Here is a 288,358-nt window from a genome sequence, read left to right on the forward strand (position 1 = left end):
TGTATCAATCTCTGCGTCTCACCGCAATGTCTCTGTTCGGGTCTGTGCTCGGAGTCTCTCAGCGTCTCTCAGGTCTCTCAGCGTCTCTCTGTGTCTCAGCCTGTTTGGGCGCCGTATGTTGCAGGAAGAACGGCCGAAAACATGACTGACACCAGTATGGTCAGATCATGCTCTCTCCTTTATTACCCGAATAGCCTGATTTTTATAGAAAACTTAACAGGGGCAGATAGTGTCTCACACAAGATTATTGGTCAAAAGCACTCAGACAAACAACTGCAAGAAAACAACCCCACCTGCAATAAAACATCCCCCTTGTGATTAGCAGTCACATAGATCCCATCCTTGAAGCCAGCCCACTGCCCAAAGCTCATCTTTAACACTGTAGCCAATTTACTTTATCTCAACCTTGCTCGAGTTTTTGTTTCTACTGCTTGTTTCCTCATTATCTCTAATTCAGAGATGTGTGAAACAGTGCGAAGCCACCTGCTAGTTCCTTTCCCACATATACAGACATCACTGGAAGTCCTCAAGAAAGCACAATGACCTCTACTGACTTTGCATCATTAGAAACTCACCTGTTACAGCCCCTGAGGTTGCTCACTTCACAAGGGAGCCATGAGCTGGCCAGAAGCCCTGCACCAGCACCTATGTCTACCACCAGTGCGTAGAAGTGTTTGGTTCCCCCATGTATCGCGGGGCTCCATTGACATCAACCCCACTGCAGAGATTTGTGATGACTGAACTAGTGGCAAAAGTGATCCAAGAGGAGGGAAAAAAAAAAAATATATATATATATATATATATATATATAACTTAAATCCACTCTTCTGCATCCTCCCAATCTGACCACAGGCACAAGCATCCCATGAGCTCCACACTGCTTCCTTTAATTTGAAAAACAATCTTTTCATAAATGTCAATGAAAGAGAAAAATCACTAAATAAGCCTCAAAAATAATGCTTTATGTTAGAGCACACAACTATTTTTAAATGAGAAATAACCTGATGGGATTTCTTCTAGATGACACAAACATTTTCATTTTAAATTTAGGAAAAACTAACTTGCTGAGCTCTGTACACAATATCTGAAGTTTGTACAAAACAGTGTTGCATCTTTTTAATCAGAGCTAAGATCAATGTCAGCCTTGTTTGGCTGCTCTGATGGTTTCACTTTCATTTCCAGGTAGACTTTTTTTGCATGATTTTAGAAGCTAGATGTTTTGAAACAGTTCCATGTTCCACCATTTGTGGTTCTTCTTTCTAGAGAAGAAGATTAATTCACTTCCTGGAGAAAATGAACATTTTAAAATGCTCTAGAAATGCTAAGAGCAATAATAGAAACTGGCAAAATATTGCTTGATGTTTTCATATGATACATTTCTAAAAAACAACATCTATTGAGGATGTGACTTAATTGGCAAACTTTCAGTTCCCTGTGACCCAAGGCTCCATGCCAAAAGCAATTTTAAGGCTAATTTTAGTTATTTCTGTCCATAACTTGGCTTCTGAAGTCCACTTTTACCTAGCAGTTATAGCCAGTGGTCAAGTCATGTTACCTTTCTAATGGTCACATATTGCTTGCAGCAAGAACATGTGGAGATCTTGTAAAGCACAATGCTGGCATTCCAAGGTCACAAATCAGGCTACAGGATGTCATGTGATAGACATAGCTTCACCTGATCTGACTCAAACAATAGCGGCGTGGTAGAAAAGAAGAAAGCAAGTTTATGTACTGGGTCTGGCTGGGATGGAGTTAACTTTCCCTGCAGCAGCCCATACAGTGCTGGGCTCTGCACATGTAGCTGGAACAGCATTGGTATCACACCAGTTTCGTGTCTACTGCTGAGAAATATTGATACAGCATCAGGACCCCCTCCTAGCCCCCAAGAGGCTAGGGGTGGGCAAGAGGTGGGGAGGGGACATCACCAGGGCAGCTGACCTAAAACAAGGGATATTTTATACCATATGATGTCACACTCAGAAATAAAAGATGGAAAAAAGGAAGGGGAGGGGAGGGGTGGGCTCTCGTGAAAACGTCTGTCCTCCTGAACAACAGCTATGCGTGTTGAGGCCCTGCTTCAGGATGTGGTCTAGAATCGCTCATTGGTGGAAAGTAAAGAGTAATTTCTTTCCTCTGTGCTTCCACATGGCCTTTTCTTGTTTTGTTGTTGTTGTTTTGTTTTGTTTTGTTTCCCTTTCCCTCTTCCCTTTAGTTAAATTATTTAATTATTAATTATTTTCCCTAATAATTATTTTCCTTTAATTAAATTATCCTTATCTCAACCTGTGAGTTGTTTCTTTCCTTTTCTTCTTCCCCTCCTCTTCTGAGGAGGGGGAGTGAAAGAGCAGTTGTGGTGGAGTTCAGCTGCCCAGCAAAGTAAAGCAGCCACAGCTTATTAGCACACTGCCTGTTGCCTTTGAAGGACCCCTGTGTTAGGCACAGCAGGTGCACAGCCCTGCCGGGAGCAGGAGGGAAGGAAAAGAGTGGTACCACATGGTAACTGTCTGACATGCAGGTAAGAGCAGGAGGAGAAGAGGTGGGAGCCACTGAAATGCATCTCTACAGCCAAAGCATAAGCTTGACAGGCTTAGCTGCCTCTTCCTGGGAGAATCTTTGCACAGTTGCCTATGGCAATTTTCCCCTTTGATATCATAAGTAAGAAAGAAACAATGTGTGTAAAATATGGCCTATTGCTACTAAGTATCTATACCTATTAAAAAAAATAACACAGTAGCTATTATAGATGAACCCCACTCACACACAGTCATGATTTGCATGCAGGGACTGAATGTGTGAGTGGGAAGAGGGAGAAAGGCTGTGCAGCAGTTATCCTGAAATGTAATGAGAAAGCATAGCTCACACTAGAATTTTTGTCCGTACACCATGAAATCTCTGCTTCTGAAAGAGAGAGGCAAAGTAATTTGAAGAATGATATAAAATTTTACAGATTGAAGAACTTTAAATTTTAGAAGGAAATTCCACTTTGTTTTCTCACAGAAAGCAATATAGGTAAGGCAGGGATGCATGTTCCTAGACATTTGTGCAGAACCTTGCATATTTGGAAGGCTTAATGGCATGATAAGAAACTGATTTTAGTAAGGAATGTGGCAGGTTATTGTAGTTTGTTCATTATTTCTTTCTGTTTATACATTCTAGAACGGTTCATGTAGGCAAAAAGGATTCTGCTTAAAATAAAAGGGCTTAAAATATGGTCCTGTAGTCATAATCTATAGTGATTTCTTCATGAGAATGGAAATCTATCTGCAACAGGTAGATTTCTACACCTTCAAGTTCTTTACACAAATAGCATGAGACTCTTCTCAATGTGTTTAGTTTTGCCAGCAGTGTACCCAGGTAGCCAAGAAGGCCAACGGCATCCTGGCTTATATCAGGAATAGTATAACAAGCAGGACCACAGAGGTGACCATCCCCCTGTACTCTGCTCTGGTGAGACCACACCTCAAGCACTGTGTTCAGTTTTGGGCACCTCACTACAATAAGGACAATGCGGCCCTGGAACATGTCCAGAGAAGGGCTACGAAGCTGGTGAAGGGCCTGGAACACGAGTCCTATGAGGAGCATCTGAGGGACCTGGGGTTTTTGAGTCTGGAGAAGAGGAGGCTCAGGGGAGACCTTACTGTTCTCTCCAACTACCTAAAAGGAAGTTGTGGTGAGCTGGTGTTCAGCCTCTTCTCACAGATAACCAGTGATAGGACTAGAGGGAATGGCCTCAAGTTGCACCAGGGGAGGTTTAGGTTGGATATTAGGAGACATTTCTTCTCAGAAAGAGTAGTCAGGCACTGGACAGTTTGCCCAGGGAGGTGGTGGAGTCACTGTCCCTGGGGGTGTTTAAGGAAAGTTTGGACGTGGTGCTTAGGAACATGTTTTTGGGGTTGACATTGGTAGTAGGGGGATGGCTGGACTAGATGACCTTGGAGGTCTTTTCCAAACTTAACCATTCTATGATTCAATGTTGTCCTGGTTTCGGCTGGGATATGGTTAATTTTCCTCTTGTAGCTCATGTGGTTGTGGTGGTTTCACTCACGTGGGCAGCCGAGTTCCACCACAGCCGCTCTCTCACTCCCCCCTCCTCAAAGAGGAAGGGGGAGAAAATATGACACAAAGAGTTCAGGTTTGAGATCAGAAAGATTTAATTAAAGGGAAAGGGAATGGAAAAAAAATAAATATATATATATATATATATAAAAAGCAGAAGCACAGAGAGAAAGGAAAAAAAAAAGTTATTCTCTACTTCCCATCAATGAGCGATGTTTGGCCATGTCCTGGGAAGCAGGGCCTCAAAATGCATAGCGGTTGTTCAGGAGGATCAGCCCCCTCTCTCATGAGAGCCCCTCTTTTATTACTGAGTCTGACATCATTATGAAATATACCTTTGGTTGGTTTAGGTCAGCTGCCCTGGCGATGTCCCCTCCCCATCACTTGCCCACCCCCAGCCTGCTGGCTCTTGGGGGCTTCGAGGGTGTCCTGATGCTATGCCAGTACTATGCAGCAATAGACACAACACTGGAGTGATACCAGTGCTGTTCCAGCTACGAGTGCAGAGCACAGCAAGATGTGAGCACAGCAACACTCCGTAGCCAATAACTTAGGCTCAGGCGAGGATCTCAGTAACGTAGTAATTTATTTGCAATTGCAATAGCGGGCGTCCCACAAGCAGGAGAGCACTCAAAGAATGTTGCAGGAAGGATGGCCGAAAACATGACAGACACTAGTATGGTCAGATCATGCTCTCCCTTTATTACCCGAATAGCCTGACTTTTATAGCAAATTTAACAGAGGCAGATAGTGTCTCACACAAGATTATTGGTCAAAAGCACTCAGACAAACAACTGCAAGAAAACAACCCCACCTGCAATAAAACATCCCCCTTGTGATTAGCAGTCACGTAGATCCCATCCTTGAAGCCAGCTGCTGGCAGCAATATTTTTTAATTCCTCAATCGGGCAATATGGGAACACTGTCATGGGAACTTCTCATAGTCATCCTGGTAGCTTGGTTTGCTCAGCTGCAGCAAGTCATGGCCTCCTTGCTGTTTCAAAAATCCCTCAACAAAAGTAGAAAATCACTGGAAATAGGCGAACCGGAGCTGGAAAAAAGCTCAAGCTGAGAGGAGCGGACCCGCGCACACAACTGCCCCTCACTGGCTAAAGGTAAGCAGTTACGCATTATGGGGAATCATATGTCCTTAGAAACAAAGACAACAAAGACAGTCCTGGTAACCTTACAGTTTATTCCCTTTATTAACAATCAGACTGTTTATGTTCGTGAAATATGGGACCAAATTGAGGTCAAGGTGTGGGACTCTGCTACTAAAAATGACAAGGTTGCGGTGGGATTCCTCGACACCTGGTGAGCAGTCTCTAAGGCCTTAAATAAAGAATCACAGAATCACAGAATTGTCTAGGTTGGAAGAGACCTCAAGATCTATAGGTACCTCAAGGGAGGCTGTAGCGAGGTAGGGGTTGGTTTGTTCTCCCACGTGCCTGGTGACAGGACGAGGGGGAATGAACTCGATGATCTTGAGGTCTCTTCCAACCTAGAAATTCTGTGATTCTGTGATTCTGTGATCATCGAGTCCAACCACTGACCTAACACTAACAAGTCCTCCACTAAACCATATCGCTAAGTTCAACATCTAAACGTCTTTTAAAGACCTCCAGGGATGGTGACTCCACCACTTCCCTGGGCAGCCTGTTCCAATGCCTAACAACCCTTTCGGTAAAGAAGTTCTTCCTAACATCCAACCTAAAACTCCCCTGGCACAACTTAAGCCCATTTCCCCTCGTCCTGTCACCAGGCACGTGGGAGAACAGACCAACCCCCACCTCACTACAGCCTCCTTTAAGGTATCTGTAGAGAGCAATAAGGTTGCCCCTGAGCCTCCTTTTCTCCAGGCTGAACAAACCCAGCTCCCTCAGCCGCTCCTCGTAGGACTTGTTCTCCAGACCCCTCACCAGCTTCATCGCCCTTCTCTGGACTCGCTCGAGCACCTCGATGTCCTTCTTGTAGCGAGGGGCCCAAAACTGAACACAGAGCTGAGTACAGGGGGACAATCACTTCCCTAGACCTGCTGGCCACACTGCTGCTTATACAGGCCAGGATGCTGTTGGCCTTCTTGGCAACCTGAGCACACTGCTGGCTCATATTCAGCCGACTATCGACCAATACTCCCAGGTCCTTCTCCACCAGGCAGCTCTCCAACTTCTCATCTCCCAGCCTGTAGCTCTGCTTGGGGTTATTGCGCCCCAGGTGCAGGACCTGGCATTTGGCCTTGTTGAACTTCATACAAAAAAGAGCCATGTGCGACCACAATCAGAAATGTGTGGTTTGTCAGATAGCGAGGGAGCTGTGGGTTCGTCCACCGATCCTTCTGCTACACCATCGGCCCCAGCAACACTACTGCCATCGCAGGCCTTTGCTGTTACGCCCCCTGGTGACCTGAACGTGCCTTTTGACCCAGGCCCTATTGGCCTTGAAATGGAGACGGAAATGTTTCCCTTTGGTCCGGGAAGAATAGGATACTTAAGGCCCGAAGGCTGACTTGCTTAACAACTTAAATTGAGATATAATGTTCCCATGACTAGCCCTGGAATCCTCCGGTGTTTGTAATCAAGAAAAGGAATGGAAAATGGTGACTGTTATATGATCTGAGAAAAATTAATGAAGTCATGGAAGATATGGGAGCACTTCAACCAGGATTACCAACTCCAACTATGCTCCCCTAGTCATGGACGTTAATAGTAATAGAATTAAAGGATTGTTTGTTAAACACTTGCCCTTTAAATCTTTGCCATGTTTATGTTTCAGTTGATACCTTTTCTGATTGTACATATGTATAGGTGTACTCGGGTTTAGTATGTAAAAGCAATGTTCTGTATATTTAGAAAGTTCGATGTTCGTGTGTGTGTGTTGGTGACTCCCTGTGCACCCAGCACTGTTTACTTGCCTTTTATAAATATTATTAAATTCAGATTGAGTTGTATCTTAATTTATAACACTCCCCCTCAAGATTTTCTTCCTCTTTCTCCAACTCTCTGCCTCACTACCTGCTACACTGTCAATACCATTAGTTTCGCTCTCTGCTTTTCCTTCTCATCTCCTCTCCTGACACACACCTTCAGGGCCTCCCACAGGAGGGCCCCCCAGTGACTGTTCACTACAACCCCCCATCTTCTGGAGCATTTTCTGTGCATCTTGCCAGGCTTTAATAACAAAATGAACTTTCAAGAGCCCTTGGGATACCAGGTCCTCAGGATTCATCCTCAAGTACTTTCTCATTCTGACCCTGTAGTAATAAAAATGTTGTTGTTGAGTTACATTGTTTAAAGGTAAGTAATGTAGTATTGAGATACGCTTGCAGTGATAAGAAAGCTTAGCAGGTGATCTTGTAAAATGCAGACAACCAGACTCCTTAGGACAATTAGGTGAAAATCATGGTGTCAAGTCAAATCAGATAAGTGAAAAAATATTACCACTCCAAACAGTAAAAAAGTCAGAAGAAATTTGAAATTTAACAGGCTGACTGGCCTACTGTGAATCAAAGTGTTCCCAAGCCGTTTTTGTTCTAGTAGTGTACGTATATCGTATTCTTTGTATTGATAATTATTTGGACACCTACAGGTTAAAAATAATGACAGGGAAAATTAAACTGGTAATTTTGTTTCTAGTGATTGTAGGCCTCAGAGAAGGCCTTTGTCAACTGGCAACTTAGAAAAGGCATGACCAGATAATAGCAAAAACGGGATACCCCGTCAAAATATGGGTGACTGTGACAGAGGGTTATGTACCACAATCCATCACGTTTGATGCTTGTGAGGTATTAGCTTGTGGAGATTTAAATGACCAACGACAATTGAGCAGAGAGAACAAATAACTGGGAGAGACCCAACAGCCAGATTGAGAATATCTGTATGGAAACGATCCTCTATTGCCTTCAGAGAAAGGGAGAAACTCAAGGAGAAAACAGGAGACCATCTTCGAAATGCGACAGTTGTCACAGTTAAAGAAATAAAAGATCTTAGGCAAACATTTGAGATTCAAACAGGGTATGGGGATGTGAATGCCTGGATAGAATGGGTCAAATATACTGTCCAGAGTCTCAACCATAGCGATTGCTATGCTTGTGCCTCGGGATGACCGATTGCCCAGATAGTGCCCTTCCCATTGGGGTGGACCAAGGACTCCCAAGGGATGCGATGTATGATTGCATTGTACCAAGAAAAGACTGCCTGGGGAAATGAGGCCTGTAAGTCTCTCTCTTTGTTGTTCCCTTCCTTGCATGATAGCAATATCACGGTTCCCCCTGCATTCTCTACAGCTATAGGTAACCATACAGCTTGCCTCTCAAGGCAGGGTGTGAGTGCTACCCAGCATCTGGGAGAATTTGCCTTGTACACGAGAACCTTGAATGCTACCAAGGACTTGATGGGAAACTGCTCAAGACTTGAGATCCCCAGGGCAGATCTCTGGTGGTACTGTGGAGGGAAGATCTTACGGTCCACCCTACCATCTAATTGGGGAGGCACTTGTGCACTTGTTCAATTAGTTATACCCTTCACCCTGGCATTTGAAAGAGAAACATCACATGTATCTAGAAGTAGTAAAAGAGGCTTAGGAGTATCATTCGATGATAGAGTATACATAGATTCTATTGGGGTGCCTAGAGGAGTTCCTGATGACCATAAAGCCAGGAATCAAATTGCTTCAGGGTTTGAGTTATCACTGTTCTGGTGGGTAACAATCAGTAAGAATGTGGAATGGATTAATTCTATTTATTATAGTCAGCAGAGATTCATAAAGTATACAAGGATGCACTAAGAGGCTAGATGCCACCAGCTAAATGTCTTGGGAAAAGAGAACATCATTAGATATGATGCTCGTGAAGGAAGGAGGTGTGTGTGTGATACTGAGCAACCCTTGTTGCAACAATACTGCCCCGGATGGCACAGTAACTAGAGCATTGCAAGGGCTTAACACCCTTGCCAATGAATTGGCAGAAAATTCAGGAACAGACACTTCCACCACCGGACAGTTGGAATCTTGGTTTGGTAAATGGAAAGGGATGGTAGTGTCCATATTTACATCCTTGATTATAGTAGCAGGAGTTTTGACAGCCACTGGTTGTTGCATTATCCCCTGTGTAAGGGGATGTCGTGGTTTAACCCGGCTGGCAGCTAAATACCACGCAGCCGTTCGCTCACCCTCCCCCCTCCCTCTCTGGGACGGGGGAGAGAAATGGAAAATGAAGCCCGTGAGTTGAGATAAAGACAGTTTAATAAGACAGGAAAATAATAATAACAAAATAATAATAACAATAATAATAATAATACAATGGTGATAATAGGAAAAAAATAATAATATGTACAAACAAGTGATGCACAATGCAATTGCTCACCACCTGCTGACCGATGCCCAGCCTAACCCCGAGCAGTCCGGCCCCCTCCCCCCGGCTAGCCACCCCTATATATTGTTTAGCATGACGTCAGATGGTATGGAATACCCCTTTGGATAGTTTGGGTCACCTGTCCTGGGTCTGTCCCCTCCCAGCTCTTACTGCACCCCCAGCCTGCCTGTTGGCAGGACAGAGCGAAAGGCTGAGATGTCCTTGGCTTGGTGTAAGCATTGCTCTGCAACAATTAAAACATCGGGGTGTTATCAGCACTCTTCTCATCCTAAGCCAAAACACAGCATTCCACCAGCTACTAGGAAGAAAATTAATTCTGTTCTAACTGAAACCAGGACAGGGGACTAGTACAGTGGTTAATGGAAACTGCACTATTGAAACAAATGACCATGGAGCCCCCACCTTACTCAGATAAGAGGATGATATTAGAGGAAATGGAAAGCAAAGAAAGTGAAGAAGAGGAAGATATCTACCAAATTAGAACTTAGAGAAAAGTTTTGAAAAAATCAACAGTTTATAAAGAAGAAAAGGGGGGAATTGTGGGAATAAAAATGTTGGTTTTGCACAGAGTTACATTGTTTAGAGGGAAGGATTGAGATATGCTTACAGTGATAAGAAAGCTTAGCAGGTGACCTTGTAAAATGCAGACAACCAGACTCCTCAGAACAATTAGCTGAAAATCACGGTGTCAAATCAAGTCAGATAAGTGAAGGACATTACCACTTCAAACGGTAAAAAAGTCAAAAGAAATTTGAAATTTAACAGGCCAACAACTGAAGGCCATGTATTGTCTGTGAAGCATCGTATAGGTTGTGAACCTGGATTACCTAGTCGATGGGGAAACAGGGGAGGGTACCTGTCATCGAGAAATGAAGTATATAAACTGTACTGTGTGACTAGTAGGTGCGCTCTCCTGCTTGTGGGACGCCCGCCATTGCAATCACGAATAAAATTGCTGCTTCACTGAGATCCTCTCCTGAGCCTAGGTTATTGGCTACAGAGTGTTTCTTACAGAATGTTACAGTGAGAACAGAAACAAAAAGCACATATTTTGCAATAAAATTGAATAAAGGTTGTTTTGTTTGTTTTGTTGGATAGTATTTTGAGGATTGGCATTTGTGAGAAAAAATATGTTAAATGCCATAGAAAGAGATGCAGAGAAGACACAGAACCCCATACACAGGCCTGAACAAGCACTGGGAGCATAGCTCTAAGAAAAATGGTGCAAGATAGATTCAAGATGACTGTCAACCAAAAAGGACTTGAGACTTTATGAGTGAAATTATCCCTTAGTTTCAGAGGAAAGGAGCATACACACAATCTTTGTAAATAGAATGCATCAAAATGTATGATGCCATTTTATACTTTTTCTGGCAGTGTACCGGGTCTGGCTGGAATGTTAACTTTCCCGGCAGCAGCCCATACAGTGCCGTACTCTGTACTTGTAGCTGGAACAGCAGTGTTATCACACCAGTGTTGTGTTGTGTTGGGTCTGTCTGAGCTGGAGTCACCTTTTCCCTGCAGCAGCCCACACAGTGCTGTACTCTGCACTCGTAGCTGGAACAGCACTGATATCACTCCAGTGTTGTGTCTATTGCTGCATAGTGCTGGCACAGCATCAGGACTCCTTCCAAGCCCCCAAGAGCCAGCAGACTGGGGGTGGGCAAGTGATGGGGAGGGGACATTGCTGGGGCAGCTGACCTAAACCAACCAAAGGGATATTCCATAACACCTGATGTCACACTCAGCAATAAAAGGGGGGGCTCTCGTGGGGGAGGGGGCTGTTCCTCCTGAACAACCACTACGCGTTTGGGGCCCTGCTTCCCAGGACGTGGCCGAACACCGCTCGCTGATGGGAAGTAGAGAATAATTTTTCCTCTCTCTGTGCTTCCGCGCGGACTGATTGCTTCTTTTGTCTCTGTTTTTTTTTTTTTCTCCCATTCCCTTTCCCTTTAATTAAACCTTTCTTATCTCAAACCTCGAGTTCTCTGTGTTGTATTTTCTCCCCCTTCCTCTTTGAGGAGAGGGGGAGTGAGAGAGCGGTTGTGGTGGAGCTCGGCTGCCCACCTGAGTAAAACCACCACAGTCCTTTTTGGCGCCCAACGTGGGGCTCGAGGGTTGAGATAACAATAGCATTGATTGAAGTATTTACAGCTAACATATTGGTAGTCATAATGCTCGGTTTTCTGGTAATACTTTTCTGTGTGGATATGTTGTATATAGCCCACTCTCTGTTTTCTTTTTTCCTTTACATCCGATCGGAGAAAGTGTTGAAGTCTGTGCTTGTTTTTTTTATCATGTTGTGCTGTAACATACTGGCCTTCAGTTTTGTTTGGTATTCAAACCCGGCATTGTTATCCTCCTGGTCTCCTGGAGATTATCTTATTGAAAATATTAGGAATTACAGTGCCTTCTACTTTTCTCCCTGTGGGCTAATTACAGCAGCCTTTCAGTATCTTGGATACCCCTGGTCAGATATTATCCTCCTATCACTAGGTCTAGTGTTTGTCATCTTCCCCAAAGTAAAGCAATTTATTAAGAATATTATTCAAGGACCTGTCCCCAGACAAAGTTGTGGGTGGCAAGGTGTGTGGGGGGATTTGGGCAGGTACCTATCACGGTTTTCTCCCCCAATGGTTCTAAATTTCACCCCTGAACAAGTACAAAATCCAAGAAAACTGGTGGAATGTTTGAAAGACGTATGCCCTGACCCTGGCAATACTAGAGAACTCCACCAGCTGGCTGCACTCTGCTGGGGTCTGGCTTACGCCTATCAGATGTCAATTAACATTGCCCAGCACCCTCAAGGGGATAGGGAGGTTCCTGAATTTGATAATGAGACAGCACACAATGTGACCACCCTAGAGGACCGACCATCTATGGTATCAGTCGCCCCTGTAGTAAAGACGAAACAGTGGAAACGGAGATCAGGTCGTTTAGTAAGGGAAGAAGCTCCTTCTACGGATGAGGGAGAAGAGGAAAAGGCAAGTGGCTCTAAAGCAGCGTTATCACGGCAACATCGCAAAGAAGAGACTGAAATCATAGATGAATCAGAAACTACTCGGTCTCTATCTCTGAGTGAGCTGCGAGAAATACGGAAAGACTTCAGTCGCCATCCAGGTGAGCACATCCTCACTTGGCTGCTTCGATGCTGGGATAGTGGGGCCAATACCCAACAGCTAGAAGGCAACGAAGCCAAGCAGCTGGGATCCCTTTCTAGAGAAAGACTCATTGATAGAGTAATTGGAAGAGAGGCACAAGTTATCAGCCTCTGGAGGCGAATCCTAACAGCAGTGAAAGAAAGGTATCCCCACAAAGAGGATATTGTCTACCAAGTAAACAAATGGACCACTATGGATAAGGGCATCCAGCAGCTGCGGGAATTAGCTGTGCTGGAGATGCTTTATAGTGATTTAAACAACGCCCAGACACCTAAAGACCCCGATGAAGTGCAATGCACAGCGTCCATGTGGCGGAAGTTTGTACGAGCTGCACCCACAACACATGCCAGCACACTGGCAGTCATGGGTTGGGACGAGGGGATGGGGCCAACTGTGGATACCGTGTCCAACCAGCTTCATAAATATGAAGAAAATCTCTCTCCCCCAGTACGGGGCTGCATTTCAGCTGTGGAGAAACTGTCCCAACGGTTAGATGAACACATAGCTTCGTCCTCACCTAAACGGAAAAATCTTTCGGCCATCAAGCGCCAGCAGTCCCCAGCTCAAACAAGGGAGAATCCGGGACGCACACCACGAGGTACCTTGTGGTTTTATTTACGTGACCACGGGGAAGATATGAGGAAGTGGGATGGTGAACCGACCTCGGCCCTAGCTGCTCGGGTACGTGAGCTACGGAAAGATACAACAGCAACAAAGAGGGCCCCTAGGAGGATTGCTGCCCCAGTTTCTGTTGAACAGAAACTGCCCCAGAGGCAGTAGAAGGAATAGTATTACTCCTGACCCTGATGAAGAGATTTCTGCTTCACGTTTGGAAGAAATAATTGATAGATACTCCGACCAGGACTAGTGGGGCCCTGCCTCTGGCCAGGTAGAGGAGAGGGACAACCGGATTTACTGGACTGTGTGGATTCGATGGCCTGGCACACCGGAACCGCAAAAATATAAAGCTTTAGTGGACACAGGCGCACAGTGTACCCTAATGCCGTCAGGCCACCAAGGGGCAGAACCCATCTCTATCTCCGGAGTGACGGGGGGATCCCAAGAGCTAACCATATTGGAAGCTGAAGTGAGTCTAACTGGGAATGAGTGGCAAAAGCACCCCATCGTGACTGGCCCAGAGGCTCCGTGCATCCTTGGCATAGACTACCTCAGGAAAGGGTACTTCAAGGATCCAAAAGGGTACCGGTGGGCTTTTGGCATAGCTGCCTTGAGCACAGAGAAGATTAAGCAGCTGTCTACCCTGCCTGGTCTCTCACAAGACCCTTCTGCTGTAGGATTGCTGAGGATTGAAGAACAGCAAGTGCCAATTGCGACTACAACTGTGCACCGGCGGCAATATCGCACTAACCGAGACTCCCTGATTCCTATCCATGAGTTAGTTCACCACCTGGAGAGCCAAGGAGTGATCAGCAAGACTCATTCACCTTTTAACAGTCCTATATGGCCAGTGCGGAAGTCCAATGGCGAGTGGAGGCTAACAGGGGACTATCGGGGCCTGAATGAAGTCACACCACCACTAAGTGCAGCAGTGCCAGACATGCTAGAACTCCAGTACGAACTAGAGTCAAAGGCAGCTAAGTGGTATGCTACAATTGATATTGCTAATGCATTTTTCTCTATCCCTCTAGCAGCAGCATGCAGGCCACAGTTCGCTTTCACTTGGAGGGGCATTCAGTATACTTGGAATCGACTGCCCCAGGGGTGGAAACATAGCCCTACCATCTGCCATGGACTGATTCAGACGACACTGGAACAGGGGAACGCTCCTGAACACCTGCAGTATATCGATGATATCATCGTATGGGGTAACACAGCAGAAGAAGTTTTTGGGAAAGGGAAGAAAATAATTCAAATTCTTCTGAAAGCTGGATTTGCCATTAAACAGAATAAAGTCAAGGGACCTGCACAGGAAATCCAGTTCTTGGGGGTAAAATGGCAGGATGGACGTCGCCACATTCCCACGGATGTGATCAACAAAATAACAGTTATGTCTCCGCCAACTAGCAAAAAAGAAACGCAAGCTTTCCTAGGTCTTGTGGGATTTTGGAGAATGCATGTGCCAGGCTATAGTCAGCTTGTGAGTCCTCTATATCGAGTGACTCGAAAGAGGAACTCTTTCGAGTGGGGCCCCGAGCAACAACAGGCCTTTGAACAACTCAAACAAGAAATAGCTCGTGCAGTAGCCCTTGGGCCTGTCCGTACTGGACCAGCTGTGCAAAACATACTGTACACTGCAGCTGGGGAGCATGGGCTCACCTGGAGCCTCTGGCAGAAGACCCCAGGAGAAACTCGAGGCCGACCTTTGGGGTTCTGGAGCCGGGCCTATCGAGGATCAGAAGCCAATTACACCCCAACTGTAAAGGAAATATTAACAGCATATGAGGGGATTAGAGCAGCTTCAGAAGTTGTTGGTACAGAAGCACAACTTCTCTTGGCCCCACGGCTACCTGTGTTACATTGGATGTTCAAAGAGAAAATCCCCACTACACATCATGCAACCGATGCTACGTGGAGTAAATGGGTAGCGTTAATTACACAGCGGGCTCGAATGGGGAAACCCAGTCGCCCGGGAATCCGGGAAGAGATTATGGACTGGCCAGAGGGCAGGGATTTCGGAGCACCGACAGAAGAAGTAACGCGTGCTGAAGAGGCACCACCATACAATGAGTTGCCAGAAGACAGAAAGCAATATGTGTTGTTCACTGATGGATCCTGCCGTGTGGTAGGGAGCCATCGGAAGTGGAAAGCTGCTGTGTGGAGTCCCACACGACAAGTTGTGGAGGCCATGGAAGGGGAAGGTGAGTCAAGTCAGTATGCAGAAGTGAAAGCTATACAACTGGCCCTAGAAATTGCTGAAAGAGAAAAGTGGCCGGTACTGTATCTCTACACTGACTCATGGATGGTGGCAAATGCGCTATGGGGGTGGCTGCGACAATGGAAACAGAACAACTGGCAGCGCAGAGGTAAACCTATCTGGGCTGCTACCCTGTGGCAAGATATTGCTGCCCGGGTAGAAAACCTGGCTGTAAAGGTACGTCATGTAGATGCCCATATGCCTAAGAATCGTGCTACCGAAGAACATCAGAACAACGAAGAAGTAGATCGAGCTTCAAAAATTGAAATAGCTCAGGTGGACCTGGACTGGGGACATAAGGGTGAACTGTTTGTAGCTCGATGGGCTCATGAAACATCAGGACATCTGGGGAGGGACGCCACATATAGATGGGCTCGTGATCGAGGGGTGGACCTGACCATTGAGGCCATCACACAGGTTATCCATCAGTGTGAGACCTGTGCTGCAATTAAACGAGCCATGAGGGTAAAGTCTCCCTGGAACAGGGGGAGATGGCTTGGATTTCGATATGGTGAGGCCTGGCAGATTGACTACATCGGACCACTTCCACAAACCCGCCAAGGCAAACGGTACATACTCACCATGGTAGAAGCAACTACTGGGTGGCTGGAAACATACCCTGTAAACCATGCCACGGCCCGAAACACTATCTTGGGCCTGGAAAGGCAAGTGCTGTGGCGACATGGTACACCGGAGAGAATAGAGTCCGACAATGGGAGTCACTTCCGAAACAATTTGATCACTTCCTGGGCCAAGAGACATGGCATTGAATGGGTGTATCACATCCCTTATCACCCACAAGCCTCTGGGAAGGTTGAGAGGTACAATGGACTGTTAAAAACTATGCTGCGAGCATTGGGTGCTGGGACATGGAAACATTGGGATATAAATCTACCAGAGGCCACTTGGCTAGTTAACAACAGGGGGTCTGAAAACCGTCCTGGTCCTGCTGAAACAAAACCCCTACACACTGTGGGAGAAGCTAAAGTCCCTGTAGTGCGTGTGGGGAAGTGGATGGGGAAGGCGGTGTGGGTTGCCCCTGCCTCGGGAAAAGGCAAACCCACTCGTGGGATTGTCTTTGCCCAAGGACCAGGGTATACCTGGTGGGTAATGCAGAAAGATGGGGATATCAAGTGTGTGCCTCAAGGAGATTTAACACTGGGAGAAAATTAATCTGTCATCCAAGTTATGTGTTGTAGGAGGACACTGCAGAACCAATGACAGGTCAACTTTGCAAGGAACCGGGCAAGTGCAACACTGATGTGAGCTAAGCTGGTGCTGGTGTCAAGAAAACCAACTTCGCCTGCCCTGAGTGACCACTTTGACAGATGAAGGCGAAACCATCAACAGTTTTTATGAGCATTTTGGGAAAAGACCTATAGAATAAAGAGAAGTACAGACATAAAAATGCTTCAATGGACAGAAAACAATGGTGATGAGAACATCTATATACTAAACTGTACCTGATTGTGACACAAATGTTATGGAATAAGGGGTGGAAGTTGTGTTGGGTCTGTCTGAGCTGGAGTCACCTTTTCCCTGCAGCAGCCCACACAGTGCTGTACTCTGCACTCGTAGCTGGAACAGCACTGATATCACTCCAGTGTTGTGTCTATTGCTGCATAGTGCTGGCACAGCATCAGGACTCCTTCCAAGCCCCCAAGAGCCAGCAGACTGGGGGTGGGCAAGTGATGGGGAGGGGACATTGCTGGGGCAGCTGACCTAAACCAACCAAAGGGATATTCCATAACACCTGATGTCACACTCAGCAATAAAAGGGGGGGCTCTCGTGGGGGAGGGGGCTGTTCCTCCTGAACAACCACTACGTGTTTGGGGCCCTGCTTCCCAGGACGTGGCCGAACACCGCTCGCTGATGGGAAGTAGAGAATAATTTTTCCTCTCTCTGTGCTTCCGCGCGGACTGATTGCTTCTTTTGTCTCTGTTTTTTTTTTTTCTCCCATTCCCTTTCCCTTTAATTAAACCTTTCTTATCTCAAACCTCGAGTTCTCTGTGTTGTATTTTCTCCCCCTTCCTCTTTGAGGAGAGGGGGAGTGAGAGAGCGGTTGTGGTGGAGCTCGGCTGCCCACCTGAGTAAAACCACCACATGTGTCTACTGCTGAGCAGCAGTGGCACAGCATTGGGCCTTTCTCTAACCCTCCTAGGGGGTGGGCAAAAAGTGAGGAGACAAACATCACTAGGGCAGCTGACCTAAACCAATCAAAGGGATATTCCATACCATGTGGTGTCACACTCAGCAATAAAAGGTGGAAACAGGAAGAAGAGGGGAAGGGTGGGCTCTCGTTGAGAAAAACATCGGTCCTCCTCTCGAACACCGGCTGCGTGCGTTGAGGCCTTGCTTCAAGGACGTGGTCAATCATCGCTCATTTGTGGGAAGTAGAGAGTAATTTCCTTCCTCTGCACTTCCATATAGCCTTCATTTATTTTATTTGTTTGTTTTCCTCCCTTCTTTTTATTTTTCCCTTTTCCCCTCCCTTTTCCCCTTTCCCTTTTTATTTCCCCTTAGTTAAATTGTTTAGTTCACGGTAGTCTTTATTTAATTGTTATTATTATTTCCCTTTAATTAAATTATCCTTATCTCAACCCGTGAGTTGTTCTTTGCTTTACTTCTCCCCCTCCTCATCTAAAGGAGGGGGAGTGAGAGAGCGGTTGTGGGGTTTAGCTGCCCAGCACGGTAAAACCACCACAAACAGAGACAATCCACTAGTCAAAGCATGTAACAATACATGTCCAATTTTAAAGACAGTTGCCCTCTGAATAGATCCATAAATTATAATAACCTGGCAGCATTTAAAATATGAATTTTCCTGACAGGAAAATATATACATATGTCCCATAAAACACTTTTTTTATACTTTCATCCACTAGATATTTACCTGAAGTTACTCAGTATTTTTGTACTTTATGTGGTTCCATTGCTATTTCTCTTCATTTCTATAGATAAGTCAGACTTGTGCTTTACTTCAGACTACACTAGTGATCACTCTCTTCTGGTCAAAGTGCTTGTTTCTCTTGCATTTCCTTGGGCAACATTTATATTTTCTCTGCCATTAGACTGTGTTTTCCCTAATGTATTGGAGTGTTTCCTTCTCATTTGCTCCCAAGGATAGAGGCAGCATATGAAAGCACTATTTGCCTTCTTTTCTTATTTTGACTTTTCCCATTGTCAAAAATAATCAAAATTCTGAATCTCTACTTGTTTTTTAAAGAATCCACTGACTTAAAAGAGACTCTCTCTATAAGCAATGATCTTATTGTTTTTATTTTTTACGTTGATCATTTTTACTATTTTTACTGCCCATAGAGGCAAAAGAAGAATATACTGAGTAGGAAGTGAATGTAAAATTCACTTTGGTGGGTATGCCATTTTAATTCTATTTTGCCCTGCAGAGTTTATACAGAAAATGTATTTATGTTTGAATAATCTTTAGATAAAAAAGTAAGTTAAATCTGTTGGCTAAGAGATTATTTGTAAAAAGCAGATTATAAAAATTTTAAAGTATAGTATAGGAATGCAATTTCATGAAAAATTGGTCATCTAAACAAATACTAATAGAAGTATAGAAGTTTGTTTTTTATCGTTGTTGTTTTCTTGTTTTAGAATCTAGATTAATAAAGGTAAATGCAGCTTTTTCTACTCCATCTGAATCTTGAATAAGAAATATCAGGTTTTATTTTGCAGTTAGTCATGTGATATTCTTTTGGTCACCTTATTTCCTAAATCTTCTCATTAATACAAGCTAAAACTTGAAAAGAGAAAAATGCTTAATATTCCTGTATTGTTGATGATTAACCCAAAAATATAACATGACCTGTGGGATAAGGAGTTTTGTATAGGTATTTTAGGGCCTGTCTCTAAGGCTTTTCTTTTATTATTGTAATAAATAGCTCAGTCTTCAAACTAGGACTATAATCAAAGTTTACAATTTATTAAAGGAATTATTATATTAAAGGTAAGCAAACAGCGCTGGGTCCTCCAGGAGTCTCTGCTCCACCAAGACGCACACCCGTTACATCAAGCAGCTGATTTTTATGATCCTAGGCTAATACATAGTCATTACTACTTCTAAAAAAAGCAGGGTTATTATAATTAGTTTCCAGAATCCAAACCCTCCCACTGGAGCATGCGTATCAGTCTCCAGTGGTCCCTCTGGGGGTCTCTCGTGCTGATGGTCTTCCTCCCTCTTGTCTTTCTCCTTTGTCCAACTTGGCTGTATGTCAGAGGCTTGTGCAGCATCCTCTGCAAGCTTTGTCTTTTAGTTGTTCTTCAGCTTTCCCCTTCTCCTTAATCTCCTGGCCAGATATCAGAGACTTGCATAGTGTCCCATGCAATAGTCATAATAGTTAGCAGTTATTCTGACACCCCCCCCAGATATCAGAGGCTTCAAGGAAAAGCCTACAAATACATTCCCCTTCAAGCTCTCTATTGACACGAATTGCTAAAACATTCCTTTGCAAGATACAAGAACTATATACATTAACCACTCTGTTTTTCTTAGACTTGTGGTTATACAAGGGTATGTAAGACAGAAGGTCACATTCATCATACCATGCGGCCCTAGCATTGTTCCATATTGACACGAATCAGATGAACACATTTCACATTATCATGAATACTGTGTTACACAGAACTCTGATGACCTTCAACAGTGTTGTGAAGTTAGTATAAAACTGCAAAACTCTCTGATGTTCAAGATCTATTAATCTGATTATCTTTAGCAGTTGCTTAAATCTTTTTTTCTTATCTTTCTCACTCCTTTAATAATCTTCCCTTCTCGAATTAAAAACATAGGCATAGAGACGTCTATGTGAGATTTCTTTATGGATGGCACACTTCACATATAATGGATATATTGATACCAAAATGCCTGAATGCCTGAAATAGAAAATATAGCATGTAATTTCAGAGAAGTTATAGAGCTGTAATAATCTGGTAATAGAAATAAAACTTGCCTAAGTAGCTGTAGAATAATAGCTAATTCTTGGCTTTAGGAATGTTTTCTTCTTATCAGCTGTACTCGGTTTACATGGCAAGGTTTTGGTAGCGGGGGGCTGCAGGGGTGGCCTCTGTCAGAAAATTGTTCTAAGGAATCCAGTTGTCTGCATTTTACAAGGTTGCCTGCTTAAGCTTTCTTATCACTGCAAGCATATCTCAATACCACATTCCTTTCCTCTAAACAATGTAACTGCAAAAACAACATTTCTATTCCCACAATTCCCCCCTTTTCTTTTTTTATAAACTGTTGATTTTTGCAAAACTTTTTTTTTTAAGTGTAATTTGGTAAATATCTTCCTCTTCTTCACTTTCTTTGCTTTCCATTTCCTCTAATATCATCATTTTATCTGAGTAGGGTGGTGGATCCATGGTCATTTGTTTCAGTAGTGCAGTTTCAATTAACCGCTGGACAAGTCCCCTTACACAGGGGATAATGAAACAGCCAATGGCTGTCAAAACTCCTGCTACTACGAAGAAGGATGTAAATATTGACATTACCATCCCTTTCCATTTACCAAACCAAGATTCCAAACATCCTGTGATGGAAGTGTCTGCTCCTGAGTTTTCTAACAATTCACTGGCAAGGGTGGTAAGCCCTTGCAATGCTCTAGTTACTGTGCCATCCGGGGCAGTATTGTTAGGGAAGGCAAATTCTCCCAGATGCCGGGTAGCACTCACACCCTGCCATGAGAGGCAAGCTGTATGGTTACCTATAGCTGTAGAGAATGCAGGGGGAACCATGATATTGCTATCATGCAAGGAAGGGAACAGCAAAGAGAGAGACTTACAGGCCTCATTTCCCCAGGCAGTCTTTTCTTGGTACAATGCAATCATACATTGCATCCCTTGGGAGTCCTTGGTCCACCCCAATGGGAAGGGCACTATCTGGGCAATCGGTCATCCCGAGGCACAAGCATAGCAATCGCTATGGTTGAGACTCTGGACAGTATATTTGACCCATTCTATCCAGGCATTCACATCCCCATACCCTGTTTGAATCTCAAATGTTTGCCTAAGATCTTTTATTTCTTTAACTGTGACAACTGTCGCATTTCGAAGATGGTCTCCTGTTTTCTCCTTGAGTTTCTCCCTTTCTCTGAAGGCAATAGAGGATCGTTTCCATACAGATATTCTCAATCTGGCTGTTGGGTCTCTCCCAGTTACATCTGCTCTGAGACCCTAAGTACGGTTAGTAATGTAATCAGCCTGACTAATTGTTAGAGTTATAGGATTGCATTGTAGATGATGACAATTGGGCTGAACGGTTCCTTTAAATAAGTGTTGTTTTTTTGTTGTTTTGTTTTTAACCTCATGAAGTCAACAGCTGAGGTGGACGTATGTGACTACCCTTTATGGTTGGTCGTACACAATACATTAGTCCATGTTGGGCAAGGGGGTCCTTCAAACATCCCATTAGTCTTAGGTTCAGGACAGAGATTTTTGTTCTCTCTGCTCAATTGTCATTGGGCATTTAAATCTCCACAAGCTAATACCTCACAAGCATCAAACGTGATGGATTGTGGTACATAACCCTCTGTCACAGTCATCCATATTTTGATGGGGTATCCCATCTTTGCTATTATCTGGTTTTGCCTTTTCCAAGTAGTCAATTGACCAAGGCCTTCTCTGAGGCCTACAATCACTAGAAACAAAATTAATAGTTGATTTTTCCCTGTCATTATTTTTAACCCTTAGGTTTCCAAATAATTATCAATACAAAGAATAAGATATACACTACTATTAGAACAAAAACAGCTTGGGAGCACTTCAATTCACAGTAGGCCAGTCCTTTCTCTCAATCACAAGTCACATGTATTAGTTACCTGTGAAAATAAAGGGTTAGCTTACAATTGTAAGCTTTTATCTTGCTCAGAATCTATGAGATTTTCCTTTTTGATTTTAACTGTCAACCAGTCTTCTGTAGGAACAGCTTCCCAGGTACTAGGGTTGATAGGTGCTTTCACTTGAGTGTAGTGAGTCCAACCTTTTTCTGCAGTTCTTACAGCTGTTTCAGTGGTTAGTAGTACTTGGAATGGTCCTTCCCATTCAGGCCAGAGTTCTGATTCTTTCCAGGTCCAAATCAGGACCCAGTTTCCTGGGTGATGGTGTTGAGGGTTTCAGCCAACAACCCGTGGGTCCTGAGAGATGACAAAGAAGAGGACAATCCCAGAATACAGTTCTTAAGAAAACTCTCTCTTGTTTCGAATTGTGGTATCTCATCCCTTCTGCCCAGATAGGGTAATCCGAACAGCATCTCATATGGTGAAATTCCTATATCCTTTCTTGGTGCTGTTTGAACCTGGAGGAGTACTAAAGTGTCCTGGTTTCAGTTAGGACAGAGTTAATTTTCCTCCTAGTAGCTGGCAGGGTGCTATGTTTTGCCTTAGGATGAGAAGAGTGCTGATAACACCCCGATGTTTTAATTGTTGCAGAGCAGTGCTTACACCAAGACAAGGACTTTTCAGCTTCTCACTCTGTCCTGCCAATGGGCAGGCTAGTGGTGCAGCAGGAGCCGGGAGGGTACAGACCCAGAACAGCTGACCCAAACTGGCCAAAGGGGTACTCCATACCATCTGACATCATGCTAAACAATATACAGGGGTGGCTAGCCGGGGTGGGGGGGGCTGGCTGCTCGGGGTTAGGCTGGGCATCAGTCAATGGGTGGCAAACAATTGCATTGTACATCAGTTGTTTTGTACACATTATTAGTAGTAGTACTATTATCATCATTATGGTTATTAGTATAACCATAACTCAGTCTCTAAGGCCTGCATTAACCCTTGCAATACTTGTGAAGTGAAATGACTTCCTTAATCTGAATCAATGTTTTCAACTATCCCATCTCTAGGGACTATTTGCTCCAGTGATACCCTAGCCACTGTGTTCGCAGTGGCAGATACCGAGGGGAAAGCTTATACCCATCCAGTCAGATGGTCAATTAGGACCAACAAGTACTTAGTCTCCCTAATTTAGGTAACTCAGTAAAGTATACCTGTGTACTTTGGAAAGGTTGAATCCCTGGCTCCCATCCCCCTCTAGGTGGGTTACAGATGACCTTTTTATTTACCCTTTGACATATGGTACATCCGCAGCGTATTTGCTTCACTAAAGTGTATATTCCTACACAGACATACATTCTTGGCACAACATCACACATTGCTTGCACCTCCCAATGACTGTCTTGATATAAAACAATTAACATTTGCCTCACTGATGTTTTATTCAGCATTTCTCTCCCATCAGGGAGTATCCATTTTCCTTCAGACTTCGTGACTCCTGATTCCTTAAAAGAAACCTTTGTATTAAAAACATTTTAGTTCTTTTTTAGTTTTTTAACAGTTCCCTGAATACTCTCTGGATTTATTCTTCATTTTCCCTCAGAGATTAGATGCTTTAAATACTTGACTTCTCTTTCTAGATATTGTAATTTATTTTTCAGTACTCCCAAGCCCTGCTTTCCCAGAAAGTTGAATAGCTTGTTAGTAGCTTCCTTCACAACTGTTTTCTCCTGTCCTGACAATAAAAGATCATCCACATATTTGCAACAGTAATACCTCCTCGGGAGGTTGGAATTGCTCCAAAATCTGTTCTAGAACTTGCCTAAATTAATTGGTGGACCTGTAAACCCCTGAGGTAAAATTGTCTACCTGTATTGTTGCTTCCGCCCACATTTCAGGGTCTTCCAGTCAGAGGTGAATATATCTTTGCTCTCAAGGCCTGAGAGGACTCCATTAGTAACACTGTTATTCCAGTCTAACAATTTACTCTTTGAATGCCCAATTTCATCATCAAATTCTTTCCCAACAAGTTAGTCCCTGCCTTGGGTACATACAATAATTGCCCAGTGATCATTCTATCCCTAGTCTCAGCTTGGTATCCCCCCAAACTGGCACTGTCATCCCAGCCCCTTCTACCCCATCATTTTTAGGGTTTCATTAGTTAATTTAATCCCTGATACCTTACAGGCCAGTCATGACCTAGCTGCCCCAGTATACTGGATTCACATGGCAAGGTTCTGGGGGGGCTGCAGTGGCAGCCCCTGTGAGAAGAATCCAGAAGCTGCCCCATTGCAGATAAGGGAAAATTTCAGCCTATCAAATGCTGTTTAACATCATCCAGCTCCTTGAAGAGAGGGAGGAAGTCTCTGAATCTGATGACCAGATAACACATGCTGTGGCTGACCCAGAGGACCAACCAACTATGGTATCAGTCGCCAGTCAAGTCAAAACAATGGAAACAGAAGTCAGCTCATTTAGTAAGGGAAGAAGCCTCTCCTAAGAAGGAGGGAGAAGGGGAAAAGGCAGGCACCTCTAAAGCAGAGCCATCACAAAAACAGCAGGAAGAAGAGACGGAAATCATAAAGGAATCAGAAACCACTCAATCCCTATCCCTGAGTGAGTTGCGAGAAATACGAAAGGATTATAGTCGACACCCAGGTGAACACATCCTCACCTGGCTGCTTTGATGCTGGGATTCTGGTGCCGATAGCCAACAATTAGAAGGCAATGAAGCCAAGCAGCTGGGATCCCTCTCTAGAGAAAGGGTAATTGACAAAGGAATTGGGAGAGGGACACAGGTTCTCAGCCTCTGGAGGTGACTCCTGGCAGCTGTGAAAAAAAGGTATCCCCATAAGGAAGTTATTGTATATCAAATAGGCAAGTGGGCCACTATGGATAAAGGTCTCCAGCATCTGCGGGAATTAGCTGTGCGGGAGATGATTTATAGTGATTTGGACAATGCCCAGACACCTCAAGATCCCGATGAAGTCCAGTGCACAACATCCATGTGGTGTAAATTGGTGCAGAGTGCACCATCAGCACATGCCAGTACGCTGGCAGTAATTCAGTGGGATGAAGGGATGGGACCAACAGTGTATAATCTGTCCTGCCAGCTTCAAAAATAAGAAGACAATCTCTCTGCTCTGCTACAGGCCTGTGTCTCAGTTTTGGAGAAACTGTCCAAAAGACTTGACCACCTCGTAGAATGAGCATATCCCTCCTCATACAGACAGAGTGATATTTCAGCCACTAAGAATCAGTATTTTGCTGCTCAGGAGATAGAGTACCCAAGATGCACACCATGTGGCACCTTGTGGTTTTTATCTGCGTGACCACGGGGAAGATATGAGGAAATGGGATGGTGTACCTACTTCAACCCTAGCTGCTCTGGTACGTGAACTGAAAGGAAATACAGCAGCAAGAGGGGCTCCTAACAAAAACGCTGCTCCAGTTTGTGTTGGGCAGTTCCCCAGAGGCATTAGAAGAGCTGATGTTATTCTTGACCCTGATGAAGGGACCTCTGCTTCTCATTTGCAAGAATTAAGTGGCAGACACTCCAACCAGGACTAGAGGGGCCCTGCCTCTGGCCAGGTAGAGGAGAGGGATAACTGGATTTATTGGACTGTGTGGATTCGATGGCCTGGCACATCGGAACCACAAGAATACAAAGCTCTAGTGGACACTGGCGCACAATGTACCTTAATGCCATCAGGCTACCAATGGACAGAACACATCTGTATCTCTGAAGTGACAGGGTGTTGTGGTTTAACCCGGCCGGCAGCTAAACACCACACAGCCGTTTGCTCACCCTCCCCTCTCCCTCTCTGGGATGGGGGAGAGAAATGGGAAACCGAAGCCTGTGAGTTGAGATAAAGACAGTTTATTAAGACAGGAAAATAATAATAACAATAATAATAATAATAACCATAATGATGATAATAGTACTACTAATAATAATGTGTACGAAACAAGTGATGCACAGTGCAATTGCTCACCACCCCCTGACCAATGCCCAGTCCAACCCCAAGCAGCCAGCCCCCCCCCCCCCCCCCCCGGCTAGCCACCCCTATATATTGTTCAGCATGACATCAGATGGGATGGAATACCCCTTTGGCCATTTTGGGTCAGCTGTTCTGGGTCTGTTCCCTCCCAGCTCTTGCTGCACCCCCAGCCTAGCCCATTGGCAGGACAGAGTGAGAAGCTGAAAAGTCCTTGTCTTGGTGTAAGCACTGCTCTGCAACAATTAAAACATCGGGGTGTTATCAGCACTCTTCTCATCCTAAGGCAAAACATAGCACCCTGCCAGCTACTAGGAGGAAAATTAACTCTGTCCTAACTGAAACCAGAACATATATCCACCCCTTATTCCATACCATTTATGTCATGCTAAGGTTACACTCTTTCCCATACATTCTAATTAATCACCATTTTCATCTATGGTATATAGCAATCATGGTAGCGATGACATATAGTATTATATAATAATTAATATGATACAATTCAACTCATGGGCTATTCTCACCCAGTATTAAATCCCCTTGAGGTACACACCGGACCTCCCCATTCTTTTGCACTACCTACCAAGTGCATCCCTGAGCAAAAGCAATCCCACGAATGGGTTTGCCTTCTCCTGAGGCAGGAGTAGCCCAGACTGTCTTACCCAGCATATTTCTTACATGCACTACAGGAACTTTATCCCCTTCTACAGTACGTAACAGGTTTGATTGGGCAGGTCCAGCTTGGTTGGCAGATCCCCTAGGATCTAGGGGATCCCTAACCAGGTGGCCTTTGCCAAATGTGTATCACAATTTTTGAATGTCCCAGCACCTGGACTGTTAAAGACAGGACTGTCTTTAACAGTCCATTGTATCGTTCAACTTTCCCGGAGGCTGGTGCATGATAGGGGATGTGATACACCCACTCAATACCATGCTCTTTGGCCCAAGTGTCTATAAGGTTGTTTCGGAAATGAGTCCCATTGTCTGACTCTATTCTTTCTGGGGTGCCATGTCGCCATAGGACTTGCTTTTCAAGGCCCAGGATAGTCTTCCGGGCGGTGGCATGAGGCACAGGATATGTTTCCAGCCATCCGGTGGTTGCTTCCACCATTGTAAGTATGTGGCGCTTGCCGTTGCGAGTTTGAGGGAGTGTGATGTAATCAATCTGCCAGGCCTCTCCATATTTATATTTCAGCCATCGTCCTCCATACCAAAGAGGCTTTGACCATTTGGCTTGCACATGTTCCACAATCATGAATAACCTGTGCTACAGTGCCCATGGTCAGGTCCACCCCTCGATCACGAGAGCATCTATATATTGTGTCTATACCTTGATGGCCTGAGGTGTCATGGGCTCATGGGGCTATAAATAATTCACCTTTATGTTGCCAGTCCAGGTCCACCTGAGCCACTTCAATCTTAGCAGCCTGATCCACCTGCCGGTTGTTTTGATGTTCTTCAGTAGCCCAATTCTTGGGCACATGAACATCTACATGGCATACCTTTACAACCAGGTTCTCCATCCGGGCAGCAATATCTTGCCACAATGCAGCAGCCCAGATGGATTTGCCCCTGCACTGCCAGTTGTTCTATTTCCATTGCTGTAACCACCCCCACAGGGCATTTGCTACCATCCTTGAATCAGTGTAGAGATAGAGAACTGGCCATTTTTCTCGTTCAGCAATATCTAAAGCCAGCTGAATGGCCTTCACTTCTGCAAACTGACTCGAGTCACCTTCTCCCTCAACAGCTTCTGCAACTCGTCGTGTAGGACTCCATACAGCAGCCTTCCATCTCCGATGCTTTCCCACAATACGACAGGACCCATCAGTGAACAGGGCATATTTCTCATTTTCTGGTAACTTGTACAGTGGGGCTTCTTCAGCACGAACCACCTCCTCCTCTGATGATATCCCAAAATATTTGCCTTCAGGCCAGTCCATAATAACTTCCAATATTCCTGGGCGACTGGGGTTTCCTATTCAAGCCCGCTGAGTAATCAGTGCAACCCACTTGCTCCATGTAGCATCAGTTGCATGATGTGTAGAGGGGACCCTTCCTTTGAACATCCAGCCCAGTACCAGCAGTCGGGGTGCCAGGAGGAGCTGCGCTTCAGTACTGACCACCTCCGAAGCAGATCGAACTCCTTCATATGCTGCCAATATCTCCTTTTCAGTTGGAGTGTAGCGGGCCTCAGATCCTCTGTATCCCCAACTCCAAAACCCCAAGGGTCACAGAATCACAGAATTTCTAGGTTGGAAGAGACCTCAAGATCATCGAGTCCAACCTCTGACCTAACGCTAACAGTCCCCACTAAACCATATCCCTAAGCTCTACATCTAAACGTCTTTTAAAGACTTCCAGGGATGGTGACTCCACCACTTCCCTGGGCAGCCTGTTCCAATGCCTAACAACCCTTTCAGTAAAGAAGTTCTTCCTAACATCCAACCTAAAACTCCCCTGGTGCAACTTAAGCCCATTCCCCCTCGTCCTGTCACCAGGCACATGGGAGAACAGACCAACCCCCACCTCACTACAGCTTCCCTTGAGGTACCTATAGAGAGCGATAAGGTCGCCCCTGAGCCTCCTCTTCTCCAGGCTGAACAAGCCCAGCTCCCTCAGCCGCTCCTCGTAGGACTTGTTCTCCAGGCCCCTCACCAGCTTCGTCGCCCTTCTCTGGACCCGCTCAAGCACCTCGATGTCCTTCTTGTAGCGAGGGGCCCAAAACTGAACACAGGACTCGAGGTGTGGCCTCACCAGAGCTGAGTACAGGGGGACGATCACCTCCCTAGCCCTGCTGGCCACATTGTTTCTGATACAAGCCAGGATGCTGTTGGCCTTCTTGGCAACCTGAGCACACTGCTGGCTCATATTCAGCTGACTATCAACCATCACTCCCAGGTCCTTCTCTGCCTGGCAGCTCTCCAACCTTTCCTCTCCCAGCCTGTAGCTCTGCTTGGGGTTATTGCGCCCCAGGTGCAGGACCCGGCACTTGGCCTTGTTGAACTTCATGCAGTTGACCTCAGCCCATCGGTGCAGCCTATCCAGATCCTCCTGCAGAGCTTTCCTACCCTCAAGCAGATCGACACATGCACCTAACTTGGTGTCATCTGCAAACTTACTGAGGGTGCACTCAATGCCCTTGTCCAGATCATTGATGAAGATATTAAAGAGGACTGGCCCCAGCACCGAGCCCTGGGGGATGCCACTAGTGACTGGCCTCCAACTGGACTTGGCTCCATTTACCACGACTCTTTGGGCCCGGCTATCCAGACAGTTTCTAACCCAACGAAGCATGCGCCAGTCCAAGCCAAGAGCAGCCAGTTTCTTGAGGAGAATGCTGTGGGAGACGGTGTCAAAAGCCTTGCTGAAGTCAAGGTAGACCACATCCACAGCCTTTCCCTCATCCACCCAGCGCGTCACTTTGTCATATAAGGAGATCAGGTTCGTCAAGCAGGACCTGCCTTTCATAAACCCATGCTGACTGGGCCTGATCGCCTGCTTGCCTTGCAAGTGCTGCGTGATGACTCTCAGGAGGATCTGCTCCATGAGCTTCCCTGGCACTGAGGTCAAACTGACAGGCCTGTAGTTTCCCGGGTCTGCCCTCTGGCCCTTCTTGTAGATGGGCGTCACATTTGCTAGCCACCAGTCAACTGGGACCTCCCCCGATAGCCAGGACTGCTGATAAATGATGGATAGTGGCTTGGCCAGCTCCTCTGCCAGTTCTCTCAGTACCCTTGGGTGGATCCCATCCGGCCCCATCGACTTGTGCACATCCAAGTGCCATACCAGGTCACCAAACAGTTCTTCATGGATAGTGAGGGCCACATCCTGCTCCCCATCCCCTTCCACCAGCTCAGGGTACTGGGCATCCAGAGAACAACCAGTATTGCTGCTAAAGACTGAGGCAAAGAAGGCATTGAGCACCTCCGCCTTTTCCTCATCTCTTGTAACTAAGTTTCCCCCCGCATTCAGTAAAGGATGGAGATTCTCCTTAGTCCTCCTTTTTGTGTTGATGTATTTATAGAAATGTTTTTTGTTTTCCTTAACGGCAGTAGCCAGATTGAGCTCCAGATGAGCTTTGGCCTTCCTAATTTTGTCCCTGCACAGCCTCGCTACATCCTTAAAGTCCTCCCTAGTGGCCTGCCCACTTTTCCAAAGATTATAAACCCTCTTTTTCCTCCTAAGCTCAAGCCACAATTCTCTGTTGAGCCAGGCCGGTCTTCTTCCCCGCCAGCTCGTCTTTGGGCACGTGGGGACAGACCGTTCCTGCGCCATTAAGATTTCCCTCTTGAAGAGCGCCCAGCCTTCCTGGACTCCTCTGCCCTTCAGAACCGCCTCCCAAGGGACTCCACCAACTAGTGTCCTGAGCAGCTCAAAGTCAGCCCTCCGAAAGTCCAATACAGCGGTTTTACTGGTCCCCTTCCTGGCCTCGCCAAGAATAGAGAACTCCACCATTTCGTGGTCACTCTGCCCAAGACAGCTCCCGACAATCACATCCTCCACTAGTCCATCTCTGTGAAGAGAAGGTCTAGCGGGGCACCACCCCGGTAGGTTTACTAACCAGCTGCGTCAGGAAGCTATCTTCCACGCTCTCCAGAAACCTCCTCGACTGCTTTCTCTGGGCTGTGTTGTGCTTCCAGGATATGTCAGGGAAGTTGAAGTCCCCCACGAGAACAAGCGCTGAAGATTTCGCAACTTCTGTCAGCTGCCTGTAGAATTCCTCATCCGTCTCCTCATCCTGGTTTGGCGGTCTATAGCAGACCCTGACCAGGACACTAGCCTTGTTGTCCCTGCCGATCCTAACCCAAAGGGACTCGACCTTGTCATTCCCAACCTCGAGTTCTACAACCTCGAAAGACTCTCTAATATAGAGAGCCACACCACCACCCCTTCTGTGCTGCCTGTCCCTTCTGAAGAGCTTATAGCCAGGCATTGCAGCACTCCAGTCATGAGAGTGGTCCCACCACGTCTCCATGATGGCAACCAAGTCGTAGCCTGCCTGCCGCACGATGGCTTCCAGCTCCTCCTGTTTGTTACCCATGCTGCGTGCATTGGTGTAGATGCACTTCAGCTGGGCCATTACCTTATCCTCCGGCCTTGCCATTGTTCCCCCTGGCACAGCCCCAACAATCCTAGCTTCAGCCCTATCCCCCTTCCTACCTAGTTTAAAGCCCTCTCAATGAGCCCTGCCAGCTCCTGTTCCAAGGTCGACATCGAGTTTCCCCAGGTTCTTTCTGCCAGAGGCTCCAGTTGGAGCCATTCTCCCCGGCTGCGGTGTAGAGCATATTCTTTATGTCTGGTCCTGTTCGGACTGGCCCAAGGGCTACTGCATGAACTATTTCCTGCTTAATTTGTTCAAAGGCTTGTCATTGCTCAGGGCCCCATTCAAAATCATTCTTCTTACGGGTTACTTGGTAGAGCGCGTTTACATTCAGACTGTAATTTGCAATGTGCATTCTCCAAAACCCCATGACAACACGTCTGTGTTTCTTTTTTGCTAGTTGGTGGAGACATAGCTGTTATTTTGTTGATCACATCCATTGGGATTTGACGACGTCCATCTTGCCATTTTATTCCTAAAAACTGGATCTCTCATGCAGGTCCTTTGACTTTATTTTGTTTTATGGCAAAACCGGCCTTTGGAAGGGTTTGGACTATTTTCTTCCCTTTCTCGAAAACTTCCTCTGCTGTGTCACCCCACACAATGATGTCATCAATGTGCTGCAGGTGTTCAGGACCTCCCCCTTGTTCCAGTGCAGACTGAATCAGCCCATGGCAAATGGTAGGGCTGTTTCCACCTCTGGGGCAGCCGATTCCAAGTATATTGGACTCCCCTCCAAGTGAAGGCAAACTGTGGCCTGCACTCTGCTGCTAGAGGGATGGAGAAAAATGCATTAGCGATATCAATTGTGGCGTACCACTTGGCTGCCTTCGATTCCAGTTCGTACTGGAGTTCTAGCATATCCGGCACTGCAGCACTAGGTGGCATGACTTCGTTCAGGCCACGATAGTCCCCTGTTAGTCTCCACTCACCATTAGGCTTTCGCACTGGCCATATGGGACTATTGAAAGGTGAATGAGTCTTGCTGATCACTCCTTGGCTCTCCAGTTGACAAATTAGCTTATGGATGGTAATCATGGAGTCTTGGTTGGTGCGATATCGCCGCCGGTGCACAGTTGTGGTAGCGATTGGCACTTGCTGTTCTTCGACCCTCGGCAACCCCACAACAGAAGGGTCCTCTGAGAGACCAGGCAAGGTAAACAATTGTTTCATGCCCTCTGTCTTTAAGGAAGCTATGCCAAAAGCCCACCGGTACCCTTTTGGGTCCTTGAAATATCCTCTTCTGTGATAGTCTATGCCAAGGATGCACGGAGCATCCAGGCCAGTCACAATACAGTGCTTTTCCCACTCATTCCCAGTCAGACTCACTTCAGCCTCCAATACAGTCAACTGCTGGGATCCCCCTGTCACTCCATAAATACAGATGGGCTCTGGCCCTTTGTAGCTCGATGGCATTGTGCACCGGTGTCTACTAAAGCCTTATACTTCAGTGCATTTGACGTGCCAGGCCATCGAATCCACACAGTCCAATAAACTCGATTGTCCCTTTCCTCCCCCTGGCTGGAGGCAGTGCCCCTCTAGTCCTGGTCAGAATCTTCTTTGTTTCTGTGTTTGAAGGACTGTCTGCTGGAAGTTGGAGCAGCAACTTTTCAGAGAATCTCTTTTTCCGGATTGTTTTCTTTTGCAACTCACGTACCTGTGTCTCTAGGGTCGTGGTAGATTTTCCATCCCATTTTCTCATGTCCTCTCCATGGTCACGTAGGTAAAACCACAGGGTGGCACGGGGTGAGTACCCACCATATCGACTTCCTTGTGCGAATGAATGCTTACCCCTGACAGCTGAGACACTGGTTTGTACAGGTGGGGAGGAAAATAAACTCTCTTCAAGTTGGTGGACCTTGTCATAAAGTTTCTCCACAGCTGAGACGCAGGCCTGTAAGGAAGAGGAGAGACTTTCTTCGTACTGCCGGAGTTGTTTAGCTACTTCATCCACTGTGGGTTCCTCATCCTCTTTCCAGGCCATTATTGCCAATGAACTGGCATATGATGAAGGACACCTGGCCTTTCAGAAGACCCTTCCTTTGTAGGATTGATGAAGGTTAAAGGTACTAAGCACTACCACAACGGTGCACCGACGGCAATATCGCACCAACCAAGACTCCATGATTACCATCCATGAGTTGGTTCATCGACTGGAGAGTCAAGGAGTGATCAGCAAGACTCGCTCACCCTTTAATAGTCCTATATGGCCAGTGCGAAAGTCTAATCGTGAGTGCAGGCTAACAGTAGACTATTGTGGCCTGAATGAAGTCACACCGCTGCTGAGTGCTGCAGTGCTGGACATGCTAGAACTTCAGTATGAACTAGAGTCAAAGGCAGCCAAGTGGTACGCCACAATTGATATTGCTCATGCATTTTTCTCCATCCCTCTAGCTTTTCTCCTGAAAGCTGGTTTTGCCATTAAACAGAGTAAGGTCAAGGGGCCTGCACAGGAAATCCAGTTCTTGGGGGTAAAATGGCAGGATAGAAGTTGCCATATTCTGATGGATGTGATCAACAAAATAATGGCAATGTCTCCGCCAACTAGCAAAAAAGAAACGCAAGCTTTCCTAGACCTTGTGGGATTCTGGAGAATGCATGTTCCAGGCTACAGTCAGCTTGTGAGTCCTCTATATCAAGTGACTCGAAAGAGAAACTATTTCAAGTGGGGCCCCGAGCAACAACAGGCCTTTGAACAACTCAAACAAGAAATAGCTCATGCAGTAGCCCTTGGGCCTGTCTGTACTGGACCAGCTGTGCAAAACATACTTTACACTGCAGCTGGGGAGCATGGCCTCACCTGGAGCCTCTGGCAGAAAACTCCAGAAGAAAGTCTGGGTCAACTGATGTTTTACGATGGGCGGTAGCTCTTCGTGAGGAAAGGGTAATGATAGGTGATTCATTACGTGAAGTGCCTTTCCCAACCTGTTCTGAGGTGTTTCCTGGGTGTCTCCTCCTTTTTGTTTATCTAGCAGTGTTTTCAAGGTGCCATGTGTGCGCTCTACAATGGCTTGACCCATGGGGGAATGAGGAATGCCTGTGATATGTCGGATACCCCAAGTTTGAAAAAAGGTTTGAAAGGAGTGACTACCATAGGTGGGGCCATTGTCGGTTTTTATTTCCTTTGGGATGCCTAGTGCTGCGAAAGCGACACGGCAGTGAGCCTGGACATGGTGACTAGTTTCACCTGCCGCAGCTGTCACCCAAATAGCATGAGAGAAAGTATCTACTGATACGTGAACATATTTCAAGAGACCAAATTCTGGAATATGTGTTATGTTGGTCTGCCCTAACTGTAAGGACCGTAAGACCTCTATGGTTTACCATTAAAGACGGGGTCGAAACATATTGTTGACAGTCAGGACGTGTTTGGACAATCAATTTGGCATCAGTGATCGATATAGTGAATTGTTTCGCCAAGGCTTTGGTGGATTGATGGAAAAAGGCATGGGATAAACATGCTTGCTCCAGCACCTTAGGCACGGGGGCAGTCAGGGTCATATTAGTTAGCTGGTCAGCATTTGCGTTACCCTCTGCAAAAATACCAGGTAACATGGTGTGGCTCCACATATGAATAATACAATGCAGGTGCACTCACTGCTCTACCAAAAATAGCAGCTCTTTAAATTTTAGAAACAAGTTTTCCTTTGGGATATGTCTCAAATGTGCCCTCTCAATGCGCTGAGTGATACCTACAGCATATTGGGAGTCCGATACAATATTCAAAGGTACTGTTCTTTTTCTTTTTTTTTCTCTTTTTTCTTTTTTTTTTCTCTTTTTTTTTTCTCTTTTTTTTTTTTCTCTCTCTTTTTTTTTTTTTTCTGGATGCATGGAGCCCATGTCCTCGATCACTTCATTGATTCATCGCAAATCATGCAGTAATCTCCATTTCCCGCTCTTCTTCTTGATGACAAACACTGGTGAATTCCATGGCTGTTTGTCGGAACAATATGTCCTCGTTGGAGTTGTTCTTGAACAAAGTCCTGCAGACTACTGCTCAGAAAAGAATTCATTGAGCAATTCTAGTTCCCTTTGGTATTGACAATGGTGGAGACGGTGTCCAAGCCATAGCTTGAATTTTTCCATTATAATCGGCATCAATTATCCCTGGCAAAACAAACAATCCGGTCAAAGTTGTACTTGATTGTCCTAACAGCAATACACTACAGTCATTCCCAATTGGTCCTTTGATGTTCAATGGAATTTTATGAATGTGAGTACCCCACAACATGGTGTCTGTTACTGTGGAGACATCCACTCTGGTAACTCCCTCTGGTTCTTGCTGAGAGGGTGTCCATGGTGGTAACCGTGGCAGTGGGGCTGCAGCGCAGAACCCTGCTCCACCGTGGTACTCCATGGGCTGCAGGGGGACAGCCTGCTTCACCATGGTCCTCACCACAGGCTGCAGGGGACTTCTGCTCCGGTGCCTGGAGCACCTCTCCCCCTCCTTCTTCAGTGACCTTGGCACCTGCAAGGCTGTTCCTCACTCCTCTCACTCTCCCAGCAGCTGTGAAGTGCAGCGGTTTTTTTTTTCCTTTTTTTTTTCTCTTTCCTACATCTGCTCTCACAGAGGCTCAAACAACATTGCTTATTGGCTCGGCTCTGGTCAGTACCGGGGCCCTTACCTAACATGGGGCAGCTTCTAGACTCTTCTCACAGAAGCCACACCTATGGCCCCCTGCTACCAAAAGCTTGCCACGTAAACCCACTACATTCCACCCCTCGCCTTTCTGAAAAGCATAATTAAGAATAATCACAATATACTCTTTACAACTATCACAATCTTCACAAACTTCGCTTACACCTAAAAGAAAAAGAATTCCCCACACCAAAATAAACATAACATCATCACGACACCGACGAGGTGGACAATTTACTCACACACCACCCCTCATCCCTTCACCACACTAATATGAAACACATTCCTTCACAATTACAACTTTATTGAATTCTTCACAACTTTTATGTTCATAAAAATGTCCAGTCCATGTTTTGATCGTTACTTCTCTCAACTGTCATCCTTATCTCAAATTCCTTGAGCCCCACATTGGGCGATTAAAAAACAAGAAGTTATCACGGATTTGGGGTAGGAGGTTTAAAGAAACCAATCTTCCGGCAGTATCGGACAATAAATGGCACAGAAACTATTGTAATGCTGATTCGTACTGGAGCAAACAATTTGTGAATAGCATATGCCAACACAAATGTGCTTGTACCAGCAGCCCTTTTAGATTGCAGCAATGATTCACTGAAACCAAGTTTGAAGAGAACTGCAGTCATATCCACAACACTTGACACAGCCAGGTAGAAGATTCCTAGAGATACTGATGAAATTCCAACGTGGAAGGTAACCCCTACAGCACCACATTCTTTGAAAAATTTTTTCAGTTGCTGGTATTTATTGAGTTTCTTGTTTTCCCTGCTGAGATCTGTGGCTGCCTTTTCAGGGGATCCACCCGCATCCTTGGCCAAGCTGCCGGCGGCGGCCCGCAGAACCAGCAGAGGGGCTGGCGAGCCGGGGGGAGGCTGGCCCGGGGGTGGGGGGTAGGGGGGATGGCGTGGGGGGCAGCAGCGGCGGCGGCAGGCGGCGGGCGGGGGCCCGTGGGGCGGCGGGCCCGGGTGCAGCAGCAGGCGAAACATGGCAGCGCCCATTTCTCAAACCGGAGAAACGCAGCAGCCAGCGGCGGGTGCCCAGAAGCTGACAGCGGGGCGGGCGGCGGCGATGGCGGCGCTGATGGCCGCAATGGCATCGAGTACAGAGTGGCCGCCATGGGTTGGGATATTGTCTCTGCCTCTATTCCCAAGTCTATCAGGTTTGCTTTCTCTGGTGGTATGCAGTCACCGCTTTTTATTTCACCCGCCTGCATAGCCTGAGTGGCTGCTGTCGGTTCCCTTTTTTCTGCTTGCCATGATCTCAGTGTCTTAGTTGCTAAGCGCAAATATCGTCATCACCTCAGCAGCTGTAGTATCTCCCCCCAAGGCAGCGTCCCATATAGTTGTCCCAGAATTTTCCCATGTTTTTAAGTCAAACACCGCCGAAACTGTGGACGGGGCCCCATTCTTTTGCAAAAATTTCAACAATAGTTTTATCTTAAACGGATCATATTTCACTCCCCTTTTTGTTAGCAGTTGCATTAATAGTTTTACTATAACCTCTTCTGCCACAAGGTTAGCTCCCATGATCAATGCCCAGCTGCTAATCTGTCCTTCAGGTGATGTCCAGGGGCTGAAGCTGCAGTCCAGCTGCGAGCTTGACTCGTTCGGCTGGGTTCCCTTCGGACACTCGTGCAGCGCTGCTACTCCCCATCGGGGTCACCATTTGAAGGGATGCAAGACACGGACTCCTGATGGCTCTTGAACAGGAGACCTTTACTGCCCTTTTTCACTACTACATATACTTTCCCTGTAGCCCCACGTGCTGTCCACGCGCCCGAATCTGTCATACAATTGGTTAGAGACCCTCAGACACGTGCCTCGAGCCAGCCAGCAATTGGCCATTGCCCCAAAGCTCATCTTTAACACTGTAGCCAATTTACTTTATCTCAACCTTGCTCAAATGTTTGTTTCTACCGCTTGTTTCCTCATTATCTCTAATTCAGGGACATGTGAAACAGCGCAAAGCCACCTGCGAATTCATTTCCCACAGTTGACCTCTGGGTTTCTGGAGCTGGGGCTATCGAGGATCAGAAGCCAATTACACCCCAACTGAAAAAGAGATACTCATGGCATATGAGGGTGTTCGAGCTGCTTCAGAAGTTGTGGGTACAGAAGCACAGCTCCTCTTGGCACCATGGCTACCTGTGTTACATTGGATGTTCAAAGGGAAAATTCCAACTACACACCATGCGACTGATACTACGTGGAGTAAGTGGATAGCGTTAATTACACAGCGGTCTCGAATGGGAAAACCTAATCGCCCAGGAACTCTGGAAGACATCATGGACTGGCCGGAAGACAGACATTTCAGAGTGCCGACGAGGTAACCCATGCTGAAGAGGCACCACCATACAATGAGTTGCCAGAAGACAGAAAGCAGTATGTGTTGTTTACTGACGGATCCTGCCGTGTGGTACGGAGCCATTGGAAATGGAAAGCTGCTGTGTGGAGTCCCACACGACGAGTTGTGGAGGCCATGGAAGGGGAAGGCGAGTTGAGTCAGTATGCAGAAGTAAAAGACATACAACTAGCCCTAGAGATTGCCAAAAGAGAAAAATGGCCAGTACTGTATCTCTACACTGACTCATGGATGGTGGCAAATGAGCTGTGGGGGTGGCTGCAGCAATGGAAAGAGAGCAACTGGCAGCGCAGAGGTAAACCTATCTGGGCTGCTACCCTGTGGCAAGATATTGCCGTCCGAGTAGAAAACCTGGATGTAAAAGTATGTAATGTAGATGCCCACATGCCCAAGAGTTGCGCTACTGAAGAACATCAGAACAACGAAGAAGTGGATCGAGCTTTGAAAATTGAAGTGGCTCAGGTGGACCTGGACTGGGGACGTAAGGGTGAGCTGTTTGTAGCTTGAAGGGCCTATGAAAATATCAGGACATCTGGGGAGGGATGCCACATACAGATGGGCTTGTGATCGAGGGGTAGACCTGACCACTGAGGCCATTACACAGGTTACCCATGAGTGTGAGACCTGTGCTGCAATCAAGAAAGCCATGAAGGTAAAATCTCCCTGGAACAGGGGGAGGTGGCTAGGGTTTCAATATGGTGGGGCCTGGCAAATTGACTATATCGGACCACTCCCAAAAACCCACCAAGGCAAACGGTACATACTCACCATGGTAGAAGCAACTACTGGGTGGCTGGAAACATACACTGTAACGCATGCCACAGCCCGAAACACCATCTTGGGCCTAGAAAGGCAAGTGCTGTGGCATAATGGTACACCAGAGAGAATCGAGTCTGACAATGGGAGTCATTTCCGAAACAATCTTGTCACCTCCTGGGCCAAGAGGCACATTGAGTGGGTGTACCGCATCCCTTAACACCCACAAGCCTCTGGGAAGGTTGAGAGGTACAATGGACTACGTTACAAGCATTGGGTGCTGGGACATGGAAACAATGGGATATAAATCTACCAGAAGCCACTTGGCTTGTTAACAACAGGGGGGGGTCTGACAGCCATGCTGGTCCTGCCGAAACAAAACCCCTACACACAGTGAAAGGAGCTAAAGTCCCGTAGTGCATGTAGGAAAATGGATGGGGAAGGTGGTGTGGGTTGCTCCTGCCTCAGGAAAAGGCAAACCCACTCGTGGGATTGTCTTCGCCCAAGGACCAGGGTATACCTGGTGGGTCATGCAAAAGAATGGTGATATCAAGTGCGTGCCTCAAGGAGATTTAACCTTGAGAGAAAACTAATCTGTAATCTAAATTATACGTTGTAAGAAGACACTGCAGGATCAACGACAGGTCAACTTTGCAAAGAACCGGGCGAGTACAACAAGGACTTGAGCTAAGCTGGTGCTGGCGTCCAGACATCCAACTTCGCCTGCCCTGAGTGACCACTTTGGCAGATGAAGACCAAATCGCCAACAGTTCTTATGAACATTTTCCGAGAAAGACCTACAGAATGAAAAGATACACCTACCTATCAATCTGTTAAAGAACAAGGAACAATGGTGATGAGAATACTCATATGCTAAAGCATGGGGGACCTGAGAGTGACACAAATGGTATGGAATAAGGGGTGGAGGTTGTACTGGGTCTGGCTGGGATGTTAACTTTCCCTGCAGCAACCCATACAGTGCTGTACTCTGCACTTGTAGCTAGAACAGCAGTGGTATCACACCAGTGTTGTGTCTGCTGCTGAGCAGTGCTGGCACAGCATCAGGACTCTCTCTAACCCTCCTAGGGGGTGGGCAAAAGAAATGAGAAAGAAACATCACCAGGGCAGCTGACCTAAACCAACCAAAGGGATATTCCATACCATATGATGTCACACTCGGCAATAAAAGGTGGAAACAGGAAGAGGGGAGGGGTGGGCTCTCGTTGCAAAAACATCGGTCCTCCTCCCGAACACCGGCTACGTGCATTGAGGCCCTGCTTCAAGGACGTGGTCAAGCATCGCTCATTTGTGGGAAGTAGAGAGTAATTTCCTTCCTCTGCACTTCCACATAGCCTTTACTTGTTTTGTTTTGTTCTGTTTTTTTTTTTTTTGTTTGTTTGTTTGTTTTTGTTTTGTTTTGTTGTTGTTGTTTTTTCCTTTCCCCCTCCCTTTCCCCTTTTTCCCTTTAGTTAAATTGATTAATAATAATTTTTCCTTAATAATTATTCTTTTTTTTTTTTCCTTTAAATTATCCTTATCTCAACCCGTGAGTTGTTCTTTCCTTTACTTCATCCCCTCCTCATCTAAGGAGGGGGAGTGAGAGAGTGGTTTCTGTGTTCAGCTGCCTAGCTTGGTAAAACCACCACAGCTATGTAACTAGTAGGTGTACTGTCCTGCTCGTGGGATGCCCACCACTGCAATTGCGAATAAAAAAAATGCTACTTCACTGAGATCATTGGCTGAGCCTATGTTATTGGCTACAGTGTTTCTCAAAACGCTCAAAACTGACTCCACATAGGGAGATTAATAAAATTTATTGTCTATCACTAGCAAGCTAGAACATTTAAAAACTAAAAGCGAACAGAATACCTCCCCCACCCTCTTCTATGCCCTCCCTGAGCGACAACGGGGAATGGCGAATCGGGGGTTGTGGTCAGTCTATAGCACTTCATCTCTGCCGCTCCTTCATGGTCATTCTCTTCCCCTGCTCCAGCATGAGGTCCCTCCCACGGGATGCAGTCCTTCCCAAAATGATCCTGTGTGGGTTTCCCACAGGCAGCAGGTCTTCAAGAACTGCTCCCACATGGGTCCGTACCATGGGTTCCATCCGTCAGGAGCATCTGAATCTTTAATTCCTGCCTTTTAAAATTACATTAAAAATACTGAATTATTTGTTCCCTTTGAAGAACAAGAAATTAGTCGCAAAATAAATGACTGTGAAAACAGTTTAGATTTATGGGAGCTCAGTCATTTATTTAGAGCAAAAGACACATTCTCCTTTGACTTCAAAGGCATCGGGATTAGGTTCTAAAGCTTTACCCTGAAATTTGCAGTTCATTTTCACAACCAGGTGTGGATTTATCTGGGGATTTTAGATAGCTTTGCCCTCCTCTGTACTGCCAGCAGCTTTGTTTAGTTCAGTGTACACTCCTTAGTGTGCCACAGTCACGGTTGACTGCATACCTCCTCCCATACAGATTAGAACTACCTCCGCCCCATGACTAAGGCCTGGAACAGAAAAAAGGTTTAAAGTCTCTTTTGATATGTTTTCTGATAATATTCCGAAATACTCATTTTTATCCATTTTTTTTGGCTATTTCACATATAATGAGATACACCACATGCATACTAAAATATTTTTACTAACGTGAGCTTTCATTCTGCAATCATTTTTTGTGAGTAGACCTTTGAAGACAAAAGGAATACAGGGAACCACTTGTATAAACACAATTGAAGAATTTGAACTTTCATTTTAAAAAATGGATTAAAGTAATATCTAAAGGAATAATAATAATTAAAAAAAAACACAATAATTTAATTTCCCTTAAGTAAAAAAAAATCCTCATTTGCTCATACATGTTACAATAACATCTTCTAAATCAACTAATAAATTAGTTGCTTTCTCATGCAGGTAGTAACATCATAGTATTCAAACAAAATAGCCATTTCTACAAATTCCTTCAGTTAAACAAGATTTTAAAAGCATAAAATGGGCCAGTGACATTCTCACTGGAAAATTCTGACTAAAACAGAATAGCCAAGTAGGTGTGTCTTACAACGATGATTGCACTGGCTAAACCATATTTGATATGGAAAACACCTGGCATTTGAAAAACAAAATTGCAGTATCTAAATCACCAATTAAGAAAAAAAAATCTTTATATAAATTAATGAAATCACATAAAGATTCCAACAACATGAATCGGTAACAATAAGTTAGAAGTAGATTGAAATAGTATTCCTGGGCCAACTTTGTCATGTTAGAATAACATTTTCCTTTGAATTCATAGGTGCGTAAGTCCTGTATGTCCATACATGTGTGTGGACTCTAAAGAGATAGTTTATTAAACTTTAGTTTATTATGAAAAAAAAAACAAAACACCTTGATTTACAGAGTTGCACTGTATTAAATTAAGCACAAAGATTTTTATGAACATGCTTCATCTACTTCACCAATTATTCTCCTTTATTTCAAATGGATAACTTGAAATTTTAAATGTATAAACAAATATAGGATTAGGACCTTTTATATTAAGTTGCAACAAAGGTATATAATACATATTTTCAGAGCCTGGTTTACTCCATCTCCATTAAATTTACATGAGCATATATACACATTAGATATAAGTATTTCCAGTACTGAATTACTATATTATCTAGTGCCATTTTCATTTCTGTACTTTCAAACACACTCATAAATTGAACTTTGATTCATCCAACATTACAAATTTAATAGTTAGGCTTGAGAGATGCATTTAAAATCTGCCTTAAAGACAGACCATTATACAGAAAATTATAAGACTGAAAAATTCAAGTGCATTAGTGTAAGATACCTCTTTATCCATCCAGAACTTAAAGGATGTGTTTATGTCACAGGATATTTACAGCTAGTTGTGTCCAATTGCATGGCTGAATCCTGAAGTCCACAGTCGAGCAAAGCTTCCTTTAAACATCAAAGGATTTTTGTCAAAGTATTGAGGAGCACACACTCACAGCAGAAGCGAGTATGAGAAGACAGTTAAATCATTAAATGTAAATGCTTCTTCACTATTATCCTGTGGTATGATTATTCAGTTTTGCCTGTACAGAGGATAAACAAAATCTTTCATACTAGGACATTCTCTTTCTCCAAACAGTCCTTCACAACCCAGATTTAAAATATTTCCAGTAAATCTTGTGGTGGTGGCGAGCATCAACCTCCAGCATAGGACCCTTCACCTCAAGATCTGCATTTTTCCCCGTGCTTGTCCAAAAAAGTTGTTTTTAAAAGTCACTCCAGTTCGATATGTCCACCTGGAAATTCCTCACCCCGACATCACTTTCAGCATCGGGTGTTTCAGTTCCTGCGACACAGCCTCTTAAAATCCACAGAGAATGACAGTAAACAGTGTCCCAGGTCTGCCACATCTCACTCGCTGGGCCGGAGGGGGACTGCCACCTTTGTGGTTTTATTATAAGGCGCGTTTTTAAGTATGCCTCCTGCGAGGCGGCTTTTTGCAGTCATTTGCGGTCCTCCTTCCCACCATCCTCAAGGAAGACAAAAATAAACTCAAAACATGTTTGTTTGTTTGTTTGTTTTTTCAACGGTCACTTCTTCACGAATCGCTGACTGCCTTCGTCTCAGCGCAGGTCTGAGCGTAAACTCCGATCACGTTTCGCACACCAGAAAGGAAAATAAAAGAAAGAGAAATTCAGGCAGCAGCTGCAGAGGTGGAGATAGGGAGAGACAACCGCGCAGCGGAAATTCAGTTGTGCCCGCCGCCGACAAGCGCGGCGAGACAGAGGGAGTCTCTCCAGCTGCGGCAAAGCCGGGAGGGGAACGACGTGGAGCAGCGCAGTGGCGACAGCGGAAGCGGTGCTCGCTGAGCGAGCGAGAAGGAGGCGGTAAAGGAAAGGGGGAGGCTGTTAGTGTTTGGCGCCGGTGGAGGGAGTCATTCCTGCAACTGCACTTCCGGTCGGCATTTTGTTCTGAGAGGGAGCGAGAAAGACATATACACAGGATTCGATCTTTTCCTTTTCCCTCTTCCTTCTCCCTCTCCTTCTCCTTCTCCCTCCTTCTCCACCCCCACTTCTTCTCCCTATCCCCCCCCGCTTCTCGCTCGGTACCGACTCACCGTGCCTAGGCTGTCCCCTCCCCCGTCTTCCTGCACTCGCACGCAGAGGAAGCGGCGGCCTCTTGGCAGCGCTGCCCTGCCCCCCCCCCCCCCCCCCCTCCCCCCCCCCCCCCGCCTCGCTCCCTTGCGGCTCGGACTGTGTCTCGGAACAGGTTCGGCCCAGCGCGGCCCAGCCCGCGTTGATGTTGTGAAGTAGATTTGGGGGAAGGGATTTGTCTCGGTCGCTCACCCCCCAGCTCTACATGTTCGCTGCACTGAGGAGACGGAAGAGGAACCAGCCCCCCTCCCGGCCCGGATTATTGTTGTTATATTATCTCCTCTCCTCCCGCTCCGCGGCGGCGGCCTAGTAGCGACAGCTCCTCTGAGGAGGGAGGGGGGTGGAATTCTCTCTCCCTTTCTCGGATTCTCGTTGGATTCAGACGCCGATTTGCTCAGGTAATCCCCCTCCTTGTCTCCCCTTCTCCCTGCCCTCTCCAGCAACGGGCCGGGCCTTACAGCCCAGGCGGCCCAACGCTGCAGGTAGCAGAGGGGATTAGCTGTTATCCGGGGTAGAGGGGAATAAGTGGCAACCGGAGGTGTTTATTTTGTAGCTCCCCTTTCTGCTCGCTCGGGTTTAGCGGAGGAGATTGTTTTTTCCCGGGCTGCCGGGAGGCCTAGGCCCGGTAGAGAGCGCAGGCCTGCCTGCCGACGCTCGGGGATTGGAAAGATGAAGCGGCTTCTCAGTGACAGGCCTCAACCCGGAGCTGAGAAGGAGGAGGAAATAATAGTTACACGCAAACGTGCACCGATCCTGTTCCATATTTACAGCTAGGGCAAGTAAGTTCCCTGGTGTAAGGTCCCAGCACAGACAGCCCTTTGAACTGAGGAAGGAGTAAGTGGAGAAATGGGGCAAGAGAGACAATGTAAATACCTAGAAACAAAAATGTCTATCTTCACCATTCTCTTCTAACAAACTCAATTCTGAACATTCAAAAGTTTGAATGCACATGGATTTATAATGTGCAAATGTTTGATCTCTAAGATAATGATTGGTTAGTGTGTTAATCACTTCATTTCATATATTTATAGAGTAAAACTAGACCTTGTGGGGAGATTGACAAGACACAGGCACCTGCAGATCCACGAAATAGATAGACAAGCATATGTACTAAAATCAAAATAAATATTCTTTTCTAACAAACAGAAAATGGGAAAGGGATTGTGTGTAAAGTGGTACATTTATGGCATTTCAGGGGCCAAGATGAAGATGAGATCTTACCCTAAGTACTTGAGAATCAAATTTAATTAAGTGAAAAGTGAGGAACGTTTAAGAAGTGTCATTCTTTCTTGTCAGGCCATATCACTTTGAGATCCTGAGGTTGTTATTGGCTGTTTGTGTCCATGATGTTTGAATACGTAATTAGGTGTCATTTTAACAGGTCAAATGTGTTTTGTAATTGACTGTTGATTAAGTGTCAGGTCTTTATAAATAAATGGTAGCTAATTTTTCAGTAAAGTAAATCTTGGACTTACGGCATGTTGGAGTTGAGAGTTATTAAAAATTGAGGTAGGTTTAAAAACACCCTATGAACTAATAAAAATACTCATCCAGAAATTATGTAATTGAGGGAAATCTTAAGATACCGAGTTTCATCTTTCATACAGAAAGGAAACTTATAAATGACAAACAAGTATCAACATTTCATAGTTTGTCTTTTTAAGTAAGCTTTTGAGTTGTTCAGGCAGATCTATTATAATCACGGTTGGTTATTTCATGTAATAAAGTAACTTTCTGGGATATTGTGTTTAGAGTTTTAAAACTGCATTATGCCTCTGAGTGCCCTGATACATGTTTAAAGGGGTGAAGTTAATATAGCTGTCACGTAGAAGGCGTGTTTTTAATGCTGTAAATCCGTGTAGTAGTCAGTAGCATGTCCATGATTTGTATTGGTCAGGGAGCAGTTTGAATTTTAAAAAGCCTGACGATCCTGTTGAGCTCCAATCCCGGCCTCCCTCCCTCCACTAATCTTCCATTCCTGTCTTTGTGCTGCTTGGTCCTGTTAGACACTGTTTGCAACAGGGCCTTAGGCCTATGTACATGTAGAATAATCGAACCGTTTATGCTTAGATAAAGCAACTTTTTATTTTTAAACCTCGTGAATTGCTGAGGGAGCCATTAGTTGTCTCAATCTGTCCCTATTTCTGTGTGTAGCTGAGTTGTTGTTTTCTTTTGGCATGTAGTGTGCATGGGGGTCGGGTGTAATTCTGCTTTGCAGGAAAGAAAGGACAGTGCTGAAGTAATTGTAGTTCTTGGTTAGTTTTCACCATCAGGAAGCAATGTTAGCTGTAGCGTTTTGTTGTTTAAAACAACTCTTGTTTTAACAAAAATGAGTTTGTTAAGCTAACAGTGGTGAACTTCTCTGACTTATATTTAAATACAATCTCCTTAAATGAAAAATGAGATATGAGCAGGAAATGAGCTACTGCAGTTATTTAGTTCCTGTCAAGTTGTTTTATGGCTTTTTTTTTTTTTATAATCAGAAATCATACACTTTTTTGATATCAAAAATAGGCGTATTTACAGAGGGAAACTTAAGATGCTGGCTATTTGTGATTTATAATGAGGTGGGTTATTTTGAGCCATATATGGTTAATCCTGAATTAGTTACATTATCACAGTTTATGTAGTTGTAAATTTCTTTATATTTTATATATGTAATGGAGAAATGTAAGGTGGCTTTTTTTTTTTTTTTTTTTTAGATTGTATTTATAGTACATTTAAATGTGCGCGTGGGGGAAGCTTGACTTATTTCACTTTAATACCTCTCTTACCCTAGCATTAGGAGTTAAAATTGATCCACTGTCACAACAGCTAGTTGCTTAGGTTGTAGTTATTTTATTCATGTTATGGAATTACAAAATTAATTATTCTTGAGGTGTTAGCTGTAACAATTATTTTAACAGAGAGGAAAAAAGGAAAATGTTTTCTTCTGGTTATCTTTTGTGCTTTTGACTATCTTGTATGCAAGAAACAAGTTCAAAACATACAAGTTTTTTTTTCTTCTTTTCCTCTCAACTACTTAAATGTTTTACATGAAGTTATTCTAATAAAAAAACATTTCCCTGAAGCTTTTGCTATCTTGTAAAGCTGATTTTTATGTTTTTAAAAATATTTTTAATAAAGAGAAACAGGCATACCACTGAAAATTATTTTTTACATTTAAAGTGTTTTCATTTGGATTTAAGAGAAATACAGAGAAGGATCAGAGAAGCAATATTATACCGCTAAAACAATTTGCGGATCTCTGTTCTACATAAGACTACATGTACCCCAGTGCAAGCTCATTACATGTTTGGGACTCCATGGACAATAATGTTCATATGTCTCTTCTTGTCAAATCAAGGTAATATGTAGTAATGTCTTTAGGTTAGAAAGGTTAGGTTGTTTTTTGTATGATGATAATTATAATGCTGCTTTAATCCTGAATCATGTATATATTCCTCTATAATATAAATAAACTGTATTTTGAAGGATACTAGATGAAAAAACAGTGTGAATTGATTTGAGCCAGTTTCCTATTGCAATTTTCTGTGTGTTCAGTGGTAAATGTGTGGTATTTTTTGTGTGTGTATTATATTACAAAGTGTTAAAATCATTCTTTAAATTAATTTTAATATTAACTTCATAAATATTATACAATACGTGTAAAATTAGTGGATAAGTGCTAGTAACTAGAAGGAGAAATTATACTCCTATTCTGAATATCTAGACCTAAGAAATAAATTGTTTTCAAAATCAGAACTTTATGCTCTCTAGAAATTATTCCAGAGACAGAATTGGAAAAATATGAGCTGTGATAATTTTAGAGTTTAGTGTCTGGTAGGTGTGAATTGGATCATCCAGTGTTAGAATAGCTATTCACTGTTACAAGATATGTTATTAGAAATATTTAACAATTGAAAAAATGGCTGTTTTAATGATACAACTTATTTTCAGTCTTCCTTTACATATGCCTTTATTAACATACAAATTATGTTAGCTGTTGATTTTTAATCATCAGCAGTAAGGAGTACTCAGTTGCACAGAGAAACTTACAAGGAAATGTTTGAAGTTGGTGATATCTATATGGTATTGGTAATAACCCTGTATAATAAGGCTTTTTAAGAATCAAAAAAGGAAGTACTTCTAAAATTACAGTATTATAAAACCTTTCAATACAGTTCATCTGTATTTGTTTTTATTTTATTAGTGTTACAACCATACTTAGTAGACGATCCTGATGTGTGAAGTATTTGGAAGTGCTTTATGTTGATGTCTATTGCACCCCAGGAGTGAGGAAATTGTGTTTGAGGAGATTGTGCAGGACCTATGATTTGTGTCTCACTTCCTGTCCTGACTGTTCACTGTAGAAAATCTCACTAGCAAAAGGGAGGGGATGAAATTTCTACACGCAGCTGGGCCAAAAATTCTAAAAGGAAATCAAGTCAAATTGAATGTAGTTGTTGGTACTGTACTTGAAGGTGACTACTTGATTTACACAAATAACTTTAAAAAAATATATATATGCATTGAAGAACATTTCTTATGTTAAAGTCTTTCAGTTAGAACAAATTCTAGAAGACTATTTTTTAGTGCTTTTTTAGTGTTTATGTCAGTTGGTTCTAAATTTTTTCAATCAGAGATCTCAATTCTTTATATGGTTAGATATTCCCATTTTTTCAAATTATTGCTATGGTTTGATATGAAGCATTTTGTTTTTTGCAGCAGTGTGTATGTGTAGACATGCATTTTACAGGAACAGTGTTAAAAAACATTAGGCTGCAAAGTCAGGGACTCAGGTAAGGAACGAACAGACTTCAGAAACAAACATAATCCAGTCTCCTTCTCCAAACACTGGGCATTTAGCTACATTATTGTATTCCCTCTTACCCTTATGTCCCCAATTCAGTGCCTCATATGGTGCATGGGAAATGTCAGCTGACTAGTATACTGTTATAACCTAGTATATTTTTTTATATTTTATTTTTTATATTTTTAAAACCTAGTTTTATTTTTTTGTATTATAACCTAATATATATTTGTTTTTCTTTGTCATTCAGTGTGCAGCCTGTTGCCTTATTACCTGCTGTATAGTATTCAAGTTTTTCAATGAATGCTACAGTGTTTTTAACTATGTAGGAGTTATCATTAAAGTATATATCTGTGCTTCACAAACATTAGAGAACATTTGTTTAGTATATCTATAAAATCTTATTTTCATTTTACATATGGAGGACTGAAATTGAGTCAAAATTGTGAGTTTTAAAACTGCTTATAAATCTTGAGTGCATAATTTGACATGCTTTATTACTGAGATTTTTAGAGTTACTTTACAACACATAATCAATTTATAATGTAGTTTTCTTTGATTTATTTGAGGTTGTGAGTGTCTCACACTTCAACATATCAGGCCCATTGTTTCTCATGCTGCATCCCTAAGAAATATAGAATGAGATTTCACTGGCCTTAAGCATCTTTTCAGTTTCAAATGTCTTGATCATGCCAAGAGCTGGACAAAAATAGATTTTTAAAAAGATACTTTTTTTAAAAGATACTTTGAAAAGTATCTCCCTCTGTGACGTGAAGAAACCAAAATCTCAGAAGAGATTCTCATCAGCAACTAGAGAATAACCAACAGGATTCAAGTGGCTAAATAGCTTGCATGCAATAGTGGAGGCATTCAAAATGCTACTTCCAGCAGGAGCTAGCAACCATGGAGAATGTCCTAAGCAGTGGTTATTGGCTGTTAAGGATGAAACTCTGCCTCTTAAAGTGGTAATTTTGTAGTTCATGTAAATTGGTTGAATGGAAACCTCTGTAGCCTAGTGGTCAGTCCATTTCTTTACAGTGTCAGTCTGTTGTAAGATTAATATTAATGTTAAATTGTATGGCTGTGATAGGAAAGCAGGACTGTTCTGAGGTATAATTATGGGCGGGTGTGTTCCTAGTCAGAACATTGCCTTTGGGTTGTAGGAAGCCCAAGTTCAGTCTGTATGAGGCAGAGTTGCTCCTGGGATTTACCCCCCCCCCATGGCTTTTTATGTTCTAATCATCTGATCTAATTGTGTCACAGAGGCTCTGGGCATATTAGGGAACAGGCAGAAGAAGTAGTTCTAAAGTTTAGAAGTTTTTTTTTTTTTTTTAATTATTTTTTCTTTCTTTCCTTGTGATGGAAGTTTTCTGTAGAAAATACTTTTGTTTGTTTGTTTGTTGTGTTGGTAATAACAGTTGTTTTTGACAAACTGGCAGTCTTCCAGTATATGATCTCTTGGATGAGATTTTTTTTAATTGATTCTTTTTACTAACTGTACGTTATTAAGATTTCTAAGTAAAAGTGTAACATCCCACAGAAAGAAGCTTTTTTTGTGATCTAAGTCATTGGTTTCATGACCATCATCTGTCATGTACCATGTATAAAGCAGGGATTCTGTGGGTAACAAAACAAGTATATGATAATCTAACAAATGACTTATAATTCACAGTGGACTGAATTGGAGGAGTAAGCAAACATAATTCTGATGTTTCTTAATACTTTAATGCCTGGCTTTATAGTTCTAACCTTCTCTCTTTTTATTTTTTAAATATAATGTAATTTATTAAACTCCTTGAATGTAAGCATGTGTCTGTGACAGTGCAACCCCTATCTCTGATGTCTTGAGCAAACAATCTCTCCTGTGTTGACCAGATACTCAGAAAGAGTAATGTTACAAATGCTTTGTCTTTGAAATTTTATTTTCAGGTCTTAGGTTTCAGTAGAGACTGTCACACTTCTTGCATGTTGTCTTCATTCAGATATGTTGCTTTCTCTTGAGGTGCTTATTGGATATTAATTATTGTGTGTGTTTCTGTGTGTGTGTGTAAAATTCAGAGAGCTCTCATCAGTTGCTATGTACAGCAACTACCTTAGTATCTGTGGGATAAATAAGCTGGAACATGTTTTTTGTAGTTTAAGAGTTGGGAAAACTTTGGTAAGATTAATAGAACTGTAGTAAGAACACAGGGAAAGTGCTTTATGTAGGTCTAAAATCAGTTTCACTTTTATTTTGTCTGAATGGATAACTAAAATTCTGTCCAATTATTTGTTGAATTTCTCATTCAAAGTAAGGAGACATGAATGCTTTTTACTACAGTGGATGTTAGGTTTGCTTGTGTTTTTATTATTAATGTTTTTAATAATGGGAACTTAATTATCTTCTACTAGCATGCTCAGCAATGATTTTCTTTCTGGCCATTTTCTTAAGAACTCATGTTGAGGAACAACCAGAATAGCTTCTTATTAAAATTTGGCAATTATAAGCAATTGAAACATTGCTTAAGTGTTCCTAGTTAACTTCTTAAAATGTATGTTGCTTCCTGCTTAGTTTTTATAGGTGAGTACCTTACCAGTAAGTTACTGGTGTCTGAAAAATTAGCTGGCTTTTCTGATTATAGGTGTTAAAAGTTGAAAAATGTATGCACAATAAGACTTTTTAAGTACAAGTTGTTCTGAGTAGTGAGATGTAGTACAGACTTAGTTTTCCAGTGGCCATTCACTGCTTATCCACAGTGTTGATCTTTTCAAATGTGGAAAAGACAACTGAAGTTGCAGGTGTTTGGAAGGTTGAACACATAGAGAATAAGACTGGTGGATTGGAACTGAATTTACACAGATACAGAGGGAATGGGAGTTTGAAAGGCAATAACCTGGGAGGAAGGTAGTTAGCTTTCCTTCCTAAGGAAGTGGTGGATGAACTGATGGGACTGGATAAAGGAACTGGTGGCGCAGATACAAGTGTCCTTAGTGAAGATGCAAGAAGAGCTGTGAAATAACTTTAGCAAGAAACCAAGACAAAAGAGCACTCTGGAATTGGGCATACAGTCAACAGTTTAGGGACAAGAATGGCGGGAAAGTATGTACTGAGAGGCCAGAGAGGGGAGGAGGAACAAACTGCTTGAGAAGCAAGAACTACAAAACAAGGATTGGCTGGGCAAAGAAGTAGTATTTCACACATGGGAATTTGTTGTTTGAATTGCTTGATTTATTTATTTCTTTTTTTCCTTTAAACTGAGTAAATCATATATTGTAGGAAAAAAAAAGTTCAGAAACGTGGAGTAACTCTTGCAAGAGCAAATGGTAGGGAATTTTGTAGTTCAGATTCTGTGTAGTCTGCATTTGGCATCTGTGAATGCACTGTGGTAGTCTTTAAGTCTGTTGTCACTATTCATTTCCTACAACAAGATGCCTATTTGACTGACTGTGTGGAATTAAAATAGCCTCCTTAATAGAGATTTAAAACTCCCTTCCCTCCCTGGTTAGATGAATGTCTTCAAGACTTCAGATATTGTTGATATTGGGGAAAGGGATAGGTTCCTGAGATTGCTTCTAGTCCTATTTTTTATGTTTGAACACCAAAGAGAAATCAAAAATATTTAATGTATAGTCCTTTGCCTCAATCAATTCACATCATTAAACCTTGCTCCAAAGATAGAATTCTTAATTTCCTCACAGGCTTTTCTGTAGTACGTATTGTAATATTGGAATGCTTTACAAATACTTCTAAAAATGTTTTTGAAGAAAGTGTCATTTTGCAAGTTAGAAACTTAGATGCAAAAGTTCTGGTAGAAATCTAGAAAGCTTTGAGTTGATGCTGTGTTGAATGTTCTGTTTTAGAGGGGTTTATAAAATTAATCTTCAACATTTTAAACAGTATGAGTTTTAACATACAGAAATGCATTTCATATACCTTTTTAAGCATTGTCTTGTAAAACATCTGTCACATTGTAGTAAGTAAAATTGTAATCTTGATTTTTGCATTATAATAAGGAATTGGAATGAGATCAAAAAGGGTTTTTGCTGTTGTGATACTGTTGTTGGACAAGTCAGCCCCTCAGTGTCAATCACAAGTTGGAGATATGTGAGCATACAAAGTAGAACTCAACTCCTGTGGTGCTGAGCAAGGGATTCATATAGGTTAGTCAATAGAAAATATTGAAGAGATTTTTTTACCTCCTAAAAGAGAGTTTGAATCAGTTTATTTGATATTCATATTCTCTCTTTAAGGCTCTTTCCCTGTTCTAATGAATTTTCCTTACATTGTGATATATTTCTCCTTCAACAATAGGAGAAGGGAATGCTTGATACCCCATAAAATCTTGGAGCCAATGGAAAACTCTAGTAGATAGTGACAAATGTATGTTTGAACCTCCTGTTACTGAGGAGGATGTTAGAATGTGAGTGTGAGAAAAATTGTAATAATTTTCTTCAGACAGGATCTTCTGTGAAGCTATTTTATTCGTGATTGCAGTGGCAGGCGTCCTGCCAATAGGAGCGCATTACAGTAAACAAATCATAACCTTTTATTCCCTATTACCCAACACCTTGATTACCTCCCGTTTCCTCATTGGCTGAGTACTACAAGTTCACAAGCTACTCGACACTCCTCTATACCATATATGTACAGTTTATTAAATCAACCCTTTAATTTCTCCTTTTTTTCCTTTTTTTCCTCCTTTCTTATGTTTAGAGAACTTGTGATCTTTTTAACTGTACTCACACTGCTCATCCTGTTTGTCTTAGCTATCCAGCTATCCTCCTTATTTTGGGACAGTGGGACCTTCCCCTTATCTGCTTAACATATTCCCCACTGCTATGCTGCACAATCGCTTTTGAATATGCAAGGTTAGTGGAATTTTCCACTGCAAAAACACCTTCTATTGCAAAAAAGATAACTTCGTTTCTCACAATTCCTCCCTCTTCTTTTCTTACTCCTATTGTTGTTTTTGCACCTCTTTGCATACCCCACTTTTTACTTTTTCCAAAATTAAGGCACAATATTCTTCTTTGTATGTCACAGGGGATGACAGATACACAGTGCCATTATTATAACAATACCAACAAATAGTTGTTTGAGCCAATTCCATTCAGGTAACCACAAAGTTAGTTTCTCCTGAATGTTTCTAAATCCCCAGGAAGTGTCATCTTGAGCCGCTCTATGTAGGATCTTGTATTTTTTTTTCCCCAAATATTTTTGAGATCAGTCAAATTCATCCAATTTGATCTACATATATATAGCAACTAGCATTAATTACAGTGCACACTCCTCCTTGTGAGGTTAGCAATAAATCTAATACCATTCGATTCCAGAGTACTATTTTTGCAAACTTGTTAACTTCTCTTGTAACGCCTGGACTGCATCCAGAGTGTTGTTTTCTAGTTCATCAATTGTAGCTGGGGTATTTACAATAGCTTTTTCTAATTCACTCACCCCTTACCGTGGTAGAAACCACTTTGCAAAACAGTGGAATCCCTTGTTTCTTTTTACCAGAGGATTTTCTGGAGTTGTTTTAACTCCGTGTGTGATGTCAAGAGGGCTTTGGCTCTGTGAATCTTCAACAGCAGTTGTATTTGGAATTATTGCCCCCAGGGTGCAAGCTCCCTTCCACCACAGGGGTAAAACCTTCCTAGATTTATTGCCATATGGCCAGTACCACCCCTTGCCATTTGCAGCAGGCCATCCAGTTACAGGATTCTCATGATATAACTGGTGTGCATTATAAAGGTTAGCATTCCTGTGGCTACCATATTCAGTACAGTATGGATGATTCCCTACTTCTTGGATAATACCTCTAAATCCAGGGTTAGTACTATTGCCCCCTGAGTTTATATCAGTGTTGTCTAAGAAGCATCTTTGATAACATGTCAATTGTAGCCAGGATTATGTGCAAGGGAGTTCAACTTCGAAATCTATTCCTTCCTGGGACTGAGTATGATCTGTCATTTTTAGAAATCTAGAGAATCCAGACAGAGTTGCTGCTAGAAATAGCAATCAGGGACAAGGCCTTTTCAGTCTTTCTAGGTATCTCCGTGCAAATCCAACAATTATTTTGAGGTAGAACTTGAGAGATGTTCTGGATTAATTGGAAATGCTGATTTTTCCCTCCATCCTATCACTAATCCATTGAGAATAGGTATTACTAAGATAAACTTAAAATACATCATTTCTCTCTCTATATATACTCCTAAAATAATTAAGAAATAATAATTAAGAAAGACAATATAAATCACAAACTAATAAGAATTCTTCTGGTGGGGATTAAATACACCCCCCCCTTTCTTTTTCTCCCACTTCCAGGGAGTGTTCTCTGGAAACACTCCAATTCGGTGTAATTCAATCCCTTTTACTCATTAATTCATTAAGAATTCTCTGAAGGAGAAGTTAAAGGTTTACAATAGATAGTTTCATCAGTTTTAACCTTAAAAGTCTTTGTTTATGCAGTCTCTCAGGTATCAGGGTTAACTGATGCTTTTACCCAGGTATGAATCCACCCTTTCTCAGCCATTCTTCCTGTCGTCTCAGTGGTCAGGAACACTTGGAACTGTCCGTCCCACTCAGGTTGCAGCTTCGATTCTCTCCATGTTCGCATCAAAACACAGTCTCCTGCCCGGAATGGATGGATCAGGGCTTCCAAGTGTGGGGTTTGAGCTAATGATCCACGGGTCCTGAGAGATGACAAAGAGGATGACAGCCCAAGTATATAGTTCTTAACAAAAACATCTTTTGTCTCAAATTGAGGGAATTCATTCCCTTTGTCCACGTACAGCAATCCAAATAATATTTCATATGGTGAAACTCCCACATCTTTTCTTGGTTCAGTTTGAATTCGGAGAAGTGCCAAAGGTAAGCACTTTGTTTGGGGAAGATGAGTTTCCAGAACTTAATTGCTTCTTTACTGTCTGATCCGCTCCACCTTTTCAGAAGAGGAAGGATGCCAAGGAGTGTGAAATTTCCACTTGACTCCTAGAGTCCACATTATCCCTTGCAATATTTCTGACATAAAGTGATTTCCTCGATCAGAGTCAATATTTCCAACAATTCCATACCTGGGAGTTATTTATTCTAGAATTACCTTAGTTACTACGTTCACAGTAGCAGATACTGAAGGGAAAGCTTCCACCCATCCTTGACAAATGATCTACTGAGACTAACAAGTATTTAAATCTACCTACTCTAAGGAGTTCTGTAAAATCTGTACATTTTGGAAGGGTTGAATTCCTGTTTCTTGTCCCCCTTTGGGCTGACTGCGGATAATTTTCCAATTTACCTTTTGTCATACTACACAGCTCCTGCATACTTGTTTAGCCAGAGTATACGTATTCCTACACATACATATTTCCATAGCACAGCGTCATACATTGCCTGGACTCTCCAATGACCCTCTTGATGTAAAACAGTTAATATTTGCCTCATTATCACTTTATTCAGCATTTTTCTCCCATCAGGGAGTATCCATTTTCCTTCAGACTTCATGGCTCCTGATTCCTTAAAAAAATCTTTCTTTTAAAACTTTTTAGTTCTTTCTTAATTTTCAACAATTCCCTGAATCCTCTCTGCATTTATTCTTTGTTTTCCTTCGGACATTAGGTGCCTTAAATACCTGACTTCTCTTTCTACATATTGTAATTTATTTTTCGATACTCCCAAGCCCTGCTTTCCCAGAAAGTTGGATAGCTTGTTAGTAGCTTCTTTCACAACTGTTTTCTCCTGTCCTGACAATAAAAGATCATCCACGTATTTGTAACAGTAACACCTCCTCAGGAGGTTGGAGTTGCTCCAAAATCTGTTCTAGAACTTGCCCAAATAAATAGGTGGCTCTGTAAACCCCTGAGGTAAAACTGTCCACCTGTATTGCTGCTTCCGTCCCATTTCAGGGTCTTCCAGTCAGAGGTGAGTATATCTTTGCTCTCAGGGCCTGAGAGGACTCCATTAATAACACTGTTATTCCAGTCTAACAATTTACTATTTGAATGCCAAATTTCATCATCAAATCCTTTCCCAACAAATTAGTCCCTGCCTTGGGTACATACAATAATTGCCCAGTGATCATTCTATCCCTAGTCTCAGCTTGGTGTCCCCAAAAAGTGTCACTGTTATCCCAGCCCCTTCTACCCCCATCACTTTTTAGGGTTTCATTAGTTAATTTAAGCTCTGATGCTTTAAAGGCCAGTCATGACCTAGCTGCCTCATTGTACTGGGTTCACATGGCAATGTTCTGCTAGTGGGGGGCTGCAGTGGGTAGCCCCTGTAAGAAGAATCCAGCAGTTGCCCCATGTTAGATAAGGGCCAGTTTCAGCCAGCCCCAAAGGGGCCCACCGCTGCCCAGAGCCAAGCCATGAGCAATGTAATTTGTGCCTCTGTGAGAGCACATCCAAGAAAACAAGGAAAAAAACAAAACAAACCAAAAACAAACAAACAAACAAAAAAAAACAGTGAGGAGCGAGAAACCTCCCTGTAGATACCAAGGTCAGTGCAGAGGAGGGGGAGGAGGCCTTCCAGGTGCTGGAGCCGAAGCCCCCCTGCGGCGTGTGGAGAGGCCACTGCTGGAGCAGTCTGACTCCCCTTCCCCACAGCCCATGGTGTACTTCAGCGGAGGAGATTTCTACGCTGCAGCCTGTGGAGAGGAGCCCATGCAGGAGCAGGAGATCGGGGTGTGGGGGGGTGTCCCAGGGGGTCCCAAAGCCAGACCAACCCACTCCTGATGAATAGACCCTGTAGCACAGACCCATGCATGGAGCAGCTCCCAAAGAGCCCATTTTTCACTGCCCATGGAGAAACCCACACAGGACTAGCCCAGGAAGGTCAGCACTCCATGAGAGGGACCCTGCACCAGAGCAGGGGGAAGAGTGACCGTGAAGGAGCGGTAGAAATGAAGCACCACGGACTGACTGCAGCCCCCACTGCCAGCCTACCTGCACCGCTCAGGGCAGGAAAGAGGTGGAAGAGAGTGGATGGAGGAAGGTGACCCCAGCTTGTTTCCCTGTTTCTCACTGCTCCAGCCCGTCAGCAGTAGGTAATAAATTTTATTAATTTTCCTATGCTAAGTCTGTTTTGCCCGCAACAATAACTGTAGAGTGATCCCCATTGAGATACACTTGAGGAACCCTTTTCATTTATAAGGGAACTAGCTTTCTGAGAATCCCTGACTCCCCTATTCTGAATTTATAACAGCAATCTCTCTTCCTTCTTCCACTCTGGATACTCCTATTTGAAGTGGCCAGCCTGGCCACACTTAAAACATCTTCTCAAAGCCTGTCCCTGCTGGGATTTAGGCTGTAACACGGGTAGGTTTCCTTGCCTGCCATTCCTTCATCTCTCTTCTTCTCCTTTCTGTACTGGGCCTAACTCCTCCTGAAAGCCCTTCTGTTTCCAGCCCTCTGCCTCACTACCCAGTATGCTGTGAATACCATTTGTTCGGCGCTCTACTTTTCCTTCTCATCTCCCCTCCTGGCATACACCTTCATACTACCTACACTGTTAACTCCATCCTCCCAATTTCTGGAGCTTTTTCTGCGTATCTGGCCAGGCTTTAATCACAAAATAAACTTTCAAGAGCTCTTGGGCTACAGGGTCCTCAAGATTCATCCCTGAGTACTTTCTCGTTCTGGCCAAAAGTCTCTCGTATGATTTCTGTGTTTGTGGTGGTTTTACCAAGCTAGGCAGCTAAACGCCACAACTGCTCTCTCCCTTCCCCTCCTTAGATGAGGAGGGGATGAAGTAAAGGAAAGAACAACTCACGGGTTGAGATAAGGATAATTTAAAGGAAAAAAAAAAAAGAATAATTATTAAGGAAAAATTATTATTAATCAATTTAACTAAAGGGAAAAAGGGGAAAGGGAGGGGAAAAGGAAAAAAAAACCAACAAAACAAAAACAAACAAACAAAAAACAGAACAAAATAAAACAAGTAAAGGCTATGTGGAAGTGCAGAGGAAGGAAATTACTCTGTACTTCCCACAAATGAGCGATGCTTGACCACGTCCTTGAAGCAGGGCCTCAATGCACGTAGCCGGTGTTCGGGAGGAGGACCGATGTTTTTGCAACGAGAGCCCACCCCTCCCCTCTTCCTGTTTCCACCTTTTATTGCCGAGTGTGACATCATATGGTATGGAATATCCCTTTGGTTGGTTTAGGTCAGCTGCCCTGGTGATGTTTCTTTCTCATTTCTTTTGCCCACCCCCTAGGAGGGTTAGAGAGAGTCCTGATGCTGTGCCAGCACTGCTCAGCAGCAGACACAACACTGGTGTGATACCACTGCTGTTCTAGCTACAAGTGCAGAGTACAGCACTGTATGGGTTGCTGCAGGGAAAGTTAACATCCCAGCCAGACCCAGTACAACCTCCACCCCTTATTCCATACCATTTGTGTCACTCTCAGGTCCCCCATGCTTTAGCATATAAGTATTCTCATCACCATTGTTCCTTGTTCTTTAACAGATTGATAGGTAGGTGTATCTTTTCATTCTGTAGGTCTTTCTCGGAAAATGTTCATAAGAACTGTTGGCGATTTGGTCTTCATCTGCCAAAGTGGTCACTCAGGGCAGGCGAAGTTGGATGTCTGGACGCCAGCACCAGCTTAGCTCAAGTCCTTGTTGTACTCGCCCGGTTCTTTGCAAAGTTGACCTGTCGTTGATCCTGCAGTGTCTTCTTACAACGTATAATTTAGATTACAGATTAGTTTTCTCTCAAGGTTAAATCTCCTTGAGGCACGCACTTGATATCACCATTCTTTTGCATGACCCACCAGGTATACCCTGGTCCTTGGGCGAAGACAATCCCACGAGTGGGTTTGCCTTTTCCTGAGGCAGGAGCAACCCACACCACCTTCCCCATCCATTTTCCTACATGCACTACGGGACTTTAGCTCCTTTCACTGTGTGTAGGGGTTTTGTTTCGGCAGGACCAGCATGGCTGTCAGACCCCCCCCTGTTGTTAACAAGCCAAGTGGCTTCTGGTAGATTTATATCCCATTGTTTCCATGTCCCAGCACCCAATGCTTGTAACGTAGTCCATTGTACCTCTCAACCTTCCCAGAGGCTTGTGGGTGTTAAGGGATGCAGTATACCCACTCAATACCATGCCTCTTGGCCCAGGAGGTGACAAGATTGTTTCGGAAATGACTCCCATTGTCAGACTCGATTCTCTCTGGTGTACCATTATGCCACAGCACTTGCCTTTCTAGGCCCAAGATGGTGTTTCGGGCTGTGGCATGCGTTACAGTGTATGTTTCCAGCCACCCAGTAGTTGCTTCTACCATGGTGAGTATGTACCACTCATCCTGTTTTTCTCAACTATCCTCTTTGTTTGGGACAGTGGGACCTTCCCTTTATCTGCTTAACATACTCCCCACTGCTATGCCACACAATCGCTTTTGAATATGTAAGGTTAGTAGAATTTTCCACTGCAAAAACACGTTCTATTGCAAAAAGACAACTTCGTTTCTCACATTGGTATCCCGAACAAGTGCTCTTCTTCTCTTGCTGAGATTTTAAGTGAAGAGGTGAAGGTGTGTGGTGGTTTTACTCGGGTGGGTGACCAAGCTCCATCACAACTGCTCTCTCACTCCCCCTCCTCGAAGAGGAACGGGGAGAAAATATGATGAAAAGGGCTCAAGGGTTGAGATAAGGACGAGGAGATTGCACAGTAATTAGCATGATGGGCAAAACAGACTCAGCATAGGGAGATAGTAAGATTTATTACCTATTAGTAACAAACTAGAGAAGTGAGAAACAAATGAAAGAAACTAAAAGCACCTTTCCCCCCCATCCGCCTTCTTCCACCTCCTCCCCCCCCGAGCGGCACGGGGGAATGGGGGTTTATGTCCAGTCTATAGCACTTCTTCTCCGCTGCTCCTTCTTGGTCACTCTCGTCCCCTGTGCTGTGGGGTCCCTCTCACGGGATGCAGTCCTTGCTGAACTGATCCGGTGTGGGCTTCCCACAGGCAGCAGCTCTTCCAGAACTGCTCCAGATATCGGTCCGTACCACGGGGTCCATCCCTCAGAAGAAAACTGCTCCAACTTGGGTCCCCCACGGGCAGCAGCTCCTGCCAGGTCACCTGCTCCTGTGTGGTCTCCTCTCCATGGGCTACAGGTCCGGCCTGGAATTTGCTTCGGCAGGGGTCTTCCACAGGCGGCAGCCTCCGTCGGTGCAGGGCCACCTGCTCCACCGTGGTACTCCATGGGCTGCAGGGGGACAGCCTGCTTCATGTCACCATGGTCCTCACCACAGGCCGCAGGGGACTTCTGCTCCGGTGCCTGGAGCACCTCTCCCCCTCCTTCTTCACTGACCTTGGCGCCTGCAAGGCTGTTCCTCACTCCTCTCACTCTCCCAGCTGCTGTGTGGCGCAGCATTTTTTTTCCTTGTCTTAAATATTCTCTTGTAGAGGCGCAAAACAACATCACTTATTGGCTCAGCTCTGGTCAGCAGTGAGGCCCTTACCAAACATGGGGCAGCTTCTAGGTCCTCCTCACAGAAGTCACCCCTATGGTCCCCTGCTACCAGAACCTTGCTATGTAAACCCACTACAAGGTGATGGCTAGTATGTGGTGTGAAGTACTCAGTTCTATGTTAGGCATGTTGGAAGCGTGTGTGTGTGTAACTGGACTTTTCTTACTCTGAGGTTCTTGCCCAGGCTTAGGTGCAAAAGGTGTTGAGCTGTTTAGCCCTGCAAAATATAGGGTGGTTCTGGAATACACTGAAGCAAAGCTGTAGGTGAACAGGTGAACTTTATTGGTGATAATTTAGGTGACTAATGGCTTAGATGGAGAGTTGTAGGAACGCACTGTGTACTCTAGGGTTGCTATTATAAAAGGAGAGCAATGTTTGTCTCAGTCAAAACTGTTGAAGGTCTCCTACCTACACCTAATTACTGATACAGATGTGAATTTGAACAAGTATATTGTGGTTTAACCTGGCAGGCAGCTAAGCACCACATAGCCATTCACCACCACCACCACTCCCGGTAGCGGGATGAGGGAGAGAATGGGGGGGGGAAGGGGATGGACAGACGGACTAAAAGCTCATGGCTTGAGATAAAGACAGTTTAATAGGACAGAAAAGGAAGGGAAAATAATAATAGGAATAATAAAAGAATATACAAAGCAAGTGAGCAAGTGATGCACAGTGCAATTGCTCACTACTCACTGACTGATGCCTAGTCAGCCCCCAAGCAGCAGTCCCTTGACCCTGGCCAGCCTCCCCATATTAATTATTCAGCATGATGTCATATGGTATGGAATATCCCTTTGGCCAGTTTGGGTCAGCTGTCCTGGTTCTGTCCCCTCCCAGCTCCTTGTGTACCCCCAGCCTTTTCACTGGCAGGTCAGCATGAGAAGCTGAAAAATCCTTGACTTAGGATAAGCATAGCTCTGCAACAACTACGACATCAGTGTGTTATCAGCATTATTCTCATCCTAAATCCAAAACATAGCACCATTACCAGCTACTAGGAAGAAAATTAACTCTATCCCAGCTGAAATCAGGTCAAAATCTTTTGAGAAGGACAGTAAAAATGGATGAAATAACTAATTCTATGATGTATTAATTTTGAAATCCAGTTAGAAGTTATTATAAAGCTCGTTTTAGATATATGCAGATAACTCTTTTAAGCAAGAACAGAAAAATATCATCTGTTTTATGATCATCAAGCTTACATGCTTATGGTGTTTTATAATGAAAAACAATTGGATGTACTTTAAAAATTATATACATTAAAACTTTTTTACTAAAATGACATTCATCTCAATAGAATTCAGCTTAGTTTCATGCATGTGATTGTGATGAATATATGTTCTGTAAATCAAGTTGTGTACAGGCTCATTAGTGGGTTTGCATGTCTCCTTTAGGTTTACTTCTGCAAATGCTTCCCCTTCAGTGGGTTTATGCAGGTACAATTACTTGAAACCGATGCATAATCAATATATTTGCTTCCTGAAGTAATTTAGAATTCTCAGTTGGAATTTAGGTTAGTCCCTAAATCTTAGGGTATTCAAATATAGTAAAATACTTAGTCACTGAACTCAATGATTATAAATTGGCACACAGAAGCCTAACAACCACTTTTATTTTTCTGTAAATAATATATAATCATTTTATAGATTAGATTTATCCAATTAAGACTAACAGTAACTTCAGTGATTGTCATAGTTGCTTGGTATTATTCTTATTAATTTGGGTTTTGTCATGATTCTTGTTAAGCATGTTATTAATCTTTATAAGATAAAGATTTTTTTTGGGGGGGGGTTGTGATCTGGAGTGCTGATTGCTAAGATGTAGTAGTAGGCTTTCACTTGTCTTCTATTTGGAATAACTTTCTGAATTCTGAACATAGTTTAATAAATTCAACACTTGTGTAGCTTACTAGCATACTCATCAGTGGTTTATTACTGTAACGTTAACTAACTTCAGGTAACTTGAAGGAATTTTTATAATCACTTGCGTAAAAGGCTTATATATATAATTGGATAATAATCCAGATCACAGAATCACAGAATGTTAGGGATTGGAAGGGACCTTGAAAGATCATCTAGTCCAATCCCCCTGCCGGAGCAGGAACACCTAAATCATTTCACACAGGAACACGTCCAGGCAGGTTTTGAATGTCTCCAGAGGAGACTCTACAGCCCCCCCTGGGCAGCCTGTTCCAGTGTTCTGTCACCCTCAGCGTGAAAAAGTTTTGTCTCATATTTAAGCAGAACCTCCTATGTTCCAGCTTGCACCCATTGCCCCTTGTCCTATCATTGGATGTCACTGAGAAGAGCCTGGCTCCATCTTCTTGACACTCGCCCTTTACATATTTATAAACGTTAATAAGGTCACCTCTCAGTCTCCTCTTCTCCAAGCTGAAGAGACCCATCTCCCTCCGTCTTTCCTTGTAAGGGAGGTGCTCCACTCCCTTAATCATCCTCGTGGCTCTGCACTGGACTTTCTCAAGCAGTTCCCTGTCCTTCTTGAACTGGGGGGCGCAGAACTGGACACAATATTCTAGATATGGTCTCACCAGGGCAGAGTAGAAGGGGAGGAGAACCTCTCTCAACCTATTAACCACACCCCTTCTAATACACCCCAGGATGCCATTGGCCTTCTTGGCCACAAGAGCACAGGATAACATCAAGGATAAGTTGTTCCATCACCTTACCAGGGATGGAGGTGAGGCTGAACGGTCTATTGTTACCTGGGTCCTCCTTCTTGCCCTTTTTGAAGATTGGAGTGACATTTGCTTTCCTCCAGTCCTCAGGCACCTCTCCTGATGCCCGTGACTTAGCAAAGATGATGGAGAGTGGCCTAGTAATGACTCGCGTCAGCTCCCTCAGCACCCGTCGATGCATCCCATCAGGACCCATGGACTTATGGATGTCCAGCTTGCTTAATTGGTCCTTAACCCAGCCCTCATAAACCAAGGCAAACTCCTTCTTTATTCTGACTTCCTCTGGGGCCTCAGAGGTACAAGGCTCCTCAGGAGAGCCTCCGGCATTATAGACAGAGACAAAGAAGGCATAACTCCACCTTCTCTTTATCTTCTGTCACCAGGGCACCCACCTCATTCATTAGTGGGCCTATATTACCTCTAGTGTTAGTTTTATCTGCAACGTATTTGAAGAAGCCCTTTCTGTTGTCCCTGACCCCTCTCACAAGGTTTAATTCTAAGGAGGCCTTAGCTTTCCTAGTTGTCTCCCTACATCCTCTGACAACAGCCTTATATTCCTCCCAAGTGGCCAGCCCCTTGTTCCATGATCTGTAAACTCTCCTCTTCCACTTGAGTTTGCCCAGCAGTTCCCTGTTTATTCATGCAGGTCTCCTGGCTCTCTTTCAAGCAGTCCTTGAACGCTAATCAGCTATCTTGGGCCCCTTTTCCTTCAAGTACCTTGTCCCATGGGGTTTCCCCTAGCAAATGCTTGAAAAGGCCAAAGTTGGCCCTAATGAAGTCCAGGGTTGCAATTCTGCTCAGTATTCTGTTCCTGACACATGAGATCCTGAACTCCACCCGTCTCATGGTCACTGCAACCAAAGCTGCCCTCAACCTTCACCACTTCAACCAGACCTTCCTTGTTAGTGAGGACAAGATCCAGCAGCAATCCTCTCCTAGTTGGCTCATCCACCATTTGCATCAGGAAGTTATCAATACACTGAAGGAACCTCCTGGACTGCAGCTGGCTGGCTGAGTAGGCCTTCCAGCAAATGTCAGGGTAGTTAAAATCCCCCACAATAACCAGGGCCCGTGATTGTGAGGCTGCTATCAGCTGCCTGTAGAAGGCCTTGGCAACTTCCTCATCCTGATCTGGTGGCCTGTAATAGACGCCCACAACAGTATCCCCCATGCCAGCCTTAATTCTCACCCACAGACTCTCAACTCGTTCCTCATCTGCCCCTGGACAGTACTCAATACAATGCAGATGCTCTCGTGTAAAAAGCAACTCTGCCATCTCGCCTTGCTGGCCTGTCTTTCCTGAGCAGGACATACCCATCCATGACCACATTCCAGTTGTGAACTGTCCCACCATGTCTCTGTAATTGCCACCAGATCAAAACCTCTGGATCGAACACGGATTTCTAACTCCTTCTGTTTATTCCCCATGCTGTGTGCACTGGTGTACAGACACTTCAGGGAGTGAGCTGAGCATGCCGATTTCACCCTAGGGGGGTGGGAGGTCTCCCGGTCTTCATCACTGCTAGAGCGCTGCACCAACAGTGCAAGCCCAGCTACAACCCCCTCCCCCTTCGGATCTAGTTTAAAGGTTTCAAAATGAGCCCTGCTAATTGCTGTCCAAGAACCCTTTTGCCCCTGTGAGATAAACCTTTCCTGCGTTATTACTGTCAGGCCTGGTGTCTTATAAAACCAGACATTATCAAAGAACCCAAAGCCCTACCTGTAGCACCAGTCACATAGCCAGTCATTTATGGACCCTCCGTCTGGGTTGCCACAGTCTTTTTGGAGTGAGCTTTCTGCCTAGTGGACGCCATGGTAGGTGGGTGATCTTGCAGACTGCCAAGAGTTGGTGCAGAGGTTCTGTGCCTTGCCACACCAGCTGCACACCGGTGCACATGTGCTGGTCACCCCTCCCTGCTCGTGGTGCAATGAGTAAACATTAGGAATAATTAGCAGTGGAGGGAGCTAAAGTCCTTTGTAATACGAAGCTGCTAAGTACAAACGTAAATTAATATTGGATGTGAGATAGCAAATAAGTACTGTAAAGAATGCTACTGTCAGCATAAACTTGTGTTGCAATTATAAATATCATGTGCAGCTAATGAGTACAGACTGGGAGAAGAACTCATTGAGAGCAGCCCTGCAGAGAAGGACTTGGAGCTTCTGATGGATGAAAAACTCGACATGAGCCAGCAGTGCACGCTTGCAGCCCAGAAGGCCAACTGCATCCTGGCTGCATCAACAGAGGAATGGCCAGCAGGTCAAGGGAGGTGACTGTCCCCCTATACTCTGCCCTTGTGAGGCCCTACTTGGAGTCCTGCATCCAGGTCTGGGATCCCTGGCACAAGAAGGATGTGGAGCTGTTAGAACGGGTCCAGAGGAGGGCCACAAATAGGATCAAGGGGCTGGAGCACCTCTCCTACGAAGAGGGGCTGAGAGAGCTGGGGATGTTCAGCCTACAGATGAGAAGGCTCCAGGGGGACCTCATTGAGGATTTTCAGTACTTAAAGGGAACTTATAAAAAAAGATGAAGTGCAACTCTACTCTATCAGGTATTGACAGGATGAAGGGGAATAGTTTTAAACTAAAAGAGGGGAGATTTAGATTAGAGGTTAGGAGAAAATTTTTTACTCAGAGGGTAGTGAGGCAGTGGAACGGGTTGCCCAGAGAGGTTGTAGATGCCCCATTCCTGGAGGTGGTCAAGATCAGGTTAGATGAGGCCCTGGGTAACCTGATCTAGTGGGTGTCGTCCCTGCCTATGGCAGGGGGGGTTGGAACTAGATGATCTTTGAGGTCCCATCCAATCCAAGCCATTCTATGATTCTATGCATACCAAAGCATTCAGGCAGTCATGTTAAATGTGTTCTGGGAAGGCTGCTAGTGGTTCTCCAAGCCCTAATTTATGATCTCCCATGGCAACTGTTAAAGAGGAAGAAAGGATTATGAATTGAGATGCATCCCTGGATCATGTTCCACCAGCTTAATTTTTTATTTTTATTTTTTTAGGAGATTAAACAGCAGTATCTCTCTATGTTGCCACAGGAACAGATCTTTTTCCTTGTTGCTTCTTCGTAGCTGCTTTCCTCTCAGTTTTGTTTTATCACAGAAGTTGGTGGTAGGTTCGACATTATGCTACTAGGAAACAGGACAAGAACTTGGTAATTTGAAACTATGGATAAATGGCTAGCAAAGCATAGTGTCCCTATCTGTATAGGTACCTCAGCATCTGATGTAAAAAGACAAACTGAGAAATAGCTACTCCATATTGTTACTTGAGTATATGTGTCAGTCTTGATGATGGTTTAAAGTAGTTGAGGCCTGATCCATTTCACCTGCTTCTGGTCTCTTTAAATTACACGTGAATAAAACTAGAAGGGTATCATGCTTCATTTTTAATGCCTCTGTATTGCCAGAGTTTTCCCATAAAGATTTGTAGCTTCTGGAGATCTTCTTTGTGCTAAAGTAATTTCCAGTTTGGAAAAAAAGCAAATTGATTCTATTCCTTCTACAATAGCAAAGCTACAGAGGACTGAGAATCTTCTCCAAATTTTATCTCTTACTCTTGTGACACAATGTTAATGTCTCACACTAAAAAGATCATAGAATCATAGAATATCCCGAGTTGGAAGGGACCCACAAGGATCATCGAGCCCAACTCCTGGCTCCACACAGGTCTACCCAAAAATTCAGACCATATGACTGAGAGCATACTCCAAACGCTTCTTAAACTCCAACAGGCTTGGTGCCCTGACTACGTCCCTGTTCCCCAGATTAAGGTACCTTTCTAAAAGGAGGGTGTATATCACCTGTAACTCAGGGAAGACTGCAAAGATCATTGAGGGGAGTCTCAATCCATCTTGCTCCTCCCAGTTTGATGTCAGTGATAGATGCCCAGAGCCTGGAGAAAAGGGTTGCACACAGGTCAGCAGGAGAGCACCCAAAGTGCAGCACAAAGGAAGTCCAGCCAGTAAGTCAGCTTCATTGGGGGCCCAAATCAAATGTCTCTATGCTAAAACACATAGCATGGGGAATAAACACGTGGAGTTAGAGATGAATGAACGTCTGCTATAACCTCATTGGCATTATGGAGATGTGGTGGGATGGCTCCCATGATTGGAGTGTTAGGATGGAAGGATACAGGCTCTTTAGGAAGGACAGGCAGGGATGGTGAGGAGGGGGCATCACCTTCTATGTCAATGAGCAGCTGGAGTGCATGGAGCTCTGCCTGGGGATAGGTGAAGAGCTGACAGAGAGCTTATGGGTCAGGATTACAGGGAGGGCAGGGACAGGGGACATTATAGTGGGAGTATGCTACAGGCTGCCTGATCAGGAAGACCAAGCAAATGAGGCCCTCTATAGACAGATAGAATCAGTCTCACATTTGCAAGCCCTGGTTCTCATGGGGGACTTCAACCACCCTGATGTCTGATGGAGGGACAGCCCAGCAGAGCATAGGCAATCCAGGAGGTTCCTGGAATGCATTGATGATAACTTCCTTCTCCAAGTGATAGAAGAACCAATGAGGAGAGGTGCTATGCTGAACCTTATTCTCACCAACAAGGAGGTGCTGGTGGGGAATGTGAAGCACAAGGACAGCCTTGGCTGCATTGACCATGAAATGGTGCAGACCTGAGAGCAGCAAGGAGGGAGTACAGCAAGCTTGCTACCCTGGACTTTGGGAGAGCAGATTTTTGCCTCTTCAGGGATCTGCTTGGTAGAGTACCATGGGACAAAGCCCTGGAGGGAAGAGGGGCTGAAGTAAGTTGGTTAATATTCAAGGATCACCTTCTCCAAGCTTAGGAGCGATGCATCCTAACAAAGAGAAGTCAGGCAAAATTGCCTGGATGGATGAACGAGGAGCTCCTGACCAATCTCAAGCAGAAAAAGGAGGCCTACAGAGGGTGGAAGCAAGGACAGGTAGCCTGGGAGTGATACAGAGAAATTGTCCAAGCAGTCAGGGATCAGGTTAGGAAAGCTAAAGCCAAGATAGAATTAAATCTGGCCAGGGACATCAAGGACAACAAGTAAGGCTTCTATAGGTATGTCAGTCATAAAAGGAAGACTACAGAATCGGTCTGTTCCCTCTCTGGAAGGGAATGGGAGACCTGGTCACCTGGAATATGGGGAAGGCTGAGGTACTCAATGACTTTTTTGCCTCGGTCTTCACTGACAAGAGCTCCAGCCGTGTAGCCTGGGCCCCAGAAGGCAAAGACAGGGACTGGGAGAATGATGAACTGCCCACTGTAGGAAAAGATCATGTTTGAGACCGTCTAAGGAACCTGAAGGTGCACAAGTCCATGGGACCTAATGAGGTGCATCTGCAGGTCTTGAGGGAGCTGGTGGATGAAGTTGTTAAGCCACTATCCATCATATTTGAGAAGTCGTGGCAGTCCGGCAAAGTTCCCACTAACTGGAAGAGAAGAAACATAACCCCCATTTTTAAAAAGGGAAAAAAAGGAAGACCCCGGGGAACTACAGGCCAGTCCGTCTCACCTCTGTGCCTGGCAAGATCATGGAGCAGATCCTCCTGGAAACTATGCTAAGGCAGATGGAAAATAAGGAGGTGATTGGTGACAGCCAATATGGCTTCACTAAGGGCAGATTGTGCCTGACAAATCTGGTGGCCTTCTACAATGGGGTTACAGCATTGGTGGATAGGGGAAGAGCAACTGACATCATCTACCTGGATTTGTGCAAAGCATTTGACCCCAACGATATCCTTATCTCTGAATTGGAGAGACATGGATTTGATGTATGGACCGCTTGGTGGGTAAGGAATTGGCTGGATGGTTGCATTCAAAGAGTTGGGATCCATGGCTCAATGTCCACAGGTGGAGACCAGTGACAAGTGGTGTTCCTCAGGGATCAGTACTGGGACCGTCGCTGATTAACATCTTTGTTAATGACATGGCCAGTGAGATTGAGTGCACCCTCAGGAAGTTTGCAGATGACACCAAGCTCTGTGGTGCGGTTGACACACTGGTGGGAAGGGATGCCATCCAGAGGGACCTGGACAGGCTTGAGAGGTGGGCCTGTGTGAACCTCATGAAATTCAGCAAGGCCAAGTGCAATGCCCTGCACCTGGGCCAGGGCAATCCCAAGCACAAATACAGGCTGGGTGGAGAATGCATTGAGAGCAGCCCTGAGGAGAAGGTCCTGGGGGTGTTGGTAGACTAGATGCTCAACATAAGCCGGCTTGACGGGGGAAGGGAGGGGAGTTAGAAGTGACAGAGAAGGGCTTGGGAATGTTGCCACTGCTGAAGATAGTAGGGAAAAAACTCCTAGTTGTCCCATAGGATCATCCAAGGGCTCCTCAGAGAAGGTAATGATCCTGATACTCTGTCCGGAATCTTATTCTTGCATCCCTCTAGGGGTAACCGCACCTGCTGCTTCCCTATAGTGCCTGTATACCAGCGCGTGGAGCAAGGGAAATAAATAGGATGAGCTTGAGATCTGTGTATGGTCACAGGGCCACAATCTCATTTTGATCAGAGAGACATGGTGGGACAGCTCACATGACTGGAACATTGTCATGGAGGGCTATGTCCTTTTTAGGAAAGACAGGCTGGGGAAACGAGGGGGAGGAGTTGCCCTTTATGTGATGGAGCAATTAGAGTGTACCCAGCTCCACCTGGGTGAAGAGGCAGCAGAGCACTTGTGGGTGAGAATTAAGGGGTGGGCTGGTATGGGTGATACTGTAGTGGGGGTGTACTGTAGGTCACAGGTGGAGGTGGAGGTGGAGGTGGAGGTGGAGGTGGAGGTGGAGGTGGAGGTGGAGGTGGAGGTGGAGGTGGAGGTGGAGGTGGAGGTGGAGGTGGAGGTGGAGGTGGAGGTGGAGGTGGAGGTGGAGGTGGCCTTCTGCAAGCAGCTGGTAGTAGCCTCACAATCACAGGCTCTGGTTCTCATGGGGGACTTCAATTATCCAGATATCTGTTGGGTAAGCAACTCAGGTGGTGGTGGTGGTGGTGGTTGATGAGGAGGAGGTTGATGAGGAGGAGGTTGATGAGGAGGAGGTTGATGAGGAGGAGGTTGATGAGGAGGAGGTTGATGAGGCCTTCTGCAAGCAGCTGGTAGTAGCCTCACAGGCTCTGGTTCTCATGGGGGACTTCAATTATCCAGACATCTGTTGGGTAAGCAACTCAGCCAGGCACACACAGTCCAAATGGTTCCTACAATGGGTTGAAGACAATTTTCTGACGCAGGTGGTAGAGGAGCCGACGAGGCAGGAGGTGCTCCTGGACTTTGTCCTTACCAACAGGGATGGGCTTGTTAGGGATGTGAAGGTTGGGGGCAGCTTGGGATGCAGCGACCATGAGGTGGTGGAGTTCAAGATGGAACTTGGTGGAAGAAGTAAGGCAAAATGTAGGATTGCTACCCTGGACTTTTGGAGAGACAACTTCGATCTCTTTTGGGACCTACTTGGAGGTATCTCATGGGCTAGGTTGCTAGAAGGCAAGGGTGCTTGTGAGAGCTGGGCAACATTTAAACAGCACTTCTTCCAAGCTCAGGATCGTTGCATCCCTAAGAGTGGGATCCTGGCGTACATTAAAAGAAGCATGGCCAGCAGGTCAAGGGAGGTGATCCTCCCCCTTTACTCTGCCCTGGTCAGGTCTCACCTGGAGTACTGTGTCCAGTTCTGGATCCCAGCTACAAAAAAGACAGGCATCTCCTGGAAAGTGTCCAGCGGAGGGCCACAATGATAATACGGGGCCTGGAGCATCTTCCCTATGAGGAAAGGCTGAGAGACCTGGATCTGTTCAGCCTGGAGAAGACTGAGAGGGGATCTCATTAATGTGTATAAATACCTGAGGTGTGGGAGACAGAGGGATTTGGCCAACCTCTTTTCAGTGGTTTGTGGGGACAGGACAAGGGGCAATGGCCAAAAAATGGATCACAGGAAGTTCCGCACCAACATGCAAAAGAACTTCTTCACGGTGAGGGTGATGGAGCACTGGAACAGGCTGCCCAGGGAGGTTGTGGAGTCTCCTTCTCTGGAGATATTCAAGGCCCGTCTGGACGCCTACCTGTACAACCTGCTCTAGGGAACCTGCTTTGGCAGGGGGGTTGGACCTGATGATCTCTTGAGGTCCCTTCCAACCCCTACAATTCTGTGAATGTACACTTGCAGCCTAGAAAGCCAGCTGTATTCTGGGCTGCATCAGAAGCAGTGTGGCCAGCAGGTCAAGTGAGGTGGTTGTCCCCCTCTACTGTGTTCTTGTAAGACCCCACCTGCAGTGCTGCATTCAGCTCTGGGACCCCCAGCACAAGAAGGACACGGATCTATTAGTATGAATCCAGAGGAGGGCCACAAAGATTATCTGAGAGCTTGAGTACCTCTTATGAAGTGAGGCTGAGGGAGCTGGGGTTGTTCAGCCTGAAGAAGAGAAGGCTCCAGGGAGACCTCATTGTGGCCTTATAGTACCTAAAGGGGGCCTACAGGAAAGCTGGGGAGGGATTCTTTGTCAGGGAATATAGTGATAGGACAAGGAAGAATGGCTTTAAACTAAAAGAAGGGTGACTTAGATTGGAGGTTAGTTGGAAATTCTTCACTCAGGGGATGGCGTGGCTGCATCCCTGGAAGTGTTCAAGGCCAGCTGAGACGGGGCCTTGGCCATCCTGATCTAGTGGAAAGCATCGTTGCCTATGGCAGAGGGGTTGGATTTAGATGATCTTTATGTCCCTTCAAACCTGAACAGTTCTATGATTCTATTATCATTTTTAGCTTTCCCTTATGTGTAATGCCATACATTTATATATAGCAGTGCATCTCACCTTGCACGCATTTGTTTTCATTCATCAGTGCATCGTGGTAGGCAAATAACAAACTGTATCTTTCTCATAACAGGATAACCTGAAATACATAACATGCATTTTTTTAGTGTGTTTTGAAATGTTTAATTTTTAAGTAATTGAAGGAGGATGATACCATTTCAGTGGTACTTTTGTTTTTTAAATGTTTTTTTTTGGTATGTGTAAAACTGCACGGCATTTCAAATGTAATCTACCTGTATTTTAAAATTCATTTCCTTCCTAGATAAAAGGGATCCTTTTTGGAAATTGTTGCAGTTGAGCAGGTTGCAAAAGCAAAGTGTTCAGTACAGAATTTTGTACATACTATTAAAATTAGAAAATTAGGAATGACTGACTCATCTAGTCTTCATTTTATTTACTGATTTATCTGTATGATCAATTATGGCTGTTCACATCTGTAGTATATGGGCCCCAGGTTACCCTTTGCCTTAGGAACAGCAGGGACAAGAGTGCTGTCTGAATTCTGTAGTGGAAAGCTTTGTTTTGAAGCCTTAGATAAATTAAGGGCTATAATTAGTCCTATATTCTACTGTAGTGCGTTTTAGATCCTTAAGAGAAGAAGCATGTGGAAGATGTTTGTGAAGTGCCTGAAGAATAAAATACATAGATGATGAGGGTTGGTTACAGGCAGGGATGGAAGGATTCAGTGTACATCGTCTTGGCTTGATCCTGTGGACTGAACTGACCTTTTTGGAGCAGTTCCTGGGCCTTTTCCATCTGCCCATATCATAGATATTTTGGCAATTCAGTTAGCATGTTAGAACTGTGTCCCTGGCCTAAGACTTGTTTCTCTACCAGTTCAGTTCTCTCTTGGTATCAGTTCAGAATTTAGAGATGTATTTGTGGAATGCGCTTTTTGTTTTGTTTTGTTTTTAATTTAATCAGTAAACTGATATCTGCAACCCATAGAAATAAAGAAAATTCACAAATGGTAAAAGGCAACAGGTGTGTTTAATGGTTGTAGTGCAAGTAAATTTTAGCTGTTTCAGTCATTAATCAATGACCAACATTCTCACATTGGAAAGTTTGACTTGTTCATCTAAATCATTAAAATATATTTGTCATATTAATTATTAGAATCATAGAATATCCCGAGTTGGAAGGGACCCATAAAGATCATCAAGTCCAACTCCTGGCACCACACAGGTCTACCCAAAAGTTTAGATCATGTGACAAAGTGCACAGTCCAATCGCTTTTTAAATTCAGACAGGCTTGGTAAAGGGACTACTTCCCTGGGGAGCATGTTCCAGTGTGCAAACACCCTTGTTGAACTACCTTAGAGAAGTAGTAGCATTGCATTTGTCTTCTCTGAGACTTTACCAGTCATTTCTATGAAGAAATAATTCTAAGAGCACTTGTTTTTTTTTTTCCCCGCTATGTAGCTTTTTGCAGTGTTTTTATTTGTCAGCCTCATTGTCTCCTTGCTTTCCTAAGTGAGAGCTATAATATGTGATACAACTTGAACATACTTCCTAGAAAAGGCCACATGAATACTTCAGTAACTGAAATTGGAAACAGGTTTAACTAAAAAAAAGCATGCTGTTCTTACACTGAGGTTTAGATTTCTGCATTTCTTTGATTTTTGTTTTAATATTGTAGAATCATAGAATGGTTTTGGTTGGAAGGGACCTTAAAAATCATCTAGTTCCAACCCCCTCCCACTTGATCAGGTTGCTCAAAGCCCCATCCAACCTGGCCTTGAACACTTCCAGGGATGAAGCATCCACAGCTTCTCTGGGCAACCTCTTCCAGTGCCTCACCACCCTCTGAGTGAAGAATTTCCTCCTAACCTCTATTCTAAATCTCCCTTCTTTTAGCTTAAAACCGTTCCCCGTTGTCCTTTCACTATCTGCCTATGTAAAAAGTCATTCTCTATCTTTATAAGACCCCTTTAAGTAATCTAAGTCTGCAATGAGGTCTCCCCGGAGCCTTCTCTTCTACAGGCTGAATATCCCCAGCTCTCCAGCACTCTCTCAGTCTGTCTTCATAGGAGAGGTGCTCCAGTATCCTACCCACCCCTCCTTACTCTTCTCTCCCCTTTCCCATTCTCCCCTCAATTTTTAAATTGGCTGTTTAATCACTTACTTATATGAGGCAGTAAGTAAAGAAGCTGAATCATGATAAACCTCCAGGGGGGACAATGACAACACATTGCAACATTCATGGGAATGGTCACCTTACAAACAAGGACATAGGCAAAACAGAGATGTTTAATGCCTTCTTTGCTTCTGTCTTCAACACCAATGATGGGCTTTGGGACCCCGGGTGCCCTGAGCTGGAGGATTGTGATGGTGGGAATGATAAACTCCTAGCCATGGAATTTGCTGCTCCACCTGGATCCATACAAGTACATGGGTCCGGATGGGATTCATCTCAGGGTGCTCAGATAGCTGACTGATGTCATTGCAGGACCTCTCTCAATTATTTGTCAACAGTCTTGGGAATCTGGAGAGGTCCCAATAGACTGGAAGCTGTCAAATATTGTGCCAACTTTCAAGAAGGGCAAGAAAAAAGACCCTGGTAACTGCAGGCCTGTCAGTCTCACGTCAGTGCCTGGTAAAATTTATGGAGAAGATTATCCTGGGAGTCATTGAAGTGCACCTGGGGGACAATGCAGTCATAGGTCACAGCTAACATGGGTTCATGAGGAGTAGGTCCTGTTTGACTAACTTGATTTCCTTTTATGATAAGATCACCCATCTAGTTGATCAAGGGAAGTAAGCTGATGTAATCTTTTTGGATTTCAGTAAAGCTTTCGATACAGTTTCTTTTTGGATTTGTAAAGCTTTCGATATAGTTTTTCATAGGATCCTACTGGACAAAATGTCCAGCATACAGCTAGATAAAACCATCCCACGATGGGTGAACAGTTGGCTGACAGGTAGGGCTCAAATATTTATAGTAAACGGGGTTACAACAGGCTGGTGGCCAGTCACCAGTGGGGTCCCCCAAGGCTCCATTTTAGGGCCAGTTCTTTTCAATGTTTTCATAAACGATTTAGATGTAGGACTAGAAGGTGTTTTGAGTAAGTTTGCTGATGATACTAAACTGGGAGGAGTTGTTGACTCTGTTGAGGGTGGAAAGGCCTTGCAGAGAGACCTGGACAGACTGGAGAGCTGGGCAATCACTAACCACATGAAGTTTAACAAGAGCAAGTGCTGGGTCCTGATGGGGCAACCCTGGCTATACGTACAGACTGGGTAACGAGATGCTGGAGAGCAGCCCTGGAGAGAGGGATCTGGGGGTTTTGGTTGATAACAAGCTGAATATGAGCCAGCAGTGTGCCCTGGCAGCCAGGAGGGCCAACCGTATCCTGGGGTGCATCAAGCACAGCATTCCTAGTCGGTCGAGGGAAGTGATTGTCCCGCTCTACTCTGCACTTGTGTGGCCTCACCTCGAGTACTGTGTGCAGTTTTGGGCACCACAGTACAAAAAGGATGTTAAACTGTTGGAGAGCCTCCAGAGGAGGTCGACGAAGATGGTGAAGGGCCTAGAGGGGAAGACATATGAGGAGCGGCTGAGGGCACTTGGTCTGTTCAGCCTGGAGAAGAGGAGGCTGAGGGGAGACCTCATTGCGGTCTACAACCTTCTCATGAGGGAGGGGAAGGTGCTAAACTCTTATCGCTGGTGACCAGCAATAGGACCTGAGGGAATGGAGTCAAGCTGCAACAGGGGAGGTTCAGGCTGGACTTCAGGAAGAGATTCTTCACTGAGAGGGTTGTCGCGCACTGGAACAGGCTCCCTAGGGAAGTAGTCACCGCACCAAGCCTGTCAGAGTTTAAGAAGCGTTTGGACTATGCTCTCAGACACGATCTAAATTTTTGGGTAGACCTGTGTGGAGCCAGGAGTTGGGCTCGATGATCCTTGTGGGTCCCTTCCAACTTGGGATATTCTGTGACTCTATGATTTTTGTCCTGTTTTATTCTGGAGTATTGACATAAGAGGTTGGTTTGGTGAAGTATGAGTGGAACTGTCTTCCTCTGGTTCATGCGTTATGATAGATGAGCATATGAGAGATTTGTCAGTGTGTGAGGTGATCAAGATGGAAGGGCCATAGTGCCTTTCTCAGTTTGCAAGATATGAACAGACATTTTGGCTTGGGTCAGGGTTGTGGGAGAAAAAGACAGCAGAAATCAAGTTCTGAGGGGGCATGTTTCTTTATTTTTTATTTACAGTAATTTCACCCTTTGCTTTACACTATTACAGTGTTTGATCAAATAATTTAGAAATACATGCCCCCTGGCTTTCCTGGTGTGTTACTTAAATAAGTCATAGGGAATGTTTTATTTGATTGCAAGGTGTTACTGGGCTTGAAACAATTCACAAATTTTGGTATAATAGAACAGATAGCTCTGCATGGGTCATTTTGTTTCAATATACCTCTTATTTCCTTGGCTTTTGGGGAAATATGGATTAGTATATATGAATTTGTTGTCTTATTTGGTTACTTGTATTTAGTTGTAGGAATAACATGAACTAGTGTGGGATCTATGTTCTTTTTTTTTTGGTGGTGCCCAGTGACAGGACAAGAAGCAATAGGCACAGACTGGAATAAAGGAAGTTCAATTTGAATATCAGGAAGCACTTCTTTACTGTGTGGGTGAGGGAACACTGGCACAGGTTGCCCAGAGAAGCTGTGGAGTCTCCTCCTTGGAGATCTTCAAAAGCTGTCTGGATGTGGGCCTGAGCAACTTGCTCTGGGTGACCCTGCTTGAGCAGGGGGGTTGGACCAGGTGACACCCAGAGGTCCTTTCTCTAACCTAAACTGTTCTGTGATTCTGTGAACTAATGTGAGCTTATGTTCTGTATGCGATGTTGTATAGTTTTCAATGATACTCTAGTCCAAAACAAATTAAAAACAATGTATGGCATCTCTGATCAAATTTCTAGAAAAGTTATGTCAGTAAAAAAAAATATTTAGATTAACATTTGAAAAAAGCATAGTGATATTTGTGAGGGGAAAAAAAAAAAAACACAAAGTATGCTAGACCTTGAATTCAAAATTTGTTTCTAAACACAAATTAATGTTTTGGTTTAGAAATATTTTAATGGTATATTGCTGAAACACCTTTTTTATTATTATTTTGAAATAAAGCCTGTTTAAATGGAAGAATTTTCTAAGTTATGTCTGCTTTGACAATTGACAGTTTTCAGTGAAATATTCTAGCTTTAATTTTTTTCATTCAGTTTAATGGACAACTTTGGGAGAAAGGATCAACATAAATCTTGTCTGTTTAGCTGTTAATGGTGAGGGAAGTAGGATATTTACTAGTGTTTCTTCTCTGTACTTTATTTACATGTCATTATATGTTGTAATGTAATCTGAGTAATATTCATAAACTTTTGGCTATTAGTTGATTTCTCTTTCATGCACGTATAAGGTAGTAGCTGTAAGATCTCTTACAGATCTAGCAAAACCAGACCTTAATGTTAATAGTAATCAGATAACTCACTCATCTCTATACTTCAGGTTACCTGTGCAGTATAATTTCTTAGCTTCTCAAGTTCCTAGCTTGTAAAGCAAGCGGATAAAACACTGTAAAATGGTATAGAAGGTGGTATTATTATAAAAGAAAAAAAAATCTAAAACCTTGCAGCTTTTAAAATTTCTAGCACTTTATCAGTAGAGAACACTTCTGCACCCTTTGTCTAGTCAGTTATCACACGCAGCTTGTGTCTTGTGACTTGAAATTGGATGACTGATTATTTCAAGTTAACCTCTAGAATTGCAACATGCTGGGGAATATTTGGGGAAATAGCATACAAACTGATATTTTTAAAGAATGTGTTCCTATAGTGTGTTGGTCAAGCTTTGCTGTAACCATCTAATTTCAATTTAGGTTTGGATTTGCCATTTCCTAGTAGGTGTAACTGAATTCCTGTGTGAGGTTATACATTAGACAAATTATACCTTGATCTCAAACTGTCAGAGAATCATAGAATGGTTTGGGTTTGAAGGGACTTTTAAAGATCATCTAATTCCAACCCCCCTGTTAGTAGTACTTGATCTAGGCTGTCTCAAAGATTCTCTTTGTTTCTACAAAGACTGATGTGTAATGCTTGCTTATAATTTTTCAGAAGCACTAGGTGCTGGAGCATGCAGACTGAAACTGATATAAGCGAGAGAAATCTTTCTTAGCTGACCTAGGCAATGAAATTGCTTTTTTGGAGTGATTGAAAGCACAAATTGTTTTAATACATAAGTGTTATAAGTTTATTTTTAAACTGAAAAAATATTTTAATGAAAAACTTTCGGATGTGTGTTTTCCTTTCTGTTGTGCATTACCTAACTTATGGGATCTATTCTGTATTGAACTCTGCTACTGCAGCTGTATCTGATTGTGAATAGTATAAAAACTGACATAGCCTATGATTAAATGATTTGCTAGACTCACACAGTTTTGTAAAGCAATCATAATTCTGAACCTAAATGCCATATATGCCTGGACAGGTTTGAGGTTTGTTGGTCCTACTTCTTACTGTTCATGCATAGGCAGGTGCTTTAAGGTATGAAGTTTTGCTCTATAATGTTCACAACTTAGAGTTTTTAAGCATTTGGTACAGTCTTCTTTCTCACGTGCCCTGTGTTAAATGAATGTAAAAAGATAAGAATTATGCACTCTAAATTTACTGTTGTAGCTTCATTTTTGTTTGTCAGTCGTGTGCTGAGGTGCTTTTGCTATTTGGAACGTGAGCCTATTTTAAGTGGAAACTGCTCATGGTGTTTAATTATACAGTAATTTTTAGTTTAGTGATGTGGGCAGGCTGTGATCCTTCAGATTAGGAAAAGAACTCAATTTAGTTTGTTCTCTGTCACTTGTTAAAAGTGAAATCACACAGCTATTTAGGTGGAGTGGAAAACTTAGGAATAAATTATTTACATTGAATTGGCGATTCTTACCTCATGACTTACAGCTTTGGCATTTTTTAGACAAAGAATATGAGGAGAATTCTGTTAAGAAAAAAAGTACAAATGTAAAAAAACAACAAACAAACAAAAAAAAAAACACTGAAAAAAAAAAACACAACTAAAACTGCCAAACGTTGATACATTACGTTTTCCTTTATTAGTGTATTAATTCTTTGGAATTTTTCCCTGACTTTGTCCTGCCATTGTTATGTTTAAATTTGCATTTCTTTGTTTTTTGTTTTCTCTTTTACTGTCCTGATTGAGATAGTGCTGACTTTTTTCCTGAGGTTTCCCCATGAATAGAGAGGAAAGCTAAAGAAAATTGTTGGCCTGTTTGATGCATTTATCGTACTTTGTGCTAATGTAGGTATTCATGGTGTTTCTGTGGTGCTGTTAAGAAGACAGAACATAGGGAAAAGAGAGGCTGTTTTTTAAAAACAAAACAAAAAGAGTCCAGGAGTGTACCACTGGTATATCATCACTATAGTATGATGGAGGAAGCATACTTCAGACTTTGGTATGAGATGGAAGTTGCTGAGGTATTAATTGATATGCAGAAACTCACTTAAACCACTGAAAGTTATGTACTGCCTATGTAAGAGAATTGTTCTGAAATTCCTTGGTCACATGGAAATCTTTGTAGGAGTGAACTTGAAAAGGATTTTAAAGACAAGGGTAGCAGAGATAAGAAGTGAAAATATTGGCTCAGGAGAACCTTGCTTTAAGAATTATTTTCCAGTATATTGCTCTTTCGGAATGCACTTTGAATTTTTAACACCGTAACGTTTTAATGTGCAGTGTTTTTCTCTACCATTTTTTTTCTCTCCTGAACAGTAAGAAGCTGAGATTTTTCCCCACTTTTTTCCTACTTTCTGAGATGAGTTATGTGGTACCTCTCATGGATTTGACGAAATTAAATATTACGGATTGATTCAGATGCTTGTCTAAAAGGTAGCTTTTAAAATGTATTTTCAAATTTCTGTATCTAATTTACTGTATTTGCATATCCAGTTTTTGAAATTCTGTGTTTAAATGATGAAAGAGTAGGAATAGTTGCACTGTAGTATTTTTGCAGAGATTTTTTTTGCAGACTGTTACTTAAAGCAATCATAATTACAAGTTCAGTTACTACATAAAATTTTTATTTTATGTCCTCTGTTCTTGTAGATGGACGTTTCTGGTAGATAGAGGGGGTTATGTAGCATTAACTTAGTGTTCTTTCATGGTAGTGAAATTTAAGAAATACAATTTGATATTTTCTAAAGAACATATTTTATTCTCTTCACTACTAGAAAGTTGTATGCTGTTACATGATCTCATTTTGTAGGCAAGTGCTACAAGGGATGCACTTTAATTATAAAGCAGTGTTAAGCATTAAAGATTATTAGTAAATAAAAGTTCTGAAATTGGATCTACAAGCTGTTTAAAATTTTGGCTTTCTTAATGTCAGTAATAATAATAATAAAGTTATTTGTATCACTTGTCAATTTTAAATTGGTAGCTATCCAACAAATCTGCATAAAATAAGTTGTCTTTATTTCTTTCATTTTGTATTAAATTCTTTGGCGTGTGTGTATTAAAATGATAAATATCCATTCTCCTTTACATTTATGGAAGTGACTACTATCAGTTTTCGTTGGTGACAAAGAGTAATTTATAAGGTAAAATGACTTGCCTCTTTTTCTCCTACTCTATGTATTTAGTGTTTGTTGCAAAAAAACAAGTGGTTCAGGTTCTCATAGTGTTTTAAATACTTCCCAGCACTTGGCTTGAGCAAGAATGAGTTTTGTGGCATTTGCAAGGTGAAGGTTGAGAGATGTGTTGACTGTGCAACGTACAACAGCTGATTTTGAGGAGGAGCAGATGACTTTAAAAACCTGTGGATTTACCAACAGTGGCTTCCCTCACTTCCAAAATATTCAAGAATCATTGGTAGATACTTACCACTGCACCACTGTCATTATCATCTATGCCACCTGTAGTTTGAATCTAGATTACCTGTTGTGTAATGTCAAATTGGAAGTGCTGCATTGCATTTGCATTTCCAACGTGAGAATGCTGTATTGTATATTTGAAATCTTTCTTTAGTTATGTTAGAATATTAAAATTGTAACAAGATGTTTTTTATTTAGTCCTCAGTAATCTGGTAAAGAGAAAAAACAAAATTATCGGTCTGTGCTGATTACTGGTCAGTCTTATAGTTTCTTATAAATCATACAAAGTATTGCTGAATAATGTCAGCAATGCAAAATAATTTGTAAAATATTCACTTGTGTTCACAGGTAAAAGAAAATGTAAACAGGTAAAAGAAAATCTTAGTATCTGCACAGGTAGAATAAAGCAGCAATCCAGCAATTGACAGTGTAATTTTTTGCATTCAGAAACTCTGTAGCTAACATTTGAAATTGAATTTTGGATTATTTAGTTGTTAGTTCTGCGTTAAACATTTTTTTAAATCTGTCATATGCTTCAGTTTTGCAAGGGCCAGCATTTGTTTAGCTTTCTGAGGCAGCATTCCAACAGAAATGAGTAGGAAGTGTGTAAAATAAGTGTTAAAGGATTATGCGTAGTTTTTATCTTGACTACATGATAGATATAGACTTTGCATGTAATGCTGTCCTAAGTGTTTATCTTAATTTACCTATTTAAAATATATCTGGAGGCTTTAACCATACCCAGAATAAAACAATGTTGTGATTTTTAGGATAGACATTTATTAATACAAGATTCCTGGAGATTATCTCTTCAGAAGATGGAAGGGTTTAACATTTTTGTTAATCCTTAGATATTTGATACCTGAAAGATATAGAATGAAGCTTACTATAAGATGATCAGCATTAAACCTGAGGAGACACTTGATTTCCCTCTTATAAGATATTCTTTATAAGGAGAGGAATTTTGGTGCTTTGGTGGGAAATTGAACTTAAGTAGATAATTAAAAAATAAATAAATAAAAGACCTGTCATTAATTTCATAGAGGTTTTGAAAGACAAGAGTTTAGTTGCATGGAAAAGCTATGATAAAAGGTTCAACAGTTCAGAAGAAATCTTACATTGAGATCCTGGCTGTTGATGATCATTACTAATTCTGTTTCACTTTTCAGAAGGGTAGTAATATTACCCCCAAACTTTTAAATGCTTTATGTCCAATCAGAATCACTGGAGAAGTTGCAATTATCTGCAATTAGAAATTGTGTATTTCTTATGTAAGAGCGGATATGGAGAGTAAGACAAAATTTTGTATTGTAATTTCTAAAATGGAATAAGCTCTGAGAAAGACTTCTTTTTGAAAGGCTTATTATTATACAGTCAATAGCACTTCAATGAGATTCTTTATATCTTTACCAATGTTTCTGTGTATTAGAAGTCTGCTTTTATTTCACAGTGGTTTGTTGTCTAATTTTTGGTGCATTAAAGCCTAAGCTCAGAGGTCTGTCTTGGAACCGGTGCTTTTCAGTATCTTCATCAATGGCATAGACAAAGGGATTGAGTGAACCCTCAGCAAGTTTGCAGATGACAACAAGCTGAGTGGTGCAGTCGATACAACAGAAGGAAGGGATGCCATCCAAAGGGACCTGGACATGCTGGAGAAGTGAGCCCACATGAACCTAATGAGGTTCAGCAAGGCCAAGTGCAAGGTGCTGCACCTGGGATGGGGCAATCCTGGACATGAGTACAGATTGGGAGAAGAACTCATTGAGAGCAGCCCTGCAGAGAAAGACTTGGGGGTTCTGGTGGACAAAAGGATTGACATGAGCCAGCAGTGCATGCTTACAGCCCAGAATGTGAACTGCATCCTGGGCTGCATCAACAGAGGAGTGGTCAGCAGGTCAAGGGAAGCGATTGTCCCCCTATACTCTGCCCTCATGAGGCCCCACTTAGAGTACTGTGTTCAGGTCTGGGGCCCCCATAGAATCACAGAATGCATTGGGTTGGAAGGGACCTCAAAGATCATCTAGTTCCAATCCCCCCTGCCATAGGCAGGGACGACACCCACTAGATCAGGTTGCCCAGGACCTCATTTAACCTGGTCTTGAACACCTCCAAGGATGGGGCATCCACAACCTCTCTGTGAAACCTGTTCCAGTGCCTCCTCACCTTAGTAGTGAAGAATTTCCTCTTAACCTCTATTCTAAATCTCCCTTCTTTTAGTTTAAAACCATTCCCCCTTGTCTTGTCATTATCTGATTGAGCAAAGAGTTGCTCTCCATCTTTTTTTTATAAGTCCCCTTCAAGTACTGAAAATCCTCAATGAGGTCCCCCTGGAGCCTTCTCATCTGTAGGCTAAACATCCCCAGATCTCATCCCCTCTTCGTAGGAGAGGTGCTCCAGCCCCTTGATCACCTTCATGGCCCTCGTCTGGACTTGCTCTAACAGACCCATGTCCTTCTTGTGCACAACATCCTTCCCCAGCACAAGAAGGTGGTCAGCGTTTATCAAATGGCATTTTTTTGTGGCAAAATATTTTAGTGGATGTTTTGAAGTTTTTTTTTGCAAATGATCTTTAAAAGATTACTGTTACCTCTTTATTTCAGATTACCCATTAAATTTTGTTGAACAGTTAAGAAATTGAAGTAGTTTAATGTTGTCGACGGAAGGAAGACACAGACGCTCAATATGAGTGAACAGTGAACTTCAACTTTAATGGATAGCTCAGTCGCCTTTTATCTAGTTCGAACATAATCAACTCATACATATTGCAAAAACTAAGCTCAGGATTGGCTAACATTTCCCGCTCTTTTCAGGTAGTTCCTCCTTCTTTTAGCCACCATCCCGCCTTAGGGACTTTCCCCATCGCTCAAGGGCATCGTGTCCTTGAGCCTGATTGGCTCTCAGCCAGCTGCATACGTGCCAGACTCATGTGAGTTGAGTACGGTACTTTACTAGCCCATTGCCTCTTAACTGCCCAACATCCACGTGTCCTATTTCACTTAACCATTCCTCCACAGTTTAACACCTAAATATCAATTCTATTTAAGCCAAAATCCCTATTTTAGATAGAGTAGGGATGTTAAAATTGAAAGTAGTGGCTTTGATTCCTTTGTTGCTTTACACATTCCTCCCTCTCTTCCATATGGCAAGCCTTTGTAGGTAGTTTTTCTGCTTGCTGTATCTTCTTTTTATATGTGGTTTCATTGTCTTCAAGCTTGAATTGTTGCTTCCCTGCATATAACACTGAGGCTGGGTACCTCAGGATCATGGCCAGTAATTAATATGTACAATAATTATGATGTCATCATTTAACAAAAAAATAGATTGTGAGATCTTTGAAGTCAGGTAGAACTTTGTGGGCTTAAATAAGTTGAAGACTAAACCTTATGATGGATTATCTTCTTCTGAAAGACTTGCATGCATTTGAGGATACCTTAGACTATATTTAGGAGACTGATTTCTTTATTACATAATACCCACTGTAAACTTTTTGTTCACTTTGCATAAAGTCTTACTTTACAAATGATTTTTTTTGTTTTAGTCAGCAAACTTTCTGAATCAGCACTGTTAGTGTATGTGAATATTTTCACTCAGTCTTATGCTGATGTTTTGAAGAGCTGTAATGTACATTGTATAGGTACAATGAAGGAAAAATGGCTATTGGAGGATGTTTTATTGTATACGTGTAGACACCTTTTTAATAGGCTTACTTGGACCTACGCAAGTGTTTTGGATGACATGGTAGCCATGTCTGGAAAGGAGTTCCTTGTTTGTTTGTTGTTTTTTTCTCCTGTCCTTCTTGCCCAGAAGAAGCTTCAGTTGAGTATAGTTTAGGTAATGCATGTTTTGTTGTGGCCCACACCTACAGTTTATTCTCATTCAGTTTTATCTAACATGAGGTTAGATAAATCCTATTAACTTAAGGTAAAGAAAAAAAAATAAAATGAAAATTGATAGTGGATGCTCATCTTCCTCTATAGAATCATCACTATCTCCTTATACCCCTTTCTATTTCTGAAATCAGTTCCCAAAGCCCCTGAAACCCATCTTCTTGGTCAGTGAAGACGAGGCAATTTGAGGCTCTTCACTAGTTGCTGGTTTAGAAACCATGATCTTACCTCAAAACAGTATTTAAAACTGTATCTTTCCAGTATTTTCTAAGAAACAGTCATTTGGTTGCAGAGAGTTTCTTTTTTCTGGGCACTGTTCACACTTTTTTTTTTGTTGTTGCAGATTTGTTTGGACTGTTTAAAATATTACCTATTTTAAAAGTTTAGGTTCTTAATTTAAATGTGGTATCTAATTCTTTGGTTGGAAATTTAGACATGTAAACCTCCATTCAGGTGATATTGGGTCAGTTACTTAGTATGAGGAGTCACAGCACTTTCAGGTCACTAGAAAGGAACTGAGTTTGTTTTTTTTTTTGTTTGTTTTTTTTAATTTCTAAATATAACCTCAAGATAATGCAATAGGCTTGTATTCTCCAATAGTCAGTGCACAGATACAGTGGGCCACATATTCTGGTTTAAATGCTGCTCTAGAGTTAATGTAGAGGCAAAGCCTTCCACTTCTCCATCAAAAATAATCTTGTGCTGGAAGGTGGAGAATGTCTAAAGCTTTCAATGTCTGCATGTACAGATGTTCATGATTAACAGATATTCATGTTCTAGCTATATACATAACATTTTGTAATGCATGCCATTTAAATGCAGGTTGAAAACCTTTTATTTTGGGGGGAAAAATGCTGAATTTATTATTGCTGCCCTGTAGTGTGCACCCAACAAAGCTCCACAGCACCCTGTAATTTTCTGAACATACCCTGGTCCCTGGTGTAGCAGTGTTTCCCATAATCTTTTGCAGCGCATAGTCTTTCTAGACTGTTGTCATTGTTTGTGATCATTTTCCTATCCATCATGGGTTTTTGGAAAACCCTTATTATACAGTGCACAAGTAAATGTCATGTTTTCACCTTGCTCAATACGTGTACCATATAATAATTTCAGCAGGACTGGGTACGCAGTGTTTCTGGTTGTATGAACTGATGATGATTTTTTTCTTGCCAAGTGAGTGGTAAATTTCTCAAATAAGTAATACTTTGTGAAATTTTCAATCAAAAAAAGTCTTAGCACAGCACATGAATCACTGACTTAGAAGTAAGACACTAGAGAGGAGCATATTTCAGAAAAAAAAACTTTGGTGGAGAACAAGAAAGGCTTCAATTATTTAACCCTTCTACTTAAAGCAAGGTACTTTGAAAGGTAAATCATCTTAATTGCTTGGAGCTATGCAATATATGCTCACACTTTTATGCCTCTTGGAAGCAACTTGTAAAAAACGAACAGCAAATCAGCAATATCTGATTTTAAAACATAGTTTTAAAGTACATTGATACTTTCTAGAAAGCATGGCCATACAAAGCTTGAACTCTTTAAATATTATGTACTTTAAAGAAATTGTACTGAAGCAAACAGGATTATTTGTATGTTGTATTGTTAAGCAGGGGACGTTATAATGCCTTTCTATCATTTTAACCAGAATTTTGGAGTAAACAAACTCTTTTCTTTCTCTTGTTAACCTCTTAACTGTAAGGCTAGTAATACGCATTATTAATTGAACTAAGGACTATTTTCTGTGTGGTGGGTATGCTGCATTTTCTCTACTGCAGGCATATCCTGCTATCTGTTGAGGATCATAGAATCATAGAATGGCTTGGGTTGGAAGGGACCTTAAAGATCATCTAGTTCCAACCCCTTACCATTGGCAGGGACACCTCCCCCCACCAGATCAAGTCCCCCAAAGCCCCATCCAATCTGGCCTTGAACACCTCCAGGGATGGGGCATCTACAGCTTCTCTGGGCAACCTGTTCCGGTGCCTCCCCACCTTCATAGTTGGTATTTTGGAGTTCACATTATGTGTCATTGGCCAACTGAAAAATGAAAGTCATTCATTTGCAGCTGATTTGCTCAAGAGGCATTTTCATTGCTATTTTTTTGGGGGGTGGAAGTTTCTGTTTTGGGGACAAAATATTTCAGTCTGTTTTTCCTTCACGTTTTCAAAATCTATTGCAGTACACTGTTGTACCCCCAACAGTCATTTAATCAATTTATGGTCTGGTAATTCTTAAATTTACAGTATATGAAATAACACTAAAAATTGCAAATTTTAATGCAACTATAGGAGCATTTCATTCTTAACGCCTTCACTTATGTGTAATATTTGCTTTTCTAGTTTAATAATGATTTCAAGCAATGCTATTTGTTTTTAACCCTTTTAATTAATCATCTTATCATAGAGTAAGCATATTGCAATTCCCAGCTGCATTTCACTTTCTACGTAAGTGGCTACCTCTGCAAAGGCTTATCTACAAACACCCTCTATGTAAACTAATTTTCTCCTCATGGTTATAACTGTTTATTTTGGCCTTTTTCTTTCTTTCCGTTGTAAAATTAGATTTTTCAAATGGAAGATAGTATTTCAGATAAAGAGACTATTAATTTGTCATATAGTTTACTAAGATGGAGTATGCACTAGAAACTTGCACATTTGTTATGAATTTATATATTTGTGATGGTTTCTTGGTGATCCTAATAGACATACAACTTTTGCTGATGGGTAATTTCTGTCAGTGAGTTGATATGAAATATATTAATAAATGTGATCTAAACAGAAGGTGTTGAACTAGAATATTAGAATTGTGCCTTTTTTTGTCTTAAATGCAGACTGAAGCAGAAATCAGAAGAAAACTGACTACTTGTTGACTGCCTGTTTTTCTTTTAAATATTTCATAACAATGTCTCTTTCCTTAGTTTGTAGTTATTTATACTAGTTAAAGACAAACTGTGAAGTTCTGTGCTTTTCAACACTGGACTGTGAAAGAGTCTTTGTATGTTTTTAACAGTGAAGGATAGGCTATCTCCTCCTCACTTTAGCCCCCTAATCATTAGTTGATGTCCTCCTGACTTACTATTTTTCTTTTCTATTCATCTTCAGCTGTCATTTTGCCAGTTTTCTAGTTTGGGAAAGACATTTAATATTAAATGGTGTAATTGAAGCAAGATAAGCAATTTGTGGCAGATTTTGATAATGCCTTTGAAAACATTGTTGAGTACCTGATAAGTGTCTATGCTAAGCTCTGATCATTTACTCCTCTTTTTTTTTTCAGTTTTTGTGCCTTAATCAACTTTTATTTGCCTCCTTCTGCTTGGTCACCAATTTCTGTCACTAAATCTCTTACAGATAATTCTAGAAACAACTTGAAACTGGTTGTATGTAAATTATATATTCACAAGAACCATCTATAGTCATGCTTCTCATGTTTAGTTTATTGGATTTTAAGTAAGATTTTTAAATTTTCATGAGTTGTGAAGTTTTGTTTCTGAGTTTCATATCTGCATATTTATTTTTTTTAAACTAATATTTAAACTACTTTTTCAGATACTGAAAGTAGGACTTGGTGGTATTTAAAGCACAAGATAATTTAGTGCCTTTTTGAAAGAACTGTGTAGTTTTGACCATTATGCGTCCTTTGAGGAACTTGTTCTTGATTATTTGCATTTTTCAGTTTATAGTTTGATCTTCAGTACCTTCAAAACTGTTGGATCAATGCTATCAAATCCTTGTCATTTATTGTAAAATAATTGAAATATAATTACCCTTTATATGTTCATTATCTAAAAGTTTGAGATACAAAAAGAGAAGTAAGCAAAATAGTATAGACAGATGCTATCATGTGATTCTTTTTGTGTCTGCATAAATTACACTTATTCAGCACTTTCTACCTTTGTTATACTCGAAGAACTTATGTATATTTGGCTAGTTGTTTTTCAGATCTTATAATCACCACTTTCAAATTTAGCCAAACAAATCCTGGCATTTAATATCAGCTGTATATTGGTTTCTATGTGTATAAACAGCCCAATCAGTGTGTGTGTGTGTATACACACATACAAATATGTGTATATTCCTTTAATAATTTTTTCTTTTATATGAAGGCTTTATGTAATTATTCTGTAGCAGAAATCAATGGGTATTAATTTTCTTTAGCATTTTTTGCAGCCTCAGTATTAAAAACAAATAATCTTTTTTCACATTAAATTTTAAAAAATAATTGCTGTTCTTTCCATACCTGCAATATAGTTTTGTCTTGTCACAGATTTCAAATTTATGCTGTAGCTACTTTAGCTTAGTAGCTTAATCATGCTGCTTGAAGCAGCTCCTGTATTTTGGATAGTCTCCTGTATTTGACAATAAAACGTGCTAAGAAGTGGAAAGTTCTTGTCAAGACTCTAGCAATTGTGTAAAATTCAGATAGTCATCTGAATTCTCCTGTAACTGGAAATCTTTCTGACTTTTTGATATTTCTGTAGAGGATTCAGTGCTGCTTTTACCTAAAGGCTAAATGTATTTAGATGTTTTATATTCATATAATTGAAGATTTAATTTAATTGCCTTTCTTTTCTTCATTGCTGATTTCTATTATAAAGTCTCCCACAGGTCATTCTAGATACACTTTGAAATCTGTTGTATATAAATTATATACTCACAAGCACCATCTGTAATAATCTTTTTGTATTTATTTAATTCTTGGTGTTAAAAAAAAAAAAAAGGAAAAAAAAAAAGAAAAAAGAATTAGTAGTAGATAAAGCCTTCTTTAGACAACCGGAAAAATCCTCAAGTTCACGGGCCCTAGTCCTCAGGGTGACTTTAACTCCCTGCTGAATGGGAATAGGGACCTGTTAACAAGGGACATAGACAAGGGTGAAGTATGCAATGTCGTCTTCACCTTGGTCTTTCCTGGTAAGACCAGCCTGCAGGAATCCCAAGCACTAGGAATGTCAGTGGGAAGACCTGAAGCAATGAAGACTTACCCTTGGTGGAGAATGAACACACTAGGGAACAAACTGGACATGCACAAGTCTGTGGGACCTTATGGGATGCATCCATGAATGCTGCGGTAACTGGCCAATGTCATTGCAAGACCACTGTCAATAATCTGTGAAAGATCAAGGTGACTGGGGGAAGCACCTGAGGACTGAAAGAAAGCAAACATCATCTCTATCTTCAGGAAGGGCAAAAAAGAGGATCTGGGAAATTAAGGGCCAGTCAACCTTACCTCAATTCCTGTCCTGCGAAGATGATGTGACAACTCATCCTGCAAACTATTTGCAAATGCATGAAGGACAGAAGGTGATCAGGAGTAATCAGCATAGATTTATGGAGGGGAGATCACGCTTAATAAGCTTGATAGCCTTTTCTGATAAGATGACTGGCAGTATGGATGAGGGTCTGTTCATTTTTGATTTTAGTAAGGCTTTTGACACCGTTCCACAACATCCTCATAAACAAACCAACGAAGTACAGACTAGACAAGCAGACAGTGAGGTGGATCAAAAATGGGCTGAACTGATGGGCTTCGTCAACAAGGGCATGAATTGTAGCTGGAAGCCAGTCACTAATGGTGTACCATAGGGGTTGATAGTGGGTCCAGTACTGTTTAGCATCTTTGTTAATGACCTGGGTGATGGGACAGAGTGCACTTTCAGAAAGTTTGCAGAGTGGGGAGAAGTAGTTGATATACCAGATTGGTGTGCTGCCATTCAGAGGGACCTTGATATGCTAGTGAAATGAGCAGACAGGAGCATCAGTCACTTCAACAAAGGGAAATGCCAAGTTCTGCACATGGGAATGGTTAACCCCATGCAGGCTAGGGGCTAACTAGGTGTGAAGCAGGTTGGCAAAAAAAAAAAAAGGGGGGTCCTGGCTTTGAGAAGAGTGTTGCCAGGAGGTTAAGGGAGGTGATTCTTCCTCTTTACTCATTAGTGGTGAGACACATTTGGAATGTGCAGTTCAGTTTAACGCTCCCCAACACATAAAGATATGGAAGTGAGTCTATCAAACGGCCATGAGTATTGTTAAGGGACTGAAACATCTAGTGTTTGAGGAGAGGCTGAAAGAGCTGGGACAGTTCAGCCTGAGGTAGAAAACGTTCAGGGGGATGTTATCAATGTGTTGATAAGATACCTGATGGGAAGGCAGTAAAGAAGACAGAGCCAAACTCTTCTCAGTGATATCCAGCGGCAAGATAAGACAGTGGGCACAAACTGCAATAATTTTCATTTAGACATGGAAAGAAACCTTTTGACTCTAAGGGTGGTCAAACGTTGCAACAGGTTGCCTAGAGGGGATCGTGGAATCTCCATCCTTGGAGTTATTCAAAACCTGACAGGATGCAGCACTGGGCAAGCTGCTGTAGCTAACCCTGCTCTGAGCAGGGGGATTGGCCTAGATGGCCTCCAGAGGTCCCTTCCAATCTTACCCATTCTATGATTTTTTCCATACATAATTCCCTTAAGACAGAAAAACTTGTGCAAAACATCACAGCTGTTAAGTGCCAGCTATCTATCATAGATTTCTTTTATAGCATTACTTCCTGACTTCAGTAACTTATCGTTCATGTATATTTTATTGCCAGGAAATGCAACATTTGCTTCTTGTCCCACATACATGTATACTTCAGAAATTACAATTTATTGCCTAGATACTTTACCACCTCTTTACTTTTAATGTTTTTGCATTAGCATAAATAGGAAGCAGTATAACACGTGGCAATTTAAAAAAATGTTTTTTTTTCACGTGCTAATTTTATTAATTTAAAATATCTTTTTCACCCCTCTTATTTCTCAGTTGAAAGCCATTACGTATTTAGTAAATTATTGGGGGCTTGGTTTTGTCGGTGTTTCTGCTTTAAAGTTGATTGTGCATATAAACCATTTTGTAATAAATAATACTCTTTCCATAACCAAATTGTTGCTGACCATCTCTTTCCATCAGATTCTTCTGAGTCAGTAGCATCTAGAACACATTTCTTCAATGGAATTTTGATTTAAAGCATCAGCTTTAAAGTTCCTCAGTGTGTTACTGGAAATTGTGATGACAACTATATCCTCTAAAGGAAGAACAGTGTTTTAAAGGCTATATCCTACCATCCTTATGTACCCAGTCTGCACTGATATTCTAAGAAATAAACATGGTAATAAGAGACTGGATTTAGATTAGTGCTGAATTTCACTATAACAGAACTTGTATTAATTCTAAAAGGAAAAGACAGTTATAAAAGTAGTACTGATATCCCATGGAAACAGAGGAAAGTTGCAAAGTGGTTTTCATAAACAATACTGGAAAATAAGTAAATAAATCACTATTGAACTGTTGAAAATTCTTTGGTTTTGTTATATTTCATTGGAGCTTAATATTTCATAAAAATTCTGCTTCATAAGGGGCTATGCTCTCTAATTTTTGTACTTGTATAGAATCATAGAATTGCTTGGATTGGATGGGACCTCAAAGATCATCTAGTTCCAACCCCCCCTGCCATAGGCAGGGACGACACCCACTAGATCAGGTTACCCAGGGCCTCATCTAACCTGATCTTGACCACCTCCAGGAATGGGGCATCTACAACCTCTCTGGGCAACCCGTTCCACTGCCTCACTACCCTCTGAGTAAAAAATTTTCTCCTAACCTCTAATCTAAATCTCCCCTCTTTTAGTTTAAAACTATTCCCCTTCATCCTGTCAATACCTGATAGAGTAGAGTTGCACTTCATCTTTTTTTATAAGTTCCCTTTAAGTACTGAAAATCCTCAATGAGGTCCCCCTGGAGCCTTCTCATCTGTAGGCTGAACATCCCCAGCTCTCTCAGCCCCTCTTCGTAGGAGAGGTGCTCCAGCCCCTTGATCCTATTTGTGGCCCTCCTCTGGACCCGTTCTAACAGCTCCACATCCTTCTTGTGCCAGGGATCCCAGACCTGGATGCAGGACTCCAAGTAGGGCCTCACAAGGGCAGAGTATAGGGGGACAGTCACCTCCCTTGACCTGCTGGCCACTCCTCTGTTGATGCAGCCAGGATGCAGTTGGCCTTCTGGGCTGCAAGCGTGCACTGCTGGCTCATGTCGAGTTTTTCATCCATCAGAAGCTCCAAGTCCTTCTCTGCAGGGCTGCTCTCAATGAGTTCTTCTCCCAGTCTGTGCTCCTGTCCGGGATTGCCCCATCCCAGGTGCAGCACCTTGCACTTGGCCTTGCTGAACCTCATTAGGTTCATGTGGGCCCACTTCTCCAGCATGTCCAGGTCCCTTTGGATGGCATCCCTTCCTTCTGTTGTATCGACTGCACCACTCAGCTTGTCATCTGCAAACTTGCTGAGAGTGCACTTGATCCCATTGTCTCTCGTTGATAAAGATATTAATCAGTATCGGTCCCAGGACAGACCCCTGAGGGAAACCACTTGTCACCGGCTTCTAATTGGACATAGAGCCATTGACCACCATTCTCTGGGTGTGGCCATCAAGCCAACTCCTTATCCACTGAATGGTCCACCCTTCAAATCCATCTCTCTCCAGTTTGGAGATCAGGATGTCATGTGGGACCATTCCAAAGGCCTTGCAGAATTCCTGGTAGGTGACATCGCTCAGTCTTCCCTTGTCAAGTGATGCAGTCACTCCATCATAGAAGGCCACCAGATTGGTCAGGCACGATTTGCCCATGGTGAAGCCATGCTGGCTGTCCTGGATCACTTCCTTGTCCTGCATGTGCCTTGACATTCCTTCCAGGAGGATCTGTTCCATGATCTTTCCAGGCACAGAGCTGAGGCTCACCGGTCTGTAGTTCCCTGGGTCCTCCTTTCCACACTTTTTAAAAAACAGTCGTGATGTTTCCCTTTTTCCAGTCACCAGGGACTTCTCCTGACTTCCAGGACTTTTCAAATATGATGAAGAGAGGCTTGGCAACTCCATCAGCCAGTTCCCTCAGGACCCTGGAATGCATGTCATCAGGCCCCATAGACTTGTACCTGTTCAGTTTATCAGGTGGTCTTGAACCTGGTCTTCACTTACAGTGGGTGGGACTTTGCTTCCCCAGCCTCCATCTACAGGTTCAGGGAAATGAATGACTTGGGAAGCCTGGCTGTCAGTGAAGACTGAAGCAAAGAAGTTATTGAGTACCTCAGCCTTCTCCATGTCTGTCGTTACCAGTTCTTCCTTCTCATCCATCAGAGGGAGTACTCTCTCCTCGGCCTTTATTTTCTGGCCAAATGTACCTATAGAATCCCTCCTTGTTATTCTTTGCATCCCTTGCCAAGCTCAGTTCCATCTTTGCCTTGTCTTTCACAGAATCACAGAATATTAGAGATTGGAAGGGACCTTGAAAGATCATCTAGTCCAATCCCCCTGCTGGAGCAGGAACACCCAAATCATGTCACACTGGAACACGTTCAGGTGGGTTTTGAAAGTCTCCAGAGAAGGAGACTCCACAACTCGAGCCCTTGCCTAGAGGTTTGTTCAGTACCTTATCCTCTGTCTGTTGCTACCAGTTCTCCGTTTACATTTATCAGCAAGGGAAATCTCAATTTGCCCTTTTCTGGCCAATGTGGCTATAGAATTCCTTCTTGTTATTCTTTGCATCTTTTGCCAAGCTTAGTTCCGCCTTTGCCTTGGCTTTTTTGATTCCATCCCTGCACATCCAGACTGCATCCCTGTACTCTTCCCAGGCCACGTGTCCCTGCTTCCACTGCCTGTGCATTTCATTCTTTCACCTCAGTTTGACCAGCAGGTTCTTGCACAGCCATCCTGGTTGTGTGCCCTCCCTGCCCCCTTTTTTATACATCAGGATGGAGAGTTCTTACACTCTAAGGAAAACATCCTTAAAGAGCTGCTAGCTCTGTTCAGCTCCTTTGTCCCTAAGGACAGTGTTCCAGGGGATTTCAGTTACAAGGTCTTTAAATAACTAGAAGTTTACTCTTTGGAAGTTCAGGGTCTTGACTTTGCTTTTGCCAGGCCCATATTCCTCAAGATCACGAACTCAACCAGGGTGTGGTAACTGCAGCCCAGCCTGTCTCCAATCTTGACCACTTTAATGAGCTCTTCCATGTTGGTGAGTACCAGGAATATGCTTCTCCTCTGGTTGGTTTGTCTAATACCTGGGCTGGGAAGTTATCCTCAACGCACTCTAAGAATTTCCTGAATTGCTTACAGCCTCCTGTGTAGTTTTCTCAGCAGATATCCAGGTGGTTGAAGTTCCCCATCAGGATGAGAGTGTGTGAGCACGACACTTCTTGTAGTTGAAGAATGCCTCATCCACAGGCTTCCCTTGATTGGGTGGCCTGTAGTAGACCCCAACCACAAGCTGTCCTTTATTGGTGCGGTCTTTATTGGTATGGTCCTTAACTCTCACCCACAAGCTTTCAGCCTGTCCATGGCTGTTTCTCAGAGTCAACTCTTCACAATCAATCTCTTCCCTAATGTAGAGGGCAACACCCCATCCCTTCCTTCCTTGTCTATCCCTTCTGAAGAGCTTGTAGCCCTCTATTCCAGTGTTGCAGTTGTGTGATCCATCCCACCAGGTTTCTGTGATAGCAATCAGGTCTTAGTTGTTTAATTGCACCATGGTTTCCAATTCTTCTTGCTTGTTTCCCATGCTGTGTGCATTGGTGTAGAGGCACCTCAGCTGGGCAATCTCGTACAGCGTTTCTAGAACCCTTTCCAATTGCATTGGGGCAGTTCAGAAGTATTTCCCTGCCATTACTTAGAGTGATAATGTTCTCAGGTATGCTTTCTTCACTCAGAGGTGCATCCCCTTCCCCCATTGCATCTAGTTTAAAGCACTCCTGATAAGCCCAGACAGCTTACCGCCCAGAACACTCTTGCCCCACCTGGTCAGCTGCGCCCCATCTGGCATGCCCAGTCCCTCAAAAGTGCGTCCAAGGTCACAGAACCCCAAACCTTGGGCATGGCACCAGCCTTTCAGCGAATCATTCACTTGGCTCATTTGTCTCTTTCTTCCTTGGGTCCCAGTCACCAACTGGGAGGACAGAGGAGAACACTACTTGCGCTCCCCATCCCCCCGATCCCTTCAATATCTTTCCAAGAGACATAAAATCCTTTTTGATATTTTGGAGTTTCCTTGTCGCAGCATCATTTGATCCTACTTGAACAAGTAGGAAGGGGGGTAGTCTTTGGGACGCACCAGACTTGGTAGCCTTTTCGTAATATCATTAACTGATAAAGCTATAATATATAGGTATAAAATAATCTGTAAATATACCTGTTACATATTGTCTTCAGTTTTCAATCTTGATTTGGGGAAAACAAACAAAAAAACCCCACAAGACAATAAGCTAAGTCTCCTAAATGCTTTTCAAAGTTGAGCTATGCCCTAAGTGACTACAGAGGGAATTGTCACTTTGGAGACTGTTAGTGTGAACCTTTCCAGTTACCTCAAATTATCATCTTGAATTGGTTTCCAGCTAGAGTTTATTCTTATATGCTATTCAGTGGAATTTAACTTTCCTTTAATATTAGGAACCCTTTTTTCCATTATGTATTAATAAGCAGTGAGGTCTTTCTAAAAGAAGAAACTTCTAAAAACTTCTAGTTTTTAGAAACTTCTAGTTTTTAGAAGTTTTTAGAAATTTCTAGAAACTTCTAGTTACTTCTAAAAAGCTAGAAAAACATAATGGAAATTTTTATGGCAGTGATTTTTTATAGCTTTTCAAGAGTGCTTGTCTCACATAATAACCTGGACATTCAAATAGCACCTGTATAAGAAGTTTTGCATGCTTTGTGAAGGCTAGATATCAAAATTGTCTTCTGAAGTGAGAGAACTTGAGATCAGCTCAAGGAATATGGCATGTCCCAGTTCTTTTTTCATCTAGTTTTAAAATCTGTGGTAAGGAGCGATTTTGAAGGACTTTCATTCTTCTAAAAAGTACTGAGGGGTGTGATAAAGGCATTTCTAAGAACCAGTATCTTAAGAAGTTGTTTTTGTGTTTGTGTTTTTCTTTTTTTAAGCCCAGGATGCACTTTTCAGCATCACTTGAGTTTTGGATGGTGAACTGTCACGTTTTGTGTGACATAACAATAATTTCCCTTACAGAGAAGGTGCTTGCTTGCAAAGTCCTCGTGGAAGACTGAACTGAACTCTGAGGCAAGGCAGATGGTCATTACAAGCAGCTATATACATTTCTAAAACAGTTTCAAGGGTTGTGACCATTGCTTTGAATCAAACAAGTTTCAGGTGTGTCACATGCAGTAAAAGTTACTTGGGAAGAATTGAACAACTGACAAAAATTCATTGTTTCCTTTAGACTTGAGAAGCAAGCACTTTGCGTGGCAATTTATATGCTCTCTGTTAATAATGGTTACTTCAGCAGGTCAAAGGCATCATATTTTTTGATCTTAGAGAAGGGTTACTGGAAAAGAGGAAATCTTAGGAATGGGCAGATTTTTATCTGTATCCAACTGTGCACCTTATTGGAAATGGTTTGATCTTACTGGAACTCTTCATTTCTCTTACTATTCATAACAAAGTTCAGGGCATTCTAGTTCAGATTTTGTCCTAATTATTACAATTCCATGTTTGCAAACTGTATTGCATATTCTCAAAAGGAAGAGGAGGAAATTTAAAATGTATAGCAGACGAAGTAGTTAGCTTTGATTAGACAGTGATTGATAATGGAATGTAATGGGAATGTCATGTTATGCTTAAGCTTAAGCCTCAGTTTGTAGTACATTGTATTATTCAGGGTAGTTGTGGTTTTACTCAGCTGGGGAGCTAAACTCTTCCACAAATGCTCTCTCGCTCCCACTCCTCAAAAGAAGAGGGGGGGAAAGAAGAAAGTATAATAGAAAGAAAAAAAAAAAAAAGCTCATGGGTTGAGATAAGGATAATTTAATTAAAGGGAAAAGAAACGGAAAAAAAAAATCAAAAACAAGCAAAGGCCGCATGGAAGTACAGAGAGAAGAAAAAAACCTTATTCTCTTATTAGACGAAACACTGGTGTGATACCAATGCTGTTCCAGCTACAAGTGCAGAGCACAGCACTGTATGGGCTTGTGGTGGTTTTACTGTGCTAGGCAGCTAAACACCACAACTGCTGCTGCAGGGAAAGTTAACATCCCAGCCAGACCCAGTACAGGGCTGCTGCAGGGAAAGCTAACTACATCTCAGCCAGACACGGTACAGTATTTTATCATCAGTAAAAACTCTGCAAGTATATTAAATGAAAGTTCAACAAAATAGAAGTTTTATATTTAAACTATTGTAATGCAGATGGACAATTTAGTATAGTGCACAAGTATTTTACTACTTTTTTTTTTTATATTTTTAATTTTTTCCCCTGCAATTAGAAAGGGCATGGCTTTGCTGGTTGGTGATGCATTCTTCGGGGATGAGCATACCTGTTTTTTATTTTTATTTTTTTGGTCCCAGTTGAATAACTGTAGTGGTTGTTCTAAACTGTAGCTACAGTCTAATTGGGGGCATAGAAAAGTTGGATCCATGTGTTTTCAGTTAATCTGCTTCATTTGCTTGCAGAGGTTTATTATTATTATTATTATTATTATTATTATTATTATTATTATTATTAATTTATTTATTTATTTATACAAAGGTCTTCATATTTGTCAAAGTAAGAGTAGGAAGTCTATGACTCATATTGAGTGCTAGCAGTTATAGTTAAATATGGAAGCTGAATCTCCTCCAGTTCCATGGCTCTGTGAATAGAATAATGATGACTGTTGCTTCCACTGATTGTATAGGAATAAATGCTTCTGTCATTATGGATACTTCTAACTTTGTTTAAAAAGACCATTCCGGTTGGAGATGATGTTACCCATTTCTTTTTTGCAAGATGCATTTAAAAAGGCTCAGGGATTATAAAAAAACCTATTCATTGTACATGTCAACTCTCTTCACAAAAGAAACTTTGTTTCTGACTTCAAAGTAATATATGAACAGGTTTAAAAGCCAAAGTAAAAACTGCAATGTGGAATAGCTTTGGAAAACTGGTAAACTTAAGTGTAGGCTTAATTCTTAGCAGATTTTAGTACAATTTCTGGGTTGATGATGCTCTTTTACTTTATGATGACTTTTATAGCTGTATATACTCTTGCTGTGTGGTTGTATGCATGGTAACTTGTTTTCCACATGGGTTTACTCATTCTAAAGAGGTTAATGTGGCAAGTTTTGACAGTAACAGAGCAAAAACTTTCCCTAATGTCAAGATTAGAAATGTTAGATGCAACTTTCTTTGGAGCCTTTGTAATCTAAAAGTCTGCCAACTTTTTATTTAAGATTAAAATGAAGAAAATGCTTTCTTTTAGAGGAGGAGTTAAAAAAATAGTGTTCTGTAATTTCTGAAAATATTAAATTATGTGGCTCAGTGTCTTGTTTACACTTTTCATCTATGGAATAGGTAACCTCAGATTTTGGGAAATACTTTATTATTTGGTTTAATAAAATGTGTTTTATGTCAGTCTTACTTCAGTGCCTGGTAAAATTATGAAGAAGATTATTCTGGGAGTTACTGAAAAGCACCTACAGGACAATGCAGTCATTGGTCAGAGCCAACGTGGGTTCACTAGGGGAAGGTCATGTCTAACAAACAATTTCCTTCTATGACAAGATCACCCAGCTAGTTGACCAAAGGAAGCCAGTCGATGTAATCTTTCTGGATTTCAGTAAAGCTTTTGGTACTGCCACTCACAATATCCTTCTGGACAAAATGACCAGAATACAGTTAGGTAAAAGCATAATAAGATGGATGAACAATTGGCTGATGGATTGGGCCCAGAGGGTTCTTGTAAATGGGGTTACATCAGGATGGTGACCTATCACTAGTGGGGTTTCCCAGGGCTCCATTTTAGGACCAGTCCTCTTCAATGTTTTCATAAACAATTTGGATGTAGGAGTTGAAGGTTTTTTGACTGAGTGTCCTGGTTTCAGTTAGCACAGAATTAATTTTCTTCCTAGTAGCTGGTGGAATGCTGTGTTTTGGCTTAGAATGAGAAGAGTGCTGATAACACCCCGATGCTTTAATTGTTGCAGAGCAGTGCTTATACTAAGCCAAGGACATCTCAGCCTTTGCTCTGTCCTGCCAACGGGCAGGCTGGGGGGTGCAGTAAGAGCTGGGAGGGGACAGACCCAGGACAGGTGACCCAAACTAGCCAAAGGGGTATTCCATACCATCTGACGTCATGCTAAACAATATATAGGGGTGGCTAGCCGGGGGGAGGGGGCCGGACTGCTCGGGGTTAGGCTGGGCATCGGTCAGCGGGTGGTGAGCAATTGCATTGTGCATCACTTGTTTGTACATACTATTATTACTTTCGTATTATCCCCATTGTATCATCATTATTATTATTGTTATTATTATTTTTGTTATTTTTTTTTTTTCCTGTCTTATTAAACTGTCTTTATCTCAACTCACGGGCTTCACTTTCCATTTCTCTCCCCCGTCCCAGAGAGGGAGGGGGGAGGGTGAGCGAACGGCTGCGTGGTGTTTAGCTGCCGGTCGGGTTAAACCACGACAGTCTTTTTGGCGCCCAACGTGGGGCCCGAAAGGTTGAGATAACGGCAGATCTGATCAGAGTGTGTTAAACTAAAATTGGTGTAAGGATTAGACCTGCTTAATAGTCACTTGTCATGATGCTGATTGCTTTAATCACAACTCTGCTGCGCCTGTTTTCCAAATTGAGTATTATAGTACATTATTTTCCGTATTTGCTCTCTGTAGTGTTGTTTCTCCTCTCCGGGCCCTGGTTTCAGACCATTATGGTACTAAGTGTTATAGCAATGGCTTATGAGACGATAAGATATCTGGTCATGACTCTAACTTGGTATTTATACTCAGTAACATCGTGGACTCTGTACTTTGGAAACAGCATCTTGGGAACTATTAGCAATTATACCTATTGTTTTTCTCCATTAGAGAGTCAATCTGTGGAGGGGAAAGGGGAGGATATTTTTCCTTACTTGCTTACTCTCCCTTTCTCTTTCACCACCCCTGTATCCTCCTGGGTCACTCTGCCTTCCTCCTTCACCACCCTCTTATCCCCTGAGCTTGTCACAATAGCTCTCCAAGATATTGAATATTTCTGGAATACTCAGAATACCATAGTCTTGTTGTTCTGCCTCATGAATGCACTTCAGATTCTGCTTAAAGTTAAACAACTACTTATGAAGCTCATCCGGAGATCTGCCCGGAGGCAGTATAGTTGTGGGTGGCAGGGAGTATGGGTGGATATGGGCAGGCATCTAGAGCAGTTGGCACCCCCAGTGTGTTGGAAATTCACCCCTGAACAATGGCAAAATCCTCAAAAACTGGCAGAATGCTTGAAAAAAAGGTGTAATGATTCTGGCAGTTCCAAAGTAACACAAATCATTGTAACGTGCTGGGGCCTGGCTCATGCCTATCGAGCTGCCATTGATACTGCTGTCAACTTAGTGACAGACCCTGCGGCCACTCCAAACCCTGTGACAGATCCAACGGCCACTGTGACCCCTACGGTGGATTCTGCAGCCGCTCCAGTCCCAGCTCCTGCAGCCGCTCCAGTCCCAGCTCCTGCAGCCGCTCCAGTCCCAGCTCCTGCAGCTGCTCCAGTCCCAGTTCCTGCAGTCGCTCCAGTTCCAGCTCCGGCCGCTACTCCAGTCCCAGTTCCTGCAACTGCTCCAGCTCCAGCTCCTGAAGCCGCTCCAGCTCCAGCTCCTGCAGCTGCTCCAGTCCCAGTTCCTGCAGTCGCTCCAGTTCCAGCTCCGGCCGCTACTCCAGTCCCAGTTCCTGCAACTGCTCCAGTCCCAGCTTCTGAAGCCACTCCAGCTCCAGCTCCTGAAGCCGCTCCAGCTCCAGCTCCTACTGCTGCTCCAGTCCCAGCTCCTGCAACTGCTCCAGCTCCAGCTCCAGCTCCTGTAGCCGCTACAGCTCCGGTTCCTGCAACTGCTCCAGCTCCTGTAGCCGCTCCAGCTCCTGTGGCCGTGTCAGAGAAACGAGCTGTAGCAGTGCAAGTTGACCCTGCAGAGGGCATTCCAACCCCTGTGGCAGACCCTGTAACAAAGTCAGAGAAACGAGCAGTAGCAGTGCAAGCTGCCCCTGTAGAGAAGGTGAAAATATGGTACAGAAATTCAAGTCGTTTAGAACGCAGAGAGTCTTCTGCCAATCCAGGTAAGGCTTCTGCCAAAACTAAGTATAGAGATGACGAAGATGATGACGACGCTGGGCCGTCAAGGATTCAGGAGGAGGAAGATGAGGATGCCGAAAGAGCAACAGTAACTACCCGAAGCCTAAACGAGCGCGAGCTACGAGATGTGCGAAAAGATTTTGGTCGCTGTATAGGTGAGCAGCTTGTCACCTGGCTGCTCCGGTGCTGGGACTCTGGAGCCAATTGTGTGGAATTAGACGGCAGGGAAGCCAAGCGGCTGGGATCCCTTGCTCGAGACGCCGGCATTGACAAAGCAATTGCAGATGGAGCACGACCCACCAGCCTCTGGAGGCGTCTCCTCTCAGCTGTGAGGGAAAGGTATCCCTTCAAGGAAGATATTTTATGTCTACCAGGCAAGTGGACCACTATGGAGAAGGGAATCCAGTACCTGAGGGAATTAGCCGTACGGGAAGTGATTTATGAGGATCCAGACCTCAATCAAACATCCACAGATCCAGATGAAGTCAAGTGTACACGACCCATGTGGCGGAAGTTTGTACGGAGTGCACCATCATCATATGCCAGCTCATTGGCAATAATGGCCTGGAAAGAGGATGAGGAACCCACAGTGGGTGAAGCGGCTAAACAACTCCGGCAGTACGAAGAAAGTCTCTCCTCTTCCTTACAGGCCTGCGTCTCAGCTGTGGAGAAACTTTCTGAAAAGGTTCACCAACTTGAAGAGAATCTATTGTCCTCCCCACCTGAACCAACAAGTGTCCACCGACCAAAAGAGAACACTGTGGAGAAACTTTCTGAAAAGGTTCACCAACTTGAAGAGAGATTATTCTCCTTCGCACCTGTACAAAGCAGTGTCTCAGCTGTCAGGGGTAGGCGTTCACCCACACAAGGAAGACGATATGGTGGGTACTCACCCCGTGCCACCCTGTGGTTTTACTTACGAGACCATGGAGAGGACATGAGAAAGTGGGATGGAAAATCTACCGCGACCCTAGAGGCACGGGTACGTGAGTTGCAAAAGAAAACAATCAGGAAAAAGGGATTCTCCGAAAAGTTTGCTGCTCCAACTTCCAGCAGACAGTCCTTCAAACACAGAAACGAGGAAGATTCTGACCAGGATTAGGGGGGCCCTGCCTCCAGCCAGGGGGAGGAAAGGGACAATCGAGTTTATTGGACTGTGTGGATTCGATGGCCTGGCACATCAGACGCACAGAAGTATAAGGCTTTAGTAGACACCGGTGCACAATGTACTATAATGCCATCGAGCTATAAAGGACCAGAGCCCATCTATATTTGTGGAGTGACAGGGGGATCTCAGCAGTTGACTGTATTGGAGGCTGAAGTGAGTCTGACTGGGAATGAGTGGGAAAAGCACCGCATTGTGACTGGTCCGGATGCTCCATGTATCCTTGGCATAGACTATCTTAGAAGAGGATACTGCAAGGACCCAAAAGGGTTCCGGTGGGCTTTTGGTATTGCTGCCTTAGAGACAGAGGGCATTAAACAATTATCTACCTTGCCTGGTCTCTCAGAGGACCCCTCTGTTGTGGGGTTGCTGAGGGTCGAAGAACAGCAAGTGCCAATTGCTACCACAACTGTGCACCGGCGGCAATATCGCACCAACCGAGACTCCCTGATTCCCATCCATAAGCTAATTCGTCAATTGGAGAGCCAAGGAGTGATCAGCAAGACTCATTCACCTTTCAATAGTCCCATATGGCCAGTGCGAAAGTCTAATGGCGAGTGGAGACTAACAGTGGACTATCGCGGCTTGAACGAAGTGACGCCACCACTGAGTGCTGCAGTGCCGGACATGCTGGAACTTCAGTATGAACTTGAATCGAAGGCAGCCAAGTGGTACGCCACAATTGATATCGCTAATGCATTTTTCTCCATCCCTCTAGCAGCAGAGTGCAGGCCACAATTTGCCTTCACTTGGAGGGGAGTCCAATATACTTGGAATAGGCTGCCCCAGGGGTGGAAACACAGCCCTACCATTTGCCATGGGCTGATCCAGTCTGCACTAGAGCAGGGGGAAGCTCCTGAACACCTGCAGTACATCGATGACATTATTGTGTGGGGTGACACAGCAGAGGAAGTTTTCGAGAAAGGGAAGAAAATAGTCCAAATCCTTCTGAAAGCCGGTTTTGCCATAAAACAAAATAAAGTCAAAGGACCTGCACGGGAGATCCAGTTTTTAGGAATAAAATGGCAAGATGGACGTCGTCAAATCCCAATGGATGTGATCAACAAAATAACAGCTATGTCTCCACCAACTAACAAAAAAGAAACACAGACTTTCCTAGGTGTTGTGGGGTTTTGGAGAATGCACATCCCAAATTACAGTCTGATTGTAAACCCACTCTACCAAGTAACTCGCAAGAAGAATGAGTTTGAATGGGGCCCTGAACAACGACAAGCCTTTGAACAAATCAAGCAGGAAATAGTCCATGCAGTAGCCCTTGGGCCAGTTCGAACAGGACCAGATGTAAAGAATGTGCTCTACACTGCAGCCGGGGAGAACGGCCCCACCTGGAGCCTCTGGCAGAAAGAACCTGGGGAAACTCGAGGTCGGCCTCTGGGGTTTTGGAGTCGGGGATACAGAGGATCTGAGGCCCGCTATACTCCAACTGAAAAGGAGATATTGGCAGCATATGAAGGAGTTCGATCTGCTTCGGAGGTGGTCGGTACTGAAGCGCAGCTCCTCCTAGCACCCCGATTACCGGTACTAGGCTGGATGTTCAAGGGAAGGGTCCCCTCTACGCATCATGCAACTGATGCTACATGGAGCAAGTGGGTTGCACTGATTACTCAGCGGGCTCGAATAGGAAACCCCAGTCGCCCAGGAATATTGGAAGTGATCATGGACTGGCCAGAAGGCAAATACTTTGGGATATCATCAGAGGAGGAGGTGGGTCGTGCTGAAGAAGCCCCACTGTACAACCAGTTGCCAGAGAATGAAAAGAAATATGCCCTGTTCACTGATGGGTCCTGTCGTATTGTGGGGAAGCATCGGAGATGGAAGGCTGCTGTATGGAGTCCTACGCGACGAGTTGCAGAAGCTGCTGAGGGAGAAGGTGAATCGAGTCAGTTTGCAGAAGTGAAAGCCATTCAGCTGGCTTTAGACATTGCTGAACGAGAAAAATGGCCAGTTCTCTATCTCTACACCGATTCATGGATGGTAGCAAATGCCCTGTGGGGATGGTTACAGCAATGGAAGCAAAACAACTGGCAGCGTAGGGGCAAACCTATCTGGGCTGCTGCATTGTGGCAAGATATTGCTGCTCGGGTAGAGAACCTGGCTGTGAAAGTACGCCACGTAGATGCTCATGTGCCCAAGAATCGGGCTACTGAAGAACATCAAAACAACCAGCAGGTGGATCAGGCTGCTAAGATTGAAGTAGCTCAGGTGGACCTGGATTGGCAGCATAAAGGTGAATTATTTATAGCCCGATGGGCCCATGACACCTCAGGCCATCAAGGTAGAGATGCAACATACAGATGGGCTCGTGATCGAGGGGTGGACTTGACCATGGACGCTATAGCACAGGTTATTCATGACTGTGAAACATGTGCTGCAATCAAGCAAGCCAAACGGTCAAAGCCTCTTTGGTATGGAGGACGATGGCTGAAATATAAATATGGAGAGGCCTGGCAGATTGATTACATCACACTCCCTCAAACTCGCAATGGCAAGCGCCACGTACTTACAATGGTGGAAGCAACCACCGGATGGCTGGAAACATATCCTGTGCCTCATGCTACCGCCCGGAACACCATCCTGGGCCTTGAAAAGCAAGTCCTATGGCGACATGGCACCCCAGAAAGAATAGAATCAGATAATGGGACTCACTTCCGAAACAACCTTATAGACACTTGGGCCAAAGAACATGGTATTGAATGGGTGTATCACATCCCCTATCATGCACCAGCCTCCGGGAAAGTTGAACGATACAATGGACTGTTAAAGACTACCTTGAAAGCAATGGGCGCTGGGACGTTCAAAAACTGGGATACGCATTTGGCAAAGGCCACCTGGTTAGTCAATACTAGGGGATCTGCCAACCGAGCTGGACCTGCCCAATCAAACCTGTTACGTACTGTAGATGGGGATAACGTTCCTGTAGTGCATGTAAAAAATATGCTGGGTAAAACAGTCTGGGCTACTCCTGCCTCAGGAAAAGGCAAACCTATTCGTGGAATTGTTTTCGCTCAGGGACCTGGATATACTTGGTGGGTGATGCAAAAGAACGGAGAGGTCCGGTGTGTACCTCAAGGAGATTTAATACTGGGTGAGAATAGCCCATGAACTGAATTGCACCATGTTAAATAGTATATTATACTGTATGTTATCACTACCATGATTACTATAGGTGACTAATTAGAATGTATGGAAAAGAGTGTAACCTGAGCATGACATAAATGGTATGGAATAAGGGGTGGATAGATGTCCTGGTTTCAGTTAGCACAGAATTAATTTTCTTCCTAGTAGCTGGTGGAATGCTGTGTTTTGGCTTAGAATGAGAAGAGTGCTGATAACACCCCGATGCTTTAATTGTTGCAGAGCAGTGCTTATACTAAGCCAAGGACATCTCAGCCTTTGCTCTGTCCTGCCAACGGGCAGGCTGGGGGGTGCAGTAAGAGCTGGGAGGGGACAGACCCAGAACAGCTGACCCAAAATGGCCAAAGGGGTATTCCATACCATCTGACGTCATGCTAAACAATATATAGGGGTGGCTAGCCGGGGGGAGGGGGCCGGACTGCTCGGGGTTAGGCTGGGCATCGGTCAGCGGGTGGTGAGCAATTGCATTGTGCATCACTTGTTTGTACATACTATTATTACTTTCGTATTATCCCCATTGTATCATCATTATTATTATTGTTATTATTATTTTTGTTATTTTTTTTTTTTTCCTGTCTTATTAAACTGTCTTTATCTCAACTCACGGGCTTCACTTTCCATTTCTCTCCCCCGTCCCAGAGAGGGAGGGGGGAGGGTGAGCGAACGGCTGCATGGTGTTTAGCTGCCGGTCGGGTTAAACCACGACACTGAGTTAGTGGACGATACCAAATTGGGTGGAGCTGTTGACTCCACTGAGGGTAGTGAGACCTTGCAGAGAGATCTGGACAAATTAGAGAGCTGGTCAATCACCAGCAATATGAAGCTTAACAAGAGCAAGTGTCAGATTCTGCGCCTGGGATGGGGCAACCCTGGCTATATGTTCAGACCGGGGGACAAGATGCTGGAGATCAGCCCTGCAGAAAAGTATCTGGGGGTTTTGGTTGACAGCAAGCTGAACACGAGCCAGCAGTGTGCCTTGGCAGCCAGGAGGGCCAACCGTATCCTTGGGTGCATCAAGCATGTCATTACTAGCTGGTCGAGGGAAGTGATTGTCCCGCTCTACCCTGAGCTGGTGTGGCCTCACCTTGAGTACTCTGCACTTTTGGGTGCCACTGTATAAGAAAGATATAAAACTGTTAGAGATTGTCCAAAGGAGTTCTATGAAGATGGTGAAGGGTCTGGAGGGCAAGACGCATGAGGAGCATCTGAAGTCACTTGGGTTGTTCAGCTTGAAGAAGACTGAGGGTAGACCTCATCGTGGTCTACAGCTTCCTCGCAAGGGAGGGGCAGGTGCTGATCTCTTCTCTCTGGTGACCAGTGATAGGACCCGAGGAAACGGCTTGAAGCTGTGACAGGGGCAGTTCAGGCTGGATATCAGGAAAAGGTTTTTCATCAAGAGGGTGGTCGGGCACTGGAATAAACTCCCCAGGGAAATGGTCACGGCACTGAACCTGTCAGAATTCAAGAAGCATTTGGACAACAGTTTCAGACACATGGTATGATTTTTTGGGCGGTCCTTTGGGGACCCAAGAGTTGGACTCGATGATCCTTGTGGGACCCTTCCAACTCAGATATTCTATGATTCTGTGTTGTGAAGTGGCTGAATTGTCTTTGGATTTATTTTGTTGTAGACAAAGTCAGGTTGTTTTGCCATATATAATGAAGATTACTGATAAAGAAAATAAAATATGTAGTCAGTTTGAGTACAATGACTTTTTTTAACCTTTATTTTTACTTTTTGCTCAGTTCCTAGGCAATATGCTTTTGATGTCCTTGCATGAGCAGAGGGTTGGATGTGATTACCTTGAGAGGGTCCCTTCCAACATCAACAGTTCTGTGATTTTTGGAGAAAAATAGTGATTTATGCAAAATTGTGGATCCACGAACATGCTAATAGCCCTTTTATTCCTTCTTCCTCAAAGAGGTGGAGGTGGGGGGGAAGAGAGAGAAGGAAAAACAAGTATATGCAATGTCTCTGGTATATGATTTCCTGTATTTGTTGCTATGGATTATGTATCTATGTAGCGGAGAGTAGTTGCAGTGGCAACTTGATGGTAATATTTTTGTCCTGTCAAATTTAAGTAACTCGATTTCTGCTGTTCCTTGTGTTGCATACTGAAAAGGAAAGCTCTGCAGAAATACCTGCATGGCTGCAGACCGGATTTTATGGAAGAACAAGAATAATATATAAATCATGGATGCAAGGAAAATAATAAGCAGTTGGGGCAGGAGAGAGGCAGGTCAGAAAACAATAAGATGTTGTTTCCTCAGTTGCCTAAAAGCTGTGTTCATAAAAGTTTGGGGAAGTGTAACTGTCTTCCTTCTGGCTTGTCTTTGTGCTGTCCTCTGACTCAGCAGAAATCCCATTCTATAAGACCATGGGCATACCAACTGTAGTTACTGATTGTATGTATTTAAGCTTATTCTTCATTCCAGTTTCTTCTCCTGTCTCTGTACATGTGTATGCATGTACACGTGTGCACTTGTCTGAGAGGCTAAGTTTCAGCTTTCCAGCCCTGTGACTCTGTCACACCCTTGGGTATTGTGAAAGATGGCTGGAGAAGCATAGACCTAAAAGAGCAGAACATAACCAGACTAGAAGTAAGTAAGTTTCTTAGACTGTAAGAAACTTACTTCACAGTAAGTTTCATAGACTGAAGTAAGCACTTTGGCCTTCTTTTCTCTTTGTGCATTCTGGAATTGCTATGGAAGTAGGAGGTAGCTGTTACAGAAGTGTTGTGTTCAGTGTTTTTCAAAATAGTCTGCAAATGAAATGAAAAAAATGTGTTTGTCACTGAAAACAGACAAAAGCTTCAGTTGATGCAAATTTTACTGATAAGGGGCATGAAAGCAAGTAATGTATTCAGTTCAGGAGTTTTCTTATAATATGCTTGGTATCACTGTTTATCAATATATACATTTAGCACAGTTCCTCAAAGGAAAAGTTTCTCAGTTATTTTGTGTGTTATGAATTAAGGTTCTGCTTTGCTCTTTTAAGTAGGAAAAAAAACCAACGCTATTGATCACCCACAATCAAATCTCTTTATATGACCTACAGTGTTTAACTTGGTCTCACCTTGATTTTTGACATTGTTCTCCCTCAAGATCAACAGTGGTTCAATCTTGAAATATCATTGTGAATCTTCTATTTTATTTGTTCTACTCACTTCTATTCTATTTAAGTTTATACCAGAAGTTATGAAAGAAATTTACAATGTGAAACTTAAGATTTTTCCTTATTCTCCTTATTATTTCCTTATTTCCTTATTATTGAAAAAGGAATACAGAGAAATCGTCCAAGCAGTCAGGGATCAGGTTAGGAAAGATAAAGCCAAGATAGAATTAAATTTGTCCAGGGACATCAAGGGCAACAAGTAAGGCTTCTTTGGATATGTCAGTCGTAAAAGGAAGACTACGGAAATTGTGGACCCACAATTGTGGGAAACCTGGTCACCTGGGATATAGAGAAGGCTGAGGTACTCAATGACTTTTTTGCCTCAGTCTTCAATAACAAGAGCTCCAGCCACATAGCCCAGGCCCCAGAAGGCAAAGACAGGGACTGGGAGAATGATGAACTGCCCACTGTAGGAGAAGATCATGTTCGAGACCGTCTAAGGAACCTGAAGTGCTGGCCTACTGATCCCTTTTAATTGCTCTTGCTCTTACACTGTTCACTTACCTCTATATAATATCAGCTTTTGCTTGTGTGTCTGAGCAAGAAAAACTGCTGTGCTCACTAAAACCAGCGTAATTACAGATGTACTTTGTTAGCTGCAATAAAAATTGCATATGGAATATGTAGTGTGGATGGGAGATAAAATGTATGAACTACTAAAGTATTTGGGGGTTTTCCCTTTGTGAATTTCTCAGCTGTGCTTAATATCATGACTGCTTCCAAGTAAAGTTAGGATTTTACAGTTTAATTCTATGTTTGCTTCTAAAGGACAAAAAGAATTCAGGAGCTCTCAGTAGGAGAGCCTTCATGTCTTTGACATGAAGGGAGAGGCTCATAAAGGGGATATTTATGGTTTAAGTATAAAAAGATGCAAAAGGAGCAGTAATAAACTCCCCAAATATATGAATTCTCCATGACAGAAGTTCCATCTGCTTTATTTTGCAGAGGTGATGAACATAACTAGCCTAAGGTATTTCATGTCTAATAGCTCTTAAAGTTATTGTGCATGCAGAAATAATGTGTGTTTTTTACGAATCAACTTTTTAAAACATCAGTTCTTTGGTTTAGGTTGTTGATTATGAGGTAAGACTTGATCTTGTATGGCTTCTTAAATGAGGAGGATCCAGTAGTATCTTTTTTTTGGAACCAGATGCGAGATTTCTGTTCCATTCACTTAATTTTTTAATTCCCATGTGTTAAGATAACTGATTTGCCTAATAGTAAGGCTCTTCAAACAGACTGTTTTGCCTTACTTCTCTAATGAAATAGCAGGAAATTCACTTTCCTAGGGAACAGTATTGGTTATTTACATAGCTCTGCTGGTATACTGGGTATTTTCCATGAAAATAAATATCTGTGGGATTTACATTTTCCTCTTTGGCTGCAGTAAGCTACACTTGTTAATCATTAAACACTTCATAAATATAATTTGGTTTTCTGCAATTTTTGGGGACATGTTTTATTGCCTGAATGAATAGACTTTTAATTGGTGCTTAAATATTTGTTTATGAAGGACTTGATATTGTCTTCTTTTAAAGAGTTCTTAGTTTGAAAGCACCTGAATTATTTAAGATGTTATTTTTAAGTGCAGAACGCTGCTGTATAAGTGCTTTTTAGTTTTTCTATAAATTAAAAAGAACAAATGGGAAAAGTTTTCTGTGTTTAAAAGAAGGAAATGGCTGTAATAGAAAAAGGTCCTAACGCTGTTAGGGACCTATTCCTTCTTTTCAGGAAAGTGTTCTAATGAATTTGCAACATTTCCTGCTGGACATTTATGTAATGTAGATCAGGGAAGCTGCATACTACCCATAGGTATTTGTTGCATATGGCTTTGGGCTTTGTCTGTTTGTTTGTGGGTGTTTTTTTTGTTTTGTTTTTGTTTTTTTTTGAGGGGGTGGGGTGTTGTGTGTGTTTGATTGTGTCAGTTCCCCTATCCTGCCAGGAGGAGTTATTACAGGTGTAAAGCACAATTATATTTTGTTAGTTTACTCTGGTAGAAACTGTGCATGTGCTCTTGCATTGATGGCCATCTTTCCTTGAATTCACAGATCTCTTACACTCCGGATGCTTCTGCCACATTTACTAGTGTTTGTTGCCATTTACTTCGGTGTCACTGCCACTAGCAGCATGTGGGCAGTACAGGCTTAAGTGTTGTTGTTATTTATTAGGGTGGTGGCAGTAGCCACAGAGGAAGAAAGCTGGTTACTACATATATATATATGATATATATTTATATATTTCTATTGTAAGTTGCTTTTGGATGCGGAACAACCTTTAATCTTTCACTTGCTTTGTCAGCATCACTTAGATTCTATCGGTTGTTCGCTTTATGAACCAAAGATGGATTTCAGTAGTACACTGAATTTCATCTGGTTTTGTGCTTCTGGGATTCCTGTATCTGTATCTTTCAAGTTTTATTTTATTTTATTTGTAGCTAATATTGTAGAAGGTGAAAGTATTCTGTATGTAATGTGAATGTCTTGGTTTTATACATGCTACTGTGTTTGTGTGGGCTTTTATCATTAATAATGAGTCTTCTGGATTCCTCCTCCGCACCGATCCCCCATTTGGTTGTAAAAATTAGGTTCATATCAGGTGGCTCTATAGCTTCTTGCATTACTATTTTAACCTTAAGACAGCTCCATCAGTGATTAATTGCTGTTCACTTCTAATGCTGACTTTGCTAAGACTGAGTTAATGCTAAGAAAATTTATATTGTGAATGTATGTGCTTTTTTTTTCTCATGTAACGTGTTAAACTACATTTTGTCAACCATATCTCCTTCCTTAATATATTTTAAAACCATTTAGCTGTGGAAACTTTTAAAAGAATTGCTGTTATTGTATTAAACTATAGCTCTGGTTTGGAAACCAGAAATGTACCCTCTTGTGGGTGTATATGTATTATTTACTCTGTTGCAGTATCTTATTTGCATGAAAACTAGAGGATATGCATTCATGCTATTTCTGCCTCTCCCCTCATTTCTGAAGTGATTTTTTTTTCTTAGGATCTAGCTTATAGACTGATAACTAGGAAGGATTCATATATACATAGTAACTAACGAGAAAAGTAGGTTATTGCAAAATGTGGAAGTTTAAAACTACCTATGACACAAGCATTGTTAAATTTATAATAGTATACTTGACGATTTAAGAGAAAATCTCCACTGTTCACTTAAATTATAAAATAGTTAATACATTAGTTGTAATGGTTTTGTTCTGAGTGTGCAGCTGCAGAAATTAGCTTTAATCATGGTGCTTTAGTTAAATCAGTATGATGCTGCCCCAGTTTTTCAGACCTGTTCACCCGGGATATGGGGAAAGCTGAGGTACTCAATGACTTTTTTGCCTCAGTCTTCACTAACAAGCTCCAGCCATGTAGCTGGGCTCCAGAAGGCAAAGACAGGGACTGGGAGAATGATGAACTGCCCTCTGTAGGAGAAGATCATGTTTGAGACCGTCTAAGGAACCTGAAGGTGCACAAGTCCATGGGACCTAATGAGGTGCATCTGCAGGTCTTGAGGGAACTGGTGGATGAAGTTGCAAAGCCACTATCCATCATATTTGAGAAGTCGTGGCAGTCCGGCAAAGTTCCCACTAACTGGAAGAGAAGAAACATAACCCCCATTTTTAAAAAGGGAAAAAAAGGAAGACCCCGGGAACTACAGGCCAGTCCGTCTCACCTCTGTGCCTGGCAAGATCATGGAGCAGATCCTCCTGGAAACTATGCTAAGGCAGATGGAAAATAAGGAGGTGATTGGTGACAGCCAATATGGCTTCACTAAGGGCAGATTGTGCCTGACAAATCTGGTGGCCTTCTACGATGGGGTTACAGCATTGGTGGATAGGGGAAGAGCAACTGACATCATCTACCTGGATTTGTGCAAAGCATTTGACCCCAACGATATCCTTATCTCTGAATTGGAGAGACATGGATTTGACGTATGGACCGCTTGGTGGGTAAGGAATTGGCTGGATGGTTGCATTCAAAGAGTTGGGATCCATGGCTCAATGTCCACAGGTGGAGACCAGTGACAAGTGGTGTTCCTCAGGGATCAGTACTGGGACCGTCGCTGATTAACATCTTTTTTAATGACACGGCCAGTGAGATTGAGTGCACCCTCAGGAAGTTTGCAGATGACACCAAGCTCTGTGGTGCGGTTGACACACTGGTGGGAAGGGATGCCATCCAGAGGGACCTGGACAGGCTTGAGAGGTGGGCCTGTGTGAACCTCATGAAGTTCAGCAAGGCCAAGTGCAATGCCCTGCACCTGGGCCAGGGCAATCCCAAGCACAAATACAGGCTGGGTGGAGAATGCATTGAGAGCAGCCCTGAGGAGAAGGTCCTGGGGGTGTTGGTGGACTAGATGCTCAACATGCATCTCCTTCTATGACCAGGTAACCCATCTGGTAGATGAGGGAAAGCCTGCTGATTTAGTCTACCTAGACTTCTACAAGGCCTTTGACACGGTTTCCCCCAGTATTCTCCTGGAGAAGCTGGCAGCCCATGGCTTGGACAGCTACACCCTTAGCTGGGTTAAAAACTGGCTGGATAGCCAGGCCCAGAGAGTGGCGGTGAAAGGAGTGAAATCCAGCTGGCGAACGGTCACAAATGGTTTTCCTCAGGGGTTGGCATTGGGGCCCATTCTTTTTAATATCTTTATTGATGATTTTGATGAGGGAATTGAGTGCACCCTCAGTACGTTTCCAGACGACACCAAGTTGGGGGGAAGTGTCTATCTGTCAGAGGGTAGGAAGAACCTGTAAAGGGACCTGGACAGGTTGGGTCAATGGGCAGAGGCCAATGGGATGAGGTTCAACATGGCTCAGTACTGGGTCCTGCACTTTGGCCACCACAACCCCATTCAGCACTACAGGCTTGGGGTAGAGTGGCTGGAAAGTTGTGCAGAGTAAAAGGATCTGGGGGTGCTGATTGATGCTTGCCTGAACATGAGCCAGCAGTGTGCCCAGGTGGCCAAGAAGGCCAACAGCATCCTGGCTTGTATCAGGAATAGTGTAGCTAGCAGGACCAGGGAGGTGATTGTCCCCCTGTACTCTGCTCTGGTGAGACCACACCTCAAGCACTGTGTTCAGTTTTGGGCCCCTCACTACAATAAGGACATCGCGGCCCTGGAACATGTCTGTCCAGAGAAGGGCTATGTAGCCGGTGAAGGGCCTGGAACACAGGTCCTATGAGGAGCGGCTGAGGGAACTGGGGTTGTTTAGTCTGGAGAAGAGGAGGCTCAGGAGAGACCTTATTGCTCTTTCCAACTACCTCAAAGGAAGTTGTGGGGAGCTGGTGTTCAGCCTCTTCTCACAGATAACCAGTGATAGGACTAGAGGGAATAGCTTCAGCTTGTGCTGGGTAGGTTTAGGTTGGAAATTAGGAGAAAATTCTTCTCAGAAAGAGTAGTCAGGCATTGGAATGGATTTCCCAGGGGGGTGGTGGAGTCACCATCCCTGGGGGTGTTTAAGTAGTGGTTGGACGTGGTGCTTAGGGACATGGTTTAGTGGGTGACGTCGGGGTAGTAGGGTGATGGTTGGACCAGATGATCTTGGAGGTCTTTTCCAACCTTGATGATTCTATGATTCTACTACTACTCTTAGTAGAAGGCTGTTCCAGAAAGTGGCTACTCCAGAAAGTGATGGTGAGATTCTGTTTCATTTTTCTTCTTGTTTGCATTCATGCATTCATTTATTTTTCGTGTTAGCATTGGCCTTTAGCATTCCTTCCTTTCAGCCTTCTTTGATTGCCATATAGAAAGCAATCACATTCTGTCTTGACCTTGGTTTTGTTAGCTAAACAAACTAACCTGTTCTTCTCTCCTCGTATAAAGAATGCTCTTCCCCTGACCATCCTAGCTTGATACATTCTCAGGTCTGTACCTTGCCATCTTGGGTTTGTTATCATGTGTCTGTGGAGAAGGTTTCTGATTTGAGTGTCTGGTTTTGGAGGAATTTTTCCCATTGAATATCTATATAATTTAATTATTGCAGCAGTAATACTGGAAAAGAACTTGTGTTAATATTGACTACATCTGATGGTTATACCTTCCCCAGGCTATTAAGAATTGAAAATACTAAGATTTTTTTTTTCTTGCCTCAGTGCTGCATACAGGGTTTCCAATAATGCTGTCTACTGACATAGCTTTAGTCAGTTTTGATGCAGTTTCAGTTGGGATAAGTGGATTATCAGACATGGCCTTTCTATTGTATGTATAATTTAAGTGTTAGTAGGTCTTTTGTGTTTGCTGTTGCAGACTCATCATGGGAAAAGTTAAGTTATGGGTTTGTAGGATTCTTTTTGGTTTGTTTTTTAAAGAATTGCTTATTTAGGCAACTAAGAAACTACTAAAATCCTGTGTATATTTGAAGGGATGCAAGACAGACTTCTGATGGCTCTTGAACAGGAGACCTTTAGTGCCCTTTGTCACTACTACATATACTTTCCCCATAGCCCCACGCGCTGTCCACACTCCCGAATCTGTCATACAATTTGTTAGAGACCCTCAGACACACGCCTTGAGCCAGCTAGCAATTGGCCACTGCCCAAAGCTCATCTTTAACACTGTAGCCAATTTACTTTATCTCAACCTTGCTCAAGTTTTTGTTTCTACTGCTTGTTTCCTCATTATCTCTAATTCAGGGATGTGTGAAACAGCACAGAGCCACCTGCAAATTACTTTCCCACATATATCTGTGTTTGTTTCAGGTAAAGAACCTTGACTATTATTTGAAACTGCTCTGGCTGTATGAAGTCTGTTTTCTCCTGGTTAAAAAAAAAAAAAAAAAGAGAAAAACAAAACAAAACAAAACACCACAAAACACACAGTTAAGAAACACACAGGTTAAGAAAACTGTCTGCAGCAGTTAGCTAAGTTAGCTAAGTTTCTACACCTGTAATGTACTATATTTTTAATAAACAAATGTAATTTAGAGGTAAGAATGAGACCATGGCAGGTGTAGCAAAGGAAGTCCACTCACTGTCCTATTTAACCTCAGCATTGGTATTTTTTTCTTCAAATAATTCAGTTATGTGTAGATAAGGAAACTGAAAAGTTAACTTCAGTGGTTCATGAAAACTTTAAATAGGAAGACTGATAACATTAAGTTTCCTTGTCTTGCTTGGAACAGTATGTATTTATTAGCAGTGGTGTCCTATATAAGAAAGAATGAGATAAAAATTAGTAAGGAAATGACAGTGTTTTTTTGGTTTATATGTATTGTGAATGTAATTCTCAAAAATATTGATTTGTAAAGTAAGTGTAAGCAAATCACGATTTCAGCATCTTCAGCAGGCAACATAAATGCTTATGGAAGAATTCTTACTCTTTCACAAACTGTTAGCACAGGTGCCTATCTATAGTAGGCAGATGTATACAAAATCAAGTTCCTTTCCTTTATTTTGTTTGTCTTTAGACAATATCATGCTCAATTTTTGTCATTTCATTAGTATAACAATAGTGGATTGTAATGTGTGATCTTTGTAAATTTTGTTTTCTTGCAACTGCAGTTGAAATTATTGTGACAACTTTTTTTTTTTAAAACTATATCTTTAGTAGATATCTTTACAATTAGTGAAAACTGAATGAATGCATACTTATTAATTAGTTGAATATAAAATGTACCGTTTTACAGGAAATAAACAAGCTAGTTTAGTGGGACTAAAACTTTTCTTTTTGTGGAATGGGGGATACAGTTCCTAGCAGTAGTTTTACCAGAGAGTGTTTAATATTAAATAGAGATCTTCAGATTAATTTTGAAATAGATACTTATTTTAAAATACATGAAGATTTTGTATTTGTCACATTGTTTCCTTGATTTTTACATCTGTATATTATTCCTTTTATTTTTGCTAGCCACCTCTTGTATGAAAAATACTTCCTTCTCCAAACTTGGCAGGTGAACGTAGCTAATTACTTAAACTGGTTATGGATTAAGTGCTCTCCACAGCAGTATGAATCAACAGAAGTTCTGCTACCAATTTTTTAGTTTTTATTTTTTCTTTCAAAATAAGGTATAAAATTCATTAACTTGTTTTAATTGTCTTTGTACCTTTAATATCCAGACACTGACTATTGGTTTAGTACTGTATAACCCAAGAAAATTTCTTGTTTGCCTTATCTTGCATCATTTTTGATTAAGGACTCTGCTTCTTAGACCAGAAGTTTGCCTTTTGATTTCTTAATGCCATTTGATATTTAAATTCTACATTGTTCTACTTACTCTTGACAAAATGTACTTAGTATGCAGCTGAGGTTATGTCCTGCATTTCATTTATCATTTATATTACTGAATTTAAAAATCTTTTAAATAGACAATGTTGTCATTTGTTTTTGTTCTTTATAGTGCTTGGGAGATGGGAAGTAATGATAGCTGGCACCTGAACTAAAATATCTGTGAAGGCACTACCATCCCAGAACTTCAGGATGAATGGGGATATGCCTCATGTTCCCATCACTACTCTTGCAGGCATTGCTAGTCTTACAGACCGTAAGTACTCTTCTTCTTTTGATCTTTGTTATGTTGCTTTCTACTTTTTTTTTTTTTTTTTTTCTTTCCTGAAGCTATTTCTAATGGTTTAGTTAAAACCTTTATCTTGGAGCTGTAATCAGCCTGGGAAGTCAGTCATCTTGTTTTCTTGGACCCATGAAAGTGATTTATCTGTATAGATAACTTTTTGGCCTCTTCTGGCTTATACTTCTCTTGTCTATATAACCCTGCCAATCATCTGGTCAAGACTTCTTATTTTATATACTTCCTTCTTATGCATGTAGACCTAAGAATGCCCTCTGTAAGTATAGTATGCTCATTTATAATCTGATTGAAATATTGTTATGGATGTTTTTAATTAAGCAATTAAATGTTTTTACCAAGAGTAAAGTACATAAAGGATTTATAAAAAAGATGGAGAGCAGCTCTTTGCTCAATCAGATAATGACAGGACGAGGGGGAATGGTTTTAAACTAAAAGAGAGGAGATCTAGATTAGAGGTTAGGAGGAAATTCTTCCCTCAGAGGGTGGTGAGGCAGTGGAACAGGTTCCCAGAGAGGTTGTGGGTGCCCCATTCCTGGAGGTGTTCAAGACCAGGTTAGATGAGGCTCTGGGCAACCTGATCTAGTGGGTGACATCCTTGCCTATGGCAGGAGGGTTGGAACTAGATGATCTTTGAGGTCCCTTCCAACCCAAGCCATTTTATGATTCTTTGATTTGTGAATAGGTATTCTGAGTGAATTAACATTGTAATTATCATACCAATCAAAACCACTAGCCTTTTATTGAGAAGATGACTTGCATAGAAATGAATACAGTACAAGAGGAACAATCTGAGAATGTAATTAGTGGCTTGAATTAATTATTTTGTTTTGTTTTCCCATCTACCCTGACCATACAAAGTGGAAACTTGAAGATCAGAGTAGAAAATTATGCTCAATGCACTTAGACTACTGCATGCAGCTACAGGGGTTTTACATTCCCTTCCTTCCCATTATCAGTGCTTTCAATTCCAAGAGAAAACTGTCTTAACATTTTAAATAACTTTATGTTTTGGAATGTTTAAAAGTGTTTTTTTTATCCATATAACTTGCCTTAACACATTTAAATATTTACAATAATAATATAATTAGTGGACTTGAATACATTGTTTTGTTTAAAGCAGTGTAGCCTCTGTATGTGTTTAAAAAAAAAATCCAGAAATTTTCCCTATATTTCAAATGTAGTTGTCTTTTGTTTTTGTTTTTGTTTTTGTTTTTTCTTAATCATGTGAGAGTAAGAAGGCTGCCCATCTTTGTATGATTGTGTTCTGAGAAATGATTCTGAACTTCTTTCTGTCTTCTGATAACAGTTTTGAACCAGCTGCCTCTTCCATCACCTTTACCTGCTACAACAACAAAAAGCCTACTCTTCAATGGACGGATAGCTGAAGAGGTGAACTGCCTTCTGGCTTGCAGGGATGAAAATTTAGTTTCACAGCTCGTCCACAGTCTCAATCAGGTGTCAACAGATCACATGTATGTATTTTGAACTTCAGCTATATCACATCACTGTCCTTATTCCTTGAGATTAAAATGAAATGGATTGAGAGGGATGTTTGTGCGAATCTGAAAATCTGAATGTGCAGGTTGTTTGTTAGGCTTGTAGCAGATTATCAGTGTATAAGAGCCAATTATTTCAGTCAAGTAACACTTAAGCATAACTGTGGTTTTTCTGTTTTGTTTTTTTAAATAGAGCTAATGTTTGTTCAAGTTACAAGTGCAAACATCGCGATGTTGATTGTACAACACCTATTTGTGTTCCAGTTTGTTTAATAATACCTATAGACAAACTATATATCCAGCATTATACGAAAAGAAACTTTTTGGTGAGACCCATGTAAGACCCATGTCAATTCTGATTAGGTATTGAACTTTAATATTAAAGAATTGAATCAGCAAGTATCCTCTTTTTGTTTAATATATATTTTGTTTTGTTCATTTTTGTATGATGTCCTTTGAATTGTCTTATGTTGACAGCACTTTTTCCTACATATTCCAATAAATTGCTTTGATCAAATGGAAGTAGCTTTTAAAAAGTCCTCAAAACAAACAATAGATGAAAGCACGCATGCATTTATAGAAAATCCATTACATTTTTGATAGTTCAGAGGGAATCCTGTGATGTCAATGACATGCCAATTTCCCTTTTTATAATAAAATATGTCACCTGAATATTATACATTCATGGATATCTTATTTTTAATCCTACAATGCTTTCTTGATGCTATACAAGTGTTGTTCTTCTATGGAGAAGATCAAAAGTGGGTATAAGGAACTTATATAATAGCCAGAATCTGACAGCCGTGGATATATATGTGCTTAATAACAGAGAATAATTTTGAGGACTGGTAGGAAATTTTCCTTCCATTCCTTAAAGAAGAGAGGGGAAAAATAGAGGTAGGGAACAGTGCTTTGCATACTTTTTTTTTCTTTATTTTAGCAGTAAATTGTTTTATTTCTTTTTTTTTCTTTCTTTTTAACTTGAACATTGTTTCTTACAATTTGAAAATACATTTGTTTCTTTATTTGTTTACTTCCACAACTGCAGAGAATTGAAAGATAACCTTGGCAGTGATGATCCAGAAGGAGATATACCGGTCTTGCTGCAGGCTATTCTGGCAAGGAATCCTAATGTTTTCAGGGAGAAAAGCATGCAAAACAGATATGGGGTACAAAGCGGTAAGGATTTTCAATTATTTATTGTTTGTGTTTTACGTTATTCTGTAAGTTTAGGGGACTGATGCTAACAACAAATATATATGGACTACATCTGTGATGTTTATGCCTTACCTTGTGTCTGATAGTGATACAAAGCTATGTATCTTGACATCTTCTAAGAGTGTGTATTAAAATAAACATTCCATGAATTTCTCTGAGCATTTTTGTTTTTAAAATAAATGTTTAATTTCCCTACAGAAGTTTATTTTCCAGGAGGATTGATTGAATTTTATTTTTAAAAATATATAATTAAGTTCATTCACCTAGACCTAGTGAGTAAAAACCCATATAATATTTGAAAAGAGCAACTTGCTTAGGACAGAACATGTAATGTCCCTTGAAAGAATGCAGAATTTTTCCCGAATGAAAAAGTTAAGGGCAGTGCTAAATATTTAGAAGTTAACTGTGAAATTTAAGCTCTAATAACAATCTCCAGATTCTGTGTTTGGTGGCAGCCATAGCAGAATATAATTTTTCCAGCTGTGGGAAGAGTTGTAACTGTCCTGCCAGTTTGCAGTGGTACCACAAAGAACATATGCTTGAATCAGAGTTTCACACCAGTTTTGTAGAGTAAAATATTTTTTTGCCAAAAAGTGAGACATAGTTTTTGGAATTATTTGTTCCAGCAGAGGATTTTGAAAGAAAGAAGAAAAAGCTTTTTTTTTTTTTTTTTCTAAATTTTGATAATACTGTGATTCAGAGGGGGAAACACTTTTGTAGCTTGTTTCAATAGTTTAAGAGTAACCCTTAATGAAATAAAACAATATCTTCAGTAAATGTGCTTTGACCTATGCTTGAAGGAAGGTATTGGTGCAGAATTAAAAATAATTCAACATGAAACTTAAAAGAATAATTGATGTTATTTTAATGTTATAAATGAAGTCTCAACTCAATCTGAATTTAGTAATATTTATAAAAGGAATATTTATAAAAGGCAAGTAAACAGCGCTGGGTGCGCAGGGAGTCTATGCTCTACCAACACGCACACACGAACATCGAACATTCGAACTATACAGAACATTACTTTTACATACTAAACTCGAGTACGCCTGTACATATGTGCAATCAGAAAAGGTAACAAACAATCCTTTAAGTTCCATGACTTAACAGTCTCCATTTTCCATTCCTTTTCTTGATTACAAACAAGTCTCCATTTTCCATTCCTTTTGAACAATATGTCTCGCTTTAAGTTGTCAAGCAACTCAGTCTTCAGGCCTTATGTATCCCGTTCTTCCCGGATCAAAGAAAAGCATATCCATCTCCTTTTCAAGGCCAATAGGGCCTGGGTCAAAAGGCACATCCAGGTCAGCAGGGGGCGGAACAGCAAAAGCCTTTGATGGCTGTAGCAGCAGAGGGGCCGATGGCGTAGCAGTCGGATCAGTAAAGGAGCCCGCAGCTCCCTCACTGTCTGGCAAGCCACACGTTTGTGATTGTGGTTCCACATGGCTCTTTAAGGCCTCAGAGACTGCTCGCCAGGTGCCGAGCAATCCCACTGCAACCTTGTCATTTTTAGTTGCAGAGTCCCACACCTTGACCTCAATTTGGTCCCATGTTTCAGGCTCATAAACTGTCCAATTGTTAAGAAGGAGAATAAGCTGTAAGGTTACCAGGACAGTCTTTGTTTCTAAGGACGTATGATTCCCCATAATGCGCAACTGCTTACCAGCCAGGGGCAGTTGTGTGCGTGGGTCCTCTTCTCTCAGCTTGAGCTTCTTCCCAGCTCTGGTGCACCCATTTCCAGTGACTTTCTGTACGAGCTTCTCTGAGCAGTTTGCTGAGTTTGGCCGAACCTATCTTCATGAGGCAATCAATGTGCCTGTTCCCGTCCTGGTCTCCGTTCTGCTAGCCTGTTCTTTTTCATTCCTTCTTTCTGCTTCTTTATTGATGGCATAACTTCATCACATCGCGTTGCCTTTTTTTTTTTTTTTTTTTTTTATCTTGAGGGCAGGCTCCCCTCTTATACCCTTCTCTCCACAGCAGTTCTTTTCAAAACAACTTTTCATTGGTCAAACAACTTTGAATGTAACAACAACAGCAAACACCCAGAAACTTCCATGCCTTAATGGCTGGAGAACAAGAAACCGGAAACTGCATGGAGTCTCCTGAATCACCCTTCTTTGTTTCCTCTGAACTCTTTTATATTCCTGATGGCCTCGTCATTAAGAGTCTAATGTTATCTCAACCATGGGGCTTTCCAACCCCACATGTGGAAACCCCAGATGTGGCACTCCCACATCTCCCCCTTCTTTATTAATATCAACTATTTTCCCGACACGAATTACCACTCCATATGTAACAAACTCATCCTGGAAATCATTTTCAGGCACAATGAAGGGCAAGAAAATCAGGAGTAGTCAGCACGGATTCAACAAGGGGAAGTCATGCCTGACCAACCTGATAAGCTTCTATAATGAAATCACCAGCCTGACAGATGAGGGGGAACCAGTGGATATTGTTTTCTTGGACTCCTTGAAGGCCTTTGATGCTATCCTCCATAAGATCCTTATAGAGAAGCTGTTGAAGTATGGGCTGGATGAGCAGACAGTGAGGTGGACTGGAAACCAGCAGAACAACCAGACCCAGAGGGTGGTCAGTGGTGCTGTTATCCATTGGTTTGTGCCTGTTGTGCCTTGCCAATAAGCACAGAGTCGGAATCCACATGAAGGTATTTAATTATATGACTCTGCAGAGTCAGGTGCTTAGCAATCTTTTGCAAAGCAAGCACACCTCTGGCTTGAATCACTATTATTTATGCACAGCAAATTTGTGAAACTATCTCTCTGGCTACTTTTGATTGGCAGATTGGCTGTCTTAGCTTGCCTAACATCTCTATTGAGCATGGGCATTACAGACAAGGGGAGGGGTGTGCGGAGAGGACACCAAATCCCTCATTTCCATACATTAGCATTTTGATGGGTGTGATTTCAAGGGTAGGAAGGCTCTGCAGGAGGATTTGGATAGGCTAGACTTGTTTAATACTTGTTTGAATTTGCTTTTTCTCATTTACATAGACTCTTAGGAGACATAGATTTAATAGACTTTAGGAGTTGGACTTGATGATCCTTATGGGTCCCTTTCAACTAAGGGTATTCTATGATTCTATGACTCAGCAGCTGCAGTTTTTCACAGCACAAACATTTCCCTGGGCTGTGAATAGCCCATCTAAGGCAAGACAGTTTTCTAAGGCGATTTGGAATACTTGTTCTATTTCTGTTTGTATTCGACCAAGAGCATCGGTAGTGTCATTTCTTATGATTTCTAGTGTTGCAGAAATGTTTACCATTGGCCTTTCAAGTTATATTGTTACCATAAAAGAAACTCTTAAGACTCAGTTTGGAGTTTTAGAAAGCAGGCATTCTTTAATTGTGGCACTGGATGCACAGGGGATCGCTCCACCTAGTGTGCATGCCGAATTGTTCAAGCTACAGGGGTTATATACAATCAAAACGTACTTATTCATTATATTTCCAATAAACAGTTAACATATTAATATTATTCCAGTAACTCATTCAAATATGAAAATGTTCCTGACACTAGTCTTCCTCACTGTGTTCACTGGTTGAACCCAGTTCTTGCACGTGCTCAGGCCATCTCTTTCTTACCTTATTGTTTCAATTTAGGCATGCATACTAAGCTTAGTCATTTTTGTATCTAAGGGCCCATGCATACCATGAGTACCACACCTATTCTTTTCAGACACATCCTCCAGGCCTGGGTTCATAGGATAATAGATTCATAGAATCATTAAGTTTGGAAAAGACCTCCAAGATTATCTGGTCCATCCACCCCCCTACCACCAGTATCACCCACTAAACCGTGTCCCTAAGAACCACATTCAACCTTTCCTTAAACACCCCCAGAGATGGTGACTCCACCACCCCCCTAGGCAACCCCTTGCAATGCCTGAATATACTTTCTGAGAAAAAAATGTCCTATTTCTCCTAATTTCTCCTAATATACACCTAAACCTCCCCTGGCACAACGTGAGGCCATTCCCTCTATTCCTATCACTGCTTATCTGCAAGAAGAAGCCGACCCTCAGCTCCCCACAACTTTCTTTCAGGTAGTTGTAGAGAGCAATAAGGTCTCCCCTGAGCCTCCTCTTCTCCAGACTCAACAACCCCAGGTCCCTCAGATGCTCCTCATAGGACTTGTGTTCCAGATCCTTCACCAGCTTTGTAGCCCTTCTCTGGACACACTCCAGGGTTATCTTGCCCCCTTACCCTTTCCTGGGATACAATTCTGTGTGGTTTTACACATAAGGCTGACTAATTATTGAGTAAGGTAGCACCAGAGATGCAATGTTTAGAGGCTAGTCTTTCCACATTCAAATCAGCACCTGATGTCCAGGTCAGAATAGATGTACCGGAACATCCAGTGGAATTGGTAATTGCTCCTGTACATCTCTATGTAGAGAGGACAACATGTCAAAGACAGCAAATATTGCCTTACCCAGCCTTCCCCTCTAACATGCATTTGACTACCTTCTGTCACTAATTCATTTACTTTCTGGTTTTCTGCTAGTTGGATCTCTTTAGTGGAATATTCTGGTGGATTGAGTGAAGCCTTTGTACGGGGGACTAACATGCCTTGTAGGTCTTCTGGTGCTCTTCTAGCTGCTTCTTTGGCTGCTAAGTCAGCTTTCCTGTTCTCTATTATGTTGTGATCACCATTGTGGTGGGCCTTACAGTGCATTACTGCTACAGTTTTGAGCCTTGCACTGCCTGCAACAACTGTAAAAAATTTCTAGACCATGCTTGATTGGTCCTCCAGCTGTTGTCAGTAATCCTCGCTCTTTCCAGATGGCTCCATGGGTGTGCAAAACTCCAAAGGCATATTTAGAGTCTGTATAGACATTAAGTGTCTTCCCTTCTGCTAATTCCAAGGCCCTAGTCAAGGCAATTAATTTAGCTTTTTTGTGCTGAGGTGCTATGTAGATGTGAGAAACACTCTGTAGCCAATAACAGTCTCAGGCGAGGATCTCGGTGAAGTAGCATTTTTATTTGCAACTGCAATGGTGGGCATCCTGCAAGCAGGAGCGCGCCTACTAGTTTAAAGCACAGTTTATATACTTTATCTCTTGACGACCGGGACCCTCCCCTGTTTCCCCATTGACTGGGTAGTCCAGGTTCACAACCTATCTGATGCTTCACAGACAATACATGGCTTTCAGTTGCCAGCCTGTTATTTTTCAAGTTTCTCATGACTTTTTTTTTACTCTGTGAGGTGGTAATGTTTCTTCCCTTATCTGACTTGACTTGACACCGTGATTTTCGCCTAATTGCACTAAGGAGTCTGGTTATTGTTTGCATTTTACAAGGTTGTCTGGTAAGCTTTCTTATCATTGAAAGAATATCTCAACACCACATTCCTTCCTCCTAAACAACCTACTAAACAACCTAACATCTCTTTGCAAAAAAACACAAAAACACTCTTTCTTACACCTGGCCACATACATCCTAATCAATGCTTTTCTGTTGAATATCAATATCAATCTAGTACTTGTTTTCTCCCCCCCCCGTTATGCAAATCCAGGAAGCAGCTTATCTTTATACTGTGCATTCCCACGAAACAGCATACATAGTATACCTGGTACTTCCTGTGCTTATGTTACCAATTCTCATGCAAAAACAACATTTTTGTTTCCACAATTCCCCCCTTTCCTTCTTTTACAAGTTGTTGATTTTTGCAAAACTTTCTCTAAGGTGTAATTTGGTAGATATTTTGGAGTTCAAGATGGAATTTGGTGGAAGTAAGGCAAAAGGTAGGATTGCTACCCTGGACTTTTGAAGAGACAACTTCGACCTCTTCCGGGACCTACTTGGGGGTATCTCATGGGCTAGATTGCTAGAAGGCAAGGGTGCTTGTGAGAGCTGGGCAACATTTAAACAGCACTCCTTCCAAGCTCAGGATCACTGCATCCTTAAGAGTAGGAAATTGTAGGAAATTGGGGAAGGGGGGCAGGAAACCTGTGTGGATGAGCAAGGAGCTCATCGATAAGATCAGAAGGAAGAGGAAGGTCTATGAAATGTGGAAAAAGGGCCTGTCCTCTTGGGAGGAGTATAGGAGTGTTGTCAGGGCCTGCAGGGATGCGACAAGGAAGGCTAAAGCCCACCTGGAGATGAAGCTGGAAAAGGAAATAAAGGATGATAAGAAGTGTTTTTGTTTGTTTGTTTGTTTGTTTGTTTAAAGTATGTAAACAGTAAAAGGAAGACTAGAGATAATGTGGGTCCCCTGATGAATGAGGGGGGTGTCCTGGTAACGGGGGACGCTGAGAAGGCGGAGATACCGAATGCCTTCTTTGCTTCGGTCTTTGCTTAAGGGACTCCCCCTTTGGGACTCCTGGAGGGAGGAGAAAGAGTCTGGGAAATGGAGACCTCCCCCCTGGTTGACGAGGGGGTGGTTCGGGAGTGTCTGAGTGGGGATCAACTCACACAAATCCTGGAGTTCTGTGTCCAGTTCTGGATCCCAGCTACAAAAAAGACAGGCATCTCCTGGAAAGTGTCCAGCGGAGGGCCACAATGATAATACGGGGCCTGGAGCATCTTCCCTATGAGGAAAGGCTGAGAGACCTGGGTCTGTTTAGCCTGGAGAAGACTGAGAGGGGATCTCAACAATGTGTATAAATACCTGAGGTGTGGGAGACAGAGGGATTTGGCCAACCTCTTTTCAGTGGTTTGTGGGGACAGGACAAGGGGCAGTGGCCAAAAAATGGATCACAGGAAGTTCCGCACCAACATGCAAAAGAACTTCTTCACGGTGAGGGTGACGGAGCACTGGAACAGGCTGCCCAGGGAGGTTGTGGAGACTCCTTCTCTGGAGATATTCAAGGCCCGTCTGGACACCTACCTGGACAACCTGCTCTAGGGAACCTGCTTTGGCAGGGGGGTTGGACCTGATGATCTCTTGAGGTCCCTTCCAACCCCTATAACTCTGTGACACTGTGATTCTGTGAAATATTGCACAAACTTACATTAACTGCTTTTTTTTTTTTTTTTTTTTACTGTCAGTATTGGGGTGTTGAAACTAGATTGGCATTCATGGATTAGTCCATAAGACAGGAAATTGTCTATCAGAGGCTCCACCCCCCTCCTTGCTGTAAGGCTAATTGGATATTGTGGCACTTGTATAGGTATAGCTCCTGGTTTTAGCTCAGTCCAAACTGGAAGTGCATTTTTTTGTTCTCCCAGGCTGTTTTCCTGCTCATGCAAAAGGAGTCACTGCATTCAACACCTCTTCAGGTTTCTGTTGCCTTTCCTCTGCCTTTGGTTCTGTCAATAAACAAATTTGGGCCTTTAATGCATTTTCAGATAGAATTTTAACTGTTATCTCGTTTGTAGAGAAGGTTACCTGTGCATGTAGTTTGCCCAGCAAATCTCTTCCCAACAAAGAGAGAGGGCATTCAGGCATATATAAAAATCAGTGTGTCGAAACCTCCCCTCCAATCTCCCAATCTGTAGGTTGCAAAAAGGATATTAAAGTCCATTTGCCAGTTGCTCTAACAATTGAGACTTGTGCTTTTACTTAAGGATCCTTTGCAATCTGTTACTTCTAAACAGCTGTGAGATTGACAATCCCCTGTCCCCATCTATCTTTTGCATTTTTTTTCTAATGTCTAGGGCAGACTGCCCCATAAACGACATGGCAAACAGTCTACTCTTCACCTCCTCATCGCGGTCTAAATCCATCCACTTTCTGGCCATTTGATGAAGGTGTTCAAAAAAAAACCAGTGTGTTGGGTCTGTCTGAGCTGGAGTCACCTTTTCCCTTCAGTAGCCCACACAGTGCTGTGCTTTGCACTCGTAGCTGGAACAGCACTGATATCACTCCAGTGTTGTGTCTATTGCTGTGTAGTGCTGGCACAGCATCAGGACTCCTTCCAAGCCCCCAAGAGCCAGCAGGCTGGGGGTGGGCAAGTGATGGGGAGGGGACATCTCCAGGGCAGCTGACCTAAACCAACCAAAGGGATATCCCATAACACCTGATGTCAGACTCAGTAATAAAAGGGGGCTCTCGTGGGGGAGGGGGCTGTTCCTCCTGAACAACCACTACACATTTTAAGGCCCTGCTTCCCAGGACATGGCCGAACATCGCTCGTTGATGGGAAGTAGAGAATAATTTTTTCCCTTCTCTCTGTGCTTCCGTGCAGACTTACTGTTTCTGTGGTTTCTTTTTCTCCCCATTCCCTTTCCCTTTAATTAAACCTTTCTCATCTCAAACCTCAAGTTCTCTGTGTTGTATTTTCTCCCCCTTCCTCTTTGAGGAGAGGGGGAGTGAGAGAGCAGTTGTGGTGGAGCTTAGCTGCCCACCTGAGTAAAACCACCACAAACAGACAGGCTCTCATCTGGGCCCTGGCAGACCTCATATAATTTAGAGATTTTTTTTTGGTTTTGGTACCCCGTTTTAAATCCCATAAAGGATTAATTGCCAATATTTTTTTTTATTAATTGCTGACCCCTGCTAGTATTTGGGTTCTACTTAGGATCTTTCTTAATTAGTACTAATTCCTCTACCTCCTCTCTTGGGTACCTCTTCTTTGTTTCTGCCTGAGCTTTTTCTAAAACCATTCTCCTTTCCTCTGCAGTCAAAAAGGCGTTCAATAGGGCTTGCATATCCCCTCAGTTAGGGTTATGGGAAATCATAATAGTTTCTAACAACTGATGCATTGCTGCTGAGTTATCCCTATAAGGTCCAACAGGGTGTCTCCAGTTTAACAAATCTGATGTTGTAAATGGAACATGAACAAAAAAGGTTTCTTCCTCTGGTCCCACTGCCTGCCTTAGTGGAGCCTGAATAACTGGCCCCATCTTCTGTTAGGTGCAAAGTGCTATTGGGCTAAAATTAGAATCATCCTGGTCTCAGGAGAGGTCTGAGACGTCCCTGCAGAAACCTCTGCAGCCTGAGCTTCAGGAGAGATCTCTGATGTTCCAGCAGAAACCTCATAAATCCAACCCCCGGGAGAAGCCTCTGGTGTCCCCACAGAAGCCTCAGAAATAGGGGAAACCTCAATTATACAGCAGTGTTGTTGAGGGTGCCAGTAACTGAACCTCTTCTTGTTCTAGACTCAGATAAATTTTAGAGGGTTTATCATTCTTTTCCTTCCCTTTCTTTTCAGCACATAGCATAATACAGTCTTCCCGTAATCCATACTCTGTCTGAGTTGTCAGGTCCCGATACAATGACATGAAAGCACTAACATGCATCACAGTGTCTCATTTTCCTTCCCCATGGCAAAATAACATCAATTGCAATATATGGTATCATAATTAAAGGATCCAATTTCTGGTCATTGTTCTCCAGCTCATACTGAGTCCGCTCCTGATTACAGTATTGCCTCATTTTACCCTTTGTCCTATATTCACCACCAAATTTAGACCATTTTTTGAGGATGCATCCAAGGGGGGAGGAAGGGGGGATTCTGGACTGACTGCTTCCTATTTTCCATTTGACAGCTGATCACTCTCGGCTTTAACTTTAACCCTTCAATTGGGTCAGGTAGCTCACGGGACCATCTTTCCTTCTCGCTAAAACACAGCATCTCTGTGTGAGGCTGACACTCTGCTCTCTGAATACCCATATGAACATATAAATTGTACTCAGCAGTCCAGTGACTTCCCCTTTATCACCAGACGTTTGGTGGATTCCTCAGAGTGTTGCGCCATTGTGCCACTCACTGGCCCCAGATTTTTGGAGGGTTGATGCCGGACCCTGATAAAATCACGAGTACGCGCTTGGTCTCTGGCATTCTCCCCTCTGACACTGATGCCAACAAGTTGGAGCAGACAAGGCTAATTTAGGGTCCCAAATGGGTCACCAAAACTGTTATCCATAGGTTCGTGACCTGCCAATAAGCATACAGAGTTGGAATCCACATGAAGGTCTTTTAATTAATTATATAACTCTCAGGTGCTCATTGAGCTTTTGCAAAGCAAGCACACCTCTGGCTTGAATCACCATTATTTATACACAGCAAACTTGGGAAACTATCTCTCTGGCTACTTTTGATCTTTTGATTGGCTGTCTTAGCTTGCCTAACTTATCTCTATTGAGCATAGGTATTACAGACAAGGGCGGGGGCATGGACATAACACCAAATCATACATTTCCATATATTAACATTTTGATGGGTGTGATTTGTAATGTTAATGACCCTTAATGAGAAAGAGGTTACCATAGGTCAGTCTGGAATCTTCCTGCAGATGTTTTTCTCCTTGTTTTCATCCCTTATCTCCCTTTCTTTCTGCTAGCTCAAGGCTACCAGTCTCCCTGTTTTCTTCAAGGTTTCCTTGTTTTCTTTAGCTTAAGCCTACAGTGCAAAGTCTAGTTGGAGGTCAGTAACACATGGACTACCTTACCACAGTGATCAATATTGGGTCCAGTCCTTTTGTAACATTTTCACTAAGAATCTGGACAATGGCGTAGAGTGCACCCTCAGTAAATTTGTGGAAGACACAAAACTGGGGGGAATGGCTGACATACCAGAAGGCTGCACAGCCATCCAGTGAGACCTTGATGGGCTGGAAAGGTAGGCTGACAAGAATCTCATGAAGTTGAACTAGGAGAAGTGCAGAGTCCTGCAACTGGGGAGGAATAACCCCAGGCACCAGTACATGCTGGGGGCCACCCAGCTGGAAAGCAGCTCTGTGGAGAAGGACCTAGGAGTCCTGGTGGACAGCAGGCTGACCATGAGTCAGCAATGTGCCCTTGCCACTAAGAAGGCTAATGGTATTTTTGGCTTAATTAGGCAAAGTATTGATTGCCAGTGTTAAAAGTCATTCAAAGAAACTCTCTAAGACTCAATTTGGAGTTTTAGAAATCAGGCATTCTTTAATTGGGGCGCTGGACGCACAGGGGATCGCTCTACCTAGTGTGCGTGCCAAATTGTTCAAGCTACTGGGGTTATATACAGTCAACACATACATATTCATTGGGTTTTCCAAGGAATAATTATAACATATTCACACTATTTCCTGTAGCTCATTAAAATATGTAAACATCCCTGATGCATGCACATTTGTTTCTACTGGTAGTCTTTTGGGGTCTTCTGGTGATCATTGATAGTCATACTAAGCTAAGTCATTTACACATCCAAGGACATATGCATACCACAATTTCCTCACCTAATCTTTTTAGACACATCCTCCAGGCCTGGTTCATCTTGCCTCCTCCCCCTTCCCGAGATACAGTTCTGTATGGTCTTACAGATAATGCTGACTAATTGGTGAGTAAAGTAGCACCACAGATACAAAGTTTCTAAACTTCCTTCTATCTAACTAAACATAGTAAAGGTTTGGCCTATCTGTTCATAAAACATCTCAGATTTGGTTCTATTATTCTGTCAGGGAGAGAACCATATGTCCTTCTGACACCTGTATCACCTGTAGGTCAAGATAGGTAATCCTTCCCCTCTACTCAGCGTTGGTGAGGCTGCACTTGGAGTACTGTGTCCAGTTCTGGGTCCACCAGTACAAGAGAGACATTGACATACTGGAAAGAGCCCAATGTAGGGCCACCAAGATTATGAAGGTACTGGAGCACCTCTCTTATGAGGAGAGGATGAGAGAGTTGGGACTGTTCAGCCTGGAGAAAAGGAGGCTCAGGGGGGAAATCTCATCAATGTTTATAAATACCTGAAGTGAGGATGCAAAGAGGACAGAGCCAGGTTCTTTTCATTGGTGCCTGATGACAGGAGAAGAGGCAGTGGACACAAACTGGAACACAAGAGGTTCTGTCTGAACTTCAGGAAGTGCTTCTTTACTTTGCAGGTGATAGAGCACTGGAATAGGTTGCCTAGAGAGGTTGTGGAGTCTCCCTTCTTAGAGATGTTCAAAAGCTGCCTGGATGTGGTCCTGGGTAACCACCTCTGGGTGTCCCTGCTTGTGCAGGAGGATGAACCAGATAACGTCCAGAGGGTCCCTTCTAGCAGTAACCATTCTGTGATTATGTGTATAATACAAGAATGACGTAGTATGTGGACATGTGTTTGTTTGCTTTGGTTTCCTTTCCCCTTTTTCCTTCTCAACACTTCAGTGCTGTCTTTCAGGATATATGTGTTGGAAGGTAAGCTAAAACAATGTTTTGCCAAGACTTATTGTTCATAGCATAGCTTACATTTCAGGAAGGACTTAAAATTCACTTAAAGCTATTTACCACAACTCACACTTGTGCTTTTTTTTATTTATTAGAATTGTATGCATCTTTCCAAAGGTGTCAATTACTTAGATATTTTTTCAAGAAAAGAATACAAGAATGCAAGTGTACCTGTTCCTGTTAAAGGGATAAACATTGCAGATGTACACTTCCAATAAGAGTGTCTGTATAACTGAAAAATCACCAGTAGGTCAGCAGTCCTAGTTTAAACATGCATGATGCTATAATACTGTTTAGTCATAGATCACAGACCCTTTCTGTGATCTTGAGATGCATGTTTATGTAGTACAATCTTTGGCGTTTAGTAGGAATGCTAAGATGGACTTATGTGTATTGCTTTTCTCCAAGCAAAAAAAAATAATAAAAAAAAAATATATATATATATATGCTAAGGTAACTTATTATAGGAATATTTATTACTTGGATGATGTTTTCTCAGAACTAAGCATTCAAAATTAAAGTTGCAGTTAAAAGAAATTCTTAAATATTAATATATGGAAATACACAAGTAGAATCGTAAATCTGTTGCTTAGTGATAGGACAACAGTGTAAAAAACATACAAGATATTTTAGTGTTAATGGCCACAGTCTAATTTCAGCTCCTTTTTAGACTAATTTTTTGTGCCTTATTTATATGCCTTCCTCATTTTCCTCATTGCTTCATTACTTCATTATTTGTCTTGAAACTTTGGAGATGCTTTTTTTTGTTTTTGTTTTTGTTGCTGTTATCTCTTTTTTGCCCCCCCCCTCCCATGCCACCTCCCTCTTCTTTCTCTGCCTCAGCCCCCAATAGAGATAGAGGAGTGACAGTTGTCTGCCACAGAATAAACTGTAGATTTTTTTTTTCATTTAAATTGCTTATTTAAAAAATCAATAACAATTAAAAAACACTTTTAAACCAAAACCTACCACGTCTGTGGTTCAAAACGTGTTTTAAATTTAGGGAGAAGAAAACAAATATGTTTTAAAAGTATTTTAAAAGTATGATCTCTGCTTAAGCATAAAATGAAACCTCATCTATATATTTTATATAAAATTACATGGCATTTGTGTAGTTTTAATATGGGCATGTTCTGTCAGCTTTCTGTATGTTTCTGTATGTTAGGAGTTAGCTGTTTGACAAAAATTTTGTAACTAGTATCCTATGCTCTGGTTAGAGTGTCTGCAACACATGAACCAGCGTGCAGTGAGCACTCAGGAAACTTCTAGCAGAAAACCTCTGTACAGGAAATGTCCAGGGGACGACTTGCAAATGCGTGTCTGTGATTTGTACCTGTGTACAGTAGTTCCCTTGTCACATACCTCTGTGCAAGAGTATCTTGCACCACTCTGCATGAGATGATTGTTAGCTATACTTGCTCAAAAAACGGGAGATAAGTTTTCTGTGTGCTTCTGTTTTGTTGTAAAGTTCCCGAATCTTTTAATCATTGGCACAATCAGTACTGTACGCACTAGTCTGGGGTGTGAGTATATGTCCTGCTATAAGATGTTTCTATTTACTAACAGGTTTTGACTTGGGAAGTTTAAAGAAGTTAAGAGGAAGGAAGTCCTCTTGAAATTTCAAAACTTCAGGGAGTGCTTTTCCATATCATAGTGTAAAACAGACATCTTACATAGAATCAATCTTTTAAATGTTACAGACATTAACATCTTAAATAGTTATAGACATTAACATCATCTACCCACAAAGTTGCTAATCTCTTTGTATGTAATCATTCCTGAAATGAGAGACTTTTTTGATTAAAAAGGAAATGTGTGTAAGCTAATGTTGCTGTCTTCTTTTTAATAGGGATGATGATGTCATCGCAGTTTAATATTTCTCAGAATTCCATGCGTGGTAGTCCTGCATCTTCCAATTATCAACAAACCACTATCTCACATAGCCCTTCCAGGTAATGCTATGTTTTAAATGGGGGTAGAGAGTGGGCAGTGAACTTTACATGCTTCCTACAGTGACAGTCAATTCTTGCTGCAAGTATGTGAGTGGAAGTAAGATCAGTGTTAAGATAAATCTTGCATTTGTCTGACAGCAGGGTGAGTTTCTGCAGCTGGAAAAAAAAACAAAACAAAACACAAATATAGTGCTTATTCATTTTTTGCCAGTGAATTAGTCTTTGTACTATAAGGACTAGTCATGATTCCCGACTCTCTCTCCCTTCCATGATTTTGGCAGATTTTCTTTCCTGCGTAAAGAATCTCCCTGCCTCCTCCCACCCCTCCAGTTGTTCTCTCTCTGTTGCAGAGGCTGACAGTGGTGGCAGGAGGATAGGAGAGAAGAGGTGTTCTGGCATGTATAGCAGTGCCAGCGTGACAGGAGGATGAGAAAGGCTTGTTAAAGCATGGAGTACTGTTTTAACAGTAGACAAAAGGCCATCTATAGGAGGATAGGCCTAGTAGTTTGGCCAGCAGCTTACTCTTCAACTTTCTAGTTCTTTTTCAAGCTTTGAATGTTAGCAAATAGGGTGTACCTATAATCTAGGTCTTTATTGATATAATAAAGTACTCTGGATTAGAGGAAAGATATCTGCATGCAGTTTCAACCCAGTTACTTTATGAACACTTTCTATTCTCTTCTTTAGTTTTACTAATACAGTTCCTAAGCTGTGGCTTTTAAGTAGTAATTAAAGTTGGGAAGACATTGTTAGCTTTAAATACTGCTTTTGAAGGGGTTTCTTGATTGCTTTGGAATTTCATGTCTTTCCCAGAAGTTATAATGTTCTAGAGGTACAGTATTTCAAAAGGAATAATAAAATTGTCTAAATTTGCTTTTACAACTTCTGAAAACTTTTAAAATTTTATTTTTAGCCGGTTTGTGCCACCACAGACAAGTTCCAGTAACAGATTTTTGGCACAACAGAACAGTCCAGTGCCTAGTCCATATGCACCTCAAAGCCCTGCAGGGTACATGCCATATTCACATCCTCCGAGTTACACACCACATCCTCAGTTGCAGCAAGGTAAGTCTGTGATATTTGTTATGTTCTCTTATCTCATGTCAGCTTTGCCTTCATGTGCATGTTTCATGGCTCTTGATTTCTTCGAAGGAGTCACATGCTTTTTTTTTTTTTGGTAAGCTTTGTTTACCTAACTGTACAGAGTAATAATATATTAAACAAACAAATAAACAAAAGTAAAACATCTTCATTTGACATTGCTCCCCTATGTACACCTATTTTACATAATTATAATGTATATATGACAACAGAAATATCAAAACAAACCGAAACACTTTTATTTGATAGCTACGGCCATCATTTATCTCTATTGGCAAAAACATTATTTTTGCCAATGTAACTAAGTTTTGCTGCCATCTTATTTAGCCTTACCAAACCTTTGTAGTGTAGACTAGACTAATGCTAAGTTGGCTACAATTAGACTCAAGTTATGCAGTAACTAGCAAAGATGACCTTCAGAATGAATGGATTTCTTTCTTTTTCCCTTTTCTAAATACAATCTTAAACAATGTGAACACTGTTAAAGTATCTAGGCATTTTTTGTTGGTAAGTAGAGTTCTCATTGGATTCTTCTAAATAATCTGTTTTAAAGTTTAGCAGTGTGCTTGAATATGTATATAGCTGTTCTGTATGCAATGTTGCATGTCTCATGAATGCCTTGAAAGCTTCATATACTGAAGGGAGTGAATAAAAATTATGTAAAAGAAAATTGTTTTCTATAATCTGTAAGAAAATGATACTAACAGTAATTAGGATAGATGCGGAGATAGCTTGGCTAGCTTGTATGTGGAATTTGGATTTTTGAATCCTCTTGAAAATTATATCTTAGATACCTGATTTTATTCAAAGTATTTGTAGCAGAAGGATTCAATCAAGAAAAAAGGATTTTTGTTCAGATTCCAGACCTTTTGTATCTAACTCACTATTATCTATTATTATGATGCTTTCTGTGGAACCTTAACAGAGTTAACGAGTGTCTGTATATATCAGTATAATTATTTTTTGTATTTCAGCTTCAGTGTCCAGTCCCATTGTCACAGCTGGGATGAGGAATCTCCATGAAAATAAAATTTCAAGTCAGTTGTCTGGAAATTCAGCTAATCATCATGCTGATAATTCTAGACATAGCTCAAATGAAGACTACCTACAGATGGTGCACAGACTAAGTAGTGATGTACGTAACCTATATCAATTTATTATAAGTCAAATTTGTGTTTAGCTGCCTTAAAAGTCAGATACTTTACTATGTTGTTGATATATAAAACCACTGAAAATATAATTAAGTTTCAGATGTACTGTGCAACTTGAACATGTGAGGTTTTATTTTTTCTAGAAGATCTCTCTCCTTTGGAACAGTTTATAACATTGTGTTGAAATTATGAAAAGTAAAAAATCTTACTCATAACTTTATTTTAAAGAAATGATAGTGTCGCTATACTTATTTCCTCAATATATTGATGCAGACAATACTGGATTCTAAATAGGTGTATAGTTAGTTTGTCTAGTTGCAGATCCCTGCAATTCTTGATTAGACCTGACATATTTGAATAACGTATTGGGTAGTATTATGATGTTCATATAGACATTTTTTCCATATAGACATTTTTTCTTTCTGATTTGTATGTGCTTTATGGGCTGTTTTTTTTATTTTATTTTTTTTAAAGAAATTTTCCCTTAGTGGCAGAAATGCTTCTTTCGAAGCTTTTGTTTGTTTTTGTTTGTTTGTTTTTGTTTTTCTGTTTGTTTTTGTTTTTTTTCCAACCACCCTGCCATGGGCAGGGACACCTCCCACTAGACCTGGTTGCTCAAAGCCCCATCCAACCTGGCTGTAAACACCTCCAGGGATGGAGCATCCACAACTTCTCTGGGCAACCTGTTCCAATGCCTCACCACCCTCACAGTAAAGAATGTCTTCCTAATGTCTAATCTAAATCAACCCTTTTCTAGTTTAAAGCCATTCCTCCGTGTCCCATCACTATATTCCCTGACAAAGATTCCTTCCCCAGCTTTCCTGTAGGCCCCCTTTTAAAAGGCCACAATGAGGTCTCCCTGGAGCCTTCTCTTCTCCAGACTGAACAACCCCAGCTCCCTCAGCCTTTCTTAATAGGAGAGGTGCTCCGGCCCTCTGATCATCTTCGTGGCCCTCCTCTGGACTCATTCTAATATGCCCACATCCTTTTTGTGCTGGGGGCCCCAGAGCTGAATGCAGCACTCCAGGTGGGGTCTCACAAGAGCAGAATAGAGGGGGACAGTCACTTCCCTTGACCTGCTGACCATGCTTCTTTTGATGCAGCCTGGGATACAGTTGGCTTTCTGGGCTGCAAGTGCACATTGCAGTCTCATGTCGAGCTTCTCATCAACCAACATTCCCAGGTCCTTCTCCTCAGGGCTGCTCTCAATGCATTCTCCACCCAGCCTGTATTTGTGCTTGGGATTGCCCTGGCCCAGGTGCAGGGCATTGCACTTGGCCTTGCTGAACTTCATGAGGTTCACACAGGCCCACCTCTCAAGCCTGTCCAGGTCCCTCTGGATGGCATCCCTTCCCACCAGTGTGTCAACCGCACCACAGAGCTTGGTGTCATCTGCAAACTTCCTGAGGGTGCACTCAATCTCACTGGCCGTGTCATTAAAAAAGATGTTAATCAGCGACGGTCCCAGTACTGATCCCTGAGGAACACCACTTGTCACTGGTCTCCACCTGTGGACATTGAGCCATGGATCCCAACTCTTTGAATGCAACCATCCAGCCAATTCCTTACCCACCAAGCGGTCCATACGTCAAATCCATGTCTCTCCAATTCAGAGACAAGGATATCATTGGGAACAGGGTCAAATGCTTTGCACAAATCCAGGTAGATGATGTCAGTTGCTCTTCCCCTATCCACCAATGCTGTAACCCCATCGTAGAAGGCCACCAGATTTGTCAGGCACAATCTGCCCTTAGTGAAGCCATATTGGCTGTCACCAATCACCTCCTTATTTTCCATCTGCCTTAGCATAGTTTCCAGGAGGATCTGCTCCATGATCTTGCCAGGCACAGAGGTGAGACGGACTGGCCTGTAGTTCCCGGGGTCTTCCTTTTTTTCCCTTTTTAAAAATGGGGGTTATGTTTCTTCTCTTCCAGTTAGTGGGAACTTTGCCAGACTGCCACGACTTCTCAAATATGATGGATAGTGGCTTTGCAACTTCATCCACCAGTTCCCTGAAGACCTGCAGATGCACCTCATTAGGTCCCATGGACTTGTGCACCTTCAGGTTCCTTAGACGGTCTCAAACACAATCTTCTCCTACAGCGGGCAGCTTATCATTCTCCCAGGCCCTGCCTTTTCCTTCTGGGGCTTAGGCTGTGTGGCTATATTTTCATCTTAATGAGAATCCCATCCTATGTATGAAGCTTTATGGTAGTTATTCTTTACAAGCTTGACGCAATCTCTTAACAACTCTTAAGGGGAGAGCACTTAAATTTAAGTTGTTTTTTTTTGACTAGCTTTTTGAACAGTCTGGTCATGATGATGCCTACAACAGTAGGCATAACAGTAGTTACAAAACCTCATCAAAATCTCTTACCAGCATTAATACTGTAGAACTCCAAGAGTGTCATTAATTTTGTTTTTTTGTTTTATTTTATTTTAAATTATAGAATTATGATGATTAAAATTATTAGCTATGAAGTAGTATCTTAAACAAAAGTTTTGTAATGAAGAAATCTATCATAATACATAATTATCAGATGTTTTTTCTCAGTTTTTGTTTCAGCAATGCAAATTCTTGAAAACAGAAAGCTGTTCTTGACATTAAATATATATATATATATATACCCCAGCTATAGTAAAGGTACACTATCAAGAGAATCTTGGTTTTGTTAAGCCAAGGTTTTTGGAAAAGTTTAATATTAGGATTATTTATTTCAGTGTTTACATTTCACGATATTAAAAAATGTTCAACACTAATTTTGTTATTCAAGCAGTGCAGCCGCGTCCTAGTTCTTGAGAACCTAGAAATGAAACTCATTCAGAACTGACAGTCTATGAAAATGTGAAACATGCATTCATTGTTCAGTTTAATTGGAGAAGCACTCAATTTAAAAAGCAGTAAGCCTCTCAGCAGCTGCCACCTGCTGAGAAGTACACAAGGTTTGTGATGTATTCAGGGTGGTGGTTCCTGAAGGGGGGTTTTGGGCCTTGACACCCGCAGGCTGTGTGTGGAGAGGGACTGACTGGCAAGCAGCAGATCTCACAGGAGGGGCAGGTGAGAGTTGGGCAGTGCCAGTTGCACCTGCTGTGCCAGTTCAAACCACATGAAGCACATACCAGCAGTTGCCATGTGCTGAGAGCAGTGCAAGGCTTGCAAGGTACCTGGTAGGTATCTGAGGAGGTTTCTTCACTGGTCCACTGGTCATAATCCCTCCCTGGGGAGCTCAAACAGTGGCAACCACTCAACAGAAAGCTATGTCCTCTGTGGTATTTACACCCACAGGGGCCAATGCAGTTACCCAGACAGAATTCCCAAGGGAGCATGCAGCCATCCAAGTCTCCAGCTGCAGGATGTGCCCAAGGTTTCTACTGGTGTCTGAGGCAGTAGCAAGAACACCTGTGAGAGGTGTGCCCAGGCAGAACTGCTGAGCTTGGTGGCTGGGCTCCAGGAGATTGACTGGTAGATTCATACTCTGCCCTCAGTGGAACAGAAATGTCAATTAGGCATAACAGATGACAAGGGGGATCCTGTACTTTCTCTCCACCAGGCAGGAGGCATTGACTTGAGGGATAGAGGTGAATGGAAACAAGTCTCTGCTCAGGGCAGTGGGAGAAGCTCCTACTTGTCTACTTTGCCTTCCCTTTCCTTGCCCTTAACACAACAAATTATGAGGTTCTGGAATTGGAAGGAAGGGGACATGATGATGTGGATGATGATGCATCTATGCAAGAAAAGTCACTGAGGTCAGGTCATCTTATCCCCTGCATCATGACCACCTCCGTAAAGAAAATATGGTGGGTTATTGCTGTAGGTGACTACCTTCTGAGGGGACCAGAGGACCCGATCTGCCAACCAGACCCACCTTTTAGGGAAGTTTGCTGACTCCCTTGGGCTCACATTAAGGATGTTACCAGGAAACTTCCTAGCCTGGTATGGCCATCAGATTATTATCTACTCTTGCTTTTCCATCTGGGTAGCGACAAAGTCACAATGAGAACTCAAGGGCAATCAAAAGAGACTTCAGGGCCGTGGAAGATTGGTGAAGGAATCAGGAGCGTAGGTAGTATTCTCATCTATCCTTCCAGTTGTAAGGAATGATATTGAAAGAAACAGGTGGACCCAGCTTATTGATACCTGGCTCCAAGGCTGACGTCACCAGCAGAATTTTGGGTTTTGAATGGCCTATGCAATACCAGGCTTGCTGGAGCCTGACAGGATTCACTTTCTCAAAGGGGGAGAAGTATTTTTGCTCACAAGTTAGTGGGGCTGATTTGAAAGAGCTTTAAACTAGGTTTAAAGGGTGAAAAGAGGTAAAATCAAGCTTACTAGCAATAAGCTATGGGATGGCATGACAGTGTTTGTGGGACAATGTGCTGTCTTAGTCCCAGAGCTAAGACATCATTAGCATAAGTGAGACTTGGTTGGAAGAGTCCTATGACTGGAGTGCTGTGATGAATGGTTATTCACGATAAGTGATGATGGTTATTCATGACATTGTGATGATGGTTATTCATGATATTCATCTCCATGAAGATGGCTCTTCAGGAGAGGTGGACAGGGCAGGTGAGGCAGAAGGGTAGTGCTGTATGTAAAGGAGAGGTTGGACTGTACAGTGCTTGCAGTTGGGGATGATGTGTTTGAGAGCCTCTGGGTAAACATTTAGGAGAAAAGCTAATAAAGCAGATGATGATGTGTGTCTGCTATAGATCACCCAGCCAGGATGATGATACTGAACATAGTATTCTATAAGGAATTAAGGGAAATCTCTAGATCAGTTGCCCTTGTCCTTATGGGTGACTTCAACTTCCTAGATGTTAACTGGGACTGTCGTACAGCAGACACAAACATTCCTGAAGCACACCGAAGATATTGTTTTGATACAGGTACTAAGGGAGTCAACTAGGAAAGGTGCCCTCCTAGATATGTGGTTTGTAAACAGAGGCAGTCTTGTGGATGAAGTGGTGATTGGTGGCTATCATGGCCACAGCAATCATGAAATAGTTGAGTTTAAAATCTTTGGTGATATGAGAAAAACTGTCAGCAAAGCTACTACCCTTGATTTTGGGAAAGCAGACTTCAGACCGTTCAAGAAACTGGTTAGTAAGGTCCTCTGGAAATCTGCTTTTGAAAGCATTGTGGTTCATCAATGCTGGTCACTTTTTACAAGCCATTTCTTAAGAGTGCAGGAGCAGTCAATTCCAATGTGTTGGAAGTCAAGCAAATGGGGCAGAAGGCCAACTTGGCTAAACAGATATCTCCTTCAGGAACTTAGGTGAAAAGTGTATGGATTTTGGAAGCAAGGTCAAGCTACACAGGAGGAATATAGAGATGCTGTTCACCATTGTAGGGAGAAAACGTGTACAGCCAAAGCTCAATTGGAGCTGAAGCTGGCCAGTACTGTGGTAGTTAACAAAACAAAAAGGCTTTTTAAAGTATGCTAACAGCAAAAGGAAGACCAGAGATAACATTGGTCCATTGGTTGGTCACCTCACAAATAGGGCTGAAGATAAAGCAGGGACATTTCATATATTCTTTGCTTCTGTCTTTAGCATCAATGACGGGTCCTGGGACAAGACCTGATGACAAGGTTACCCACCTAGTGGACAAAGGGAAAGCAGTGGATGTGGGGTGTTTTTTTTTAAATTTATTTTAGCAAAGCTTTCAATACTGTTTCTCATAATATCCTTCTGGATAAAGCATCTAGCATACAACTAGACATTATATACAGTACAATGAGTGAACAATTGGCAGAAGGGTTGGACTCTGAGAGTTGTAGTAAATGGGATAACATCAGGCTGGTGGCCAGTCAGTAAGTGGTGTTCCCCAGGGCTCAATTTTGGGGCCAGTTCTATTCAATGTTTTTATCAATAACCTGGACACAGGAGTTGAGTGCACACTAAGTAAGTTTGTGGATGATTGGGAGGAGTCATCCATTGGGAGGAGTCATCCATTCCCTTGAGCATAGAGAGGCCTTGCAGAGAGATCTTGATAGATTAGAGCACTGGGCAATTGCCAACCATATGAAATTTAACAAGAGCAAATGCTGGATTCTGCACTTGGGACAATGTAATTCTGGATGTACATACGTATGTACTGGGGGACTAGTGGCTGGAGTGCAGCCCTGCAAAAAGGGATCTGGTGGTTTTGGTTGATGGTAAGCTCAATAGGAGTCAACAATGTGCCCTGATTGTCAAAAGGGCCAACCATTTCCCTGGGGTGCATTAAACACAGTATAACTAACCAGTCAAAAGAAGTGATTGTCCCACTATGCTCAGCATTGGCGTGGCCTGACCTCAAGTACTGTGTGCAGTTTTGGGCTCCACAATATAATGATGATATAAAACTATTAGAATGCCTCCAAAGGAGGGCAACAAAGATGATGAAAGGACTAGAGAGTGTGACATATGAGGAGTGGCTGAGGATACTTGGTTTGTTCAGCTTAGAGAGAGATTGAAGGGTGATCACTTCCTCAAGAGGGGGAGCAGAGAGGGAGGTGCTGATCTCTCCGCTGACTGGTGATAGGATGCAAGAGGATGGCTTAATAAAGCTAGGGGAAGTTCAGACTGGATATTAAGAAAAAGCTCTTTACTGAGAGGGTGATCAGGCACTGGAACAGGTTCCCCAGGGTCACAGCTCCAAACATTTTGGTGTTCAAGAAGCATTTGGACAATGCTTTTAGATATATGGTTTAACTCTTAGGTTGCCTTGTGTGGAATCAGGAGTTGGACAAGTGCAGGGTCCTGCACCTAGGGAGGAATAACTCCAAGCACCAGTACAGGCTGGGGGGTGACCTGCTGGAGAGCAGCTCTACAGAGAGAGACCTGAGAGTCCTGGTGGACAGCAGGCTGACCACGAGTCAGCAGTGTGCCCTAGTGGACAAGAAGACCAGTGGTATCCTGGGGTGCTTTTGGAAGAGTGTTGCCAGCAGGCCAAGGGTGTTGATCTTCCCCGTCTACTCAGCCCTGGTGAAGCCACACCTGGAGTATTGTGTCCAGTTCTGGGGTCCCCAGTACAAGAGGGACATGGAACTACTGGAGTGAGTTCAGAGGAGGGTATACGGAGATGATTAGAGAACTGGAGCACCTTTTGTACAAGACAAAACTGTGTCTGTTTAGCCTGGAAAAGAGAAGACTGAGGGGAGATCTCATTAATGTATATAAATATCAGAGGGGAGGGTGTTGAGAGGATGGAGCCGGTCTCTTTTCAGTTGTGCCCAGCGACAGGGAACGGGCACAAACTGAAGCACAATTGAATATGAGGGGGCACTTCTTTACTGTGAGGGTGACAGAGCACTGGAACAAGTTACCCAAAGAGGTTGTGGAGTCTCCTTCTCTGGTGATATTCAAAACCCACCTGGATGCCATCCTGTGCAATGTGCTCTAGGTGATTCTGCTCAGCAGGGGGGTCAGAGTAGATAATCTTCAGAGGTTCCTTCTAACCCCGCCCATTCTGTGATTCTGTGATCCCTTCCAACTCAGCATATTCTGTGACTCTAGTAAATGATATAAACTTGCACTTTAGTGCGTTTCCTTTCTGAAGAATGTTACATATATTTTATTTGTAATTATACTTTGTAAAGCTGATTTTAGTTGCTATCATGCAGAAAACAGTTTGAAGTATTCAGATGAATGAAAATTTATGTATAGATAATAAGTTTAATCATGATGTTTCCTCCTTTTCAGAAGCAGAATGACCTTTTGTGCAGATACAGCTATGAATGCGGATTATTAAATCCTAAAACTTAAAAGCTTTAATTATTCTTTAGTCTTAGTACTAGGAATTTATCGCATAAAAATTGTGAGTAGTTACAGGATATTGGGTATTTGCCATATGTGATATATACAAAATCAGTAAATATACCTTTGAAGCTTACTGCACATACACTCAGTTTAAGGACCATTCATTGGGAAAATTCAGAGCTTTCTTCAAATATAAGTTTGTGCTTATGTTTCACCACTTGATGAAGGTCTGAACTAGGAAAAAGTAAATGAGCACTTCTGACAAGTTATCAGCTACAATAAGAATGGCATGTGTACATGGAAGTTTATCTACCTAGTTAGTCTGTTTTGTTAATCTAATGAAAGACATCTTTGCCTATGTCCTTGGCAATTATGTGTAGGGGACCTCTCCTGTCTTAATGAAACATAGATGCTAGAAAAGTTGCTAAGTCATAAGTAAACTAGTAATTCATACAGCAGGAAATTAATTCATTTTGGCTTGCAGTGACACACATGTAAGTTTAAGGTGTAGTTCTTTTTATTGCATTGAATCTGAATATTAGATTTCTTTGCGCATGAGGCTTTCTGCACATGAGGCTTTCTTCACACGAGGAAACAGCTCTTTTTGCAAGTACTGTTGCAAAAATAAGTGTAATAGCACAGCATGAGTTTTAGATTCACTTTGCTGTGGGAGCAAAAAAATCTAATGGAAGTGTTCTAAGTTGCCCATGGATGGTGAAACCTGGTTTCTTATGGATTCATATTCTTTGCCTTGTAAGCACCTTCAGTCCATACATTTCAAACTCTTTCATTTGCTCTAAGCAGTGTGAATGAACTATGTCTTTGTAAGACGTAACATATATGGTGGCTAGTCTGCTACTAGGCATGTGAAAAATGTCTGTTTGGTCATTGCCAAAGGGACTGTGTAGTTGCCCCATCTCTGTCTTCTTCAAATACCAATTTAGCTTTCTGACTTTACTGCCTGCTGCTGATTTTTTTTTTCATAGAAACATGTAGAAACTTACAGTTGAGCCTTATCATATTAAGTTGAAACTACTCATAAGGATAAAAGTATTTAGGGACAAACAGACAATTCAGGGTAAAATAAAAGGGGGGGGAGGAGAATAAAAAGGAGTTATATAAAATAACTATGTATGTACAGATAGCACAATATGAGCCACATTAGAATATTAGCTAATGAAATAACCAAGAATCACAATTTTATTAGGAAAATGATTAATCTTAAAATCATTTGAGGCTTCACTTGTATGACTTTATTCTTTAAAAGAATAGACTTTTTGCATTTTTTTTATAATTTATGTAAATTGTCTCTTCATAGATATAAGGGTTGTTAATTTTTTCTTTCCCAAAACATTCCCATAGATATTGCTAGCAATGAGAAATACTGTTTTATAAAAATTTAAATTTAGTAAGGTTCTTGACTGAATAAGCATACTTGTCACCAGCAGAGGCCTCCATGACAACGGTTAAAAAAGCAAAAAAAAGGTGTGTGTGTGTCTGAATAGTGGCTTTCATATTTAATTTTAAGATAGTGATGGGGGGGGGGGAATCACATTTACATTCTTGATGATAAAGCATGAACATCCTTACACTGTAATTGGTATTATATTATTACGTTTTTTAGAAATTAGGAATTTTTAGAAATTAGGAATTAAAATAAGTTGTTCTGTGCAAAACTGAAAAGATGGTAAAATGTTTTTGCTGTGTTGGGGAATTTCTCTGAATTGCCATCACGTTGTTTCCTATCTAACTGTTAAGACAGGCAAATAAGCTAAAATCAGTCAAGTTATGATATACACAAAACTATCTCAGCTGCTGCAATGGGGGTGCTACAGATTTTGTTCAGTCCTGATGTGTGTATGCTGGAGGGTATAAATATAAAACATTGGTTTGCTTAAATGTAAAAGTGAGATAGTATTATAGAGAAGCTTTAAGGGCAGGTTAAGTGGAAAAAATTTTGAATTTGTTTTAAAAATCTACTTTTTATGCTTGGTTTCAGTTGTTTATATAGTGTTCATACTTAGCAACAATTTACTATGAGTTCTTGTAACAAAAATTTCCTAAATGTAATCTTAATGTCAACCGAAAGTGATTACTTCAAACAGAAGATATGTACATAAATTTATTTTTGTGTGCATGTTCTGGTGATAAATTTTTCTTAGGGCTGTTGTGCTCTGGAATATTGCCTATATAGCAGTCTAATTTATAAAGATTTTGATATAAATAAATGTTTTTCTAATAGTTGTTGTATGATTTTTCATCCAATCCATTTTATCAGTGTATGTATTAATTTCAGTCTTTATTTTATAAAATGTTCATGTTCACGATGTTATTTTTTTATCATTGTCACTTTAGGATGGCGATCCTTCAATAAGGAATGCTGCATCTTTTTCCTTGAGGTCACCACAGTCAGTCTGCTCTCCAGCTGGAAGTGATGGAGCCCCTAAAGGTAGTCTAGCAGTCATATATATCAATGTATTTTTCCCAATTTAAAGGAACAGACTTTAAAGAGGTATTTAGTTAGTCCTTCTGACATCTTTTTTCAAATAGTACTAGAAAGTATGTCTTTAGATTACAGTAACAAAATCATTTTGAGCCCTGATCCAGAAGAAATTTCTGAAGGTCCAAAAATTGATTAATGGTACTTCAAAACATAGCTCAAATTAATGGAGGACAGAAGGATTTAAAATCCTTTCCAATATGAGGATTAAATTGTTTATAAGAATGTTTTTGGTTGCTCTGCATAATAAATGATTTCATGGCAGCATTACGAGTGTTGAACTCTTAACCAGCTCTAAGTGTTTTAACATGCAATGCTTGTCTTGATTGCAATCATCAGTTTTGAAGAACATGAAATTAACAGTAGTTCAGTGAATACAATACATGTAGCATAAACGAAGCCTGAAAACCTTAGCTGTGGAGAAAGAATAGGGCAACGTCAGTTGAATCTGCTCAAAATAATTCTTTATGCTAAAATATAGAAAGTATACTACTGTTTATAATATTATCCTTAAGAAGCAATGACTGAGCTGCATGAGACTTAGCAAGGTGGGGGTTGGGCATATTTTTACTAATACAGGTTTTCAGTGCTTATGTATTTACATGCTAATAGTAAAAAGATGCAACAGTGCTTTCCTCTCTTTTAGCCCTGGAACAAAATTGAGTCTTTCTGGATGGTCAGCTTGTGTTGAGAGGGAGAACAGGAGATGGGGGAGATTACAGAGAAGGTGAGGGTATTAGGCTTGTTCAGCCTGGACACATCAGGTCTTAGGAGTGGGGGGAGTTTAGAATAGCCTTCCCATACCTATGTGGAGATTATCAGAAATACTGAGTCAGACTTTTCACAGTGGTGTGTAGAAAGGATGAGATACAATGGACAATTGAAATGGGAGGTTCTGACTGGATATAAGGAAAACCTTTTTCACTATCAGGATAGTAAACCATTGAAAAAGGTTGCCCAGAGAATATGTGCATTTTCCATTCCTGGAGGTTTTCAAGACCAGGCTGGATAAAGTTCTGCGTGATGGTCTGACCTTGCTTACCCTGCTTTGAGCAAGAGGCTGGACTAAAGACCTCCTGAGGTCCCTTCTTAACTGAATTATTCAATGATCCTGTAACTGCTAAAATGATCTCTGTGGTTCATCTTCTATAGACATATACTGTGTTAGTGATGGAAAAAACATGGTTCAAATGCAAGTGAGAAATACTTGTATAGCATTCCATCAGCAACGTTTTTTAGGAGGTCTTGTGCTAAAGGACTTGTTGCAAGACTTGTGTAAATGGCAAAGACTAAATGTGGTTGTTTTCTTTTACTCAGTGTTTTTCTTTAACTCATTACACAAAATCCATGTTTGTAGAGCATTCACAACATTGTGAATCTAAGCTACTTCTACTCAGATATATGATTACTACTCAGCCAGAAGAATATTTGAATTATTTTTTGGTTAAATTGCAGCTGTTTCAATTGATTGTCTCAGAACCCATTTTGAAAGGATATCATTATAGATTACCTCTGAAAACAATCTGATTGTACATTTCAGATTGTAATGTTTCAGCATTAGAGGGGCTGAAAAAGTGCAAGAGGAGCTTTATGATTTATTTATCTGTATGTTAGATTTACTTTTCTCATTGATAAAGCACACAACTGAAATACTATTAGTAATGGTGCTACCATTTTGCCTTCTTTGAGATTAATGGCTGAGAGAACCATTTCTTGATGCTGCAAGAATCTTGCCAGACATTTTATTCCTTTAATCAAGCATTTTATAAGTGTATTGAAGAGGTGTAGATAATTACAATATCGCTTAGAATATGTGATCCCTGATAGTGAGCTTTTGGCCTATGATTTGAAGTGAAAGTGGTTGGTTGTGCTGATAAATTTTGCAGTGATGAGCAAACAACAATATCTATGCTGAGATTTTTCTGGCTGCTGTCATTAGCCCTTGAAAGTTTGGTTGACAAGTTGCAAACTTTGATAAAGAACATTAGCAAAATATTTAATTTTTTGTTTGGGAGGACAAAAAGAATGGTACTAGATATCGTCAGTCAATAGAAATATCTCAGGGAAGGATATTACAATATCTAAGCTTTCTTATATAGTACAGAAATGTGAGGCAATTACCGAAGGTACAGGTACAGACTGCATTTCTGTACTTTTGACATGGAAATAGCAAGGACTTCTGGAGATTTGGAGTATGTGGTTGCACAGTCTTGAATCATTTAAAACTGAACGATAGCTGACTGATTGATGGAATTTGAATGAGGAAGAAGTTTTGTTTGTAACTCAGGAAAAATATTTGAGGTGACAGAAGTTATATTTGCTTTTTTGTTTGGTTATTCACTTATTGAATTAAACAAAGTTTCTTTGTTACAGAAATTATTGCTTCACCTCTTTTGCTTCAGTAAAGGTACCAGAGCAGCTGAAGTTTTATGCAGAAGATTTTAGGCTGGACTTTATCCTTTCTTTTTAATGTAAATTTTAGATTTTTAGCTATGTAAATAGAATAGTGGCTCTGCTTTCATGGTATCATCTATTACCACATCTGCTTTTATGATGAATTCATAGGAATGAATTTTCCTACGAAGAATTAACAAGGAGCAATTTCCTTCTTCTAGTCTCATAAATTTTTTTGTGGCATCCATTACCCGAGATGGATTACTCATCAAAATCCTTTATCTGTTTATTCTACTTTCCTACCAGTCTTTGGGAACTTCGGGAAAAAATATTTAGTTATTTAAGACAACTTCTAAAGGTGTGTATAAAGGAAAATCTTCCACTAAGTTCTTAGTCCACTGCTTTCTGGAGAGAAAGCATATATTTGCATATATATGCTCATATATTTACAGTCCTGTTTCCATACAGTTTCCTTAACTTCTGGGGAAACATCTCTAAGGAATAGCAACAATCCTTATTAAACTATGCTATTTTGCAACTTTTTTTTTCTTCCCGGAAATGATTTGTATTCCCTCCAGAAATTGTTAAACTTTTTTCTTACAGGAAATATTTCAACATTACCCTTCCAACACTTTATAAGACACTGAAAATTACAGCCATATCCAAATTGTATTTAGAGGCAGATATTTTCCCAATTAGTGCTTTATTATTTTCTGAATAATTTGGAAATACTAGTTTTATATTCTTAGGGATTTATAAGACTTCTCCAGAGAGATTCCTCTATACTTGGTCTCTATGTATAGTGGGTTGCAAGGAGAAAAAAGAATGTTTTCAAATCTCTGTTGCATACCTCAGTGCTCACAAAGGTATTTGTTAAAAAAAAATCACCTCTCCCTCTCTCCTTTGAAAGAAAGGTGGAAGAAATTTATTTAAAGGTGTTTTCTGACAGGGCCAAAATAAGCATTCATTCTTGCTTCTACAAGTTTTAACTTTTTACACAAAGATGCTTCTGAATACAGCAATTCTAAGGTGGAACAGACAAAGCTGTTTTTTTTTATACGGCATTTGAAGCTGAGTAGAAAGTGGTGGGACTCTGTCCTGAAGATTTGATTCTGTTTTTAAATACTGTTGCATGCCTCTCTCAGACACTCAACACCAAAAGTTTGGTATCATCATTAGATAATAATTATTAGATTAATGCAAGTACTCTCTAATTCTATTACATGAGAAGTCATTATTGACAAATATTTTAATACTGCTATTCTTAAGACTGTGCTCTGGAAAGCTGCATTTGTTTACCAATACTCTGCTCATTCGTTTTCACCAAGAACGATTGATACTCTTTGAATACATTTTTCCAATAGAATATACTACAATCTTTCAGTATTTTTGCCTAGACCATACTTCTTCAGTTTGTTAGTGTAATTGATATGAGAAGCTATATAGAAAGCCTTGCTTAAGTCCAGGTATGACACTCAATTCTCTTTAATCCACAAGATCTACTGCTTTATAGAATGACATTATTACGATTTGATGATACTTATTCTTAACAAACTCACTTTGGAATATTACCTCTTCGTTATTTTCTCAGTCCTTAAAACAAGTTGTTCTCCTACTATGTACTGAAATCATACAGTATATGTATAATAGTCTGGACAGTAATTTGCCATCCTTTTGAATAGACTTTTCCATTTTTGAGTGTGCTGGAGGCGCAAATTCTCAAGATGATTATTACCAATTGTGTAATTGGTTTAACAATGGTTTCAGGGTGAATTTGTCTGATGACATTTTCATGAAAACATTCAATTTATGTGAAGGTGATTAATAGGATCATATTAAATAAAAAGAATTATATATATATTTTCCATTTATACAGTATAACTGTCATCTCTTGAAGTTTTTCAGCAGTAATCTGTGAATGTTCCTCAGGTTCTGTCATAACCAGGTTCTTAGCTTTTCCAACAGACATCAGTACCAGTGCAATATGGATATTATGGTCTTCACATGTAGAACATATGCACTCATTAATGCCTCTTTTCCCAAAGACTTTTTTCAGTAAAAAGTCTGGAATGCTGTGTCCAGGTTTGACCTATAATGATTTAGTACCCACTTAAATAATGTTCACAGAGTCTTGACAATCACTTTTTATGAATTTAAAAAGACACAGTACTTGAATGTTGGTGGTGTTTCTCTCTAGTGTGCTATGAACCAAGTATTATCCATCAGTCTTCATTTGTTCACTAGTAGTTTTTTCTGGCCTTCATGCATAGGGAATAATACTTCTTACAAAAGAGCATGTACGATTGGTGAAAGACTTTCTTTCAACATCTGGGAACCTTTACCTGTAAGGGATTTAAAGGAATATGAAGATACTATTTGGAGTGATCCTTTTGAAGTTGTTGTGAAAGTGAAAAGTTAGTAATTCTTTTAAATATGCAGGTCCTAAGTTCCTGGTAACCTTAATAGTTGTTTTTAACCGTGTAGATCACAACAAAGAAATTGACCAGTGGTGGGACTTTGGTGCATCAGCTTTGAAAGGCAAGTGGTCTTTGTTCTAAAGAGACTCAAAGATTATCAGAGAAAGTATCATGAATGGTTAAATAAGATATGAGTGCTGTGGCATAATTAGAAAGTGTGCATACAAAAAAATATAAGATTTAGATGTCAGTGTTGTGTATAATCCAGACAAAAGCTTATTTGTTTGCTACTGATCTTATTTGTTTGTTACTGATCAGTAACACAGTAATACACAATGATCAAGTGAAGTCATTTCATGGTAAACAAGAAGTGGTTTTGAAACATTTAATTCTTAAGATGGCTAAACCACTGTTAATGCAATGCACTTTATAGTTGCTTGCATTATAAAGGATATGTTAGGAAATCAGTCAAAAGTCTCAGGAAAAGAAAAGTGTTTACAAATTGCTAAAGAAGTTCATAAAACTACTTCCATTCTCAGTGCCATCTAGCACTAGGGAAACTAATTAATGTAGAGAACCAATCCTGGAGTTATCATGGGTGATCAGTATGACTTTAACTGAAAGACTATGGAGGTATTGTTTATGGGTGTATTTGTTCTTTGTAGAGTTCTGATTTCTTATGTTGTTACCTGCTTCTAAGTTATATTTATCATTATTGGGATGACAATAATTATCTTCTGTTCACTAATGATATAATGACCGTCCCAAAACAATGGAGAGTCTCCTTTTATCTCACAAGTTTTATGTATTCTTGCCATACAAAAAAGTTTGGACAAGGTTCTTTTGTCGATACTATCAAACTACAGAAAATCAGATCTTTTTTTCTTCTGAATTACTGCACAGCTCTAGATTTAGACTGGAAAGCTACCTACATATTTCTCTGTTATAAAAGAATGTTCTAAAACTGGGGTCATTCACAAAGATCATATCCAAAGATCATCATATGGTTTACTACACTGACAGCATTTTGTAGAACAAACCTTCTCAACCTTGGAATCTTGTCTGCTTCAGCTAATATATCATATCTCTGTGTATTCTTTCCATAAAAAACATTTCTTCTGTTATCAATAAGTCTCGTGAGAGCTTTGTTCTCAGATATATAATAGCTCAAAGCCTTCTCCCATAGGAAATATTCCAGACTGACTTCAACAGTAATAGGTGAAACTCTCTCTGTATAATGAGTGATATTTTGTCTCAAGTCTAAGCATCCAACAGTGTGTGGTACATGTTCAGTGTGTGATAAATGTTCAAAACTGTTAATGTCTGTGGTAGAATGAAACTGTTCCAGAATACTTCATCTTTTTCAATTTCTTTTCACCTCAATGCCTACGCATAGTAGCTTCTAAGCCCACTTATTGCAAGAGGCTTAACCATCTGTAGTCATCTCAGAAATATGTGAAGTTATTGCCAGAACACATACTCTTAAAATGCAGCTTATACTTATATTATTCATAGTGCTGCCTAGGAGAGGGAAAACTGTACTTTGTTTCTTCATTTAACTGGAATCTAAGTACATTCAATGGAATGCACTGAATTCTGACCTCCTCAAGTCTACCCAAAGATTAAAAAAACAAAAACAAAAAACTTATCTGTTGCTGCAGTGTTATTTTTCAGCATGACAAATGCAAAGTAATACTAAAGCAGAATGATCTTGTCATATTTACTTAAAAGTTTAGGGCAAGGAAGAATCAAATCTCTGTCCACTCTTTGAAGCCTAACTGTGTAGAACAATGTGTTCCATTATTGCAACTTCAGAAGTATTGATTTAAGTACTAATTCAAGAGTAAGATGTCAGTAAGTTCTTTGAAAAATTTTGAGCTGCCTCTGATATTTGTAGAAAGAAAAATGAACCCTGTATTTCCAGTGAGTGGTGCTCATTACCTTAAAGAAAATCAGTGGCTAACAATTCGTGCTATTCGTTAATCTTGTAAATTATTTTTTAAACAGACAGTAATTAGGAGAAGTGTGTGTGCATGCCACATGCATGCATCACAAGAATAGGAATCTATGGTGGAAGGCAAGTGAGAGAGCTTTGTAGGGTGTAACCTGGATTTTGGTATTAGTGACTGGGTATGGTATCTAATTTGAGGAGGGGAAATAATGTAGTGAAAAGATCTAGAGAATCAGGATGAATCAAAACAGAGCTTCTCAACCTTGTGGATATTATTGGCAGAATATGGAGTTGTTTCTCATGGTCAAGGAGAACTGGGTAAGAGAAACTCATTTTATACCCAGCTCTACATACTGACCCTATAGGATATCTCACAGAATGTACTAGAGATAGAAAATAAAGTATAGCAGCCTCTGCAAAGCCATCAGTAAAGGAACACCTTTCATTTGAACTGCAGATTTGGTAGATGTATCCATTCTTTTTTTCATCTACAGGTCAGTGCATTGTTTAATTAATAATATTTCTTAAAATATCTGAAAGACATTTAAGCTGCAGAATAAAGCTACTTTCTTGTTTAGTGGTGTTTCTTGAATGAAGCACATGGGGACCTGTCTTCCAATGACCTAAAACAGAATGACTAATAATAATATCAGTCACTGCCTTCTGAAGAGCAGTATTCCCTAGTAGATGAATGGGATCAGATAAATGTTTGCTTTGTTTAAACAAGAGGAGACTGGAGTATATTAGTCTTTATTATTATTATTATTATTATTATTATTATTATTTTATATGCACCAGTAATCCTTTTTAAACCAAAAAATATAGCTTAATTATAGCTTAAAATCATAGTTGGGAAAGGTTGAAATGTTATCTGCTTTTCAAAGTTTTTTTTTCTGGGCTAAAAGTTATGGGGAGCTTGTTTAATTTGAGGAACAAAAAAAAAGTGATGAATTGGAGAAGATTTTTAATGCCCTCTTTTAAAATGTCATTTTTATGTCCTCTTTTAAAAATTTCTTTAGATATATTCAAAGTCTGGAGTGAGTGCATATAGAAGTAAAAAATCATACATTTTAAAAGGGAAAGAAAGAGAAGAGCTAAGGCAAGGAATATTAAAAAAAAAAAAAAAAGGTGTGAAAATGAACTATCAGAATCAAAGTTAAAGAAGAAGGAAAGACCAATTTATTTTTAAAGACTTTTTCTAATTTCATCTTTCTATGGACGCATAAGCTAGGGAACCCTCACTAAACAACTGTTGTGGTGTTTTTGTTTATTTGTTTGTTTGTTTTTTTGTTTGCTTTTAAATTTAACAATGTGTGGATGAAATGGCTAACAGTACACTGATCATTGTCTTCATCACTGGATCTTATGAAGTCAACTTATGTAGTCAACTTACTTTCATTGACTATTTTCTAATAGTTGATATTCTGAACCTGCAAGTACTATTTTTTTTGTGTGTGTGTTTTTGTTTGGTTGGTTTTGTTCCATCTTCTCTGAAATGATCCCTTCACCATTTGTGGTGGACTGTTAAAACTTCTAGGAAATACAATGTAACTATCTGGAATACATCTTGATCTAGGAATGATGTGTCTCCTACCAATCTTATTTAGACCTTTTGTGAACACAGATATATGTACAAATACACATTAAAATTATGTAGGTTATATTTAGTGTGTTTTTATATAAAATATGAAACAACATAACTGTTCAGTTTTTCTGAATTATTATTCTAGGATCAAGACCACCTTTAATCCTACAATCTCAGCATCCACCTTATTCATCACCTAGAGATGTTCCCCCAGACATACTGTTAGATTCTCCAGAAAGAAAGCAAAAGAAACAAAAGAAAATGAAGTTAGGCAAGGATGAAAAAGACCAGACTGAAAAAGCTGCAATGTATGATATCATTAGTTCTCCTTCCAAGAACTCCACTAAGCTTACATTAAGACTCTCTCGTGTAAGATCTTCGGATATGGACCAGCAGGATGATATGCTTTCTGGTTTGGAAAACAGCAGTGTGTCAGAGGGTGATATACCTTTTAATGTGCAGTACCCAGGACAGACTTCTAAAACACCCGTTACTCCACAGGATGTTAACCACCCACTAAACACTGCTCAGTGTTTGCCGCAGCATGAACAGACAGCTTTCCTTCAGGCACAAGTGCCTGTTTTACAACAGAACACTTCAGTTGCTGCAAAACAGCCTCAAACTCCTGTGGTACAGACGCAGCAACAGGTTTCGCAACAAGGAACTATAACGTCATTTGATGAAGTAGAATTGGATGCATTGGCTGAAATTGAGCGGATAGAACGTGAATCAGCTATTGAAAGGGAGCGATTTTCAAAAGAAGTGCAAGATAAAGGTAAAAGGATTGTGTGTGTGTATACACTATATTTATTATATAAATATATATATGCCTATAAAACCCATATATATATATAAAAATAAAACTTCCTTTTATTGTTACATAGTTCAATTCTGTTTGCTCAGTGTAGGTTCTTCTATGATATTCATTTTAATTTCCCTCCAACAATGGACTGTAATTTCATATATGCATATTTTTAGTAGTTGGTATTCTTTATTTGGGATCTTACTGTATGGAAAGTGAAGTTCTTATGTTTCAAAATTCTTTTTAACCTACTCTTATTTGAACCATGAGACCGAATGAAGTACAATTAACATCATTTATAAAGTTTCTAAAATCCCACTAGTATGTACTATAAGTCAAAATTTGTTATAAGTTATGGTAGTTAAATTATTCATTATCTATGTTATCTAATTTAAGAAAATAGAGGAAAACTTTTATCCTCATCTATTCATATCTCCATTTGAACCTAACGTGAAGAAGGTGTTAGATTAAAATCACATCTCTTCTTTTAAAGGCACTGTAATGATTGGATAATATATACTACTATATTGTATCCAGTGTTGTTCAGCTGCTCACCAGAGAGAGCATGTTTTCTCCATATTCAAAGATTTTTTTCTGTTCTTAAAAGTGTCTGAAGAGAGAGAATGAGAATTAGAATATAATTGTTATAAATATTAAGTTTAACGCTTTAGATATTCCTTATTTGGTAACTAAATCAACTCTTGTTAAAAACGTTGTTTGTCAATCTATAGAGAAAATTGGTGTTCACCTCAAAAGAGATCTACTACCTTTAATTTTGATTTAATTAAATGGGGGATTTTGCTGCTCTGCTTACCTCTCTTGTAGTAATTTTAAATTTATTTATGGAGAGCTTGTGGTTTGTCTCCTAATACTTTGTTTCTTCAAAAGCTACTTTTATTTCTGCACTGCTAGGGTAGATTCTGCAGCATATTTTAGCTGAGAAACAGCTAGAAAAATGTGCATTTTTTATGGTGTGCAACAGCCTTCAAACACTTAGAGCAAGACTAAAACACTCTTCCTTTTTTGTTCTGACTTTCAGGAAATTATGCACTTCAGTTGTGAAGTTTGTTTACTATAATTACATAGCCATAGGTAGACTCTGATTCCTTTCTTTTATGGGGTAAAGGAGTGATTTTTATATAATGCAATCTACCCCCTTCACCACTGCTTGATAACCAACTTACCAAATAAGGATTCCAACCTTACGCTTCACTTACTGCCTGCATTTTCTGCCAGGTCTCGGTTCTTACTGAGTTCCTGCAATTGCTATGGATTGGGTTCAAGAAGTTGCTGCCTTATGTTGGAACAAACAATCACCATTTATTCACGGGTATTAAGTTGTCCCTATGCTAGGCAGCAGCTCTTTTCTTTTTGTCTGCCAAGTTTTCAGTCATGAATACAGAAAATATTGAGTAGAAGAATTTTTACCAGTCTCATGGCAAATTACCTGAAAAGCTGTTATTTTACCAAAAAATAAGAATCATATTTGTCTAATGTTTTTTTTTCATTGCTTTTAAGTTTGTATTATGTCTACAAGCTGATATGCTCAGGAATTGTTTTAGTTATTGTCGTTTGATTTGGTGTGACTGCAGGAGGAAGCTTCCTCTATGGTTCCTATGGGAATATGTCTGTTAGAAATATATCTAATAACTCCTAACCTAAATACATTGTTCACTTTTGAGAAGCTGCCTACTGCATTTATGCAAAAGCCTGGCATTTATGCACCTTAGTACATAGACTGTAACTTCAGATCACTTTATGTCCAGAAAATAGTATGACTGCAGTATGTACTCTGTCTAATTAGAGCAGGAAAGCATTGTGTTAGTTGATGCTGTAGGTAGCAAGTGTCTCTCTAGAGATCAGACTTAAATGCTAGCACATGCTGAAATCTGCATGAAATCATCTTCTCTGCTTTTGTAATTAAGGCATGGGAATACATACTACAGTCATGCTATGCTTTCTGTGTAGGCATTCTTTGTTGTCTTCCATAAAGTACTTTGAGTGGAATTGTACTCACTCAAGTTGTGATAGATTAGTGGTCTCTTCTGTCCTTTTTTTTAGCTGTGAAATCTCTACAGTTCAGTGCTTCATCAAAGGTACTCAGATGCTACTTTTTAAACAGTAAGGCATTAGATGGATGTGACATGTTTTTTCTGAGGTTTGGAACCAGTAGTGTGGTGGAACTTTTTATTCCAGGGAAGAGGTGGAGATGATTTTCTGTGAGTTCTTGCCAAAAATTATACAACTGCTACGCTTGTCTAAGGCAATGTTTAAGTCCTTTTGAAATGTTTGGGACAGGTGGGAAATGGGGATTTGGAACCCTTTGGAAATTATAGTACTTTCTGTAATAATCCCCTAATTCTAACAAAACTGTTAGAATATTTTTAGCTTCCACCAAACAAAGTCTCTCAAAGTGGGAGGCAACCTCCAGTCCAGAGGTGAAATACCAGGTTTTGCAGAAGTGCTGTCTTCTTTGAAAAGCAACATATCTTTCTGGAACCTGATTTTCATGCTTTTGTTTCCAGAAAAAGTGCAAAAATCACCAATGCAAAATCTGGCAGATTTGACCTAATGTCTCTCAGAAATACATAAGGAGAGATGTTATAATATAGACCTTCTGCCTCCATACCCGAGTGCTTTTCAGAGCTCTGTTTTTGTCATTCGATCCTTTTGATCTATTTGTATCTTGGATTAAGTGGATTATATGGTCTTTTCATCATGATAGAGAGGTACAAAGTTTGGAAAAAGTTACTTTTGTCTTTGCCTTCTGTGTGGAAGGACAAGATGCCATCTCTTCTTCCTACTTTTTCCATCAAGGATGTCTGTTGATTAATTTTGCAAGTAACTTGTCTGTATCTGTTAATGAAAAAACTAATTGGAGATTTTGAAGATCAAGGCACTCAACAACAAAAGTTTCAGTGTACTACACCTATTATGTTTAATAGCTTCAGAACAAACTAATAAGTCTCTGGAACATGTCATGCCTCAGGTCTTCATTTCCCATTGCCCCCCTCATAATGGCTTGTATGTCCTCATCAGATACAAATTGTCAATACTAGATCATGTCTTCCGTTTTGAAAAGATGTATAATATCATGTGTAGATCCAGCTATTGTTTTTCAAGACTTGGAATATCTGAGTAGAAAAAAAAAAAAAAAGAACAGCCATGGTATGGATGATTCTGAAGGGTTAATACAGGAAGGGATTATCTTTTTCCACAACAGTCAACAAGAAGTTAACCATCCTCTGCTTAGGTACATCAGGATATTTTGATGATCTAGTTTCTTTAGAAAGACAATGAAACTTCACACACAGTTCCTTCTCTTCTAATCACCATTAGTAGTCATGTTTCCTGTACTACTTGGTACTCTTGAATTGCTTCAGAAACGAGCAAAGGTCCATGTTCTGAACCCATTTTGTTCACTTAACTGGAGTTGTACTTAGTTCACAATCTGATGTTGATTACTCCAAGAAAGTACAGTAAAACCTGTTGAGTTTTAAAAACTTATGTCCCAGGAATTTCTGTGCTTCTCAGGAATCTTTTTTATTTGGGGGGGGGGGAGGGGGGGGATTGTTGAGGGAGAAATTTCATTTTGGTAACCTCAGTTCTTGTGCTTTTCAGCTGTTCAGATACAAACAGGTTATTTTTGTGCATAGTCAAGTAGTTCAAAGCTAGTCATCTAAACCTTTCCCAGAACATTACATGAAGCTCTTCTTGCTCTTCAGGATTTAGACGTGCTACAGAATTAATTTTCAGGTTCAAGGTTTCTACTTCAAAATCTGTCATGCTTTTTAAAAAAACAAACAAACAAACAAAAACCACCACCATATACCGCGAATCAAAAATAAAACCATTTAAGATATTAATGTTAAAAGGAGCTCTGAGTACTTTAAAAAGGAAGATAATCCTGAAAATTACTTGAAAAAAAAAAGAAAGGAACACATCTTTTTCCAGAGTCTCTTTTTTCAAATTGTTTTAGATTTATTTTTTTTTTAATTTAGATTTCCTTAATTTTCATTTGAGTTATTCCATACATAGTATCGTGTGTTCATTGTTAGATTTTAGGCTGCTTCAAAAATGTTATATAATGCACAAGTCTTAAGAGATTAAGGAGTCTTACTTTTACTTGTAAATGGCACTGTTCCCTGGAGTTTGTGAGAATAGTTATGAAATCATTAATCACTATCCATTTCATTGGGGAGGCTAATATATTTTTTTTTTTTAACTTAAAAGCATTCAAAGCATTAGAAGCATTTTTTTAAATGAGACAAACCTACTCATATCTGTGGGTTTGTTACCTATTTATTTTACCTCTGAGGATCCATTTTACCCACTTCCGTGGAATCTTACTATGGATTCTTTGAATTAGGAAGAAGTGAAGCTGCAATAACTTTATTTCCAATAACTGAATCAGTTAGGGGGCATTTGGATGCCTGCTATTGGCCCTTCTTTTTTTAGTTTCTTTCAAGCCAATAGCAGCAGAGACACACATCCCAAGAGTGTGAATCTGCCGGAGCAAAACTACGGTTATAGGTAAGTAACCTTTTTCTCTTACCTTTTAAGCTCTTATCCAGCTTCTCTCCCTTTCACCCCTTTCCCCATCTCCCCCAAAGTTTCCCGAAGAGGAAATTAATAATGCTATTAATAATTTATGTCTAATTTTATGTAGTTAATGAATGAAATGACAATGTGTAAATATAACCAGTATATTACCATTGATTTCCAAAAATACATTATAGGGATTTTATTTCCTTAAAAGTAGAGATACAAGTGTAGGCATTTGTTTAGTAATCTTGCAGAAGATTAAAGTCATTAATACAAGAAGATGAGAGGAGACAATGTAAAATCTAAATCATTGTGTCTCTGTGTAGTAAGATAATGTGAGAATTATGTGTTTTGTGTATATAAATTTTCATTAGGTCTATATACTGTAGTGTTATGTAAATAGATGAAACTGTAACCTTATGTAACTTTTCCAAGAAAAAGCAGTTTTGTGACATCCAATTTTTATAGATGAGAGACTTCTATTGTTTTATGTTGATGTTTAAGAAAAGGAGGAGGAAGAAATTCCTCTTCTATCTAGAGAAATTGCAATGAAGTTTTGCAAAATTTCTATCTATCTAGGAAAAAATACTTTGTATTTACTTTATATTTATATTTAAATAATGAAGTACTGATCAAGTGAAAAACACATTTATATGTTAAAAAGAAAAAGGTGTTTTTTAATGGTGTTTACTTTCTTTGGATGCTCTTGTGTAATATGAAAGCAAATTCCCACACTTATCCCAGGATGTGTTTTACATAGGATAGAACAGAAATCTGCTCTTGTAAACAGATGTAGAAAAGAACTAAAACCCAACAGTTTGGCAAGAAGTCTATTTTGATTTTCTGTAACATAAACTAAGATTATAAAATTAAATATAATTTGCATATCGCATATGTCTTTATTCTACCTGTTAAATAGATAGGAGGATTTATATCATTACTTACCCAGTAATGACTTTATTTTGTTCTGCGATAGTCAATTCTCTGTGATGGATTTAAATCTTGATAAAGTAATGATTTATATAATTAATAAAGCATATTAAGAGTTTAAGCCCAGCGTTTCTATAGATTATAGTCACCAAGTTCACTCTGACATCAATCTAAGGTGATACGGAACTTTTCCATTATCATACAATATAAATGTTACTGGATCTAGTCAATTGAAATAAGTTATGAAGTCAGAATGAAGTCAAAATCTGAAAGGGAGATTAAATGTGTTCACCAATAAATTTTAATTTATTAAAAAATTGGTCATTAAAGTTTGCTGTTCATACAAATGATTAAAAAATAATTGGTTATGATAACCTGTGATCCATAAAATAAGCAGTTTTCCTTAAGCCTACTGTTTTACTTTCTTGTGAAATTAGGTGCTGCTTTGTGTATTTCAAAATTAATTGTACTTCAGGTTTTGCTCAGTTTTGTTTTTTTTTGTTTTTGTTTTTTTTTACAACTGAGTTTGGAAAACAATAATTTTTCACAAAGTAATCACGTGGATAAAACCAAACATTTGTCAGAAAAACCTTTATCTTATAAATATATTAAAATAATATTAATTGTAAAAGCAGTATTAAATTCAGGGAAGTTAAATTACAGCTTCCAGTCTCTAAATAAGTGTAGATATTTGGTTATACTCTTCTGTAGTTCAATTCTTGTTATTTTCTAGTGTATTATTTCTTCTGTATTACTATAGTTGACAGGGAATAATGAGTTACAAGACATCCTGAAGTAGAAAAATTCCTAAGATCATATTTCATTCTCCAGCTATACTAATTACATTATTGTCATATTTAAGAAAATGAGCAAAACTTTATAAAAATGAAGATTCTGACATCTGCTACATTCTAAGGCATATCAGAGCCTGCTTTATTCTTTTTGTGTTTTGTCCTGAATGAGTTTGCACATTCCTTCTGATAGGCTTTCTTTTTTGCACAGTAACCAGAAGCTTGATAAAGTCTCTTGACAGGTTGCTAAAAATTACCATCTGTTTCTGTTCAGATTCTCAGAAAGCCCTTCCTCTGAACTGCAGCAGCTAGAAGCCCTCTGATCTTTGTTTATTTTGGAGCATTTGGAGTTGTTTTCAGTTCAGAAAGGCTTCTTATACCAGGATCATCACTGTACTTTTTGTAGTTTCTTCTTCTTTAGTAGTTTCTTATTCTTTAGTAATTTCTTCTTAGAGCAAGCAGTGAGACTAAAATTTCTGAGCTGTTTGCTCAGTCTCTCCTTCAAGGGGAGGAGCTATTTATGTGGGAATCTCTTCTACTGATTGGAAGGTTTCTCTTTGATTATTCATTTCTTTGGTTTTTGGAATATTGGGATATTGTTTTAGGGAGGAGGTGAGGTGAGAGCAAACTCTCATGGTCAGTAATGCTGAATGTTCATGAAGGAGTAGAAAGATGAAAATAGGTATTTGCCCTCACTACACTGATAGGTCATCTGTCAGTACCATTAAAGTAATTTCATATTTAAATCTTCCTTATATCCTGATTATATTGAGTGGTTTAGGTTCTTGTGGTCTGCAAAACACTTTTGTTTGGTGGGACAGGGTGTTTGGACAAATTTGAGATCTATGAAAAATTCCTAGGAAAAGCGAAACAGCTGTCAGTAAGCATATATTTGTTATTAATAGTATGGTTATGTGTTATTTGTTGAAAATTCCCAGTCTTGATTGGTAGCTTAAGAAAGAAAAACTTGTAATTGGCCTCTGGCTGACTTGTCTGTGATGTTGCTCAAAAATGGAAGGTCTGACAAGAAGTACTAACTGTTTAGGACTGGTATGTTTGATATAAATTGTTTATTTAAATAATGCAAATGAGTGTTATTTCAAATGAGTGAAGACATATCTTCATGATCTCTGAAGAATGTCAGTTTTTAAAATAGAAGAGTCTACATTTTTATGCTTTAAAAACAAACAAACAAAAAGAAAGTAACTGTACTAGAGTCATCACAATGGTTCATCCAGAATTCAGTGTTGAGGATCAATCTTTTTTGTAGTTCTGGAGAGGAGTACATACACATTTAATCATCTTGGATCTGAAGTTTCCAACTGAATCCTTTACAAGGTGTAAATGGAGAAGCTATAATTTAACTGTTGTTTCTTCAAGATCATTCAGAAATCTCTGGATTTTAGTATCTATAAAAGACTACTGATAGAGTGGAATGTTACCATTCTGCTAAAACAAAGCTCTGCAACCATGTGTTTCTTTTTTAGACTTGTTACCTTTTCATAGGTATTTTCAAAAGACACGTTTCCCATTTCAGTTTGCTAGAACATTCAGTTCTTGAAGTTTTTAGGCTATCATCCTATTATATTTATTTGCTGAAAGAGTTTAATCTGGTAGTTGAGACAATCATCATATTTGCAAGAAAGCAGTAACATTGGAGTAACTTCAATATTAATGATGTTCTGGCTGCTGCTTTGGAAAGATTTCAGGTTAAATGGAAGAATGGAGACATTTCTTTAATCCAGTTCCCCTCATCCAGACTGTCCCTAACATTTGCTCATCTTCCAATATCTCAGCTTCCTTATATTTGTTTTCAGGATAGAGATTCTTCATGTGGTTGACTTGTAGTTTCAGCAAAAATGTATTTGGAGGTATCTGTGTTTTTTTCCAGCGCAATTTTTTTTTTTTTGCGCAAAAGTTCCTTAGTAATTAAATACTTTCTAAATCTGAAAGTACTCATTGTTTTGACACAGACTTTTCCAAAGATGAAGGCCACACCTGTCTCCAGGAATACTGTTCATAACAGGGCAGGTGAGACATAACCGCTTGGAAATCCAGCTAACCTTTTTTATTTTTTATTTCAAACTTGTGGTTCTTGTAATGTTTAGTTTCTTGTATCACGATGACTCCTTTAATTTGACACACCATTTCTACTATGTTTTAGAATGACTTGGCTTATGATCTTGCTTTGAGCACCAAGTTACTGCATTTTGGTGAGCATGTTGCCATGTAAATAGAACATCTACGGTGGATTTGTCAAGTCAAAAAGATGCATATATAGGAGAATAACTGTTATTAGACAGTACTTTGAACTGTCATAATTTTATTCAAGGAATGATTTTGGATGTATTTACATTCTTGGGGTATGGGTGGGGGAAGAGAATATTGTTTTTTAAAAGAAAATCTGAAAACAGACTCGGATGCCCAATCTAACATAGAAAGCTCTTCTGTGGTTAACCACTTCCTTTTGTTAAAAAAACTATTACAAAGAGTGAAGGGACATTTTAGCGAGGACGTTGCGTGAATCAACTGCAGCAAGGGTTCCTGGCACGGAAGTGGATGGAGCCAACCCCTAACCACCCACCCAATAACACATCGCAGAGCTGTTTAGTCAGAGCTGCAGCCACACCCCCCCCAGCAGGCAGGAGCTGACATGCTGAGGGCGGAGCCAGGGTTGACAGCAGCCAACACCCTGACAGTATAAAAGCAGTCCCTAGGGAGAGCCACAAATGGGACATGCAAACAGGACTGGCTTGGCAGTTAGTGCAGGCAGTTCAAGTGGGAAAGGGATGAGTGCAGGGAGGATCTTCTCCTCCCTTTCTCTTCCTCTCCTCTCTTTTGGGATCTCTACCTTTTACAACTTATAATTCACCATGGTGGGCACCCGTTGCAGTGGCTGGGCTGAGGCGGCAACCCAGACTGAGGGGACACGGCCTCTCTGGGCTCATGTGGGCACCCAGGTGGATCCCCTGAGGGGGGAAGTTTCAGTCCAGACTGGATACTGTAGGGAGCTCTGAAATCTGGAGGCCCCCCTGGGTCCTGAGGGAAGAGAGGGCTGTCATGGGTGCAGCTGTGCCCCGATCAAGGAACTGCTTGAGAAGATGGCTGGGCTGCAGCAACAAATTGGCAGCCTGAGGGGCTCCTGGGAGTCTCTAAGGGAGACAGATAGGAGGTGTCGACCTGCCCCTACTGAGGCCCAGCAGCCCTCTCCTAAGTCCCTGCAAAGGATAGTAGCCGATCCAGCTGCTCACCTGCAGGACAGAGGACTTGACAACCCATGAGAGGAAAGGGGCTGGACCCGTGTCTCAGCTCGAAGCAGAAGGAGGCATCTGCCCCCAACACCCATGGAGTCACCTACCTCCATGGTGTCCCTGGGTAATAGATTTGAAGCTCTCAGGCAGGAAAAGGATGAGGGTCTGGACAGTAGTCGGAACACAGGACCCAAGAAGCATATCAAAGTCTAGGGAAGTACCAAGCACAGAGAGTGGGGCCGGACAGGGCACTGCATCAAAACCAATGCCACAAAAAAAGGGCAGAGTTTTAGTGATCGGGGATTCCTTGCTGGGGGGCACCGAGGCTCCTGTTTACCATCTGGATAACCTCTCCAGAGAGGTGTGTTGTCTTCCTGGAGCACGTCAGAGACGTTAGGAAGGCTCTGCCACAGCTCATTAAACCAGAGGACTACTGTCCTCTTATCGCCATTCAGGCTGGGTCCCGGGTAGCTGCAACAAAGAAAATGAATAATATTAAAAAGGACTTTGCATCCCTGGGAAGGATGTTGAAGGGATCAAGGGTGCAGATAGTGTTCTCCTCCATCCTGGGTGACCAGGACCCAGAAAGAAGAACGGGACAGGTAAATGACTGGCTGAGGGGGGTGGTGTCTGGACCAAGGATTTGGGTATTTTGATCTTGGGCAGCCCTTTGAGAAGCCGGGTATGTGGGCTGCTGACCGACTTCAACTGAGCAAGTGGGGCGCAAGTGTGTTGGGGAGCAAGCTCTCTGGACTGATTACCAGGGCTTTAAACTAGGTTTGATGGGGGAAGGGAGGGGAGCTAAAAGTGACAGAGAGGTGCTGGGTGAAGTTGTCACTGCTGTCACTGTTGAAGATAGTAGGGAAAAAACCTCCGAGTTGTCCCATAGGATCATCCAAGGGCTCCTCAGAGAAGGTAATGATCCTGATACCCCATCCGGAATTTTCTTCTTGCATCCCTCCAGGTGTAACTGAACCTGCTGCTTTCCTAATGTGCCTATATACCAATGCGCAGAGCATGGGAAATAAACAGGATGAGCTCAAGATCTGTGTATGGTCACAGGGCCACAATCTCATTGTGATCACAGAGAGACATGGTGGGACAGCTCACATGACTGGAACATTGTCATGGAGGGCTATGTCCTTTTTAGGAAAGATAGGCTGGGGAAGCAAGGGGGAGGAGTTGCCCTTTATGTGGTGGAGCAATTAGAGTGTACCCAGCTCCACCTGGGGGAGGGTGAAGAAGCAGCAGAGAGCTTGTGGGTGAGAATTAAGTGGTAGGCTGGTAGGGGGGACATTGTTGTGGGGGTGTACTGCAGGTCACCAGATCAGGAGGAGGAGGTTGATGAGGCCTTCTGCAAGCAGCTGGTAGTAGCCTCACAATCACAGGCTCTGGTTCTCATGGGGGACTTCAATTATCCAGACATCTGTTGGGTAAGCAACTCAGCCAGGCACACACAGTCCAAATGGTTCCTACAATGGGTTGAAGACAATTTTCTGATGCAGGTGGTAGAGGAGCCGACGAGGCAGGAGGTGCTCCTGGACCTTGTCCTTACCAACAGGGATGGGCTTGTTAGGGATGTGAAGGTTGGGGGCAGCTTGGGATGCAGCGACCATGAGGTGGTGGAGTTCAAGATGGAACTTGGTGGAAGAAGTAAGGCAAAAAGTAGGATTGCTTCCCTGGACTTTTGGAGAGACAACTTCGATCTCTTTTGGGACCTACTTGGAGGTATCTCATGGGCTAGGTTGCTAGAAGGCAAGGGTGCTTGTGAGAGCTGGGCAACATTTAAACAGCACTTCTTCCAAGCTCAGGATCACTGCATCCTTAAGAGTAGGAAATTGGGGAAGGGGGGCAGGGAAACCTGTGTGGATGAGCAAGGAGCTCATCGATAAGATCAGAAGGAAGAGGAAGGTCTATGAAATGTGGAAAAAGGGCCTGTCCTCTTGGGAGGAGTGTAGGAGCATTGTCAGGGCCTGCAGGGACACGACAAGGAAGGCTAAAGCCCACCTAGAGATGAAGCTGGCAATGGAGATAAAAACAACCCTTCTTATTACCTTTTTTTAAGTATGTAAACAGTAAAAGGAAGACTAGGGATAATGTGCATCCCCTGATGAATGAGGGGGGTGTCCTGGTAATGGGGGATGTTGAGAAGGATGAGATACTGAATGCCTTCTTTGCATTGGTCTTTGCTTAAGGGACTCCCCCCCTGGGATTCCTGGACCCTGGAGGGAGGAGAAAGTCTGGGAAATGGAGACCTCCCCGCTGTTTGACGAGGGGGTGGTTCAGGAGTATCTGAGTAGTAATCAACACACACAAATCCTGGAGTTCTATGTCCAGTTCTGGATCCCAGCTACAAAAAAAAAACAGGCATCTCCTGGAAAGTGTCCAGCGGAGGGCCACAGAGATGATACGGGGCCTGGAGCATCTTCCCTATGAGGAAAGGCTGAGAGACCTGGGTCTGTTCAGCCTGGAGAAGAGAAGACTGAGAGGGGATCTTATCAGTGTTTATAAATACCTTAAGTGTGGGGGACAGAGGGATTTGGCCAGCCTCTTTTCAGTGGTTTGTGGGGACAGGACAACAGGACAAGGGGCAATGGCCAAAAAATGGATCACAGGAAGTTCCGCACCAACATGCAAAAGAACTTCTTCACGGTGAGGGTGACGGAGCACTGGAACAGGCTGCCCAGGGAGGTTGTGGAGTCTCCTTCTCTGGAGATATTCAAGGCCCGTCTGGACGCCTACCTGTACAACCTGCTCTAGGGAACCTGCTTTGGCAGGGGGGTTGGACCTGATGATCTCTTGAGGTCCCTTCCAACCCCTACAATTCTGTGATTCCGTGGAAAAAATCCTGATCACTCTGTATTGGTCTTAAGAGTTTGGAAGCATACCTGTTTAGAATTGTGACAGGCTTTGAAACCAAGTCTGTGGGATTTGAAAGAAAAACATTAGTCTGATATTTTGACAAAGTCCTAGATCCTGATAATAAAAAGAAATTCTACTGTTTGTCGAATGAATTGGACGAAGATGGATATTGATACCTTGAAGGATATGAATTTTATTTGAATGGGTATTTTTCAAGTTCTGAAGTTAGTCTGTTCTGAGACCCCTCAGGTCCTTGAACTCTTGCCTTAACAAGGTAGATTTATGTAAACTTGCATATATTTGATTGTAAAGGAGAAGACACGAAGACATCTGTTTGCAGAGGTTAATCTCTCTCCTCATTACTCTCTTTATTGTTCTCATATAGTTAGATTTGTCAAAGCCCTTGAAGCCCAATGGAGTATTTCATCTTTCATATTTCATTAGCTACATGGTAACTTAAAAAGAAGCTTTGTGCTCATTCAATGATTTTTTTTTCATTATACTCAATGAAGATAGTGTTACTATGTACTCATCCTACATTTTTTGCCCTATTTCAGTCTGATATTTTCCTATACTTGGGCCAGCTTTTTTATCCTAGATCCAGAAATCTCATAGGGGCAAAACAGTAATGATCAAGTCTAGTTCTGAGGATCGCCATCAAGATGCACTGGATATATGAAGAAATGAGTAATCTGTAACTCTGTCTGCAGTCACCTTGCCCTTTAGGAAAAGAGAACTTTGAAGGCATCCCTTTCTTCTCAGATAAGAACACGAATACAACAGGTTATAGTTATAACAACTTACTAAAATATCAGCATTCATTTGACAAGAGAAATGAAGAAGGTCCATCAAGAAAGCTCTATGTTTAGCGGGAATATGCCAAGTTGTGATGTGATCATCTGTTTATATGTTTTCAACTTACAAGTTGACATTTTGTATGATGAAGATGAGCAGTGTTTTGAGCCTGGTCAGTTACAGAAGTTCAAGAGTGAAAATTGGTCCTACCTGAATTGTTTTAGTTGTTTAATCTTGGGTGCCCTCAGCATGAGGGTTCTGAAAGGTGAGTTTTTGTTGATTCAGCTACAGCAGTTTAAGGCATCACAGCTCCTGGCAATTGGCCTTGCCTTGATAGTAGGGGTAGCAGAAGGAAACATATGCTTGGCTCTTAGCTGTCTTGTTCAGCCCAGTAGGTTGATGCAAACTATCTTCACTAGTTCCTTAAGCTGATGCACTGGACAATGAAATGCACTTGGGGAAATGTGAATGCATGTTCCCTTCTGCTACAGGTGATAACCTCAGTTGAAGGAATTGGGCAGGTAACTGGTAACAGAAATGTCTTAAAGGCTACTGGTAGATCCACCATCAGATCTATATGTGACTTTTTTTCTTGTAGCTGATATTTCTGGGTTAAAATGAAAAAGCTTATTGACATTTTCCTAAGAACACAAGTTTCTTAATTTGTGTTTCAAAATTTATGGAGTTTTTAATTGGGTAATAAGGCAGCAACGTATGTATGCATGTGTATTTTAATTTTTTCTTTTAAAAGGACATTCAAATTTGAAACCTATCAGTAGTCTGATAGGCTTCTACTTCCTGACCGTTCCTGAGACCTGCCATGAAATTCAGTGAGGTCAAAGCCCTCAGTCACAGAACTTTTGTCACTGCACGAAGATTTCAAAAAACAACAACAAAACAAACAAACAAAAAACCCCACACCACTTCTTAAAATTATTATTCAGTAATGCAGTAATGTAGAGAAATTAATCTATATAAGCTCTCATGAATTCAACAATTGTTGTTCTACAGAAAAAGTAAAAATCTCCATGCTAAAAAGCTGTACCTTCTGTGTGGCAAACTTATTTTGCTTTACATGTCTATCATAAAGTTGATAGTCTTTCCTATGGGTTTTTGTTGAATTATGAGAAATTCCTTATTTGTAATTGGCCATTTTGTGCATGGAGTCTATTATATCTTTCTTTACTGTCTTCTAGCCATTAAATGTTGTATATAATTTTGGAGTTCTAGAAAGTTAAAGACATACAAATAGATATAAAAAATAATGAGGAAAAAAAGCCTGTTCACATCACTGGAATTGACTACATTGCTACTTTTTACTGTGTTCTGATGTTAATTTTGGAGATGATCCTTCAAAGCTTTCACTGTTCTGTAAAAGAATCTATCTACAAGTACATGAAATTAGAAACCATGTGTTATAATTCTGGTTTACAATTTGAGTTGTATTTTTTTTTCCCTTGGAGTTTATTTTTTCCTTGATTGCATCCTCCTTATACTTTTGCGTCTAAAAAAGAGAGCTGGCTAATTGTTGTGGTTTAACCTGGCCGGCAGCTAGGCACCACAGAGCTGTTCACTCACCCTCCCCCCTCCCTCTCTGGGATGGGGGAGAGAAATGGGAAAGTGAAGCCTGGGAGTTGAGATAGAGACAGTTTATTAAGACGGGAGAAAAAAAAAAAAAAAAAAAGTAGTACTATTAATAATAATGTGTACAAAACAAGTGATGCACAAGGCAATTGCTCACCACCCATAGGCTGATGCCCAGCCTATCCCCGAGCAGCTGGCCACCCCACCCCAGCTAGCCACTCTTATATATTGTTTAGCATGACATCAGATGGGATGGAATACCCCTTTGGCCAGTTTGGGTCAGCTGTCCTGGGTCTGTCCCCTCCCAGCTCCTGCTGCACCCCAGACTGCCTGCTGGCAGGACAGAGTAAGAAGCTGAAAAGTCCTTGGCTTAGTGTAAGCACTGCTCTGCAACAATTAAAACATCAGTGTGTTATCGACACTTCTCATCCTAATACAAAACATAGCACCCTACCAGCTACTAGGAGGAAAAAACTCTGTCCTAGCTGAAACCAGGATACATCCCTGTTAGTTTGACCTCAGTGCCAGGGAAGCTCATGGAGCAGATTATCTTGAGAGTCATCATACGGCACTTGCAGGGGAACCAGGTGATCAGGCCTAGTCAGCATGGGTTTATGAAAGTCAGGTCCTGCTTGACGAACCTGATCTCCTTATATGACAGTGACACGCTGGGTGGATGAGGGAAAGGCTGTGGATGTGGTCTACCTTGACTTCAGCAAGGCTTTTGACACCGTCTCCCACAGCATTCTCCTCAAGAAACTGGCTGCCCTAGGCTTGGACTGGCGCACGCTTCGTTGGGTTAGAAACTGGCTGGATAGCCGGGCCCAAAGAGTCGTGGTGAATGGAGTCAAGTCCAGTTGGAGGCCAGTCACTAGTGGCGTCCCCCAGGCCTCAGTACAAGGGCCAGTTCTCTTTAACATCTTTATCAATGATCTGGATGAGGGCATCGAGTACACCCTCGGTAAGTTCGCAGATGACACCAAGTTAGGTGCGTGTGTCGATCTGCTTGAGGGTAGGAAAGCTCTGCAGGAGGATCTGTGCCGGGTCCTGCACCTGGGGCACAACAACCCCAAGCAGAGCTACAGGCTGGGAGAGGAGTGGTTGGAAAGCTGCCTGGTGGAGAAGGACCTGGGAGTATTGGTGGATAGCCGGCTGAATATGAGCCAGCAGTGTGCTCAGGTGGCCAAGAAGGCCAACAGCATCCTGGCCTGTATAAGCAGCAGTGTGGCCAGCAGGTCTAGGGAAGTGATTGTTCCCCTGTACTCGGCTCTGGTGAGGCCGCACCTCAAGTACTGTGTTCAGTTTTGGGCCCCTCGCTACAAGAAGGACATCGAGGTGCTCAAGAGAGTCCAGAGAAGGGCGATGAAGCTGGTGAGGGGTCTGGAGAACAAGTCCTACAAGGAGTGTCTGAGGGAGCTGGGCTTGTTCAGCCTGGAGAAGAGGAGGCTCAGGGGCAACCTTATTGCTCTCTACAGGTACCTCAAAGGAGGCTGTAGCGAGGTGGGGGTTGATTTATTCTCCCATGTGCCTGGTGACAGGACGAGGGGGAACAGGCTAAAGTTGCTCCAGGGGAGTTTTAGGTTGGATGTTAGGAGGAACTTCTTTACTGAGAGGGTTGTTAGGCATTGGAATGGGCTGCCCAGGGAAGTGGTGGAGTCACCATCCCTGGAGGTCTTTAAAAGACGTTTAGATGTAGAGCTTAGTTCTATGGTTTAGTGGAAGACTTCTTAGTGTTAGGTCAGAGGTTGGACTAGGTGATCTTGGAGGTCTCTTCCAACCTAGACGATTTTGTGATTCTGTAAGGCACCACAAATCTAGACACCAAATAAGTTATTTTTCTCGTATTCTATTTGTGGTCTAGACATTTTGACAATTGATCTCCTGAATTTCTAGCCTATGTTTAGTCATTCCTTAGACTTAAAATCATATTCCCTGATTACAGAAAAGATAATTATTTATTTGTTAAACAAATTACACAACGATAGTTGACAAATTAGAATATAAGCCTTACTGCAAGTAGGACTTTACATTTTAATGGCATTAATTAATTTTAGTTTAGAATACCATATTGGTAATATAAATAGCTTGTAGTTTAAATGGACAGAACATATTCTTTTTGATATTTCAGTGTGCTTCTCGTTTCTATGAATTCTACCAAATTACAAGGTGTGTGTAATTGGCTCACCTTTTATTTTTCTGTATTCTACTCTTAATTTTTTTTTAGTACAAACTGAAAGGGTTATTGCAGAGTCAAGATGTTGACATTGCATAATTTTATCACTGAACTTTTTTCATCCATGAAAAGTTTTATGGTTGCAAAGGGAAATTACTCAAGATTTTAAGTGTATAGAGAGGCCCCCCACCTGATACATATGTATTATGGTATAGACTCCAGCTCTTGGTATACTGCTCTGCTTTAAAGAGAAGAATGGCATTTTGGAGTTAGTTCAATCATTTTTGTACATTGTTCCTGTGTTCCCTGGCAGTAATATGCATGATGTCCAACTGATGCACTGAACCATATAGAGAGAACCTCTGTCTTAATTGTTGCAGATAATTGCTTATATTATATAATAAAGGAGGCTAAATCTGCAGAGGAGAATCTTTTACAGTAGTATTAATCATTTAACAAACAGTTAAGAAGGTGCACCTTCAGTGTCTTTGCAGATTTTTGCTTCAGCCTTAAATTGTTTGTTTTCTCATTATATATTGCAGCTGCTTTATTAGATGTTTCTCTTAGGAATTTTACAGGGACTTATGATTTGATTTTGACCATGTGTTTTGAAGGTGCTTTTTTTTTTTTTTAAACGATTAATTGGCACCTGTGGTAGACTAACAATGAACAATAGTCTATGAATATATTAAAAAGTATTAGCTAGAGAAGTTCTATTCTTGCTTTTAAATTGAATAAGTTTTGCTGTTTGTGCACATACATGCTGAGGGGGATTACTTTGTGGGTATGGAGGGGAACTGATATTTTTGATTGGACACTTAATCTCTTTCTATATTTATAATTTATGATTTTTTTTTTCCTGTTTGCAGATAAGCCTCTGAAGAAGCGAAAACAAGAAAACAAACCACAGGAGGCTGGGGGTACTACCGGAGGAAATAGACCAACTTCTCAGGAGACAGGTTCTGCAGGAAATGGGGCAAGGCCAGCGTTGATGGTTAGTATTGATCTTCAGCAAGCAGGAAGAGCGGACTCTCAGGCAACAGTAACTCAGGATTTGGATGCCTTCAAAAAAAATGAAGAAATTAAGCAGTATAATGACGGGTTTGTGTATGTTCCCCAGGAAGACACTGTTGGAGTTCTTAAACTTGAAAACCATCCTGAGATTTTTAGGAAAAAGGCAGACTTTGAGGGTCAAAAGACAGATATCCAGCAAAATGAAAACAGACAAACGGAATTTGAGCAAAATGAGAACAGAAGGTTGGAAAGTACACACAATGAAAACAAACAGGTAGAAACTAAATATGAAAGCAAACAAACAGAGCTGAAACAAAATGAGAACAGACAGACAGAGTCAAAACAAAATGAGAGCAGGCAAATGGAGATGAAACAAAATGAAGGAAAACAAAATAATGGCAAACAGGAAATAAGGCAGAGGCCTGAAACGCCAAAACAGAAGAGCGAAGGCAGGCCTGAAACACCAAAACATAGACATGATAATAGGAGAGACTCGAGTAAACCGTTGTCAGATAAGAAAATTGAAATACCTAGGCAAAAACCAGATGTGAAATCTGATACTTCAAGGATAAAATCTGAAAGTAGATCAGATCCAGCAAAACAAAGGCCTGATGGGCGTTCGGTTTCTGATACACTGAGGCGTGACCATGATAGCTTTAAACAAAGATCTGAGGACAGGGGGGAGTCAGAGAGATACAGAGGGGATCCATCCAAGATTAGAAGGCCTGAGTATTTGAGATCTTCAAACAAAAATGAATATGATTCTAAGCATGGTATTAAACCTGATGTTTCAAAAACTGAGAAATTTGAAAGGAAACATAGACATGAGTCTGGTGAATCAAGGGAAAGGTTTTCTTCCGGGGATCAGAAATCAAGACCTGACAGCCCTCGTATTAAACAGGAAGGTAGAGGAGATTTTAGTAAATCAAGACCTGAAAAAACTGGTTTTAAATCACCCAACAGCAAGGATGAACGAAGGACAGATGGTAATAAGAGTAAACTTGATAGCAATAAAGCACATGCTGAGAATAAAGCAGAGTTTCCCAGTTACTTGTTGGGGGCAAGATCTGGTGCATTGAAACATTTTGTCATTCCAAAAATCAAGCGTGATAAAGATGGCAATGTCACTCAGGAGTCAAGGAAAACTGAATATAAAGGTGAACAGAAGGATAAAATAGAGAAGATTGGGCTAGCTGAAGATCTAAATAAAGGCGCTAAACCTGTAGTTGTCCTTCAGAAACTTTCTTTGGATGATGTGCAGAAATTTATTAAGGATAGAGAAGATAAATCAAGGGGCTCGTGTTTTAAACCTAACAAGAACAAGTCATCCAAATCTAATAAAGGTAAGACTATTTTTGTTAATTGTACACTCCTGTTCTTTTAGTTTGCTATTCCTGTGGTTAGAAATTAAACACAAATGTTTGATAGTTTATATGCTTGCTTATGTGGTGATTTCAGGGAATCAAAGTGAAACTCATCTCAGGGCTTGTTACTGGAAATCTTGAAGTGAAATGATGTATTTGTTTTGATGCAAGTACCTAATGTGGGAATACATAAGTGGTTTTAAGCTGTACTTTCTGCTACATGAGTCTAATCTGGTAATTTATCTAGTTAAATATAATGGGTATATGTATGAATTAAACTGGTTTAAGTGTGCCTATATAAGGGACGGTAACTGTTTTAACGAAATCAGTGTAACTGAAGAGGTGGAATATGCTACTTAGACAAGCCCTAAGATTCTTTTATATTTTTAATTAGGACTGAAATGTGGTTTGCCAAGAGATGTTTTGACATCATACAACAAGAACAGACTTTAAAAATACCATTTGCCTCTCTTATGCTATAAATACATCACTTTTACAGAGTCTCTACACTTCAAGCTTGTTGTGGTTTTAAACCAGCAGGCAGCTAAACACCACACTGCTATTCACTCACTCCCCCACCCTCCAGTGGGATGGGGGAGAAAAACTGAAAAGAGAAGTGCAAGAACTCATGGGCTGATATAAAGGCAGTTTAATAACAAAGGAAAAACAAGAAAGAAAAGAAGGAAAAAATAACAAATAAAATAAACAGAGCAAATGATGCACAATGAAGTTGCTCCCCACCAGTTGACCGATGCCCAGCCAGCCCCCAAGCAATGGTGCCCCCGCCAACTCCCCCCTGTTTTATTGTTCAGCATTATGCCATATGGTATGGAATATCCCTTTGTCTGGTTTGGGTCATCTGTCCTGGCTGTGTCCTCTCCCAGCTTCCTGTGCACCCCCAGCCTCCTTGCTGGCTGGGCAGTATGAAAAGCTAAAAAGTACTTGACTTAGCGTAAGCACTGTTCTGCAACAACTGAAACATCAGTGTGTTATCAACATTATTCTCATCCTAAATCCAAAATATGGCACCATACCAGCTACTTGGTAGAAAATTAACTCTATCCCAGCTGAAACCAGGACGATATCCACCCCTTATTCCATACCATCGATGTCATGCTCAGGTCTTACACTTTCCAATATATTCTCATTAATTGCCACCATTCTTTCCATCCATTGATACACAAACACATATCATCCCCTTAGTCTGTGGGCCAAACCTTTAAAATGTCCATTTAAATGTCCATTTAAAATGTTCATTAAGTTCATTTTAGTCTATGATTTTGGTCATAATGGTCCTTCTGGACAGGAAAGATGGTGAGTGGTGTTGGAGCCATCTCTGGTCACATCACTGCTGCACTTGCCTGGTTCCATCAAGATTAATTCGTCATTAATCTGGGTGACTCTTGTGGTAATACCATTGATAAGGCATATAGCAACCATAGTTGTGATGGTATATCATGCCAATTGACATATAATGCTGTATAATTCATATCATTGGGTATTCTCACCCAACATTAAATCACCTTGAGAGTACACATCAAACTTCGACATCTTTCTGCATTACTCACCAAGTGCACCCAGGTCCTTGAGAAAAAGCAATCCCACGGATGGGTTTACCTTTGCCTGAGGCAGGAATAACTCAGACTGTCTTCCCAAACATGTTTTTATGTGCACTACAGGGACATTATCCCCTTCTACAGTACATAACAGGTTTGAGTGGGCAGGGCTAGCTCAGTTGGTAGATCTCCTAGTGTTGACTAACCAGGTGGCCTTTCCTAAATGTGTATCCCAATGTTTGAATGTCCCAGCACTTATTGGTTTCAGTGTAGTCTTTAACAATCCATTACATCGTTTGATTTTCCCAGAGGCTGTTGCATGATAAGGGATGTGATATACTCACTCAGTGCCATTCTCTTTGTCCCAGGTGTCTATAAGGTTGTTTTGCAAACGAGTCCCATTGTCTGACTCAATTCTTTTTGGGGTGCCATGTCGCCATAGGACTTGCTTTTCAAGGCCCAGGATAGTGTTCCATGTGGTGGCATGGGGCATAGGATATGTTTCCAGCCATCCGGTGGTTGTTTCCACCATTGGAAGTACATGGCGCTTGCCATTGCGAGTTTGAAGGAGTGTGATGTAATCAATCTGCCAGGCCTCTCCATATTTATATTTCAGCCATCGTCCTCCATACCAAAGAGGCTTTGACCGTTTGGCTTGCTTGATTGCAGCACATGTTTCACAGTCATGAATAACCTGTGCTACAGTGTCCATGGTCAGGTCCACCCCTCGATCACGAGCCCATCTGTATGTTGCATCTCTACCTTGATGGCCTGAAGTGTCATGGGCCCATCGGGCTATAAATAATTCACCTTTATGCTGCCAGTCCAGGTCCACCTGAGCTACTTCAATCTTAGCAGCCTGATCCACCTGCTGGTTGTTTTGATGTTCTTCAGTAGCCCAATTCTTGGGCACATGAGCATCTACATGGCATACCTTTACAACCAGGTCTCTACCTGGGCAGCAATATCTTGCCACAATGCAGCAGCCCAGATGAGTTTGCCCCTGCGCTGCCAGTTGTTTTGCTTCCATTGCTGTAACCACCCCCACAGGGCATTTGCTACCATCCTTAAATCAGTGTAGAGACAGAGAACTGGCCACTTTTCTTGTTCAGCAATATCTAAAGCCAGCTGAATGGCCTTCACTTCTGCAAATTGGCTTGATTCACTTTCTCCTTCAGCAGTTTCGGCAACCTGTTGTGTAGGACTCCATAGAGCAGCCTTCCACCTCCGATGCTTTCCCACAATACGACAGGACCCTTCAGTGGACAGGGCACATTGTGTCTTATTTTCTGGTAGCTTGTTATACAGTGGGGCCTCTGCAGAACGTGTCACCTCCTTGTCTGGTGATATTCTGAAATCTTTGCCTTCTGGTCAGTCCATGATTACTTCCAAGATTCCTGGGGAACTGGGTTTTCCTATTCAAGCCTGCTGTGTGATCAATCCAACCCACTTGCTCCATGTAGCATCAGTTGCATGATGTGTAGATGGGACCCTCCCTTTGAATATCCAGCCCAGTCAAGGTGCCAAGAGGAGCTGTGCTTCAGTACCAACCACTTCTGAAGCAGCTTGAACCCTTCATACACGGCCAGTACCTCGGATCCTCTGTATCCCTGACTCCAAAACACTAGGGGTTGACCATGAGTCTGCCCTGGTTCTTTCTTCCGGAGGCTCCAGGTGGGGCCATTCTCACAAGCTGTGATGTAGAGCACGTTTTTTACATCTTGTCCTGCTCAAAAGGACCCAAGGGCTACTGCATGAAATATCCCCCGTTTAATTTGTTCAAAGGCTTGTCCTTGCTCGGGGCCCGATTTGAAATTGTTCTTCTTTCAGGTCACTTGGTAGAGTGGGTTTACAGTCAGACTGTAATTTGGAATGTGTATTCTCCAAAACCCCACGATACCTGAGAAAGCTTGTGTTTGTTTTTTTTGCTAGTTGGTGGAGACATAGCTGTTTTTTTGTTGATCACATCCATTGGGATTTGATGATGTCCATCTTGCCATTTTATTCCTAAAAACTGGATCCCTCGTGCAGGTCCTTTGACTTTATTTTGTTTTATGGTAAAACCAGCCTTCAGAAGGATTTGGACTGTTTTCTTCCCTTTCTCAAATACTTCTTCCATTGTATTGCCTTGCATTGGGCGCTAGAAGGACCACTGTGGTTTAAGCTGTTAGGCAGCTAAGCACCACATGGATGGTTGCTCACTCATCCACCCCCAGTGGGATGGGGGAGAAAATTGAAAAGGTAAGTGCCAAGAACTTATGGATTGAGATAAGGACAGTTTAATATGAAAGGGGGGGGGGGGGAAGAAGGAGGAAAGAAAAAAAAAAAAAAAAAGGAAAAAAGGCAACAAAGAATAATAAGAACAAAAAAGAATAAACAAAACAAGTGATGCACAATGCAATTGCTCACCATCTGCCTACTGATGCTCAGACAGACCCCAAGCAGAGGCAACCCTCCTGTTCAACTCCCCCAGTTTTATTTTTCAGCATGACATCACATGGCATGGAATATCCCTTTGAGCAGTTTGGTTGAGCTGTCCTGGTTCTGTCCCCTCCCAGCTCCTTGTGCACCCCCACCCTCCTCACTGGCAGGGTGGTATGAGAAACTGAAAAGTCCTTGGCTCTGTGTGAGCACTGCTCTGCAACAATTAAAATGTGTGTTATCAACGTTATTCTTGTCCTAAATTCAAAACAAGGCAACATACCAGCCCCTATGAAGAAAATTAGCTCTATCCCAGCTCTATCCCAGCTGGATCCAGGACAAGGCTGTGTGATGATAAACTTACAAAAAGGTTTTGTCTTTAGGAGACATTCAGACAATTGCTGTCTCTAGGGTCTAGTGTATGTGGAAAGAAGAAAGGAACTGGTAAACAACTGGCTGACTTATTTAAATTAGTAATGTTGAGAGGATAATATGAGATATAGCTTCTTGTTAGGTTTGATTGTTTTTCTCTTTTGCTGAGTTAATGCTTTTTTATATGATTGCTTTTCTTCAATAATTTCTTTTTGATTATAATTTTGGCTTTGTTTTCAAACTGAAGTAGATCATCTCATATTGTGAAATCAGTGTTACTCAGTGGTCAGTGTTCCTTTTATAAATTTTGTCATTTAAAGCATTTAAATTTCTTACATAGTTCTTACATAGTGTTTACAGAGCTGTCATGTCTGAAAATAGACAAAACAATTGGCAGGGGAGAGGATTTGAACTGTATACAGGATTATTTATGAATGCAATTACAGCTATCGCATTATTTATGAATGTGAGATTGAAGTGTTTTATTTCAAAGGTGATTTGATGAGAAATGATATAGAAATCCTCTTTCTGAATATATAATGGTTTATGTGCATGTGTACAGAGTGGTATTGGTATAGTTAATTTATTGGTCTAAATCTATTCTCTACTAACCTGACTGTTGAGTCTTAAAGACTGAATAATTCAAGATGAGTATTACTTTTAAAAAAAAAAAATATGTGAGCCTCCTTGTTAGATATTTACTTTTTATCCTGAAAATATGAGTATTTCCCTACATTTCTCTTACAAATCAAGTTTCGAATGTTCAGCCAGACAGATTTTGGAGAAGGTGTCTTTTGAACTTCATGTTTTTCATGTGTATTTTTAGTTTTATGTGTTTTGTCCAAGTTTCTGATAACTTATGATATATTATGCTAAATAGGTGAACTCCAGTGTCTGAAAAGGTTCATAATTCATCAAGTGATATTTTTATAAGCCAGAGTCTACTCGTCAACAACTGACTGATACAGAAAATATCCATGCGATTTCCAGTGTCCTCACTCCAATTAAAAGAAATACTATTCACTGTTTTACTCTGTGCTATTTTTAGTTATAAACATTTTAATGGACTAGGAAATGTAATTTTCATAAGCATTCTTTATTTAGTTCATCTTATATTTCTTAATAAAGTATAACATCTTTTCTAGTGTTGCCTTTAGCATTACTATTACATTTCTTCTCCCATCTCTCATATTTCATGTAGCTTAGTACATTTTGATTTTTCTTTCCTTATCTGCTTGTATTTCTTGCCCTTTGGTTTTCCTGTCATCCATCCATCTTTCAATAAAACGTCTTCTTCTGGCCTTATCACATTCAACATCATTGCTGTGATTTAGCTTAAATCCAATTTAAAATAGGGTTAGTTCAAAACACAATTCCTGCTTCTAGGAATATTTTATGCTATTATAAAATCATTTTTGATTCTGTGCTGCTTAGCTGTGGGCAGTTATGACCTCTGCTACATCATGGGATTTATTCAGTTGCTGTGTCCAGATTCTTCTTTGACCAACCAACCTGGCTGGGTCTCATTTCTCAAAGCCAGAGCTGAGGACTGGAATATAAACAAGGAGGCTGAACCTCTCATTTTATTAGCCAGAGTCTGGGAACCTTCCCTTTGTGCCAGTACTGGGGTAGATGAGGAAAAATGATTTTGAAATATGTGTTCAAGCAGGTTCTAAGGAATGATACAGGATATGCTTCCTCTTCCTCCTGCCAAATCTATTGCCGCAGAGACTCCTGTGGGCACAGTCCCTTGGGCAGTGGTGCTGAGGGGTTTGAGTCTCCATCCTCTTGAGGGGGTACACATGCAGCTGCACCCATGCATCTTGTTCCTCAAGAGTTATCCCTTCATGAATGTAGTCAAAAGGTGAGGTTAAGGGGCTTGATAGAGGGTTTATATATATTATAGCTGTATACCCTTCCACAAACTTTAAGGTAGAGTGGGAGAGGAGCAATGAAAGCCACAGAAGTAAACGGACTATTACTTGGATTATTTTTGGTCAGTATTTATCTTGGCTGTGTGTTTTTCAGCTAACGATATGGTATTGAGATAAAAGTCAAACTTCTTTCTTATGAGTCTTATGTGTCTTCCCCATGCCTTAAATTCCTCTTTGAGAAAAGAACTGCCATTGCCTTGTGATTCCCCTTCCATTCTTGAAACTTGTCCAGGGCACAGAATTATTTGGAGGAGTATGAAGCCAGTGGACAAGGGACTTGCATCACCAAGGACTCAGTGCACAATATAAACAACATACAGGAGCATTTTAAGGGAAAATGCAGTGGAAAGGGTATTGTTAAATTTGCACACTGAGGTATATTTCAAATTTGGAGTTTGTTTTTTTAAAATGTTTTTGAATCTTGATGGCTGGTTAGTTCATAGGAAATCACACCAAAATGTAAACTGTACATCTGTTTTCTCTAGTTTGGAAAGTAAAAATAAATGATTACTGACAAGGTAACAGTTTATTAGTGTTGGTTTTAATTTAATGGCATGAACAGCCTTTCTGATTCTGAAAAGCTGACCTATGCTAGTTTGAAGTTTTTGTATGGGTGGCACTGATTGTTGTGTCAAAATATAGTTGCTGTCCATATCGAATGGATCCAATAAAAGTCCAAAAGTATTACTGCCGTTAAAGATAACAAAAAATGTTTCTATAAATACATCAACACAAAAAGGAGGACTAAGGAGAATCTCCATCCTTTACTGGATGCGGGGGGAAACTTAGTTACAAGAGATGAGGAAAAGGCGGAGGTGCTCAATGCCTTCTTTGCCTCAGTCTTTAGCGGCAATACCGGATGTTCTCTGGATACTCAGTACCCTGAGCTGGTGGAAGGGGATGGGGAGCAGGATGTGGCCCTCACTATCCATGAAGAACTGGTTGGTGACCTGCTACGGCACTTAGATGTGCACAAGTCGATGGGGCCGGATGGGATCCACCCAAGGGTACTGAGGGAACTGGCAGAGGAGCTGGCCAAGCCACTATCCATCATTTATCAACAGTCCTGGCTATCAGGGGAGGTTCCAATCGACTGGCGGCTAGCAAACGTGACGCCCATCTACAAGAAGGGCCGGAGGGCAGACCCGGGAAACTACAGGCCTGTCAGTTTGACCTCAGTGCCAGGAAAGCTCATGGAGCAGATCCTCCTGAGAGTCATCATGCAGCACTTGCAGGGCAAGCAGGCGATCAGGCCCAGTCAGCATGGCTTTATGAAAGGCAGGTCATGCCTGACGAACCTGATCTCCTTCTATGACAGAGTGACGCGCTGGGTGGATGAGGGAAAGGCTGTGGATGTGGTCTACCTTGACTTCAGCAAGGCTTTTGACACCGTCTCCCACAGCATTCTCCTCAAGAAACTGGCTGCTCTTGGCTTGGACTGGCGCACGCTTCGTTGGGTTAGAAACTGGCTGGATAGCCGGGCCCAAAGAGTCGTGGTGAATGGAGTCAAGTCCAGTTGGAGGCCAGTCACTAGTGGCGTCCCCCAGGGCTCGGTGCTGGGGCCGGTCCTCTTTAATATCTTCATCGATGATCTGGACGAGGGCATCGAGTGCACCCTCAGTAAGTTCGCAGATGACACCAAGTTAGGTGCGTGTGTCGATCTGCTTGAGGGTAGGAAAGCTCTGCAGGAGGATCTGGATAGGCTGCACCGATGGGCTGAGGTCAACTGCATGAAGTTCAACAGGGCCAAGTGCCGGGTCCTGCACCTGGGGCGCAATAACCCCAAGCAGAGCTACAGGCTGGGAGAGGAATGGTTGGAGAGCTGCCTGGTGGAGAAGGACCTGGGAGTGATGGTGGATAGTCGGCTGAATATGAGCCAGCAGTGTGCTCAGGTAGCCAAGAAGGCCAACGGCATCCTGGCTTGTATCAGGAACAGCGTGACCAGCAGGGCTAGGGAGGTGATCGTCCCCCTGTACTCAGCTCTGGTGAGGCCGCACCTCGAGTCCAGTGTTCAGTTTTGGGCCCCTCGCTACAAGAAGGACATCGAGGTGCTTGAGCGGGTCCAGAGAAGGGCGACAAAGCTGGTGAGGGGCCTGGAGAACAAGTCCTATGAGGAGCGGCTGAGGGAGCTGGGCTTGTTCAGCCTGGAGAAGAGGAGGCTCAGGGGTGACCTTATCGCTCTTTTTAGGTACCTCAAGGGAGGCTGTAGCGAGGTGGGGGTTGGCCTGTTCTCCCACGTGCCTGGTGACAGGACGAGGGGGAATGGGCTTAAGTTGAGCCAGGGGAGTTTTAGGTTAGATGTTAGGAAGAACTTCTTCACTGAAAGGGTTGTGAGGCACTGGAACAGGCTGCCCAGGGAAGTGGTGGAGTCACCATCCCTGGAAGTCTTCAAAAGACGTTTAGATGTAGAGCTTAGGGATATGGTTTAGTGGAGGGCTGTTAGCGTTAGGTTGGAGGTTGGACTCGATGACCTTGAGGTCTCTTCCAACCTAGAAAATTCTGTGATTCTGTGATTCTGTCCATAATGTTATTACTTTTTTTCCCCCCTCCTTCCTCTTCAACCTCTCTTGAAGGCAGTCTGGTAATGGATGTATCTATCTGAATCAGGGAGATCTACTTGACTTGCAAATTCAAGGCAAAGTGAGCTTGGATACTTCTAACGATTTGATTTTAGAAAACATTAGCTAAAGTTAAAGGCCGTTCTACAAACTTGAAACCAAACATCAAGTTATGAACAAAAAGCAGTGCTTTACTTTTGAATCATATCCATGCCTTTCCATTTTTTAAGCCATATGTAAAGAAGGGAAAAATTATATTCACTAAGTATTTGTAGAACTCTTTCTACTATATGTGGAAAACATACGGGGGTGGGGGTGGGGTGTAGAGGGAGGGAGTTATTCCTTTGACCACAACAGTTTTTCAGAAAGCCTAGTTTCTGGGGGCATTCTTATTACATTCTTATTATCTTGTAGACTAACTTTTTGGTAAAGTTACTTTCTCCTTTGCTATTTAAAAAGCCACACAAACTAGAGGCAAATGCAGCTGATTGAAGTGGAAGCAGGAACAGGAGGTACCAAGTATTAGAAAATATATCAAACAAATTGAAAAAGTGTAGGTGATCATACATGTTTTTGTAGATACTTTCATGGGGTTTTATGTTATATATTCTTTTAATAATTTTTGAAAAGGATCTTGTAAACTGAAAAGGCGTGTTTTTTACAGCCTAATGTTTGTTGCTGTGTGACACAATTCTTGTGATAAACTGGATTCTCTTAAGTATTTCTTTACTACTATGAATAAGTACATTTATAATAAAATATGGAGCTGTAAAAGAATGAATTTAGTAAGATGTTTCTAGTGAAGATTGGATGGTCCTTATTCAACATAACATAAATAGTAAAGTAAAATAAATATAAACTCTTGACTCTCCTGCAGTATATAATATCCTTGAATTCAAAAAAGGATGTGCAGTCCTTTTCCACGTATATCAGAATTGTTGATACACACATAGTCATGCATAACTGCATGAGTAAAACTCTTTAGATTTGGTTATTTATAATCTTCAGCACCTAAGGAAACATGTAGCAGTCTTGTTCCAGGGAACATTGTGATAGATACAAAATCTTTAAAGATGGCTTATAGAGAACTTTACAATAATTCAATTTTTTCTCTTTTCTACTATTCCCTTCTCAAATAAAGAATTACTTACATATTTTCTAATAAACAGAATAAAGGGGAAGCTTATACTATCACATGAAATATTTGTAACTGGAGAAAGTGCAGTTCAATCAATTAGTTGAATTTAGCATTGAAAAACGTAAAAACAAAAAAAAAAAAAAAACACAAAAAAAAACACAAACAAACTTGGGACTTCTGAGAAAGAAATGGTTATTTTTCCAAATATTTAAAGTACTTGCATTTTTTTTTTTTTGATGTCTAATTAAGCTGGTAGCAATTGACTTATTTTTAAAGATTGAGTATTGTTCTACCCTAGGAACAAAATCAATAAGGAAAGCAAGAATAGATATTCCTAGGAGATAGGAGAGTAGTAGCCTGTGGTTTCTGTTTATCGTTTAGGGTTTTTTGTTTGTTTTTAATGGTTTTCTTAGTTAAAATAAATCACTATTCATCTTTCATAGACATTTTTTTGTGCACAGTGTAAGCAAAATAAAGAACAAATTGTTCTAGTAGTTCCTCAAAGCAATGATCATGACCTTATTCATGAAACATCATGAAACATTCAGACATAGTTTTGAAATTGAGTAGGTGTCTTCAGTCATGGAACTCTTGCCAAGCTGGATATACAATCCATTACTGATTTGTTTCCTTTTCTCATTTCCTCTCCAAGTGATCTAACTAATTATTCTGTTTTTAAATTTACTTTTCATAATAGATTCGGAAAGGCTTAAATATATATTTGTAGAAAATACTCTTGTTGGTGTATGTGCATATGGCTTTTAAACATCTATATGAATCTTACTGCAGCTTTTGTTTCTTTACTTATAGCTGGTTTTTGCAGTGTCTTTGGCCAGATTTCCTGTAGGTTTTATGCTCTGTGAGTAGTTGCACTGACTTCAATGAATTTACCCATAGTGCTTAAAATTGAGCATTTGTGTTAGGAGAACCAGGTTCTGAGGCCCTTTGGTGAATGGTCTGTGCCTGTGGAAATTGTCTTAAAATACATAAATACAATTTTCCCTCTTGTCTGGGGCTGGATGTAAGCTAACTCTCCTCAGATGCTGCATATGTATACAAAGGGACATGGACACTTAGCATGGGGACGCCACTGCTCAAACACATTTGTGCAACCTCCAGATTAGACCTGGCTGACATCCAGTCAGCTGGTAGTACGCACAAACTATTCTGTCTGTGCTGGCATACTTCTTATCTTCAGTCAAGTGCCTAGCAAGCAAGGAATAACCACACTGTGAAATGTTTTGTAGCATTTTTGAAAACAATATTGAGAATTTAGGTACCTTTGACAGGAGGTGAATATCTAAGGATTGCAATTTAAAGCAAATGACCATGGTGTGGGGGAAGCAGGCACAACTTTCCTTGTCTATTCTAAAGATATTTCCCTACCTCGTTTCAAAAATGTTCAAAGTAATCAATATTTTAAATTCAAACTTCTTTTTTTAAAATGCACTTAAGTGAGATGACTTCCTTGAACATACTTGAGAATTATAAAAAAATAATTTTGATTACTAGTTTCATTGTTTATAGGCAACTTTGGATGTAGAGAGATGTGAAACCAGAAATATATGAAATCTGTTTTTTTTTTTTTTTGTTGTTTGTTTTTTTTTTTAATGTATTGCTGGAAATTATTTTCTAATATTAAGATTATTCTAATTCCAGCTAAATGTGTTTAAAAATATGGGGGAAGACTAAGACTGGATTAGGAGGTGGGATGTTACTGTAATAATTGAAATAAATTTTAGAAAGTTATGTTACTGATGTAGTGAATGCAATTAAAAAGTAAATCTAGAAAATATATATACATATCAATATACATATTTCATTGATATAGCACAATTGGCAGGTGATTTCTTATGTATCTAAATAATAGAGTATACCTTGGGGAAGGAGAGAGAAGCGCTTGTGACAGAGGTATTTATTTTGTTGGAAAAAGGTTAACAATTCAGTCCACTAGTCTTCAAATCTGTGCAGTAAGGCTCTTTGATAAATAATAAGACATCAAATAACAATAAAATTTCACTGTAAATCTCCTTTGTGCTGACTGCATACGTGTCTAATATCAGTTTCAAAATGTGATGAGAATGGTGCAATGTTGTCTGTTTACTTCAGTGGAAAAGAAACCTGATGTGGTCCAGCTTGCTGTTTTTCTATATTAAACAAAAAATCTTTCTTTCAACTTTGTTTTGTAGCAAAATCAAGCAAAAATGTGGGTTGCATTAAAAAAAAAAGAAAAAAAAAGCTATTAGTAGGAGGTAAGAAATCACCCGAGACAGAGTTTGGGATGTCAATGATTTGGCTTATATTTAGGGATAAGAACCTGGAGATTCTGCCACAGATTGTCCCTACATATTGGAAAAGAGAAGATTACTGTTTTATTTACACTAAATAATATGATTGAGAATGAATTGAGCTGTAATGAGGCACGCTGAATCATTAATTTACCTATACTTTCAGGAAAACCTGTTAAGTTCAGAGGATGAACAAAAATAAGACTAAATTTTGTGGAAGTAGAGCAGGGATGTTGTTTTACAAATGTAATTCAACAATTTGAATTTGTTTTATTTATATGCCTGACAAAATATTTTGTTGAATGAGATGTTTATGCAATTTATTATGTTAATTTCTAGTTGCGGTGTGAACAATATATACAGCTTTAGAAAGTCCTGTCAAATACATCCAGGTATACCTAACCACGGAATTGTTAGCGAATATACTGTAAGCGGTTCCTGAGAAAGGGTTGAAGTGTTGGGCCCTTTTTTATCTTCAGATTCACATTTACTGTTCTTACTCTCCGTTAATAGGTAGCATAGATCAGTCAGTGTTAAAGGAGTTGCCTCCTGAGCTCCTGGCAGAAATTGAATCCACCATGCCACTTTGTGAACGTGTGAAAATGAACAAGCGCAAACGTAGCACAGTTAATGAGAAACCAAAATATACTGAAATCAGTTCTGATGAAGATAATGACAGTGAAGAAGCTTTTGAATGTAAGTAGTATGTCATTCTGTTTCTACTGCTATTATTTAAGTTGGTTGGGAATGGAGAGGATTGTCACAAATTTCAGAGACATCTTAATCTAGCTTTTAGCCACAGTGGCTATTGAAATTCTTAAATATGAAGTAATGCAAATTAAGAAAATCTTGCACAGTAATTATATGCTTTAAGGTAATCTAGGTTCATTATATACAGTCAAGAGATCTGGCCATCATTCTAAAAAATTCAGTGAAGACATCTGATTTAAAAATGAATTAGAATATTTCTTAAAGGAAACTGTAGAACTGAATTAAAATGAGACAAAATGATCAAGAGAATGGAATTTTTTACACCGAATAGATTTTATTGTTTCAAATATCAATTTCAGAATTTGCTGTCTAAAATTAAACTTTAAAAAATATGAAGGAGTGGTTGTTATAGAACATAAGTTTCTTTGAGCATCTCATTCCATTAAATGATGAGAAATTAAAATTATGTATAAACTTAATATTTTTGAAATGTTATTAAAGCTTACATTTTTTTATTCAATTGCTCTACAAAGTTTACTTAGAAGTAGATAAAATGTCTAAATGGTAATAGCTGTTCCCATGTTCATATTTTTTGCCTTGCAGAGCCAACACAACTGTAATACATTCTCTTTTATCATGCAGCATTGATAAAATGGTCAATTTAAATTTCTGCTGGAAAGTGATATTGGAAGTTACTTTTCTTATAGAGACAAAGCTGGGGCCAGAATTCTTCTTACAGAATTTAAATTGCTATTGATGATCTATAAACTGTGGAGCCCTCCATTTCTTCAGTTGCAGTTAACTGTCAACCATTTCAGAACTGAAACTGTTTAGTAGCTCAGGCATCAGGAACATGACTGTACTGCCTCCAGAAGCAAGTCTGATTCAGAAGCAGTACAGCTCAAAGCCTGAGCTAAGTTACAACTTTAAAGTCTTGAACCACTTATTTGCAGAAATTTAATATTGTTTTCAGAAGTGGAAGCCCTCTAGTGTGCAGTGCAGAGTATCACCTCAGGTTCAATTTTTTTTTTAATTTGTACTTAGCATGGGCTGTCCATTGGCTATATTCTGGTATGTATATCTTTCCTATGTTTCTCAATAAACTGGGGTTGTGGAAATTCCGTGTCAGTTCTGTTCCAGTTCTGTATAAATGCTTGGAGCCATTTTGCTCAGAAACAACCCTGCACACAGTCATACCTCCCTAAACTTCAGGAGAGTTTGGTAGAAACACATACAGATGTAAGGGCTGTTATATACCTGTTCACAAGAATAATATACTCTGCTAGTCTAGAATGTAATGTTTTGGAGACATTTTGATCTTCACATCACAGTCTATATTAGACATCTCTTTGCTAGCCCAGTTATCCTGTTACATTAAATAGTAGAGACTACGTCCTCATCCATATCCTTTTCCTATTACTTCTTAGCACCCTCTCCCCTTAAAGATGCATGAGACTATCTTTGAAAATAACAGAGAACTCTCAGTTCCCCTCCCCTGATATCTTATTTCCACTAAATCTCTGTTTCTATAGAGAACATTTATCCCAATTTCTTCAACATTGATTTCTGCTGTGCCTTTTGGTCCTGACTGAAAACTGGTTATAATAACTTTCAGTGATATATACATACTGGAATTGTGACTGCAGCTTTCTCCTTTACACTGAATTAACTGCAATATATATTTCAAGACAATTTTTTGGGTGTCTTCGCAAAACAGAATAGAATAGAAGCAGCTAGATTGCTAAGCAGAAAATAGAAGCAGCTAGATTGCTAAGTCTCATTGAAACTTCCTGTGTCAGATAGGCAAAGCAAACACTGAATTGTAACATGGATGTCTATTAATAGACCCAATTACATAACTGAAGAAATTATCTTAATGTTCTCTTATGAAAGGATGAAAATTATTTTATTTTGTTCTACTCTCCTTTGTTTAAAAGGACAAGTGCCCTTTAAACTCATGTTTTAAGTGTTTGCTGTTGTCTTTGGCAATTTCAGGCATGGTTTTCATGTAATTCAAATTGAATTGTTAAAATAATGCCATAACAGAACTTTATATAATGGTTTTAGTGTTCACTTGTTTTATGGAACATTTATATGCTAATGTTTAACTTGTAAATGTATACTTTTGAGCTATGGAAAATAGAATTTTTATACTTATAATGAAAATTCATTTAATTTCTAGCTTCTCGAAAAAGACATAAAAAGGATAGAGATGAAGCTTGGGAATATGAAGAACATGACAGAAGAAGTTCTGGTGACCACAGGAGAAGTGGTCATTATCATGAAGGAAGGAGGAATTCTGGTAGTGGCCGTTACCGTAATCGTAGTCCTGATGACTCTGATATGGATGATTATTCTCCTCTTCCTAGTCTCAGTGAGGGTAACTGATCATTATCCTTTAAAAATACACTAGTATTATGAAAAAAATATGTTTTTTTTTTAATAATTTGAACATTTTAAAATGCTTTAAAAAGCATCTTTATATGCAGTATTTAATATGAGCATGAGAAATGTAAATAATCTTTTATTTCAGTTCCAGAAAGTATTTGTTTCACTCTTTATTCTCTAATTAGTGGCTAGAAAAATGAAGAAAAAAGAAAAACAAAAGAAAAGGAAAGCTTATGAACCTAAACTAACACCTGAAGGTAACTTTAGAAGACTTATTTTCTTCAGTTTGGATTTTATGTATTTTATATAAAAATAATTATATATACTTTTTTTTCCCCACCAGAAATGATGGATTCCTCAACTTTTAAAAGGTTTACTGCTTCAATGGAAAATATTTTGGAAAATCTGGAAGACATGGATTTTACAGCTTTTGGTAATATGTCAGAAATTTTTGAAATGCTTCCCCTAATTAGAAATACAAGAAACACTAAAAAATTTGCATCTCAGTATTTTCAGACTTCCTTCTTTTCGATTTAATTGCCTGTGATACATGCTAGGGAATGTTGTGTTTATATGGCTTCCACCTTAAGTAGGAGGAGCCTTTACCTTTACAATATCATTTGCTACAAGAGGAAGATGATCTTCCTTCCTTCTTCCTGCAAAATCCAAAAGGGTCATAAATCATAATGAGAGAAATAATAGTCTACTAGAGTGCATCTGCTGTGGCCTTGCCACAGTGCTTGTACACTTATGGCTGAGACACTGAATCTATGTGTACTCCTTATCCCTTTCACTGGAAAATTGGCCAGCTTAGTGTCAGTGTCCAGTGAAGCAGTTTCGGTTGACCAAGATGACTATCAATTGAAATGGATAATGGAGCATTTGTATAATTTCTTTCCTACCATCTTTGTCACAGTATTAGAACAAGGGGAGGAACCTAATAAACAAATGACTAGTTTTTAAAGTAATCATGTCTACACCCTTGGATTTAAAAGTGAAACATATTACAAACCAATGATTTCAGTGTCTTCTAATGTCATGTGTTTTTTTTGTAAGGGCAATTGTGAGTAGAACACAGTGTATCCCAAGATATATGTGTTTTTAATCTATTATTGTGACCAAGATTTGAATTTCAGAATTAGAACTACAATCATTTAAGATTTGTTTTACTGAAATGAGGGTGGTACTTAATGCAAGAGCTGCAATAAATGGGTTTTGATGTTAGGCTGTTGAATGATATTTCAGAGCACATGATCAGTCATATTGAACAAGTATAGTCATTTTAACAACTAAAAGTCATGGCCGTCAGTCTTCATTAGACGTAAAATCAGTACTTTAACAAGTTTTCTTGTGTTTGCTTTTTCATCTTAGCTGTAAATAGTGGTTTTTTTGAAGTCTTATTAGAAATGTGATTTATTTTTTTTTATTTCATTTTTTTAAGGCGATGATGATGAGATTCCACAGGAATTGCTACTGGGAAAACATCAGCTTAGCGAGTTGGGTAGTGAATCTGCAAAAATCAAGGCAATGGGCATTATGGACAAGGTACATCTTCATAGTCTTTGCCTCTTTTGAACATTTAATTTTGTTAAATATACAAAAAGCACATATCTAGTGTAATAACATTCAGTGTCAGCAGTGACTGAGAGCACAATGCACAATGTACCAATATGTAACACAAATGTCTGAGCAGTAAAATCTAAAATTATTAATCTATTTTCACAAAAGCTCATCAATCTATAGTCTTTGTTCGTTATAGCTAGTGTTAAGCAACCACAGTAAAACAGACCTTACCAGCAAAGTCAAAAAATCCACCCTTTCTAATATAATCTGTCAGTGCATTGTAAATATATGATGTTCATCTAGCATCATACCGAATTGCCTATTTGTACCCTCTCTCCAGAAAACCCTTTCAAACTTAAAAGATTTAATGACCCAAGTAATAAGATTCATGTTCTGTAGACTACATGTTGTGGTTTCTTTGTCATGCTCTTCCTGACTTTGGTTCAAGGGAATTTTCTGTGCTGGTGCAAACTGTTGGTATCACACCTCTAGAAACAATGTTCTTGCTTTCCTTATCTTCCTAGAACTCTTGGCTTAGGGCAGTCTTATGTTACACTCTTAACTCTGCCTGCTCTTGACCACTTACTATGTTTATGAAGTGTCTGTGAAGCTACTTATTATACAAGTCACTCCAAAGGATATTCTTTAACCCAAGATTTAGGTATTCTTCCTGGCCTTTTCTTCAGTCCTCCCTACCTTCATTTGTAGGATATTTTCAACCTGAGTATTTTGCCGTCTTGATCCTTCTTGATAGTTCTCACCCTTAACCTTTATTCCCTAAGTTTTGTACATACACGTGTACATAAAGTCAGAAATGTGTTGCTTCTAAAGGTGAGCACCACTATTATCTGTATGAGTGAAACTGGTTCTTCTGGAGTTCAGCATATTCTACAGATTATTTGATTGTAATTCTGTAGAACATCAGTAAGTGAGTTTGAGTTACTTTTTTTCCAACATGCTAGTTTTTCAAAGTCAACATGATTACTAAGAATACATTTCCTCTGTATTAGCACTCAAATATCAATTAATTTTATTTCTGTTTGTCCATAAGTTTTGGATTTTCTTCTAAGTTCTATATGGTCAGCTAGAATTAGTGATTCATACTTGGTTTTGGTAAATTTCAATTTCTAGAATCAAGAGTGTATAACTATACATTATTTACAGATATGCAGTTTTAAACCTATTCCTATGGATTTGGTTGAAAAATGCAGTTTCATTGCAATCTTAGAACATATTTCACTAGTTTAGTTATTATCAGCATTCTCAGTCGTGCTGTGCCAGAAACTGACAAGTCAAAATCTGATCCTTATCTCAAAAGCGCTTACGATTTAAGTTTAATGCTGGAATTACACAACATTTTCTATCCTTCATCCATAGACATCTTTTCAGCAATTTGGAAGCCTTTGTGTGTCTACAGTTGCTTGATTTGTTTTCTTGTTTTAGCTTTCAACAGATAAAACGGTAAAGGTCCTGAATATTTTGGAGAAGAATATCCAAGATGGATCAAAGATTTCTACATTACTTAACCATGTGAGTTTCAAATTAGATCATTTCATACCACTGTTCAGCATAGGATTTTCTTCACTTGAGTCCCATTTAGTGATAATTTCAAATACTGTGCATGTGTGTGAAAGGAATTTCTGATTTTATATGTATATGATTAACAGATTGTCAAATTTTAAGATTAGAAGTAAAATTCAATTGATTATATTAATTCAGTACTAAACATTTTACTGTAGTATTGTTAACAAACAGATGTATTGGGAGTAATCAAGTTGTCTCTTGACTTAATTTTAAATATTATTGTTTCATCCTTAAATATTTGTGGTAACTGGTATAACTTGCACCAGTGGAAATTTCTTTGCTAGTTTTCCATAAAACTTCCCTTACACAGTGGAAGAAAGTACAGCTTTCATGCAGAGCATATTCCTCCCCTGAGCATTAAGAACTGAGGAGGCATTTTAAATCATAGAATATCCTGAGTTGGAATGATCATCAAGTCCAACTTCTAACTCCACACAGGACTACCTAAAAAATAAGTTTTCACTATACAGTTCTGAATGACTTCAGCAATATGAAAAATAAGTGAAAGGGTGATGGTTTTCCTGCTCTGTTGCAATATGGTTGAGCCTTTTTGCCAGTGCTTTTAAAGTGATATTTTTCTTTTAGCTTTCTGTAGTAAAACACAAGTTTACTAAGCACTTAATGAAATTTTCCCATGATTGCAATTCAGAGACAAAGCTTCAATTAAAAAAAGAAGCAATCTTTAGCCAAACAAGTTTTAGATTTTTCTTAAAACCCATTAAATATAATTTAGATCATTATGGCAAAGAAACCTTCTGTTAAGGAGTAAATTTATACTATTTTTACAGTGCAGTGAAGATAACCTACCTCCATGTCAGGGTATTATTCAAAGGCAAAATGCACTTGCAGATTCTTTTTATTCCCAAGATTAATGAGCAAGAAAATAGAAAGGTTTTAAAACTAATTGTTTGTATTTTTAAAGCCTCCTTTGTGCAAGATACAAATAACTTAAATTTCTTGCATGGAATAGTTTTGCAGGGATCTCTTGATTTGCAGGTGTCTGTTGATTATTTTTTTTTAATATATATTTTACCATATATGTAATGCACTGCAATACTTTTTTAGATTCAAGGGAAAAAAGTTGATAAGGTTAGAAATTAGTGTTTTACCAACCCCTTATTTTTTTACAAGGAAAGCCAACAGCATACTCATAATTAGCCTCTTGTTTGTTTGTTTTTATAACTTGTACAAACACAGAAATACAGGAATTATGTACCCAGTGCTAAAACTTAAATGGTCATATTTGATAAGACATAGTTTAAACCCATAGGTAATAGATGAGTCAGTCTGTGGAGAAAGTAGTCTTCTCATTAATTTCATGTGATTTATAACAGTCTTATTTTGTGAGAATTCTCTCTAGTGGTGAAAATTAGACTTGTCAAAGCAGCAAACAGCATACATACAGCACTAAGGAAAATGTTAGAGGAAAATGTTAATGTTCAGATTTTGCCTAAGGTACATCAGTCTTAAGTAGAGAATGTTGCAATCTTCGTAGTGCTTACCATTGATATATATTAAAATGTTACTGTTATATCGTACTTGGTAAGGATAAAAATTTGACTCTGTTCACACTACCCTGCTTTTCTTTCCTGTTACAGAACAATGACACTGAAGATGAGGAGAGATTATGGAGAGATCTTATTATGGAGAGAGTGACAAAATCTGCTGATGCTTGTCTTACTGCTATCAATATTATGACATCGCCAAATATGCCTAAAGCCGTATATATTGAGGATGTAATAGAAAGAGTTATTCAATACACAAAATTTCATTTGCAGAACACTCTCTATCCTCAATATGACCCTGTATATAGAGTGGATCCTCATGGTGGTTAGTATGCTCAGAGATTTTGAAAAATCTTTTCACATTATATTTATCATAGAATGGCTTGGTTTGGAAGGGGCCTTTAAGATCATCTAATTCCAACCCCCCTGCCATGGGCAGGGATACCTTCCACTAGACCAGGATGCTCAAAGCCCCATCCAGCCTGGCCTTGAACACTTCTAGGGATGGGGCATCCACAGCTTCTCTGGGCAACCTCTTCCAGTGCCTCACCACCCTCTGAGTAAACAATTTCTTCCTTATATCTAATCTAAGTCTACCCTCTTTTAGTTTAAAACCATTACTCCTTGTCCTATCACTGCACTGCCTGATAAAGAGTCCCTCCCCAGCTTTCCTGTAGCCCCTCTTTAGGTACTGGAAGGCTGCTATAAGGTCTCCCCAGAACCTTCTCTTCTCCAGGCTGAACAACCCCAACTCTCTCAGCCTGTCTTCATAGGAGAGGTGTTCCAGCCCCTTGATCATCTTTGTGGCCCTTCTCTGGATTCGTTCTAATTCATCCATGTCCCTCTTGTGCTGGGGGCCCCAGAGCTGAACACAGTACTCCAATTGGGGTCTCAAATGAGCAGAGTAGAGGAGGAGAATCACCTCCCTCAATCTGCTGGCCACACTTCTTTTGATGCAGCTCAAGATACGGTTGGCTTTCTGGGCTGCAAGCACACATTGCTGGCTCATGTTGAGCATCTCATCAACGAACACCCTCAGGTCCTTCTCATCAGGGCTGATCTCAATTATGTTTTCCTTTTTTTTTAATCTATTGTATGATGATACAAGTTATATGACTTCCCTGAATATTTTTATATGCAACTCTTATACTGATAGTTCTCTAATAACTCATACAACATCTGAGTTAATGTTTTCTGTTATTTTGAGGATGTTGAAATGTAGAGAAAAATAACAATTACTTAAGTGCATCCCCTAAATAACTTAGTTGTACTAATATTTAGGTTTACTGCAATAACTATAGTGCCATTTAGACCAAACTATTTAGAAACGTGTCTGAAGTTTGCCTTGTGCATATAGTTATTATATGTATGAATAAGTCACTTTATAGTCATAATCTCTGTTTATATAATGATTTATTTCAATGAAAATTATTTTGCATTTAGCATTTTGTTGTCTTTTATATATATATAATCAGATGTGGGTATCCAACTTCAAGAACTGTTTTAAAAATTTTGGATCTAGAATTCAGAACAATTATGAAAAATTAATGTCATATGAAATTCTTGCTTTCCAGCTGTTGCTACTTTTTTTTCCTGTAAACAGTTGTATTCACAATGCTGTCATTGTGTAATTGTTTGGGGGACATTTTTTGAGAAAACGATCATCTTTCTAGTATTTGATGCAACTGAAACATTGAAAAAATTAATGAAAATAATTTTGATTTTCTAGGTGGTATTTTAAGTTCAAAAGCAAAACGCGCTAAGTGTTCCACCCACAAGCAAAGAGTTATAGTGATGTTGTATAACAAAGTTTGTGACATTGTCAGCAGTTTGTCAGAGTTGCTAGAGATACAGCTTCTTACTGATACAACTATTCTTCAGGTAAGTTTTATCAGAAGAATTTCTGTCTGAGAATGTTGTGGGGTTTTTGTTTTATTTTTTATTTTTTCCCAGAGGGACTGTAAAGTGCGATTATGTCAATGACATTAAATATAAAATCGGTACAAACTTTTTAAATGGTTAACATTAGACTGACTAGTCTGTTGTGTAGTATGTTATCTTCCTTTTCTCTTCTGCAGGAAAAGAACATTTCATGTTTAAATATTTAATGGTTTTTATTGTACACCTAAGATAAAGTTTAACCTAATTGTATTAAATTTGCAAATAATATGAAGTAATGTGTTGTTGAATACCTTATCTACTGAATGAATAATCTGCTTGTAAAATTGCATGAATATCAGTTTGCCTGTCAAATATACTTAGAATATTTTCTGCCCATTCATAGGTATCATCTATGGGAATAACACCTTTCTTTGTAGAAAATGTCAGTGAGCTACAGTTATGTGCCATCAAATTAGTGACTGCAGTAAGTAATTTTTAATTTGTGATTTCATGGTCCTGTACATCCGAAAGTTATTAGGACATTTACGTAGGCTGTATTTTTGCTGGTAGACAATTAGAGTTCAAGGTTTTGCAGTTCGGTATCATAATCTAGGAACGGTATTAAATCTGAGTTGCTCCTATTTACAGAGGAGGTTTCTTCTTCTATAGGAAGCCTACTTAAGCAAGGAACTTAATTATGGTTATGTGGTTTAAAGTATAAACACAAACCCCTTTCTCTTACCTGTCCTTTCTTGTGTAAGAAATCTTAGTGATATGATTTTCTACATTTCCTTTGTTAAGATTTGAATTTATGCAATGGAATAAGCTATACAACAGCAGGATACTTTTATAATAGAATAAATTATTTTCCTTGGAAGAGGTAGGTATATGAAAAATCCATTAATAAAAATATTAATAATATAAAATATAATAAAAATAACAAAATATTAAATATTAAAATACATTATTATATTTTTATTATATATTATTATAATATTAAAATATTATTTCAGGAAATATATATATGTGCTTGTTCAAGTGGAAGTTTTCCATCTTTGTAAGGATGATATGCTCCAGTATTTATAAAAGGAATTCTGCCTAAACAAATAGAAGCAAAGTCTACAACCATGACCCCATAAATTGAAAGAATATTTCATGTCAGGCAAATATTAAAGACTAAGATATGAAGTAACTATTTGACTTTCTTATATGGCATATTTCTACCATTGACAGAAATCTTTAAAATATATGGTATTTTTAAGAGCTATCGCACATTTATGTTGTTAGAAGATTTTAAAAACCTTTGTGTTTTTTTTTTATATATTTTATAAATAAATGCTTTCTTTGAAAAAACAAAGTAATACATTAAAAACAAGGTGTGCATTAAGTGTCATGTGAAGTCTATGTTACTATATATAACTTTTAACAATAAATTTAACAAACAGTATCTAATGTAACAATAAATAACTTTTAACAATCCTGTGACTGTTAAATAGGTGTTCTCCAGGTATGAAAAACATAGACAGCTGATACTGGAAGAAATTTTCACTTCCCTTGCAAGACTACCAACTAGCAAGAGGAGTTTGAGAAACTTCAGGTAATTTCTGACATAGATTGCTAATTTGTAGATAGAAGCACTTACAGTTTTGTACGTGTGGGATTTTAGGTTTCAGCATTAACATTTCTTAAAAAATCTGCAACTTTACAAGCTGGTTGATATTTCAAAATCTCTATAGTGAGAGTAGAGTTTCCTGACAAATGTATCTTGTAATAGTCACTGTTCTTATGCCATCATATTTATGTTTGGTTACTAAAATAATTGAAATATCTTGTTAGTCTTCTCACTAAGGATGTAAACAAGTGTAATGTTAGTGTGCATTCAAAGGGGTTTCTGTTGCAAAATTCTTTCATTCTGTTTATATGGAGCTATTGAATTCATTGCTAAAACTTAATAGGAGAATTCTGGGTGAATTTCTTTGAGGACATACTCAGAGCACTCTTTTCAGGAATACAAATTAATATTCCTTTGAATGAGTTTCATTTAGGAACTGCTCAGTTTACTTTAACTGTGTTTTAAGTGCTTCAGCTGGACTTCAGTGTATCTTCTAAATAATAGATTCAGGTCCAATCTGGGAGAGAATCTGACCTGAACTGAAATTCAGTTAAAATTGGGGTTGGAAGCTTTAAATGATTCTAAAACATTTGTTGTTGTTGGCATCGCTTTAGTGCTTTGCTTGCATATAGCTTTTCCCTGGAGACAGACAAATGCCAATGAAATAGGTTAGTTGATCTAGGGTGGATAAACAGGAAAATATTCAGTAAAATAAATGCACTGGGACTTTTAAGTAGAATTCAGTGACCCTAACGTGTAACATGAGTGTTTATGCCTAATATTTTGTGACATTTTGATTACAATCATCGGACATCGAGCAAATAGGAATGTGGTAAGCATAGTACCATAACTGGTAGATACCCTCTTTGAATTAGGATTTTTGCCAGAAGGAAGTCACCATCTCGATCCCACAGTGACTACACTATTCATCTATAGAATTCTAGTTCTGGTCTGTTAAAGGGCATTTCCTATCTGCGGCTACTATCATGAAGGGGAAAGCTTTTTAAAAAAATTGATATGAAAAGATTTTCTGTAGATTCTTAACTACTGAGCTTCACAGATATTCTGATAGTCATCTGTGGGCTATTTCAGTCATTTCTCCTACCTAAGAATAATACTTAATATTTTCGTTAGAACCAATCTTTCACTTCATAAGAGAGAAACAAATGAATAAATCACAGAATCACAGAATTGAAGGGATTGGAAGGGACCTCGAAAGATCATCGGATCCAACCCCCCTGCCAAAGCAGGTTCCTTAGAGCAGGCTGCCCAGATAGGCATGCAGACGGGCCTTGAATATCTCCAGAGAAGGAGACTCCACAACCTCCCTGGGCAGCCTGTTCCAATGCTCCGTCACCCTCACTGTGAAGAAGTCCTTTCACATGTTGGTGTGGAACTTCCTGTGCTCTATCTTGTGGCCATTACTCCTTGTCCTGTCCCCGCAAACCACTGAAAAGAGGTTGGCCAAATCCCTCTGCCTCCCACACCTCAGATACACATTGATGAGATCCCCTCTCAGTCTTCTCTTCTCCAGGCTGAACAGACCCAGGTCTCTCAGCCTTTCCTCATAAGGAAGATGCTCCAGGCCCCGTATCATCTCTGTGGCCCTCCGCTGGACTCTTTCCAGGAGATGCCTGTCTTTCTTGTACTGAGGAGCCCAGAACTGGACACATAACTCCAGGTGAGGCCTGACCAGGGCAGAGTAGAGGGGGAGGATCACCTCCCTTGACCTGCTGGCCACACTCCTTTTAATGCACACCAGGATCCCATTGGCCCTCTTGGCCATGAGGGCACAGTGCTGGCTCATGGTCAACCTGTCGTCCACCAGGACCCCCAGGTCCTTTTCGTCAGAGCTCCTCTCCAGGAGGTCATCCCCCAGCCTGTACTGATACTTCAGGTTGTTCCTTCCCAGGTGCAGGACTCTACACTTGCTCTTATTAAACCTCATTTGGTTTCTTCCTACCCATCTCTCCAGCCTGTCCAGGTCTCGCTGAATGGCAGCACAGCCTTCTGGCGTGTCAGCCACTCCTCCCAGCTTTGTGTCATCAGTGTACTTGCTGAGGGCAGACACTATTCCCTCATCAAGGTCATCGATGAAGATGTTGAACAAGACTGGACCCAGCACCAACCCCTGGGGAACACCGCTAGTCACAGGCCTCCAGCCAGACTCTGCTCCTCCGATCACCACCCTCTGAGCTCAGCCAGTCAGCCAGTTCTCAACCCACCTTACTGTCCACTCCTCTATCCCACACTTTATCAGCTTTGCTATCAGGCTGTCATAGGAGACGGTATCAAAAGCCTTGTTAAAGTCAAGGTAGATGACATCCACGGCTCTCCCCTTATCTACCCAGCTGGTGATGCCATCATAGAAGGCAACGAGGTCGGTCGAGCACGACTTCCCCTTGGTGAATCCATGCTGACTACTCCTCATAACCTTCTTCTCTTCGAATTGCTTGGAGACGGCATCCAGAACAAGCTTTTCCAACACCTTTCCGGGGACAGAGGTGAGACTGACTGGCCTGTAGTTTCCCAGATCCTCCTTCTTGAAGACCGGAGTGACACTGGCTATCTTCCAATCTTCAGTCACCTCTCCTCTTCTCCAGGACCTTTCAAAGATGATAGAGAGCAGTTTGGCAATCACCTCTGCCAACTCCCTTAGCACACGTGGATGCGTCCCATCGGGACTCGTGGATTTGTGTGTGTTGAGCCCACTCAGATGCTCCCGAACCACTCTCTCGTCAGCCAGGGGGGAGCCCTCCACTTCCCAAACTCGTTCTCCTCCCTCCAGGGTCTAGGAGTCCCGGGGAGGAGTCCCTGAAGCAAAGAAAGCTTGCAGTATCCCTGCCTCCTCAGCGTCTCCCGTTACCAGGACACCCCCCTCATTCAGCAAGGGACCCACATTATCCCTAGTCTTCCTTTTACTGTTTACATACTTAAAAAAACCCTCTTCTTATTATCTTTTATCTCTTTTGCAAGCCTCATCTCTAGGTGGGCTTTAGCCTTCCTTGTCGCATCCCTGCAGGCCCTGACAACACTCCTATACTCCTCCCAAGAGGACAGGCCCTTTTTCCACATTTCATAGACCTTCCTCTTCCTTCTGATCTTATCGATGAGCTCCTTGCTCATCCACACAGGTTTCCTGCCCCCCTTCCCCAATTTCCTACAATTTCCTACTCTTAAGGATGCAGTGATCCTGAGCTTGGAAGAAGTGCTGTTTAAATGTTACTCAGCTCTCACAAGCACCCTTGCCTTCTAGCAACCTAGCCCATGAGATACCTCCAAGTAGGTCCCAAAAGAGATCGAAGTTGTCTCTCCAAAAGTCCAGGGTAGCAATCCTACTTTTTGCCTTACTTCTTCCACCAAGTTCCATCTTGAACTCCACCACCTCATGGTCGCTGCATCCCAAGCTGCCCCCAACCTTCACATCCCTAACAAGCCCATCCCTGTTGGTAAGGACAAGGTCCAGGAGCACCTCCTGCCTCGTCGGCTCCTCTACCACCTGCATCAGAAAATTGTCTTCAACCCATTGTAGGAACCATTTGGACTGTGTGTGCCTGGCTGAGTTGCTTACCCAACAGATGTCTGGATAATTGAAGTCCCCCATGAGAACCAGAGCCTGTGATTGTGAGGCTACTACCAGCTGCTTGCAGAAGGCCTCATCAACCTCCTCCTCCTGATCTGGTGACCTGCAGTACACCCCCACAACAATGTCCCCCCTACCAGCCTACCACTTAATTCTCACCCACAAGCTCTCTGCTGCTTCTTCACCCTCCCCCAGGTGGAGCTGGGTACACTCTAATTGCTCCACCACATAAAGGGCAACTCCTCCCCCTTGCTTCCCCAGCCTATCTTTCCTAAAAAGGACATAGCCCTCCATGACAATGTTCCAGTCATGTGAGCTGTCCCACCATGTCTCTCTGTGATCACAATGAGATTGTGGCCCTGTGACCATACACAGATCTTGAGCTCATCCTGTTTATTTCCCATGCTCTGCGCATTGGTATATAGGCACATTAGGAAAGCAGCAGGTTCAGTTACACCTGGAGGGATGCAAGAAGAAAATTCCGGATGGGGTATCAGGATCATTACCTTCTCTGAGGAGCCCTTGGATGATCCTATGGGACAACTCGGAGGTTTTTTCCCTACTATCTTCAACAGTGACAGCAGTGACAACTTCACCCAGCACCTCTCTGTCACTTTTAGCTCCCCTCCCTTCCCCCATCAAACCTAGTTTAAAGCCCTGGTAATCAGTCCAGAGAGCTTGCTCCCCAACACACTTGCGCCCCACTTGCTCAGTTGAAGTCGGTCAGCAGCCCACATACCCGGCTTCTCAAAGGGCTGCCCAAGATCAAAATACCCAAATCCTTGGTCCAGACACCACCCCCCTCAGCCAGTCATTTACCTGTCCCGTTCTTCTTTCTGGGTCCTGGTCACCCAGGATGGAGGAGAACACTATCTGCACCCTTGATCCCTTCAACATCCTTCCCAGGGATGCAAAGTCCTTTTTAATATTCCTCATTTTTCTAGTTGCAGCTTCCCGGGATCCAACCTGAATGACAACAAGAGGATAGTAATTCTCTGGTTTAATGAGCTGTGGCAGAGCCTTCCTAATGCCTCTGACACGTGCCCCAGGAAGACAGCACATCTCTCTGGATAGGTTATCTGGGTGACAAATGGGAGCCTCAGTGCCCCTCAGCAAGGAGTCTCCGATCACTAAGACTCTCCGTTCTTTTTTTGTGGCACTGGTTGTGATGCAGTGCTCTGCCCGGCCCTATGCTCAGTACTTCCCCCAATCTTGACATGCTTTGCAGGGTTGCTTCCCGGGTTTGGACTACTGTCCAGACCCTCAACCTCATCCTTTTCCTGCCTGAGAAGGGAATCGCCTACAACAATTACCGTTCTATCTTTCTTGGTGGAGGCAGTCTTGAGGTGTGAAATAAATGTCTAGAACACAGATTTCTATCTGTGGTAAAAATTTCCTAAATTTAAAAAATACTTAGGACCAAAAATAATTGTTTTGTTTTATTTTACTGTTAATGCTGTCCTTTTCATATTAACAGGTTAAATAGCAGTGACACTGATGGAGAGCCTATGTATATTCAAATGGTAACAGCACTAGTTCTGCAGCTTATTCAATGTGTTGTGCACTTACCATCAGCAGAAAAAGATTCTAATTCAGAGGAGGAATTGAACAAAAAAGTAAGGAAGATATTTTTAAAGATACTTTTTTTTTTTTTTGTGCAGGTATGACTGTGTGCTTGTGGGTATAATGTTTTATGATGGTGCTCTAGTAATCAGACAATGTAATTTTGTCTGCCATAATTATTTGATGCATGACAAATGTTGATCTGGAAATCATATTTCTGTCTAAGCTAAAATGTTAGACTAATACATCTTGTTATTTTTAGGTGGATCAAGATGTGCTTATTACTAACTCATATGAAACAGCCATGAGAACAGCACAAAACTTCCTTTCTATTTTCCTTAAGAAGTAAGTACTCTTACATTCTTTAGTATATTGATGAAACCATCTCTGAATAAAGTCTGTCACACCTGAAGACAAACCTAATTACTTCACAATGCTAAATACCAACCAATAAAGTTACTTATAACAATGTACATTATAGTTCCCTAAGAGAGCTTCCTCTCTAGACAAAACTTTTATGGCACAGAAATTCTGCAGGGAGTTCTTTATACATTTAAGAATCTGTCTGATAGTTTATGTAGGATCCTTTTATCAGGTGTCTGTTACTCATCTGAAGCACAAAAGAGGAGGCTGAATAAATATTTAAGTGGTGAAACCAGATTCATTCAGTCATCAAAATGACTAAAAATCTAAAATCACATTAATTTAACTAAAGTTAGGAATGCTAATAGCTGAACAGAAATATATATAAATATATATATACACACCTGAATAATCAAAATAAGCTTTTTTTTAGAAAAAGTCCTGAGATTTTTATCGTGTTAATTTCTACTGTTAAGCTGAAAGGCTGTTTAGAGATCTAGCCATTTCTCTGCATACTTCTGGTATCATTAAAGACATTAGGAACGTCATGTGTAAGTGAAACACTATCAGGTATGTTACGTTTGAATTTTACATTCTGATTTTAACCTTGAAGAGCATAATACTGAGATATAATTCTGAGATAAGTTGGACCAGACTTCAAGAGTCTAGACTGAATACCTCCTAAATACAGGACTACAGCTTGAGGTTCAGATTTTTTTTTACCTGCCTTGTTCATCCTCTTCATTCAGACTTTAACTCAAAACAATACATGAAAAAGCTTAGAGGGAAAAAATACTACTATCCTGGATTCGCTGCTTTCCCTGCAGTGAAAAAACAGTGATAAATGTTAGAATTATTTGTCCTTAACTGGATAAAATTATTTTTCTGCTAATATTCCAGTTTTTTTCTTTTAGAATTGCATAAAACTTTTTTTTTTCCTGATTAAACATAGGATTATTTTTGTTTACATCAGAAGAAAAGCTTAAATGGATCTTAAATTTGCTTACATAATACATTTTCTTCTAAACAGGTGTGGTAGTAAACAAGGAGAAGAAGATTATAGGCCACTGTTTGAGAACTTCATTCAAGATCTCCTTTCCACAGTCAATAAACCAGAATGGCCAGCTGCAGAGTTGCTCCTTAGCTTATTAGGAAGGCTATTGGTAAGGGATTCTTGTTTTTAACTATGAAGACTTATTTCAGTTTCAGCTATTAGAGGAATACATTCTGATAGTTGATGCATACGTGCAGTGTTTAAGGATTTTCTTATGTGTATCACTATTATGTAATATATAAATACTAAAATTTCGGTCAGAGGATGATCGATACGCAACTTGGAAAAGGTCGTGTGTATACTCTTTCTCACAAAAGTCCACTTCTACACTTCCATGACATTTTTCACGTTAAAAAGTGCCATTTTATACCATCTAGTAAGTGCAAATATTTGTTTAGATTAAAGTCAAATAGCTGTAATTGCTCATGTTAAATATCTTCTCTAGACTGTTCATTTAGCACAGAACCTGAAAACAATTAAGTAGATTGCTTTTATACAAATAATAGTACATTTACTTATGGAATGTGAAATGTTACAGAATGTGAACATTTTTGCTAACATATTCTTAGAGAGTTGTTTTACACAGTAATTTACACAGTAATTTAACCTGTTTCTTGGAAAAATATTTTATGGTCCTGTTGCTGATAAAGATGTAGCTTTCATTATATTTGCGTGAATAATGAGAAATACATATTATGGTGGTTAATATCTATGTTATTGCAAAGGATATATCCTGTACTAGACATCTAGTTTACTTTATGAAAGTATATATTTAAAGAAAACTAACAGGCATATTTGTAGAGAGGTTGTGTATATGTGGTGTAATAGTAAATGACATAATTTTATAGTGTGTGAATTAGAATAGGGATATATTATAATAAATATATGAATATAAATAAATATAATTAATATATAAATACATATAAATATATAAATAAATATAAACATAAATATAAATAAATATAAATAAAACACTATAGATAAATATATAGTGTGTGAAGTTAAAATTTTTAATAAGTTTAAACAGTGTCTTGTGAGAAGAATGAAGAAAGGCTGAGAAAGTTGGGGTTGTTTAGCCTAGAGAAGAGAAGGCTCTAGGGAGACCTTATAGTGAACTTCCAGTATTTAAAGGGGACCTACAGGAAAGATTGGGGGAGACTTTTTATCAGGGAGTGTATTGACAGGATAAAGGATAATGGTATTAAACTACAAGGATGATCAAAGGGCTGGAACACCTCTCCTATGAAGACAGGCTGAGAGAGTTGGGGTTGTTCAGCCTGGAGAAGAGAAGGTTCTGGGGAGACCTTATAGCAGCCTTCCAGTACCTAAAGAGGGGCTACAGGAAAGCTGGGGAGGGACTCTTTATCAGGCAGTGCAGTGATAGGACAAGGAGTAATGGTTTTAAACTAAAAGAGGGTAGACTTAGATTAGATATAAGGAAGAAATTGTTTACTCAGAGGGTGGTGAGGCACTGGAAGAGGTTGCCCAGAGAAGCTGTGGATACCCCATCCCTAGAAGTGTTCAAGGCCAGGCTGGATGGGGCTTTGAGCATCCTGGTCTAGTGGAAGGTATCCCTGCCCATGGCAGGGGGGTTGGAATTAGATGATCTTAAAGGCCCCTTCCAACCTATGATTCTATGAGTCTCAGTTGCATAAATACATAATTTTAAAAAATATATGTCCTTCTTTTCTTAGGTTCACCAGTTCAGTAACAAATCAACAGAAATGGCTTTAAGAGTTGCATCACTTGACTATCTTGGAACTGTAGCTGCAAGACTGAGGAAAGATGCAGTCACTAGCAAAATGGATCAAGGGCCTATAGCCAGAATCCTCAAACAGGTGTGTGAGAGATCCCATGCCAGCTGTATTGAGATATATACATTCAGATATTTGAAAATTATAAAGATTTGTTTAAAACAAAAACAAATAAAAACATCTCCACCAAAAAATGGCATGTGGAGAATCAGTTTTCATTGTTCAGATTTCTGAATCAAATGCATTCTATTTATAAGTATCACAGATTTTAGTTGATTGCTGTCTTTCTTGCACAATCTCCCTCATGGTCATATTAAATGGTTAATTACAGTGGTAAAACCAGTTTTACTCTGATGGTACAGAGGAAATAATAGAGCAACCGTTGAATTATATCTTAAGAGGCATTAAAATTATATATGTATGTATGCATTTGCTGTCACAAAATGGTAATGGGGCTTATGGCATTCATATACAGGCTTTAGAGAAGACTGAGGGGAGATTCATTAATGTATACAAATATCAGAGGGGAGGGTGTCGAGAGGATGGAGCCGGTCTGTTTTCAGTTGTGCTCAGCGACAGGATGAGAGGAAACGGGCACAAACTGAAGCACAGGAGCTTCCGGCGCAATATGAGGGGGCACTTCTTTACTGTGAGGGTGACAGAGCACTGGAACAGGTTGTCCAGAGAGGTTGTGGAGTCTCCTTCTTTGGCAATATTCAAAACCCACCTGGATGCCATCCTGCTCAATGTGCTCTAGTTAATTCTGCTCAGCAGGGGGGTCAGAGTAGATGATCTTCAGAGGTCCCTTCCAACCTCGTCCGTTCTGTGATTTAGAGAGTTAAACTCTTAAGCCTGTAAGGTTAGGTTTTACGTGACGTAGCTGGTATTGCTTTGCTTTGTTTTGTTTTGTTTTTTTTTTTTTCCTGAACTTGCTCATATATCTCATTAAAGAATGTACATTTGCGTTTCTGCTAATGCAGATTATCAAAATGTCTCCAAATCTGCAAGGGCAGCAACAGTTATCAAAGTGTTGCATGCTTCTGAGCTTTTTACAGCACATACATGTAGTTTGATGAGAAAATCATCAGGTCTTACGTGTCCTCTTAAAAATATGGAGTTGCACATTTCTTATTGAGCGTACAGTTTTCTTTTTGAACTACTAACTACTATCAGAATGATTGGATCTGAGGTTAAGTAGTCATATCAAATTCATTTTATCCAAATTTACCTTTTAGTTACTGAAAAAAGACTCCAGATTTATTGCATGTATTTCAGGATGACTGTTACAGATTTATACTGGAGGAAAAACTTCAACTTTAAAAATTTACAGGCATTCAAATAAAGAATCGAAGCACATCTAGTCCTTTATGAGTCTGATAATTGCCATAAGTTTGTTCGATTAGAATATTGTACTATATATAGTATCAAATCTTTATGTTCCTGGTTTAATATAATTTTTACATTTATGTGGATTATAATTTTCTTCCATTGGCAGTGATTCTGACATTTCTCCATCAGACTTGGTAGGGAAATATTTTAGAAGGATCCCTTTCTCTTTTTTTATCTCCGGAAGTTAAAATGGTATTGAACGATATTCCAGAAAAACACATATGAATATGGTGACCTGAATTTTTATTTTTTTAACAGGATTGGGCAGTAACTAGGCAATTGGCATTTGCAGAAAATAAAGTTGCTTTGGGCAATTGAGTGCTAAAAGCATTTTTTTCAGATACTCAGTAAGCTTAGCATCAATGATGGTAGACAGTACCATCCATACATTGTGGAAGGTATAAATTATACAGTACCATTAGTCAGGGTAGACAGTGTGTTGTTTATAAATGATTTGTAACATAAGAAAAAATAACTACTTGGAAATGTGTACATGTCAACTAAGATTCACTTTGTTGTTCAGATGGCAAGAAAATAAGAAGGTGCATTGGCAGACATATTCAGATCTAGTCATCAGGAAGAACTTAAATTATTGCTTCTGTTCAGAAATGGACTTACACTTCTACAGACTGTTCTTTCCTGATGAATTGAATACGTAGACTCTTATTAGATGTTTCCTTCAACCCTCTGATATAGTTACTATGGTATTCCCCAGTGACTGATGGATGCTTATAATTTTCTACTGTGGTTTTGACTCTTGACCCATATAATTAGATTTAGGAGAAAATCTCTTCTGTTTTGACTTTTTTAAACAGTACATATTATTTATTGAAATCTGTCATAGATTGACAAGTTGATTTGAACACTTATGCATGCCTCTCATTAATTTATCTCTTTATACTCTAATCTTCTGGACTTGTAACTGTACATTTTTCTACTTGGTGATGTTTGCAAGCAATATTATGTGCTGCATTTGTGGCATGATTGCCAATTTGTGCTGTTCATGCTGAAGTTGATGCTTATAAGTTGTGAATTTTGTTGCTGAAGAAGTTTAAGCCAGAAATTATTCTATTTTTATTATCAATATTGAATATGATTTGTTGCAGGCTTTTTTTTCCCTGTTTGTTCTGTGTTTTTTACTTGCTCAAAAATACTTAAGCAATTAGAATTCATCAAGCATCTTTTTTTTTCCCCCCACCCCATTATCTACAAAATTTAACATTGGTCAAAGGCTGGACTTATAAATCATAATTTGCATATATATTACAAACGTGTATCAATGAACCTATATCAGTATTATGTGCATTGTAAACATACATGTTTTAAACTCTTTAATTAATTCATTTTGGGGAAAAAAAGAAAAACATTTTACTGCTGTAATATGAGCAACTACAAGGACCTGCATATTTCAGTATAATACAAAGGAAAAAAGGTGTGTTGGTTTTCTTTTTATGCTGTTTTGTAAATATTGAGAAAGTTAGTTTCTGACTAATGAACAAGTTCATTGATACTGATTTATTCTCTGTAATCCCTATTTGGGAGAAGTACATTGTCTGTTGATCAGATATAAGATTGTTGCTAGAACTATTTAAGAGATCAGGATATACCTATTTCCCGTACAATAGCCTCTTAGAAAAAATACATTCTCTTCTTAACATTCATACAGTTTAGTTATTTACAACTGTGATACACTAGCATGTCCCATATTACAGTTTTGTACATAAGATACTTTTTGTGCATCTTAAAAGTGCTTGACAGAAAAATTATTATCCTCTTCTGTAGATAGGCTTTATGTAGTAGGTGACTTTTTTTTATTTTATAAACAGTGTGTTTGTTCACAAGCCTTTTTAACTGACAGAAACTTAATTTAATTTTAGAGAACATGATTCTTTAATGCTAGAGTACAGAGGTGTTTGGGGACAACCTCTGTAAGTTCTTTCTTAGATGGATTGAGCAAACTTGCTGCACTTTCTCTGTATAGGCGCATTATCCCTGAAAACACATACCAAATATTTTTACAAAGGGATAAGTTATTTCTTTGTGTTTCCCATACTTTTCTACTGTTGTCTGTGTTTTCATATTTCTTTTCATTTGACTCTTGTTTTGCCTTTTATCCTTTGTTCACCTGAGAAGTCACTGTTTCAGTGTTTTATTATTAGTGAGAAAACTAACAATGATTTTTAAAGATTAAACTTTGTGTCAGTCTATATCTCATTTAAGCCTTTTTTTTTTCTCACAGAGGATCTTAACACAAGTTCATAGAAGGAAAATTAATCAAATCAGTCAATCTGTTTTAAAACCAGTCTTATGCTGCTTTTAATCTTTTTTTTAGACTTTGGAATCACCAAGTCTAATTTGATTCAGTTTGTATGCAGTTTACAGGTAATTGCTTAAAAATTGTTAATGTTCTGCGATTATCAAAACAACTAAGTTCACTGTATTTTATATATGGATATACGGATTGTCAAATGGTAATTACCACTGAGCAATATTCTGTTTTACAACTATCTTTGTCCTGACAGGTTTCAGGAGGAGAAGATGAAATTCAACAGCTACAAAAAGCTTTGCTAGATTATCTTGATGAGAACACAGAAACCGATGCATCATTAGTGGTAAATTTCAGCTTTCTAATAGTGATTGTATATAAAAATAATTTCAATAACAAGTCTACTGAATAAAATTACTTTCAGTCATGTATATTAGTGTTTCAATTAAATTGTCACCCTAACATATACTGTTGATTGTCTTTTCCAAAATATGGTTGAGGTATTAGACTCACTCTCATTATAAATCAGTTCATCTTCCTCTTCTCTATCTGTTGTTTTTTGTTTTCTGTGCATTCTGCTGTATCTCTCCAGTTTTCTCGGAAGTTTTATATAGCTCAGTGGTTCCGTGATACAACTATGGAGACAGAGAAAGCAATTAAATCTCAGAAGGATGAGGATTCGTCTGAAGGAACTCATCATGCAAAAGATGTTGAGACCACAGGAAAAATCATGCATAGAGCAGAAAGTCGGAAAAAGTTTCTTCGTAGCATCATTAAAACTGCTCCATCTCAGTTCAGTACATTAAAGTATGTTTCACTACTGCTGATTTCTTAACCATGCATTTGATGTTTTTAACTGTTTTCTATAACATGTCCTAATTAACGCATTGGATTTGTTGCAGGATGAATTCTGATACTGTGGACTATGAAGATGCATGTTTGATTGTTCGCTACTTGGCCTCTATGAGGCCATTTGCCCAGAGCTTCGATATTTATTTGACACAGGTAAACTGTGCCAGAATCATATCACAGAATATCATAAAATCATATCATACAACAGCTTGGGATGGAAGGCACCTTAAAGATCACCTAGTTCCAACCCACCCTGCCAGGGGCAGGGATGCCACCCACTAGATCAGGTTGCCCAGAGCCTCATCCAACCTGGTCTTGAACCTTTGCAGGGATGGGGCATCCACAACTTCTCTGGGCAACCTGTTCCAGTGCCTCACCATCCTCTGAGTGAAGAATTTCCTCCTAACCTCTAATCTAAATCTCCCTTCTTTTAGTTTAAAACCATTTCCTCTTGTCATTCATTATCTGCCCAAGCAAAAAGTTGTTCTCCATCTTTTTTATAAGCTCCCTTTAAGTATTAAATCAATTGAATCGAGGGACAATCCCCTCCCTCGACCTGCTGGCCACTCCTCTTTTGATGCAGCCCAGGATGCAGTTGGCCTTCTGGGCTGCAACTGTGCGCTGCCGGCTCATGTCAAGCTTTCTGTCCACCAGAACCCCTGAGTCTTTCTCTGCAGGGCTGCTCTCAATGAGTTCTTCTCCCAGTCTGTGCTCCTGTCCAGGATTGCCCCAACCCAGGTGCAGCACCTTGCACTTGGCCTTGTTGATCCTCGTTAGGTTCACATGGGCCCACTTCTCAAGCTTGTCCAGGTCTCTTTGGATAGCATCCCTTCTTTCTCTTGTGTCAGCTGCACCACTCAGCTTGGTGTCATCTGCAAACTTGCTGAGGGTTCACTCAATCCCATCATCATGATCTCAATCAGCCAGTTCTCTCAGGACCCTGGGATGCATGTCATTGGGCCCCATAGATTTGTACCTGTTCAGTTTCATCAGGTGGTCTCGAACCTACTCTTTGCTTACATTGGGAGGGACTTTGCTCCCCAAGCACTCCTCTACAGGTTTAGGGAAATGAGAGATGTGGGAAGCCTGACTGGCAGTGAAGACTGAGGCAAAGAAGCTGTTGAGTACCTCAGTCTTCTCCATGTTTGTTATTACCAGTTCTCCCTTCTCGTTAATCAGATGGGGTATACTCTCCTTGGCCTTTCTTTTCTGGCCAATGTACCTATAGAATCTCTTCCTGTTATTCTTTACATCCCTTGCCAAGCTCAGTTCCATCCATGCCTTGGCTTTCCTGATCCCATCCGAGCACATCCAGACAGCATCCCTTTACTCTTTCCAGGCCACGTGTCCCTGCTTCCACTGCCTCTGCATTTCCTTCTTGCTCCTCGGTTTGACAAAAGTCCTAGTACAGTGAAACACAATGGTTTCTGACTCCAAACACATTTGGGGTAGTGTGCAATATCTGTTCATTATTGAGCACAGGTATTTAACAGGTCATGGTAACACCACATACTTTCATATTCTGTACTGATGGCATAAGTGCTTTTTTTCTTTTTCTTGTATGCATTTCATACATCACATTGCGCATATGTTATTTTGTCTGTGTATGTATATGGCAAAATCATTACATTAGATGTACACAGTAAGAGGATAATTACAAAATGTTAAAACCTTTTCACAGTTTCTGTAAGATGCATGCTTATTTGATAGTGCTAACTCATGAAATGTATCATAATTTGATTTGAAAATATAAGCCAATTTGGTCATTTGCTTGCACAAGTGCATGTTACTCTCACTTTGGAAGCCATTGTTTGACCAGTGTGGTTTCTTTCCTTTTTCTGGGAAAAGAGGACTAGCATGTTGGCATGGTGACATGTTTGAACTCTAGCAATGGTTTAGGTTTCATTACTTATATTAATCTGCATACAGAGCAAGTCATAGAGTTACAGTGTCCAAATCCAACTTTCCTGTTAAAAGAGCCATGGTGAAAGCTGCATCTGAATGGCAAAAGTAGAGTTTAAAACAAAGGGATGTAGAGTGAGCATATGGAGCCTGTATAAATCCTGTTTGGACTAGTCTTAGAGATCTATCAAATATCCATGCTCAAGTCATCAGTGCCATGGAACATCATTTATGTGCACTTCTTCACTGTCTGAGAAGATGTATTCAATTTTTAGTAGACAGCTATTCTTATTTTAGTTAAATAGTTTGTGTGTTATTCTTGTGCATTTTTGCCTGTGTTAAACATTATTACTTTCCCAAAGCAACTGAGATTTTTTTTTTGTTCTCTTAATAGATTCTGCGTGTACTTGGTGAAAATGCAATTGCTGTTCGAACAAAAGCCATGAAGTGTTTGTCTGAGGTTGTTGCTGTAGACCCCAGTATTCTAGCCAGGGTAAAAAAAAAAAGGAAATATCTATCATGCATACTTTTATCATGCTTAAAATAAATCCTTATTTCTTATTTTGGATGTGTTTTATTTGTTCTTTTTAGCTGGATATGCAACGAGGTGTTCATGGACGGTTAATGGATAACTCCACTAGTGTACGAGAAGCAGCTGTGGAGCTGCTTGGCCGATTTGTGCTCTGTCGTCCTCAGCTTGCTGAGCAGTATTACGACATGCTGATTGAAAGAATATTGGTACAGTGACTTGTGATATTTATAAGTTAAATGGCACTGGGATTTTTTTTTTCAACAGAGTTTATATGTTTAATAATATGGAATTATCACTCCAAGAGTAAATTGTATTTTATTGCTTTAAGGAGCATCATCCTTGTAAGACCAACCCTGTAATACGCATCACTTGTTTTGAGTGGAGTCTTTTTTACATCAGAAAGTTGTATTGCAGTAGAACCAGGATTATGTTCCTTTTGATTCCATTGTTAAGGCACAAATTAGGTGAAACGAAAAATTATTCCATGTTTGAAGTTTGAGATACGAGTCTCTGAAGGCAGTTCAGTAGTGTGGGACAATGAAGAAAGATCTACAACACAATAATCTAAAGTTGCTAATTGTAGTCCAAAAGAAAGAGAAAAACTACTTTGTTTTTCTGTGCTGTTTTAGCGTTTTAAAAGGTTTTCTGTTGTTTTTTTGTACAAAAAGTGTTTTTTTTGTCTGGATATTTAGATATAGTTAAATTAAAATTGTATTTTAAGATAACACTAGCTTTTAGGATCCATGTCAGGCAGCTTTTTAGTCAAATACTACTCATTTGTTATGGTTACATGATAAAACATGTTCGTGAAGGGCTTTAGAGATAGGTAGCTTCATATGCTTACATGTATAAGCATGTGTCGTGGTTTAACCCAGCCAGCAGCTAAACACCACACAGCTGTTCACTCACCCTCCCCCCTCCCTCTCTGGGATGGGGGAGAGAAATGGGAAAGTGAAGCCTGTGGGTTGAGATAGAGACAGTTTATTAAGACAGGAAAAAATAATAATAATGATAATAGCACTACTACTAATAATGTGTACGAAACAAGTGATGCACAATGCAATTGCTCACCACCCGCTGATTCATGCCCAGCCTAACCCTGAGCAGTCCAGCCCCCCCTCCCCCGGCTAGCCACTCCTATATATTGTTCAGCATGACGTCAGATAGTATGGAATACCCCTTTGGCTAGTTTGGGTCAGCTGTCCTGGGTCTGTCCCCTCCCAGCTTCTGCTGCACCCCCAGCCTGCCCGTTGGCTGGACAGAGGAAGTTGATATGTCCTTGGCTTAGCGTAAGCACTGCTCTGCAACAATTAAAACATCGGGGTGTTATCAGCACTCTTCTCATCCTAAGCCAAAACATAGCATTCTACCAGCTACTAGAAAGAAAATTAACTCTGTTCTAACTCAAACCAGGACAGCATGCATAAAATAATTCATCCTGCCATTCAGATTAAATGGGTTTTGAATAAGATGAAATGAAACTCCTCATCTATCTCCTTAGATGAAGCCTAGGAAAATGGAAAAGACTTGCTACATAGGCTTATCCATAAGCTTTATCCAAAGGCTTGAAGTATTACTGTCCAGATCTGCAAAGGGTCTTGTGTGTTCCAACAACGTAGTTAAAGCATCATTACATCTAACTTGTAAGCTCTTGAAGTGGAATTACACATTAGCAACATCATGAGCTCTTAAATCAGAGGGTATAAGCGGAGGAAGCATTTTCAGCATTCTGGGTGCTCAGCCAGGCCCTTAGAACCGTTGCAGTTAAGTGGCACAAGTTATGCTGACCTTGCACTCTAGAATATTTTAACTGCCTTTTCTAAATATGTTTTGCAAGTCTGATTGGTTCATCTTCAAATATTAGTTCATATAACACAAACTAATTCATATGTTGGATTTGTTTTCAAGACTGTAATACTTTTCTTCTCACAGGATACTGGTATCAGTGTCAGAAAAAGAGTCATAAAGATACTTAGGGATATCTGCATTGAACAACCAACATTTCCCAAAATTACAGAGATGTGTGTGAAAATGATTCGGAGAGTCAATGATGAAGAAGGCATTAAGGTAGAATAAAACATTTGTCGGGATTTTAATTATAATTGTTTTAGTGTTTCTGTATTTTGACCAAAAAAAAAAAATCAAACAACAAACAACACACCACTATTTCATTGCTTCGTTGTAAGATTTATTATTTTTATTTACTTTTCATTTTTTGAGAGAACAAATATCTTGACTTCCTACATTGCTGACTTGTTTTTCTTTCTCTTGTTTTCTTCATTATTTTTTTTGCTGGCAATCAAAAGATTTAAAAAAAATATGTATGTTTTCTAGATTTTTTTTCTGCTTGTAAGTATCGTCTCTGGGTATTCTCTTTTCTAACAAGTAAAATTGGCATATAAAAATCCTTTCTGCAAACAAAATAAGCTTTAGGTCAAAATTAAGTTCTTGACATTAGTATATGCCAGATACGTATGTTCTGCATATAAAACATTATGAAATATTTGTGTGTGCTTCTTTTGCATTAATTTTGAATGTTTAATGAATCACTTATTCCCCCTGAAATGTTACTTATGTGACCATATTCTACTCTTTGTGCAATGTGTATGCAGAATGACACCAAATTAAGATTATATGATAAATCATAAACCTGATACTGATGTTTTTGTTTGATTCAGCAAAATAATTTTAAAATATCTGGGTAATTAAGCATTCCCCGTGTAATAATTTTGTATCACACTTCCAGTGGGATATGAAATATGCAATTTTCAATTTTCAGCATATATTTTTACCGCTTGAGACACATTAATGCCAAGTGGCTTTCAAAGAAGACTGTTAATCGAGATGTAGGATCCAAGGTGCTGCTGTGCAGGGAGGATGACCTTGTTCTCTCCTTCTTTCCCTTGCCTTTCCGACAACCTCAGGCAGTGTCTACAATGTATTTTCAATGTTTCCATAGTCGAGGAGAAATTCTTATATCTGTATGCTTTATAAGTAATGCAGGATAATATAGTTCACTTTCATTCTGTTCCATATTTTCCACCATCCAAAAACATTGGAAGGGAACCTACTTCCTAAGTTTGGCTAGAGAGATTTGGGGTTCTCTCCTTGTCACAATTGTTTTGAAAACTCCAAAGTAATCTACCACTGCTGCTAATTCTGCTATAGAAATCATAATATTGTGTTCAGTTGTTATTTTTTCAGGGTACTATGTTTTCCTGAGGAATGCAAATCAGTGCAGGAAAGTTTTAACTCAATTTTCTGTAGCATCAGTTCCCAGTGATCATTTGGTACTTTACTTGTTTAGAGGCCAGTATAACTCCTGTAATAGTATACCTGGGTCTCTCAGATAACATTCTCTACAACGATCTCACTTAGTTTTAATAATTCCTCATGAAAAGGCACATATCATCAACAAATCTATTGTATGGGTATATTAGAGATAATACCTATGTGCCAAGATAAGCTTATTTATTTATGCTAATACTTTTTTCTTTTTTTTTCCTTCAGAAATTAGTAAATGAGACATTCCAGAAGCTCTGGTTTACTCCAACTCCACACCATGACAGAGAAGCAATGACCAGAAAAATTTTAAACATCACTGATGTGGTATGTTATACAAATTTGAATGAGGTTGCATGCAAAGCTTGATTATGTTTTTAGTATCTTTGAAATACTGTCTGTAGTCTTTTAGAAAGCAAAAAATATACAAGTATCTTACTTATCAGATAGTTGTCTTTATGTATCTCCTGACACTGAATATATGATAGAATTATTCATCTGATGGAACAAGCTTTAGGAAACTTTAAATGCTCACTAATATGCTGGCAATGATAACTGGGACCATATTATATCCAAGTTGTATAAAACACTTGTTCAGTTAACAGAACAAATTTCTATTACGTATAACATTTTCCAGCAAATACTAGTAGCAGTGTATAGTTAAGCCTAGCTAAGAAATTGTCTCTTAAAAGAAAGTTTTCCTTAACAATTGATAATGTTTATTTTGAAAGATTAATAAGCTTTTTTAACAAATACAGGGTCAACTAGAGTAAACTAATATCTGCAGAATTGCATATACTTTCTAGGAGCAGTGAATTAAACAGCATGTCTCAAAAATCTTTCAAATAAAATGCTTATACTTCTGTAGTGAAAATGTGTTGTGCAAAATCTCTGTGCTGAGAAAGTGTTTTCATATCGATTTAACAAAGGTATAAAGATCAAATAAGTACTCATTTCACTATTTTAAATTGTGTTTAAACTCTATCCTGCTTTTCAATATTTTTACTAAATTATAGTGTAGTATGCATTTTTCCAGACTGGAAAGTTAAGCAATCTTAACTCAGTTCTCCTACTAATTCTACTTTAGAGCACTTGTGAGCTGTTCTTGAGATATAATGAGAGTTAAAGATTGGTTTGTTTATATTAAAAGTTTGTATGTACACATATACGCACACACACGTGTTCATTTTTGATATGTCAGGCTTGTATTTATGCTTTAATCTGTACAAAATGTCATTCTACAAAACCTGATGAGAAGTTTTTTCAAACGCAGAAAATGGTTTCTAATCTCCAAAGATATAAAATCATTGTACTGAATGCATAAAAACAAAACAAAAAAAAACAATATCTATGCATCTTTACTGTTCTTTAAAGATAATATATTTATTGAAGTGATATTTTTTCAGGTTCCTTTTTTAACCAGTTTATTCTCAATACTGCTTTTAGGTTGCAGCTTGTAGAGATACAGGGTATGATTGGTTTGAACAGCTTCTTCAAAATGTAAGCAATGAATTTTGAATGTATGGCACAATTGTCACAAGAATATTAACATTTCTTTTGATGCTAAAATACATTGGAGGGGGACTACGAGAGCAATCCATTCAGTAGACAAATTCAATTAATGCCCTTTTAAACACATGACTTTGGGTTTTGTTTGTTTGTTTTTAATCTTTATTGCTGTGATTTTCTTTGTCTCTGACATTAGTTTCTGTATTTCTCTATGATCTATTTTAAAAATACTTCACGCTTTGGTTTGTATTTTGGGCAGGTTTTTGTTGTTTGTTTGTTTTTGTTGTTTTTAATTTAATGGTGTCCTCAGTAATTAGTGACATTACTTTATCTGTGGACTTCATGTTCTTAATTCTGAAATGAACATCTGGTACAATGTAGATTTATTTTTTCAATGGCAGATAAGTATATATTCTAATAATATCTAATATATTAGTTACACAGTTTATAAAAAGAGTGAATGTTTGGAGTATTGCTTACTTCTACATATTTTACTTTCATTTTTTTCTAAGAAATGAGCTTTCTTTGTTTATATCTGTTAGCCTGTGTTAACTTTCTCCTCTGCATCTTCTATGCACCGGTTAATTTTCAAGCAAAAATAACAAAAGCAGGAATGGGGGAATTAGAGATCTCAAAAATTTTTACTTTACCCTGGAGTGTTATGAAAATAGGTAGCCAAGTAAATTAGCATGCCCCTTAATGCCAGCAAGGCTTCACCACGGGCAAATAGTGCCTGACCAATCTGGTGGCCTTCTATGATGGAGTGACTGCATCAGTTCACAAGGGAAGACTGACTGATGTCATCTACCTGGAGTTCTGTAAGGCCTTTGACACGCTCCCACATGACATCCTGATCTCCAAATTGGAGAGAGATGGATTTGAAGGGTGGATTGGCTTCAAGGTCACACCCAGAGAGTGGTGGTCAATGGCTCTATGTCCAAGTGGAGGCCGGAGATGAGTGTTGTATCTCAGGGGTCGTTCTTGGGACCAATACTGTTTAATATCTTTATCAATGGCATGGACAGTGGGATTGAGTGAACCCTCAGCAAGTTTGCAGATGACACCAAGCTGAGTGGTGCAGCTGACACAAGAGAAAGAAGGGATGCCATCCAAAGAGACCTGGACAAGCTTGAGAAGTGGGCCCATGTGAACCTAACGAGGATCAACAAGGCCAAGTGCAAGGTGCTGCACCTGGGCTGGGGCAATCCTGGACAGGAGCACAGACTGGGAGAAGAACTCATTGAGAGCAGCCCTGCAGAGAAAGACTCAGGGGTTCTGGTGGACAGAAAGCTTGACATGAGCCGGCAGCGCACAGTTGCAGCCCAGAAGGCCAACTGCATCCTGGGCTGCATCAAAAGAGGAGTGGCCAGCAGGTCGAGGGAGGGGATTGTCCCTCGATTCAATTGATTTAATACTTAAAGGGAGCTTATAAAAAAGATGGAGAACAACTTTTTGCTTGGGCAGATAATGAATGACAAGAGGAAATGGTTTTAAACTAAAAGAAGGGAGATTTAGATTAGAGGTTAGGAGGAAATTCTTCACTCAGAGGATGGTGAGGCACTGGAACAGGTTGCCCAGAGAAGTTGTGGATGCCCCATCCCTGCAAAGGTTCAAGACCAGGTTGGATGAGGCTCTGGGCAACCTGATCTAGTGGGTGGCATCCCTGCCCCTGGCAGGGTGGGTTGGAACTAGGTGATCTTTAAGGTGCCTTCCATCCCAAGCCATTCTGTGGTTCGATGATTAATGCCTACACTGAAGAAAAGGCTACAGTATGACTTCAATTCTTGTTAGATATTAAAGCATCTTCAGGGACATAATTTCAGTCCCCAATTTTTTTTCGTAGAAAAGAAGGCTCAAACTGATTACAATGTTCATAAAAATGTTTCATCTTCATTTGATTTTTTTCTTTTGTATGATGTCAAAAACATTCTTTTTGCCTTTGCACTTTTTTCTTAAGCATTTTTAAAAGCCTTCTATTACTTACTGGTAGCAAGTATTTCTAGATTATTGTTTTCCTCATAATTTCATGAAGCACAAAGTTAGCTTTCATTCCAGTACAAAAATCAGGAGAACTGCTGACTTCTGTTCTTTTGTTGCAGTTATTTTTTCTTTAATTCTCTAGCATTTTGATTTTTTTTTAACTTCATTTAATTATTTCTTCACAGTGTAGCTTTTATGGAGAAAATAGAGATTCTTTTGTAATGCAAAATCCTTGTGTACCTGTAGTAATTATTATAAAAACAGTATGTATCCAGTGTAAATTAATGCACCCTTACTACTAAATTGTTTTCTCTTTCATCTGCTATAGCTGTTGAAGTCAGAAGAGGATGCCTCATATAAACCTGTGAAGAAAGCCTGTACTCAACTTGTTGACAATTTGGTTGAGCACATCATTAAATACGAGGAATCTTTATCAGGTAATACTATTTAGAATCCAGTAGCTAAACTGCTTTGAATTTTTATAATACTTTAACAGTGGTTGTTAAAATTACTATCATGAAAAGTTACTGTTACAGAATTCCTATCACAAAACTAGTGATAGTGAATTATTGCATTTCAGTTCATTATGAACTTTTGAGCACTGCATCATAATAAAGCTTCCCTAAGTTTTCTTTAGTTAACCACAATAACAGAACTACTTTTAAAATAATTTGTTAAAACTTTTAGATCACTAAAACAAAAACAAATATGAAATGCTTTATTTGCCTTAATATGTTCCACAGTTGTAATAGGAATCGTTGCCAGGGCCAATGTTCTGTATACAGAAAATATTTAAAAAATACTAATGTCTTTGAAGCATCTCTGCTTCTTATTTCACATATTTTGTGATCCTATACAAATGATAATACATTATGTTCTCATTTCTAATGCTCTTATCTAATAAGAATATACAAGAATATTCTTTACTGATCTTGAAAGATATGTCATGAAAGATATTCATATGATACTTAGGCCATATGTTTTTAATTGATCAAACAATGCTTAAATCTAATATCTTTTGTGTATTTTCTAATTTTTGCAGATTCCGACAACAAAGGTGTGAATTCTGGTCGCTTGGTTGCTTGCATAACCACTTTGTACTTATTCAGCAAAATCAGGCCCCAGCTAATGGTCAAACATGCCATGACCATGCAGCCATACCTCACCACTAAATGTAGTGTAAGTAGAGAAAATAAGAATATTAGCCTTGTTTTTCCCCAAGATAATTAAGCATAGAAATAAATGGCTGTCTTGCAAGCTTAATGAAATTGAAGGTAGGAAAAGAGAAATAAAATTGTGTTTCTATTTCATGAACATCATATCTTCTAAAGATACTAGGTCCTCTAGTATGATCTCTGTAGCTTCTAAGATGCTGTTCCTCATCATCTACCTCCACGTTTTACAGCCAAATGAAATTGAAATCTTTACCGCCTCTTTCCCTTGAGGACTGAAAACCACTTTTTCACCTGTTACAAAATCATTCCTCAATTTTTTTTTGTTTTGCAGTCACATTCTTAAAAGTAGGTAAGATTTAATTAAGAATATTAAGACTAAATGTATGGTTCCATGAGACAGGATGACTTCATGTATAGTAAACGTATCAGAAGGAAAATGTCCTGCTCTGTCCTCTTCAGCACCTCACTTCTGCCTTCCCTAGCTTCCACTTATGCAGGTCTTTTGTGCCCTGCATAAGACAGTTTACCTCTCAAAAATAGTAGAGAGCTATAATGCTAAACCATGCGCTCCAATAAAGTGCCTCCTCCTCCTCTGAAACATTGTGGAGCTTTTTGTTATTTTGAGTAGCACAGTTGTCTCAGTGAAGGTTGTGATAAATCCTTTATCTGGCAGAAGGAGCAAAGCAGATCATGCAGCCATGGCTAAAAGGAGAGCATGGCTGAGTGGGTGGCAGCACGCTATTGCATTAGGTCAGCTGCCCTGGGAAGGACAGGTTTGAGAGTACTTGTTACCAGGTGAGCTTGTACGTATATCCTAGCATTTTGACAGTTTCCTATAGGATCCTACAGGATAAAATGTCCAGCATACAGCTAAACAAAAACATCTTCTGATGGGTGAGCAATTGGCTGATGGGCAGGGCTCAAAGGGTTGTGGAAAATGGGTCTGCATCAGGCTGGTGGCCGATCACTAGTGAGGTACCCCAAAGCTCCAGTTCTCTTCAATGTTTTTATAAACGATTTGGATGTAGGACTAGAAGGTATTTTAAGTAAGTTTGCCGACAACACCAAAATTGGAGGAGTTGTAGACTCTGCTGAGAGTGGAAAGGCCTCGCAGAGAGATCTGGACAGATTGGAGAGCTGGGTGATCACCAACCACATGAAGTTTAACAAGAGCAAGTGCTGGGTCCTGCATCTGGGACGGGGCAACCCTGGCTATACGTACAGACTAGGTAACGAGATGCTGGAGAGCAGCCCCACAGAGAGGGATCTGGGGGTTTTGGTTGATAACAAGCTGAATATGAGCCAGCAGTATGCCCTGGCAGCCAGGAGGGCCAACCGTATCCTGGGGTGCATCAAGCACGGTGTCCTGGTTTCAGCTACAATAGAGTTAATTTTCCTCCTAGTAGCTGGTAGGGTGCTATGTTTTGGATTAGGATGAAAACAGCGGAAGACATATGAGCAGCTGAGGTCACTTGCCCTGTTCAGCCTGGAGAAGAGGAGGCTGAGGGGAGACCTCACTGCAGTCTACAGTTTCCTCATGAGGGGGAGTGGAGGGGCAGGCGCCAACCTATTCTCCTTAATCACCACTGATAGGACCCGCAGGAATGAGGCAGGGGAGGTTTAGGCTAGACATCAGGAAGAAGTTCTTCACTGAGAGGGTGGTCGCACACTGGAACAGGTTCCTGAGGGAAGTAGTCACAGCACCAAGCCTGTCTGAATTTAAGAAGCGTTTGGACTGTGTGGTGCCAGGAGTTGGACTTGATGATCCTTATGGGTCCCTTCCAACTCAGGATATTCTATGATTCTATGAAAAGAGTGTTGATAACATGCTGATGTTTTAATTGTTCAGAGCAGTGCTAACACTAAGCCAAGGACTTTTCAGCTTCTCGCTCTGTCCTGCCAGCAGGCAGGCTGGGGGTGCAGCAGGATCTTGGAGGGGACAGACCCAGGACAGCTGACCCAAACTAGCCAAAGGGGTATTCCATACCATCTGACGTCATGCTGAACAATATATAGGGGTGGCTAGCCGGGGGAGGGGGGGCCGGATGCTCGGGGTTAGGCTGGGCATCAGTCAGCGGGTGGTGAGCAATTGCATTGTGCATCACTTGTTTCGTACACATTATTAGTAATAGTGCTATTATCATTATTATTATTTTTTCCTGTCTTAATAAACTGTCTCTATCTCAACCCACAGGCTTCACTTTCCCATTTCTCTCCCCCATCCCAGAGAGGGAGGGGGAGAGTGAACGAATGGCTGTGTGGTGTTTAGCTGCCGGCCGGGTTAAACCACAACACACAGCAGTGCTAGTTGGTCGAGGGAAATGATTGTCCCACTCTACTCTGCACTGGTGCGGCCTCACCTCAAGTACCATGTACAGTTCTGGGGCCCACAGTACAAAAAGGACATGAAACTCTTGGAGAGTGTCCAGAGGAGGGCTGCAAAGATGGTGAAGGGCCTAGAGGGGAAGACATGAGCAGCGGCTGAGGTCACTTGGCCTGTTCAGCCTGGAGAAGAGGAGGCTGAGGGGAGACCTCATCGCAGTGTACAGCTTCCTCGCGAGGGGGAGTGGAGGGACAGGTGCCGACCTATTCTCCTTAATCACCAGTGATAGGACCCGCGGGAATGGTGACTAGTTGAGGCAGGGGAGGTTTAGGCTGGACTTCAGGAAGAGGTTCTTCACCGAGAGGGCGGTCGCACGCTGGAACAGGCTCCCCAGGGTTGTAGTCAAGGCACCAAGCCTGTTGGAGTTTAAGAAGCGTCTGGACTGTGCTCTTAGTCATATGGTCTGAATTTTTGGGTAGACCTGTGTGGTGCCAGGAGTTGGACTCGATGATCCTTATGGGTCCTGTCCAACTTGGGATATTCTATGGTCCTATGATTTTCTGGATTCGGTCCTGAAGCACTCTCTAGGCACATCTCCAGCAGATTTTTAGAGCTGTTTCCTGTCTAACAGTATAGGAAAGGGGTATCAGATCATTTACTTGCTGCAATATCTCTTTAGTGGGTTACATCGCTTTTGTTCTTACACAGGTTGAGATGAATTGTAGAATAAATTCACCACTGTCAACTTGAATATGTTAAATAGCTTGATTGTAGCATATGGGAATTATCCTATCGTGATCAGTGAGCCTGATTTGTCAAAAAAAAGTCCATTTGTATCAGGTTGTATATTTAAATATAAAAAATGTTTTCTGTAGATTTCTCACAATATATATAAATTCATGATTATGCAAACTAGTAATCGTTTTAATTGTAATTTCTATGTTAGTGCACATTATTGTCTATTTTGTTTAAGCCACATTCAGCCATAGCACAACTTTATTTGTTGCTGATACCTGTTGCCAGGTGTTGTGTGTTCTCTAGTGTGCATCAAGAAGCATTCTGTAGATTTGTTGTAGGACTCTTTAAATATATATACATGTATATATATATATAATAAAATTATCAGGATCAAAATTTTTCAGGTGTGCATGCAGCCTTGATGAAAGGTGAAATTCTGCTTCTACAGATTTATTTTTTCTGGAGGTTCCATAAAAAAAACAAGAACTAGCTTTCATAATAATAAGTAATTTAATATCATACATAAACTATATGAATAACATTCTAAATCTTTACTAAATACCTTAGTGATATCTTACATAAGAGCTGGGATTTTGTGACTATCAGTGCATATTAATAACAGTTACAGACAGTTTATATGTAACATATACAGAAATGTTAAATGCTATAAACACTGTTGTTTCAGACCCAGAATGATTTCATGGTGATCTGTAATGTTGCAAAAATCTTAGAGCTTGTAGTGCCGCTAATGGAGCACCCAAGTGAGACCTTCCTTGCCACTATTGAGGAAGACCTCATGAAACTCATCATCAAATATGGCATGACGGTAAGATTTTAATTGCTAATATTCAGTTGTTGACTTAGTTTTATGTTGTGACATACATGGTTTTGATTTAATGGAAGTCTATCTTCATTATGAAGTTGCTTATGCTGGTCGTAGGACCGATGAGCCATGAAATAAACAATGTTCTTGGTTTACTGGAGTTTGTATGTGTTGTTGCTATATTTTAATGATTATGACTTTGGGCAGGTTTTCAGAGCAGTCTAGGAGATAGACTGCTAGAGTGTTTGTTTTAGTTCTACATATCTCCACAAAAATCTCAATTTTAATTTCTAAGTATGTAATTCATTTGTTCTCTCTTGCTCCTAGGTTGTTCAGTATTGTGTGAGCTGTCTTGGCGCTATTGTGAATAAAGTCACTCAGAACTATAAATTTGTGTGGGCCTGTTTTAATAGATACTATGGTAAGTGAAGTCAAGTCACAACATGTAAGTTTCACTTTTCAGTTATGGCTACAAGTCTTAGGGATGCACCCTGTTTATATACTGTCATTAAAACTTTTATCTTACTGTAGGTGCGCTTTCAAAATTAAAAAGTCAACACCAAGAAGATCCCAACAGTACAATACTTACTGCCAATAAACCAGCACTCCTCAGATCACTTTTCACTGTTGGAGCTCTATGTCGGCATTTTGATTTTGATCAGGAAGATTTTAAGGGCAACAGTAAGGTAAAATAACTTGTATTTACTCTCCAAGTCTTATGTGTATTGAATGTTCCACTTTTATTTGAAAACACAGTATTCCTAGTTGCTCAGTGCTGTTTTTTCATAATGCATAGAAGGATGTTTTTTGGTCTGTAAATATGTGCAAAGGCTATGTAGTAAGATTGTGTTTCTCTTTTCTTTTTGATATTTATGGTTTTCATAAGAGATTAAAAGCATCCGTTTCATCCTCAAACAGTTGTTATTTTTGTTGCAATTTACTCAGGTTAACATTAAGGATAAAGTACTTGAACTGCTGATGTATTTTACAAAGCATTCAGATGAAGAAGTACAGACAAAAGCCATTATTGGCCTGGGTAAGAAATATTAATAATTTTTATTATTCTGCTATAGTAAACATCTATGCATTATAGCAGGAATTTATGTATTTATGTGGTGGCAGGGAATTTATTTAAAATCAAACTTTACTACATGTTTTATTTGAGAAATTGCTATAGAAATGAAGTCAAAGGGATGCTAGTTGTATACTTCTGCAGTAGAGTGGATGCTTTTGACAGTGAATGCCTTTTTGATGCGTGTCCAAGTTTTAAAAAGCAGTGGATTTCAAAAGTAATGGAGATGCAAGTATTTTTTAGCTCCAAATCTTGTGGGTTTTTTTGTTTTTTTTTTTTTGGTGTTTGTTTGTTTGTTTGTTTTTTCAGTCCTCAAGGCATGGTTAAAGAATAACTAGATAAAGGGCTGGAAAAATCTTGAGCATTCTAAGTGAAGGGCCAGATCTTCTGCAGGAGTTAAGGGAATTATGGCAGTTTGTAACTGCTGCTGTTTTGGTGGCTTTTTAGATGACTAGTAAGGGCTCTGAGGATAAGAACCAAGACTTAATCTTGATTTGAAATTCTGTGAGAATCCATTTCAGACAGCTGAGCAGAATTAATGGCTTTAGAGTTGTCTTAGTTGCAGCAGCAATGCCATGGTGTTCTGGACTAACTGGAGTTTTTCTAGGCATTGCATCAAGGTGCACAACACTTTCTGTAGTTTAGTCAAATGTAATTGTCCTATACAGGATATTGCACATGGGACATGGGCTACCATGCTAACCATAGACATAATTACTTTACTCATGGATGTTGACAATATTGCATTAGCCAACAATGTTGCTAACTTAGAGACTGAACTCTGATCAGTTTGGGGGAAGGGGAGAAGGTGGGGGTGCCTATCAATATTTTTTTTTTTCAGATTTTTCTTCCTCTGCCTGTAAGCACCTCGATCTTTATTTTAATTAAACCTCAGAACACTGCTTTAAGTGATATATTGATCTCATCTACATATTGGTTCTATTTTGGGGTTAGCTGTTGTATGTGTGGACATGTGGTAGACAGGGCAAAATTTTACCTTACAGGCAATTGAGCCAAGTTGTCAAATCATTCAACATTTGTATGAAGCAATAAGGTGAAAAGAACTAGCAAGCTATTTCCACATTTATACAAAATAAAGATGTTGCGTAAAGAATGAATATTTTCCTATCAGTAATTATTTGTGTGTCTTTTCAGTAAGGACACTTAACAGGCTTAGCCTTTGCTTTGGGATGTGTCACTCCTGTTGAGGGAACCTGGCCACTATGGTTAAGGATAACAAAAAATGTTTTTATAAATATATTAACGACAAGAGGAGGGCCAAGGAGAATCTCCATCCTTTACTGGATGCAGGCGGGAACATGACTACAGAGGATATGGAAAAGGCTGAGGTTCTTAATGCCTTCTTTACGTCTGTCTTTACTAGCCAGACCACTTATCCTTAGGGTACTCAGCCTCCCGACCTGGAAATCTTGGATGGGGAACAGAAGAACCACCTCACAATTCAGGTGGAAACAGAGACCTGCTGCTCCACCTGGACTGTCACAAGTCCATGGGGCCAAATGGGATTCACCCAAGGGTGCTGAGGGAGTTGGCGGATGTGATTATTGGTCCGCTTTTCATCATCTATCAGTGGTCATGGTCATCTGGAGAGGTCCCGGATGGCTGGAGACTTGCTAATGTGATGCCCATCTATAAGAAGGGTTGTAAGGAGGACCCAGGGACCTACAGGCCTGTCAGCCTGACTTCGGTGCCAGGAAAGGTGATGGAACAGGTCATCTTGAATGCAATCACACAGCATCTGCGGGACAACCAGGGGATCAGGTCCAGTCAGCGTGGGTTCATAAAAGGCAAGTCCTGCCTGACTATCTCATCTCCTTCTATAAGGTGACCTGCCTGGTGGATGAGGGAAAGGCTGTTGATGTAGTCTACCAAGACTTCAGCAAGGCCTTTGACACGGTCTCCCACAGTATTCTCCTGGAGAAGCTGGCAGCCCATGGCTTGGACAGCTACACCCTTAGCTGGGTTAAAAACTGGTTGGACAGTTGGGCCCTGAGAGCAGCAGTGAACGGAGTGAAATCCAGCTGGTGACTGGTCACCAGTGGTGTTCCCCAGGGCTCGGTGTTGGGGCCCATCCTCTTTAATATCTTTATTGATGACTTGGATGAGGGAATTGAGTGCACCCTCAGCAAGTTTGCAGACGACACCAAGTTGGGGGGAAGTGTCTATCTGTCGGAGGGTAGGAAGAACCTGTAAAGGGACCTGGACAGGTTGGGTCAATGGGCAGAGGCCAATGGGATGAGGTTCAACATGGCTCAGTACTGGGTCCTGCACTTTGGCCACAACAACAACCCCATGCAGCGCTACAAGCTTGGAGCAGAGTGGCTGGAAAGTTGTGCAGAGGAAAAGGATCTGGGGGTGCTGATTGATGCTTGCCTGAACATGAGCCAGCAGTGTGCCCAGGTGGCCAAGAAGGCCAACAGCATCCTGGCTTGTATCAGGAATAGTGTAGCTAGCAGGACCAGGGAGGTGATTGTCCCCCTATACTCTGCTCTGGTGAGACCACACCTCAAGCACTGTGTTCAGTTTTGGGCCCCTCACTACAATAAGGACATCGCGGCCCTGGAACATGTCTGTCCAGAGAAGGGCTATGTAGCCGGTGAAGGGCCTGGAACACAGGTCCTATGAGGAGCGGCTGAGGGAACTGGGGTTGTTTAGTCTGGAGAAGAGGAGGCTCAGGAGAGACCTTATTGCTCTTTCCAACTACCTCAAAGGAAGTTGTGGGGAGCTGGTGTTCAGCCTCTTCTCACAGATAACCAGCGATAGGACTAGAGGGAATAGCTTCAGCTTGTGCTGGGTAGGTTTAGGTTGGAAATTAGGAGAAAATTCTTCTCAGAAAGAGTAGTCAGGCATTGGAATGGATTTCCCAGGGGGGTGGTGGAGTCACCATCCCTGGGGGTGTTTAAGTAGTGGTTGGACGTGGTGCTTAGGGACATGGTTTAGTGGGTGACGTCGGGGTAGTAGGGTGATGGTTGGACCAGATGATCTTGGAGGTCTTTTCCAACCTTGATGATTCTAGGATTATATGATTAAGCTTAACTGTAAGTCTTTTAAGGTCTGATTATGGTTCTCTTCCCAATGTGTACTTGCAAGGCAAGTCGAGGATATAACATTTTGATTTTTGTTCCTTGATGGTTCCTTGGAGAGCTCCTAATTATTCAGATACTGACCACTACACTGCTTCCAGACCTGTATGACTCTTCTTACTGCAGCTTCCCTAGGTCAGCACCCTGTCTTTATCAAGAGTATTGCTTTCATGGCTGATAGAACTCCTTATAAGTTTTGGATGGTGTCCATATGAAAAAGCAATACTGTTTGGATTAGAAAAAGTTATGCTGTTGTAGGAATTGGGAGGGGATAAATTTCATACCTGTATTTTGAAACAAGACTTAAAAAATAGAAATATAATTTCTAGATGATAATGTGGAATATTTCCTCTTCCCCCCCCCTTAGGATTTGCATTTATACAGCACCCAAGCTTAATGTTTGAACAGGATGTAAAGACTCTGTACAACAGCATTCTTTCAGATAAGAACTGTTCAGTAAACTTAAAAATCCAGGTGTTAAAAAACCTCCAGACCTACTTGCAAGAGGAGGATACACGTATGCAGCAGGCAGACAGAGAGTGTAAGTGTTAAATTCTTCTGTGCTAATGAGGCATTCAAAATCTAACTTTTTTCATACAGTTATGTATGTGAACTGAATCACTTAAGATTGTTATCTATCAGTAATACTGTATGCAAAGTATCCTAGGAGAATTTTCAAAAAACATTATGTGCATAGGTGTATTGAGAAGTGTAGGTTATTATTAACTTTCAAGATGTATAAATTCTGGAAGCAATCCAGAATACATAATTGCTGTAATGATATTAGTAATGCTTTTCATCGAAATCTTCTCTAAGGTTAATTTGCAGATACAAAATAAGAAATAATAAGAAAAAATTTAAATTAAAAACTTTTTTTTTTTTTAAGGAAAAAGAGTATAATTAAGGTCATGTCTTCAGTTTTCTTGAAGAATATTTACCATCAGATTGTTCTACATTTCATGAGATCATAAACACATTCTAAGACAGATTAAATGTGTATATATTGTAAAGCTTAAAGATCACTATGCATCAACTAATGGCAAAGTAAATGATTATACTGTGGTGAGTGTTATTGTTTTTGTCCTTTTTACAGGGAAAAAAGTAGCAAAACAGGAAGACCTGAAAGAAATGGGTGATATTTCCTCAGGGATGAGTAGTTCCATCATGCAACTATATCTCAAACAGGTCCTTGAGGCTTTCTTTCATACCCAGTCCAGTGTACGCCACTTTTCTCTAAACGTCATTGCACTGACATTAAACCAGGGTCTCATCCATCCTGTTCAGGTATGGTAGGCTTTTTTTTTGGGGGGGGGGGGGGAATAGTATTTGGGGGGGGACGACATTGGATAGATAGTATTACTTTTCTGTTATAATTTCAGGTGTATGCCAGGCCTTTCCCTTCTTTTGTTTCTTTATACTGGAAACTGCGTTAGCTTGCCTCCACCTCAATCCCCATATCCTCCAAACACTATGAAATTCCAGAGCCAATGTTGGAACTGTCTTCAGTCATCATCTCCATTATTCTTTGCTTACATAATATTTTTTATAATTTTTAATGCTGCACCCATCATGCATGTTCAGTCATAAGTTGTGTGCTTGTTTGTTGTTTTTTTTTTTAATGGCATTTTTTGTACTGTAAATTGACTTTCGAATTTGAGAGAAATAGGAATGCTACCTGAAACCTTGCACAACTTCTATCATTATTTGTAATGCTGGTCTTTCTTGTATATTGCACTATGTGCTTGCAAAAAGTAGTCAGGTGGTGAAGTTGCATAGTTTCCTATTCTAGTTCCTGCAGTAGTCAGAATACAAGAACAACAGTGTTCTGACTGGAAGAACAATGGAAGAACAAAGATAGAGTGAGAAAGAGGTGGTACAATGACTCTGAATAATTCTTTCTTTTTTTTTTCTTTTTTTTTTTTTCAAGTGTGTGCCATACTTAATTGCTATGGGCACAGATCCAGAGCCCTCTATGAGAAACAAAGCTGACCAGCAGTTGGTGGAAATAGACAAAAAATATGCTGGGTTCATTCATGTAAGTAATTCTAAATTAAAATTTTACAGAATACTGTTTGCTGATAGCAAACACTTGAATATGCCTCAGCTGCAGAAAAATAGTATCAAGTAACAAATTAACTATAAGCAGCTGTAAAGAAGATCCTGACTCTTTCCCCGATCAGAGATTTCTGTTGTTAGAAATAGAAATAATGTAATAGGATGTAATAATTTGAAGCATCTCTTCCAGTCTAAAATTGTCTTTAATTTATAGTTCACAATGTTTTGCACAGTGAATAGTACACGAACATTTATTTGATAAGAGATAAGGACAGGTGTTTTGTAATGTTTAGCAACAACTTACCTCTATCAGTAGACTAGGGAGAAGAACACGTTCAAAATAGGATTTTAGGATATTGAGGCTTTATGAATTGTAATCTGAGCTGAAGGAGCATAGCATAGGAAGTTGTTGGAAATTCTAGGATATCTGCAAAAAAATAAAAAAATAAAAATCTCATTTTTTGTTGGTTATTTTGCACTAATATGGACTCAGTATTGGTTTCACTATAGCTGACATAAGCATACACATTTGGTAAAATATTCTGTTCATGTATGAACATTTCAGTATTCTTGAAAGTAGTTTAAGTTGGAATACTTTGCTGCAGTTGGTAAATAGATTAGCTGTATATGTTTCTAACATAGAATGAATGGTGAAAGCAGTTCACAAGACACTTTGATTTCTGCCACAAATTCTGTTTTAATGTTTGCCAACTCAAGAGGTAGTATCACTGCAGTGCATGTTTGAAAGTTAAACTTCGGATGAGCAGCCACTTAAAAGGAAATAAGCTAAAAAAAAAAAAAAGTTTGTAGTTTCTGTTAACAGGCATTTGTTTAATTTTCCACTGCAAAAAAAGATATTATATGTTTCAGTTTCACTGCTTGAAAGCAATGGTTTAAATAAAAATAAATACTTTTCAGATGAAAGCAGTGGCTGGTATGAAGATGTCTTACCAGGTGCAACAGGCGATCAATACCTGCCCAAAGGATCCTGTAAGAGGTTTTAGACACGATGAATCATCCAGTGCATTGTGTTCACACCTATACTCTCTGATTCGAGGAAACCGTCAACACAGACGAGCATTTTTAATTTCTTTACTCAACCTCTTTGATGATACTGCAGTAAGCATCACATTTCTTTCACCTCAAAAGAAATTCAAATAGCAGTACAAGCTTAAATTCTCCTTTCACAATGTATTTTTATGACATAAATATTGATAACTTTGTTTCCCTATTGTGTTTTGCTTTGCAATATGAGGTATTTACATATATAATATTTGTTATTTTTGCATCATTCTATATCTTTCTATATACCCAGTTTGGATTGATCAAAAATAATGTAAGTTATGGCTAAATTTTACATATGTTCTTTAGTGTCAGGTGGAAGATATCTAAAATAAAATTTGTTATGTTTTTTTGCTCTAGACTGTTAGGAAAATATGATAAGAGTATAAATCCAATGTATTTATAGGTACGCTTATAATTTTGTATTTATTCTTAACTTCCAGAAAACAGAGGTGAATATGCTCTTGTACATAGCAGACAATCTAGCATGTTTTCCTTATCAAACACAGGAAGAGCCACTGTTTATAATGCATCATATAGACATTACACTATCAGTTTCTGGTAGCAACCTACTACAGTCATTTAAAGAGGTATGTGTCTTTATAGTTTACTATATTATGGTGGCAACATAAGCTTCTCTATAATTTGGTCAATTTTTCAGTGAGTACAGTACCATTATTATGATATGGATGAGCAGCATTACTTTGTAATCATTAGTTAAAAAACAAACAAACAAATAACCCTTTTTGTTCTGGCATGGATCTGGAAGACACTAATTAAAAACCTTTCCTTACGTTTCTGCTTACATTATTAAAAAAGAAAGAAAATTTTGAGATCTCATTATTAAATACCTATCATTTCCTAATATTTCTGAATAATAATAAATTGCATGCATCTGGAAGTACATGAACCTGGAATCATCATGAAATACTGGTTTATTGTGATTGTTTGAATAATAAAATCCAGTTTGCTGTTTAATTCTTTTTGTTCTCAAGTAGCTGATGGTAGTTGCATGTGTGTCACCTGAGAGACTTTAAATACATTGTTTACTGCAAGAAAAGTGTGCTGTATTTCATTTCATATGGTGGTATTTAAGAACCCCAGTCATGGTATAATATCTGTTGTTACGGCAATACACAACCCTGTAAGAAAAAGACCTCTGTTTCTCAGACTTCTTCATTTCCTGGACAACTTTAATGATTAATGATAAAAGGTCCAAGCTGTTAAGAAGCAAACCCATTCCAAGAATTTCCAATCTGATACTAATTACAAGTCAGAGCTGATGCCTGGAAAGTACACTGCTTTGTGTTCTCACCCCACCAAAGTTGATTTTTGATCTGGTAGAAAAAGACAGATTCTTCAGATTGGGCACCAGTGTCAGTGGAGTACCTCCCACTTGGGGGGAGGGGGGGGGAGTAGTCTTTGGATCAGTTCTTTTGGGGTGGGGGTCAGGGTCAGGGGGGAAATTGAGCATCTTTTTTCCATAAATAATTTTAATCTTTGAATATCGAGTTCTGAATTATTTGTTGTTGTTATATTGTTCAGGGAATTCTTGCTGATTTCAGCCAATTATGATTTTGGAAAGATTTTCTAAAAACAGACATGATGCTACTTTACCCTAATTTTGGAACGTGTGTTAATTTCTTTCTGTCACAGTCTATGGTGAAAGACAAAAAAAAGGAAAGAAAGTCTTCATCAGACGAGGAGGCTGAGAGTGACAGTAACAGTGGTAGTGAGAGTGAAAGTGAAGAGGAAGCTTCTAAGCCTCGGAGATTACGGAAACGAGTAGACTTTGATTCAGATTCTGATGAAGAAAATGATATAAATGCTGTGATGAAATGTTTACCAGAAAATTCAGCTCCTTTAATTGAATTTGCAAATGTCTCGCAAGGCATATTATTACTTTTGATGCTGAAACAGCATTTAAAGAACCTCTGTGGATTCTCTGATAGGTAAGGATACTTAGATAATAGCCTGATCTTGTAATTTAGTGGGTTCTTTGTAAGGATTAAGTTTGGAAGTTTTTTAAAAAAGTTATTGTAACTAATTGTTTAAGCAATAGATTTATGTAAGAGAAAAATCATAAATGTAACACATTGAATGTAATGAAACAGAAACTTTGTCTTAGAAAAAGCAATGATTAATTTTTTATTAGGTTGTCTATTGTAGATGAAATAATGAAAGTATGACTGCTTATATTGAAGATTTTAAAAGCTTTTCCTTGAAATTATTTTAGAATTTCCTTAAAAACTCTTCTTTCTTGTTTTCTTTAAACAGTAAAATTCAGAAATATTCTCCATCTGAATCTGCAAAAGTTTATGATAAAGCGATAAACAGGAAGACAGGAGTGCATTTCCATCCAAAACAAACTCTGGATTTTCTGCAGAGTGATATGGCTAATTCTAAGATCACTGAAGAAGTGAAGAGAAGTATAGTAAAACAGTACTTAGATGTAAGTAAAGTTGCTCAGCAGAAAATCTATAACTCTTTTAAACTGGCTAACACAGTACAAACTTGAAAGTAGATGCTAATGAATTAGACAAACATTTCAAAATGTTATGTTCCTGGTAATCTTATGTGATATTCTGATAACTCACAATTTCCTTTCAGGAACACATGAGCTGTTCAAGCTTGAAGTTGTCTGCCATATGTTTTACCCTCTTTCCTTATCTTTCCATTTAATTTAATTTAATGTAGTGTTATATCAACGGTTATTTTTAAAGTTACAGTGTGGATCTTTTTTTTTTTTTTTTTTTTTTTAATGTATAGTTTAAACTCCTTATGGAACATTTGGATCCTGATGAAGAGGAAGAAGATGGAGAGGTGTCAGCTAGCACAAATGCTCGGAACAAAGCAATTACTTCGCTGCTTGGAGGAGGCAGCCCTAAAAACAATGCAGCTGAGACAGAGGATGATGAAAGTGATGGGGAGGATAGAGGAGGAGGCACTTCAGGGGTGAGGCGGAGGAGGAGTCAACGTATTTCGCAGCGTATTACGTAAAATGATTTTTATGTGCTTATAAATGTCAAACTATTATATTAAATGTACACCAAGTAATGTAATCCACATGAAAGCATTTTGTAGATAGAGATTCTCTACTTAAGCATTTATACAACTTTTGTAGAAAGTTTAACAGAAAAGACAATAATAAAAAAAAATAGAAAATGAGATTTATCCAGCATAAAAACTTATTAATTTTCCTTTGGAATGTACTGTGTGTTATCCTTTTTATTGTTGCCATTTTTTTATGTAGCTTTATTATTCATGTGTATATATAATTTTATATATCAATAAGAGATAAAGACACGGGTACAAATTAAGAGTATGTGATTTTACAAGGATATGTTAACCCCTTGGCGCTGGCGGTCGCGGTGCGTCTCATTGCCGGCAATGGAATGTGTGCTGGGAAATCCCAACTCCCGGCGTCAAGGGATTAAAAGCAATAAAAGCAATAATTTCACTAAAGTTCTTTTGTGTAACACTTGGTCTTTTTTCCCCCCCAATGTTTTAGTCATTGAGAAGGTCAAAACGAAATTCAGACTCTACAGAGTTGGCTTCACAGATGAATGAAAGTGTTGATGTCATGGATGTCATCGCTATTTGCTGTCCAAAGTACAAAGACCGACCACAAATTGCAAGAGTAGTACAGAAAACCAGCAATGGCTTCAGTGTTCAGTGGATGGCAGGCTCCTACAGTGGCTCCTGGACTGAGGCTAAGCGCCGTGATGGCCGCAAACTGGTGCCTTGGGTAGACACTATTAAAGAGTCAGACATTATTTACAAAAAAATTGCTCTAACAAGTGCTAATAAGCTGACTAATAAAGTTGTTCAGACTTTACGATCGCTGTATGCTGCCAAGGATGGAACTTCCAGCTAATGAATTTGTACATGCAGCCAAATTTGCAGGAATTGAAATAACACAAAAACTTGAAATATCAACTTTCTGGAAACAAACAGTTAAATGAAAAGTAAGAATGGGACCTGGGACACAGGAGAAAAAAAAAAAAAAAAAAAAAAAAAAACAAGAAGGAAATGTTTGGTAAACATTTTTTGTGGGAGCTTCCTTCGCTGTTGTGCAGCAGAAACTTCTCAGTTCATTTTTACTCCCACTGTATTATAGTTTAACAAAAAAAATGTTTATATCTTGAAAAAAAAACAATTTCTGTTAAAAAAAAAAAAATAAACAAGTGAATGTTGGAAATTAGTCTGTTAATGTTCTTAATAAAGTGTTCTTGAAGTTTAACCTAGCAGCGGATGGCTTTCTTTAGCTTAGCCCAGTTTCCAGGGAAGCATTGTTTTTCCAGGCTGTAAAATGGCATAATCTCCTGGATATATAATTTATTCTGTTGAAGGAAAAAAAAAAAGGGGGGGGGAGGGGAGGGGAGGGGGGGGGAGCATGCAGTATCTCTGACCTATTTGCAGGAGTTTTTGTAAATGTAGATTTTGATGTATTAGGTCACCCTGAAATACTACAAGAAAAGGGATCCCCAGCAAATCTGGTGGAATGAATACTGCAATAAATTTTTTTACTTCTCTTTGTTACTTGTCTGTTTCCATTTGAATTTCTTATTGTAAAGATCTGTTTAAATCCATTTATATTATTTTGCAGTCTTTTATGTAATATTTACTATATTAGTGGTTTTCAATTCAAGACATAAGATATTGTTTATACAGTTTGTATAGGCTGATTTCTGAATAATTGGTATCTTTAGTTTTATCCCTTAAGGGATATAAACACAAGTTAACTCCAGGGTTTTACTGTATCCTGCAATATTTAGTGTTAACTATATAATATAGCACTGTGCCAAACACATTTTCAAGAGTACATTTTGATATAAAAAGAAACTATAGTTTATTCCTTGTATGCTTCGATTTCTTTCTAATGCTGTCCAAATGGTAATTTATGATAGTTTAAATTTTGGGAAAGCTGAATGACTATTCTGCTTGGGCTAACTGCCCACATATGCATGTCTCTGGGTTAATAGATATAAAGGTTTATGTCAAAAGGAGATAGCCACCAGTATCTGAGGAGTGAATGGGTACAAATCTGGGTAATTATGTCACATTCCTTCACAATATTTTTTTTTATGTTTGTATATTATACTTTTTTTTTTTTTTTTTTTTTTTTTTTTTACAAATAGGGGAATTAGGGGAATATTAAACCCTGCTGTGTTTTCAGTATATTTATCTATAAAACATGTTCCTCAATAAGTAAATCTTTCGTCATGTTTATTTTCTTTCACAAATTTAATTTATGGTAGGATATTGCTTTTATGAAACTATCTGGCAGAACTCTAATATGTTATTTGATTTGTGAGTAATAGTAACAGTATTCCAAAAGATTTTAATGTACAGGAATAACATTAAACTGAAATGATTAACAACTCAGAATCTAGTTAGTAATTGTTCTTATGGGAAACGCCTTTTTGCTGTTTCACCACTGGAATTTTTCTGAACAGAAATATTTTCCCACATTTTTTCTTCGCTGTTGATGTTTTCTTCACTGTATGAAAGTCTACATCTTGAGCTAAGATAGATATTGATAAATTTGGGAGAAGTCACGCCTGCAGCTTGGAGTGCAGAACATTTTTGTAGCAAATGATGAAATACTGTATTTCTCAGGGCCAGGAGCAGCTTTTATAGTGGGAATTTCATATATTCACTTTGAGAATAGAGGGGTTGTATGACATATGTTATTAGTAGAAAGTTGAAAATGCTTCAAGGGAAAACTCCAAATGATAAAAACAAGAATTTCATATAGATCTGCAGTCTCAAATGAAGTTGTGTCACTAGTCTGTTAGATATTTCTGATGCTATTTATATTAAAGCATCATATTTTTAATAGGTAATACAAATATTTCAGTGATCATAAACATTTTTTTCCTGGTCATGTGGCTTTCCCAATAGCAAAGAAGTTTGTTTGTTTTTAATAAATTTTAATTTATTTGGTATTTGTTAAAATAAAATCATCAGAAAAAAATATAATTAAAAAACAGAAACCTGATGTCTAAAGTTGTCTTAGTTGAGAGGAGCATATATGCTTCTTTATGGGATCTCTTGGTTATAATATAATATAGACTTATAAAAGTAATTACAGATTATTAAATAAATTGATAAAGATTCTCACTAGTTAAGAGCCCTTCTGTACTATCCATAGTAAGTTTTGCCTATCACAAACATTCAGATTGCTTGCTGTGAAAGAAAAAGGTAGCAGAGTTCAGTTTGGGGAAAACAAATTCCTGTTACCTTTTCATAATACAGGCTGATGATTTTCATCAATACAAAATAACCTGAGGCTGCAGTTGTAATTAGTGCAGTACTCAGCCTCTGAGTAGCAGTTATGGGTTTACCAATATGAACCACGTTACTGGCAACAGCATGTACCAAGAAAAGGGGTGTTTTACATTAAAAAAATAAAAATAAAAATAAAACGTGCTGCAGTGCAGTAATTGATACAGTAACAGAATTTTACTCCTTTGTTTTCACATAGATTTGTAGTATTTTTTCACTGTATGGCTATAGATTTTTACATGCATAACCATAATTATTGAATTTTTTATTCTTCCTGCTTTTTCCCTTTGTGTACAGGTTCTGTACGTGGAACCTTGTTGTGGTAGCTTGCATAGCAAAGAGATGTTGTCAAGTTTTTAGAATTAATGGTAACCATATTGTACTTTTGAAGAAAACATAGACATTTCCACTACCTAAATAAGAATGAGATGGTTATTTTTAATCTTTCACCACAGCATTGTAAAATTGCAGAATAATTCTTAAGTATTTTTGTAGCAGCCATAAAAGATCACAATAGTTTTTTGGCAAAACTTTAATTACAAATAAGTATCTTTAAATTATTCAGTAATGCCCTTTTGTATGTTTTTGAAGTTCTCTATTGCTTATATCAACAACAAATGTGTAAAGGTAGATGTGGGCAAAATTCAGCATAAGTGTTTTAGTGAAGTGTGGCCATTAAAAAGTTATTTACCATTTTAAAATCTGAGTCAAACTTCAGCGTTTCTTTTGCCCTTGTGATGTTACTAGTGAAAATATTGTTAATGTGGAATAAATAGGTTGCGCTAAACATTAGCTATAACATGAAACAGCTTGTAGCACTGAAATAATTCTTAAATGTATTTGTGGCTCATGACAAAAAGTTTGTAATGGAGCCTGACATCTGGTGCTAGTTAAGCAGCAGGATATTCTGCCCAAATGCAGGTGTTAATGTTCCAGGTTAATGAACGGATCAATTCAACTGATCTTTATAATAAGCTAATACATTTTAACTCCAAGCCCCAGACAGATATCAATGGAGTGAAATTCGAACAAACACCTAAAACTTTTGTTCACATGCCCAATGCTCTTTAGAATCATAGAATCATAGAATATCCCAAGTTGGAAGGGACCCATAAGGATCATTCCTCCTTCAAGAGGAACTCTCCACACATACTCAACTTCCAATTCTCCTGACTGTCTTGAGAACTTCTCCTGTCTTTTTATCGACTCTGCTGGTGACCATGGGATGGTTCGCACATTAGTGCAGATTTCATCTTCATCAGTAACAGTGGTCTCAGTTTTAACCAAAGGTCTCAAGGAAATCAACTGAGGTTCAGAATCAGCAGTCTCTTTGATCTCATCATCACTGTCAAACCAAATACCACGATCCCAGCTTTCAGGGTCTGCACTGTGCATTAATCTATGAACCTGCTTAACTGGAGCAGAAGGTTGCATTTTATGTAACAGGTGATTAACCCTTTCCAGTAATTGTTTAAGATGATTATTTGCATTCAAAAGTTTATCCACTCTGATTCCTAATGTTTTTCCCATCTCCCTTTCAAAGGCCAATGATGACTTTAACACCTCATTTTCCAATTTTAAAGCTGTATATTCCATACCAGAAATTAATTTGGGAGCAGGAGTTTCCTTAGCTTCTTGCTGAGCACAAGACAAACAGGCTCTTAATACTGCACAGATTACACCTTTACCTTTTCTCACTCCAATCTTCTGTGCAGCCTGACACTGTTTAATGCATTCTACCACTTTCTCTCAATTTTTCCAAAATTTTTGAGCCCACTCCTTCCCAACCTGGGAAAGGGCACATTTGCATTTTTGCAGCAGTTTATCCATAGCAATCCTGCCAGCTATGCCAATTTCTCTGTCGCATTAAGAGGTGTAGCAAATTAGCCAATATAAGTCCAGTTGGGTTCAGGGTACTGAACTATCATAAACACGAAATCACAAATAACATAGCACACCCTCATTCTAGTCGCATTCCATGAACTACCATGGCCACACTTGAAGTGCTTGGTCGCATTCAATGAGCACTATCACGACTAGGAACAATGCAATCTAGTGTAATTTATTAAAGCAACAGGTACACAGTCTCTTTGGATTGCTGGTGATAAATTCACTGTCTGCAAAAGCACACTAGCATGCCAAAAGTACACTGGTAACACAGCCTGGTTATTAACGTGTTAAAAGGCACAAAGACTCTAGAGATTTCTAAGTTTCCACAGAGACACCTGGTATAACCAGTGTTCAAATCTTACCCAAAGGTGTCCGGGGCGGGGGGGGCGGGGAAACGGGATGACACTCAGCTCGTCAACTGATCCCAGAAGTCACAATGGTATCTTCTCTCATGTAATCCAAAGTTTAACATGCAAAGTAATTGTTAGTATAAAACATAATGCAGTGAGTATTAACAAAACAACAACAGGGTGAAGCATCTTGTTGAAGATTCCCATGGCAGCTGGTGACCATCCAAACAGTGTCACACCAACGGTGTTTTTCATCTTTCTTTACCCTTTCCATCACTCAATGTATTTCTTGTATATCACGATGGACAGTAATCAGTCTTTTGTGTATTTTCTTGTTTCATCAACTGCTTCAAATCTTCATGTAACAGTAATTTCTTCACCAGGGTAAGGTTCATTCCAATAGGAGAAAGCAGCAGATCTTAAAGTAGAGTATAATTGGCTGTAAGAAGTTGGTAAGAGATGACAGGAGCTGAGTAACTAAAATCACATCCTAGAATTTTGGTAAAGTTACAAACACAAACATTAGAGTGATTACTTGTATCTACAATTGTATTATCTATGACTATATAATCACAATGGGTTCTCATGCAAACACAGCCTTTCCCAATATATACGAGTACAGTTTCAAGGGTTTAATTAGGCCACTTTCCTCCCTTTTGATGGGCCTATTCTTTATGCTTCTTAGGATAAAGTATAGTTCCATTATGATTGCCTAATGCAATTATTGGATATACATTGTATACTGTGGCATTGTTTATGGTAAGTATAAAGGCAATAATTTTAAAGTTGACTAATTGCCACCATGCTTGAAATTCCTTTTCAAATTCAGAAGCATTATTACGATTCAATTTCTGAATTTCAGTGGGTAAGGTTCCTCCTTCTCCCTCTCTAGTAATAGCTGCTGCTACAGACTGTATCCATAACTGTGCTTGGATGCAGCTCAAGGCAAGGGAAATATTACCTTGTATTTTTCCAAGGGCATTTACAGTTAACTGATGATTATTTTCTTCAATTTGTTCCCAATGGGGTAAAATGTCTGATAGAAGCCATTGAACGTTTAGGCAGTGCAGCTACACTCCACCCTGAAAGCTTCTTTGGTGCTGTACATTTTCTTTAAAATGTGAATATTAGTTTAATTTTCCCAGTCACCTTAGGCAATTATGCTACACCTGCTTAGATTACATGTACTGTGAGCAAAGGCAAATGATATGTAATGATTCCTTGAGAAAATCCATTTGCTTCAGATTTGTGAGAAAACTTCTTTTGATTCTGAAGACTTCTGTGTGGAGATGGATTTTCAGTTTCAAGGTCAGCCTTGAACATAACCTGTCTGATGCATCCCTGCAGTTCTGAACTATAATGTTTCATATCCAAGTACAAATCTGCAGTTCAGATTAATGTAATATCAAATTCTCTGTGATTTGGATCACTCCTCATCAATTCTTTTTAGTTCCAGTCCAAAAGTACTGTTTAGAAAAAAAAAAATAAAATATGCACAATTGTCACAATTTATTAATTAAGCAGGGTTGATGCCTTGAACAAAGGCTTCACTGTATCTCCGTAGTGCATAAATTATGCTTGCTTGAGCAACTTTGAAACTTTAGTACGTACAAAAAGGATAAGAAAACCTTGAACTTTGTTAATAGTATGCACAAATAGGTAAGAAGCCTTAGGCCTTTCTGATCACTGTGATTAAAACCCACTAGGACCAGTTTAGGACCAGATAACTGAGAAAAAGAGATGACCCGCACTGCACATGCGTTAAGGTAGAGTTCAACTAGTGGACACCAAAAAAATGATCACCGGAAGGTCTCAAAGACCCCTAAAGGCCACTGACCCATTTAACAGCACATGCTCAAAGGGACGGACACTATGCAAATGATTTCAGGGTAAAGAATCGAATATATATATTCCTTATGGGAAAACTTTTGCATATGTAACACCTGCAGTGCATATAAGCTGAAGAGTTTTTGAGGTATGCACACTAGGAGGAACTATTGCCTGTGCATCCAGCGTTGCAATAAAAAGAATGTCTGCTTCCTAAAAATCCAAAATTGAGTTTTAGAGAGTTTCTTCAACTGGCTTTTATGGTAACAGGGTAAAAAAGAATGTTCGTTTAATATTTCCTGAAGAAAGATGCACATTACCTTTAACAACGCAGTGTCTGAGTTGTTGCTGAAGGCCATATTTATTTCCTAGTGGAATCCTTGCATCTTCAGGTTTAGGAAATGCTTTTACACAAATTTCTGCCACCTGCACAAAATAAAGTTTCTTTTCAAGTAGCTAACTAACTCTGTGTAACCTGATACGTAGTTGTGATTGAGCGACATTGCGTGGGGGTCTGGGTGGTGCCAATGGGGGAAGAGGGGATGTGTTGACCAAAGGACAGCACCAGAAGAGAGCCTGCCCCAGGAGATAACAGAAATCATCTTGCCCCGCAACAAAGAACTACCAATCTGAAGCAACAAAACCAACATAATCCAATAAAAAAGTCACTCGTTCTTTTCAGTTTTCAATAGTGCCCCACAACTAGAGCTCTGCAGTACCACTTAGGTTTCATGATTTTCACATCTGTCAGATCTAAAATGTAGTCTAGCACAGGAACCTTTGGATGAAGAGTTTTGATAACTAACAATTAAAAACTACAAAGAGAATGTGTTTCTGCACACATTGCAGTATAATTCAAGCTGATTAGACTTTATTTGTGACACAGTGAAAACTCAAAAACCAAAGATATTAAGCTGGTATTTTTTATTATGGCGCCAGGTGTGTGTGGGATTGCTCCGCCTAACACACACACCCCAAGGGTTACTGGTAGTGAGCTTATATTAATGGGATATATACATATTCATTTCAGCCAGTTCTTGCTGGTTCCATTATCTATGTGCATACAGTCTTTTATTCCCTTATCTTTAGGGGTCATCCTGTCCTTGTGGTTAACATACAGCTGTGTTAGCTAAGACCTGCAAAATCAACATCCTTTATATAGTTCCCTGTCTAATTTCACCTGTGGATTCTCTTATACTTTTTTTTTTTTTTCAGTTCTAAATTACTCTATTTTATTTCATAAAGACATACAATTTTACAGGAAATACCATCAAGTTGATGGTCTCCAGAAGATAGCAGTATGGAAAACAGTATGGAAATTGAAGTAATAAAGCAAAGTCTCTGGGAATGGACTCAGTGAAGGAAGAGGTCATTTTATTCTAATCTATAGATTGTTAGGGGATCCTGTTGTTTCCCCTAGCAGAATGGATCTCCCCAGATATCCAGAAATCACTCAGAGAGTCGAATCTTATTTGATGCATTGATAATTTAATGATACCCATATATCAGCTCAAGCTGAGTGCCTCCAAGGAGGGATCCCGCTCAAAACTTTCCCTGGGTTCTTATACCTGTACAATCTTTGATTTGGCCACTATAGTCCAATCAGTTCTCAGCACATATCCATTACATTCCTTCAGATTGGTGGTTCTTTGTTGCAGGGAAGGATGGCTTCTGTTATCTCTCGGAGCAGGCTTTGATCTGGTGCCTTCCTTGGTCAGCACATCCCCCTTTCCGCATTGGTGCCACCCAGGCACACCCCCCCCACCAACGCCGCTCACTACTGTTCAACCACCACTATATGCCAGGTTTAGGTGATGCGGAGCTCATACTGTGGCCTAAGACTTCACTAAATTTGACTGGAAAGACCCTGAAATGGGGCAGAAGGAACAATACAGATGGACTGGTTTACCTCAGGGGTTTACAGGGCCACCAAATTTATTTGGGCAAGTTCTAGAACAGATTTTGGAGCAATTCAAACCTCCCGAGGAGGTATTACTGTTATAAATATGTGGATGATCTTTTATTGTCAGGACAGGAGAAAGTTGTGAAGGAAGCTACTAACAAGCTATTCAACTTTCTGGGAAAGCAGGGCTTGGAAGTATTGAAAAATAGATTACAATATGTAGAAAGAGAAGTCAGGTATTTAAGGCATCTAATGTCTGAGGATACAGAAGAATAAATACAGATTAATACAGATAAATACAGAAGAATAAATACAGATTTATTTTTATACGGATAATAAATCCAGAGAGGATTCAGGAAATTGTTGGGCTACCCCTATCCAAAACTAAGAAAGAACTAAGAAGTTTTAAGAGAAAGGTTTCTTTTAAGGAATCAGGAGCCACGAAGTCTGAAGGAAAACGGATACTCCCTGATGGGAGAGAAATGCTGAATAAAGCACCAATGAGGCAAATGTTAATTGTTTTACATCAAGACAGTCATTGGGAGGTGCAAGCAATGTGTGATGTTGTGCTAAGAAAGTATGACTGTGTAGGAATATACACTTCAGTGAAGCAAATATGCAGAGGATGTACCATATGTCAAAAGGTAAATAAAAAGGTAATCTGTAACCCACCTAGAGGGGGATGGGAGCCAGGGATTTGATCTTTCCAAAGTATACAGGTAGACTTTACTGAGTTACCTAGAGACTTAAGTACTTGCTTGTCCTAGTTGACCATCTGACTGGATGGGTGTAAGCTTTCCTCTTGGTATCTACCACTGCGAACACGGTGGCTAAGGTATCACTGGAGCAAATAGTCCCTAGATATGGGATAGTTGAAAACATTGATTCAGATCAAGGAAGTCATTTCACTTCACAAGTACTGCAAGGGTTAATGCAGAATTTAGAGATTGAGTGGGATTTTCACACCCCCTGGCACCCCTCCTCTTCTGGGAAGGTGGAGCAAATGAGCCAGACATTAAAGAAGCAATTAACTAAATTAGTGTTAGAAACCCAACTTCCCTGAGTAAAATGCTTACCTTTAGCACTCCTCCAGGTTCAAACAGCACCAAGAAAGGATATAGGAATTTCACCATATGAGATGCTGTTTGGATTACACTATCTGGGCAGAAGGGATGAGATACCACAATTCAAAACAAGAGAGAGTTTTCTTAAGAACTGTATTCTGGGGTTGTCCTCTTCTTTATCATCTCTCAGGACCCGTGGGTTGTCGGCTCAAACCCCACCTTTGGAATTCCCCATTCACCACCATCACCCAGGAAACTGGGTCCTGATTTGACCTGGAAAGAGTCAAAACTCTGGCCTGAATGGGAAGGACCATTCCAAGTACTACTAACTACTGAAACATTCGGAAGAACTGCGGAAAAAGGTTGGACTCACTATACTCGAGTGAAGGCATCCATCGACCCTAGTACCTGGGAAGTTGTTCCTACAGAAGACTTGTTGAAAGTTAAAATTGTGAGAAACATCTCAAATAATTTTCTTTAGACAGGATCTTCTGTGAAGCTTTTTTATTCATGATTGCAGTGACGGGCGTCCTGTCAATCAGGAGTGCATTTTATTAAACAAATCATAACCTTTTATTCCCTATTACCCGACACCTGATCACCTCCCCTGTTTCCTCATTAGCTGAGTACTACAGGTTCACAAGCTACTCAACACTCCTCTATACCATATATGTACAATTTTTCTTTTTTTCTACCCTTTAATTTCTCCTTTCTTATGTTTTGAGAACTTGTGATTTTTGTTTTACTGTTCTCACACTGCTCATCCTGTTTTTCTCAAGCTGCTACCTTATTTTGGAACAGTGAGGCCTTCTACTGTCCACTTATCTACTTAGCATTTCTCCTTATTATGACTACACAGCTACCTTGGAATACAGAAAAATAATTCTCTACTGCAAAAATACAACTTTGTTTCTCACAAAATCAAAAAGAAAAACCTCATAATAGACTCTGAGCAGGATAAAAGCTTACAATTGTAAACGAACCTTTTTTTTTTCACAAGTAACTAGTAAATGTGACTTGTGATTGAGAGAAAGGACTGCCCTATAGCGAATTGAAGTGCTCCCAAGGGGTTTTGTTCTAGTAGTAGTGTATATCTTATTCTTTGTATTGATAATTATTTGGAAACCTAAGGGTTAAAAATAATGACAGGGAAAAATCAACTATTAATTTTGTTTCTAGTGATTGTAGGCCTCAGAGAAGGCCTTGGTCAATTGACTACTTGGAAAAGGCAAAACCAGATAATAGCAAAGACGGGATACCCTGTCACAATATGGATGACTGTGACAGAGGGTTATGTACCACAATCTGTCATGTTTGATGCTTGTGAGGTGTTAGCTTGTAGAGATTTAAATGCCCAACGACAATCAAGCAGAGAGAACAAATATCTCTGTCCTGAACCTAAGACTAATGGGATGTTTGAAGGACCCCCTTGCCCAACATGGACTAATGTATTGTGGACGACCAACCATAAAGGGTGGTTGCATACGCCCACCTCAACTGTTCACTTCATGAGGTTAACGAAACCAATTAGCATATTTAAAGGAACCGTTTAGCCCAATTGTCATCATCTACAATGCAATCCTATAACTCTAACAATTAGTCAGGCTGATTACATTACTAACCGTACTTAGGGTCTCGGAGCAGATATAACTGAGAGAGATACCCAACAGCCAGATTGAGAATAGCTGTATGGAAACGATCCTCTATTGCTACCAAAGATAGGGAGAAACTTGAGGAGAAAACAGGAGGTCCTCTTCGAAATGCAGCAGTTGTCACAGTTAAAGAATAAAGGATCTTAGACAAACATTTGAGATTCAAACAGGTTATGGGGATGTGAATGCCTGTATAGAATGGGTCAAATATACTGTCCAGAGTCTCAACCATAGCGATTGCTATGCTTGTGCCTCGGGATGACCGATTGCCCAGATAGTGCCCTTCCCATGGGGGTGGACTGAAGACTCCCAAGGGATGCAGTGTATGATTGCATTGTACCAAGAAAAGACTGCCTGGGGAAATGAGGCCTGTAAGTCTCTCTCTTTAGTGTTCCTTGCGTGATAGCAATATCAGGGTTCCTCCTGTATTCTCTACAGCTATAGGTAACCATACAGCTTGCCTCTCATGGCAGAGTGTGAGTGCTACCTGGCATCTGGGAGACTCTGCCTTGTGCTACCAAGGACTTGACGGGAAACAGCTCAGGACTTGAGATTCCCCAGGGCAGATCTCTGGTGGTACTGTGGGGGGAAGATCTTACAGTCCACCCTACCATCTAATTGGGGAGGCACTTGTGCACTTGTTCAATTAGCTATACCCTTCACCCTGGCATTTGAAAGAGAAACATCACAAATACCCAGAAAAAGTAAAAGACGCTTAGGGGTATCATTTGATGATAGAGTATACATAGATTCTATTGGGGTGCCTAGAGGAGATCCAAATGAACATAAAGAGAGGAATCAAATTTCTGCAGGGTTTGAGTCACTGTTCTGTTGGTAACAAAAAATAAGAATGTGGATTGGATTAATTATATTTATTATAATCAGCAGAGATTCATAAATTATACAAGGATGCAATAAGAGGAATCGCTGAACAACTAGATGCCACCAGCAAAATGGCTTGGGAAAACAGAACATCATTAGATATGATGCTCGCGGAGGAAGTAGGTGTGTGTGTGATACTGGGCAACCATTGTTGCACTTTTATCCCTAACAATACTGCCCCGGATGGCACAGTAACTAGAGCATTGCAAGGTCTTACTGCCCTTGCCAATGAATTGGCAGAAAACTCAGGAGCAGACACTTCCATCACAGGATGGTTGGAATCTTGGTTTGGTAAATGGAAAGGGATGGTAATGTCCATATTTACATCCTTGATTATAGTAGCAGGAGTTTTGACAGCCATTGGTTGTTGCATTATCCCCTGTGTAAGGGGACTTGTCCAGCAGTTAATTGAAACTGCACTATTGAAACAAATGACCATGGATCCACCACCCAACTCAGATAAAATGATGATGTTAGAGGAAATGGAAAGCAAAGAAAGTAAAGAAGAGGAAGATATCTACCAAATTACACCTTAGAGAAAAGTTTTGCAAAAGTCAGCAGTTTATAAAGAAGAAAAGGGGGGAATTGTGGGAATAGAAATGTTGTTTTCTATTCTAATAGAAATGTTGTTTTTGCAGAGTACATTGTTTAGAGGAAAGGAATGTGGGATTGAGATATGCTTACACTGATAAGAAAGCTTAGCAGGCAACCTTGGCTACAGAGTTATTGGCTAAAGAGTGTTACACTACAGAGTGTTTCTCACAGGTATGAACCCCCAGGAAAGGATAGCTAAAGCATGCTATATTCTTAATTTTTTTAATTGATGGACAGAGGAAGGTCCTCCAATTCTCAAACATTTTAATCGTAATATCTTAAAGTCAGTTAAAGAAAGGGCACAAGTCATTTAAAAAAAAATAAAATAAATTAGGTACCAGTCATTGGGAAGGGCCCTTCTCTCTAATAATTTGGGGCCGAGGTTGTGCTTGTGTTTCAACAGGAGCTGGTCCTAGATGGGTGTCAGCATGATGGATCTGTCCGTCCTTCTCATCATCTGCCTTAACATGATCACAGCACTCTCCTCTGCGGTTTGGACACCAACAAACAAAAACACAATGTATGGGAGGGTCCCGCTGGAATGCAGGACCCAAAAACAAGGACTCCAGGAGCTGGAGGGGCAGTCAGAGCCCCCTGGCTGGGCAGCACTCAGTGCCTGCTTCTCCCAGGGATTTGGTTACAAAGTTTGTTAAAGATAGGATTAGTATGCCTAGTAGTTTTTCCTCTGTGTTTTAATTTGTGTTAATTGTGATTTCTTTGTTAATAAAGAAGGGGGAGATGTGGGAGTGTGGCCATGGGGGTCGACAAGCCCCATGGTTGGTGATAAAGTCAGACTTAATGATGAGGCCATGAGGAATGGAAAGAGTTTAGAGGGAACAAAGAAGGGTGATTTGGGAGACGCCTTGTCTCCGATTGCTTGTTCTCCAGACGTTATGACATGGAAGTTGCTGGGGGGTTTGATGGTTGAAACTGTTAAAATTTGTTGTTTAAAGTTATATGATAATCATATTATTAGTGTGGTTTCAAGGGTTAACGAAACGCAGGAAAAGATGTCCTCGCATGGATTGGTGTCGATCACGTTTTGTTGCTTTCGGGAACCTTGTGGAGGGCAGAGCATGTGCAGAAGAAGGAGGAGGTCAAAGCTGCCCCTGCAGTCTGGATGAGATCCAGGAACAAAAGGTTGCTAGCAGTTATGGGGTGATGGGGGGAACCATGAGCCTTCATCCCCACAACCCCAACAACCACCACCAAGAGACACTGTGCAGGCTCCAAAAGGAGGAGTTTGTGAAAATACTAATTGTAATACGAAGCGGGGATAGGTCATACATATGTATAGGCGTACTCGGGTTTCTTATGTATATGTAAAAGCAATGTTCACTATATATTTAGAAATTATGACGATTGGGTGTTCGTGTTGGTAGAGCGTAGACTCCCCGCACATCCAGTGCTGTTTACTAGGCTTTTATAAATATTACTAAATTCAGATTGAGTTGTATCTTCATTTATAACACATGGTCCACAAGACTTGAAACTGTCCCTTCCACTTTTCTTATAGTGGTTCAGAAGTCCAGGATTTGACATATACCCAATCTCCAGGCTGGAATGGATGCGCTGGGGAATCAAGACCTAAAGATTTATTCAAAACTACATATTTATTCAGTTCTTGCAAAACTTTCCCAAGAGCAACTAGGTAATTTCTTGTATCATTTTCCCCTTGCACTCACATTTCTCCTGGCAATCCAGGTGTTTGGTATGGTCATCCGCACATCAGCTCGTACGGACTTGTTAGGAATGTTTTAACAATTTGTGTCCATAAAGAACAGTCCTGTCTGCCTCTGGGCCCTGCACTGGCAATTTAATTCTTGAACCACAGATGCAGTGTGTCCCAGTCTCCCCCTCATTCTAGTCAATTTATCAAGTCTTCAGAAAACACTCCTTAAATTTATGAACCTGTTTGTTTTTGTTATTCCGGACTTCTATTTCTAACAGTTACAGCCTTTTTTTCTGTCTTCTTCGAGATTAACTTAACACTGCTATAGGTGTGACTGTCCCTGTGAATGGCTGGTGAAGAATGTTTTAATTACTCGTGAAGTGTCAATAAGAAAGCTATTTGTGTTTGTATGAAGTCTTTGATGTCTGGGGGTTTCAGAACAACTGATAACAACTAGTGACTGTTATGGGATACTATGCAGGCCTCTGATATCTGGCCAGGTGGCCAAGAGATTAAGAAGAAGAAAAAAGAAGCTGAAGGACGGCTGGGAGACAAGACCTGCAGGGAATGTTCTATAAACTTGATATGGTGCTGTCGTGGTTCCGCTCGAGTGGGCAGCTGAGCTCCACCACAGCCGCTCTCTCACTCCCCCTCCTCAAAGAGGAATGGGGAGAAAATATGTGAAAAGGGCTCAAGGATTGAGATAAGGACGAGAAAATCACGCAATAATTATTGTAACGGGCAAAACAGACTCAGCATAAGGAGATAGTAAGATTTATTGCCTATTACTAATAAGCGAGAGAAGTGAGAAAACAAAGAAAAAAAAACAAACCAAAAGCACCTTCCCCCCCCATCCACCCTCTTCCACCTCCTCCCCCCGAGCGGCGCAGGGGAACGGGGAATGGGGGTTATGGTCAGTCTACAGCACTTCTTCTCTGCCGCTCCTTCTTGGTCACTCTCGTCCCCTGTGCTGTGGGGTCCCACCCACGGGATGCAGTCCTTGATGAACTGATCCAGCGTGGGCTTCCCACAGGCAGCAGCTCTTCCAGAACTGCTCCAGATATGGGTCCGTACCACGGAGTCCATCCCTCAGGAGAAAACTGCTCCAACCTGGCTCCCCTATGGGCAGCAGCTCCTGCCAGATCACCTGCTCCTGCGTGGGCTCCTCTCCACGGGCTACAGGTCCGGCCCAGAATCTGCTCCGGCAGGGGTCTTCCACAGGCGGCAGCCTCTGTCGGTGCAGGGCCACGTGCTCCACTGTGGTCTCCTCCACGGGCTGCAGCATGGAACCCTGCTCCACCGTGGTACTCCATGGGCTGCAGGAGGACATCCTGCTTTACCATGGTCCTCACCACAGGCCGCAGGGGACTTCTGCTCCGGCGCCTGGAGCACCTCTCCCCCTCCTTCTACACTGACCTTGGCACCTGCAGGCTGTTTCTCACTCCCTTGACTCTCCCGGCTGCTGTGTGGCGCAGCGTTTTTTCCCTGTCTTAAATATGCTCTCACAGAGGCGCAAAACAACATCGCTTATTGGCTTGGATCTGGAAAACAATGGGGCCCTTCCCAAACATGGGGCAGCTTCTAGATCTTTCTCACAGAAACCACCCCTATGACCCCCTGCTACCAAAACCTTGCCACGTAAACCCACTACAGGTGCCAAAGGAGTACAAAGGGGAAGGACGAGAAAAAAACTTGGAGAGGAAGACTACGAGCCTTCAGCATGAAAGACCCCTAGGGACCCCCAGAGGAGACTGATGCGCATGCTCCAGTAGGAGGGACTGGACCCCGGAAGCTAATTATAATAACCTTTTTTTTTTAGAAGTAGTAATGAATATATATTAGTCTAGGAGCATAAAAATCATCTACTTGATGTAACTGGTGTGCGTCCTGGTGGAGCAGAGACTCCTGGTGCACCCAGCACTGTATGCTTACCTCTATTCCTTTAATAAATCCTATTTTTTTATTTAATCCTATTTTGAAGAATGAGCCATTTCTAACAGACTGAAATGTTGCCTACCTCGGGGTTTGACTCTAATTCTCAACAAGGCTAAAGGTAAAACTTGTGTCCACTTCATTGAGGTTTCTTGACACAGCTTGCCTAACTGAGTCTTGAGAGTATGAATCATTCTTTCTACTGTAGGCCTGTAGGGAGTATACAGATCCTAACTAATACCTAATAGTCTGCTTATCTCAGTAACAACCTTGGCTATAAAATGTGGGCCTATCTCTGATGACATTCCCAAAGGTATTCCAAATCTCAGAATTATTTATTTCAACAAAGCTTTTACTACTTTTCTTGCCGTATTGGTACAACATGGAAAAGCCTCAGGCCAACCTGTATATGTGTCCATGAGGACTAACAAATACTTTAGCCACACCTTTTCTTGGCAGTTCAGTAAAGCCAATACTTTCCAGGCACCTACCCCTCAGTAGCTTTTCCAAATTGAATTTTATTCTGTGTTTTTGGATTATTCCTACAACGTGTTTCACACCTGTGACTGACCTAATAGCCTCTACCATATTCCTGCTAATTACTGACTTCTGTAAATGCTTTAGAAAATTTTCTGTTCCCCAGTGCACATCATGATGTTCTTCTTTTACTAGACTATTCATAAGGGAATAGGGTACCACTACTAGACCATTCTCCCATTTTTCCACTTTTAAATTTCCAATTAATCTTAAATCTTGCTTATCATAAATAGGGTTTTTCTGGAGAGAAACTCTTCTCTCTGGTCCCATAGCTACTACTTCCTTTTCTATGCCTTTTTCTGCAGCCTGTTTCGCAGCTACATCATCCAGCTTATTTCCTCTTTCTTGTATGGTTCGTCCCAATTGGTGAGCTTTACGATGCATAATAGCTACAGCAACAAGGGCTTGTATACTCTCAAGTAAACTCCAAACTTATTCCTTATTCTTTATCTCCATTCCTTCTGCAGACAGTAGTCCTCTTTCTTTTCCAAAATGGCTCCATGCGCATGGACTACTCTGAAGGCATATTTTGAATCAGTCCAAATGTTTATGCATTTGCCTTTGCTTAATTGCAAAGCTCGAGTGAGGGAAATTAATTCAACCTTCTGGGCTAATGTGCTGGAAGGTAATGTTTCAGCTTCCACTACCGTCTCAACAGTAATGGCTGCATACTCAGATATTCTTTTTCCTTCCTTCATAAAACTGCTACCATCCATATACAATTCCCAATCTGGGTCTTGCAAAGGGGTATCCTTCAGGTCGGGTCTACTTGAATAGACCTCCCCAATTGTTTGTAAGCAATCATGCTCAGGTTTACTTTCTTCATGTTGAGTTGAGCAAAACATGGCAGGGTTGATCACATCTGTAGTCTTGAGGGTCACATATTTTAACATTCTACTAGGGGAGAGCCAATGTCTTCCCTTCTGATCCAATACTGTAGTTACCATGCGCAGACCATAAACAGTTTCTGTCCCATGGTGAGCTTCCAGACCTCTTGTATTAACAATACTGTAGCAGCCACTGCTCTCAAGCATCCAGGCCATCTCTGACTTACTGGATACTTTTATGGTAACACCAGCTACCATGAAAAAAATTAATTATATCCCAGCCAAAACCAGGACGTGCATTTGTTATGATAATTTTATACTCCCATGTTCAGTTCTTTCAGAAAACCAGAATGTAAACATATAAGGTTTCTATTTCATAGATTTGTCTCCTTTCTATACTTACTTGGTAAAGTACAAATTTTGTACTTTGTAATTTAAAGTACAAATGGAGCAGAAACACCAGCATGTTATCAACACCATCTTGGCCACAAATCCAAAATAAAACAGGTTGCTACAAAGAATATTAACTTCATCCCAGCCAGACCAAATTCACAGTTCTAATTAAAGTCACAAATTACTTGAGATACTTTTATATATGCGTCTACCTGATAGCCACGCGTAACTCTTAGCATTTCTGGTGTTGCTACTGCCACTCCATAACGGCTAGCATGAAGTCTTAGTCTGTACTAAAAACCTATGAATTTCAAAACCATCTACGTTCTTAGACTCAACCTCTATCAAATGTGACTTTTGTTACAGGCATAAAGGTTGTCAATTTAGCGCATGCTTACCCTGTGTAGAATCCAGTGCTGATGTAAATATTCTAATCCTTGTGGTGGTTTTACCGTGCTGGGCAGCTAAACCCCACAACCGCTCTCTCACTCCCCCTCCTTTAGATGAGGAGGGGGAGAAGTAAAGCAAAGAACAACTCACGGGTTGAGATAAGGATAATTTAATTAAAGGGAAATAATTATAATAATTAAATAAAGACTACCATGAACTAAACAATTTAACTAAGGGGAAATAAAAGGGAAAGGGGAAAAAGGGAGGAAAACAAACAAACAAAATAAATGAAAGCTATATGGAAGTGCAGAGGAAAGAAATTACTCTCTACTTCCCACAAATGAGCGATGATTGACCACGTCCTTGAAGCAAGGCCTCAACGCACGCAGCCGGTGTTCGAGAGGAGGACTGACGTCTTCTCAACGAGAGCCCACCCCTCCCCTCTTCTTCCTGTTTCCACCTTTTATTGCTGAGTGTGACACCACATGGTATGGAATATCCCTTTGATTGGTTTAGGTCAGCTGCCCTAGTGATGTTTCTCTCCTCACTTTTTGCCCACCCCCTAGGAGGGTTAGAGAAAGGCCCAATGCTGTGCCACTGCTGCTCAGCAGTAGACACAACACTGGTGTGATAACACTGCTGTTCCAGCTACAAGTACAGAGTACGGCACTGTATGGGCTGCTGCCGGGAAAGTTAACATTCCAGCCAGACCCAGTACAATCCTTGAAGTGTCATCAGCATGTATGCTTTGATGCGAGCCTGAGTCAACACAATACTACTATCCTTCATAAATTGCCTGTAAAGTGTTAAATTGATAGTAAAGTTTATCATGCAAAGTTATCTTTCTCCAGTTCTTTTGCAAAACAGTATTTCTATCCTTTAAGACAAAGTTTGAATTGGCTGCTGTGTATGCACTACTGTTCTCATCCTTTCTCCAGAAAAAAATTTGTCTCTTCTGATTTAGAGACCAGATATTTAAACAGGGAGCCCAGACTGCCTATACAAGCTTTACATAACCAGCAAATAAGAAAATTAGGGAGAAACTTAAGTTTATTGTTTTAGCTCCATTCCAGGTTGGTACCCTATCTTACAAGTCAAAGCTGTGCAAATAAAAATGTTAAACACACTAATCAACTTGAACAAATTATATTCCTACCTGTTGCTTCTTCCTCTGTGCAACTTAAGCATCTAACTTCTGTAAATGCACTGTTTTCCTTTTCCCTTCTCAGGAAGACAAGGTACTATAGCCCTTATAATGTATTTTAACAAACCTACTCAACATTCAATGTTCTCTTTTCTTTAAGAGTTTAAACATGACATTCACATAGAGTTCTAATACTTTCTACATTACTCCCCTCAAATTGCTTATTAATATTACTTTGCAGTTCAAAAGCAGCCTTTCCTAAGCTTTAAGTTGCTTGAGATTTACGAAATAGCTAGAACTATACAAAGAATTTCAAATGTGCAGCACATTCCCAGACACAGCGGGCTGCAGACCCAAATGTTGGCCTCTGAGTGATACCACAATGCAAATAACTGCTCCACATACCACAGCACTATGTATTACTGAGCATTTCATTCCTTGTTATACAGTGTATCTTCTTCATTTCTAAATACTACATAGTTACTAAGTAAACAGAATGAATCCTCTACAAAGTGTACTTGTTACTGTAACTTCTATTAGCAAAAAAAAAAACACTTGTCTCACATTCCTCTGGGTTTCAGCAAGCCCGCCAATGTTTTAATGTTTTAGATGCTAGCCCCAGTGTTTAATGGCATATGTGTAATGGGTTAGCTTAAATACATTAACTTCCATCCAGACTATGGACAAACCCATAGATCTGACATGACTGCTACCTACAACAGTCCTCCAAAATGAGCAATCTGCATCAAAATAAATAACACAAAGACTTCAAAGACAAACTAATCTAAGATCTTGGAGAATGAAACACCTGCGAGATTCACTCACAAGTACACAGCACTGTTATGTTTAAAAAGAAGGGTGCAAAAGTGTGTGGTTTTTAGCATCAAATCATCACTTGGTATACTTTGCTTACTTTACATGTTTTGTGCTATTGTGCTTGGCATTCTGAAAGCCTGGCCTGTGACCAGAGTCTTCATGCTCTGACTGAAGACCCAGAAAACTAACATAGTAAACAATTTGTTTCTTGAAGATTATTCTGACAAAAAGTATTTAGAAGTAGAGGCATTTTGAGAACAGACAAGAACTGTTCAACTGTTCAAGTTTTTTAGAGGCATAATCTTAAGTTACGCAATGAAATGTCATCTTCCTAGAAATTGGTAAATATAAAGCTGTTAAGTACTTTTTTCCAAATGCATTTGAAGATACTGAAATAATCTTACCTCTAGATCTGTTTCCATAAAATCAAACACCAAGCTAATATTGGATTTGTGGCCAAATGCATCTAGAAGCTGTAAAAACAAAATATATTACGATGAATTATACTCTCCTACTTCCCATTTTCTAAAATTCTACACTGTTTTAGTCTGCCTGTGGATTTTCAGGTTGCTGTTGGAGCTGGGGCAGACAAGCACAGAGCAACTATTGCAAAGACCCAATAATCAGAGAGCAGTATAGCTCAGACACCTCAGTTTTGTCTCAGCTCTGATTTTTTCTTTATCATAACCCTTAAGAAATTGCATTGCTTCATTTCTTCAACCTGCAATACAGAACTTCTTACTCAGTTGCCAAAGAAAACCCCGTTAAGTGTGGTAAGATTTTACACAACTGCTTCTCCTTTCTGAAGTTAGAAATTTTAAAAAAATAGAGTTAACTTCACCATGTTAACTACAACAGATACCCTAACGCACACCTCCCCCCACGCTTTGCTGTTCTACTAAACTCCTACCCTCTTCTTGAATGAATTCAGGAATGATCACAGATTTGTCAAATTCCTTTTAGCTGATACTATCTGCTTCACAGATAGCTGATGCTATCTGCTTCGACAACACCTGTGGCAACAAATTTGAGAGATTCACTATGTGCTGTGTAACTTAGAGTTCTCCCTCCCAACCCCCAAAACATAATATAAACGCATCTATTTCTAGTATTGTTTTTTCCCCCGTATCCATTCTGCATGCACTTTACCTACTACCTGTTTTGTACACCTCCCAGCAGCCATGAGGAACCCCCAATTTTTTCTGTAAGAGAGGTGCTCCACCCCCTTGGGATTTTAGTTGTCCTTCTCTACATATTCTCTATTCTTGATAGCTAGAGCAACTGCTTTGAAAGTAACTTCACAGTCCAGAAGATTACTATATCTCCAGTCTGAAATGTTAAATAAAGTATCCGGAAAATTAATACCTGCTCTAATACTTATGGCAAAGCTTCAGGTAATCTACATTGACTTTTAGCTATAGATATTTAGCTGGAGCTGAAGATACTTCAAAATTAGTTCGTCTAAACAAAACTGAAAAGATACAGGCATTACTCCTGCCAACAGAAGTTTTAAATATCAGCACTAAAACCTAGTAAGCCCCGTGAGCCCCACTGTACCATTGCTTACTAAGCTTGCTTTTGGCCGTCACTGCTTTCACCTGAAGCTAGCAAATTCAGATAAATTCAGTATTGCATTTGTATGCATATCTATCACAGAGATAGAAAGTCAGGTGATTTAAGTTTCCACAAGTCTTCCCACCTTTGATTTCCACGGAAGCCAGGAGGTGTTTAATGGAAACGGTAATAGGAGTTCAATATATAAAAGACTTTGTTATTGAAATAAGCGTTTTGCCATAAGAACTGTTTGACTGCTCATTTTAGGTGACAAACAGCTACAATAAAATTAAGTAGCATCTCCATGACACAAATAATTCCAAATTTGTTTGAAACTGTACCAACAGTATTTGGGGACCAATTCTAGAAGTAGCATTCATTTTACTTACACCAATAATATTTGTATGGCTTAGCTACTGTAACAACTTTATCTCCCTGAGTGCTGTCCTGTTGATTCCTACATTGACCAAAAAAAATAAAAAAGATGAGAGAACAAAATTAAAAACTTTATTTTAAGCTTCAGAGAAACTTCTCACTCTGTTATTCGCTGATGATTTACTATTACAATATTCACCTACGGCTGCAGTTCTCCCCATCTGAAGAAACCTGACTCTTATTCGCTTTGCAAAAGGTCTGATGAACACAGCAACAGTGGACAGAAGTTTGAGAATTATTTCTACTGCTCAAATTCCAAAGTACAAAGGAAAAACAAGGCCCAGGTCAGCAATTATGACCTCTGTGAGAAGTCAGAAATTCATTAATGTGCCAACACAGTTATTTTACAATGCAACTCACCGTTCAAAAAAAAATATGCTGGAGGTGAAGAAGTGTATAACTGTGGAAAATAATCCACGATATTCTAATTATGATTTCCTATCTACATGCATGCAGAAAAACTGATTTCCTCTACTCATATGGTTACACTTTAGGTGTCCTTATCATTTTAACAAAGCTACCTAAGTGTCTTTTCATTTCAAACTTACACCTATCTATCTAATTCTTCGATTCTCCTCTTTTAGGTAATGATGTTTACAATTCAAAATTGTTATCTACAATTGTATTATCTATGACTATAGAATCACAATGGATTCTCATGCAAACACAGCCTTTCCCAATATATACAAGTACAGTTTCAAGGGTTTCATTAGGATGTATCTCAAAGTGGCAAATATTTTGTTCAGTGTCAAGACAAATGTCTTGGGCTTCGAGCGTGTTACTCTCACACATGAAGCCTTTTTGTTCACGCACAATGCATGCATTTACATAATTTTTTTGCCACTTTCCTCCCTTTTGATGGGCCCATACTTTATGCTCCTTAGGATAAAGTATAGTTCCATTTTGATTGAGTCCTAATGCAATGGTTGGATATACATTGTATACGGTGGCATTACTTATGGTAAGTATAAAGGCAACAATTTTATCACTTTCTGCATAGTAGGTAAAGTTGACTAACTGCCACCATGCTTGAAACTCCTTTTCAAATTCTGAAGCATTATCCCAAATCAATTTTCAAATTTCATTGGGCAAAGTTCCTCCTTCTCCCTCTCTAATAATAGCTGCTGCTACAGATTGTATCCATAACTGCACTTGGATGCAGCTCAAGGCAAGGGAGGTATTGCCCTGAATTTTTCCAAGGGCAAGGGCATTTACAATTAATTGATGATCATTTTCTTCTGATAGAAGCCATTGATTTGCTCCTAAGGGCAATAAGGATGATTTTATTGGTCGTTCCAATTTCCTTAGGTCATCTGTAGTAGCAGTTATTCTACTCATTAGGACCTCAACATCAATGCTATTTAATATACCTCATCCTGTTCCCAATAATCCAGTTGCATCCCATGGCATGCGCCGAGATTGTTTCAGAGAATGTGCAGCGCTAGCTCTACCCTTTTTAGGGACCAGCTAGGGTTAAAGAGAATTTGTTGTTGTCCCACATTTTTAATTATGTAAGGACCTGTGTTGAAGATGGAAGGAGTTAGACCAATGGGAGGCTGAGTTGGTTCATTTTCAAATGTCTGTGAGGGCAGAGGCTTCTTATCCTTTGCAGCCGACAAAGATGTTTCTGTATTAATCATAAATTCAAATAGTAATTCTGTGCCTCTGTAACCCCAAAGACAGTACACAATTATAGGTTTGGTGAAAGTAAAATTGTACCAGCAATCAAAATTTGGTTCAGTTATTTTGCTACAATCAGTACTATAATTTTGTGGTCTGGTAGAATCAGCATAAACTGTCTTAATTTCAGTTGGCCTATTGTAAGTAGATCCATTAGTTATTCGGCAACTGATTTGTGTTGTCTGGACAGACGTGGCTTGAAGTTCAGCCATTCTTAGAGAATCGTTCCAACTCCATTCTTCTTTTGAAAATATTTTACTCCCATGTAAAACTAAAGTAGAGAGATTTAGATCCTTTTTGTTTTGAGGTGTTCCAATGATTGCACTATACCATGATAATGCATGGTTCCAAGGGTCATCATAAGGTGCTATGGTGACAATGGGTACATTTATCCCTGGAAGTCTTTAAAAGACGTTTAGATGTAGAGCTTAGGGATATGGTTTAGTGGGGACTGTTAGCGTTAGGTCAGAGGTTGGACTCGATGATCTTGAGGTCTCTTCCAATCTAGAAATTCTGTGATTCTGTGATTCTGATTTCTAATTCCATATTGCAATATATCAAATGTAGTGGACGGAGTTAAGCCAGATAGTGTAGTTGCATTGGGTTCAATCACATCTATTTTGAATCTGAATAGTAGACCTGTACACTGTGATCGCGACAGGCCTGAACCTGTACAGTGCTGTTGCCATATACAAGTTACAATAGAGGGTTCCACCGGGGTAAAATTATACCAACAATCCCACTCTTCTGTAGTACAGGACTTTGTTGTCATTTGGTTTCCAGATATTGTCATTAATGTGGCTTTCTCATTAATTGAACCATTGATCATTCTACACCCTACCTGGATTTCTTCTCCTGTCCTTCCTTTTAGGAGTGGACGCCATCTGTTATCCCAGCCCCACTCATGTCTTGAAAACACCTCGGCTCCATGCATAACCACGGTAGCTAAGTTTAATTTTTCCTTTAAGGCCTGTGTTCCCAAAATTCCAGTTTATTTGATGTAGGCTTAGGACCATGGCCATCCTGTGTCTCCCTGGCTATAAACCAGAAGGGATTGCATCAAGGTCAGGGTAAAGCACAGTATCATTAATCCAAACTGTTGATTTGTCATCTTCCAGCTGTCCATACACAGTTTACTCAGGGTTCCTGTGAACACAAAAGCAAAGAAAACATGCTCGGTTGTATTCAAGCGGCAGGGTTAGAAAGAGGGTGAAATCCAACAGGTGCTGATCCGGTGTACTTTTCCTGAACAATCTTTAGCTTCCCACGCATAGGGATTTTTGAGAGTAGTTAGTACCATTGTTACTGTTCCAATCTGAGGCATTTTTACCAGCACAGGTTGTCCAGCAGAAAATCCTATAGGATGCTTTTCTACTTTAGTGTGAACAACATTGGGAATAGGCAGTCACCACCTGCTCACACAATTTAACTGATATAGGACATCCTCGGGCTATACCTTCCCAGTATAAATCAGCCCGTCTGATGTGGCCACGCTTAACATGTAACCATTCGAGTAAACGTTCCCATTCTTGGTTATCATTGGTGACATCAATTTGTCACAACCATGTGAGGCTATCTACCTCCTGACTGAATTGAGCAGCTACACAGTGTTTGACTGATCATGTCCTTTTACCCATCCTAGATGTAGCGTTCGTTGTTATCCTATCTCTAACAGTTGTTTCCAACTTTCAGTTTGCCAGACTGGAACTCTATTCACCTGCCAATCACTAACTGCCCAGTGGCCTATCCACTCGGTGGCTTCTTTAAAAACAGCATCTGTGTCAGTATAGATATGGGTAGCACCACATAATAAAACTGCTCTGAGTTCCCCTACCTGTGCACTGCCTTCACCAGTTTCAATCAGTTTTTCTCCTGTTGCTACTTCCTATGCCACAGCTTTGTATTTCCACTTATTGTTCTCCCTATGGGACGAGGCATCTGTAAACCACACTCCTGTAAGGTCACTGTCTTCCTTTAGAGTAGATGCTTCCTGAATTGGGGATGGTTTGGTCAGTGGAGACTGGAGAAAGAGGGTACTATCTATGTCCTTTAGTAGTTTGGATATTTTAGTATCACCCTCGGTGACTGGCATAATTTCATTAATACCTTCTAGATAGGCATGCCATTTAAGAACTGCGGGTTTCTGGGAAATACCAGCAGGTGGTATTGTTCCTTTATGAACTACATACAGGATGCAGAAAGGTCCCCAGACGATAACATTCTGCTTTCTCCTTAATTCTGTCTGTTTTACTGCTTGTACCAGAGACAATAACCCCTTCTCAAGATCCGAATATCTCCTTCCAGTGTCACTGAAAGAGTGGGAGGTTAACTCTAGTGGTTTTTGTCCCTTTCCCCCTTCACATCTAGTTTAAAGCCCTGTCAATCAAATCCTTTTTTTCCCTCATAGAAAGGTGCTCCCCATCGGGAGTCAGTAGGCCCGGTGTCATGTAGACCTTCCCATGAGCTAGTCTTGGCCCAGTCCCACAGCTACGACATCATCGGCATAAGCGAAACCTGGTGGGATGAGTCCTGTGGCTGGTGTGCTGCAATAGATGGTTACAGGCTGTTCAGGAGAGACAGGCAGGGTAGGCGAGGTGGTGGGGTGGCAATATATGTGAAGCATGGGCTGGACTGCGTGGAACTTCAAGTTGGGGATGGCAAAGTTGAGAGCCTCTGGGTAAGGATTAAGGGATGAACAAATAAAGGGGATGTCGTTGTGGGAATCTATTACAGACCATTCGGCCAGGACAACAACGCCAATGAATTATTCTTTGCAGAACTAAGAGATGCCTCGAGATCAACTCCCCTTGTCCTTATGGGGGATTTCAACTTGCCAGACGTCCAATGGGATCACCACACGGCTGACACGAGCAAGTCCAGGAGGTTCATAAAGCACCTAGATGATAACTTCTTGATGCAGGTGCTAAGAGAGTCAACTAGGAAAGGTGCCCTCCTAGATCTGTTGCTGGAAAACAGAGAGGGTCTTGTGGGAGACATGGCAATTGGCGGTCGTCTCGGTCATAGTGACCATGAAGTGGTTGAGTTTAGAATTTATGGCGACAGCAGGAAAACTGCCACCAAAACTTCAGCCCTGGATATGGGGAAAGCAGACTTCAGGCTGCTCAGGGAACTGGTTAGCAAGGTCCCCTGGGAAGCTGATTTTGAAGGCATTGGCATCCATCCCGGTCACATCTATAGCAGTGCTAAATCAACCACAAAGGAGGCAAAAAGGCTGTATCTGTTAGGAATAAGAGTTCAGAATAACAAAAGCAAATAGGCTCATGGATTTGAGGAATATTTCTGAAGATTTGATAAACTGACTATAATGAGGGGGAGACTGGGACACTGGGAGGAAAGGGAAGAAATCACATCTGTGGAAGAATTAAATTGCCAGTGCAGGACCCAGAGACAGACAGAACTGCTCTCTAGTGACACGAATTGTTAAAACATTCTTTTGCAAGGTACAAGAATTATATACATTAACCACTCTGTTTTTCTTAGACTTGTGGTTATACAAGGGTATGTAAGACAGAAGGTCACATTCATCATACCATGCGGCCCTAGCACTGTTCCATACTGACACGAATCAGATGAACATATCTCACATCCCTCTGATTATTACCCTTTATTATTTTTTCATGTTGGCAGTGATGAGATAACAAAGAGAAGACAAAGAGTGATCAAAAGGGACTTAAGGGCTTTGAGGCGACTGGTTGAAGGATCAGGTGCACAGGTAGTGTTTCCTTCCTTCCTTCCTTCCTTCCTTCCTTCCTTCCTTCCTTCCTTCCTTCCTTCCTTCCTTCCTTCCTTCCTTCCTTCCTTCCTTCCTTCCTTCCTTCCTTCCTTCCTTCTTTCCTTCCTTCCTTCCTTCCTTCCTTCCTTCCTTCCTTCCTTCCTTCCTTCCTTCCTTCCTTCCTTCCTTCCTTCCTTCCTTCCTTCCTTCCTTCCTTCCTTCCTTCCTTCCTGTAGCGGGGATCAATATTGAAAGGAACAGGCAGACCCAGCTGTGACTACTTCACTGGGGAGCCTGTTCCAGTGTGCAACCACCCTCTTGGTGAAGAACCTCTTCCTGATATCCAGCCTAAACGTCCCCTGCCTCAGCTAGTCACCATTCCCGCAGGTCCTATCACTGGTGATTACAGAGAATAGGTCACCTGCCTCTCCACTCCCCCTTGCGAGGAATTTGTAGACTGCAATGAGGTCCCCTCTCAGCCTCCTCTTCTTCAGGCTGGACAGGCCCAGTAACCTCAGCCTCTCCTCATACGTCTTCCCCTCTAGGCTCTTCACCATCTTCGTTGCCCTCCTCTGGACACTCTCCAACAGTTTAATGTCCTTTTTGTACCGTGGTGCCCAGAACTGCACACAGTACTCGAGGTGAGGACGGACCAGTGCAGAACAGAGCAGGACAATCACTTCCCTCGACCAACTAGCAATGCCATGCTTGATGCACCCCAAGATACGGTTGGCCCTCCTGGCTGTCAGGGCACACTGCTGGCTCATATTCAACTTGCTGTCAACCACAACCCCCAGATCCCTCTCTGTGGGGCTGCTCTCCAGCGTCTCGTCACCCAGTCAGTACGTATAGCCAGGGTTGCCCCATCCCAGGTGCAGGACCTGGCACTTGCTCTTATTAAACTTCATGTGGTTGGTGATTGCCCAGCTCTCCAATCTGTCCAGATCTCTCTGCAAGGCCTTTCCACCATAATCAGAGTCCACAACTCCTCTAAGTTTGGTGTCGTCAGCAAATTTGCTCAAAACACCTTCTCGTCCTACATCCAAATCATTTATAAAGACATTGAAGAGGACTGGCCCTAAAATGGAGCCTTGAGGGACCCCACTAGTGACCGTCCGCCAGCCTGATGTGGCCCCGTTTACCACAACTCTTTGAGCCCTGCCCGTCAGCCAATTGCTCACCCATCGTATGATGTTTTTGTTTAGCTGTATGCTGGACATTTTGTCCAGTAGGATCCTATGGGAAACCATGTCAAAAGCCTTGCTGAAGTCCAAAAAGATCACATCAGCTGGTTTCCCTTGGTCAACTAGATGGGTGATCTTAATCATGAAAGGAAATCAAGTTATTCAAACAGGACCTACCCCTCATGAGCCTATGTTGGCTGGGACCAATGACTGCATTGTCCCCCAGGTGTGCCTCAATAACTTCAAGAATCATCTTCTCCATAATTTTACCAGGCATTGATATGAGACTGAAAGGCCTGTAATTGTTAGGGTCTTCTTTCTTGCCCTTCTTGAAAATTGGCACAACATTTGCTAGCTTCCAATCTACTGGGATCTCTCCAGATTCCCAAGCTCATTGAAAAATAATTGAGAGAGGTCCCGCGATGACGTCAGCCAGCTCTTTAAGCACCCTGTAATGAATCCTATTCAGACCCATGGACTTGTATGGATCCAGGTGGAGCAGCAAATCCCGCACACATTCAGGGTCGGTTGGGAGTCTGTCATTCCCACCATCATGGTCCTCCCACTCAGGGCACCCAGGGTCCTGAAGCCCATCATCAGCATTGAAGACAGAGGTGAAGAAGGCATTAAATGTCTCTGCCTTGCCTATGTCATTGTCTGTGAGGAGACCTTCCCCATCAAGTAGCGGACCTATGTTTTCTTTGTTTCTCCTTTTTCTGTTCACATATATTAAAAAAAAAATAAATTATTGTCTCTCACAGACATGGCCAACTTCAACTCTAGTTGGGCTTTGGCCACACAAATTTTCTCCCTACAAACACGAACAGCATCCCTGTATTCCTTCCTCATCGCCTGACCTTCCTTCCAGCAGCCGTACACTTTCTTTTTCACCCAAGCTCCAGAAGAAGATCCCTGGTCAGCCAGGACGGCCTTCTGCCCTGCCTGCCTGCCTTCCAATATTTTGGAATTGCCTGATCTTGTGTTTTTAGGAGGCAGTGCTTAAAGACTGACCAGCACTGGAGTGTCCCTGTGAATGGCCTGTGAGGAGTGTTTTAACTACTCGTGAAGTGTCAATAAGAGAGCTATTTGTACTTGTATGTTCTTTCTTTGAAGTCTCTGATGTCTGGGGGTTTCAGAACAACTGCTAACAACTAGTAACTGTTATGGCTTCTGAATGGGACACTATGCAAGCCCCTGATATCTGGCCAGGTGGCCAGGAGATTAAGGAGAAGAAAGAAGCTGAAGGACAGCTAGAAGACAAAACTTGCAGGGGACGCTGTGTAAGCTTTTGACATGCTGCCAAGGAGTACAAAGGGGAAGGACAAGAAAAAAACTTGGAGAGGAAGACTATGAGCCTTCAGCATGAAAGACCCCCAGAGACCCCCAGGGGGACCACCAGAGACTGATGCGCATGCTCCAGTAGGAGGGTTTGGATCACGGAAGCTAATTATAATAACCTGTTTTTTTTTAGAAGTAGTAATGAATATGTATTAGTCTAGGAGCATAAAAATCAGCTACTTGATGTAACTGGTGTGCGTCCTGGTGGAGCGGAGACTCCCGGCGCACCCAGCTCTGTTTGCTTACCTCTATTTTTTTAATAAATTGTAAACTTTGATTATAATCCTATTTTGGGACTGAGCGATTTATAACAGGGACGTACCAGGCGAGTGACTCTCCAAGCAACGTCTCTTACCCGTGCCCCAGGGAGACAGCAGACGTCCCTTTGGGTCGAGTCTGGATGACCAATTGGGCCCTCCGTTCCCTTCAAAAAGGAGTCCCCTATGACTATAATCCTTTTTTTCTTGGGGCTTGTTGTGATGCGGGGCATAGGTTGACCTGTCCAGGGCAACTCCCCCAATGTGGATGGACTTTGTCCACATCGTTGAGCCTCATACCTATTGTGTAGGGGCACCTGGTAAGGTGAGGTATGCAGCAGGGAGGGGTTCACCTACTGCGCCAAACAGGAACCTGCTTCCACTCCCCCCTGTCTCTTAGATCCCTTCCCTCTGCCTGGCGGCAAGGTGGTAGGGGAACCTTTGTTTCTTGTGCAGTGGCTGTAGCTGGCTGAGGAGCCTGCCTCAGGGACGGCAGAGCTCTACTCCACCAATCTTGTTCTCTGACTCCCTGATGCTCCTCAGCCTGCCCACCTCCTCCCAAAGCTCTGCCAGCAGGCGAAGCAGTTCTGGGCATACCTCCCACAGCTGTGCTCGCTACTGCCATCCTGTACTGGCATAAGAGTAGGGCACACCCAGCAGCCTGACACCTGGGTGGCAGCATGTCCTCCCCCCCCCACCCGGAACTCTGTCTGTGAGACTACATGGTGGATGCATTGTGGTGGGTGCAAAGCTCCTTGAAGCAATGGCCTTCTGCTGGGTGGATGGCATTACTCCCGGGATGAGCTGGTCAGGCTTCAGCGTTCTCCCTATTTGCCCTGCTTGCGCACACTGTTGCACAAACTGCCGCATCACACCCTGTTTGCCCATTCTGTTCACTGCGCTCCTGGTCGCTTGCACTCCCAGGGGCTGCCTTTGTATGACAGAGGAGAGGCATCTGCCCCAGAGCCGATCACCTTGGCAAGTGACTATAAAATGGTGGCTATGCCTGATTTAAATGGCCTTCCACCACTGCTGCTGGCTCCGCCCAAGCCTTGTCAGCTGCCCTTGTGAGGGCTGCCGGGTCCTGGCAGCTCCCTCAACTGCCTTGAAGGGGCCTCAATGAAGGGAACACCCTGCACTCTGTGATCCCCCACTCCGCTGCAGAACGCATCTGTCCTGGAGCCGATCGCCTTGGATCTTTAATCTGGACAAAAGAACCAATCAACCAATCAAAGGAACCGCAGTATTTTGCCCAAAATACAGGTCTGACAAAGATTCAGTATGTCAGGCCTTAGCCTTAAATTTTTATGTTAATAACAAATCTCCACTTTCGGAGGAAGTATTAGATTATGCTGCTTGTTGGGTACAAGAAACAAATTTGGTTTTGAGCAAAGATCAGAATAAAGAAGAAAAGAAAGAGGAGGAGAGAAGTAATAAGTGGGACCCCTTAGAAAACATACCTCCTCCTTATAACCCTCAAGCTGCAGCAGCAGCAGCGGCTGCCGTAGTAGCTGCTCTGGAAGAAGAGACAGGAACTGTTAGCTCCAGAGGAAGGAAGTACCCCAGGCTTGTAAAAGAATGTAGAAAAGATCTTGAGAATTTTCCATTCCCTAATACTAACAGTATTAATGCTATTAACACTACTGAAGCTGCTATGTATCCTCTCTGGGAAGTTCCACTAGGACCTGGACAAATAGGGTATGCAAATGCTCCCCTTACTAGCAGAAAAGTACAAAATTTTAAGGAAATGAAGTCCCTAAATGAGGACCCCATTGGACTAGCAGAACAGTTAGATCAATTTATGGTACCCAATTTATATTCCTGGGGAGAAATGATGGCAATTCTGAATATGCTATTCTCAGGGGAAGACCGAGGAATGATTAGAAGAGCAGCAATGCAGGAACAGGAAAGGGATCGTCCTCCAGGATACGGGGTGATTCAAGCAGAGCAAAAATTTCTGAATGTGAACCCTAATTAGGACAACGATAATGCGCAGCATAGGGTTAATATGAGGGACTTGCGAGAAATGGTAATTAGAGGAATTGGAGAAACAGTACCTAAGTCTCAGAATTTTATTAAAGCCTTTGAGGCTCAGCAGAGTAAGGATGAAACACTGAGTGATTTCTTGGAAAGGCTTAGAGATAGGATGCAAAGGTATTCCAGAATGAATCCTGGTGACCCTGTAGCACAGGGGCTTTTAAAGGTTAATTTTGTGATGAAAGCATGGCCAGATATACAAAGGAAACTTCAGAAAATAGAAGGGTGAAATGAACAATTAGAAAATCTTTTGAGGGAAGCCCAGAAAGTGTATGTTAGAAGGGAAGATGAAAAGCAGAAACAAAAGACAAAAATTATGGTTTCCACAGTGGAGCAAGTGGTGAGACAGAGAATGGGGAGCCAACAGGAAAAGAGCTTTCGAGAAAGACAAGGTTCAGTGTGGAATCAAGAAGACAAAGGAAACAGGAATGGAAAATCAGTGGCCACCTTCTCCCCTGACATAGCAGAAACAGGTACAGATAAGATGTTTTAAATGCGGGCAGATAGGTCATTTTAAACAAGAATACCCTGAATTGAAAAGGGAAGAGAGATTGTTCACTATCATAATCTCTAAATAGGGAGGTCAGGGGTCCCACCAAGAGCCCTTGATAAATTTGGAGGTGGGACCTAATAAAGAAGAGGTTGTATTCTTAGTAGATATAGGAACAGACAGATCATCCTTAGCTTATAAGATACCGGGACTTAATTTGACTAGTAATATCATAAGAGTAACAAGGATAGAAAGATCTGGTATGGTGGTGTCACTTTTTGAGACTACTGAATTAAACTGGGGGACTAAAGCAGTCACCAGGCAATTGTTATATGTACCCAAAGCGGGAAGGGACAGATTTAATAGTCAAATTAGGATTGCACTTGAAGACTTGTGAAAAAGGAACAACTGTCTCAATGAGTTTATTAACAGAGAATGATGAAAACGAAATAAATCCCATGGTATGGGTAAGGAAAGAAAATCGAGGGGGACTTAATATAACTCCTTTAAAGATAACTGTTCAAGAAAGGAGTGGAATAGTGAAACAACGACAGTATCCTATCTCTTTTGAAATAAAAATGGGCCTGAAGCCTGCAGTGCAAACTTTAATTAGGGATGGTCTTTTGGAGCCTTGTATGTCACCCTATAACACTCCAATTTTACCAGTATGAAAGCCAGATAGTTCTTATCAATTAGTACAAGATCTGAGAAAGGTTAATGAGATAATACGAAAACACTACCCTGTGGTTCCTAATCCTTATACCCCCATGAGAGAAATTCCTTATGAGCACGAATGGTTCAGTGTTATAGATTTGAAGGACACCTTTTGGGCATGCCCACTGGATCCTGAAAGTCGGGATATTTTTGCATTTGAATGGGAAGACCCAGAAACAGGCCATAAACAACAATATAGATGGACTGTTTTGCTTCAAGGATTCACCAAATCCCCCGATTTGTTCGGATGCCAGATTGGCATGCTAGTGTGTCAAAGGCACAGAGCTAGTGTGAGGGGCAGGAAGCTTTTTCATAATAAGTGCATTAGCTGGTCATATCGGAATCGTGGGTAGGAGGCTCGGATTCATAGGAAGCCAGAGGATAGTAGGAGGACTTCTATGGCTAGGATAATGAGGAATAATTCTGGGGAAGGTCCAAGGGTGCTTGGGTTTAAGAATAAGATGACCGTAAGTGTGTTTATTAGCATGATGTTAGCATATTCGGCTAGGAAGTATAGAGCGAATGGTCCTGCAGCATATTCAACACTGAATCCTGAAACCAGTTTATATTCGCCTTCTGTGAGGTTGAATGGGGCTCGGTTTGTTTCTGCAAGGGTGGAGACATATCATATTATTGCTAGGGGTCATGAGGTAAAGATGAAGTAGAATGGCTCTTGTGCAACGGCAAAGGTGCTCAGTGTGTAGTTTCTGTACAGTATAATTACTGATAGTAGGATAGTGGCTAGTGTTACCTCATATGAGATGGTTTGTGCAACTGCTCATAGGGCTCTGATTAGTGCGTATTTCGAGTTTGAGGCCCAGCCTGATCACAGGATCGAATAGACAGCTAAGCTTGACATGGCCACTAGGAAGAGGATTCTTAGGTTTACGTCTGCTAGGGAGAATGGGAGGGGAAGTGGTACTCAAATGGTAAGGGCTAGGAGGAGGGCTAGTATAGGTATTAGGATACATAGCAGAGGTGAGGAGGTGGAGGGTTGGATGGGCTCTTTAATGAATAGATGGGCAATTTAATGAATGGGCTCTTTAATGAATTCTTTTAATGAAAGGCCCTACAATGTTAGGGCCTTTGCGAGATTGCATGTAGCTCAGGATTTTTCACTCTATGAGAGTTAGGAAAGCTACGGCAATTAGGATTGGAATGGCATATGAGAGGGATATAATGAGATAGTTTGCTATTGTCAGTTTTATCATGGGATAGAGCTAGGGAGAGGATTTGAACCTCTGGGGAAAGGGCTTAAGCCTTTTGCACTTGTCAGGCTCTGCCACTCTAGCTGATCCTTTTCTAGGATTAAAGTGTGGTGTGTGAGTCCTCTTTATAGTTTAGTTGGTTTCACTATTTAGAGGGAAGGCAAGCTTGTAGCATTGGCCTCACTTTCCCAGTCCTTTCATACTAGGGAGAGTATGGCATAGATAGAAACCAACCTGGATTGCTCTGGTCTGAACTCAGATCACATAGGACTGTTAATTGTTGAACAAACGAACCCTTAATAGCGGCTGCACCATTAGGATGTCCTGATCCAACATTGAGGTCATAAACCCCCCTGTTGATAGGGGCTCTTGATTGCGCTGTTATCCCTGGGGTAGCTTAGACCATTATTCAATTATATTGGGTCTGGTCACTATTAGCACTTTGAGGGGTAGCTCTAGGTAAAGAGATATAGTCTTGTTTTTGGAGGGTTTGTTTTTCTCCAAGGTTGCCCCAACCAAAAAATATCGACCAGGCTCTGCGATTGTAGTAGTGGTCCCAGTAGGTTTAGTTTAGTGTTTGTGGTGGTCGTTGATTTTTAAGTTTCACAGGGTCTTCTCATCTTATGTTCACATTCTTGGTTTTGCACGGGGAGATCAATTTCACTGATTATCTGTGAGAAACAGTTAAGACCTCGTTTAGCCATTCATACAAGTCTTTACAAGACCCCTAGAGACCCCCAGGGGGACCACCGGAGACTGATACGCATGCTCCAGTAGGAGGGTTTGGATCACGGAAGCTAATTATAATAACCTGTTTTTTTTTAGAAGTAGTAATGAATATGTATTAGTCTAGGAGCATAAAAATCAGCTACTTGATGTAACTGGTGTGCGTCCTGGTGGAGCGGAGACTCCCGGCACACCCAGCGCTGTTTGCTTACCTCTATTCCTTTAATAAATTGTAAACTTTGATTATAATCCTATTTTGAAGACTGAGCCATTTATAACAGTACGGAGGCAGCTAGTGCTAATACACCCCCCAGTTTGTTGGGGATTGAACATAAGATGGCGTAGGTGAATAGGAAGCATCATTCAGTTTTTTTTTGTGTGTGTGGGGTAACAAATGGGTTTGATGGGGTGAAATTTTCTGGGTCTCCCAGCAGGTTGGGTGAGAATAGGGCTAGTGCTATTAGAGGGGTGATTACTAAGGCAAATCCTACAATGTCTCTGAGAGAAAAAAATGCGTGGAAAGGGGTTTTGTCACAGTCTGATACGATCCCTAGTGGGTTGTTTGAGCCAGATTCGTGCAGGTAGGTTAGGTGGATGTGAGAAAAAATCTCAAATAATTTCATTTTCATTATTAATTATAGCCCTGATACTTTACAGGCCAGTAATGACCTAGCTGCCTCAGTGTATTGGGTTCACATGGCAAGGCGGGGCCTGCAGTGAGAATAATCCAGCAGCTGTCCTGTGAGAAGAATCCAGCAGCTGCCCCATGTTAGATAAGGGCCAGTTTCAGCTGGCTCCAAAAGGGCCCACCACTGCCCAGAGCCAAGCCATGAGCAACACAGTTTGTGCCTCTGTGAGAGCACATCCAAGAAAAGGAAAAAAACGTGCTGCTCAACAGCAGCTGGGAGAGTGAGGAGTGAGAAACCTCCCTGCAGACATCAAGGTCAGTGCAGAGGAGGGGGAGCAGGCGCTCCAGGTGCTGGAGCTGAAGCCCCACTGCGGCCCACAGAGAGGCCCCTGGTGGGGAAGGCAGAACCCCCGCAGCCCATGGTATACCACAGCGGAGCAGATTTCTACGCTGCAGCCCGTGGAGAGGAGCTCATGCAGGAGCAGGAGATTAGGGAGAGGTGGACCCCAGGGGGTCCCAAAGCCAGACCAACCCACTCCTGTTGAATAGACCCTGTAGCACAGACCCACACCTGGAGCACCAAAGAACCCATTTTTCGCTGCCCGTGGAGCACAGGAGCAGCCCAGGAAGGTCGGCACTCCATGAGAGGGACCCCACACCAGAGCAGGGGTGAGAGCAACCATGAAGGAGCAGGGGAAATGGAGCACCACGGTCTGACAGCAGCCTCCACTGCCGGCCCCCCTGCCCCACTGAGGGTAGGGAAAACATGGAAGAGAGTGAACGGAGGAAGGTGCCCCCAGTTTGTTTCTCCATTTCTCACCGCTCCAGCCCATCAGCAATAGGTAATAAATTTTATTAATCTTCCTATGCTAAGTCTATTTTGACCACAACAATAACTGTAGAGTGATGCCCATTGAGGTACACTTGAGGAACCCTTGAGGTGCACTTTTTCATTTATCAGGGAACTAGCATTCTGAGAATCCCCGACTCCCCTATTCTGAATTTATAACAGCAATCTCTCCTCCTTCTTCCACTCCAGATACTCCTATTTGAAGTGGCCAGCCTGGACACACTTAAAACAGCTTCTCAAAGCCTGTCACAGCTAGGGTTTAGGCTGCAACACAGGTAGCTTTCTTTGCCTGCCATTCCTTTGTCTCTCTTCCTCTCCTTTCCAGCCTGGACCCGACTCCTCCCGAAAGTCCCTCTATCTCTAGCCCTCTGCCTCACTACCCAGTACACTGTGAATACCATTTATTTTGCTCTCTACTTTTCCTTCTCGTCTCCTCTCCTGGCATACACCTTCATACTAACTACACTGTTCACTGGGTCAATCATCCACAGCCTAAACGGAGAACAAGACATCACCACTCCCCGTCACCACCTTCTGCCTAACTATCGGCAACCTAGCACTAATGGTGCTTTACTCGGCGCTTTACATGGCACCCAGCCTGATGGCTGCAGATGGGTCCCACCTATCTCTAAGGGGAAAACGGATCCTAGCCCAGGAGATGACAGGGCTCATTGAGAGGGCTTTAAACTAGGTAAGAAGGGGGACGGGGCTGAAATGTGATGATGAAATAGTGTCTGAAATAGGGTCTGAAATAGTGATGGAGTGAACAGTGTAGGTAGTATGGAGGTGGGAAGATGTACACAGTACACAGTGAACAGTACGCTGTTCACTCCATCCTCACACCTTCTGGAGCTTTTTCTGCATATCTTGTAAGGCTTTGATCACAAAATGAGGACTCCACACTGGCTTCGCACTAAAAGTGCGTCTAATTCATGCTCCACACAAGAGTCTCCCCGAATCCAACCCGAGGCAATATATGGTAAAGTTTCCCTTACCTTGGTCCGTGCACAGCTTCCTGGTCCGGGCTATCAGCAGTAATCCCTGTGCCTGTACCATGTCTGTCCTGTGTCTGGGCTGTGTCTGTGGTCTGTCAGTGCTGGCCTCCATTCTCCCAGTGTTTCGCAGAGCCTGTCTTCAGATTAACAATAGGTCCTTTGCCGGTCGTATCGAGATAACCCACCACCCCCGGCAGGACCGCTGAAATCAGCGGGGTGCACCTTCCTGTCTGCGATGGCAAGAAATCTTTGGCAGGCGACAAGATCCCAGACGAGCCCCCAGACTGTGAGAAAAATCTCAAATAATTTTCTTCAGACAGGATCTTCTGTGCAGCTATTTTATTCGCGATTGCAATGGCGGGCGTCCTGTTAATTAGGAGCGCATTTTAGTAAACATATCATAACCTTTTATTCCCTATTACCTGACACCTGATCACCTCCCCTGTTTCCTCATTAGCTGAGTACTACAGGTTCACAAGCTACTCGACGCTCCTCTATACCATGTATGTACAATTTTTCTTTTTTTTTCAACCCTTTAATTTCTCCTTTTTCCCCCTTTTTTCTCCTTTCTTCTGTTTTGAGATCTTGTGACCTTTTTTTTTTTTTTTTTTACTGTTCTCACACTGCTCATCCTGTTTTTCTCAAGCTGCTACCTTATTTTGGAACAGTGAGGCCTTCAACTGTCCACTTATTTACTTAGCATTTCTCCTTGTCATGACTACACAGCTACCTTTGAATACAGAAAATTAATTCTCTACTGCAAAAACACAACTTAGCTTCTGACAGTGGACTAGGGTAATTCCTGCGATTAGAAAAGGCAGTAGGAAGTGAATGGCGAAGAACCGGGTTAGGGTTGGATTGTCTACTGAGAATCCCCCTCAAGCTCATTCTACCAGGGTTTGTCCGATACATGGGAGGGCTGAGAATAGGTTGGTAATTACGGTAGACCCTCAGAATGATATGGTAGTGGGTTTACGTGGCAAGGTTTTGGTAGCAGGGGGTCATAGGGGTGGTTTCTGTGAGAAGGATCTAGAAGCTGCCCCATGTTTGGTAAGGGCCCCACTGCTGACCAGAGCTGAGCCAATAAGCGATGTTGTTTTGCGCCTCTGTGAGAGCATATCTAAGACTGGGAAAAAAATGCTGCGCCACACAGCAGCTGGGAGAGTGAGAGGAGTGAGGAACAGCCTTGCAGGCACCAAGGTCAGTGAAGAAGAAAGGCGAGAGGTGCTCCAGGAGCCGGAGCAGAAGTGCCCTGCAGCCTGTGGTGAGGACCATGGTGAAGCAGGCTGTCCCCCTGCAGCCCATGGAGTACCATGGTGGAGCAGGTACCTGCACCGACGGAGGCTGCCGCCTGTGGAAGACCCCTGCCGGAGCAGATTCTGGGCCGGACCTGTAGCCCGTGGAGAGGAGACCACGCAGGAGCAGGTGACCTGGCAGGAGCTGCTGCCCGTGGGGGACCCAAGTTGGAGCAGTTTTCTCCTGAGGGATGGACTCCGTGGTACGGACCCATATCTGGAGCAGTTCTGGAAGAGCTGCTGCCTGTGGGAAGCCCATGCCGGATCAGTTCATCAAGGACTGCATCCCGTGGGAGGGACCCCACAGCACAGGGGACGAGAGTGACTGAGAAGGAGCGGCAGAGAAGAAGCACTGTAGACTGACCATAACCCCCATTCCCCTGTTCCCCTGCACCACTCGGGGGGAGGAGGTGGAAGAGGGTGGATGGGGGGGGGAAGGTGCTTTTGGTTTCTTTCCTTTGTTTCTCACTTCTCTAGCTTGTTAGTAATAAGCAATAAATCTTACTATCTCCTTATGCCGAGTCTGTTTTGCCCATTACAATAATTACTGCGTGATCTTCTCGTCCTTATCTCAGCCTTTGAGCCCTTTTCATCATATTTTCTCCCCATTCCTCGGCTCGGCTGCCCACTCAAGCGGAACCATGACAGATATTGGTCCTTATGGTAGGATGTAGCCTACGAAGGCAGTTGCTATGAGGGTAAGTAGGAGGATTACTCCTGTGTTTCAGGTTTCTTTATATAGGTAGGAGCTGTAGTAGAAGCCCCGCCTGATATGTAAATAGATGCATATGAAGAAGAAGGAGGCGCCATTTGCGTGGAGATTGTAGATGAGTCATCCGTATTGGACGTTTCAGCATGTATGGACTACTGAGGAGAAGGTAAGTGAGGTGTCTGCGGTATAGTGTATGGCTAGTAGGAGACCTGTTAGGATTTGTGTGGCCAGGCAGATGGCTAGTAGGGATCTGAAGTTTCATCAGGCAGAAATGTTCGAGGGGGCGGGCGGGTCAATTAGTGAGTTGTTAATTATTTTTAGTAGGGAGGGAGATTTACAAATGTTAGGGGCCATTAGTAGGTCTGTGTGTCGTCAGAATTATTACTAGAATAGAGAGAGCAAAAGATCCCAGGTAGGTTTTAATCAGTCCTGTGTGTATTAGGGTTGCAGCTTTGCTTGCAGCCACTTGCAAGTCGGCGAGGCCCTCTGGTCCTACTTTTTTGAATCAAGAGAGGTCGATTAGGTGTAAGGCAATTTTTTGCCCTTTTTCTAGTATGTTTTTGGAGTAGAATCGGTGTACTAGGGGTTTGAAGTATCCTAATATGGAGGAGAAGTTTAAGAGGGGGTTTGGTTTAGGGTAAGTAAAGGCATGTGTTCCGTTTGAGAGTTCTAGGGCTATGGCGATTCCTAGGATTGTCACTAGGATAGCGGCGGTTTTAGTGATAATAGGTATGCTTATTGGGGTGTTTTGGTCGGTGCGATAAAGGAGGTGATGAGTATTCCTGCTGTGATGCTGCCTAGGGCAAGTTGAGTAAGTGCGGCAGTGATTAGTGGGTTGTTTTCATTTATTGGTGTTGTCCTGGTTTCAGTTAGGACAGAGTTAATTTTCCTCCTAGTAGCTGATAGAATGCTATGTTTTGGCTTAGGATGAGAAGAGCGCTGATAACACGCCGATGTTTTAATTGTTCAGAGCAGTGCTTACACCAAGCCAAGGACGTTTCAGCTTCTCACTCTGTCCTGCCAACGGGCAGGCTGGGGTTCAGCAGGAGCTGCGAGGGGACAGACCCAGGACAGGTGACCCAAACTAGCCAAAGGGGTATTCCATCCCATCTGATGTCATGCTAAACAATATATAGGGGTGTCTAGCCAGGGGAGGAGGGCCGGGCTGCTCGGGGTTAGGCTGGGCATCGGTCAGCGGGTGGTGAGCAATTGCATTTTGCATCACTTCTTTCGTACACTTTATTGTTAGTAGTACTATTATCATCATTATTGTTATTATTATTATTATTTTCCTGTCTTAATAAACTGTCTTTATCTCAACTCACAAGCTTCACTTTCCCATTTCTCTCCCCCATCCCAGAGAGGGAGGGGGGAGGGTAGGCGAACGGCTGTGTGGTGTTTAGCTGCCGGCCGGGTTAAACTACAACAGTCCTTTTGGCGCCCAACACGGGGCTCAAAGGGTTGAGATAACGACAGATCTGACCAGAGTGTGTTAAACTAAAATTGGTATAAGTATTAGACCTGCTTAATAGTTGCTAGTCACAATGTTGAGTGCTTTAATCTCAAGTCTGCTGTGCCTGTTTTCCAAATTGAGTATTATAGCACGTTACTTTCCGTATGTGCTCTCTGTCATGTTGTTTATTTTTTCCGGGCCCTGGTTTAAGATCATTATGGTACTGTGCGTTGTAACAGTGGCTTATGAGACAATGAAATTTCTGGTCATGACTCTAACTTGGTATTTGTACTCAGTAACATCGTCGACTCTATACTTTGGAAACCGTATCTTGGAAACTATTAGCAATTACACCTATTGCCTTTTTTCATCAGGGAGCCAGTCTGTGGAGGGGAAAGGGAAAGATATTTTTTCTTACTCGTTCACTCTCCCTTTCTCCTTCACCACCCCCCTTATCCTCCTTGTTCACTCTCCCTTTCTCCTTCACCACCCCCCTTATCCTCCGAGCTTGTTACAATAGTTCTCCAAGATATTGAATATCCTTGGGATACTCAGACCAGCATGGTCTTGTTGTTATGTCTCCTGAATGTGCTTCAGGTTTTGCTTAAAGTTAAATGACTACTTAGGAATCTCATCCAGAGATCTGTCCTGAGGCGGGATAGTTGTGAGTGGCGGGGAGTATGGGAGGATATGGGCAGGTTTCTAGAGCAGTGGGCACCTCCAGTGTTTTGGAAATTCACCCCTGAAAAACTGCAAAATCCTAAAAAACGGGTAGAATGCTTGAGAAAAGGGTGTCATGACTCTGGCAGTTCCAAAGAGACACAAATCACTGTAGTGTGCTGGGGTCTGGCCCATGCCTATCGAGCCGCAATTGATGCTGCTATCAACCTAGTGCTGGGACACTGGAGCCAATTGTGTGGAATTAGAGGGCAAGGAAGCCAGGTGGCTGGGATCCCTTGCTAGAGACGCAGGCATTGGCAAAGCAATTAGAGATGGAGCACGATCTCACAGCCTCTGGAGGCGTCTCCTCTCAGCTGTGAGGGAAAGGTATCCTTTCAAGGAAGAACTTTTATGTCTACCAGGCAAGTGGACCACTATGGAGAAGGGAATCCAGTACCTGAGGGAATTAGCCATACAGGAGGTGATTTATGAGGACCCAGACCTCGGACAAACATCCACAGATCCAGATGAAGTCAGGTGTACACGATCCATGTGGAGGAAGTTTGTACGGAGTGCACCATCATCATATGCCAGCTCATTGGCAATAATGGCCTGGAAAGAGGATGAGGAACCCACAGTGGATGAAGTGGCTAAACAACTCCGGCAGTACGAAGAAAGTCTCTCCTCTTCCTTACAGGCCTGCGTAGGAGGGGCAGACGCTGAGCTCTGCTCTCTGGGGACAGCGACAGGACCTGAGGGAACAGCATGGAGCTGGGACAGGGGAAGGTCAGGCTGGGTGTCAGGAAAAGGTTCTGCACGCAGAAGGTGGTCGGGCACTGGGACAGGCTGCCCAGGGCAGTGGTCATGGCACTAAGCCTGCTGGAGTTCAGGAAGCGTTTGGAGAATGCTCTCAGACAGCTGGCTTAACTTTTGAGTGGTCCCGTGTGGAGGAGTTGAACTCGATGATCCTTGTGGACCCTTTCCAACTTGGAATATTCTATGATTCTATCAATAATTATTTTTGATATGTCAAAGAACAGAAGTAGACAGTCCTCTGACAAACTTGTCTATCCACCTCTTTATGAAACTGAGGTGCTTCAGATGACTTCACCCATACACAGCATGCTGCATGAACTGTCAGGATTGCCCCAGTCCAGCATGACAGAGAGATAAATTCACTACTCAACTGGGCATTATTTTTTTTCCTGTGTTCCTAGCTAACTTCAGTGCAAACTTTAACTTTATGCCATCTTCATAACTTTCAGGCTGAAAGACATACAGATGAGTGAACAGTAACGTGATCACTGGACCATGCAGATGGTATGGCCTTTGCAAAACTTAACAGTATGTGCACTTCCTCCTAATGGACACCAGGGTAGTATCTTCTGGACCCTGATAAATTTGCTCAGTATATTCTATTCTATATCAAGCTCTGGTACGCACTAAGCCAGACTTTGAGGTAGCATTTCTAGATCAAACTCTAGATCAAAAAAGGAAGACAGGAGCCAAAAAACCCACGCTGCTCTGTTTGACAGCTGGCAGACCTCGTCACCCTCTGCAAACCAGGCCTGACAGCCTCCAGAAGAGGGCTAGTCATGCAGTAAGATACAACATGTGAGAGAAGCACTCCAGATACCAGAATACATACATATACAGAGAGAAACATACTGAATAGTGAAAACAGTGAACCTAGAAAGACAAGGTTATTTGCAAGGAAAACACATCACTTGGAACACTGCTGGTAGCCTCAACAACACCCAGCTGCAAAAAAAAAAAAAAAAAAAAAAAAGGAGCACCTTTACACCTGTAGGTTATTTTTAACCCCTCTCTTGTTATGAACAAAGTCTGCTTTATACAGACAGCTGAAGCAGAACAACATTTGACAGTGCCATAAGTTAAATGAATGCTTATTTGCGTCCAAATTGCTTCAGAACCTTAAATTTGTTGTGTATCCACTCTACTGGATCCTAACATCTTTCAAACCATTTCCATTCGTGCTATGCTTGTTTTCCTGGATTTAAAACTTATAGGTATTAAATGTGTTGTATGAATTGCAGCTCCCCTTCTCTCCATGCTTATACATACATGTATAGCGGGATAATTAATACAACAAAAAATATCTTTGGAGATATATAAAATATCCGTGGAGACTTCCCAAAAAAAATAGCATTCAGAGGAACAGCTTGCTGCAGATGCATGTTGCTAGCTGCAGCTAGATGGGAAGAGATGAGTGGAAGCAAAGATTCAGTATTTGAAAGGAGTTTCCTTGCCATAACAGATTCAAAAACATACGTAATTGGAGGATGCGGAAAGAAAAGTTACTGCCATTCCTCATTGAAAGGAATATGGACACAACTCAGGTAGACATATTAATGCCAAATCAAGTATTGATTATTTCATTATTAGTCACAGAAACAGGAAGGGATTCTTTAGTTTAGATGAAGCCAACAAATAGATTATATTATTCAGCTCTTGAATCAGAGCCAAGAATCCCATTCTAGCTTCAGTGAATTTCACACAGAATCACACAGAATTTCTAGGTTGGAAGAGACCTCAAGATCATCGAGTCCAACCTCTGACCTAACGCTAACAGTCCCCACTAAACCATATCCCTAAGCTCTACATCTAAAATTTGAATTTAAATTGAATTCAAATTGAATTTGATCTACATCTAAAATCTGAATTTTAAAATAATCTTTTTTTTTTTTTAATAGTCACAAATGAAAAATTACTTACCAAAGTGTTTATACAATGGGAATTTGGAACACAGAGTCCATGCCCACCATTCTGACATTCATCAATATCTAAGCAGACCTAGCAACAAAACAGAATATATAGCAAAAGCTACATCAGCTTGAGATCTAAGTCTGAAGAAAAATCACCAAAGTTTGTCTACTCTCAGAATGGCAGAGACAAACCCCACAGGCTCAATTTTTGGATGGATCTCCAGACACATACCAACCCTGAAGAGACACCATGCAATACAGGAAACTTCAACCTTAGGATGGGCTTCTGGTTCAACCATAAGAGTTTAGATAAGAACTATGCTCCCCTTGTAGGGCACTACAGGAATTTTAAAAACAAACAAACAAACAAACAAAAAAAAAAAAAAACACAGCAAAACAGGGCTTCCTATCACTCTTCTTAGTTCAGAATAAGCTTACAAAGATCAACAGAGTTTCTCTTTAAAATTGATTAGATACCTACAAAAATAATGACTTTTTTTCTTGCCTCCACACCAGTCCTGAGTATTAGACTGTTAATACTCACATCAAAGACAAAAAAAACACAACCTAAGATCTTCTAACTGAAGCACTCCAAACTCTGTCTAACTATACAAGGTAACCATGGAATGACTGAAATATAAATAAAATGTGATATTGATTTAAACCAGCACCTTGCAATGGAGGTTCCCGCAGAGATGCTGCTACTCACCTACTTATTGCTCTTGGCATAGCTGAGTCCCACACCTTGCAGTTTGTCCTGTTGTCGTGGTTCCGCTCGAATGGGCAGCCGAGCTCCACCACAGCCGCTCTCTCACTCCCCCTCCTCAAAGAGGAATGGGGAGAAAATATGTGAAAAGGGCTCAAGGGTTGAGATAAGGACGAGAAAATCACGCAATAATTATTGTAACGGGCAAAACAGACTCGGCATAAGGAGATAGTAAGATTTATTGCCTACAACTAATAAGCGAGAGAAGTAAGAAAACAAAGGGAAAAAAAAAAAAAAAAAGCACCTTCCCCCCATCCACCCTCTTCCACCTCCTCCCCCTGAGCAGCGCAGGGGAACGGGGGAATGGGGGTTATGGTCAGTCTACAGCACTTCTTCTCTGCCGCTCCTTCTCGGTCACTCTCGTCCCCTGTGCTGTGGGGTCCCACCCACGGGATGCAGTCCTTGATGAACTGATCCGGCGTGGGCTTCCCACAGGCAGCAGCTCTTTCAGAACTGCTCCAGATATGGGTCCGTACCACGGGGTCCATCCCTCAGGAGAAAACTGCTCCAACCTGGCTCCCCTACGGGCAGCAGCTCCTGCCAGGTCACCTGCTCCTGCGTGGGCTCCTCTCCACGGGCTACAGGTCCGGCCCAGAATCTGCTCCGGCAGGGGTCTTCCACAGGCGGCAGCCTCCGTCGGTGCAGGGCCACCTGCTCCACCGTGGTCTCCTCCACAGGCTGCAGCGTGGAACCCTGCTCCACCGTGGTACTCCATGGGCTGCAGGGGGACATCCTGCTTCACCATGGTCCTCACCACAGGCCGCAGGGGACTTCTGCTCCGGCGCCTGGAGCACCTCTCCCCCTCCTTCTACACTGACCTTGGTGCAAGGCTGTTCTCTCACTCCCTTGACTCTCCCGGCTGCTGTGTGGCGCAGCGTTTTTTCCCTGTCTTAAATATGCTCTCACAGAGGCGCAAAACAACATCGCTTATTGGCTCGGATCTGGAAAACAATGGGGCCCTTCCCAAACATGGGGCAGCTTCTAGATCTTTCTCACAGAAACCACCCCTATGGCTCCCTGCTACCAAAACCTTGCCACGTAAACCCACTACACCTGTATATCCTGGGGGACAGGTCTCACATTCAAAACCGGGAACAGCGTTCACACAACGCACTCCAGGGAAGCAAGGGCTGTAACGGCACTGCAATGAAAAAAAAAAAAAAATCAACCAAGCACTGGTTTGCACTTTAATAACATCCTGACTGTCTATGTGCATAGACCTCTCAGTCAGCCTGCCTAGGCAATGCTAAATGCCAACGTCTGGACATTCTTCTGTCTTCTGTTCACAGCTGGCTTGCAGAGAAAAGTATCGGGTATATCTGACCCCAGTAGGTCTTCAGCTATCCCCATGATTTAAATAACATTTACAATCTTCCATTTTTGCCTGCAGTTGATGCCCTAAATTCTGATCCTCATCCTTCCTTTTGTTGGACAGGTTCAGCTCCTTTGGAGGATGAGAATCTCCCTAGAAGGGCCCAGACCACATTATCAGGAAAGCAGCAAGGCTGAAACCCACAAAAGGTCCTGCAGTTGTGTTCTGTACACACTGAAGTAGCAGCAGCGTTTTCCCTTGTATGTATGTGGGCAAATTTCAGAAGTAATTTGGTCAGAAGTAAACCACATGTGAGCCAGATGAACAGGGATGTGTCAGTAGCACCCACACCTTTCTAGACCAGAGGCCCACTGGCAACCCTCAGCACTTCTTCCATACCCACAGCATCACCCTTGGACTGAAGACATTACTCAGTTTGTTACCTCATGTGGTATCACAGAATGGTTGTGACCCCATTTCAGTGGCCTTGTGGGTGCCAGTTCAGGAACTACATCCTGTATTGCTGCCTCTCAAGTATAAACACTAGACAGTAGGTATTATTTGTAAGAGTACTAAAAACATCAGCATGTCATCTTGCTGCTTATGGCTTAGAGAGAACAATATATAAAAACACTAGAAAGAAATAAAAGTTTTTAAAATATGCCTTCTCTCCTTCCATCACTAACAGAAAAAAAAAAAAAAAACGCATCTATAATATGAGGAGGAAACAAGCCAAAGAAATCCAAGCATTTTGGACAGAAAGATCTGACAGAAGTGTGTCTGCAATTAGCATAAGGAAAATGTAAAACCCAGGACAGACATTTTGTCCCTATTAGGGAACTATTTAACATGGATTTTTTATTGTAGCCAGGAGAGGACACTCAAATTACATCACAGAGCATAGCTGCAGCTCACAAAGTACAACATATGAAAGTAATTTCTTCAAGATGGCAATGAGTAAGAAGGGAGCTTATTGCAGAGATGTTAACAGCCTCTGGAAGAAAGACAGCAGCTCTTAGAGAAATCTAGAAGCTTCCCACTTTCTCAGATTTGCATGTGAACTCCTTTTTAAATGCCATTTTTTTAGGAAGTACAGAAATAGTTCTATCAGTAGAAAGGTGTTATCCTAAAAGAGATTCCTAAATCACTTTCAAAAATGTATGACTATCATTACAGTTTCAGCTAACTCAGAGACTCTTTGTTACACAAAATAAGGCTATTATCATTTATCTCTTTTTCTCCCTCTGCTTACATAAGCAAAAATCCACCTGCTACAAGAGGTATTTTCTGGTGAACAGAATGCACCAGACTGGTTGGCATTTTAGTAGGTGTCCTCATGTATGCAAGACTATCTCTATGACATCATTTTGGAAAAATGTCCTTGCTCTTTCTAATAAAAGATCTGCTCTGCCTTGTGGAGTGGTGGTAGGAACTTTAAGGTAAGTAAACCTCCAGTGGCAGATCCTAATCACTCAGGGAAACCTAATCTTAAGGTTGGGACACTTTACATCAGTCTTGTGTTTTTTTCCCCTACCACGGCTACCATGAGTAGAAGCGCTCTAACACTGAAAATAGCAGGGAGGTGTTCTGCCTCAGTTTGAATATAGATCAGTAGTGTAAGGAATGTTCCAGCAATTTGTGTCAATAGAGGGCTTGAAGGGTAAACCTTGAGTCTCTGATATCCGGGGATAAGAGAACAAAGGGGTTTCAGAATAACTGCTAACTATTGTGACTATTGTGCATGGGACACTATGAAAGTCTCTGATATCCAGCTGAGATGGACAAAGGAGAAGGACAAAGACAAAGCCTGGGAGGAAGACTACGAGCCTTCAGCACGAGAGACCCCCAGAGGGACCACCAGAGACTGATACGTATGAACCAGTGGGAGGGTTTGGATTCTGGGAACTAATTATAATAACCATGCCTTTTCTAGAAGTAGTAATGAATATGTATTAGCCTAGGAGCATAAAAACCAGCCGCCTGATATAATGTGTGTGCGTGTTGGAGGAGCCCAGACTCCCCGCGCACCCAGCGCTGTTTGCTTGCCTTTTATTAACCCCATAAATAAATCTTAAAAAGCTAAATTGACTCAGAATTTATAACAGTAGGTAGACCCCTTCCATACTTATGGGCTCTATCTCAGCTGGCCTGAGTTTTTCCACGATGGTTGCCTGGCATGGAACTCATGCCACAGCTGCCTCAGCTCTTCTCCTCTTGCATTCACATTTCAGAGTTTCCATATTTTTATTTTATTTTATTTTATTTTATTTTATTTTATTTTATTTTATTTTATTTTATTTTATTTTATTTTATTTTTTTACCTTCTGTTGCAGCAGACACAGTTCATGCCATGTGAGGTAAAATAAAAGACATCGCCTACAACTCAGGAAACTGCCACACTCAACCCACTTTCTCCCCAGTGTTTTTCACAGACATAAGTTGGGCATAAAGCAGCCTCTCTGCTGCTGGCCTACAGGAAGGAACAAACCCAACAAGCAGTCAAAGCACATCTCTTGTTAGCTAGGAAAGAGAAAAAAGCAATTGCTGTTGCTCTTTGCCATCACTGGGTAGGTACATAGTACAGGCACAATTAATGACCTAGTTCCCTAGCCTAATACATCCAGACATTTTTCCCCAAAAACAAACAAACAAACAAACAAACAAAAGTTGTAAATGGTTTGTTGTTCATGTTAAGTATACCGAATAAGTGACATATTTCATTGAACACAGTTTTTATTTAATCATTTTAAGATGTTGTAAATCTATTAACTCAGTCCTCAATACATGCAAACTCTGAATTGCTAACATATCTTAAGAAAAAAAAATAGATTTAAGTCAACCTTATCAGATTTTGTCACATCCATAAAGAAGTAAAACAATAAGTGTTTATTTTCCGTCATAGACATTTAAGGTTAGTCCGAAAACACAGCTC

General features: G+C 40.9%; 1 protein-coding gene across 4 annotated transcripts; it reads left to right on the forward strand.

Moving 5' to 3' along the window:
• Positions 1–44,387: 44,387 nt before the first annotated feature.
• LOC311220786 (nipped-B-like protein) lies at positions 44,388–238,832 on the forward strand. Of its 4 annotated transcripts, XM_084304368.1 has the most exons (48): positions 44,388–44,674; positions 80,772–80,888; positions 118,720–118,863; positions 120,215–120,380; positions 121,453–121,583; positions 135,562–135,664; positions 136,578–136,729; positions 137,740–137,900; positions 148,015–148,108; positions 156,652–157,281; positions 175,109–176,596; positions 189,398–189,580; positions 191,778–191,975; positions 192,169–192,240; positions 192,327–192,416; positions 193,425–193,528; positions 194,990–195,076; positions 196,729–196,960; positions 198,365–198,516; positions 198,920–199,000; positions 200,013–200,113; positions 205,189–205,327; positions 205,537–205,619; positions 206,668–206,800; positions 208,386–208,529; positions 212,357–212,446; positions 212,693–212,907; positions 213,003–213,105; positions 215,249–215,347; positions 215,446–215,592; positions 217,319–217,453; positions 218,897–218,995; positions 220,115–220,168; positions 222,486–222,594; positions 223,200–223,336; positions 227,079–227,219; positions 227,544–227,637; positions 227,748–227,902; positions 228,162–228,252; positions 231,760–231,933; positions 232,486–232,676; positions 233,320–233,427; positions 234,366–234,566; positions 234,953–235,099; positions 236,166–236,461; positions 236,787–236,961; positions 237,279–237,464; positions 238,021–238,832. In XM_084304368.1, the coding sequence occupies exons 3-48, from the start codon at positions 118,800–118,802 to the stop codon at positions 238,384–238,386; spliced, it is 8,301 nt and encodes a 2,766-aa protein (XP_084160494.1). In that variant the 5' UTR covers positions 44,388–44,674; positions 80,772–80,888; positions 118,720–118,799; the 3' UTR covers positions 238,387–238,832. The 4 variants fall into 4 exon arrangements, with proteins under 4 accessions (XP_084160494.1, XP_084160493.1, XP_084160495.1 ...); XM_084304367.1 differs by lacking the exon at positions 80,772–80,888; XM_084304369.1 differs by lacking the exon at positions 80,772–80,888 and having other exon boundaries at positions 237,279–237,505; positions 238,021–238,154.
• The last annotated feature ends 49,526 nt before the right edge of the window (positions 238,833–288,358 follow it).

This window comes from Netta rufina (genome assembly GCF_964035555.1).
Source record: "Netta rufina genome assembly, chromosome: W".
Classification (NCBI taxonomy): domain Eukaryota; kingdom Metazoa; phylum Chordata; class Aves; order Anseriformes; family Anatidae; genus Netta; species Netta rufina.

Bases quoted from the DNA above. Each gene is read 5' to 3' on its own strand.
- LOC311220786 (XM_084304368.1), top strand. From the start codon at position 118,800: ATGAATGGGGATATGCCTCATGTTCCCATCACTACTCTTGCAGGCATT. The intron at 208,530-212,356 runs GTGTGTGAGAGA...TTGTCCTGACAG, and splicing joins TAGCCAGAATCCTCAAACAG to GTTTCAGGAGGAGAAGATGA. The intron at 233,428-234,365 runs GTAAGTAATTCT...AATACTTTTCAG, and splicing joins AATATGCTGGGTTCATTCAT to ATGAAAGCAGTGGCTGGTAT.